This window comes from Hemitrygon akajei, chromosome 10, assembly GCF_048418815.1.
Source record: "Hemitrygon akajei chromosome 10, sHemAka1.3, whole genome shotgun sequence".
NCBI classification, from domain to species: Eukaryota; Metazoa; Chordata; class Chondrichthyes; order Myliobatiformes; family Dasyatidae; genus Hemitrygon; species Hemitrygon akajei.
This window is the reverse complement of record NC_133133.1, coordinates 144,721,325-145,009,682: the sequence shown is the minus strand read 5'-3', so window position 1 is coordinate 145,009,682 and position 288,358 is coordinate 144,721,325. Positions and strand designations below refer to the sequence as shown.

Sequence of the window (288,358 nt, the reverse complement as noted above, 5' to 3'; positions counted from 1 at the left end):
CAAAAACACACCATCCCTACCACGATGCTTCACTGCAGCAGGCCCTGGAAGGCTTGTGAAAGTAGAGGGTAAAATTAATGCAGCAAAATACAGCGATATCCTGGAGGAAAACCTGGTGCAGTCTGCATGAGAACTGTGACTTGGAAGAAGATTTGTTTTCCAGAAAGACAATGACCCCAAGCATAAAGCCAAAGCTACACAGGAAACAACAAAGTCAATGTCCTGGAGTGGCCAAGTCAGAGTCCAGACCTCAATCCAATTGAAAATTTGTGGCTGGACTTGAAAAGGGCTGTTCACTCACAATCCCCATGCAATGTGACAGAGCTTGAACAGTTTTGTAAAGAAAAATGGGGAAAAATTGCAGTCTTTAGATGTGCAAAGCTGATAAAAGACCTATCCACACAGACTCCAGGCTATAATTGCTGCTAAAGGTGTAGCTCCTAAGTACTGACTTGAAGGGGGTGAATACTCAAGCAATCAATTTTGTGTTTTAAATTTGTAATCAAATTAGATCACTTTGTAGAGATTTGTTTTCACTTTTGACATGAGAGAGTCTTTTTCTGTTGATCAAGGAAATTAAATCCACTGTGATTCAATATTGTAAAACAATAAAACATGAAAATTTCCAGGAGGGGGGGGAGGTGAATACTTTTTATAGGCACTGTAAATTGCTCCTAGTGTATAAATGATTGGTAGAATTTCAGGTACTGTCATTAGAGCAGCTCCATACATACAGGTACTTCAACCCATTCAATCTGTGCCGATCTGTATTTTCTGCCTAGTCCCATCTAGGTGGACTATAGCTCTCTGATGCTATCCAAACTTCTCTTACAAATTACAACTGGACTTGCATTCACCGCCTCTGCTGGCAGTTCATTTCACCCTCCTACCACTCTGGTTCTCCTTAAATGTGGGGAAAATAACTGGCTGAAGGTAAAATGAGTACAAAAATAAGTACCCTATTCTGTCATGGACTTGGAGAGCCAAAGAGTCCTTTACCATGCTATATCTCTCTAAGACTCTAATATACTGAGGGTTAGATTTTCAACCTTAGAGGAAACAGTGGAGTTATTTTATGGCCCATTATAATCCAGCAGTATGTGTCAACAAGACTGCTAGGTGAATGGCAAAGAATCCTAACTTGTACATCAAGAAAATGTTGTCATCTTGGGGAAACGTTATGATCTAATATCATTAATTATTGTTTTGGTAATGTTAGTAAATCCACCATTTATTCCATGTCATTATTTAACTTTGATGGATGGTTTCCTTGAATCACTACAACTCATCTATTGAAGATACTCTAATGCATTTATGAATCATACAGCACAGAAACGGAGTCTCTACAAGCTTCATCCACTTACACTGATATTTTATTCTCATAAACAACTCACTCCCCATCCTCCACCCCAGACTCTACCACTCACCTACACGCAAAGGACAATTTACATTGATCACATCCTACCAACCCATGTATTTTTGGGATGTAGGAGGAAACTGGAGGATTCAAGCAAAACCCATGCAAGAATGGGGAGTAAGTGTAAACTCAAGAGATTGGGGTTGAACACAGGTCATTTCAACCATGAGGCAGCAATTTTACTTAAGAGTGCTACAATGCAGTTGGACAGGGTGTTCTCAGATTTAGACTCTATGACAATGAAGTTTACTTAAATTATCAGTCCATGTTTGGGACTTGCTGCATACAGGTACCAAATGCTTTATTTGTTGAGGAATTGTGAATGATATTGAATATTGCACAAACATGAACTAAATTCTGACCATATGGGAAAGTCTGAAATAGTTGAAGATAGTTAAGCCTATGTCACTGCCCTGAGGAATTCCTATAATACCATAGAATTGTAATGAGTGACTTGCAAAAAGCAGAAGCATGAAAAACATTCCCTTCTTGATGTTCTCTCATGTTGCTGATGATATCAAGACAATTATTCTCATCTCATCTGTCATTCAGCTCCTTGGTTTGTATTTGGATCAAGGATTCTATGACCTTTAAAGCTGAGTAGTCTTGGCAAAAACCAAATTTGGTAATGATCTGCAGATCTTGTCTGGTCCTGTATACCAAGCATAGTGCTCTTAACCATTTCTTGATAATACATGGAAAGGATGAAGACTAGCTTCTGTAATGGTATGAATCTTGGAAAGAATGAATCATCTACTTGGTGCTTTTGGTTGGATTTTGTTTTACATTCTGGGTCCTGCCATAATAAGGAATTTGTAGAGTTCCTTTCCTCACTACTTGATGACTAGATGTGGTAGAACTTAAATTTTTAATATAATTTGATGGAACTTGTGGAAACGTTAAGCATCTGCTTAGCAGTAGCAAGTCTTATATTACAGCTTCATCAGGTTGATACCTCATCCTAACTATATCTGATGCATGCTATTTGCCCTACAGCCTCCTCATAGAATATAGATCCTCTGGATTGGTTGTAATGATTGAGAAGGATAAAACGGGCCAGGAGCTTACAGATTGTTTATGTTCTCTGCTGTTGACAGTCCACAGTTGTTCAAGGAGACCCAGTATGAACCGCTAAGTCTGATCTGAATCTATCCCATATAGCAAATCGATAATCTAAGGTCAATGCTGAAACATAAAACAGTAACTCAAAAACATGTTACTTAAATTTGCAAATTTCCTGATTGGAACTGTACCTCTGGATATACACCAATTAACGCATCAGCTTTTGAATAGAATTCTTCTTTTAGTGAAATCACAATCACTTGAAAGCTCTTCTTGGATTGTTCTCGGATGTAATTTGTAACCTGAGCATAGGAACATAAGATTTTTGAAAATGGCAGCTGAGACACTATAGCTCATAAATGGCTAGCTGATTCTGGAAATGGTACAGTTTTTTCCTATTTTCCACCCAACAATGATAATCATAATTCACTGCAATGAACAATGTTAAGAAAGATGCAGCATGTATGTACCAACTAAGTGTTATAGATTCATTATTAGGCAAAGTTATTCTTCACTAGTATTTCTCTCCATCCATCATATTCACTTTCCTTAAGGATTTATCTAATTCACAAAAACTCTGATCCAAACCTGAAAGCTCACTGAGGAGTATACAGTCAGCCCTCCTTATCCGCAAATTCAACCAACCGTGAATCGTGAAAACCCGGAAGTGCTCTTCCAGCACTTGTAGTTTGAGCATGTACAGACTTTATTTCTTGTCATTATTCCCTAAACAATTCAGTATAACAACTATTTTACGTAGCATTTACATTGTATTAGGTATTATAAGTAATCTAGAGATGATTTAATTTATACAGGAGGATGTGTGTGAGTTATCGTGGATCAGGATAAAAAAAAATCAGAAGTTCTCTTCCTAAGTAAGTCAGAACAGGTACATCTGGTATTATTTAGCTTCAGTTAGTCAAACGTTTGCATTTGTATATAGTATATATTTTACCTTTCTATGCATATAAAACACTTAAGAACGTATGTTTCAGCACCGGGCTCAGGAAGTTCCCGAGTTCGATCTAGTGACAGATCGCTCCCGAGTGGGCTCTCCACCGTGCTGGGTTGATGTGGAGGATCAAAAACCCAAAACCCAATAATTAAACCACTGCGTTGCTTAGTAATGATTGTAGCTTTCATCGGGGCAGGGCCTTTCTCACTTTATCCTTTAAAATCATTCCAATTGTTGACCAAATGCAGCCTAACGCTTTTCCAATGACCGATGGCGTTTCATCTCTTTCTGATCGCTTTATTATTTCCACTTTATTTTCAATCGTTATCATGATTACTTTTGTGAACAGAAACACTGCAGATTCAGATCTCTGCCACTGGGTCCTAATGTTTACCGCACTGAGACTGGTTAAATAAGGTCTTGGGTTCCGCTGGGTATAAGATCCACCGATTGAGACAGGTTGAATAAGAGACTTGAGCATCTGTGAATTTTGGTATCCACGAGGGGTCCTGGAACCAATCCCTCACGGATAAGGAGGGCCGACTGTATCTGCTTCTGACTGTAATCTGTATTGTTACATAATCCTACTTTTACTATCCATTTCAAAGAATTAAATATGGTACATCTAATTCTTTCATGTTAGAATGCTCTAGCAAGTCAATCATTTGATGCTAATTTACTCTATTGCATTAAACTCCAGTTGCCCAGTTATTCCTTATGAGAAACATGCATAAGTACTTGCTCTCAGCAACTGCTAGCTGACATTCAATATTATTAAGTGTAAAACTAATGTATGTTACTCCTTCCTTTTGTAAACTTTAACTTTGGTAAAAGTATCTTTCATGGATTTGAAATGCATTTAAGTTTTTTTTACCTTTGTAAGCTTTAGCACATTAGAAAGAGTTGACACTTCACTCTATCCAATGTGTACAATATTGCTTTGAGCAGCAGCATTCCACATGGCTGTGTTAAACAGCACAAAGAACAATAAAAGCCTTGTATATAATTCCTGAATATTCTGGAATAACATACAATCCTATGTAGTCTTAAATCTTACAGTCTTAACATTTTAACACTGCTACAATAATAGTGAGAATTCTTAATTTTTTTGGTAAATGTTGGGAAATCCACTTCAAGCACATATATACAGAAAGGTGCTAGAAAAATGTCAGCAACATCATGAAGAATCCTACCCACCCTGTTCAGAGACTGTTTGTCCCATTCTTATCAGGGAGGAGGTTTCAGAGCATTCACACCTGGATCACCAGACTTAAAAATAGTTACTTTCCCCAAGAAGTAAGGCCTCACCCACTAACCCAACCCACAACTCCTCCCACCACAACTTTATCATTTATGTCAGAGTCAACTTATGTACAGACACTCCTGTACCTAGCATCATATTATGTAAATACAATTAATGTATATAAGCCAGCTTATGTATTTGTATTTATTGTGTTTTTTTAAAAGTTCTTATTATTATTACTTGTGTTGCATCAGATCCAGTGTAATAATTATTTTGTTCCCCTTTAAACTTGAATACTGGAAATGACATTAAACAATTTTGAATTTTTACAGCACATAACTTACTTTTCCAATGTTTGTGTTGTCCAAAGCAGCATCAACTTCATCAAGCACAAAAAAAGGAGCTGGCCGATAACTGAAATAGACAAAGATCTATTTAAATATACAGTATATACTTGTGCTTTTCTCTTTAGTGAACATAGGAACAGGAGTAGATGATTTAGCGAATCAACAAATTCAGTGAAATCACAGTGGGGCAGATCTCTGAACTTATTATAAATAAACCTTTCCCTCACAGGTCTAAATAATTAATGAGATTTAGATTAAAATTCACCAATCATGGTTCTAATTTTTAAGACACACTACCAAGTCTAGATACTCTAACAGTAGAAATAGGTCTCCATACACCCTATCTGATTCTCTTTGAACAGCTGAATCTTTTAAATTTCAGGAATAAACCTTTCATTTCTGTGAGTTAATCTTAGATAGATAGATAGATAGATAGATACTTTATTCATCCCCATGGGGAAATTCAACTTTTTTTCCAATGTCCCATACACTTGTTGTAGCAAAACTAATTACATACAATACTTAACTCAGTAAAAAATATGATATGCATCTAAATCACTATCTCAAAAAGCATTACTAATAGCTTTTAAAAAGTTTTTAAGTCCTGGCGGTAGAATTGTAAAGCCTAATGGCATTGGGGAGTATTGACCTCTTCATCCTGTCTGAGGAGCATTGCATTGATAGTAACCTGTCGCTGAACCTGCTTCTCTGTCTCTGGATGGTGCTATGTAGAGGATGTTCAGAGTTATCCATAATTGACCGTAGCCTACTCAGCGCCCTTCGCTCAGCTACCGATGTTAAACTCTCGAGTACTTTGCCCACGACAGAGCCCGCCTTCCTTACCAGCTTATTAAGACGTGAGGCATCCCTCTTCTTAATGCTTCCTCCCCAACACGCCACCACAAAGAAGAGGGCGCTCTCCACAACTGACCTATAGAACATCTTCAGCATCTCACTACAGACATTGAATGACGCCAACCTTCTTAGTAAGTACAGTCGACTCTGTGCCTTCCTGCACAAGGCATCTGTGTTGGCAGTCCAGTCTAGCTTCTCGTCTAACTGTACTCCCAGATACTTGTAGGTCTTAACCTGCTCCACACATTCTCCATTAATGATCACTGGCTCCATATGAGGCCTAGATCTCCTAAAGTCCACCACCATCTCCTTGGTCTTGGTGATATTTAGAACCTAAATGTCATTCTAGTTATTCTATGTAATGTTTCCTTTGAAGTAGATTGCCAAAGTTTTTCAACAAAAAGGGGGTAATCAGAAAAAGCACATAGCCTTGTGCTGAGTGGTCATGTTCCATTTTTTAGATATATTTAGTGCTGCTCTCAGCATACCCTCTGTAATATTCATTGATTCAGGATAAAATTTCTAGCTTTATAGCAACCATAATGATACAAATAAGTTGAGCCATGAATGCTTACAGAACACATTGGATACATTTCTACTGATAGTAAGATCTTCAACACCTTCATGGATATGGTTCTCACATGTGGCCTACATTAGGTGGTGAATTCTCCAACATGACCTAATTGGATCTGGATCAAAGGTTTTCTCAATTTGACATGATTCTAGTGCTACAAAATATTATGAAGGGTATTATTTGCTGGAAATTGAGATCTTGAGTCCATCAGGAATGTGTCATGGTCATCTCTACCAACATGAACATAGATGTAGGTAGATAGGTAGTTTAGTGAGAACAAGGTCAGGAGTATTTATCCCTCATATTGGACAATTCACCACCTGCTGAAGGCCCCATGTGGTAAGCCTTTAGAACATGAACAATGGAGGTGTTACCAAAACTACTCTTGGTGATTGACACTGAAATACTCCATCAAAAATATATTCTTTGCACTTGGTATTTTGTACTACTTCCAAATGGTCAAGTAGTGAAGCACTGATTCAACAGTACTCTGAGATGAAGTTGCCTCAGATCAAGCAGCCGATTACATTCAAAGGCAACACACACAAAATGCTGGAGGAACTCCGAGGGAGGAGTTATAAAGTTTGATGGCCACAGGTAGGAATGACTTCCTATGACGCTCAGTGTTACATCTCGGTGGAATGAGTCTCTAGCTGAATGTACTCCTGTGCCTAACCAGTACATTATGGAGTGGATGGGAGTCATTGTCCAAGATGGCATGCAACTTGGACAGCATCCTCTTTTCAGACACCACCATCAGAGAGTCCTGTTCCACCCCCACAACATCACTGGCCTTACAAATGAGTCTGTTTATTCTGTTGGTGTCTGCTACCCTCAGCCTGCTGCCCCAGCACACAACAGCAAACATGATAGCACTGGCCACCACAGCCCCGTAGAACATCCTCAGCATCGTCTGGCAGATGTTAAAGCACCTCAGTCTCCTCAGGAAATAGAGACGGCTCTGACCCTTCTTGTAGACAGCCTCAGTGTTCTTTGACCAGTCCAGTTTATTGTCCATTCATATCCCCAGTTATCTGTAATCCTCCACTATGTCCACACTGACCCCTCGAATGGAAACAGGGGTCACCGGTGCCTTAGCCCTCCTCAGGTCCACCACCAGCTCCTTAGTCTTTTTCACATTAAGCTGCAGATGATTCTGCTCGCACCATGTGACAAAGATTCCCACCGTAGCCCTGTACTCAGCCTCATCTCCCTTGCTGATGCATCCGACTATGGCAGAGTCATCAGAAAACTTCTGAAGATGGCAAGACTCTGTGCAGTAGTTGAAGTCCGAGGTGTAGATGGTGAAGAGAAAGGGAGACAGGACAGTCCCCTGTGGAGCCTCAGTACTGCTGACCACTCTGTCTGACACAGTGTTGCAAGCACACGTATTGTGGTCTGCCAGTCAGGTAATCAATAATCCATGACACCAGGGAAGCATCCACCTGCATCACTGCATCAATAAACATTTACTTCCCTTTATAAGTAAACTTTTCTGCTCAATACCCTTCACAGGGACTGGATAAGTGGGCAGAAACTAGAATAGGAAAGTGGGGGAAGAGGAGTACAAGCTAGCAGGTGATAGATGCCACCAGATGAGGGGGGAGATATAAAGTGAGGTGATAAGTGGAATCTGTAAATGGCTGAAGAAGAAATAATCTAATAGGAGGGGAAAGTAGACCAAGGAAGAAAAGGAAGGAGGAAGGGACCAGAGGGAAGTGATGCTCAACTGAGGAGAAGGGGTAAAAGTATACCAGAAAAGGGAATAGAAGAAGAGATGGAGGGAGGGGGAGTATTATCAGAAGTTGGAGAAATCAATATTCATGCTATCAAATGGGAGGCTACCCAGACAGAATGAGGTGCTGTACCTATATCCTCAGTTTGGCCTCATCATAGCAGTTGAGGCCATGTACAGACATGTCAGAATGGGAACAAGAAGTCAAACAGAAATGGATAGCAGGCGTGAAATCCTGCAGACAGGTGCTTGACACAGCGGTCCCCCAATTTCACTGATATAGAGGAGGCCACACTAGGAGCACCAGATACAATAGATGATCCTGACAGACTTGCTTTATGCTTATGACTGTGCGGCTAAGCATAGTAGAAATGCTATACCTAAGTTTGCTGATGACACCACTGTTATAGGCTGAATCAAGTATTAGACAAATCAATATCTAAGAGGGAGATTGAAAAATTTGGCTGATTGGCACAGTAACAACCGCCTCTTACTCAATGTCAGCAAGACCAAGGAGAGGATTATTGACTTCCGGAGGAGGAGACCAGAGGTTCATGAGCCAGTCCTCATCGGAGGATCAGATTCGGAGAGGGTTAGCAATTTTAAATTCCTCAACTCTGACAGCTAGAGGAGTTCTGCTCTTGCCAACCTACCTGGCTGTCTGACCTGTTAATGTATTTTAACCTTTGGGAACAACTTTAATACATTCAATTATTCACCATGTGCACAATTAAAGATAAATTTAGTTTTAAAAGGCTTTGTTTACCTTCTCCTAATAACTGACTTCTTCCATTTATTTGAATGGTACTTTTGTGGCATATACACCTAGCACTGGCTCAACAACAAAGAAAGCTGCATTGGTCTCCAAGAGAAGCGTATTGGTGCAGCATTAGCAAAGGCCCAACCAGTAAGGAAATCAACACCTCTTGGAGACAAAGAAGATGTTTCTAATGCCACAGCAATCTTGGATTTGTGGTTTTCTCTCCCATCATCAAAGTCACTTATAAATATGGTGAACAGATCCATTTTGGAATCCACTCATCCCATCCTGACAATTTGAGTATTTGCCCAATTATTCCCACACTATTTCCTGCAACTTACGCAATTTTCAAGTTAGATCAATAAACCACCATCAGTTCCACTTATTTCAGCTTCTACTAATTAATGGTTTCCTACAAAAGATTTTATTAAGTAGCTTTTATGGAAGTCTACTTGAATAACAGACCCAACCTACTTTCTACGAGTCAATGCTAGCTCTCAGTTCAATTCAAAATTACTCTATATCCTTAGATGCAAGTCAGTGTAATTTCCCTATAACAAATGTTTGGCACACCAGTTTACAATTCTGTTTTCCCACTTCCCATTCTTAAACAGTGGAGTGGCATACATAATTTAACAATTTAAAGGAAAAGTTTTTGAATCAAAGTATTATAAAAACAAATATGGCAGATACTTATGCCCAATTCAGAATTAGTTTTTTGAGTCATTGTTAGTACACATTTCACTGTAAATGGAAAGAAAATATGTTAAATTATTTTATCTTTATTAACTATTTTAATGATCTAGCTTCTGAATAGAGTATTTTTCTTAGTAATTTTTTTTGTGTATTTGATATCATTTAAGGTATTTTCCATACAGCCATTTTGTCATTTTATTTTGACAAATATTATTTGCATAACTTCATTTACTGTGATATGCTATCATTTTCCCTGTTGGTCAAATTTATATTTATGAATTTTTCCACAACTGCTGTATTCAATTCTCCAGTCATACAGATTCAGTCAGGAAACAGGACCTTTGGTCTACCATGTCACTAGCCATTTACACTAATAATATTTTATTACTAATTCTAATACTGTTTTTATTTTTCCCACATTTTCAGCATCACAGCCCAAGTTCTTCTACTCATTTATAATACATGCCGATGGCAATTTACAGTGGTCAATAAACCTTACTTTTATTTTCTATTTCATAATACTGCCCAAAATCTATGCCTCTTATGGATGATGGGATTCTATTCTCCATCTTCAAAACTACACCTACCCTTTTAACAACTTGCTATTTTCTCCAAACCTAATCTATTTAATTTTGTGTTCTGACTGGTAACGATGACCAGTTTGTGGCTATCACATTATGCCCATTATTGAATTTACAGTTGGAACTCCACAACCTCAGCATTGTTAACTTGGTTAAATGTTGAATTCACCACTGTGTAATAATTTGAGGTAAACTGTGTTCAAGTTAACAAAGAAAAATGGATATTAGGGGACATTGTTCCAGATTACAAATAAATTAAGAAATTTTCAGTTTACCTGTGAATAGCAAAAAGCAGTGCCAATGCTGCTACTGACTTTTCTCCTCCTGACAAGTTATCCATAGGCATGAATCGTTTCCCAGGAGCCACACAGTTGTAACCAATACCATCCAAGTAAGGTTCCTCAGAGTTCTCAGGACTGAGGAATGCCTAAGAAGGAACAGAATGTCTTTGAACTTTCTATAAATTAGGTAATTAAAATGGGGTTTTCCTGATTAGAATGGAGGGATAATGGACATGTAGGAGTGATCATAGACTTGTAGATTAGACAGCAAATATCATGTTATTCATATGATGTGGAACTATAACTAAGCCTACAGATTATGAATCTAACCATTTATTTGAAATTATTCCCATCTGGTAGTTGTTACTTGAAGTGAAACTGTAACCATAAGGACATTATTTCACAAATATGTTAAAAAAAACTAAGGTAGCTCATCAATCTTAATTTTTCTGATTGTATTTAAGTTTTAACATTTTCTATTTTATTTCTAACCCCTACCCCATTCCCTTTTTACATTAAGTATTGGCAAGAATAATTAGCAAATTCAAATAACAGATTCTTGTTTTTGTCCTTGTCTGAGAAACTGCAGATTAAGTGTGAACAGTGTATCATATAGTTAGATGCATCGTATGAATACTTCCTCAATTACCTCAAATGAAAAACTGGATATGTTTTCTGTTGAATAAGAGAGCTGTTCCTTACTTGAATTATATCACTGAAGATGGAACTGTATAGCACATTTTCAATTTCACTCACCATCTGACAAGGGGCATAATTTTAAGGTGACTGGAGGTAAGTATGGAGGGGGATGTCAGAGTTAAGTTATTTACACAGAGAGTAGGGGCTATGTGGAATGTTAGTAGAGGCATATACATTAGGGGCTTTTAAGAAACTCATAGATGGAAGATTATGTAGGAGGGAAGGGTTAGATTGATCTCAGAGTAGTGGTCGGCTCAATACCGTGGTCCAAGGGGCCTACACTGAGCTGTAGTGTTCTATGTACTCATTTTTAACACAATTCATATTACTTAGGAAAAGTATATAAATTGCTTACATACTGGAATACTAATGTCAGTAGATTTAGACATCTATTCTCATGCAATGTTCATTAAAATCAATTCTAAACTGGGCTGATTAAACTTGTCAAGCATTAAGAATGCAGGGCAAACTTTGTATTCAACTGCAGAAATTTAAAGGAGTCCTTTCTGACTGACTGGAGTTAATGATGAACATTTGATTGAATTGTCACTTTAAGATTGTTGGAGATTTAGATGTCATGATGAAGTGCTGATGACTATTTTAGGGTTTTTTTTACTGAATTTACAATAGTTTATAAAGAAGGGGGCCATAGTCAACTACTCAGGCTCTCTGAGATTACCCAGAAAACACAATAACCTGCCAAATAAGAACAAAGATTTAACAATCAGTTTTCTGGAAACATCTCTTTCATTTACATGACCAAACAGCAATGTTTGTGTATCTTAAGAATTGTCAAGAAGATCAGCCAGATGTTACTGCTGGAACTGCAGTCATTCAACTTAGCTGCAGCAGTCAACAGCTACTGGGAGGCATGCACAAGTTTTAATTTAGATAGATAGATAGATAGATAGATACTTTATTCATCCCCATGGGGAAATTCAACATTTTTTCCAATGTCCCATACACTTGTTTTAGCAAAACTAATTACATAAATTACTCAGTAAAAATATGATATGCATCTAAATCACTCTCTCCAAAAGCATTAATAATAGCTTTTAAAAAGTTCTTAAGTAGTTTACTTAGATACATTAAATACAATCAACCCCGGCACTTTAACATATCTTACTCCTGGCGGTTGAATTGTAAAGCCTAATGGCATTGGGGAGTATTGACCTCTTCATCCTGTCTGAGGAGCATTGCACTCCTTAAGCACTGCTTAAGGAGAGAAGAGTTAATTTCCATCTCTTTGGGCTGGTATCAACCCAAGTGCACTTGAAGATTCAGGAATGTGATTTCCACGGTAAAGGGTATGACTTATTGTACCCATGTTATTGAACATTCCACAGCAGAACCCAGAGATGATTCAGGGCCTAAAGGAATATCAAATCCATTATGTCCAAATCACCTGCAACTGTAAGTCAGAAGATAAAGGGCAGAATATAATTACCTCTACCCATCTATTTAGGCAAGACTGTCTCTCACTTTGGAGGATGAAGACAAGCTGGTGATTGGATGCAAAGCATTTGATGCCCTATATTCCTGCTGAGCTCATCATTAAATTCAGCAGCAAAGTACAACACTCAACAAAGTTATAACGGCTTTTGGAAGTGCAGAATTGCCAAAAGCTTGGGATGAGACTCAGGTTTTGCAGTTCATTCTATTTCATTTTGACTCAGAGGACGGCTGTAGTAATAAGATTATGCTATTCCTAAAGCTAAATCCATTGTTAGTAACCTCCATGGTTACTAGTTGTAGGAAAAGCATCATCTAGACTAGGGGTTCCCAACCTGGAGTCCAAGGACCCCTTGCTTAATGGTATTGGTCCAGGGCATAAAAAAAGTTGGGAACCGTTGATGCAGACTATTGCTGGTTTTAGGTCTGGAATTGGGACAAGTCACAATTATTCCCTAAGGCAAATCTGCTGTGCCTTCTCATTATAGTCCCTGTATTAAAGAAGAAAAGTCTACTCAGGGGACAAGGTAGCCTCAGTTCTACTCAGGGTAGTCACTCACCAGTATATTCCTCAGATACAGCTGTCATAAGAACTTGGTATAAGAACAAAATGACAGTAATAATGAAACCCATCTGTCATGTGACTGAACATACAAACAACATAACCAGGTGAGCCATTTAGACTGGACCATGTAGTACAGCCCTGCAGAGGTATCTCTGCTAATCACACACAATGTTCCAGCCAGCAAATGAGAAACGGGAAGAGAAAGCAATACCCTACATTCCTTTCCAGCAATACCAATTACGTGAAACTTTCAATAACCAAAAGCCTAAAGGTAATTTCTTTCCTTCAGGGAATGAGATAGAGTGAGTGCTCATCATCTGCAAGATCAGGGCAACATTTAGAAATGGGTATGACGCATTTTCCCTGTGCAATTGGGAACAATAACCATTTCTAATAAGGAAGTTTAATCACTTCCTCTTGAAAATGAACAGAATGTCTGTCTCTGCATCTCCCAAGAATATTCTGGTGGACACCTTTAAGCAGAAACTTAACTAGTACAGCTACCTACCCTCTTGTTGCAAGGTCAGAGACCGAGAATATTGTCCAAAGTGGTAATTAATTTATAAGCTTTCCCATTTCATAATAAGCATGTCAAAAGAACAATGGAGTAATTCTAAAAATACCCTGAGTAATATGTTTAGTGACTCCCAAACACTTTTTGAATGTAAAGTATGCACAGTAGCATAGTAGTTAGCATAGTGCTTTACAGTATCAGCGACTCAGGTTCAATTCCCACCAATGTCTGCAAAGTTTGTACATTCTCACTGTGACTGTGTGGGTCCCTTCCAGGTGCTCCAGTTTCCTCCCACAGTCAAAGATGTACCTGTGGGTAGGTTAATTGGTCATTGCTAAATTCGAGGTTGGTGGGCAGCATGGATTGAAGGGCTGGAAGAGGTTACTCCGCACTTGTATCTCAATTAATAAAAAGAAATACAGCTTTCACTCCCAAAGGCATGTATTCTATGCTTTCAGTTTGTTTAAAGTTCAAATTTGTTATCAAAGTCACCATATACAACCCTGAGATTCATTTTCTTACAGGCATTCACAGTAGATACAAAGAAATGAAAAAAGAGAAAATAATAATACACAAGCAATAAATATTGAGAACGAGATGAAGAGTCCTTGAATGTGAGTCCATAGGTTGTAAGGAGTTCAGTGTTGGAGTAAGTGAAATTATCCCCTTTGTTCAGCAGCCTCATGGTTGGTGGGTAATAACTGCTCCTGAATGTGGTGGTGTGGATCCTGAGGCTCTTTCCTGATGGCAGCAGTGAGAAAAGAGCATGCACTGGATGGTGGGCTTCTTCAATGATGGATGCTGCTTTCCTGCAACAACGCTCCCTGAATACATGCTCAATTATAGCCTGAGCTGTATGAACTATTTTTTGTAGTGTTTTCTGTTCAAAGGCATTGGTGCTTCCATACCAGACTGTGATGTAACTAGTTGATGTACTTTTCACCACACATCTATAGAAGTTTGTCAAAGTTTTAGATGACATTTCGAATCCTTGCAAACATCTAAGAAAGCAGGGGTGCTGCCATGCTTTCTTTGTAATGACACTTATGTGCTGGGCCCAGGGCACGGTCCTCCTAATGATAACACTAAATGATAAGGTCATTGATTAGCTTGAACGGATGATAGTATTGAATGTTGAGTTGTAGTCAATGAAAAACATCTTGATATTGAGGCAGGTTAACACATTCTTGTAGTGCTATCTACAAAATGAAGTGTGAACATCTTGACAATTATTGAATTATTATTATAGGTGAATATAAGGCACATCATCCATAATCTCATTCACTTCTCCTACTACAACCTTCTCTCACATGCCCACCAACACTTCTTCAGTTCTTTTGCCATTAACCTACACAAAGGATCAATTTACAAGAATCAACTTAGGTACCATCGCATTTTTGGTATTTATGAAGAAGCCAATGCTGCAGGGAGAACATACAAGCTCTCACATAAGTAGCACCCAAGATCATGCCTAAGACCCTAGAGCCAAAGCATCAGTGCATACTGCTGCAACTCAAAATTTTTTGATTGCACTTACCAAACCAGTTACCTCTATGAAAAAGGACAAGGGAATCAAACACACAGATAAAACTGTATCTGGCTCTTGATTACACTTCCTTCTTACTTGGAAATACATGGTATTTTCTCTATTTCAGCAACGGTTCATAATGTGGAAATCTCCCTACCAAATAGTATTATGGGGATGCCGTGACAAGGACTGATATGGCTCTCAAAACCTACCATTTTCAAGTACAATAAGACATGGCCATTAAACAATGGTCAAAACAGCACCACTTATCTTGTGTGTCTAAAAATGTTTTAAAAAATTACTCTGTGCTTTCCATTTCTTTCTTGTTGTTAATTATTTCACTGCACACTTACTGCAATTGGTAAATTCAAGACCAAACTAAATAATCTTATGAAACCCCATTCATATATCTGATTGTGACAAAACTAACATCAATTTATCTTTGAAAATCAAAAAGAACTGCAAATGCTGGAAATCTGAAATAAAAGCAGAAAATGCTGGAAATAGCAAGTCAGGCTGTATCTGTAGGAAGAAAAACAAGTAATATTTCAAGTCAAAGATCCCGTCTGAAATGGGAAAATGACAAACAGAGCTTGTTAAGCTGCAAAGAGGATGGTATTATTTCTCATAAGGTAAAGCAAGGGTGACGATGGAGATGAGCTCTAAACAAGGTTTTCTGGGAGTATTTACAGAGTTGTGGAATGAAAAGGGAAAAATGGTTTAACTAAAACTAACAAGCTGAGTCAATGCCATAGATGAGCAAATGTTACAAACAGAAATCAAATTTAATGGGCTTAGTGTCACCTCTGTGAATTGATAAGAGATGTTCCACAAAGTGATCAACTAATAAACTGAACAGGTAAATTTAGTTTGTACCAATTGCCAGCCCTTCCTATTTCAGCATGATGAATTGATAAACAAGCCCTCCAGTCTGCTACTACTGCTAACTTAAGCCACCTTTCCTAAAAGGAAGTACATAAGCTAAGCTTTTGAAATAGTGTAGTGTGGAAGATACTAGCAGTATGGTGGAAGTTCCAGGTGTCAGGGGTCATGAAGTGTGTGATGTTATCAATACTAGCAGAAATGTCTTGGGAAACTGAAAGGTTTGAAGGTAGACAAGTCACCTGAACCATATGGTGTATACCCCAGGGTTCTGAAAGGTGGCTGAAGAGATTGTGGAGGCATTAGTAATGATCTTTCATGAATCACTAGATTCTGGAATGGTTCTGGTAGACTGGAAAATTGCAAATGTCACTCCACTCTTCAAGGGAGAAAGGCATAAGAAAGGAAATTATAGGCCAATTAGTCTGACCTCAGTGGTTGGGAATATGTCGGAGTCAATTGTCAAGAATATGGTTTCAGGGTACTTGGAGGCACAGCATAAAACAGACCATAGTCAGCATGGTTTGCTCAAGGGAAAATCTTGCTTGACAAATTTATTGGAATTCTTTGAAGAAATAACAAGTATGATAGACAAAAGAGAATTGGTTCACATTGTGTACTTGGACTTTCAGAAGGCCTTTGACAAGGTGCCACACAAGGCTGCTTAACAAGCTACGAGCCCATTGTATTACAGGGAAGATTCTAGCATGGATAAAGCAGTGCCGATTGGCAGGAGGCAAACAGTGGGAATAAAGGGAGCCTTTTCCAGTTGGCTGCCTTTTAACTAGTGGTGTTCCACAGGGGTCTGTGTTGGGACTGATTCTTTTTATGTCATATGTCAATGATTTGGATGATGGAGATGAGGAGGAATTTCTTTAGCCAGGGTGTAGTGAATCTGTGGAATTCGATGACAAAGGCAGCTCCGGAGGCCAAGAATTTATATAAGGCAGAAGTTGATAGATTCTTGACTGGTCAGGGCATGAAGAGATATGGGGGAAAGCAGGAGATTGGGATTGAGACGAAAAATGGATCAGTTATGATGAAATGACAGAGTAGACTCAATGGGCCAAATGGCCAAATTCCATTCCTATATCTTATGGTCTTAAGATGTGGTTTTCACAGCGGAAAAATGGGCAACGTGTGTAGATTTTGATATGCAACTATGGAACTTTTAGTAGTGTGTGAAGAAGTTTATTAAGTTTGTAATCCTGAATGCCAGAGATGTTTTAAGGCAAGTGATGTATAAAGCTGCATGTGATGCTGAAATTTGATTATTTAGAGACAAAAACCTTGAATGTGTGGGGCTGTTAAATTTCACCTGGAATTTCATCTATGTCCTCATGGATTCACTATTAACATATACAGAGTGAACGTTCCCTCATTGTTGCTTAACTATAATTTCATCTAAGCTCAGAAAACATCCTCCACTAGTTTCAGGTGACAGGGCATTCCTCTTGAATAGGTACAGATATTGTTTCGGTCAGTTCTGAACTGATGCAGTAACATCTGAGCTTATCGATATGCACTTGGGTAATGAGTATGAATTCTGTGTGCATCCTGAATCAGGTCACAAATACAGGGATAAAACCCATACTGCAATCCCACCACTCCTTTTTCAGGATTATTCAATCTTAATGTTTAATTACCCCAGACAACAAAGATTTTGCTTCCTGAATACTTGAGTGAATCTTATGGATTTTAGGCTGCTGATTATAAAAATCACTATGAAATATCCCTATCAACATTTTAAAAATTTGTCTATATTTGTTATTTCAATTCATAATTCAAGTCAATTAAAATATTCCCCACAATGTAAGCTGAAATGTTTTCTGTCTCGCCCAGGCATGCCTAGTTAGGCAGAATGGATGCTGCATGGCAGGACAGGTTTTAGAAAGGCTATAAAAGCATCACACACACACACACACACACACACACACACACACAGTTCTATGTATTGCATTTACATGTATAGATGCACACACATATCATATTATGTATACTCATTGTAATAAAGTAATTGTATTTTCAGGAATATTTGTGATAGCAAAATGTATCACCAATGTGGCAACAGCCACAATATTTTGTTATATTTGTGGCAAATACACACTTAAACTCCTCTAATTAAGAGAGCTTAAGAACTCTACTTTGGATATAAAATCAGCAACCTAGACAAAGCCTGGGCTCCTCACATTTGTTGTGCAACATGTGCTATAAATCTTAGAGTTTGGCTTAGAGGAAGTCAACATTCACTGTCCCAATGGTATGGTGAGAGTAGAAGAATCATAGAAACATAGAAAATAGGTGCAGGAGTAGGCCATTCGGCCCTTCGAGCCTGCATCGCCATTCAGTATGATCATGGCTGATCATCCAACTCAGAACCCTACACCTGCTTTCTCTCCATACCCCCCGATCCCTTTAGCCACAAGGGCCATATCTAACTTCCTCTTAAATACAGCCAATGAACCAGCCTCAACTGTTTCCTGTGGCAGAGAATTCCACAGATTCACCACTCTCTGTGTGAAGAAGTTTTTCCTCATCATGGTCCTAAAAGGCTTCCCCTTTATCCTTAAACTGTGACCCCTCGTTCTGGACTTCCACAACATCGGGAACAATTTTCCTGCATCTAGCCTGTCCAATCCCTTTAGAATTTTATATGTTTCAATAAGATCCCCCCTCAATCTTCTAAATTCCAGCGAGTATAAGCCTAGTCGATCCAGTCTTTCTTCATATGAAAGTCCTGCCATCCCAGGAATTAATATGGTGAACCTTCTTTGTACTCCCTCTATGGCAAGAATGTCTTTCCTCACATTAGGTGATCAGGGGACCAAAACTGCACACAATACTCCAGGTGTGGTCTCACCAAGGCCTGTGACATGTGACAGACTGCTACTTCTGTCTGACTAGCATGTCTGGTTTCTCTGCTGAAAACAAGAAAGCAATTAAATACCCCATTCTCCCTTCAGCCATGAGACCTGTGCAGCATAATGATAGCTTTTCAGTACCGAAGCCACTGGAGTAGTGGAGTCTAGAGGAGGCAGGCGAAGATACCATGATGCACGAGCCAGAAATAGACACTAATACTGATACTGATTTTGAACCTTTTATGTAGAGTAAGCCTCATCTGATAACTCAATCTGAGTTAAATGACCTGGTCAGAGACCTGGGTTTGTCAAAGGCAAAAGCAGAATTACTGGGTTCAAGACTAGAAGGACTGATTCTGCTGTCACAAATCAAACAGGTCATCAATAACAGACAATTCAATGAATTTTTCATGGGACCGTAGAAAATCGCATGGAAGGCATTCAAGGATGTTGTTGGAAACAACAGAGCACCAAACTATGTGCAGCTGGCTAACAACATGCTTCAAGCATACAAAGCAATGAAATGCAACATTATCACTAAAGATTAATTTTCCATATCCCAGTTAGACTTCTTCCCTACAAATTTTGGTATGGTGAAAGGTTTCACTAGAACAGTGCGGTCATGGAGAAAAGGTATCATAAGTCCATAAGATAACACTCTTCATATGACAAAACGTTCAATCCTGGAATCATTTTTCTGAACCTCCTTCGAACCCTCTCCAGTTTCAGAATCTCCTTTTTAAAACAAGGGGCCCAAAACTGCTTACAATATTCCATGTGAGGCCTCATCATTGCTTCATAAGGTCTTAACATTACATCCTTACTTAAATATTCTAGTCCTCTTGAAATGAATGCTAACATCACATTCACCTTCCTCACCACAAACTAAACCAAATTAACCTATAGGGAATCCTGCACAAGGACTCCCAAGTCCAACTGTGTCTGTTTTTTGTATTTTCTCTCCATTTAGAAAATGATCTACCTTTTCATTTCTTCTACCAAGGTGCACGACCATACACTTACCAAGACAGTATTCCACCTGCCTATTCGTTGTCCATTCTCCTAATCTGTCTAAGGCAACAGGACAACTAAAATCCATTAACGCTGACTGATTATTGTTGGACACTTAAGTGCCAAACCTCAGAAACTGAGTACAAACAAAAATTACTAACAAAATATTTTAGTCTAGTTGAACTATTGCGAAGTGTCAGCACCGTTATGCAATTAAACATGCTACATCAATAAAAGTTAATTTCTTGTTTCTCCAAATTCCTACATAACTTCAGTCTGAAATTATATTTGTATTCAGCTTCAAGAGGTCCATCTTAACCAGAAAAATTTCTGAGGAAGCAACCTTTTTAAAAAATGTTGCTGTCTGGTGTTTTTAACGTAGCAATAACTTGAATTTCTTTCAATGATATCAAATGGCTGAAACTATGTATGTAGAATGTTGCACATAACAAAGCAACTGATTAAGTTGTTCACCTAGCAAAGCAGTGCAGAGAAATTAATGTGAAAAGTACAGAATTTATTCCTATTTCAAATGAGAATTATCAGTAAATTAAGCAAAAATATACCAACTCCTTAAATGTCACTTCCTTGGGAGTAATGAAAATAGATTTTTTAAAAAATGATCTGGCCAAACAGATCTTATCATTTCACATTAGTTGACCTTTGGTATGTTTACTCTTGACAGCATGATTTCAAGTGGACTAGAATATAAAAGCAAGGATTTATAAAGCACTGGTGAGGCTTCATTTGGAGTACTGTGAGCAGGTTTGTGCCCCTTATCTTAGAAAGGATGTGTTGAAACTGGAGGAGGTGCAAAGGAGATTCATGAAAATGATTCCAGGATTGCATGGCTTGTAATGTGAAGAGTGTTTGATGGCTCTGGGCCTGTATTCACTAGAATCCAGAAGAATGAGGGATGACCTCATTGACACCTACTGAATGGTGAAAGGCCTTGATAGAGTGGATGTGAAGAGGATCTTTCCAATGGTGGGTGAGTCTTGAACCAGAAGACACAGCCTCAGGACAGAGTGGCATCCTTTTAGAATGGAGATGCAAAGGAATTTCTTTAGCTAAAGTGCTGAATCTGTGGAAATCTTTGCCACTACTTTTTCTAGTTTAATGGACATTTTCACTATTCTAGCAAGGGAAGCCATTGCCAGACACAGCAAAAACTCTGATGAAGGACTATATTCCTAGATGGAGATGGGGATTGCCATGTCACATCAACTTGGACCAAGGATCATACTTCACTGGGAATGTTTGTGAGTGGCGTCGGGAGACAAAGGCACACAGTCAGAGCCGCAGCACATCCAGGCAAGACCACAGCCGGCGCTGACCCCTGGGGCTGAGGGTCTGCCTGCCCCAGAAGGGAGATAAAAATAGACGGAGTTCATTCGTGGCACTAGCGAAAAGGACACGTGAGTTAAAAAGAAAACAAGGGGAAAATGGGGCTAAATTAACATAACAAAGATGGCAATGATTGGAACCATTACTGCATTTGATAGTGGCATTGAAGACTGGGGAACTTATATTGAGAGAGTGGAGTTATATTGTGAGGCTAAGGTTATTTGTGATGAAAAGAAAGTCAGCGTCTTACTCAGTGTTGAGAGCAAAAACATACGGGCTGCTATGGAGCTTGTTAACCCCTGAAAAGCCAGCTGACAAAATGTTCAAGCAAATAGCAGACACTCTCCAACAGCATTTAAATCCCAAACCACTTGTCATTGCTGAAAGATTTAAATTTCATGAATGGAATCAGAGCAAAAATGAAAGCATTTCTGAATATTGTGCTGAATTGCGCAAATTATCAGAACATTGTCAATTTGGAGCTGGTCTATCGGATGCATTGAGGGACAGGTTAGTGCGTGGCATGCACTGTGAAAAAGCCTTTACATAAGGCGCTGAATATTGCAACATCAGTAGAAACAGCAGCACGGGATGCTTCAGAGATACAGGTGTCCCCCACTTTATGAAAGTTCGCTTTACACCATTTCGCTTTTACGAAAGACCTACATTAGTACATGTTTTCGCTAACTGAAAGAAATCAGAAGAGGATTTTTGCTTTTACGAAAAAAGGCACCTGCTTTAAACTTTACCCTGAGAAAGACTACCATGACTGTGAAGCCTTGCGCAGGCAGGAGTACGCGCATGCATTTATGTGCTGATTTTTTTTATACAAATCAGTTTTTGGTTAAATCTTCCTGATTCTGGCAAGTGAAACTACACTATACATGCATTATTTCTACTTTATATAGGCTGTGCATTTTATCATATCGTTCCTCCTTGTACTCTATGTTAGTGTTATTTTAGGTTTTATGTGCTGTTTGGTATGATTTGATAGGTTATTTTTTGGGTCTGGGAACGCTCAAGACTTTTCCCCATATAAATTAATGGTAACTGCTTCTTTGCTTTACGCCATTTTGGCTTACGAAAGGTTTCATAGGAACGCTGTACTTTTGGATAGTGGGGGAAACCTGTACAACAGAAACCTTTGGAATATGCTACGAATAAAATGTCACTGAACAGAAATGAAGGAAAGAAATGTTACCGTTGCGGGATCATGTCACATGACCCTGATGACTATTGGTTTAAGGACAAAGTAAGCAGAAATTGTGGCAAACAGGGCCACACTGGCAGAGTATGCAAAGCTAGTAAACCGCAGAAAAAGGACAAAATACAGAGAAACAAGAAACCCCAGAAAGGAAAACACAACAATGTACACAAAACGGAAGAAAGCAGTTCTGATGAAAACAACTCAGACGAAAGTGAATTGTCTTGTCTGCAACTTCACAGCATGAAAGAGACAGATGATCGAAGAGTAATAAGGATCACTCCACAAGTGGCAGGTGTGAGACTGAAAATGGAGTTGGACACAGGCTCAGCTTTAATGGTGATCTCTGTACACAACTACAAACGACTGTTTTCTCACATTCCTCTGAAACGAACTAAACTACTGCTAAAGACTTACACAGGACAGAAAGTGCACCCCATAGGTAAAATTAAAGTGACAGTGACCTACGGAGACAAAACATAGCAGCTGAACCTCTATGTACAATAAATATGGAGGACCACAGTTGCTGGGAGGTGAATAGCTGAGGAAACTCCAGTTGGATTGGCACACCATCAAGGTACTAGATCTGTCAACAAAGGAGGGTAGCTCAGCGGGGAAGATGTCCGCAGCTCTCCTCTCACCCATTGTCGACTATTACAATGACGAGGAGCTAGACAGCGTTGATGATGAGGACGTATCCATGGCCGCGACTCCGATGAAGATACGGAGGATGCAAGGGAGACAGATATTGCCAATAAGCAGGATGATGAAGACTACCTGGAAGTACAAGAGCAGATGTACCAGGAGAAACCGACATCTCTCAAAAGACAGCTACAGCAGTTACAGGAAGGCACTTCGCAGGAGTATCAGAAAAGGATGAAGTAACTAGATCAACAATACAAGGAAAGAATTTGAACTGCACAGCTTCTTCTGCAACTGGAGACAGAATAAGTGGAAAGGAATTATATTAAAGAGAAGAAAGCAGCAGTGAAGGAATTTGAAGATAAAAAGATTGAGTTAGAAGAAAAAGATGATTGAGAATGAGAGGCTAACAATGGAACTCACAGGAGATTCTATGGAGGTAAAGCCAATAATGACTAGGAAATTAAGAAGACCTAATGACCCTGTTCCAATTACAGACAAAAGACAAAAATCTGCAGTTAATTTACTTGTTAACAGATGAACAGATAATGGAAGATCTGCGAACTCTCAATAAGCTTAAATCTCCAAAAAGACCAGCAACTCCGTCTTCTCCTGAGCATCTTCCCAGCACTCCTGCTGAATCACCAGCACAAAGATATGAAGCACAAGTAGATGATGGAAAGTTGTATTACAATAACAGATGGTATCATAAAAGGTCAGGCTATCTATTTGGAAGCTAAGGAGAATACAAAGATTGGCTGTGTAATTAGCTCAGTTGGATCAAATGAGATATGGGTAAAGAAGACAAGTGATAGCACAAAGATGCGTATATATCTAGGACAGCTGCACAGAGGTCTCTGCATTATACGGAGGTGATCTACTGCCTAGAACTCTTAGCAAGTTGTAGGTGCACATCTTCTTAACTCCCTATGCTCAGAAGTCAACTTTTCATGACTTTTATATGGAAATCTGTATTAAAACAAATAAATTATTGACAGACGTTACCTGGAGAGGCAGAGAAGACACCCCCAGAGCTTGAGTTATAAATGGGTCTTAGACCAAAAGTAAAAAAAAGGCTTGTTATAATTTGATATTAAGTTTCTAGGTAAACAAATGGTAGGCGTTTGTATGTTAAGGGTAAACATTATTTGTTTAGTATAGTGCCCCAGTTAAAAAAAACAGCTGATACACTATTAAGATAAAAGGGGAAGAGTGTGCCATATAGTCTACAGTATGATAAAGGACTACTTTATGTTTTAGTAACACGTTGTTGAATGCGCTATTAGGCGCGTATTGAGCATGCGTTATTAGGCGCGTATTGATCTGTATGTGTGTGTTAAATTCGGACTCTGCCAGTAAAAAACCATGAAACTTAGCTCCCATCTCCAGCATTTTTATTTATAGCATTGTTGTGTAGCCAGACCACATACACAACAGTGAGGAATTATGTCAACTGATGAACATTGAAAGATCTTTTCATTGTCTATGTCACCCAGAGTCATCAAGACAGGTCAAACTAGTGAATGGAGCCATCAAACGACTGACAAAATATAATGAGGAAGGTATACCATGGCCTATGGTTCTTCCTATAGTCTTATATAGCATCAGAGCAACCCCAACTAGAAAACTAAACTAAAGTATTAACACAAAGTACACTGCAGATGCTGTGGTCAAATCAATACGTACAAACAAGCTGGAGGAACTCAGCAGGTTGGGAAGCATCCGTTGAAATGAGCAATCTTTCACCCTGCCTCCTCCACCCTGGCAACTTTTTTCACCTGGCACCTTCCACCCTCCCCCCACCTTCTTTATAGGGCTCCCCTCCTTCTTCAGTCCTGACGAAGGGTCTTGGCCCAAAACTAAAGTGTTAACAGGGTGTCCTATGTCACTGATGGGACCTCTTGATCTCAGACAGGCTGATATGGCAGACAAGTTTAAATATTGTGTGGAATTAAGCTATCCAGTCTGCTTCTAGATTAGACTGTTATTTTCTTTGCAGCTTAACAATTATTTTTCTGTTCATATTTTACATAACTACCTATATACATGTAACTGTTTAGCATGTTTCTTAGTGGCCACAGTATGTACTGCATATGCAGTTATTCAGTGTGTCCTTGGTGGTTACAGTTCTTTGTATCATTCTGGAAAGCTCCGGAAACTTCTCTTGATATTACATTATTTGAATAGAAGCTATCCTGATTAGCTAACTCTTATCCACAAATGCGAATGGAATGTTTCATATCTATGGGTATACCAACATTCGACCACATTGGTCCACCATTTTTTGTCTTCTTTTGCGTTCCCCTCTCTTCACTTATTAGACCTCAATTACTGAATATTTTCAACTTTCTTTGTTTTATTTGTTTAATAGAACGATTGTGAAGCAATAAACTTTGTGCCTCTTTCCTGACTTCCGAAAAAAACCTTGGATTAAAACCATCAGAAAGCAAGTGCCTTCCTTCATAAAGAGCCAACATGCTGGTGCAGTGAGTGATTAGATAGTCTCTATTATGAGAGCATTTGTACAGGAGTAAAGAAGTATTATTGCAATTATGTAGGGCCTTCATGAGAAGGAACTTAAGAGCATTAGATACAGTTGTGGTATCCTGCTTGAAAAAGTAAACACTTATCAAAGAGGAAAGATTCACTAGATGTTTTCAAGGGTGGCAACTTTTCCATACAAGGAGTGATTAAGTACACCATAAGAAAAGATATCTTCGAAACTTACAAAGCTTTTAATGGATTTGACAGGCTAGATACAGGGATGGCAGTCCCCCTGGCTGCGGAGCCTAGAATCAGAATGCACAGTTTCAGAATAAGGGTAGGCCATTTAGAACTGAGATAAGGAGAAATTTATTAATTCAGAGAGTAGGAAATATGTGGAAATCAGTACCCAAAAGGATTGTGGACACTCTGTCATGAAGTTCATTTAAAACACAGAACTACATATTTTTGGCTATAAAGGAATCAAAAGCAAAGTTCTAAGAGTAGGGAAAGAGCAAAAAGGTAAAAGATCAGTTATAATCCCGATGAACAGCAGAGCAGGCTTGAGGGGCCAAGTGGCCTTCTCCTAATCCTATGAAACAAAGTTTTTTTTCCCCAGATGTTTGTTTTTTTGTCAGACAAGGATTGTAATAAAAACTGAATTTGAGAAATACTGCTTACCTGAGCACTGCTATTCTGGCACATCAGCTTGTAGATTTGATCAATTTTCACTGAAACATGCTCAAAGCAGTGGTTAAACAAATTGTATCTCCTTCTTTTGACATGTTCAAACTCCTGTCTGCAGATTCTAGCTTTCTTTCTGCTTAAATCAAATGCTAGCAAAAGAAGATAAACCAAGATAGAAAAATAATCATACTGCAATAATTATACATTGATGATTTCTGATATACTTATTAGTATCTATTTCAAATCGGAGGCAAGACATTTTAGAAGCAGTAAATGAAAATCAAACAAAACTGTACAAGCTGGAAATCGGATACAGAAAATGCTGGAAACTTCATTAAAGACATGAGAGTAAATTAGTAATGGCTAACCTTTAGGTTAAAGAATTAATATGTAGTTCATAATATCTTTAAGGCAAAAAAGCCCGAAGTGATCCAGTCATGGCTATCAATTAAGATTAAAGATCAAAGAAAAACTAGCTTTTAAGTACACTCAGGAATACAGAAAATTTTAGTGTTGCGAAGAAATATTAAGACATTGTTAAAAAAGGGAATGGATTACATGAGATACATACAAACTGTAATAGCTTCTAAAATGTATAAAATATAAGTTTTCTTAAAAACACAGAAAATATTGCGGAACACGGTTCCACGGGTCTCAATAGTAAAATATCAGCCATTATCTTATGAAAGGTGCTGCAGTCACGAGGATTACATTGAGCTTCCACTTCTAATTCTTGGATGAATATGAGCACCCTGATTTTCAAAACTAGCCTTGATTGAGAATATGGGAAAATAAAGGAATTCTATGACAATAAAGGCTAGGAAGTCCTCTGCATGGATGAATGAATAACATATGCAAATGTTAGAGGCTGCTGATGAGATCAACACATGGAATGAAGGGATATAGGCAGAATGATCTCAGAAGTTCAATGACCTTATTTTTCTTCTTCACTGTCCTTCAGAATCAATAATTACTTGCTTCCATTCTGATTCTTAAGAATTAACAGGAATGTTGGAATAGTGTTTTGGCAACCTAGTATTAGGTCTACAAGAAGACAACTTTCTTGCTCTTCCAATGCATTTGGAGGATTTTGCAGTTTTGGTGATTGTTTTTACAGTGCTTTGAAGTGTAGGTAATGCAGATTACAGGTGTATCTGGAAAGCAGGGATCATTGTGGTCCCAGTAGACCATGACTTTATGCCAAAACCAAGGACTTGATCCTGAAATCCCATTGTACTTACAGTTACCCTGGCAGACAGACTGTTGTGGTAAATTTCGACATGTCTACCTTCACCAAGGTGTGAGAAATGGCCCATTATTTTCAAGGTTTTACTGTGGACCTTTATTGTTGGAGGGAGGTGTTGTGGGAACAGATCAGCAAAGGATCTAGGTCTTGTAGTGCTGAGTTTAAGGCCCATAGAATCATATGCTTCAGTGAACAAATTGATAATGACTTGGCCCTCTGTGTGTATGAAGACATGAATAAAATTTGCATACTATAACTTGACAACAGAGGATTGAATGATCTTGATTCTGTTGCAGCCACTGCAGGGTGCAGCTCTGAAGACTAGCACTACTACTGTGAGGAACTTGTTGAAGGTCAGGTGTAGCAAAGCAGTAAGAACAATTAAACAATGAGTCAGAGCACTAATGCAGTCTTATCTTTAAGATAATAGTGCTCATCTTAAAATACATGCAAGATAGAAATAAGATTATGTAGATACCCCATTTTTTTGAGGAACAAAAAGCTTTAGTGAAATCTAAAAAGACCAGGAACAGCTGCTGAAGCAGCGGCTCCTACTGAGACAAACAAAAGGTGTTATTGCAAGACCCTGCTGGATATCAACAACTTAGAAGTACTGCAGGTCTACCCCATCAGTGCACTGCTCGACAGTGGAGAAACTAAAGGATCTGGACTTGGTGCAGATCATGTTGCTGCCTGCACCAGCAAAGCATTGGTACTTGAAGATGGTGTGCAGTCTAACAGCGAGTGATTGTCTTAGTCATTTTTCTTGTGATTGCAAGAGTCTGTTGAACATAGTTAATGTAGAATACTGCAAGTCTGATTCACTGATTTATTTGCTTCATTTGAAGCAGCGTGGTACAGTGTCCCAACTGGAACTGGTGCTGTCCCCTAGCGTTTGCTCAGCAGAAGACAAGCTGTATTGTGTTCGGCTGCAGATCCGTAATATTCATGGACTCGGGGTCTTGGACTTTTTTTGTGTGACTGTATTTTATTAATATCTTATATGTGCTTGCTATCTTATACAGTATGTGCTTTATGCTGTGTTTAACTGTTGGTACTGTGTTTTACACATTGGCCCTGGAGTAATGCTAGTTTTGTTTGGCTGTGTTTATGTACGGTTGAATGACAATTAAACTTACATTTCTGAGACTTATTAAATAGCGAAGAACACATCATTATGTTTCTTGATGAACAAGTTCTCACAATGTGATTCAAGGAACAGCTCTTCAGCCATTAGTAGGCAACTGAGGAGGAGAGTTGCTGTGGCTTCTGTGCTATTCCACACATCATAAATGATTTGGACCCCTTCCTATAGGTGTCTCTTTATCTTTGATAAATGGCAGTTGGCTGGGTGTCAGCAAGTGATTTATGAGACATTGTCTGAGAAGTTCTGCTTTGTGGCCCTTGGGTGCTTCAACATTTATCTTCTTGGGGCAATATTTATGTTGATTCTGATGTTTTAGGGCTAGGCTGAAAGTGATAATAGAGTGGATCGATCAGGTAGTGATCTGACCAGTAGCAGTTATATAGCCACTCATTTAGACAGTGATATAATCTATCAAATGCCAATGTCTGGATCTAGAATATATTTACGTAATTTGTTCTTTGCACCAGGAAAGTTTAAGAAATTGGTTAAAAAAAGTATGAGATGTTGATCTGTAGAACAGAAGCCCAGTGTACAAGGTCAAGGGAAGCCTTCATGAGCCTTTGTGAAATACTAGTTTGGTCACAATTTAAGTTGCCATTGTTTAGGAAAGATGTAAAAGCTTTAGAGAGTGGAAAATGACTAAATGATTCCAGATGGAGGTTGTTCTCTTTTGGATATTGAAGGATGCAAAGAAATCTAATGGAATTATTTAAAGCCCTTTACAGACTCAGCCTGTGAGAAATCCAGTTTCATTTATTCAATCACTACACATCAAAAACTATGTCATAATGTGTCCAGCAAGTTACCAATGTTTTCCTGTGTAAAAGGTCAATAGAGTTACTCTTGCAAATCAAAATATTGGTCCTTTGCTTTGAACCTACCATTGACTGATTGTTCAAACTTATCACACACATTTTGTAGCTTTTCTACTGCTCTCAGATTTGGTGCAGTTGTTTTGTGTAAAATCTTCTCCTTTTCTTCTAATAACCTATTCAGTCTATCCTCCTCTATCCCAATTTCTTTAAGGGATGTAAGACCCTGTAAAAATGTCATGACAAGTTATTTAATGACACTTAACATAAAAGTTGCAGTTCAGTTAACACTCAATTACAAAGTTTAAGTGGAAATTAGAAATATAAGAAAACATCTGCAAATTGTTCATTATCAGTATTGCTTTTAATATTGTCACTTTACCAATAATTGTAAAACTGACTTGTGTGGCCTAAGCTTCTTTAGAGTTCAAAAGATCAGAAATTAGTAACGGCATGTAAATATGAATGAATCTCATGGTTGTAATTTGTATGATATATGTGCTTTAATAATAAATTTACTTTGAACTTACTAATGAAACACATACATTTAATCTAAATACCTAAATCTGCAAAGCCAACAGATTATCCCACTGTTACATAACATACTTGTGTCATTGCAAGCACATAATGTGACCTATATTTATGTCATACATATACAATGGTTGAAAATAAGTTGTGCAAAAGGTGTGTAATGAGAAGTCTTTTTATACAGTGCATTTTATTTCATAGATTTATTTGATTGAGTGGTGCAAATACGAGTTGGATGTTGGCTTTTTTCTTGCTTTTATCAAACAGTACCAATTATAATTGAACTTTTCGTAAAATCTTGATTTAAATTCAAATTTATTTATCACATATACAGTGAACTGTTTCATTTGCATTAACAACCAATATACCCAAGAATGCCTACAAATGTTGCCACACATTCCAGCACCAGCACAGCATGCCCATTAGAGGTAAATCTTTCTCTCAGAGAGTGCAGTTATACTAAACTGCAAGGCTTGCAATTAACCTTGTCATTCAGTATATTGTACCAAATCACTGAATGTGTTGGAAACCACAATACTTGTCAAAGATTCATTTTCCAACAACTATGTTAGCCCATTGATTTTGCTGGAAGGTCAGACATTCAGATGGCTATGAATCAATTCCAGGTGATTTTCTACCATGTAATTTTCATATGGATTTGCACTGAATTTCTTCAGGGAGTATTTACATTTACACCCCTGACCCTCATTCAGACTTGTTTACCAGTTCTTCCACAAATGGTAGCTCCACTAACTCCATGCATCATCCTTTACTTTCACCTAGATAGAGGGAGTTAATCTAAATAATTTTTCCTTGAAGTTCACTCACCACTCAGTTAAAAGATGACATTACTGAAGTCACACAGCAATGTCAATCTTCTTGTGCCTCATTTTGAGCATCTCTTGGTACAATTCTAAGTGTATTTTTTTCAATAACATTGAAGGGCGTGGTTTTGCTGCTTTCATTGATATCTATTATAAACCAATAATTCTCTTTGTATTTTCCCAGCCAATTTTTAATGGACTCTTATTTCTTTCACCCAGATTCTCCACCCCAATGCATCTACTCTGCTGATATAATCTTTTATTATAGTTTCATAAAGTATTGCTTTTCCTTGGCAAAGATTCCTCTTGGTGACAGTAAACAAAAGCCTCAAATGCCTTTACCCCACTTTCAACGCTTTGACCTCCTGCAATATTTGATCTTTTTGTTTTCCCAATATCCAAAATACTTTAATATGATAACAAAGAATTTCTCAAAGAATTATATTCATTAGTTTCAAACACTCAGTTTGTGATAGTCAGGGGAAGGAAAGGAAATAGGTATGAGAGAATAGCAATGCCATTATCAAGTACTCCTCAATTAGATACAGAAACACTAGATTTGGGATGATGTTCCTTCCAAGTGTGTTTCAGCCAAAAATATATATTTCAGGAGAATACCCTGTGAAACAAGAAATTTTTGCTATTGCTAAGTAGCAGACTAACTATCTGCCACTAAAAGACATCAGTAGAGGAAGACTAGGCTAGTTTGGGTTCAAGATCCATTTACTGGAACAGTGGGAGAATAAAAAAAAGTATAAATTGGAATGAGCTAATCATAGTACCTTAATAACATAAAGATAATCCATACATTCCTCAGAAAAACAGAAGTATGATAAGTATTTGACAGAAGGAGTGTGCCTCATTTATTACTGAAAAAGCACATTTTTTTTGGAATGGAACCAATCAGTAACCAATAGATTTTGTATTTAAAGTAGATCATTGTCCAAATCAGCCATGACATATCCACCAAGGCTTGTGTGTCATATCCTCATATCCCTTATCTACTGTAATAAGCTACAATGGAAAAATATTTCCCTCTCATTTTCAAATGAATATTGTGTACAACTATAGAATTTTTAAGTGTAAGATGTTAAATAGTTGAATATGCAAATTCCTTACTTTCAGATCTGTTGGTAACTCGCTATAGTCTATTACAAAACCAGCTTCCAATTCAAAGATATCTACTGTTGCTTGTGTGCTTTCTTCTTCTGTTCCAACCTGTGATGTAAAAAAACATTTCTAGAACAATTACACAATATATGTACTTTCAAGCAGTTCTCTGGGGTTGAAGATGACTTTGGTCATAAATGAATCAATTCTGTCCTTTTCTCTCATAATCATAGATTAGGACATGATAAAAAAAAGGCCATTATGTGGAATTGATTGATGCAAATAACTTGTTTTTCTGTTTCTAGACTGTTGAGTTATCAATACCAGGTGCTTTTAACATGACAGTTAAAGATCACAGTGGTCTCATATTTACAGTAATAGATTGGTGACCTTTTCCACTGGCCTGTAACACAACACTAAAATACACAACAAGGAAAGAACATTCAAACATAATGTGAAGGCTTCAAATCTTGTGATAAGATATTTTAAGCAGTTGCTAATAATGGACTGAATCAGAATTGTCCATTTCTAAAAGTAAAATACAAAATGCTGCAAGCACTCAGATGGCTGGGAAGCATCAATGAAGAGATAATGTCAGATCAATAATCTTCCCATATTAACCTTAAATAGTTCATATTTACTTCTTCCAAGGAGGACTAGTAGTCATTAGACAATTAACTTGTACAGAATAAGGTAACTCAGTGGCTTAAGTTGGTATATCTGAGTTCAAATACTGCCAAGGCAATATTGGAAACTGCACCTGCTAGTTCACTACAACCTAGAACAGAGATCAGCAACCCGCTGTTCTAGAGAGACATGTTGTACTTTAACGACTTTAATGCAGATCACGATCCTGATAAAATTGTAATCCTTTTAGTCACTAACGCGAGATGATTCAAGATCTTTGAACAGTACTACTATCCAGAACTGTAGCAGGCAATATATGGTTTGAAGACCACATCGGCCCCATGCTCATAAGTCCTGCTTTTGTCCTGTCTAGCTGTTCACCACATTAGATGCCCTTGATATCAGGTATCCCAGCCTTGATACTACAGTTCCCAGGAATCCCCAGGATGGCCCCAGCTTCTTAAAAGGCCCATCTCATCATAGAAGCAGATTGGATGGCATCAAACGAGTGTTGTGGAAGTTGCAGCTGCAGTCCCACAGCTGTCTAAACCACCAATCTCTGACTGGGACAAGAGATGAGATGCCGAGAGACCAGAGGCATAGCAGCAGATAAACTTAGTTGAATCTTCTGGGCCTGAGTCAAGGTCCATATCCAGTTCAAACTACTATCAATCTACACTAGTGAGCTCATGGCCGACACTGCATGACAGAAATCCAGTAAATGTGAGTAGAGATATGCCAACATTCAACTCTATTTGTAAGACAAATCTCACTGATTCTAACTGCAGTTTTAAAGAGATTCAGATTTAGATTTATGTAGTTCAGATTCAATACATTGAAACATATAATGAAATGTGTCAGTTGCATTAACAATCAACACACCCAAGGATGTGCTGGGGGCAGCCTGCAAATAAATACTGGCATCAACACAGCATGCCACAATGTTCATCTGAACAACACGAGCAGCAACAACAACAAAAACAAATCCCCTTCCCACCACCCCTACCCCCAGTCACGCACGTTACAGATGCGACAAATCTTTAATAAGGTAGAAATGCTAGAGCTAGAAATTTATTAGCCCATTAAATCATGGGCTAAAATATCATTTGCAGGAGCCCTGTGTTAAAGGTGCTGTTGGAGGATGACTTTCTACCTAATCTCTGCAAGCTTATGTATACACACTGTTTTCCTGTCACTCCTCAGTTAATGCTCAAGACATAAGCAAGATCATATACAATACCTAAGCTCTAAAAAAAAAGAATGCAGACAGCTTAGACATGCCAATGTGGAAGTCTTTGCACAAACAGTTGTATATCCTTGGTTTCAAGTTCAAATGTATTGTCATGGGTATAAATACCCAGGGTATAACTGCGACAAAATGAGCATTTTACATTAATAAATGTAAATGAACATAAATTACATGACAAAATACTCTTTATGCTGATAATGGTTACATATAAAACTATGTCATCTAATCAACCTGAATTCCCATCTGACAGCAGGTGTGATTTACATAATGTATTTGGTTATTTCAAACACTGTTGCCATGTCACATTAATTTGCTACAGGAAATTCAAAACCATATATTAACCATGTAACCAGCTGCACAGGTAAGGAAGCTTTGAGCTATGATGCATACACTGTCAGTGCTTTTCTCCAATGCTGCTAAGAAGTTCTTTACATTTTCTCTGCTGCTGGAAGAAGATGGTACCAGTGAACAACACAACCAAGGGCGACATCATCCAGATGGTTCACGAAACTATTTCTTTCACTTTTTTACATCATCTTTTTCTTTCAAACATGGTTTTGCTATTGTTGGAGCCTGTGATCAACATTTTGGTAGCATGTATTTTGAGCCAATTGAGCAATCTGGCACTTTGCTGTCTCCAAGGATGTTTCAAGTGAAGAGTGCGGCCTAGAGGCCAGGAAGCCTGGAGACAGGCCATGCGCCCATGATAGACTCTATTTCTTGCTGGTCTCGCCAATTAAAGCACTGAGGAAGATCAAAATCATTGAGGCGAGTGAGTGTTCAGCGCCATCTACCAGCTTCTTACTCGCTGCTGCCAGAGGAAGGTATCTAGATGTGAGTTTCTCTCTCCCTCTCACTCACTGCTCCCAAAGGAAGGACCCTGTATTCAAATAGTGTCTCTTTCTTCCTTGATGCTGTTGAAGGATGGTGCCAGAGTTCTGGGTCCTGGGCTAGGTTTAATTGATGCGGTTTGTGGATTGGATGCCGTAGTTCAGGTTATGATGTGTTTCTGGTTGTTCCTTTTTTTTTGCTGTTTTGGGTGATTTTGAATCAGGATGGCCTGCAGATATGAACACTGAGCTGAACTGTATATGCTTGGACTCTTTCAATTTTGTACTTCGTATTCTGTGTTTTCCCTGTTTTTTGTTGTTGCTGTTAACACTTTTTTTTTGCACGTGGGTTGATGCTTATTCTTTAAATGGGTTCCATGGTTTTCTGTCTTGTGTCTGTCTGTGGGAAAGATGTATCTCAATATTGTACACTGCATACATACTTTGATAATAAATGTACTTTGAACTTTGGTTTGATGTAGACGGTTTGCAGTTTTCCAGCATGATGTCACTGTGATTCTGAAGGAATTCCATGTTCATATGGGAAGACCATCTAGAACCCCCTGAACTTCCAACAAGTCAGCAATCCTGGAAAATCTGAGTGCTTGAGACTGCCAGCTGCACTCAAGAAGCATCTCTTCCAAAGTAGAGACCAATTGTGAGCTCCATCCTGCAAATGTATGCTACGAACTGCAGGCCATGTCACAAAACAACCATTGCCAGCTGTAAGCTAAGAGGTACAGGCTCCCAAAGACCTTCACCTTTGCAGGAAAAATAGTACAGGAATTGCAGTGTGATCAGGGCTATGTCTGAACATCATAGGTCTCTGTGATAATTGACTTAGAAAATGTTAGCCCTTGGATCCATTATGCTGGAGAGGCCTGAAGTAGTCCTCTGATTTCAGAATGGTGGATGGACCTAGACTGTACAACTTCAAACAGACTTGCACAGCATACCTGCTAACAGTGTAATCAAGGATTTAAAAAATGGTTCTGTATTTTATTTCCACTAAAAAGTACTCCATGATAATTAGGTGGAAGTCACAGTTCTTTTCTCTAATGATTTGCCCCTTTACCTGAAACAACATATTTCCAACTATTCAGACATTCTAGAAAAGTAACAAGAAAATAAATTCCAATACTGTATATACCTCACCAATTTCTTCTAGTCTACCCTGGAGTAATTCAATCTGTATATCCTGGACTTTGCAGGCAATCAGAAGATTGTGTCGCTCCAACCTTTTTTGTTCTATAGATGCTTCAACAGAAACATACTCTTTCTGAATCTTTGTCAACTCCCTAGACAGAAAAGACATGAAGTTATTGTTTATATTTTTAAGTTTCCAGTGCTGATTATTGTGCTTGAATATAAATCCACATCTATTTTCTCTCTCAAGCTCTTTAAGAATTGTGTATATTTCAATCAGTTAACTTCTTATTTTCCTAATTTCACTCTGCTCTTTAGTATCTCTTCATACCACAAAGTATCACACACACACACTCCCCCCCCTTAAGTATGTGTCTCACCTATAAAATTCCTGTACTTAGTCCTTAGAAGTCATTTTTAAAAATTTTGCCATCACTAATAATTGCCCATCCCTCACTGCCCTTGTAAAAAGTAGGTTATTAGGTAATTTCAGAAACCACTTTAAGAGTTTATCACACTGCTCTAAATTTGAAATCACACATAGGCCAGGTTATAAAATAATAACATAATTCCACTCTAAAAGCAGATACCAATTTGATGGATTAGATGCTTTAGTTTTAGTTCCAGTTTTTCAACTGAATTTAAATGCCATAGCTACCTTGATTTCTGGATGGTTAACCTATGTCTTTGGGTTACTAGTCTGCAACAACTGTATCATCATTATACTACCATTTCTCTCACATACTGTTTTCCTGTTTAATGCACTTACATTTTAACTTTAATCAGAATTAAAAATCAGATATAATATCTGATATAAGGGAGGGAGTGAGAGAGAGGGGGAGTGAGAAAGAGAGAGAGGGGAGGGAGAGGGGGAGAGAGAGGGGTGGAGGGAAGGGAGGGGGAGAGGGAAGGGGGAGGGACTCTATGACTGTTTGTCTTCAGGCTCCTAACTTTAAGTGACTTGTGTAAAATAAACACTAGCTTTCAACTTTACACCAGGTTTCAAAATGTATAACCTCATTTTTCTTTACTACAATTCATCTGTCACAGAACGGAAGTTCTCTGGATGAGAACGAGATTCATGGATGCTATGTTACCTCCTGGGTGCCAGTGTCTGAGACATCTCAAATCTAATCCTCAGTATCCTTAACTGAGAGGGTGAAAAGTCATGGTCCATGTAGGTACCAATGACATAGGTAGAAAGAGTGACAGGATTCTGCAAGGTAAGTTCAGGGTGCTGGGTGCTAAGTTAAAGGGCAGGACCTCCAGAGTTGTGATCTCAGCATTGTTACCTGTGCTACGTGCTAGTGAGGCCAGAAATAGGAAGATTTAACATGTGGCTAAAGAGTTGCTGTAGGAAGTAGAGCAATGAATTTTGGATCATTGGGCTCTCTTTTTGGAAAGGTGGGATCAGCACAGAAGGGACAGCTTACACCTGAACTGGAAGGGGACTAACATTCTACAGGAAGGTTTAGTAGTGCTGCATGGGAGGATTTAAACTAGACTTGCAGGGAGATGAAAACCAGAGTGCCAGAACAGATAGTGGAGAGGTTGTGGAGACAGATGTTGTTAAGACCTCAGACTAAGTCAGCAATCAAAAGGTTGCACGTGGTGCGACTTATGTCCTGAGCTGTGTATATTTCAATGCAAGAAGTATTGTAGGAAAGGCAGATGAGGTCAGGGCATAGAATAGAGGTCACCAACCTTTTTAAGCCCAAGATCCCCTAACTAATTAAGTAGGTCGATCTTGCCTTAGTGTAAGGCAAGATCGACCTACTTAATTAGTTAGTCACATGCATGCGCACCGAGTAGAAAAGACCGGAAGTAACCCCCCCCCCACCCCCCCGCAACCCAGAAGTAGAAATAATGTGTGTACACCAGGGGTCACCACCCTTTTTTGCACCGCGGACTGGTTTAATATTGACAATATTCTTGCAGACTGGCTGACCGGGGGGGGGGGGGGGGGGGGTGTTAAACACGACCAGAATACAGTGATACTCGAAGCAGGTTCCTTATGTCCAGTCTATTCCGCAATTTAGTTTATGTGGCTCTCAGCACTTAGCTTTTGTCCCACTTGCTCACTTTTTTTCTGCTGAAAAAAATTTAACGGGTTTGTCTTTAAGTGCAGGGTGCTTGGACTCAGGGTACCGAAGCAGTTTTGAGGGCTTCATTGCCTCATTAGACAGCCTCTGGGCCCGAACTCCAGCCTCTTTCCCACCCGCCACCAGACGCCTTGGCCAGGTGCGGCTGGTCGTGGGTGGGATGAGAGGACAAGGTCAGGGCCGGAAATCCCCATGCTGGGGCCACGGCGGTCGCAGTCCGGAGAGAGCGACTGACCGAGCGAGGAGTGTGGCAGGGCACGTCTAGGATCTATCGGCCGACAAAAGTTTGGCTCAAGGGATGATTTCAGTAGATCACAGCAAGGTAGCTGCTCTGCTACTTACGAAATCCTGAGCTCGAATTAGGTCATCTGCAAATATTTTAGCACCCGGTTCCCTACGAACATTCTGTGTACTAAACAGGTTTAGAGGGAGCGCTCCAGGCCAGCAACAACGGCACTTCTTGGCAGCCGGTTACCCGAGGCCAACCAGTGATCCTTGGCGCGAAGGCATCACTGCGCTTAGGCAACTGATGACCTCGCTTTAGTAATGACCTCACATGCGTTCATGTTCAACAGTGGGCGTGACAAGGAATGAGGAAAGGTGCAGCTGACTCATATTGACAAATCATAGCGTTTCCTCGCTGGTTGGGGACCACTGAAGTACACTGTGTAGTGTGTGGCAGGGGAGCTACACACATGCGCACTGGGCGGAAAGAACGGAACTAAAACCCCGCAACCCAGAAACAATCTCTCAACAGTATTTGTGTATTTCTTTTTCTTTTTTTTTGGGATCTACTGGGAAGGCCTCAAAGATTGACCAGTCGATTGTGATCGACGGGTTGGCGACCACTAGCATAGACCAACGGATTGAATTATGATTTGCAGCCATTAGTGTAAGACTTGGTTGCTGGAGGGGCAGGACTGGCAGCTCAATATTCAAGGGTTCCATTGTCTTAGGTGTGACACAGCGGGAGGGATTAAAGGAAGACAGCTGGCATTACTAGTCAGGGAAAATGTCATGGCATTGCTCAATCACGACAGACTGGAGAACTCCTCTACTGAGCCGTTATGGGTGCAATTGAGGAATAAGAAAGGTATGGCCATGTTAATGGGGCTATATTACAGACCACCCAACAGTCTGTGGGATTTAGAGGAACAAATTTCTAGAGGTTGCAGACTGCTGCAAGAACCATAAGGTTGATAATTTGGTGTTGATTTTAACTTTCCACATATTGACTATGCCTCCAATACTATAAAAGCACTAGATGGGACAGAGTTTTTCCAAATATGTTCAGGAAAGTTTCCTTAATCGGTATGTAGAAGTCCCAACAAGAGAGTGTGCGATAGTTAATCTGCTCTTAGGGAGTGAGATCGGGCAGGTGACAGAAGTGTGAGTCGGAGAACACTTCAAATCTAGTGATCATAATGCCATTAGTTTCAAAGTAAATATGGAAAAAGATAGGTCTAGTCTATGGGTTGAGATTCTAAAATGGAGAAAGGGCAATTTTTATGGTTATCAGTAAGGTTTCTGGCAAGTGTGGATTGGAACAGACTGTTTTCTGGCAAGGGTGTACCTGGTACATGGGAGGTCTTCAGAAATGAAATTTTGAGAGTACAAAGCTTGTAGGTGCCTATCAGAATAAAAGGTAAGGATAACAGGTAAAGAAAGTATCTCTTTGGCTTTCAAGAGATACTTAGGCCCTGGTTAAGAAAAATAAAGGAGGTGCATAGCATATGTAGATATGTAGGAAGAAATTAGGTACTTATGGAGTAGAAGAAGTGCAAGAGAACATTTAAGAAAGACATCAGGTGGGCTAAAAGAAGGCATGAGGTTGCCCTAGCAAATAATGTGAAGGAGAATCCTAAATGATTCGACAGAAGAGCAAAAGGATTGCAAATGACAAAATTGGTGCTCTGGAAGATCAGAATGACTCCATGTGTGGAGTCAAAAGAGATGGGGGAGATCATAAACAGAATTTTTGCAACTGTATTTACCCAGGAGATGAGAATCTATAGAAGTGAGGCAAAGCAACATCGATTTCATAGACTCTATAGATATTATAGAGGGGGAAGTGTTTGCTGTTTTAAGGCAAATTAGGGTGGATAAATTCCCAGGGCCTGACAAAGAGTTCCTCGGACCGTGGGAAGCAATTGCAGAAATTGCAGGGGGCCCAGCAGTGATATTTAATTCATCTTTAGTGACACACGAGATACCAGAGGATTGGAGGAGAGCTAATATTGTTCCACTGTTTAATAAAGGCTCTAAAAATAAACCAGGAAATTATAGGCTGGTGAGCCTGACATCAGTAGCAGGAAAGTTATTAAAAGGTATTTTAAGGGAATAGATATATGAATACTTGGATAGACACGGACTGTCATTAAGGTTAGTCAGCATGGCTTTGTGCGTGGTGTTTAATAAATCTTAGAGTTTTTTGAGGAAGTTACTAGGAAAGTTGATGAAGGCAAGTCAGTGGATGCTGTCTATACGGACTTTAGCAAGGCAGTTGACAAGGTCCTGTATGGGAGGTTGGTCAAGAAGATGCAGTTACTTGACATTCAAGATAAGGTAGCAAATTGGATTAGATACAAACAAGAGAAAATCTGCAGATGCTGAAACCCATGCAACATACACAAAATGCTGAAGGAACTCAGCAGGCCAGGCAGCATCTATGGGGAAAAAAAATACAGCTACCTGGACTATTCCTCTTCCCACCCTGATACTTGTACAAATGCCATCCCCTTCTCTCAATTCCTCCATTTCCGTTGCATCTGCTCTAAGGATGAGGCTTTTTATTCCAGAACGAAGGAGATATCCTCCTTTTTTAAAGAAAGGGGCTTCACTTCCTCCATTATCAACGCTGCCCTCAACCGCATCCCTTCCATTTCACACACGTCTGCTCTTACACCATCCTCCGCCACCCTACCAGGGACAGGGTTCCTCTTGTCCTCACTTACTACCCCACAAGCCTCCGCGTCCAGCACATAATTCTCCGCAACTTCCACTGCTTCCGAGATCCCACCACTGAGCACATCTTCCCCTCCCCCTCCCACTTTCTGCTTTCCGCAGGGATTGCTCTTTATGCGACTCCCTTGTCCATGTGTCCCTCCCCACTGATCTCCCTCCTGGCACTTATCCAGTACTACACCTGCCCTTACGCCTCCTCCCTCACTACTATTCAGGGCCCCAAACAGTTCTTCCAGGTTAGTTGACACTTCACCCTTGAGTCTGTTGGGGTCATATATTGTGTCCAGTGCTCCCTGAAGCCACACTCAGGTTGGAGGAACAACACCTTATATTTCATTTGCATAGTCTCCAACCTGATGGCATGAACATTGATTTCTTGAACTTCCGGTAATGCCCCCCCACCCCCACCTCTTCACCATTCCCCATTTTGCTCTCTCACCTTATCTCCTTGCCTGCCCATTGCCTCCCTCTGGTGCTCCTGCCCCCTTTTCTTCTTCCATGGCTCTTAGATTCCCCCTTCTCCAGCCCTGTATCTCTTTCACCACTCAACTTCCCAGCTCTTTGCTTCATCCCTACCCCTCCTGGTTTCACCTATCACCTTGTGTTTTTCTCTCCCCTCCCCTCATCTTTTAAATCTACTCCTCTTTTTTTCTCCCATCCCCAAAGGGTCTTGGCCTGAAACATTGACTGTACTTTTTCCATAGATGTTGCCTGGCCCGCTGAGTTCCTCTAACATTTTGCGTTTGTAAAATGGATTAGACATTGGCTTTGTGGGAAAAGGCAGAGAGTGATAGCAGATAGTTGCCTCTGACAGGAGGCCTATAAGTAGTGGAGTGTTGCAGGAATCGGTGCTGGGTGTCATTGTTTGTCACCTACATCAAATGATCTGGATCCCTTTATTCCTACTCTCTTTTCTGTCCATTAACAAATCCCAAATCCATGCCAGTGTATTACATCAACACCATGATTTCTAATTTTGTTTAATAATTTGTGTGGCATCTTTTTGAATGTCCAATGAAAGAACATTAATAAACAATATTCTGCTTTTATGTTCTTCCTACTAAAATGTACATTCTTCATTCTCCATGTGATAATTTTTTTTCACACACACTTATCTACATTCCCTTTGTCGACTGATTCTGTCCTCATTACAAGAAACTTTCCTCCATTGCTTTGGATCATCAACAAATAAAGATACAATATACTTAGCTGTATCTTCCAAGACATTAATATCTGTTGCCAAAAATTGAGGCCCCAATAATGACCATTGTGACATCTTGGTAGCTACAACCTTCCAAACTAAAAACGATCAATTTACCCAGACTATTTTCAGTAGGTAACCTTAAGTTCATAACACAAAATTAATTTCTATTTGGCACCCTACAAAATGTTTTTATATATACCTAGAACACTCTACTTACCAGTTTTCTTCATTCTGCTCTTTAAATATTACATTCTAATAAATTTCTCAAAGATTATTTCCCCTTTACAAAAGACTCAGGTGAATTGTATTGATTTGTAAAGTCCCTGGTAACTTTTTCCTTAATCACAGATTTTAGTATTTTTCCAACAAAAACATGTTATTTAGGCTAACTGGCCCACACTCACCTGTTTCTACCTTCTTACTTTCTTTAAGATTGTTAAATTTGCAGTCTTCCAATTCCTGGGAAATTTCCAGAATTAGGGAACTTTGGAAGATTACAACTAATGCATCACATAACACTGAGTGCCATGTCTTTTAAGACATGAGATTGCAGTTAGTCAGGTCCAGGAAAAAGACACTGATCCAAGGGCACAAAGATCATTAATTAAACAACACATATTTAAGATAACTGACAAAGGAAAGGTAAGATATGGATTAAAAAATACATGTTCTTGTTATCTAATATGCTATCTGCAAGAGTGATAGTAAGAGTTTCAATGCCACGTTTCAATAGGAAATTGCATAAACACCTGAAATGGTAAACTGGTAAGGCAATGGGGGAAGGGCAGAATTAGATAGTTCTTTCAAAATGCTGCCCATGCTTGATGTGATAGATAAGCTCTTTTTGTAGGTCTCCTTCCATTATTTTATGTTAATAGTTGTCACTTGATTTTTTGTATTGAATGATCAAAAATGATTTAACCAAGCTATTAATGACTAATTTGATAAGTAGGCGTATTGCTGGATTTATTAAATTATAATTATTAGCAAACAAAAAAGTAGTAATTGTGTTCTAAACATCAATCATATGTTGTACAATGATACAGCAGCATTCAATACAAGGTCATTTTTGCTATGATAACTTGGATAAATGTACCTGTCAGTATTTGATAATTTCTTTCTGGCTTCATCAAGTTTCTTTTGCACATCCTGGATTTGTGTCTTTATAATTAAAAGCTGCTTAGTAGAATCCTGCTGCATTGTCATGATTTCATCTACAACTCTCATTAACTGTAACTCTTCCTGCAAATTATAATATAAGACAGCTGTGAATTTTCCACTGACATTGCACATTAATGAATGGATGAATAAGGAGTGTGAGTACCATCTGGACAGTGAAGCGCATAATAAAGTCACTAAACCTGGAATAGATAAATGTTGGGTTTAACTCTTACACCTATAAATTGTTGTTTCACCTAAGGTAATCTAAGTAAAGATGTAAAGCTGAGAACCTCCAGAACTATTGTGGTGAACTAGATATACCTGTCTGGACTGCTCCTGTGGCTCCTCCCACAGACCCCTGTATAAAGGCGACTGTGGCCTGTTGCCCTGCCTTATTCCCCAGGATGTAGTGTTGTTCATTCTTCCAGTCAATAAAAGCCGATACCTCGCTTCCTACGTCTCAGCGTGAGTTATTGATGGTGCATCAACTATAAAGAGACTGCTTTCTTGATGATGGACGACTACAGAAAGAGTGATTTTTTAAAATTCAGGATGGCACTAAACACAGAGGCTAGGTGCTTCACAATATTTAAATACAATAGGTTGCCCTTACCAAGATAATGCATCTGTTCATAAGTTCTTGCATATTTGATGATTCTGAGGGGCCCTTCTATCCTCTCTCTCATAATTTCAACCCTCACCTGTATGGTACATTACTTAATTTCCAACCTCTTCCCTGCCCCTTTTAGCCATTTGCCCTTTCTTCCAAACCTTCCAACCCATGTTAATATCATTCCCTTTCTTTAAATCTGACTGATCTATATGCACTATTTGAGCTTCTCAGTTTGTGTGTATTTAAAAAGTAATTTTATATTTTAACTAATCTAATAAGCAAAACTATCCTAAACTATATTATAAAGGATTAAATACTCCAATCATTTCTTGCATTTTCTGCTTTTCTTTTTTAATCTAACTAGGAAGTTTAAATGCTGATGAAAACAATTAAGGTTACACAAATGACTGAAATATGCAGTACTGAATGAGGGATGGGAGTCAAAATCAGTGACACCCACACTGATAATCAAAGGCCCTCAATACGCAATTCTATACAGCTACCAAGACAATATTGAATTACCAGGGCCTTATTCGGCAATTTCCCGGGGGTGGGGTACATCTCACACAGAGAGGGAATAGGCATGAAAATATCTAAAGGGGTGGTGAACGTCTGGTGCAGGAAATTAGGAACAGTACTGTACAAAAGTCCGAGGCACCCTAGTTTTTTTTTTAACATAAGTTTTGTTTTAGATGTATATTCTTTCTCTTCTGCATTACTGTGTCAATAGAAAAGAACAGATTTTAGATTTCCATTCATTTTTTCATAAAATTTGCAGATTTTTATATTTCCTTAAAGACAATAACATATTAAGTAATAGGACACTTTTCAAATAATAAGTTGATGACTTTGCAGGGATATAGCCCAGTGCATGATTAAACAAAGATAACAAACAGGTCCTCATGATCAATGACATAATGAGTTGAATGAACTAAACTGATTAACTGAAACATAAATGGGTGTAGAAGGAATCAAACTGAGTGCAGGACAACCAACCTAAAAGGTGAGGGTTTGGGAGATGTCACAACCTTCACATCCTCATTTTTTTACATCATGGCAAGAATGAGCATAGCAACAAGTCACAAGGTAGTCATTCTGCATCAGTAAGGTCTCTCCCAAGCAGAAATTTCATGGCAGACAGGAGTTTCAATATGTGCTGTCCAAGCTCTTCTGAAGAAGCACAAAGAAATGGACAAGGTTGATGACCAGAAACACAATGGTCAACCATGGAAACTGAATGCAGCAGTTGAGAGATACAATGAACTGATGTCACTTCTAACTCAAAAGAAGTCCATCACTGCTGTCACATCTGAACTTACAGAAATCACTGGAACCCAAGTATACCTCTCGAAAATACAGAGAAGTCTTCATGGAAGAGTTGCTGCCAAAAAGCCAGTCCTCCAAAGTGGAAACAAAGCCAAGACTTACATAGGCACAAAAACACAAGGAATAGGGTCCTGAATAATGGGAGCAAGTACTCTGGACTGATGAGTCAAAATTTGAATTTTTTGGCTCAAACATTAGGCAGTTTGTCTATAGAAGAGCTGGAGAGTGCTATATGGATGACAGCCAACAATGAAACATGGTGGAGGTTCCCTGCAGGTTTGGGCTGCATTTCTGCAAACGGAGTTGGTGATCTGGTCAGAATTAATGGGGTCCTCAGTGCTGAGAAGTACAAGCAGATTCTCATTCATTATGGTGTTTTTTGGGGTTAGCACATATAGCAAATAACTTCAGCCAATAGTCTTCAGATTTGAATATGAACTGCGGATTAAATCTAAAATGCAGCTCTGAGCAATGAATTCCTGAGACTGTGAACCACAGCTAATTGGAAGATACGACAGTTAATTGGAAGACCAGACAATGCTGATTAAATTCATTATTTGGGTGTTTGTCGTGTGGATGCAAAGAGGGTGGGTGTGTGGTTCAAAGGAAGCATTGTAAATATGGAATTGTCATTTGATCTTCAGCACATAAAAGGCCATGCAGTGTTGGGTCAGGCAGACCCTCTTGTTCAGAAAGGGGTCTCTCTCTCCCCCCCCCCTTTTCTGGTGACTCCAAAAGGCTGTCAGTTTATTTGTGAGTGTGTCTCAGATAAAAGACTACTTTTCATTTCTACCAGCTGTGGTTCTCTGGTGACTTTGTTCACACGGCAACAACACAGTATCATCAGGGAGATGTCTGATTGGTCTCAACTTCATTCTGCAGCAGGACAATGACCCCAGATACACAACCAAGGTCATAAAGAACTTTCTTCAGTGAAGAAAAACAAGGAGTTCTACAACAGATGTTATGGCAACAGAGCCCTGATCTCAGCACCATCCAGGCCATCTGGGATTACCTGGAGAGACAGAAGCAATCAAGACAGCTAAAGTCTGCAGAAGAACTGTGGCAAGTTCTCCAAGATGCTTGGAACAATCTACCAGCCGTTTCTTTTCTCATATGAAACCCCTTTTTACCGAGTGTCTCTATAGATGTGGCTCATTAGCCACTTGCTAACAGCCAACGGACTCAGCGATGAGAAAACCACCTTTCTCAGGCTTGTATATCTAGGGTAGATATGACATGGATCTCACCAAACCCAGGAGATTGGGATGTTTTGCCCACCTGAACCCCAGTCTGTGTCAGTACTGTCTCCATGCAATTAACTGTTGGCAAGAAATAACAGCTTATACACTGCATATAATCAAAGTATATTTACAAATATCTGCTTTATTGAACAGTTAGTAGGAAAAATAAAAAATAAAAAGAATCCATTAGTAACCCAGTCCAAATACGCACTTAAGTTGGAGCTCATCTTGAAGTTGTCTTTAATTCACACAGCAGACCCACAGTTTGCACAAAAGCACACACCACCTTCCAAATGTTGTTCAAAATCCACCTCTAACGAATGGGCTACCCACAGGAGACAGGACCTTCCTCCTTGAAGTATTCATCTGCACAAAGCACCTTGTGTAACATGGACAGTATCCTCAGCCATCTTCCCTCCTGTCTTCTCCCCGCTCCTGCCAAAAAGACCTCGACCCACACCAGTGTCCATCACAAAAACCTCTCCACCCAGCATTCTCTAGAACCTTCTCCCAATTCCACCATCCTGATTGGCAGACACAACATTCCTAAGTTGAACCACAAAACCCCCTATCTTAGCTCAAACACAAACAGGCTGAAAGCAGAACAGACTTCTCCTACAGAACTGCTAAAATGAAATACCTACAGTATACCTGTAAAAATCTTAATCAGGGCATTACACCTATCAAACTGAACAACAGTATACCTAAGCCAACTGCTGCAGTTTTAAAAGGGTGGTCACAGCGAATATTGATTTGATTTAGTTTATTACCATTTACTGTATTGTTTTGACATTTAGAAACTTTTTCATTTCATTCTTTTTGAAAGCATCTTCACTTTACAGAATTTTTTTTTTTTTACTTGTGCCTAAGACTTTTGCACAGTACTCCAATTGCTTGAGGGACTGAAGAATATGACAGGTGAGTGGATTAGAGCATGGCTGAGCAGAGCATGTAGAGAACAGTTAAAATAATGTCAAAGGGGCAAGGAAGATAAGGGCTGGGTGGGTGCTGATAGCATGCAGGTGAGTTAAGGGAGTGGCACAGTTAATAGTAATGGATGGTTGAAAGGGACCTTCTTTATGGTAGATGCACATCTTGGACCCCAAGTTCTGGTTCAGATGGGGTGGAATCCTTTTACTTCCATGAAAAGCTTCAATCAAACCTTTTGCAACAATAGCCTCATATGCATTAAAAGCACTGTTGAGTTCTTCAGAAGTGGCATCAAATGAACACATGACAGCCACACATTGCTATATTCCACACGATGAAGTGCCAGCAACGACTTCTACTTCAACCTGAAGATGGCCTCAGATATTCCTACTCCAAATGGATTAATAACATTTTTAATGTTTTCCTTCAACACATCTTATTGAATTATCTACCACAGTTCATGAACTTTTTCCTTAAACTTAGATATTTGATAATTTTATCAACTAGACAACGGGGTGACCTGAATGCTATTGGTATTGCTTAGCTTTGGAAATTGAAGAAGAAAAACCAGTTTATTAAAGAAGAAAGACGGGTAGCAAGGCAAATATAGCTCCTCCTCGTTTAACGAAGGACATTTCTGGTGGCAACATTTCTAGTTGATCTGCCACCCTTGTGCCTCTCGTTGTCAATCTGGAGACGTGCAGTCCTTCATGCACCATCTCTTCTGCTGTTTGTTCTTTGTCTCTGATCTTGGAGACGCGCATTTCTCAGCTCCTTTGTATTTTCCTCTCTCCTCCTTCTGTGCCTGTTGTTGTCATTCTGGAGATGTGCATGCCTCTCCTTCGCTGTCTCCTCTTCTTTCAACTTTTTTGTCCTGACTCTTTGATCCTGGAGTCATGCGGCCCTGGCCTCATCTGATTCTTGTTCTCTCCCTCTCCTTGCCGCTTCCTGACAGCATTTTGCGTTATCTCTTGACCATAATGTCCCCCTTCTCTTTCCACGCGGCATAATTAGGCTGACCATTTTTTTTTTTACCCTAATGCTGGATAGAAGATACGAAGCAGTAATACCAGAGGAAGCTGATTATTTTTGATGATGTGGTTGGCACTCTTGTAGGGACCATTTCTAAGTTATTTTCAAAACCTTTGATTGTTGTAAGAGTACAGATGGTGGTTAATAATATACTTTATCACATGATAAGGGTTTCTCCCCCTTTTTTCTTGCTTTTCCTAACAGCTCTGATTTGGAGTGGGTTTAATTTTTTTTCTGTATACCAATTTTTTTAATATTTCAATATTACGATTTAATTTAATTTTTATGAATACAGGGTCTTGTGATTGTAATTGTATTTTAATACAATGTATTTGGTACTTTTTAAAAAACTTAATATACACCTTCTTGTACTCTGTATTCCTTTATACCGAAACTAATAAAAATATTGAAAGAGAAGTACGTCATTACAGTAACATTTAATGATCTCTTATTGATCGGTGGCAGATAGATCTGTCCCAATCCTGCACATGCTGATGGTGATATGCGACTGCTCGAAACAGAGCTGTCCTGTCCTTTTGCTCCGGTTGGTGTCACTGCTGAGGCTGGCCGTGTGCATGCATCGTGGTGTTGCATCCCGATTTCCATGATGGCGGATTGCCTCGCGGGTGAAAGGCAGCCTGTTGATTTTCGTGAATGAGCAATTTTATACAAATATATAACCCTGAACTTTGCCTGCATTCTGTAAGTTAATGCATTTTAAGTCGACTGAGCCAAAAAAAAAGTGCCCGCTGTAATGCACCGTTTGTGCTAACTGGAGGTTACAGACAGATAGACAGACAGAGCGTGAGAGTTTTAGTAGTATATAGATGTAGAAAACACATTTCAACAAAATAAATGGAATAACATTTTTGGCCTTTTGTCTCAGATCACATGTAGTGTAGTTTCAATATCAATAGATCTCTCTGTACTGTAATGGCTTTGGTTACTTCTAATGTCTTCTTTAAAAAGTACATCTATACTTGAGGTATGATTATCAGCAGACTGGAATGTGTTACTCAACCAGCAGTTCCAGGAAACCGTTGGCTAGCAAAAGTCTACAAGATAAGCAGCATTGCAACAAGTTGGAGATGCCATCACATTTGATTGCTTGTTCCACTGCTGGACTCAGTAATGATTCCAGGTCTTCAATGCAAATATCCTGAGCTAAGAGATCGGGTGCCCATTGCAGATAATGCCACATGTAGCATGACCCCATTCATAAGAATAGGGTTATAATTGTAAAGCAAAATGCAGATAAATGGTTTATTTTTCTTCTTTTCCATAATCTCATGTTTCCAATTAATTTGTTGTGCCAGATACTTCTAAGCATTTTAACATTTAATTGCATTATCCTTTTGAACGGCAAATGGCCATGAGCAGAGCACACTAGATCCAGAACATCAGAATACCTAAAGCCATGTTGATAGTCCATTTCATTTTATGGGAGTCTCTGAGCTTAAAACTGTACATGCTGGCCTCAAAGTGTGCAGAGCTAAAGATGGCACCAGAGGGCAACTTAGTGCAGTTCAGCAGCAAAACAGTCAAGTTCCTATTCTAATGTGCCTATTTTTCTTTTCAGGGTAGCTGGGATCTTTGAACAAACTGCAGTTTCTGCATGGCAGCATGTTCCCATTCTTGGAGCTTGCTGCTCTGCAGTGTTTCAATATGTCCACATTTGGCCTGAAGTCAGAAGCCATTGAGCATTTGCCTGGCCCTGAATTGTCACAGGTGCTGCGAACTGAAGCGCAGTGGGAGCCGGACATTGAAGACAGCAAAAGTGGCTGTCGGAGGGTTCTGAATTCGGGATCAATTGCTTTCTTTCTTCCTCTCTCTCTTGATAGTGAGTGAGTTTGCTGCCGATTCTCAAGTCCAGGAACTAGAAATAAAAAGCAACACTCCAGACAGACTGACAATAACATCTAAACAGCGACTCATCTCCCCTCTTGCTATGGAGTAGTGATATCTGTCTCTCCCTTGCTAGTGAGAGAGAGAAAGAGCCTATGGAATGTCGAAATATTGGAGTGAACAGTTAGATTTTGATGTATAGTCTCTCTTTGGGGGCTTTGCTGTTGCTTGCATGGTGGGTGGTTGGAATGCAGATGCTTTATGCTAGAATAAGTAGGGGGAGGGGAAGGGTTGATGTTGCTTGTGCGTGGGAGGGAGGCAGGGGGCCTTGGCACTCTACATTTTTCCTGACATTCATTCTTTGGGGTTTTTTCTTCTGTTTTCAAGGACGTCTGCGGAAAACAAGAATTTCAAGTTGTATATTGTATATATTCTCTGTTATTAAATGGAACCACTGAACCATTGAAAATAACTGTGCTTCCAGCCAAATTGAACATCTGGCTTAACAATTAAATAGTTATTACTGAATTTCCCTTTGCTGCTTCTAATATATTTTCCTTCAAGTAATTTCAAAACGAGATGAAAAACTCCAGAAGTTATTTTAAAATGTCATCTTAATTTTTAAAACAACAGGTATTTTCCATCCAGCTAATTATTTTATTCCCTTTTTTGTCAACAATTAAAATGTGCTCAATCTATGACTGAAAAAGTATTTTAATTTCTAATTTAAAGTTACATCTTAAAAAAGGAGGCACTTGCTGAGGATGAAGAGGGGACTCTGGCCTTACTACATCCTTGGAAAGACAGAATGATCACAGGTATGGTTAGTGATAAAAAAGAGTAAATGTTTGAGTGGGTAATTTGGGGGGGAAGAAGTAAGATAAAAAGAGAATGGAGAATGGTGAAAGGAGCTGGGATGCAGTGATGTGGCTTGGAAGTGATTAACATGATTATGAGAGTTATATTTATCCATTAACTTGTTCTCCAAATACACTCATCCATATACATAAAGTCAGAGCCTCGTCGAGCTAGATAATATGTTATACATCCTCTCCCACCTGGAAGTAAAGAAAAATGACATGCAAATGTAAGAGGAAAATAAAGAACTACCCAATAAATCAAATTGGGGATCTGATTTTACAAAGCTGGAATTATAAACACAACCTATATATAAATGTAAAACAGTATTGCACAAGACCAGGCCCTTTAGCCCCTGCCTGCACCAGCCATGAGGCCAAATTAAGCTAATCCTATCAATGACACTTGGTGTGGTTTCCTCTATCCCAATTATTCATGTGTCTATCTAAGCGCTTCTTAAATGTTGCTATTTTATCTGTTTCTATCACCTAGCAGACATCTACCACTCTCCATGTATAATACTTACCTCACACAACTCCCTTAACCTTTAACAAGTCTTAAAATACTCCCATAAGTCAGATACAGATTTATCCTCAAATAGCTGATCCCAATCTTCAGTGGTGTAAAATTGGCTTTATTTACAAGATTCTTCACACTTGAAGAACTTTTGTTTATAATAGAAACATTGATCAGGTATAAAATTCACCCAAGTCACATCAATGAATATGCAGTGTTCAATTTTTAAACTTGTGATGTTCAACTTCAACTCATCTACAAAATCAAACACGAGGAAATCTGCAGATGCTGGAAATTCAAACAACACACACAAAATGCTGCCTAGCCTGCTGTGTTCTACCAGCATTTTGTGTGTGTCATCTACAAAATGATAGTTTCTGTTTATTCATGGATTAGATAGCTTTAGAAGATGTATTCTCCATTCTTTATCTGGTTATTCCATAATCTCATTCCAAACACTGCTTGTACTCAACACTATTCTTTCCCCAAACTTCTAACAAACTTTCTTTAATCAAAATCTATTTCCACCTGTTTTGCTAGATGGCATGGAAATAGGCAACAGCAGAAGAATTAAAGGCAACCACAGAGACCGAGTGGGCAAAAGGGCCCATCTTCTCTGAATTTGTCCACTCAATTTACAAGAAACTCCTCTTTTCCAAAGAGTAAACCTGCTGCAGATTATGGTTTGACATAATGTATCTCTGACCTCTTATTACTCTAAATGTAGTTGAAGTGAAGGTCATAACCATAGTCACTTTTATTCTTGGCTTTTAAGATTCATGATAATTTCAGGTCTTACGTCAGTCTATGCCTCATCTAACAGCTTGTTGTATTAGTGTGGTCAACCAAACTCAATTCTCATTTGTTCTTCATCAACTTCTCCTTCAGTCCACAGGAGTTGGCAAAACAGGCATGAGGATCTTTTACTTTAGCAGACTTCCCCAGGTGCATAAGTTCATAAACTGAACTTGTGCAGAATTAATCCTTGCAGAAGTCTCCCTGCCAAATCTCTAGTTACAGCCTTGGAGAGCTTTCATGGCCCCTATCACTGAAAATATCACCCTTAAATTAAAAGTAGAAAAGTGTCCTAGTGCTTTGTATGAACAACTGAGGATGAAGTGAAATAGTATGTCAGTTTATAGGGAAAGAAAATTAAATTTCAATTGTTTTACATAAAATATTGTGGGATTACAATGAATTTTAATTCTGACAGAAAATGCAACGCTTCTTTAAAACAGTATTTTTAAAACTTGGGAAATTGTTTATCATCAAATAGCCATTGAAAGTTAATGCATGATTGTACTAGTTTCCAAATCAATTTAACTGCTTAGTACCTTCTTCAACTTCATAATTTCTTCTTCATCTTTTGCAATAGCTTCTTTCCACTTATTAATTTTTTTGACATCCTCTGTAATCCTATCACGTAAGTATTCAAGTTGGATTGCCAACCGTGTTTTTTGGTTCTCAAACTCTGACCTGCAACATAGGTATATTCTCAATATAGTTTAAAAACTAAAACATTAATCTGCTTTAGGTAACATAATCTTCTAAAAGAGAATACTGTTACTGTATCAGGAGTATCATAAAATGTAGAGAAATATGGACAACTATAAGATAAACCAAATAATTGCTCCTGGATGGTAATCTAGTGGAGTAAGTTATTAAACCAGTCCAGAAGATGCCAAATTTTAACTATTAACTTTAGAGGACTGGAATCTTACAGGATTTCTAATTGGCAGACAATTAGTTATACATTACCTCTTACAGATTTGCTCCATTTGTTAAGCCATGATAGAAACTATACCTGATTTTGTTTTGGTGCAAATGCTCAGATAGAATATTTAAATTAATTTATAGTTAATGTACACTTAAAATTTTCTCATAAACATTGGTGAGTAGACTTCGTAGATCCAAAGTTCATCTTTATAAAGATTTTGTAGTTGCAAATTACTCTGACCTTTTCTTAGTTATTTCTTCTAAATGCTTCACATGTTCATCCTCATATTCACGGATATTTGCTACACCTATCTTGATGCAGAAATCTTCAAACACTTTATCTTCAACCTGTGTAGTATAGAATGCTATTAATCTGTCTGGAAAAAGTTTGATATTACTCTAAGGAAATGCAACAAAAAGGGATTTTTATTTCACTTCTGGTGCAAAAGACAATCTAGTTGTTACAGAACAGTTGCTCATTCTATACTTTTCCAAAGCCTCAAATAATTATCTTTAATGGAACTGAAAATCTGCTGGGATTTATAACAGAGTCTGATTCACGTACACTGGGTTATCACCATGTCTCTCTAACGCTTGTGATTCTTGTCAAGTATGGTTCCAATATTACCAGATAGTATTTCTCCCATATGCCAGATCCTTATATAGGAGCCTACACTAAGAATCATAGCAGAATATTTAGTTATACAAGATACCACAAATAAGTTTATAATGTTCTTGCAGACATTTACCCCATAGAGCCCAGAAGGCATAAATTAGTAATGAGAAACACTGCTTGATCATCCAAAGCAAAAATAAATTAGCTGAATATTTAAAGAAAACAGAAATAACTTAGTTTGTCAAACAGTTTCTATAGAGGTCAAGAGATGATATTGCTGGTTTATTGAAAACATCTAATGGAATAAAATATTACTTTGTTTCTTTTATCTTTAAAGTCTGTATGTATCATATTTCTTTTACCAACACTGACAAATTATACTGAATGACAATTTAACTGTAAACATCTTTACTCTTATTTGTTTCCTTACAGCATTGCTCAGTATTCCAACAAACTCTCATATTTAATATATGTTAATACTTTGTTTTACATTTTGGAGCTTTATCCCCTACTTTGTACAGGTGGCCCCCGCTTTTCGAACGTTTGATTTACAACAACTCGCTGTTACAAAAAACTTACATTAGTATCTGCTTTTGCTAACCAAAGAGGATTTTCACTTTTATGAAAAAAAGACACCCGCTTTATACGTGTGTTTACCCCAAGAAAGACTACAATGACTGTGAAGCCTTGTGCGGGCAGTTTTTTTGCGCATCCATGTACGTGCCGATTTTTTTTCTCCGAATCGATTTTGGCTCGCTGTCTTCCCGAGTTTGATAAGTGAAACTACACTGTACCTACAATATTTCTACTTTATATAGGGTGTAAATTTATCATATCATTCCTGCTTTTACTATATGTTAGTGTTATTTTAGGTTTTATGTGTTATTTGCTTTGATTTGGTAGGTTATTTTGTTGGGTCTGGGAACGCTCAAAAATTTTTCCCATATAAATTAATGGTAATTGCTTCTTCGCTTTACAACATTTCAGATTACAAACAGTTTCATAGGAATGCTCTAACTTCGGATTGTGGGGGAAACCTGTATTCTGTTGGCCCCTAGTATATGAAATGCCTTATAAAATAACTAATCTATATGCACATGTATACTTACATCATTTATTTGAGACTGAATCTCTTGCATTTTCAAATCTCGATCCTCAATATTTGATCTTACCATAGCCAACAGGGACTTCAAATTGGCCAATGTACTTTCTAGTTTTGACCTTTCCTAAAAGAAATTGAATGTAATTGAATATTTAGGCATATTTCCATCATACTACGATAAATAGTTGATACTTGATATGAAAATTTAGTAACATGGTGCTTGAAAAATATTTAAGTTTAAGTAGCTTAAATAGGATAGCTGAGAATGACTTTAGTCAATCCTCACAAATAAAGGCCTAACAGCATATTTATCAATGGTATCCAAACTTTACTGGGTTACTGCTTGCTTGACTGTAAATAACCCAAGTTCTTGTGCGCTTTATCAGAGTGTACTCTCTTCAAATCTTCAAGGAGCCTGAGTGATTTCATTGCCTCATTTGAAAAAAACTCTTTCCACACAATACACACATTGGCTGCTGCTGGTTGCTTGGTTCTGGTATAAATCTGTATTTCAGATACTTCACACTATACCTCTTTTTCATTTGGTCTGCTTCTGCTATTTACATTACAAATTAATGACCACAGTCAATCACCTTAAGTTCAACCTCAAGCACTTTGATCAATAAAGGGGAACATTATGGCGTAATCCTAGCTCAGGCAAAACCTGACTATCTGCCTGAAGGTACATAAAGTGGAGACGTGGGCTAGAGAAATGTGATCAAGACTATTTAAAAGGGCAGATACTGATTTTTACCCCATTGAACTCCATATCTCAATTAACAAGAATTGCATCACTGTGTGATTAGAGTATGGGAATCATACTAGCTAATATTGTACTACAGCAGTGACTAACCAATAATGCACAATCCAGACCAGGAAATAACAAAATTCCTTTTGTCCAGATTTCACATGATATGCAAAGTGTCACATTGCTTTTTAACAATAAAACACTTCGAGCAAAGTCTAAGAGAACAGTGGGTCAGCAAGAGATGAGGTGATGATGTGATCACTGTCATCAATAGTGAGGGACTGAGGATTTTATAATAAGGAATTAGTTTCTTAAATTAAGCCTGTAATCCCTCAGCTGCTCCACTTCCAACCCAGTGTCCCCCAATACCCCTTTTATCTTTATTACTCCTTTAGAAACTCCCATCACCCCCAAGGGGCAATATTGCCCACTTTGAGAACCTCTAGTGTATATGGCCCACACGACAAAGTTATTTTGCACAGAAGCATTTTGATTCTATTTCTTTTAGTGCAATGACTCCCCTTAGCACTATGATAACTTACCTAAGTTATCAAGACTGATAACTTACCTATGAGCACTGATCTGTTGTCTACACATGTGCATTGCTCTCTCTCTCTCTGCAATGTGAATACACCACTTAAAGCCATCTCCTGTGTGCGTGCTCATATTAATTTAATATGTAGTTGTCTAGACACAACAAATTGGCGATGAATACAAACCTGAATGTCAGGGAATATCACCAATGGCACTAACAGCTACGGGACAGCAAGAGGGAAGAGTTAAACAGTACAGAGAAAATGGTCATGGATCCTAACAAAGGGATACGGGGGTAACTGCATAGTACACAGTGAAAGACGCACAACTAGCAAAGTTGAAGTGTAAATAACGTGATGATGGCCTTAACTGGGAAAACTGATGAATTTGACAGTGCTAATGAGGACTGGGAATCGTATATCGAGAGGGCTGAACTGTACTGTAATACGAACGATGTGGATGGTGAAAAGGAAGTATCCACGCTTCTTTCTTAATGGGTGCTAAAATGTACAGGCTTTTACGCAACCTAGTAACTCCTGAAAATCCAGCAACCAAGAAGTTTGATGAAATTGTTACAATTTTACAAAATCACTTGAACCCCAAACCACTAGTAATAGCTAAGAGATTTAGATTTAACAAAAGGAACCAAAGGATGGAAGCATTGTTGAATACATTGCAGAACTGCGCAAACTTTCCCAATACTGTGACTTTAGAGATGGACTCTCTGATGCATTAAGGGTCAGGCTTGTATGTGAAATGCAGCCAAAGTACTCAACAGAGGTTACTGTCCAAAAGTGACCTAATCTTAGAATGGGCCTTGACCATTGCAATATTATTAGAGATTCCAGCAAAGGATGTGACACAACTACAGAAAGAGAGTTTAGAATGTGAAACACACAAAATGTCCTTGAATGGTGCGAAATCCAAAAATGTTATTGGTATGGCAAATCCTTCCATAAAGCAAATAACTGTTGGTTCAAAGAAAAAGTTTGCAGCAAGTATAATAGACAAAGTCATATAGAGAGTGTGCAAGTCAGACAAAAAGCACAACCAAAGAGAAGAACCACACAGAATGAAAAGTTTCAAACACAGAACTAAACCAATACATAAAGTGACTGAATATGAAACAAAATCAGACAACACAAGAGTCTGACAAAGGTGAGATGTCATGCATGGAACTGCATACTATTACTGAAGCAGATCATAGATTCTTATGGATCACAATAAATGTGTCTGGTGTAACACTGAAAATGGCTGTATGCAGGGTCAGTTTGTCTATAATTTCAAAGGCTGACTACAACAGACTGCTATCTAAGCTACCATCAAAAAAGACCTCAGTGATACTAAAGACCTACACTGATGAAAAAGTATCTCCCAAAGACCAACTGAAAGTGAATGTAACAGCAGTTAGAGCTTTATGTATTGAAAAGTGTAAAGCCAGCATTTTTCAGAGCTCTCAATGTGTCATCAACAAGCAACTGCAGCCCAAATGGTAGCTCTAACCAGAGGCTTTCACAGCTGCTTAATGCTAATAATGAAATGTTTGAGAAAGGTGTTGGTAAACTTAAAGGCATCAAGGCCAGAATTGAATGATGCAGCAACACCAAAATTCTGTAAAGCGTGTCCAGTGCCTTACGCACTACGTCCTAACATAGATGCTGAACTGCAGAGCTTGGAGGCATCTGGCATTCTCTTCAAGGTTGAATGGCGTGATTGGGCCATGGCCATTGTTCCGGTGATCAGGAAAGGGAAGGCTGGAGCTGTTTGGATACACAGGGGCTTCAAAGTGAGTATTAACTCCATGCTGTATATTGTGGAGTACCCCTTCCCACAAGTATAAGACATAATTGCACCTTTGGCAGGCAAGGAGAGATTTTCAAAGATTGACATAAGCCTATCTACAAATGGAGGTTAAGGAGTCAAGCAGGAAGGTACTCACAATCAATACTCACAAGGGACTATTCCAGTATAATCGTCACATCAACTCCAGCAATTTGGCAAACAGCAATGGACCAAGTGTTTCATGATATCCCAAGAACCCAATGTTACCTTGGTGACATCACTGTGACTGGAAGAATGATGAAGAGCACCTCCAGAACCTTGGTAAAGTGCGTACTAGGGTGAGTGAATATGGTCTGCACACTATGAGAGAAAGGAGTAAGAGCTTTCCAGGAATGAAATCTCATATTGTGAACATGTCACTGACAAGCAGGGCTTACATAGGTAATAAGACTGAAGCAGTGCTGTAGGTATCCAAAATGTGTTACAACTCACGTCATTCTTGGGCCTGGTACACTACCACCACAGGTTTCTCCCAAACACTGCCACAGTGCTGCACCAATTTATTTATTTATCTATGCATTAGCCAGCATTTATTGCTCATCACTTGTTACTCTTGAGGTGATGATGAGCTGCCTTCTTGAACCACTGCAGTTCCTGAGGTGTAGGTACACCCACAGTGCGGTCTGGAAGAGAATTCCAAGATTTTGATCCAGCAACAATGAAGGAACAGCGATATGTTTCAAGTCAGGATGGTGAGTGACTTGGAGGGGGATTTCCAAGTGGTGGTGTTCCCAGGTATCTGCTGTCCTTGTCCTTCTAAATGGTAGCAGTTGTGGGTCTGGAAAGTGCTGCCTTAGGAACTTTGGTGTGTTGTTGCAGTGCATCTTGTAGATAGTATTTACTGTTTGTCCATGGTGGAGGGAATGGATGTTTGTGGAAGGGGTACCAATTAAGTGGGCTGCCTTGTACTGGATGATGTCAACCTTGAGTGCTGATGGAGCTGCACTCATCAAGGCGAGTGGCGAATATTCCATTACACTCCTGACCTGAGCCTTGTAGATGGTGGAGAGGCATTGGGGAGTTAGGAGGTGACTTACACACTGCAGGATTCCTAGCCTTTGACCTGCTCTAGTAGCCACTGTGTTTATATGGCCAGACCAGTTCAGTTTCCTGTCAATGGTAACCCCTAGGATGTTAGTAATAGGGGATTCAGTGATGGTGATGCCTCTGAATGTCAAAGAACATGGTAAGAGCCTCTCTTGTTGCAAATGGTCACTGCCTGACACCTGTGTGGCTCGAATGTCACTTGCCACCCAAGTCTGGATATTGCCCAGGTCCTGCTGCATTTGGGCATGAACTACTTCATTATCTGAGGAGTCACGAATGGTGCAGAACATTGTGCAGTCATCTGCAAACATACACACTTCTGACCTTATGACGGAAGGAAGGTCATTGATGAAGCAGCTGAAGATGGTTGGTCCCAGGACACTTTCCTGAGGAACTCCTGCAATGATGTCCTGAGGATGAGATGATTGACCTCCAACCGTCACAACTATCTTACGTTGTGTCATGTATGATTCAAACCAGTGGAGGGTTTTCCCCCTAATTCTCATTGACTCCATTTTCTGATTGCTGGTGGATGCTCATTTGAAATGGCTGGAGATAATACCAATGAAGTCAACCACATCAGAAAAGACTGTTTCCACTCTGAGGACTATCTTCACCAGAAATGGCTTGTCTGAACAAACTGATTGACAATGGATCACAATACACATGAAAAGAGCACAGACTAGTCATGAAGAAAAATGGCATCAAACATTTCAAGTCAGCTCCTCACCACCCAGCAATGAATGGGTTAGCTGAAATGTTTATCCAGACTGTCAAGAAGTCCATTAAAGCTATGAACAAGGAGGACATTTCGCTTCAGCACAAGGTGAACAACTTTCTTTTTGTGTATCAGAACTCTGTTCATGCGATGAAAAACTTGATCACCTGTAATGCTGTTCACAAGCAGGAAAATGATATCTTGTATAGACCTCCTGAAACCAGATCTACGGAGGGAATTGCAGAATAAACAGTTCAGCTAGTTGCCAAGTGAATCAGCAAGGAGCTTCGAGGTTGGACAGGAAGTCCTAGCATGTGATTACCGAAAAGACAAGTTGGGTTGGATAGCTACAAGAACCAGACCATTTATGTACACAGGGGATGTTGGAGATCATACACGGAGACGTCATGTACACCAGATACTGTATGCTCAGCCGAAGGATACACCTGAATCGACTACATTCAACAAGATGGACACATTACAGCCACCTGATTTACCTCTTCAGTGATGATCATGTCACTAACAGCAATGTGACACCTGCAAAAGAAAAAGTTACCTTTGACAAGACCTGATGCCAAAGATCCTATCCTGAAAGAAACAGAGTGCCACCCAAATGACTGAATCTTTAGTATAGTAAAGTTAGTTATGGACTGTTATTGTGAAAGCATGTTTATTTGAATATGATTTGTTAAAGGGAAATTGAATGTTTTGTTACATATACAGTTTTATGTTACATTAATCTAAAGGGGGGGAGTGTAATGTATGGATCTATTTCTTTTAGAGCAATAGCTCCCTTCAGCACAGCGTATGGACTGATAACTTATCTACACACACTGATCTGTTGTCTAGGCATGTGCATTGCCCTTTCTCTCTCTGTAAAGTGAACACACCAGTCAAAACCACCTGCTGCGTGCGTGTTTTTATTTATTTGATATGCAGCTATACAGACACAATAATTCCAGTTCTGACTACAGTCATTGAAAAGAAACCTTGCGAATGCTTGACAAATTTCAAACAAGTTAGAAAGACAGTTTATAATTAAATTGCAGGAGTACTAGAATACACATGTTCCAATCAGTAAAAGGTAACTGGAGTCCATGAAGAAATTTTAGATTGTATAAAGGGATCAATATGTGGTCTTTATCCAGATGTCACAGAGAAAAACTTCAAAGTCATTTCAGAAATAATTGAAAGGCATGAAAGGATGAGATGAGAACTTTAGGATCTTCCCGCTTAGGAAAGCTTTTCCCAAATATAATTCTGTAATTTTAACCTATTCTTACCATTTGACGATTAGCCAATTGCTTTTTCTTAGTTTGCTCCAGATCACTCAAGGAATATCTCATCCTGGTCTCTACACCCTTGATTTGAGCCTGCAACTGCCTTAATTCAGCTTCTTTCCTGTTTACTTTTATTAAGTCCTGCAAATTAAGAACCAATTTTTTCATTAACCTCTTACTCTATGAAAATAAAAATGGATCTCATGTACAAAAATTTAAGACTTAACTCACCCGGAGCTCATTTTTCAACTTATCCTTGGTTTCTTTCAGCTGACTGATGCCCTTCTCATCCCAGCACCTAGCTTTAAACCTTAGATCACAGGATCCCCCAGAGATAACACCAGACTTTAGGAAGAGTGTTCCATCCAATGCTACTGTCTATGTTATAGAAGAGTGAAAGTACACTTATTTTGAAAAAAAAGTCAGACTAATTAATATACTGTGTTTATGTTGCAGTTCTTCTTTGTATCTGGGTAGAATTTCCTCACAGTTAATAACTACATCACTTTACAATACAAATCTAAACAACGTGTTTTTAAGATGATCTTTAACATAAGCATATAAACATCAAACATATGTTAAAGGTCAATCCACCATCAAGTATATAAACAACTGATGGGGAAAAAAGAGAACAATATACTTTACAATGTAAAGATATGATCCTTAAGGTCGTTATAGCTGGGAGTGGTAATGGGGAACAAGCTCCCACTACCTATTAAATGCGCTCAATGGCATTTGACTCAAATACCTTCTGACAACCAAGTCCAACTCCTGGCCTTAACATGTGGCTTAGTTACCAAGCCTAGCAGAACAATTTCTATTGACAGGAGAATGTGCAAAGGCAGGCTACTGGCACCTTAAAATCAGTTGCTTTAGGCAGATGGGGCTTATCTATGTGGTTATCAACTCATCTAGGAGAAGAAAAACTCTGATCTTAAACCTCTGCTGCTTTGCGGCTATGTCTACTCACAGGGAAGGCTTTGGGAGTAAACACCAAGGAGAAAAATCCAGAGCTGGAGTCCCTACAGTAGTCCTACATTGAGTTCAATGATGACTGGCAACTTCTGTGGCGCTGCTGGTGCCAAACTATATCAGTCTTTGCTGTTCCTTTGGGTGCATCAGATGCATGGAAAGGAGGAGTTTGCTACATGGGCAACAGCTTGCTCTCCATATTGTACTACCCTGGCTCGCCTATCTAGACAGCTAGGTCGTAACACCCATGGTCGACCCTGACCAACAGAGGCCTCATAATCAAAAATATGATACTCATGATTTGAGAATAACTAATCCACAACACACATAATTTGATAAACATCATTTTCCTACCTTAAGTCTTTCTGGTCCTTCGAATGCAATCTGTCTGGCTTCTTTCAGACATTCACATACTAGTCCATTGCCACAAACAAACTGTACCACTTTCTTCAACTGTGGTGATACACACTGAACTACATCAATCATCATTTTAGCTCCTTTAATTTCACGCAACTGTTCATTGATTGGTTTTATCTGCAATAAAATTGTTTTAAGGACTTAAATTGACTTCTTCTATCAATCTACTTTTCCTCTACAAGGAAATTTATTCCAACACAACAACCGAAATCAACGTTGTAACACTAGTATGAGGTGTAATACATTGGGGATGATTTCCATCTTTAGTGTCTGTTGGAAAGCCACTGGGCAAAGTGAATGCAAGGCCTGCCTGATATCACTTGTGAGAGAGCAGATTCATTTTTTAAGTCAAATCTTAGCACCTAAGAAGCAACAGACAGTCTGTTGCTTGAAAATGAAGGCAAATCATCTAATTCACTGTCCATCAACTACACATTGCAGGAAGAGCTGATGAGGTGGGAATATGGAAGGAAAATGGCAGCAAAGCTCAGGAAGATCACATTATGCTTATTGTGCTTCCAAAAGATCATAAATACTCTGTTAGCTCCAGCTGTATCTGGAAATTCTCATAAAGAACACTGGTTGTTTATTATTATGTAATGAGTGTATTTAGTGCCTGACTGCACCAAAATAGTAATTAGGGCCATAATGATATTACGGTATTTTAATCTGCACTGAATAATCATTTTCTCACTTATTTCGAGCTAATGTGATGGCTTTCTTGAATCAAAGCAGCCATTAATGAAAATCCAAAAGGAGATAGATTCTGTAGATCAGTAGAAACAGATAATCATGTAAATACAAGCAGGTCAGGTGACATCTGGTGAGAATAGGAATAGAGTTAAGAGTTTCTGGCAGAAGAAGCTTCATCAGAACTGGGATGGAGAGAATGGAAGCTCAATAGCTGCAGGAAAGAGGAAGAATGATGTCTCTGACAGGGTAAAACCAGGGTGACTACAGGGAAAAACTATAGTTTTAGTTTAATATGTGAATAGGAGATTTAGATAACATCAAATATGCAAGCTGCAATATGTTAGGCATATGTTCCTCCTCTACATTTTGCTTTTCCTCCTTTTATTAAGGTACTTACAAAGACTTGAACAAGAAAATGGCAGCAAGCTTGTTTTTATTTGATTTTAATCTCAATACTGCTATAGTGCTTACTAGAAAAATAAAAAGTGCAATAGCAACATCAGAAATCATTATATTATTGCAACATGTGATGTTTTTAAACTTACTTCCAGGTAATCTAATGCCAAAAAAGTCTCTGGCTCAGCTCGTTCCTCTTTCAAATATTTAATACAATCTCTGGCTGTGTTCTCAGTAGCAACCACAATAGCATTAATGTATCTTCCAAAAACTTTGGTGACAGCTATCTGGTACTTCTTGTGGATAGGATGACATAGATCCACAAGTTTTCCATACTATGGAACAAAGAATCAAAAGAAATTCTTACTTTCTGACAGCTAAAAGACATGAAAGAGCAGGCACAATATTTATTTGGAGGTTGTGAAGGAATGATATTAATATAGATAAACAATTTAGTCAGAGATGCTTTGTTGGTTTAATGGCTAAAGTGTATTGGTTTGTTAACATCTTTCTGGAACCAATGTCCTAGAGGGAGCGTTTGCTACTGCTGTTCAGGAGGCTTTAAACTAATGTGGCAGGGGGATGGGAACAAGTACAGAGAGACAGAGGGGTGTAAAATGAGGGTAGAAGCAAAAAGTAGTAAGGTGCAAAGTAAAAGTGGCAGGCAGGCAAATCCAGGGCAAAAAGCAAAAAGAGCCACTTTTCAACATTATTGTATAAGGGCTAAGAGTGTTGTAAAAACAAGCCTGAAGGCTTTGTGTGTCAATGCGAGGAACATTCGTAACAAGGTGGATGAACTGAATGTGCAGATAGTTATTAATGAATATGATATAGTTGGGATCACAGAGACATGGCTCCAGGGTGACCAAGGATGGGAGCTCAACATCCAGGGATATTCAATATTCAGGAGGGATAGATAGGAAAGAAAAGGAAGTGGGGTAGCATTGCTGGTTAGAGACGAGATTAACGCAATAGAAAGGAAGGACATTAGCCTGGAGGATGTGGAATCGATATGGGTAGAGCTGCATAACACTAAGGGGAAGAAAACGCTGGTGGGAGTTGTGTACAGGCCACCTAACAGTAGTAGTGAGGTTAGGGATGGCATTAAACAGGAAGTTAGAAATGCGTGCAATAAAGGAACAGTAGTTATAATGGGTGACTTCAATCTACATATAGATTGGGTGAACCAAATTGGTAAGGGTGCTGAGGAAGAGGATTTCTTGGAATGTATGCGGGATGGTTTTCTGAACCAACATGTCGAGGAACCAACTAGAGAGCAGGCCATTCTAGATTGGGTATTGAGCAATGAGGAAGGGTTAGTTAGCAATCTTGTCGTGCGCGGCCCCTTGGGTAAGAGTGACCATAATATGGTGGAATTCTTCATTAAGATGGAGAGTGACATAGTTAATTCAGAAACAAAGGTTCTGAACTTAAAGAAGGGTAACTTTGAAGGTATGAGATGTGAATTAGCTAATATAGACTAGCAAATGATACTTAAAGGGTTGACGGTGGATATGCAATGGCAAACATTTAAAGATCGCATGGATGAACTACAACAATTGTTCATCCCAGTTTGGCAAAAGAATAAACCAGGGAAGGTAGTGCACCCGTGGCTGACAAGGGAAATTAGGGACAGTATCAAGTCCAAAGAAGAAACATATAAATTAGCAAAAAAAAGCGGCACACCTGAGGACTGGGAGAAATTCAGAGACCAGCAGAGGAGGACAAAGGGCTTAATTAGGAAAGGGAAAAAAGATTATGAGAGAAAGCTGGCAGGGAACATAAAAACTGACTGTAAAAGCTTTTATAGATACGTGAAAAGAAAAAGATTGGTCAAGACAAATGTAAGTCCTTTACAGTCAAAAACAGGTGAATTGATTATAGGGAACAAAGACATGGCAGACCAATTGAATAACTACTTTGGTTCTGTCTTCACTAAGGAGGACATAAATAATCTTCTGGAAATAGTAAGGGACCGAGGGTCTAGTGAGATGGAGGAACTGAGGGAAATACATGTTAGTAGGGAAGTGGTGTTAGGTAAATTGAAGGGATTAAAGGCAAATAAATCCCCAGGGCCAGATGGTCTGCATCCCAGAGTGCTTAAGGAAGTAGCCCAAGAAATAGTGGATGCATTAGTGATAATTTTTCAAAACTCCTTAGATTCTGGATTAGTTCCTAAGGATTGGAGGGTGGCTAATGTAACCCCACTTTTTAAAAAAGGAGGGAGAGAGAAACCGGGGAATTATAGACCGGTTAGTCTGACATCGGTGGTGGGGAAAATGCTAGAGTCGGTTATCAAAGATGTGATAACACATTTGGAAAGAGATGAAATCATCGGACAAAGTCAGCATGGATTTGTGAAAGGAAAATCATGTCTGACGAACCTTATAGAACTTTTTGAAGATGTAACTAGCACAGTGGATAGGGGAGAGCCAGTGGATGTGGTATATTTAGATTTTCAAAAGGCTTTTGACAAGGTCCCACACAGGTGATTAGTGTGCAAACTTAAAGCACACGGTATTGGGGGTATGGTATTGATGTGGATAGAGAATTGGTTGGCAGACAGGAAGCAAAGAGTGGGAGTAAACGGGACCTTTTCAGAATGGCAGGCAGTGACTAGTGGGGTACTGCAAGGCTCAGTGCTGGGACCCCAGTTGTTTACAATATATACTAATGAATTAGAGGAGGGAATTAAATGCAGCATCTCCAAGTTTGCGGATGACACGAAGCTGGGCGGCGGTGTTAGCTGTGAGGAGGATGCTAAGAGGATGCAGGGTGACTTGGATAGGTTAGGTGAGTGGGCAAATTCAAGGCAGATGCAATTTAATGTGGATAAATGTGAGGTTATCCACTTTGGTTGCAAGAACAGGAAAACAGATTATTATCTGAATGGTGGCCGATTAGGAAAAGGGGAGATGCAACGAGATCTGGGTGTCATTGTACACCAGTCATTGAAGGTGGGCATGCAGGTACAGCAGGCAGTGAAAAAGGCAAATGGTATGTTGGCATTCATAGCAAAAGGATTTGAGTACAGGAGCAGGGAGGTTCTACTGCAGTTGTACAAGGCCTTGGTGAGACCACACCTAGAATATTGTGTGCAGTTTTGGTCCCCTAATCTGAGGAAAGACATTCTTGCCATAGAGGGAGTACAGAGAAGGTTCACCAGATTGATTCCTGGGATGGCAGGACTTTCATATGAAGAAAGACTGGATCGACTAGGCTTATACTCACTGGAATTTAGAAGATTGAGATGTATAAAATTATACGTATCTTATTGAAACGTATAAAATTCTAAAGGGATTGGACAGGCTAGATGTAGGAAGATTGTTTCCAATGTTGGGGAAGTCCAGAACGAGGGGTCACAGTTTAAGGATAAAGGGGAAGCCTTTTAGGACCAAGATGAGGAAAAACTTCTTCACACAGAGAGTGGTGAATCTGTGGAATTCTCTGCCACAGGAAACAGTTGAGGCCGGTTCATTGGCTATATTTAAGAGGAAGTTAGATACGGCCCTTGTGGCTAAAGGGATCAGGGGGTATGGAGAGAAAGCAGGTACAGGGTTCTGAGTTGGATGATCAGCCATGATCATACTGAATGGCGGTGCGGGCTCGAAGGGCTGAATGGCCTACACCTGCACCTATTTTCTATGTTTCAAGAATTTTGGAAGACACCCCAATTGGTGTAGATTTTTCAGTCTACCTATATCTCAAAACCTTTGATCTGGCCCACAGAAATTAAGATTCCACTTATCATGCTTAATTAATTAGACTGCTTCAAATTTTCTCTCAAATGAGAAAAGCAACTATCTGGTCGTTATGTAGTTCAATTTCAATAAAAAATAATTCAGAAAGATAATCATTGATTTTTTTTCTTCTCAGTCCTTCATAAGTTGGTTACCAATGATATTGAATACATAATTATACTCCATGCAATTTTCAACAATGTATGCATGGAGCACAGATGGCTCATGTGAACTAAGACATCACAACACCAGTGAGGTTAACTTTAGTATTATTTAAAAAACATCTACTCAGAAAGATCTTAACCTGAGGACACTAGAATCTTTGTATACTTAGCTGTGTTTTGTACCCACCAACACTACAACCCACATTGAAACTCTTCTTCCAGATGTTGCCTGGATTGGAGAGCATGCCATATGAGAACAGGTTGAGTGAGCTTGGCCTTTTCTCCTTGGAGCAATGGAGGATGAGAAGTGACCTGATAAAGGTGTATAAGATGATAACGAGGCATTGATCATGGGGATAGCCAGAGGCTTTTTCCCAGGGTTGAAATGGCTAACATGAGGGAGCATAGTTTTAAAGTGCTTGGAAGTAGGTACAAGGGGGGGGGGATGTCAGAGGTAATTTTTTCCACAGAGTGGTGGGTGTGTCGAATGCACTGCCAGTGACAGTGGTAGAGGCAGATACAACAGGGTCTTTTAAGATAGGTACATGGAGCTTAGAAAAAATAAACGGCTATGTGGTAGGGAAATTCTAGGCAGTTTCTAGTGTAGGTTACATGGTCGGAATAACATTGTGGGCTGAAAGGCCTGTAAGGTGCTGTAGATTTTTATGTTCTCTCCCCTCCCACACACCAAATCATCACTTGCACATCAAGTACCACCTCCAGCACAAATCTGCCAAGCAATCTCCCATTTCAGGTACTCCTCTGCCACCCATTCACCATACAGGACACTTGAATCACACTTCAGGTAATTTATCTTGTTTGTTAGAATAATCAAAAAATCACCAGGTCTCTGCATTTTTAAAATCAAGATTTTAAAATTTGTTAGAAAATATTTAATTTGTCCTGCATTTTCAGTCTTTTGAGATCTATTAAAATCAAATAGATGTCAGGATTGAGGTTATAAACCTGTGTGCCTAATGAAGATATTCTATACCCTATACCTTACTCTATACCATCAGAACCTCAGTTATAGACATCAAGTTAGATCTGTTGGGGTTTTCACAGACTAAATTACTGGCATTAATTATTATCACACAAAAACCAGTGCCATTTTTCAGTTTTGTAAAATTTACTCACCCAGACTGGTTATTTGCAGAAAGCTTTCCAAATCTGTTGAAAATACTGGACTGAAACAAAAAACCCTCTTCCCAAAAGCAAATATAGTGAATGTGGCATAAAACTTCCATTTTCTTTACATTTTAGTGTGACACATGTGATAAAATCTATTCTAAAATGTAATTTACTCACTGAGCTTGAAATACCAAGACCTAACTGATCACAGCACGGTAGAAGTATTTCGACCCACACTGCTGTATCGATCTTTTAACCTCCTCCAAGATCATTCTAATGCTCTCTTCTACACAGCCGTCCATTTTTCTTTCACCCATGTGCTTATCCAAAACTCCCTTATATCTCCCCAATGTATCTAACTATATAACCACCTCCTCCCACCACAAAGCATTCTATGTACTTACCACTCTCTGTGTAAACAGATCTACCCAACATACTCCCATACTTTCCTCCAGTTACCTTAGACCATATATGTCAAACTCAAGGCCCGCGGGCCAAATCCGGCCTGCGGTGGAATTATCTTTGGCCCGCGAGATAATATCTAATTACTATTAAAGCTGGCCCCAGTAATCGAAGCGCCTATGGCGTATCATATGGCTAATGCTGAGTTTATTCAGGTACCAGGTTTTCAGTGTTTTTAGCGTTTATTCAGCAGTCTTCTTCATAAGAAACGGAATTTGTAAAGTGAAACACTTTGTAGTTACAGCAGAGACTGAGACACATGAGAGCAGGCTGAAAAAACGGAGGCAACGAAAGCTGCGTTCGCACGCCTCCGACTGATCCGGCCCGCATGAAGCTGCATTTTGCTCAATCCGGCCCGTGACCTAAAATGAGTTTGACACCCCTGCCTTAGACGTATGCCCTCATACTAGCCACTGCCGCCTTCGAAAAAATGCACTGGCTGTTCACCCTATTTATTTCTCTTATCATCTTATGCATCTCTATCAAGTCACCTCCCATTCTCCTTCACTCCAGAGAAAAGCATTAGCTCACTCAACATTTCCTTATAAGACATGCTCTCTAATCCAGGTAGCATTCGAGTACAGTAAATTCCGGTGTATAAACCGAGAATTTGGCCCTAAATTTTGGTCCTAAAATTAAGGGGTCGGCTTATACAGAGGATGTCAACTTTGGAAAAACGAATACATGGAAGACAGATCGTATTTATTGGCTGCTTTTGAGTCAAATTCGTTCCACTGTCAACACATGAATTCTTTGAATGGTTTGTTTAAACTCACATCTAGTGGTTGCAGCATGGACATCAAACCATCTGGGATGACTGCAATGTCCATATTTTCAGCTTTCATTGCTGCTTTTGTCTCACCTGACAAGTGTGCTCTGAACATGTCCTAGACAAGTAGTGACCTTCCTTCCTGAAACCGTTTGGATGTCGACGCCACACCTCTTTAACCTACTTCAAGCAACCCACTTCGTCCATTCAGCAGCGTTCTTGAACGTAAAAAACAACACCCCACGGGAATTTTCTGAGCAATCTGTTTTTTGTCTTAACACAAGATCACGTCTATTCATAAATCGGGTGCAGCAACTTCGTGTAGCTTTGAAATTTTCGCTGACCTCACGGTGTTTTCCGTCCCATTTCAACGCTTGAACTCGAATCATTTCTCTGGTAACAATGTATCCAGATGATCGCTCGCTGGTGATTCACTTTTTCTTCCAGTTCTGGCCACTGGCATGTTTTCCCGTGAGCTGCACATTTCGTCTTTGGCATTTCCCTCAGCTTGTCCTCTGCCTTTCTCCACTCTCTCGTTTCTCGTTTACACTAAACTTGTTAACAGCTGCAGAATTATTCGTTCCTTTAGCAAAATCAACAACCTTCAGCTTGAAGCCAGCATCATATCGCATTCATTTTAATCTTTTATACACGGTGGTTGCAAACTCAATACTGAGTACACGTACTGATCCCGCCACCCTGTGTTATGTTTTAACGAGATTATGATGGGCACTAAATGGTTTCATGAGGGTTACATTTCAGAGGATTCTTTTCCATTGGAAACCTAATCCAAAATTTCCCACCCTGATATATTTATTAAGAATTTGCTTATAATGCTCTAAAATGTGTAGGCCTGTTTTCTTAGCAGGTACTGATTCACAAAATTTCCAGGTTCGGGATCCGGCAAAGCTGAGTACCAGCATGTGAGATCTTGTGATCTTTTCTGGTTAAATCAAAAACCTCTATAAAAAGGGTCAGCTTATACAAAGGTAACATGAAAAAGTCACTTTCTTAACCTTGAAAATGGGGGGGGGGGGAGGGGGTCGGCTTATACACCAGAATTTACTGTAAATCTCCTCTACACCTTCTCTAAAGCTTCCATCCTTCTATAATGAAGGAATCAGAACTGAACATAATATTCCAAGGGTGGTCCAACCAGAGTTTTATAGAGCTGCAACTTTACTTGAGGGTCTTGAAATAACACCATCTCTACTGTAAGGTATGGCGGATGCTATGGGGATACTTTTCAGCATCGGGCTGGAAAACTGGTCGGAATTGATGGCAAGATGAATGCTGCTAAATTCAGAGAGATCTTGGATAAAAACTTGATATCCTCTTCCAGATATTTGTCTTTCAGGACAACGACCCAAAGGACACTAACAGAGCAACCATGGAGTGGCTTCAACTGAAGAAAACTGATGTCCTTGAGTGGCCCAGTCAGAGTCCTGACCTTAACCTGATTAAACATCACTGGCAAGACCTGAAGAATACTGTCCTCCACCACTCCACAACTAACCTGGCACAGCTTGAGCAATTTTGTCTCAAGAGCCCAGTCTGCTCTTAGCTTCCTAAACCTTCCTTTTTCTTCATGACTAAATATTCCACATCAGCTTACCATTCTTCCCTTATCGCATTGGACAAATCTATACAAACTCCATGCAGGTGCTCCCTAATTGAACTCCATATTTCTGATGTGCATTTCTCTGTGAACTTATATTCCCAATGTATGCTCCCAAGTTCTTGCCTAATAGCATCATAATTCCCCCTCCTCCAATTAAAAACTCTTTCATACTATCAGCTCCTGTCCTTGTGCAAAGCGAGGTTATATTCACAGTCTCCAAAAGCATACCCACCGAGACATGTCACCTGACTGGGTTCAATGTCTATCTAGTACTATATCCAGAATGTCTGTCTTCTGGTTGGCTTGTCCACATATTGTGTCAGGAATCCTTCCTGAACACACCTAACAAATTCTAGCCCATCTAACCTCTTACACTAATGACGTGCTAATCAATATTAGGGAAGTTGAAGTCAAATTTTCAACCTAATTGTTGAATTTCAGACTCAACATGATCTATCATTTATTTTATACAATTTTGCATTATTTTTGAAGAAATCATTTGTCTGCAATAATATATTGATGCATGTTTTATGGCAAAATAGCCTGATCTTGAAACTTGGAGTGGCCAATACAAAGTTAAGAACACTTTTTTTTTTACAAATTGATCCAAATATAGAACCAATTTAACTAATCCTCTTTTATTGGAGAGGTAGAACAGGATCACTTATAGTTAGCTGTAGAAATATAATTATTTATTATGTTGATATAAATTGCCACTTACCACAGAATCTGGGTACAAACGCTTTAAGCTCTCAAGTATTTCAGCTTTCCTCTGTTGGCGATGGCCTTCACGGTGATCAATCCCTGCGTTCTGCAGCTCACCAGCCACCTCATTTAGTTTTAAACTGACATCATTGATACGTTGCTTAGCATTCTTTATTTCATTAATCAAGTCTTCTTCCTGGTGTTTCTGCTCAGTCAGAGAAACCCTAGTTTTGAAAGCATTTATATTTGGATGCTAGCATAAAAATCTATGCTGGTGGAGTGCACAAAGTGCAAACATGTACATTATGATTCTCTTCTATTACAGATATTGCAAATAGAGAAGACACATCTACTTGAAAATACACACAAGTACCCTAAAGGAGGAATGTAACTGCAAATTTGACAACTTAGTTTGCCCCTTAGCTGTCACATTTTTAAAAAAATCTCACTTTTCACCCTCCTTGCAATTTTAAATATGTTTCCTTTCTTACCAGTTCTTCACCTGAAGCTTCAATCCTGTTTCTCCCTCAACTGATGCTGCTTGACTTGCTGAATACCTAAGTCCTTCCCATTTCCTGCCTTGCTTTCACATTGCGTTGATTCTTGTAAAATTATCAGATAATTCTACATTGCTATTTATTCTATTTATTTCAGTAACTGGATACCTTTCATTGTAAACCAAAAAGTTTTTGGAAGAGGATACAATAGTTTAACATCAAGAAAATGTAATCATTTATGTAATTTAAATCAATGCTAGAATTTTCTGATTATGTAAGTAAGTCTTTGAGGTAATCTGAGGGCAAAGTCTTGTAAAAGATCTATAACTCTCTCTCCATAGATGTATTTCTTTAAAGTTGAACACATACTTGCAGGTATTAACATATTCCTCAAGCTTTTCTATTCTTTTCATATAATCTTCTATTTCCAATTCCGTGTGTCTAATTCGAATCTGAAAATGAAATATGCCCATACATTAATATTTTTAATGATTTTTGAAATTGTATTATCAAAAATAGCTCATTGAAATGAAATCAACCCTGCAGAGTAAAATAAAATTCTGAGGCCAATTCTGAATTTTATCACCTTTCTCTTCTCTACCATTCAGTTCCTTAATTAACACCTTATTTTAAACCAATGCAAATAATATACTAAAATGGTATTTACATACTTTTTAATTCATTCTTAGAAACTATTTTTAACATTTCTACTTTCTGTATTCAATGATATTTCATGCATAGGATTCCACGGGATATCTAACACAGAAACAGGCCATTTGACTGGAATAGTATATGCCAACATCAAATCTCCTCTTTTTTTGTCATCTAAATTTATCAGTATAACCTTCTAATTCCTTTTCCCTCAGCCTTTCTTTAAATGTACCTATACTTGTTCAATCCCACCATTTACTGGTAGTCAATTCTATATCCTTATTGCTCTTTCTAAATTCCCTGTTGGATTCCTTCAAACTAGAAATGAATTAAAGCATTTTCAAAGCCTGAAGTATTTTTGAAGTGTCTCCCGTTAAACTGAAAGTCAAATTGCAGACAGCAAGCCTTACAAGCAATACTGAAACAAATGACCAAGTAAAAATATTTCATACCTAAAATATATCATCTATTTTGAGTGTCAGTTGAGGATTAATGTTCGCCAGAACATTTGAAATTATTTGAGTAATGCCAAGAGAGTGAAAGGAAATATACAAACACAAGAAATTCTGTAGATGTTGGAAATCCAAAGTAACACACACAAAATGCTGGAGGAACTCAGCAGGTCAGGCAGCATTTATAGAAATGAATAAACAATTGATGGTTTGGGTTGAAAATAAACATGCCATTTGGATTTCCCTTCCTCAGTACTACACTGAGATTTCTGCCTGAACTATTTATTTCAGCCTGTAGGATAAAGTTGAACCTTGGCAGAGAGGCACTGTACGTAAAGCCAGTGCTGAAAAATCATTGCAGAAATATATAGCTTTGTATGCAGACCATTACACCCATAATGGATGTGCCAGCTATTTAAGCAAAACTGTTTCTTTGTTAAAACTATTTATCTCTTTTTCCCTTAAATATACCATAAGAACTTCAATCCAACATACTCCATGACCTAATAACTACTGTGAAGAATCTGCATAATCTTTTACCCAATTCTGTTTCTGCATACAAAAACTAGGTTAAAATCTGAAGAAATCTTTGTCTACTCTTACTGGAAGCAATCCTGAAGAACTTTCTCACAATACTTTAACTTATAACATGAGATCACATGCCGGTTGTAAATTTCCTACATTGAAGGGCTGAGCCTGTTTTTGCAACAACTGCTTTGAAAGAATATTTTATAATCATGAACAAACAAGGAACTCATCCAGTGAATTATAGTGGTGGGGAGTAGTTGTTGGTTTGGGATACACTGTTTGCAGGGCATATAAGGGAAGGGATGGAGAGAGTAGAGAGATAAATTTTGATTGCACATGAAGTACCAATACACAAAAATTACACAAGTAATCAATGGTAGCACTCGGATTTCCTACATTATCAACAACACACTAATTTTGTATCAGAAGCCATTTTTGATAAAACAACCACTGGTACCAAATCAAATGTGGGGCTTTTTGTTTATTCAAATGGGAACAGGAATTCATGGTTGGGAGAACTTTTCTTCAGAACTTACATAGAAGTTATATTTTAATTAGTCATCAATAGACATTTCATACACATGGCACCTTTTCCCCCTCATTACAATATGTATGAAATTCAATTTCTTTTTCTGGAATAGAACACAATCGCAAAGATTTTCAGGCATATGACTGGAAATTCAACTGGGCAATTCTGATCACACAATGCACTTGCAGATAGTTAGTTACCACATCAGATAAGCACCTCATGACATAATATGTCATAAAATACTTTACAGCACTGGCTGAGCAAAGTAGACCCTACTGTTCTGAGGCATGTGCCATTTGATCACCAGATTTTTCTGATAGGTCAACCGTTACCTTTGCAGCAGCACTTTTTGCAGGAGGTCTCCCTGAGGAAAATCTGCTTTGGGCACATTTCAACTAACTTACCTATTTAATTGCAGCCTTTGGACTTCTTCCATGAACTCATCTCAATGCTCATTCCATCAAGCTTAATAACAGAGTCAAAAACCTTCCACATTCAACTCTCCACCTACAACTCATGACCACGGGTGCCAATGATCCTCTGGCCTTCATCTATAACTTTGATGGCTTAACTCAAGCCTTAATTCAGTGACTTGATCCTTAATTACTCAATATCTTACACCTGTGATTCAGACAAGGTCCCACTCCTAGATATCTCATCCATTTTCCCCTGCAAGTTCCATACTGGTAGTGTACCATTGCCTGAAGTAGAAATGCAAGATACCTTGAGCCTTAATTGTTAAAAATCATTGAAGCATTCAGTAACAATAGATTAATGCACTTATTAGTCTATGTTTATTTTGGAGGAAATTATGAAGATGTGAATTTAAAAAAGAAATTTATAGATTTGGTACAGTTATTGACAAAATTATACTAATCCTAAAGTCAAACTATCATTTGTTTGTAATTAGTTTGCATTCATTATTTTCTGCATCTCAGCACTGAAATAATTAAGCCATAAGATGTATCTACTATGGTCATATTTCATCTACTTACTTCCAGATGTTTATAGTTCCTTTGTTCCAGTTCCAATTTGTCTTGATCAGCTTTCTGTTCCCATCGCAGTTTCTCTAGATCATGAGCCACTGTAAACACCTTTTTTCTCACCAGTTCTTTCAGTTCTTTATACTCCTCCATCTGTAATACCAAATAAAATACTGTTAAAAGATAAATGACATAATTACAGCAACAAACTTGCACTCTGTCACTAAGACCGAAGAGCTGATTGTGGACTTCAGAAATGGTATGATGAGGGAACACACGCCAATCCTTATAGAAGGATCAGAAGTGGTGTGAGCAATTTCAAGTTCCTGGTTGTTAATATCTCTGAGGATCTAACCTGATTCCAACATATTGATGTAGCTACAAAGAAAGCAATACAGCGGCTATATTTCATTAGGAGTTTGAGGAGATTTGGTATGTCATCTAAAAGTCACAAATTTCTACAGATGTAATGTGGAGAGCATTCTAACTGGCTGCATCACCATCTGGTACGGGGAGGCTACTGCACAGGATCTATGTAAGCTGTAGAGAGTTGTAAAACTGATCAGCTCCATCATGAGCAGTACCCTCTGTAGTATCCAAGACATCTCTGAGGATCAGTGCCTCAAAAAGGTGGCATCCATCATAAAGGGCCTCTACCCCCCCAGGACATGTCCTCTTCTCATTGTTACCATCAGGAAGGGTGTACAGAAGCCTGAAGGCACACATTAAGCTCTTCAAGAACAGCTTTCTTTGCCTCTGCCTTCTGATTTCATTGAACCCATTAACACTATCTCACTACTTTTTAATTTTGATTTTAATTGACTATTATTACTGTAATCCATAGATTTTTTCTCTATATTATGCTGTATTGTACTGCTGCTGCAAAATCAACAAATTTCATGACATATGCTGGTGGTATTAAATCTGATTCTTGTATGATCTGTTTTTAAATGACAAAGTGCAGTTCACTAGAAGGTGATAAATACTGTTTTCAAAGGGCTGGATCCTCCACTGATTTGCAAGTTTGCCTTCTTTGACTCCCTTAACAAGAAGATTCTTAGCACATGGGAAATATCCCATCAAAGCTAAAACTCATAAACATTCATAGACATTTAAAACTTTTAAGTTACTTGATGCTTCCTTTAAGTCACTGGAAAATTTAAAAAAATACTTAAAACATTGGGACACAATTAGAACTAGAATGTTACTGTACTGCAGTAACACTATTACAATGCCAGTGACCTGGATTCAATTTTGCTGTCATCTTTAAAGGAATTTGTATGCTCTCCCTGTGAATGTGTGGGTTTCCTCCCACACTATAAAAATGTACAGTAGTGGTCACCAACCCTTTTTAAGCCCAAGATCCCCTACCTCAGCCTTGGTGAAAGGCAAGATTGACCCCAAATCAATTAGTTACACACATGCGCAGAAGTAAAACCCCGCAACCCAGAAGTAGAAATAATGCAGGAACACCAGGGTCACCACCCTTTCCTGCACCGCGGGCCGGTTTAATTTTGACAATATTCTTGCAGACCAGCCGACTAGGGGTGGGGGGGGGGGGGGGGAGACAGAGGGGTGTTAAACCAACCGGAATACAGCGATACTCGAAGCAGGTTCCTTATGTCCAGTCTATTCCGCAATTTCGTTTTCGTGGCTATTAGCACTTAGCTTCTGTCCCGCTTGCTCACGTTCTTTTCCGCTGGAAAAAAACTCAACGGGTTTGTCTTTAAGTGCAGGGTGTTTGGACTCAAGGTACCGGGGCAGTTTGAGAGCTTCATTGCCTCATTAGACAACCTCTGCACGTTCGCCGCCAGACACTTTGGCCAAACAATTGTTTGCCTCATATTCTACCAAAATCATTTTCAAACCACAATAAATTCCAGTGTAAATTTATACATTGAATTAGAAATTTTAAATGATACTCGATATACCATATTAAACAACTCGTGAGAGAAAAAAAAATGGTGAGAGATATCCATTGATGATTAAGGATAAGATCATTATGAAAGATGACATAATGAAAGATAAACACAACGGCCTTCCAAGAAGAATTAACTGAAAGGATTCAGGAGTGGGATGAATAGTCTATATGATTAAGGATGAGATTACATTATTAATGACAGAACAAAGGGTAACCAAGCAGTGAACAAATACTGTTATGTAATGATCCGTTTAACACCAATATCTAACTAAAAAACCAAGCCCAGTATTTCAAAGACTAAATTTCATTCAAAATAATGGTTGCTTTGTCTTTGTTTTCAAGTAGAGCAACAGTAACCTCAGAAATTGGATTATTAAAAATGTCAAACATTTAAATTACATTCCCCTTTAAGGTTAATAAATCTACACCCACTCCACCTGTTTAAGGTCTAGAATACATTGGATATATGGTGAAGAAGATGGTATCAAATACTGTTGCCTGTTCCAATACCAGAATGCCAACGATTTCCATTTTGCTCAACTATCAATATACTCTTCATCATCGATCCCATCTGCCTTTATGATCTGAGGTCTCATCTCCAATCAATTTCAAGACCACTCTCTTCATCCTCCAAAATTTGTCCTCCTTCTTAAAGAAGTGTTAGAAATTCCCTTCACTTTTAGCTTCCTGGATGTCATGTCTCCAAACCTGGTAACTCAGAGACCCCTGCCAAACTTCAGAGTATAAAAATATAATTAAGTATAATTATTATTCATTGTGATTAATCTGCATTGATTTAGTTAAATACATGAAACATGCATGTGCACACACACACACACACAAACATGCGCAGAGCTTGCAATAAAGTTTAAATCACAAATTAAAGGGAGGTTTGATTGTATCCCTCAGAAAAATTACAAAGGAAAATTCACAAACAAGAGGAAGTCAGCAGATGCTGGAAATCCAAAGCAAGACACACAAAACGCTGGAGGAACTCAGCAGGTCAGGCAGCATCTATGGAAAAGAATAAATGATCAACTTTTCAGGCCGATACCACTCTTTAGGACTGGTAATTCATAAAATGGAATGGATAATTCATTCCATTTACATGCAAGCAGAAAAAAGATGTAAATAAAGATTTCTAGAGTCTTGCTTGATCCAAAAATGTAAATTAATTCTCATCTATTCTATACATACTGATCAGTATATCAACAAAGGGCTAGAAGACAGGAATTGGAAAATTTCACCCATCTATTGCAAATTAAGGGCCGTCAAACCAAAGACCACAATTATGAATTTCTCATGCTCCAGAGATCTTAATTAGCAAAATTATAATTCTCAGAACCCTTCTTTTTCCTCACAAACCACAAGATAAAGGAGCAGAGCTGACCATGATATCTGCTCTGCCATTCAACCACGGTTCTTTTATTATTCCCTTTCAACCCCATTCCCCAGCCTTCTCTCTGTAACATTTGGTACTTTTATAATCAAGAACCTATCAACTGCTGATTTAAATATACCCAATGATTTGGCCTCCGTGGTGAATTCCGCAGATTCACCACCCTCTGGCTAAGGAAATTCCTCCTCAGCTCTATTCTAAAGGGACATCCTTTTATTCTGTGGCTCTGTTCTCTGCTCCTAGACGTTCCCACTACTGGAAACATCCTCTCCATATTCATTCTATTTGGGCTTTTCAATATTCCGCATGTTTCAATGAGATCACCCCATCCTTCTAAACTCCAGTGAGTGCAGGCTGAGAGCTTTCAGTTGCTCCTTCATAAGTTAGCTCTCTCATCCCCAGGTTTATCCACCTCTGTATCCTTTCCAATACCAAAACATCCTTCCTCAGATATGGGCCCAGAGCTGCTCACAATTCTCCAAATGTGGCCTGACTAATATCTTATAAAGCCTCAGCATTATATCTTTGCCTTTGTGTTTGAGTTCTTTCCATATTAATTTTACCATTGTATTTGCCTTTAATTACCCACAAATGCCCTTTGGACACCTGTATTATACCCTAGATGACAAGTAAAAGCCTGCAAATGCTAGAAAACTGATGAAGGGTGACTGGCCCAGGGCTGTGTGCTCAGTCCACTGCTGTTCACTCTGTTGACCCACGATTGTGCTGCAACACACAGCTCGAACCACATCATAAAGTTTGCCGATGACACGACCGTGGTGGGTCTCATCAGCAAGAATGACGAGTCAGCATACAGAGAGGAGATGCAGTGGCTAACGAACTGGTGCAGAGCCAACAATCTGTCTCTGAATGTGGACAAAACAAAAGAGATGGTTGTTGACTTCAGGAGGGCATGGAGCGATAACTCTCTGCTGAACATCGACGGCTCCTCAGTAGAGATCGTTAAGAGCACCAAATTTCTTGGTGTTCACCTGGCGGAGAATCTCACCTGGTCCCTCAACACCAGCTCCATAGCAAAGAAAGCCCAGCAGTGTCTCTACTTTCTGCGAAGGCTGAAGAGAGTCCATCTCCCACCCCCTTCCTCATCACATTCTACAGAGATTGTATTGAGAGCATCCCGAGCAGCTGCATCACTGCCTGGTTCGGAAATTGCACCATCTCTGATCGCAAGACCCAGCAGCGTATAGTGAGGTCAGCTGAGAAGGTCTCTCTTCCCGCCATTACAGACATTTACACTACATGCTGCATCTGCAAAGCAAACAGCATTATGAAGGACCCAATGCACCCCTTATACAAACTCTTCTCCCTCCCACCATCTGGGAAAAGGCACCGAAGCATTCAGGCTCTCACGACCAGACTATGCAACAGTTTCTTCCCCCAAGCCAGCAGACTGCTCAATACCCAGAGCCTAGACTGACACCAACTTACTGCCCTCTACTGTGCCTATTGTCTTATTATTTATTGTAATGCCTGCACTATTTTGTGCACTTTATGCAGTCCTGGGTAAGTCTATAGTCTAGTGTAGTTTTTTTTTGTCTGCGTTGTTTTTACGTAGTTCAGTATAATTTTTGTACTGTTTCATGTAGCACCATGGTCCTGAAAAACATTGTCTCGTTTTTACTGCGTACTGTGCCAGCAGTTATGGTCGAAATGACAATAAAAAGTGACTTGACTTGGCCTGAAATGCCAGCAGTTTCTCTCTGGAGATGCTGCCTGAATAACTGATATCCAGTATTTTCTACCTTAATTATGGTCAGGCTTCCAAAGGAACAGATAAGGCTACTTTTCTCTGCATTTATTTGCAGCCAAACCCCAGGCCCTCTCCACTATCTCCATCTTAGTTCACAGTAGCAACCACTGGATTTTTCAGTATACTGGATCAGTACAACCTCACCCTTACCCTAAAAAAAAATTAGACAGTTGAAGAGGCTATTAACAAACACAATTTCAGCATAATTCCTGGCCCACAGAATGTATGAGCTAATTTGCTTGAAGGAAGAAATTTAGGAGTCAGTGGTGTAGAGAACATTAAATGTAAATGAGAACAGGCAAGAAAACTTACTTGGCTCTCTTCCAGTTCCATGCTCTGACCTCTGCTGCTGAGTTCTGCTTGTACCTTTTCCTCATATTCTACCAACAGTTTATTCAGGTCTTCAAGTTCTGATTCCAGATCCTTCACCTCTTGCTGGTGTTTGTTGTATTGCTTTTCACTGTTTTTCATAGAATTTTTAGCCATCTCAACCTTTTTAATAAGGTGCCTTGTGTTCTCCTTGGCTTTTATATAGCTGGGCCGCCTCTCGTTCAGGTTAGATTCATGAGCTCTAGTGATGGGATATAAAATTGATACAGCCCTTCATTTAGTGATACATATCATAATCCCTAAACAATGAGAAGCCTTGCAAATGTACCAATCCTAGCCTGACTCTGCTCTAAGGCACTCAGTAATACAAAACTAATCCTTAACCAGACATAAACAATTTCAACAATTGCCAATTTTCACTAACTCCGTGCTGTAAAACAAAATGTTTCAACCTACCCACTCCCCATACATGAAGGGACTAGTCCATGTAGTTTACTTTCACTGACCAATACCCCTTCATCACCATTCCTGGTGCATCCTGTTCTACTGGAAGTGGTTACAGTATTCTGCAGCGAGAGGAAGCACCTTTGAAAGTCCAGCATATTTACTTCACATCCATTAATTCTCAAACACAAGCACAGAAAACCTCCTGTTAGTTGCAACAGTCCATGTACTCTCTGTATTGAAAATCATGTGAAATCTTTGCACTAAAATCTCTCTTTACCTCTTATTATGATTAAGATGATTCTGGCAGTAATCTCTGAAAGCATCTTTAACCAGAACAAACTGCATGATTCAACTTCATCTAATCCCAAGGTTTACATCAACACAGATATCAGTTTTCACCCAAATCAACTTGACACAAAATCAAGGAGAGATGTTTTAGGACAAATCAACAACCTGGCTGTCAGAAAGATTTGTGCTCAGGAACCTACCAATCCTTAGTCAGGTGTTACAGCACACTTACACTGTAAGGTAACATCTCCCCAGTAAGTGAAAAAATGCCCAGGATTGTGCTTGTACAGAAAGCAAGACATTTTTCATCTAGTTAACTCTCATTAATGAAGATGGGGAAAATTTAATCAAAAGACAATCCATCAATTCATGGTTCATACAGACCATCCCATCTTTTTGCAGCTACCATCAGGCAAGAGGTACAGAATCCTTAAGTCCCACACCATTCGGTTCAACTACAGCTACTTACAATACAAACTCCTATGTCAGGATGCTGTTTATCGACTATAGCTCTGTATTTAATACCATCATTCCCACAACCCTGATTGAGAAGTTACAGAACCTGGGCCACTGTATCTCCCTCTGCAATTGGATCCTTGACTTCCTAACCAGAAGACCACAATCTGTGTGGATTGGTGATAACATCTCTTCTTTGCTGACGATCAACACTGGTGCACCTCAGGGGTATGTACTTAGCCCACTGCTCTACTCTCTCTATACCCATGACTGTGTGGCTAGGTATAGCACAAATAGTGTGTGTTGTTAATAATGGATGCCATTTTCTTGAGGCACTGGCTTTTGAAGATGTCCTTGATGGAGGGGAGTGTTGCGTTTATGATGAAGCTGGCTGAATCTACATCCCTCTGTTGCCATCTTTCATTCCTGAGCACTGGAGCCTCTACTAGGCAGAGTAGAGAAGTGGGCTAAACATGCATTTCTAAAGTACACCTGTGTTGATTGTCAGCAAGAAGAATCCCCTCTGTGGCTCAGAAGGGGATGAGGGACAAGTGGAGTGTAGTAGTGATAACAATCCCCAGTGACCATGGTCTCCCAATGAGGAAGCAAGGATCCAGTTGTTGAGGGAGGTACAGAGGCCCAGATGCTGAAGCTTGTTAAATCAGAACTGAGGGGATAATGATGTTCAACACCAAGCTTTAATCAATAAACAGCAACCCTGATGTAGGTATTGCTGTTGTCCAAGTGCTCCAAATCCAAGTGCATAGCCAGTGAGTCCTCCTGCGTCGCCAAAGCCATTAATGCTATTTATAAGGTATGTGATGAAGCAGTATCATGAAATAATCAGCACATATGGGTTCCTACAGTTCCAACAAGCAGCTTCACAATCAGGAATATTTGAATTGTACTGCACCCACCATCATAAATAATATTTGCCCCGTCTTAAATACGTCCAATGACTTGGCCTCCACAGCCGCTTGTGGCAGCAAGTTCCACCTTCTGACTAAAGTATTTTCTACACATCTCAGTTCTAAATGGACACCCTTCAATCCTGAAGTCATGTCCTCTTATCCTAAAATCCCCTACCATGGGAAATAACTTTGCCATATCTAATCTGTTTAGGCCTTTTAACATTTGGAATGTTTCAATGAGATTCCCCCCTTATTCTCCTGAACTCCAGGGAATACAGCTCAAGACCTGCCAGAATTGCTCATACAGCAACCCTTCTCTGAACCCTCTCCAATGTCAGTATAGCCTTTCTAAAATAAGGAGTCCAAAACTGCACACAATACTCCAAGTGTGGTCTCACGAGTGCCTTATAGAGCCTCAACATCACATCTTATATTCTAAACCTCTAGAAATGACTGCCAACATTGTATTTGCATTTTTCACAACCAACTCAACCTAGAGGTTAACCTTTAGGATATCTTGCACAAGGACTCCCAAGTCCCTTTGCATCTCCGCATTTTGAATTCTCTCCCCATCTAAATAATAGTCTGCCCATTTATTTTTTCCACCAAAGTGCATGACCATACACTTTCCAACATTGTATTTCAATTGCACTATTTTTCCATGACTACGCATTACTATAAGAGGGAAAATTTATGAATTACCTTCCCAAAATGGAAGTTACTTTTTTTTATTCTAGAACTTAAATATAGTAAGTAGATATACTATATAAGAATTATCATCGAATGCGATTTCTAAGCAGGTACGATTGACAGTCTGATGTCCAAATGTCTACTTTAACCAATTAAGTAGCAACTCACTTTATCTCCTTCTCCACTTTTTGCAGCTCTCGGTTCAGTTTACCCAACTCTTTCTTCACAGTTCTCACTTCTTCCTCTGTTGTGGCCTTCTCTAATTTCTGACTATTTATAACTTCACTTTTTGCTTGCAAATCATTGCATAAATTTTCCATAAGCTTCTCATTATAATACAAAAGGAAGAGTTGCAATTGAATTTTGCTTTCTTTCAGTTCTTCAACCAACACTTGGTAACGATCTGCCTAAGCATTTAATCACCAGAAAAATAAAATAGCATAATTATTTGTCATCAACATGTCAAAAATAAATTGTAATTACAAACAAGCATATTAAATCAAAACACTGTTATGCAATAGGCTATGAATTAACCTAGATAGTAATCAACAATACCAAGGAGTAGACTGACCAATCAGGAAGTGTCAGTCAACAACCCAATAACACCAGGAGGCCAAATTTACTTTGACAGGTAGAATTCACTAACGTGCAAAGTAGACTATAATGGTCATTTGCTGGTACTGAACCAACCTAACAGTGAAAGCTTCTGAAATTGATTTGAGTGGGGAAATGGTCCAGGTTTGGGGAGAGCTTTTGAAATTTCTGAGCAAGTGGTGAACAACATTTGCAAGGAGCTCAAATTACTCAGCGAAGAGCATCTGTATCAAGTCAAGTCACTTTTTTTCGTCATTTCGACCATAACTGATGGTACAATGCACAGTAAAAACGAGACTTTTTCAGGACCATGGTGCTACATGAAACAATACAAAACTACACTATAACTACATAAAACAACACAAAAACTAGACTAGACTACAGACCTACACAGGACTGCATAAAGTGCACAAACAGTACAGGCAGTACAATAAAGACAAAAGGCACAGTAGAGGACAGTAGGTTGGTGTCAGTCTAGGCTCTGGGTATTGAGAAGTCTGATAGCTTGGGGGAAGAAACTGTATGGCGTTTATTCACGTTATTTAGAATTAAGTTGAATTTTCTTTTATAAACTAGTATATACCCTCAGTGGCCACCTTATTAAGGACATCTGTACACCTGCTCATTCATGCAGATATCTAATCAACCAATTATGTGGCAACAACTGAAAGCTTAAAAGTACACAAAAATGGTCACGAGGTTCATTTGCTGGTTCAGACCAGGGAAGAAATGTGATTTAAGTAATTTAATCTGTGGAATGATTGTTGGTGACAGACTGAGTGGTTTGACAATCTCAGAAACTGATTTCCTGGGATTTTCACACACCAACAGTCTATCTAGTGAGTAGCCATACTATGGGTGAAAACGCCTTGTTAATGAGAGAGGTCAGTGGAGAATGGCCAAACAGGAAGGCAAGAATAACTGAAATAGCCTCGTGTTACAAGAGTAGCGTGTTCAAGAGCATCTCTAAAAACAAAACACGCTGAACCTTGAAGTGGAAGGGCTATAGAAGCAGGCTACTGAGTGTATATATAGCATCTTCATATTGCTCAAAAATGCCCGATAAGTGTCTGATCCAAGAACATTCCTGGTGAACACGTACAGTATACATTAGCTTCTCTGAATATGTGTCTGAGAACCTTGATGCCTATTTTCCTGAGTTCTTTACAAAAAGTATTCCATTACCAGAAGAAGACGTGTCCCTGTCTTTTATAAGAGAGAGAGGAAAGCGCGCGCGAGGTGGAGAAGAGTGTGCAAGGTAGAGAGAGAGAGAGTGAGCGTGCGTGAGGTAGAGAAAGAGAGAGAGCGCATGTGGTAGAGAGAGTGAGCGAGTGCGAGGTAGAGAGAGAGAGAGAGAGAGAGAGAGAGCACGAGGTAGAGAGCGAGCGAGGGAGGTAGAGGGAGAGTGCACGCACGAGGTAGAGAGAGAAAGAGGGAGAGCACCCGAGGTAGAGAGACAGAGCGAGCGCGCACGTGAGATAGAGAGAGATAGAGTGCAGGCCAGGTAGAGAGAGAGATCGAGCGCGAGCGAGGCAGAGAGGGAGAGACAGAGCGCGAGCGAGGCAGAGACGGAGAGCGAGGTAGAGTAAGCGCACGCGAAATAGAGAGCGTGCGAGGCAGAGAGAGGGCGCACGAGGCAGAGAGCGAGAGAGCGTGCGAGGTAAACAGAGAGCGCGCGCCCGAGGCAGAGAGGGGGAGAGAGAGCAAGGTAGAGAGGGAGAGAGCGAGCAAGGTAGAGAGAGTGAGCGAGAGAAAATTAAGACCCCCAACAGTCTGCCCAACTACACAGCATTTGAGGTAGCCGTATCAGCTGCAGCTTTATCCTTCTACTCTTGGCTTCTTTTCCCTTGACAGCCAGTGAGGTAGCTTGGAAGTAGTTGCTGCCAAAGTATATATACCATCAGATTACTTAGGTGAGCCATCCTACCAACCTTTCACCTGTTATTGAGAGCCAACAAGTCTACATACAGTTCATGTTCCACAAAAGCCGCCTGACACCTTACTTCAACATATCTTGATATCTACTTTTATCTTCATGTTTTATACTTATTTAGGTTCCCTATAAATACTTTTATTTTTGCAATTCACCTTCATTCCTTCAGTGATTACAATGTTCATCAAAGGAGGCATTCTATTTCAGACATTAACTAGGATCTGGATCTTTAATAGAGGAGTGAGTGACAGGGAAATACAGGTGAACTCCTGCATGCTACAAAGCCCAAGCTGCCAAAAGGGTAGAACTGATCCACAAGTAGAAGGGATTGAATGTTATCAAAACCCTCATTCTATCAGATCTATTGGAAAGGACAATAAATCCCATAAGTCAAAGCATGAATTACTATATTCAAACGCAACATTAAACCAACACAAACAAACATCTAACACCTTGCAAATGAATACAGCTAATTATCCTCTACATACATGGAACACATGCTCTTTCTTCCTCTCAGAAGTAGAATGCAAGCACAGATGCCTGGAAGGGATTTGTATTGTGCCTGCAGATTCAGTGGGACAAGCAACGAAACATTACTGCATCATACACTTGCTTCCACTAAGCCCAGCTACAGCAGAGGATCATGTAATGATTACCAAGTACAAATGGATAGCGGACATGTCAATTCCCAGGAGCAAAGACACCAGGAGGTTTCTCACAGAGGATCCAAGATGAGGATTGCCAAGAGGTGAACTTTGTTAAGCTTGCTTGTAAGAACTGAAAATTCACATGTGCTAGTTCTCATTGGTGGGTCAGAGGTCAAGAGTCAGCAGCTTCAAATTCCTGGGCATTAACATCATGAATGACCTGTCCTGCGCACATCACCTAGGTGCTATTACAAAGGTGACACACCTGCATTTTTATTTTCTTGGAAGCTGAAGGAGAATTAGCATGTCACTTAATATTCTAAGAGACTTCTACAGATGCACTGGCTACATTTTGGCCTGTATGGCAATTCCTCACCACTGAAAGCATGTACAGGAGTTACTGCCTCTAAAAGGTGGCATCTATCGTCAAGGATTCCCAGTATCTATATTAAGTCATCTTTGTGCGGCTACTGTCTGGGAGCCTGAAATCCCTCACCAAGTTCAGAAACAGCTTCTTTTCTATAACCATTAGGTTCTTGCATCTTCCTGCAAAAACCCTAATCCCACCTCACCAGGAACACTATAGACCACTTTTTGTGATATTATAGAGATGTCTTCCTTTTTGCAATATTATCTTGTTTTGTAGTTTTTGTTGTGTATAAATTTGTGTTGTCTGAATCTACATTCCTATAACACTGCTGCATGCAAGTTTTTCATTGAACCTATAGCTTGCCGTACTTCTGCACACGACAACAAACTTGACTAGACTAGTCCTGGTTCTTATTAGAGGAGCCAAACATTTCCTCACATATGCCAAATGTAGCAGACATCAGGTTAATTGACAAGCTGAGGACACTTTGCAGCTCCAGTGAGTGAGATGCTGTCAGAGAAGAGCTACCTTCATGAGGTCTTTGAGTTTCAATGGTGACCCTATTATGACAGCTTTTCTACTGATGCTTATGATTTGAGGGAACATTGATAGAGATAAGAGTGGATTAAGCAGTAGGAGTCCAGTATCATATCAAACTGCTCATTCCCTCTCTCAGGTAAAAAAAATTCAAAAAAACAGCAGGGCAATTCACCTGGTGTATGATATGTTTACCTCAACAGCAATAAAAGTAGAATACATTGTTTCCAATTAATTGGCGGAGTTTTACTGATGCACATTGGCTGCCAGATTTGCTTACAAGTGACTTAAAAATATTGACTAGAATCCTTATAGTACCTTGTGAATGAAAGTTTGGCATATACAGTAATGCAATAATCTATTATCCAACTACGCAGATGTCCCAATGATTTGGTATATGTTCACTAAGTAAAGTTTGCCACACATTCTTTCCACTCCCAGGGCACCAATTCTCGAGAACCCTCACTCACCCGAGTCTTGATTCCCATACTCCTTTCCCCACATCTAATTTAAAGGAAAAATTTATTATTAGACTCTATATCCTAAAAAAGGTTTATTAAAAAAGTGTTGATGTGTTATAAGATCCAATATTCTGTATTTTTATAAGTTAATGTTCAAATCTTACTGTCAAATTATGCACAGCTGCCATTTATCACCCCCCTGGTTTATTCTAACTGGTCAACAGTGTACTTAGTTGAAGTAGCTTTAATCAACTTAAGTACTTATGGAGGAATTTAAGGTGGGTGGTTATATGGGAAGCAGGGTTTGAGGGTCGGCACAACATTGTGGGCCAAAGGGCCTGTAATGTGCTGTACTATTCTATGTTCTAATTATAAAATAACAGTATATTTTTAACAGATTAGGAACTGAACCAGGATTTTCCTGATTTGCATTCAACATAATCTCAACCAAATGAAGTTACTATTCTCACATGTAACCTTATCTGCAAATGTTTAAGAACAAAAAAAATTCTTTCAATTTACCTCTTCTTTCTCATATTTTGCATGCTTGCGCTCAACAGCTGCGTTTTTCTTTTTATTGTAGTTAAATCGAGCATCTTCTTCTGCATTTATCATTTCCTTCTTCTTCATATCATATTCATTAGACAATTCCCCTGAGTTGCTGACTTGTTCAAACAATTGTGTTCTTTCTTTGGGTTTCTTCATTGCAATATTCTCCACAGTTCCCTGCAACATAAAGCTGGTATTTAAAGACCTGATTTGTTGATAATTAAAGAATATACAAAATTATTAATGACTTGTGTTGTTAAATATTTTGCTGTATTCCTTATTGCTAAATTATATTCCATCTTACACATGTGGTTTGCCTTTAACAATTTCATCAGACTAAATAAACACTGAAATGGAAGCCATGGTAGGTCATACCAAAGGCCTGTTACACCGTTCATGATCACAAGTGATGTGTTACCTCATGACCACTTCCCATGTGGACTATGCATCTCCTGATTCTCTTAATATAAAAAAAAGCTACAGTTTATATAAATCCATCTTCAAGTCCAGGTATCACTGGAAGGTGAGCATTAAGTGCCCATCTCTAATTGCCTTTGAGACGTCAGTGATGATTCTTCATTCCTGAACCACCACAGAACTCCTGGTGAAGGAACTTTTACAGTGCTGTAGCAGATGAAACTCCAAGTTTTTTGACCTTATATAATTAATCCTTCATTGTTACATTTCCAAATCAACATGGTTCAACTGTGATGCTCTTTGCCTTTCTTACAGATAGTCACAAGTTTGAGTTTGGAATTGCCTGGGCAGGAACATAACTTTAGTGCATTTTATTTATGATACACACTACAGCTTCTGTAAACCAGAGCAAAATAAAAGTGGTTGATGGGATGTCCATCAAGTGAGCCACTTTGACTTGGATGTTGAGTTTGCTGAGAATTATTGATACTATATTCGAGGAAAATAAATAGCACTCCATTGTGTTCATAAATTGAGCCTTATAGATGATAGAAAGGCCTCATGATATAAGGAAATAAGTCATTTGTCATAGGATACCCTGCTTTTCACCTGCTCTTGTAGCCACATTGTTAAACGAGGGTCCCATTGGTCTGACCAATGGTCTCCACCCCACCCATGCCTTTGCATCCCTGCCCTCTCCCACACCAATTTAATGATGGAAGGTGACTCAGCAATTGTAATGTTATTGAAAATCAAGGAAAGGTAGTTAGCCTCTCTTGCCGGAGATAGTCAGTTTCCAGTAATAATCTTGTATGTTACTTGCTACATACCCAATCATTTTTGGCATTTTGAAGGACGATCATTAATGAAGCAGCTGAATATGGTCTGGCTAAAACGTTGACCTGACAAAATTCAGAACTAATGTTCTGGGACCTTTAACAAACACAATCATCTTTCTATGTGCAAGGCACGATTCCAACCACTGAAAAGTTTTCCCTTTCTTCCATTGTATCAGGTCATCTGGATATTACACTGTCAAATACTTTTTGATATTAAGGATAGTCACCCTTATGCCGATGGAATTCAATTTCTTTAATCTCTTCTTGTACCCAGGCATGGGAGGGGAGATTGTACAAATTAGGACTGTGTTCTCTAGAATTAAGAAGGTGAAAGGGTGATTTGATCATTTACAGATAGAAAAAAACTATGCAGCAAAAGCTACAATTAAAAACTAAACTTGGACATTTAATTACACTAAATTTAAAGCCATTCTTTCCATAAACAGAGACTAGGGAAACCTCTTCTGCAAATATCAATTGATGGTAAACCAATTCATCATTCTGTATCAAAAAATTATATTTTTCATGAAAGGTATTTAGAAATATGAAGGGTATATGGAGTTAGTTCACCAATCCACCATAATTTCATTACATTACAGAAAGGGTGAAAAAGTTAAATAGCCCAGTCCTATTCTTGCATTCCAAACACACAACTAAAATAAACAATCATAATTTCCTTAATACCTGAAACACCAGGCAGTTTCTACCTTTCAGTAGAATGCCAATTTTTTCAAGTTCATGTGAGTACTCTGTTCGACTGATAGCTTTATCATTTAATCGAAATTCTGAAGAATTACCTGACAAAACAATGATAGAAAATGAATTAACCATTTAGCTACCAGAACTACACTTTGCTCATAATATTAATCTGTTGAGTAAAGTAAATTAAATATAGGATAAAAAAGCTTTCCTGAAAGTGTCAACACTCACATTACCCAGACATTCTCTTTTCTCCTCTTTGCCACATACAGCAGGGTCAAGGACAGCTTCTATCTCACTGTTATCAGACTCTTGAATGGACCTCATATGATAAAAAAAAACTCTAAGCCTCTCAAAATACTTCGTTATGAGCTTGCACTTTATTGCTACCTGTAATGCACTTTTTTTGGTAGCTTTTACACTTTATTATTGTTTTTGCTTATTCTAGCTCAATGCACTGTGTAATGATTTAATCTGTATAAACAGTAGGCAAGACGGGTTTTCACTGTATCTTGGTGTATATGAAACAATCCATAAATTAACAATGCTTAGCTGAATTGTAGAAAAAAATGTAACTCAAGGGGATGGATTCTCAAAAATCATTTGAATTATAAATATTTTGTTATTTCCTCTCAAGTCTGATAGTTTAAGATTAAATATACTATAAAAGATGCCTGAACAGATATAATAACAATAATGTGATAATCTTTTAATCAGAAACAGCAACCCCTTCCTTTACCAACAATGGCTCTGGTAAATGTTAGCTCCTCTCCATTTTCCATCTCATACAGCATAGTGACTCTGGCCATAGGTGACACAGGATGTCCAATATGAGCACCATGAATCAGGTCCTTCATGTGCTTCACTCTCAGATTAGCAGTTCTCTCGCCCATCACAAAACTGATAGCATCCATTATATTGGACTTCCCTGTCAATGAAAGTAAAGGTGAGATCAATTCGTAAATATTCATTTTGCAGGAAATTAATACAGCATAAAAAATTAGGTTTACCATTATACATGTTGTTCTTAAGAGTTATATGTACACCACTTTAAAATCAAATTTAGAGAAGCAAATCGATTTCACCAATTGTTCAATGGAATTATAGTATTTGAAATATTTAGTAAAAACAATCTCGAAATATTCCATATGAGTTAGACAGCTAGTAATACTTTAATCTGTTTTATATTCAGGATTCTATTATCTTTTCTCAAAAACCAGCAAGTGCTCAAATCTTTGAGGGATAGTTGGATAGTTTGGAAAGCACTGATTTGTTTTTTCCAACTATATATGTTTACAAGCACTGAATACTTAAGGAGATCTTGATTTCTGATCCATTCTCTGGAATGGAATTTACATAACCAACATTAAAGGACACAATGTAAGGTATGATGCAATAGCCTTTTAAATGAGCATAAAAAAGCAAGACTGGGATTTTTTTTAAACTGAGAACCTGGGAGTGAAGAACTCAAACCAGTAGTCATCGTGGAGGTCTCGCATGTCTTTACATTATTTTATTTGCTGTATAATTTCTTTCAAGAATCTGAAAGTAAAGTCAGATGTAAAGAGAAGCATTCTCTATTGTTTTGAGGAATACTCTCAAGGATTGGTAATCATTGACATTAGGTTCACTGTCAAACATATGTAAACTGTCAAAATGATTGTTGTAATGCAACTAGGGTGGTAGTGAATAGTGCTTGTCGCTCTCAATTTCAGCTTCCACTGCTGGCTAGCAGTCTTGTGAAAAGGAGAGCAGAATGTCTAAGTCTCTCCCTGCCAGTACACAACCTCTTCAACAGCCACCCTCATTTAGTGCCTCATCGCTGGCAACACACAGAAACTCAACTCCTTCTGGACTCAGGCTGAACAACAGAGAACGGGGAAGAGGTCTAGCACCTGCACATGTACACACAGGCCACCGGTGCGTAGACACGTCCTGGTACTTGTGAACCAGATCCCCAGCTATGGGTAAATAGCCCCACTGCCTTGTGGGCAGACTCGGGAGACGAAGACTACAAGAGTAAACCCAGGCACCAAATCCAGAGCGGAGCTCCTGAGGCATTTGGATGTCATTGTACATCCTCCCAGCAGCTCCTGCAGCCATGCTGGTGCCAAACAAATTGCTTCATTAGCTTTCCTTTGGAATATACCGGTGAGGCCGAGAGGGGGTATCTTTATGACTAGGCACCTCAGAATCTCCAAACCTTCTGCCCAGTTTGTGATGATGATGATTACCCATTGTCCTTCAAGACAAACAGATGCCAACCAACATGAGAAATGGAGAAACCCAAAAGACACCATGGCACATCAATGGTAATGGTGCAAAAGAAATGTACTCTAGGATGGATTGGCAGCAATGGAAGCTGGTTAATCTGAAGATAATCATTAGATACACAAGAAAACAGAAACAAATATAGACCACCAGGTACCTCAGACCCACTGTGCTTTCAAACATGATAATGGCTCATCTACTCTGGCTTCAACTTCTCTTCTATGCCAGTTCCCATTACCCCTCACTCTCTCAAATATGTCCACCTGAAATATATGCAACAATTTAGCCTCAAATACAAGGGAGGGGCAGAGAATTTAGTATTCACTGCCTGATTAGAGAAGAAATTTCTGTACACCATGTTTCAGTGACTGGAGTGAACCTCCCACCAGTGAAAAATTCTCATTAAGTATTTATCAAGTCCCCTGAGGACCTTAAATGAGAAAATCTGCAGATGCTGGAAATCCAAGCAACACAAACAAAATGCTGATGTAACTCTGCAGGGCAGGCAGCATCTATGTAAAAAAGTACAATGTTTCATTGCCGGACTGGAGAAAAAAAGATGAGGAGTAGATTTAAAAGGTGGGGGAGGGGAAAGAGAAACACCAGGAGGGGGAGGGAACAGCAAAAGGTGTAGCCACGGGCACTCTCACGAGTCCCGGCTACGCCTGCCTTTCTGTCAGCTAGGTGAGACAGTCTATGCTCCAAGCCTACACTGGTGTCCATCTCCTATTTTTCCTATGCTACATCAACGACTGCATTGGTGCTGCTTCCAGCACCCATGCAGAGCTCATCGACTTCATCAACTTCCAACTTCCACCCTGCTCTCAAATTTGCCTGGTCCATTTCTGACACTTCCCACCCTTTTCTTGATCTCATTGTCTCTAACTCTGGAGACAGTTTATCTTGTGATGTCTATTATAAACTAACGGACTCGCAAAGCAACCCGGACTATACTTCTTCCCAGCCTGTTACTCGTAAAAATGCCATTCACTCTCAATTCCTCCGCCTCTGCCACATCTGCTCTCAGGATGAGGCTTTTCGTCCCATAATGAAGGAAATGTCCTTTTTCAAAGAAAGGGGCTTCCCTTCCTTCACCATCAACGCTGCCCTCAACCGCATCTCTTCCATTTCACATACGTCTGCTCTTACACCATCCTCCTGCCACCCTACCAGGGACAGTGTTCCTCACCTATCACCCCACCACCCTCCGCATCCAGCACATAATTATCCAGAACTTAAGTTATCTGCAATGGGATCCCACCACCAAACACATCTCTCCCTCCCTCCCACTTTCTGCAGGGATCGCTCCCTACGTGACTCCCTTGTCCATCCCCACTGACCTCCCTCATGGCACTTAACTTTGCAGAGCAGAACAAGTGCTACACTTGCCCTTACAACTCCTCCCTCACTACCATTCAGGGCCCTAAACAGTCCTTCCAGGTGAGGTGACTTTTCACCTGTGAGTCTGTTGGGGTCATATAATGTGTCTGGTGCTCCCAGTGTGGCCTCCTCTATACTGGTGAGACCCGACATAGATTGGGAAACTGTTTCACCAAGCACCTACACTTTGTCCACCAGAAGAAGTGGGATCTCCCAGTGGCCACCCATTTTAATTCCACTTCCCATTACCATTACAACATATCAATCAATGGCCATACTCAGGTTAGAGAACAACACCTTATACTCTGTCTGGGTAGCTTCTGACCTGATGGAATGAAAATTGATTTCTCAAATTTTGGGTCATGCCCCCCTTCATGATTCCCCATCCCCTTTTCCCTCTCTCACTTTATCTCTTTGCCTGCCCATCATCTCCCTCTGGTGCTCCTCTCACCTTTTCTTTCTTCCATTGCCTTATGTCTTCCCAGCTCTTTACTTCATCCCTCCACCTCCTGGTTTCACTATCACCTTGTGTTTCTCTCTCCCCTCTATTCATCATTTCTTCCTCCAGTCTTGCCAAAGGGTCTCAGCCAGAAACATCGAATACTCTTTTCCATAGATGCTGCCTGACCTGCTGAGTTTCTCCAGCATTTTGCGTGTTCCCTGAAGATCTTATATTTTTGAGTAAGATTACCACTCGAGCTTCTGAATTCTAAGGAATGTAGATCCCAACCATACAGCTTTCTTGATTGAAAAACCTTTTCACCCCAGCAATCAGCCGGCTAATCTCCTTTGGATGGCCTCCAATGCACCAACATTCTCTTTTATTTAAAGGGAGGGGTGCAAACTCTAAACGGTATTCCAAGTATATCACCGATATCCTGTAGAACTGCAACAAAACCCTCTGATTCTTACATTTAAATGATCAATGATGCAACACAAAATGATCAAAGGATTATGAGTGGAATAAAGAGATAGGGAAAGCAAAATAGTGAAAAATCAGATATACAACACTGGCATCTTCACAATCTACTGTAAAAACATTTCTATTCCAAAGCATAAAAACATTGTCATATCTGTCTGCTCACTCCTCAAAATACTACAGTTCCTCTAATTCTGTACTCCGGTCCGGGACTCCCACTCAGATCTATTCCTTCCCCGCCTACCCCAACCCCTCCTTAGGAGGAGGTCGGGAATCAAGGGATGAGGAGGTGTCGGCGGCAATGTCGAGGGAGGGGTAGTGGGATAGTGATCACGCATGTTGTCGGCCTCGGGGCACCGCTCATTACCTGATCCATTGGGGCCGATAATGCAGTTGAAGCGCATGAAGGGCCCAATCAACTGTCGCCCTTTCCACGATTTGAAGTTTTCGACTTCAATTAACTTCAAGGTTCCCATTCTGGCGAAGCTTTCAATCGTGACTGCTATTATTTAATGTACAACGTCATCAGAGGGTGGAACACCTCTCCTCATCGACTGAACCACGCTCCTTTAAATGGCGTCACACCTCTAACTACACCGACAATAAACGCGGGAGGGAGCAGGCAGCGCGAGAACTAGCGAGGCTGTGAAAGAATATCGCGAGAATATCCAAGAGCTCTCGCCCTACCTCTGATTGCCTAGCAACAGTTTCAGTCGTGTACACGCGATGTAAACTTGGGCATGCCAAGAAAGAAAAGAGGTAATTGTGCATTGATCTGTCGTGGGTGCAGCTAATAAATCGTAAGTCACTGGTAAGTTTGTTTTTAAAAGATTGCTTCCTTTTGAATTACATACATTTAAACTGCTTTTTTGTTCACTAGACTTAGGCGAATAAAGGAAACTTCCTTGAACTCCGAAAAAAGATGCACAAGCTGGATGGTCCAGTGGATCTGAAAGAGGCGGCTATAATTGCACGAAGAAGAGATGTGGAAGTTCAGAGGAAAAACAGAGTTTTTAATACCAGAGTCAGGACAATTGGGGTATGTGTAGAAAATTACACATTTTTTTCAATTATTATTGTAGGGGATTATAAAGAGCAGTTAATATGAAATGCATTTTGTTACAAAAATTCTGAAAGCAAGACAAATAAGTAAGTTGCAGAGGATTATATAGCTGTCATAAAGGCATTTTAATCTTTTCAACATCAGTTAATGCTTGAACTTTAAAAAAATTGCTATCATTTCAAAATAATTGATGTATTGTCTGAAATTGGCACATCGTGAATACAAAAATGTTTTCAACAACATGTGCTGTAAATACTATTTAACCAATGTGTAAATTTAAGAATGGTTTACAATTGCATATAATAATAATAATAATAAATACTTTATTGAATTCGTGGGAAATTCTTTTGTTACAGCAGAAACATTTAAAACACACTCAAAGTGTGCAGACTTGACTACTAATAAAGTACAGAATAATATCAAGTGATTTGAAAGAAAGAACCAAGAAAAAGTGTATAAAGTATATCATCATATAATGTTAAGTAGTTCTACCTTTTTAGTATTTATTAATAAGACAAAATGATTTTGACACTGCTCAGTTTTTGACATCACCAAATCATGATTGCATTACAAATAACATTATTTCAGATATACAGAATGGGGATATACCATAGCAGTTTGAAAGAGAGTTGTACAATTATTTGTAAGTGTATGTTTTTTCCAAGATTGATCAGCGGGCATTGGATGCTCAAGTCCAAGATAGGAAACTGCAGGAAGAGACAGAGGCTAGTAAACATGCTGCCTATGGTAAGTTTAAAAATAAATTCTTGATTACAGCATAATAGTTCAAGATTCAATCCAAATGATTAGGTGCCTAATATACTAGTTTTGCCTTTTCCCACCATTTTTCCATTTAAATGTTTGTAATGGTCCGGCCATAATAAATCATTGATCTTTCTTTGGTTACACCGTAAAACAGAAAACAACTTAGAAACTCAATTATTATAGGATATATGGTGTCAGATATATACACATTTGCAAAGCAGTACTTACATTTTCTTTAAAACTTTTATTAGAATCTGGCAGAATATTACACACCTTTTTCCATCTTCAGTGTTTAGCAAACACACTTTGCACTCAGTTCCATGTGGGTGCTGATGAAAAGTGGGTAAGGAAATCACTTTTCATTCCTGTCCAATTCAGAATTTATGTCTGGTGGAAAAGGAAGTACAGTCTGCTGGGAGTGAGTCCTTATTCAATTTGTGCACTGTAGGCATGTTTAATCCTCTCTTTCTTTTCTCACCATCAATACACACTTTCTCAATCCAACTGACATTTTATTCCAATAATACTAGAATTTCTGAAGAAAATTGAAGGCTAAAAGTTTGAAAAGATTTAGTATGTCTACAAAAGCACTTGAAAATTTCTACAGATGGACCATTCTAACTGGCTGTATCACAGTCTGGTATTGGTGGGGGCGGGGGGCTACTTGCACAGGATACAGGATTGAAATAAGCTGCAGAGAGTTGTAAAATTAGTCAGCTCCATCTTAAATACTACAGTCCATAGTATCCAGGACATCTTCAAGTTGTGAGGTCTTAAAAAGGCAGCATCTATCATTAAGGACTGCCATCACCCAGGTCATACCTTGTTCTCATTGCTACCATCAGGAAGGAGGTGCAGAAGATGAAAGCACACATTCAATGATTCAGGAACAGCTTCTTCTCCTCTGCCATCTGACTTCTGAATAGACATTGTACCCATGAACACTAACTCCCTACCATTTTTATTGCTATTTTTGCACTACATATTTAACTTAACTATTTACTATATATATTCACTGTAATTCACAGCTTTTTCTTTATTATTGCAATGCATTGTACTGCTGCTGCAAAGTCAATGAATTTCTCAACATATACCAATGATATTAAATCTGATTCTAGTTCTGAAAACTGTATATAAATCTAGAGTAGGGTTTCTCAACTGGATTTCCATGGATCCATGGTCATCAGGGGTTCCATGAGAGATCATGATTCAAAAAATAAACCTCGCTTTTGAATGTCACAGGATATGCAATGTTAGCACTGACAGTGGTGGGCAGTGACCAAGCAGCCCCATTAGCAATCCTGTTAGAGGTCTCTCAGCCCAGTATGGCAGTGCGCAGTAGGACCATGTTTATTTGGTTGAGTCCAGAGGGGAGGATGGTAGGCTGATGTGGAGCATGAAGTGCGTTTTCCAAGCACTGAATGGGTTCACTCAACTTGTGCTGTGACGTCAGCCTCTCCCTGTGTAAAATATACTTTTCTTATATTTTGCTGCAGCGAAAGATTTGATCCGACATGACCAAACAATGTGCCTTCTTGATGATCGATACAAACATGACATGATTAACTTAAACAAGGCTATTTCTGAATTTCGTCTGGCCTATCAGAAGCCTGAAACACGCCGTGAGTTTGATCTGAATGACCCACAGGCTTTAAAAAAAGATGTCCCAGCCCGAATTTCAGTCAATGATCCTCGTTGTACAGTGTCTAGCATTCAGATGTTTACTGGTGAAGACTTAAATCGGCAAGAAAGGATTAGGCGTCAACAAGAACAAATTCGGGAATGGTCGTTTGAACAGCAGCAAGAACTAAAGAATGCTTTGGAAGAGCAGAAGCTTGCAGGTTAGTAGAATTACAAATAAAACTTAGCTCAGTGATATTAATAATTTTTACATGTAACAATTATCAAGAGGTATTCACACATTTTCTATCACGTCTCTTTCATCTGTTCAGTTCTGCTTTGAAAGAGAACATAGAGACCAGCTGTATTCCAGTATGCTGTAGTATTAACATATAGTTTTTATTTAATAATTTAGTTCTCTTTTTTATTTAGACATTGTTGCTTCATTCCATATAATTGTGGACCCCTGTCGCATACTGTTTCTGTTGAAAAGTATGCCGGAGGTAATTCTCAAATGATTGCAGGCACTGATGAACTCCCCTCTGTTCAAATCTACTTCCTGGTTTAGAAAGGATATTTGGATAGGACTAAGTCTTGCTATAAAGTCATCCAAATAGAGCGAATTAATTTCCTTGGCCTACCAAGAGATTTTTTTTTAAGATGTGCAGATTTTTCATGGGTATATTGTATAGTATACCTAACTCAATGTACGGTAAGTACTTCCATAGATTCAACAGATTTAAAATGAATTTGATTGAAAGAATATATTGTTTGATGACCAGGTGGATTAGAGCCTCTGTTTTTCCACCAGGTCCTGGATTTAATTCTGGTCCAGACCAGTAGAGGCCTTTATAAAGCCTCTTTCATCAATCCTTGATTTGGGCACATAATGTTTTTCAATGATTTACATTTCATGGTGCAAGACACACTTTCAACTTTTCATACAAAGGCAAGGAAATAATGGTTTTCTGCAGAGACATCTGAAGGAGAGAAGCTTTGAAAGAACAGGGAAAAAGAGAGCATGTATTGATATAGTTCTCTCCAGATTACCTCAAGAAATATCAAGGGAGTTCATATATGATGAACTACTTTTCTTTTTTAACAACTGTGATTCTAATTAAATGTAGCAAAAAAAAACCACAGAAAACTGAGATGAGCAATAAGTATGCTTTTGTTTTAAATTACTGGAGAATTGTTGGTTAGGATTCTTGATTGTTTTCTGCACAGTTTAAAGAATCATCAATGAACTTTGCAGCATTTTCTGTTCATTTCATCTATTTGATTAGATATTATCACAAAGCTACAATGATTTCTCAGTGTGTATGGCCTTCCTACTTGTGTAACACAAAGCAAAAATCATGCTGCATAAATAGAACAAGGAGAAATGTATTTGATTTTATGTCTCATCAAAGAATGAAAATTAATATGATAAACTGAACATAACTTGAATATTCCCTGTGTAGGAATTTATGCAAGGTACATTTTCTAATTCAGACTGCGACCTTAGTAATGTCACCTTCTATCACATTAGAAAAGTGTAATTTCCATTCAATGCTATGCCGTCCTTAAAAACATTTAGCAAAATTTATTGAAAGTTAAGTGGTTTAATAGAGAGAAAAAAATTTGAATACTTACTGTAATTCACAGTTTTCTTCCTCTCTTTGTCATCATGTATTGCATTGTACCGCTACCACAAAGTTAATAAATTTTATGACATGTGCTGGTGATATTAAACCTGATTCTGATTCTGATCTTGATTTTTATTTAATTTATCTTGCTCCTTTTCCAGATAAATTCTATGATAAGAATAGGACAGCTTTGGACCGAAGAGTTTGTGAATTGCAACAAATGGAAGAAGACACTAGGAGAGCTGTTACTGTAGCAACAAAAGATTTCAATAGGGCACAGGTTTCAAATTTAGTCTTTTTAATCGTAGATCAAGGGTCAACGTGCATTTGTTTTGCTTCATTCCCATGACCCCATGTAATCATGCTGGTAATTATGATTTAAGGCAGAATGATTATGTCACAAGACAATATGATTGTTAAGATAGATAGATAGATACTTTATTCATCCCCATGGGGAAATTCAACATTTTTTCCAATGTCCCATACACTTATTGTAGCAAAACTAATTACATACAATATTTAACTCAGTAAAAATATGATATGCATCTAAAATCACCCTCTCAAAAAGCATTAATAATAGCTTTTAAAAAGTTCTTAAGTAGTTTACTTAAATATATTGAGTCCTAACCCCGGCACTTTAACATATCTTACTCCTGGCGGTTGAATTGTAAAGCCGAATGGCATTGGGGAGTATTGATCTCTTCATCCTGTCTGAGGAGCATTGCATCGATAGCAACCTGTCACTGAAGCTGCTTCTCTGTCTCTGGATGGTGCTATGTAGAGGATGTTCAGGTTTCATAACTTTAATAGCTATTGATGTAAAAAATAGAGTAGAAGTTTGGAGATAAGAGGAATCACCATTTTCAGTAAATGGTGAATGTGAACAGAATTCTAAAGTGGTGGAAAGAAAGACTAACAAAATGAATTAAAGATGCAGTGCAGGACAGTATTGTATTTTGTAGCCAAATATTTTGAGGACAATAAGTTGAATATCAACAGAATCAAAGTCATCAGCAGAAGATAGAATAAAAAAAGCATTAAACTATACTTAATTTGCTTGGTGTCAATAAAGACATATTAATTAGATGATGTTTATAGGGCATGTCTTTGATAAATTCAGCATCTGAGACCCAAAGTGAAATGGTCAAGGAAAATCCATTAATTCGGTATTAAGGGACAGAAAGACGTGGGGATTGTGGTTTGAGAGGAACTGATAAATTGGTGAAGAGGACCTTCTCTGTTTATCATGGAGAGGGATGGCTATGGAAGTAGTAGGGGTTGGGTGGTGGTAAGATGACTACTTGGGGAGATGGGGTAGCTTTGAGAGAGAGGGGAATAAAAATATTTTCTTGTACTTGCTTAGCACTTGTATCTGTACCAGTGGAAGGATTCATCACTGAAAAGAAGAAGGTTTGAAACATTGAATGAGTGTATCAGCAACTAAAAACTGTAGAAAACAGTCTTAGTTTTAGCATGTGTGTGTAGACCTTATAAAGCTGCCAATGATATCCACTGTTATCAGCTAACTGTACCTTTAACTGTTAATAGTTGCAACTGATCGGTTCAGTATGCTTCCAGTAATATTGAGTGATCCACAAATATCATAGGTTCTATTTTGGAGTTCCAATTTATATCAGTAAGAAAGAAAGTGGACATTGTATGAACTGGACCTGATGCTGAGTAAGTGTCAGACAGGCTAACATGAGCAGCACAGTGATCATTTGTGCAAGCAGCTCTGGATTTACATCAATTTAGGGATGATTTACACATAAATAATTCAAAAAAATTATTTTAGTGTTTGTATTAATTCAGTTTTGTGGCTAAATTATGAGCTTTTGAATTTCTACCTTGGCTTCTGCTCCACTTCAATGAATAATCACTTTCTAATTTTAAGAGTGACTCTGAAAGAAAAGGTAAAACAGCAGAAAAAAGAAACTGGGAGCAGGAACAGGCCACCTGGTCCCCGAAGCCTGCCCTATCACACAACACAATTTTGGTTGACCTGTGTGTGTTTGTTTGTTTGTTTGTTTGTTCCAAGTAGCCATCAATTCCCACATCTATCAAAGATTTATCTGCTTCCTTTTTAAAAACCTCCAGTAATCTGTACTTGTTTTGTACAGAATTTCAGAAATTCACCACCCTACTCAAGAAGAAATTCCTACACACATCCATTTTAAATTATCTCCTTGTTTTGTAACTAAGTCCCCCCTCGTTCAAGATTCTCCCACTAATGGAAGCATCTCAGCATCTACCCTATCATGCCACCTTAGCATCTTATAGGTGTTAAAATAAGTTCAAAGTACATTTATTATCTAAGTATGTATATCTAAAAGAACCTTGAGATGCATCTTCTTACAGGCTACCACAAAACAATGAAACACAATAGAATTCATGAAAAAGCCCATGCCACAAAGATAGGCATAGAGGCAATGTATGAAAAAAGAGGATAAATTGAGAAAATCATAAAAAAATAAACAAACAATCCACAGAACATGAACTGAGGAGTCCCCAAAAGTAAGTGAACAGTCACAGCGCCAGGTTCAGTGCTGAGGTGAATGCCGATAACCTTCACCCTCATCCTCAACACTTTAATCCTCTTAATCTAGCTCGGCACTTAAGTCAGTCAAACAGCAGTTTATTATCCGCTCTCAAGCCACACTGCGTCAATCTGACCTGAAGTTTTGGACCAGCCCCAAGTCCACTCCAGCAAGAAAGCTTTTGGTATGCTGGCCTTTATAAATCAGAGCATTGAAATTAGGAGGTGGGATGTAATGTTACAATTGCACAGGGCATTGGTGGGGCCAAATTTGGAGTATTGTGTACAGTTCTGGTGTACAATTATAGGAAAGATGTCAACAAAATAGAGAGAGTGCAGAGAAGATTTACTAGAATGTTACCTGGGTTTCAGCACCTACGTTACAGAGAAAGGTTGTACAAGTTTGGTCTTTATTCTTTGGAGCGTAGAAGGTTAAGGGGGTACTTGATAGATGTATTTAAAATTATGAGGGGGATAGATAGAGTTGACGTGGATAGGCTTTTTCTGTTGAGAGTAGGGGACATTCAAACAAGAAGATATGAGTTGAGAGTTAGGGGGCAAAAGTTTAAGGGTAACATGAGGGGGAATTTCTTTACTCAGAGAGTGGTAGCTGTGTGGAACGAGCTTCCAGTAGAAGTGGTAGAGGCAGGTTCGGTATTGTCATTTAAAAAGTAAAATTGGATAGGTATATGGACAGGAAAGGAATGGAGGGTTATGGGTTGAGTGCGGGCCAGTGGGACTAGGTGAGAGAAAGCGTTCGGCATGGACTAGAAGGGCCGAGATGGCCTGTTTCCATGCTGTAATTGTTATATGGTCATATGGTTATATTATATCATTTAAAGTTAAAATTACTTCCCATAGTTTCTAAAATTTTAATGCCAGATGTTAATCTTATAAGGGGCTACACTGTTGCTTCTTAAGCAAATTGGCAGCTAGTGGGATAACTGGGAATTCAACCAGTTGCTAAAATAAACACAAAATGCACTGCTTATCTTTTCACTGCACCAGAAGGTGGAGTTAAAACTATCTTTGAAGGGAAGTCTAAAGCCCTGCAGAGAACTATAGACGTTCAGATGCACTTTGTTGGCCAGAGGTATCTCAAAATCTGTTCCCATGGTTCCACACTAAATTTTTAAAAATCTAATTCTTCTTCAAAAACTTATAATACTACTTTTAAGAAACCTGCTAGAAAGCTAGTAGGGAAAAATTCAAATAGCTGTGTACCTGCATCCTAAATTATGCAAGTTTCTGATGAAATCGAACAGTAATAGTACATTGAGATAACTTAAGACTACTTTTTCCTTCAGGCATTGCAAGAAACCAAAGCCTTATTTGGTAGCAGAAGTGCTTCTAGGGGTAAACTGAACACACAGGATTTGGTGCCATCATAGTGACTTTTTTAAAATTAATTTTTGATGAGTTTCTATAATACAGCAACAAAGAAACCATCAACAAAAATGGAGATTTATACAGTGCAAAACAAATGTGTCTAATATATAATTCATAACAACAAGGAAAAAGCACCGAAAATAAAATCATATAAAGTTAGTGTCCTCCCCACCCTCCGACTACAAAACTCCAGGCCAACCATTTCAATGTGTAAAAGAAAAATTAATCGGAGCGTTCAACCCCACAGAGCTGTAAATATAAATAAAAATATATATAATGCCTACTACCAAAACTATAATGTAATTCACATAAAAAAACAGTAAAACTTACAGAAAAAAGCTGAAAGTAAGGGATTATAAGTACAAAGAAAGGATAAACTTAATCTAAAGAGGAGTTATGAAAGTATTCAAGAAAAGGTCCCCACACCTTATGAAACTTTATGTCTGAATTGAGAAGTGAATAATGAATCTTTTCAAGGTCTAAGCAGGACATAATATCACTAAGCCATTGAGCATGAGTGGGTGGGGCTACATCTCTCCACCTAAGAAGAACTAACCGTCTAGCCAAAAGAGAGACAAAAGATAATGTTCGACATTTAGTCAGTCTCAAATGCATGTCTACTTCACCCAAGGTACCAAAAAGAGCAATCAGAGGGTTAGGTTCTAAGGGGCAATTAAGAATATGGGATTAAAAAATTTCTCTCTAGAATTTCTCTAGACTAGGACAAGCCTAGTACATATGAATAAGAGAAGCCCCACCCCCTTTACACTTGTCACAAATGGGACTAATGTCAGGATAAAACCGCGATACTTTAATTTTAGACATATGAGCCCTATGTACAACCTTAAACTGCAAAAGGCAGTGGCGAGTACATAAAGAGGTTGAGTTAACTGACTTAAGAATTGAATCCCAAACCACATCAGATAAAGAAATATTTAAATCATGCTCCCAGGCAGCTCTAATTTTATCAAAGAGGACACGCCTCAAGATCACTAACTTATCACGAATAGTAGATATTAAACCTTTACCCAATGGATTAATATAAAGAAACAGGTCCACAATGTTTTTCTCAGGCATCTCAGGAAAGTTTGATATTAAAGAGTTAATGAAATGTCTAATTTGAAGATATCTAAAGAAATGAGTATTAGGTAGGTTAAACTTTTCAGGCAGTTGTTGAAAGGTTGCAAAAGGATTATCTATGAAAAGCTCTTCAAAGTGCCTAATGCCCTTTCTGTACCAATCACGAAATGTTGCATCTTGCATAGAAGGTAGGAAAAGATGATTTTGTAAAATAGGACTAGAGAGAGAGAAACAATGAAGGCCATTATATTTTCTGAACTGAGCCCATATTCTCAGTGTATGTCTAATAAGAGGATTAACAATTAGTCTAGGCAAGTGACAAGGAAGTGCAGATCCAAGAAGTGCAGAAATGGAGAGGTCCTTACTAGAGTGACTTTTCTTTTTGAGTCAAAAAGTTGTTTGATGAAGACAACTTTTCCCCCAATCTAATTTGAGGTTGTATCATAGAGTCATAGAATTTTACAGCATAGGAACAGGTCCTTTGACCCAAGTTGTCCATGCCAACTGAGCAAGTCCCATTCACCTGTGTTTGACCCACATCTCTCTAACTCTTTCCTATCCATGTATCTGTCTAAATCACTTTCAAATGTTTGGTATTGGTCATATGGATAACCAGTACCTGGCATCTTGTTCCATTATACCCACTACCCTATCTGTGAGAAAAGTTGCTTGCTGGATCGTTTTTAAGTCTGGGAAAAAGACTGGCCATTTACCTCATCAATCCCTTCATGTATTTTATATTTCTCTATAAGATTCCACTTCAAGTGACATCCAATCCTGCCTCTCCTTGTAACTCAAGCTGTTCATACCCAGTAATATCCTTGTGAATCTTTTCTGCACCCTTTCCAGCTTAGTGACATCCTTCCTACACGCAATATTCCAAGTACAATCTCACAAGTAACCAAATGTGCCTTAAGAATCATCAAGAGAAGAAGATTTTTAGTGGTAGAGAGCAATTGAAAGGAGTAACATTAATGCTGGGGGTGTATAAAATGGGGTAAGTTTAATTGGCTGCATAGCATATGCCATGTTTATCTTCCTGTTGACATCAGTGGAAAGGAAGTTAGGCTAATTCAGGGCTATATCTGATGCTGTCCATTTCATAATATCAACCAAATTTAATGCTAGATCGACTAAGTGAAGTGGGGAGGCCAGTCATTCTTTATGATTCTCCCATGTTTCATGTAGAGGAAATTAATAAGTTCTAGAAATGTAAAATTTTACTTTATTGTGGTTTAGGCAACTGAAAAGGCTACAAGGCAAAAGCTGGAAGAACAAAATGTGCAAGAAGATAATTTAATTGAAATTGAAAACCACCTACACAGTGATTTGCTAACGGAAAATCCAAAACAGGCATTAAGTGCATTTGGACCAAATCGTGTAATTGTAGATCGTTGGAAAGGAATGACACAAGATCAAGTGGATGATATCATTCAAAAACAGAAACAGCAAATCCAAGAGAGAAAGGTATTAGTGATTGCCAATTAAGATATGTTAGTGATTGTCAATTCTGGGCTTTAACTGTAAACTGTCTTAATTTTGTTCACCTTGTCTGTGAATGAAGATTTCCAGTGGTTTGATCATTCCTTGTGTATAATGCTAGATAACGAATGGCAGCTGGATACCTTATTATGAAGCCAAATTTGCCTTTCATGCCTGACAGATACACATCTTTACAGCATTAAGTCACTTGTGGGATTAACAAACTCTGATTATTTTTACTATCCTTTGTAACTCAAAGTCACAGGCCAAATCAGATAGTCTTGGGTGTCATCATCTATCTTCGAGAATAGAGAAGAATCAACATTTAAAATATATTGTCCATATTCCCACCAGTAGTAAACACCAAATGATGTCACTATACATTCACTAAGCACAGTAAGTAATATTGTTAAATCATTCTGAGCTTTACAAAAATTGCAGAAAGTGTACAACTGTTATATCAAGCTATTTATGAATATTTGGTATAAGCAGTTTATTGGTATTGAAACTTTCCATAGAGGGAAATCAGATATTTTCCAAAAGGTTGATACCTCAACTAGTTTTCAGTAGATATCCTTTCAACTTAGAGTAGGTGACTATGATGAGAAGTTATATATGAGAATAATTTTTCATGGAATGCTCTGATGGCTTACAGTTATGCAGTAGAATGAGAAGAGTAGTAAATGAACACAGAAAAAGAAAAACAAGTTCCACCATGCTGTGTTATTAGCTATGTTTCCTTTTGTGTGTGATTGATGGTAAGGAAGATCAAAGTCTTTTAATCAATTGTAGAATTTCATCAGTAGAGTTCAAAAATATCACAATTCAACCTGTACATGTTTAGAGCATAGCTAAGTTCTTGATTAGTTAATGAGGGACATTTTCAAGTGCTACATTCCAATTATATTCCTACTTCCAAGTTGGCACTGGTGAATTATGGTGACATGTTGCGGGCTGCGTACAAAACTTCTAAGTATACCTTTTCTAAATTACTCTACCTGCAATCTGCAGCCTGCAATTTCCCTTTAAGCAACGTACTTTTGAACCGTCTTAATGAACTAGCGATTTCATGATCTTCTGAAGGACTTTGTGGACTTAACTCACAAGTGTGCAGATACAGCACCTTTAAGTGGCAAGAAGAGGGAGGAGGAGAGGACTGCAAGCCATACTGAAATGCCAAGCAATGAAAATTCCTCTACCCAGCATCTTGTTAGGAAATATGCAGTCACTGAAGAACAAGACTGAGGACCTAAAGGCAAGAGAGCTATATCAGAGGATTTGCTGCGTTCTATGTTGCTCAGAGACATGGCTCACTTCACACGCTGGATATGTCAGTAAGATCCGAAGGCTTCTTAATATACGGGATTGAATGCACTGCTGATTCAGAGAAGGCAAAAGATGGAAGTCTGTGTTTCATTATAAACTTATTGTGGTACTTGGATGTGGCGGTCTTGTTGTAATCTTCCTGGAACATCTAATGATTAGGTACTGATTTTTCTACTTACCGAGAAAGTTCTCCTCTGTGATCCTGAGCACAGTTTATATAACAACAAAAACTGATGCTAATCAAGCACTCGTGATACCTCTGCCCTTCTATCATCAGCATGTAACCTGCAGCACCAGGGGTTCCAACACACTCGACCACTGCTATACTATGAGAAGGAATGCCTATTGTTTCAGGCCAAGACCGCATTTCGGGAAATCTGATCATTTGGCTGTCCTTCTCCTACCTGCATATGGGCAGAGGCTAAATAGCAAGGTTCCAGAGGTAAGGGCAACAAAGAGGTGGTCAAGGGAGGCAGAGGAGTGGCAACGGGATTACTTCAGGTCGGTGGCCTGGGCCACGTTCAAGGACTCATTAGACGATCTGAATGAATACACCATGTTTTTCATGGACTTTATAGAAGCAGTATGTAGACGGGTGTGTCCCCACAAAATCATTCAGTATCTTTCTCCAACCAGAAGCCCTACATGAACCCACGAGATCCACAATCTGCTGAGGGCCAGATCAGTGGCATTCAGGTCTGGTGACGAAGTAAAATACAAGAGTCCACTTACAATCTCCGGAAAGCCATTTTGCTTGTGAAGTGGCAAGTCCAGACCAAATTTTAATTACTGAAGGATGCTTGACAGCTGAAGCAAGGCTTGAATGTTATTACCTCTTACAAAGTGAAACCAAGTGACATAGGTATCAACAAGGTTTCGCTCCCAGATGAGCTCAATGCCTTGTATGCTTGCTTTGACTGTCAAAACATGGAAGAACCTTCATGAACTCCCGTAACCCCTGATGACCCTGTGAATTCAGCCTCTGAGGCTGACATGAGAGCATCCTTCAGGAGGGTGAACTCACAGAAAGCAACTAGTCCAGATTGGGTAACTCGCTAGTACTAAAGACCTGTGCTGATCAGCTGCTTTAATCTCCCACTTTGGCAGTCTGAAGTGCCCACTTGCTTCAAGCTGGCTTCAGTTATACTGGTGCCTAAGAATAATGTGGCAACCTGCCTCAATGACTATTGTCCAGTAGCACTTACATCCACAGTGATTAAGTGTTTTAAGAGGTTGGTGATGAAACATATCAACTCTTGCCTGAGAAGCAACTTGATCCGCTCCTATTTGCCTACTGGAGCATCAGGTCCATAGCAGGTGCCATCTCACTGATTCTTCACTGAACTCTGGAACATCAGGACAACAAAGCTGCATACATCAGGATTCTCTTTATTGAATACAGCTCGGTATTGAAAACTAATCAATACGCTTCAAGACCTTGACTTCAATACCTCCTTGTGCAATTGGATCCTCAAATTCCTCACATGCAGACTGTAATCAGTTCAGATTGGCAACAACATCTCCTCCACAATCTTCATCAGCACAGGTCCACCACAAAGTTGCATACTTAGCCCTCTGCTCAATTCGCTTTATACTTATGTCTATGTGGCTAAGAATAGCACCAATTCCATATTTAAGTTTGCTGTTGATGCTGCTGCTGCTGTTGGCTGAATCAAAGGTGGTAACAATTCAGCATATAGGAGGGAGATTAAAAATCTAGCTGAGTAGTGTCACAACAACAACCTCTCACTCAATGTCAGCAAGACCAGGGAGCTGATATTGACTTTAGCGGTAGGAAACTGAAGTTCATGAGTCAGTCCTCATTGTGAGATCAGAGGTGGAGCAGATCAGTAACTTTAAATTCCTTAGTGTTATCATTTCAGAGGATCTGTCCTGGGCCTAGCACGTAAGTGCAATTACAAAGAAAGCATGGCAGCGCTTCTACTTCTTTACAAGTTTACGAAGATTTGGCGTGACATTTAAAACTTTGACAAACTTTTATAGATGTGTGGTGGACAGTATATTGACTAATTGCATCAAGGCCTGGTATGGAAACACCAATCTCCTTGAATGGGAAATCCTGTAAAAAGTAGTGGTTACGGCCCTGTCCATCGCAGATAAAGTCCTCCCCACCAAAACAGCATTCATAATCAGAATTAGGTTTAATATCACTGGCATATGATTTGAAATGTGAAATCAAGGACTCCCACCACCCAGACCATACTGTCTTCTCACTGCTGCCATCAGGAATAAGGTACAGGAGCTTCAGGGCCCACTACACTAGGTTCAGGAGCAGTTATTACCCTTCAACCATCAGGCTCTTGGACCAGACAGGATAACTTCACTCACCTGTTCCACAACTCCTGGAAGAAGATGAATCTCAGGGTTGTATGTATATGGTGATATATATGTTTTTGATAATAAATTTACTTTGAAATTTACAGTATAGATTGATATATTAAAGATAACTTTTTCTGATCAAAATAAACAATTCTATTACTCTAAAGATACATGGTTTAATAGAATTTAAAACAATATTTCAGACCCAGCCACAAAGTAATTAAAATGATTTAATCAATATAATTTGAGGATTCAAATTTAAAGAAAATGTTCTTTGATTTATTGATATAAATATAATATTCAATTTAGAATACTGTTATCAACAATATGTCCACAATTATTTATGATTTTGTTCTGCACCCTCTTTCCTTTACCTCAATATCATGTAATCGATCCACGTATGAAATCTGTCCTTAAAAAAAGACTCTTTGAGTGGAAAGAAAGTTCAGTTCTGATAAGATCCTTGTGTACACAGTAATTTATTGGTATGCTTGCAGTTACAAAAATAATCTTGAGTTTATGGAGAGTTTATCCAAACCTAGTACTTTTCTGTATCTATTAGTCCATGTTAATGCCTACCTTATAATGTGCTACATTTGAGTTAACTGCACCAATTGCTACTTTGTTGTGTAATGGGATGTACCTTGTGTACAGACTCACTGAAGTTTGCAAAATGCTGTACCTTTTCACGTACAAAGCTGAGATTTTACTGCTTCTCATAAAATTTGTTGATATCTGCATTCCTATATGATTCATATTGATGTTAATTGGAAATTAAAAGATAAGGTAAATATGACAAACACGAGGAAATCTGCAAATACTGGAAATTCAAGCAACACACACAAAATGCTGGTGGAACGCAGCAGGCCAGGCAGCATCTATAGGGAGAAGCACTGTCGAAGTTTCAGGCCGAGACCCTTCATCAGAACTAACTGAAAGGAAAGATAGTAAGAGATTTGAAGGTAGGAGGGGGAGGGGAAAATGCGAAATGATAGGAGAAGACCGGAGGGGGTGGGGTGAAGCTGAGAGCCAGACAGGTGATTGGAAAAAGGGATACTGAGCTAAAGAAGAGAAAGGATCATGGGATGGGAGGCCCAGGGAGAAAGAAAGGGGGAGGGGAGCACCAGAGGGAGATGGAGAACAGGCAGAGTGATGGGCAGAGAGAGAAAAAAAACCAAATATATCAGGGATAGGGTAAGAAGGGGAGGGGCATTAATGGAAGTTAGAGAAGTCGATGTTCATGCCATCAGGTTGGAGGCTACCCAACCTATTCATGTCCATTCCCATTCTGATATGTCTATCCATGTATTTCCCGCACATCTGCCCTCACCCCATCCGCCCACCACCCCACTTGGGATAGGGTTCCCCTTGTCCTCACCTACCACCCCACCAGCCTCCAGGTCCAACGTATAATTCTCCGTAACTTCCGCCACCTCCAACGGGATCCCACTACCAAGCACATCTTTCCCTCCCCCCCCCCCCATTTCTGCTTTCCGCAGGGATCGCTCCCTACGCAACTCTCTTGTCCATTCATCCCCCCCATCCCTTCCCACCGACCTCCCTCCTGGCACTTATCCTTGCAAGTGGAACAAGTGCTACACCTGCCCTTACACTTCCTCCCTCACCACCATTCAGGGCCCCAGACAGTCCTTCCAGATGAGGCGACACTTCACCTGTGAGTCGGCTGGTGTGGTATACTGCGTCCGGTGCTCCTGGTGTGGCCTTTTATATATTGGTGAGACCCGATGCAGACTGGGAGACCATTTCGCTGAACACCTAACCTCTGTCCACCAGAGAAAGCAGGATCTCCCAGTGGCCACACATTTTAATTCCATGTCCCATTCCCATTCTGATATGTCTATCCATGGCCTCCTCTACTGTCAAGATGAAGCCACACTCAGGTTGGAGGAACAACACCTCATATACTGGCTGGGTAGCCTCCAACCTGATGGCATGAACATTGACTTTTCTAACTTCCATTAATGCCCCTCCCCTTCTTACCCCATCCCTGATATAATTGTTTTTTTTCTCTCTCTGCCCATCACTCTGCCTGTTCTCCATCTCCCTCTGATGCTCCCCTCCCCCTTTCTTTCTCCCTAGGCCTCCCGTCATATGATCCTTTCCCTTCTCTAGCTCAGTATCCCTTTTGCCAATCACCTGTCTGTCTCTCATCTTCACCCCACCCCCTCCGGTCTTCTCCTATCTTTTCGCATTTTCCTCTCCCCATCCTACTTTCAAATCTCTTACTATCTTTCCTTTCAGTTAGTCCTGATGAAGGGTCTCAGCCTGAAACGTCGACAGCGCTTCCCCCTATAGATGCTGCTTGGCCTGCCGCGTTCCACCAGCATTTTGTGTGTGTTGCTTGATAAGGTACATATGTTTGGTTACAGCATTCAACACATAAGTATTGGACCCTAGCTGCAATTTTCTCCACATATTCCTTTATATATATTTTAGTGAGTTAAATATGCAAACATAAGCAAGTGTAGGCAAGTGGAACCCTTGAATCTGTTCTAACATTCAATAAGAATCTGGACATGAGAATGCAGATGAAATTTGGAGTGACACTCGAGATAGTGGACGAACTCAGTGGGTCAGACAGCATCAAATGAATATTCAGCATTTCAAGTTGACACCAGAGGTTCCCAACTTATTTTATACAATGGACCCTTACCATTAATTGAGGGGTCTGTGGACCCCAGATTGGGAACCCCTGATCTAGGCAGACGAAATCCAGATCTGATCCAGTCCAGGTGAATAGTTTCATCAATTGTCCATTTTCCTCCATTAATGCTCTTGACTGTCTGAGTTCTTCCAACATCGTACATGTCACTCAATAAAAATCTGGCTGAAGGAAATATGGCTTATATCTCTGTTTTGAATACTGTCCATCATTTATCCTCCACAGCTCATAAAAGGCAGAGAATTACAAAGGATCAGTTCTCTCTGAGAAACGAAATTTCTCCTTATCTCTGCTACCCCTTATAGCACCTACTCTTGGATACCTGCATTTGGGGAAAATCTTCTCAGTATCTACCCTGTCACTCCCTTCTGAATCTTATATATTTCAATAAGATCACTTCATTTATGTATACTATATATGCCCCAATCTTCTTGATACACTTAATCCTTTCATCTCAGTAATAAACCTCATGCCCCTTCTCTGCATTGTCTACGGTATAAGCAGAATCTTCCACAAAAATGGAGATGGAAACTATAAACAGTACTCTAGATCTAATCACATCAGCATTCTTGTGGTGTTGCATCAAAATTTGTTACTTTTATATGCTATGTCTCTTTCAATAAAGGCCAGAATTCCATTTATCTCCCTAATTCTTGCTGTACCAGCAAGCTAACTTTTACTGTTTTACATACCGTGATCACCAGGTCTCACTGGATATTTTGTAGTGTCTATGCCAGTATATTACTCCTAACCTACGCACCCTTATCTGGTGTCTTATTAAGTGCCAAGTGAATTTCATCTGTTATCCACCTTAATAATTGCATCCCCAAAGAACTCGAGTAAATTTGTCAACCATATTCCCTTTCATAAAACCATATTAACTCAATGATTTTCTAGATATTCTGTTACTACCTCAGCAATGTCAGCATTTGCTATTCCTACAGATATTTAGCTCCAGAAATTAAAAGAAAAATTTTACCACACATCATTCTCCAGTAAACTGTCAGGACAAGTAAAAGCACAAATAATTACCCTGGTTTTATCAAGCCAGTTTTAGACTTGATTAAGCAAGTTTGATGTGATTCCAGCCTTCCAATCTTGGAGTCTTTTTAATAAAAATATTACACAGAAACACTACAGCACAAACAAATTTGCTTTCCTTGCATTTGGAGTCTCCAGTTTTAGAGTGACAATATTTCTTTAGTGCATGTCTACCTGTGAAACAAAGTGAAGAAAGACTTGGGCCCTGAGTTCATCTGGATCCTAATACCTCATTAAATGTTGTGGGTTACCAAAGACAGTGGGTTGAATCCAAAGAGTTTCCAAGTATGCCATCTACAATCCAGAACTTAGTTCTAGCTTTCACACATAGTGCAAGACATCCACATTGGAAGGATTGATCAGCTGGGTTGAAGATGTGTTCATATACCACCCACTGGATTAGTGAATTAGTATTTGAATTGTCTTTTACAGAAAATGAGAAGATTATTGTACAAGATACATAAGTAAAGAGCTGAGTGTTTATTGAAATTTTTTTATCTGCACCAAGAGAGTCATTGGCCTGTGGAATATTTGACTGTTCATGTAATATATATTACTTATATATTGCTGTGAATGTACAACAACAAAAAAACTTCCCATAAGAACTTGCATGATATTGCTGCGCACAAATTTCAAGATTCCACCGTATTTTGAATCTCAAGTTCATTATAATACATTAGAGCATGTTTTTATTGCCTTTAAGCATCCTTGAATTGATTAGCTATTACTTTTTCCTTTTTCAATAGAACCATTTAAGTGGATGAGTTGAATTGGAGGTCATACCATATAGTTGTAATCTGAATAAAGCAAGATGAATTAATTAGCTTTGCTTTTATCTTCGAAATCAAAAGTCAAAATAGAGTTTAGGGTCATATGCACAAGTCCATGTGTGTGCAGGTGGCAAGTTAACTTGTTACAGTGTCACAGGCACATAGCATCATATAAGCAGCATTCAAAATAAAAACATAAATTAAACACAAAGTTTACAAGAAAGAATACAATTGGAACAAAAAAGCACATTTTCATACAAAATATGGTCTTAGCATTGCTAACTTCTATGATTAGGGACATTCTGATGTAAATTCTGTATCTTAGCTCATTAAGCTTGTAACTTTGCAAAGGCAGATTATTAAAAATTTGTTTCCAGAGTACAGTCTTTCTAATATTTTTTATGCTAATGCATTAGGTGACTACTGTATAATTATGAAATTCAACAAATTGCAGGTATCTGAAAGCAGGCATCAATTTTTTTGTGCTGAAGAATAAAGGCTGAATTAATAATTTGGAATAATAAATTAATGATGAATTAATTAGTGTCAATGTTGGTTGTAAACACAAAGCATTTCATTGTATATTTTGATGTAGCTGGGATAAATAATCGAGACTTGAATCTAATACTCTTTCTGATGGACGCCTGAAATAAAATGCAGGTGAATACAAAAAATCCAATCACTTTTTTTTTCTATTTAGTAACTATTAATATCAAAAATTATAATCACATTAACACAACTGCACTGAGAAATAAAACTGGAAGTTACTGAAAAGAAAATAACTTGTCTATACATAGAGACTGGAGGAAGAGGAACGTCAGCGTAATGCAGAATGGGACAGGCTACGGATCAATGATGCCCGAGCCTCTATGCTTCTTGAACGGCACCAACAGCGAGTACAGCGGCAACTTCGGAAAGAAATGGATTGTCAGAACATGCTACTATGTAAGAACCACAAACAACGGTGAGTGATTTAAGTCTACATCTAAAGTTCTGAAAATTCAAAGACTGGCTGGTTTCTTCTTGCATTCGTAGAGAAACAAACAGGAACAATATTATTTTTAAAATTAGTGTAATAGATCCAAAAGTACGGAAACAGTTTTGCCCCATCAACCCCACATTGAATACCAAGTTAATCCTACACTAATCCCATTTTATTTTTCCCACATCCCTATCAACTTCTTCTGATTCTACCACTTACCTACAGTCTTGGTCATTTACAGTGACCCATTAATCTACCAATCTGCATGGCTTTGGGAGGAAACTCAAGTACTCAGGATGCCCACACAGCCACAGGGAGAACATGCCCTCTCCATACAGATGACATTAGAGTGAGGATTGAACTCAAGCTTTGCAGTGGCAGCTCCAATAGTTAGTTGTGCTACTGTGATACCCCTTAAAACATAGCAAGAGGCTGTTTAGTTCATCTACTCTATAGGCTTATCTGAATAAATCCATTCCCCCACTTATTCTTTTACAAATGTTTGTTAGTACACTCTTAATTCTTCTACTAGCTATCTGAACTAAGATAAATCTACAGTAGCCAAACTAACCCAACAACCAGCATGTCTTTCAGATGTGGGAGGAAACTGGAGCATTTGGGAAGAAAGTGCAAACTCCACTTTGGGGTTTAGGTGTTAGCCTGGTTTCTGGAGCTCTGAGACATCTATACCATATGCAGCACCATTGTGTCATCCTAATATGTTTGGTGTAGAATGGTTAATAAGGTTAATTTCTCCAATTTGATCCAATTCCTTTAGCTATCATGCCAAAAACATTGAGAGAGTTCTAAATTGGAAAATTGGTTTATTATTGTTACATGTACTGAGGTACTGTGAAAAACGTGTCTTACATATCGTCCGTAAAGTTCAATTCATTACAACAATGCATTGAGGTTGTTTAAGATAAAATGAAAGAGTGCAGAATGAAGTGTTACACTACAGGGAAAGTGCAATGCAGGTAGATTAATACAGTACAAGGTCAGAACATGGTAGATTGTGAGGTCTAGAATCCATCTTATCATACTAGAGAACCATTCAATAGTCTTAGTTATAGCAGATAGAAGCTGTCCTTGAGTCTGGTGGTGCATGCTTTCATTCCTTTGTATCTTCCTCCTAATGGGAGGAGGGAAAAGAGAGAATATCTGTGGTGAGTGGGATCTTTGATTATGCTGGCTGCTTTACCGAGGCAGCAGGAAGTGTAGACAGAGCCTACAGAGGTGAGGCTGGTTTCTGTGATGTGTTGAGCTGTGTCCACAACTTCCTGAAGTTTCTTGCAATTACAGGCAGAGCAGTTGCCATATTAAACCACAGCGCATCCAGATAGGATGCTTTCAGTGGTAGATTGAAAAAAATTGGTGAGGGTCAAAGCAGGCATGCAAATTTTTTTAGTCTTCTGAGGAAGTAGAGACACTTGTGAGCTTTCTTGGCTGTGGCAACCACATGGTTGGACAAGGACAAGCTATTGGTGATGTTTACTCTTAGGAACTTGAAACTCTCAACCCTCTTGGCCTCAGCACCATTGATGTAAACAGAGGCATATGCAGTGACCTCCTTCCTGAAGACAATGACCAGCTCATTTGTTTTGCTATCACTGAGGGAATGATTGTTATTATGACTCCATGTCACTAGGCCATTTCCTTCCTGTACTCAGATTGATCATTATTTGAGATGGGGCCCACTATAGTGGTATCATTTGCAAACCTGTAGATGGTGATAGATTCAGGCCACACAGTCGTGAGTATATAGGGAGCAGAGTAGTGGGTTAAAGGCACAGCCATGTGAAGTGCCGATGTTCGGAATAATCATGGTGGAAGTATTGCTGCTAATCCTTACTGATTGCAGTCTGTTGTCGGCGGGAGGGGGTGGAGGGGGTCAATCCAGTTGCAAATGGTGGTGTAGAATTTCAGGTTAAGGAGTCTAGAGATGAGTTTGCTTGGAATATTTGAATGCAGAACTGTAATCAATAAACAGCCACCTAACATATAAGTCATCACTGTTCAGATGCTTTAAAAATGAGTATAGAGCTAGGGAAATAACATCTACCATAGATATAGTTTGCTTAGAGGCAAATTGCAGTGGGTCAAGGTTGTCTGGGAGGCTGAAGTTAATGTGTGTCATGACCATAGAAACATAGAAAACCTATAGCATAATACAGGCCCTTCAGCTCACAATGCTGTGCCGAACATGTACTTACTTTAGAAATTACCTCTGATTACCCACAGCCCTCTATTTTTCTAAGCTCCATGTACCTATCCAGGACCCTCTTAAAAGACCCTATTGTATCTGCCTCCACCATCATTGCCAACAGCTCATTCCACACACTCACCACTCTCTGTGTAAAAAAAACTTACCCCTGACGTATCCTCTATACCTACTTCCAAGCAGTAGCCTTTAAGGCACATTACCTTGTTTTGCTTAGATACCTGGATGATGGTGGTAATATTAAAGCAAGTAGGAACCTCAGATTAAAGCGGGCAGATGTTAAAAATTTCTGCAAATAGCCCTGCCAGCTCTTCTCTGTAGGATCTAAAGGCATGGTCAGAGACACATTCTGAGCCAGCCACTTTCAACAGGCTTATTCTCTGGACAAATGATCTTGTGTCCGTAATGGTGACGGATGAGCCCGCATGCATTGGAGATGGTCAGGATGGATGGTGACACTCTAATCCCCTTCTGTTCAAAACACGTGTAGAATGTGATAAGCTTGTGGAGAAGGGATGCAGTGTTGTTGGTGGAGCTGTTGTTGTAGTTCAAGGCTTTTCCAAAGAGACCAAGGGAAAATTAATTTTACTGGTGAATTGGCGCACTTTTATATATGTCCCTAAATCTGTAAGATATTTCATAATTTACTAATGGACCAGAGGGCACAGCCTCGGAATACAAGAAAGTCCCTTTTAAACAGAAATGAGGAGGAACTTCTTTAGCCAGAGGATATGTATCTGTGGACTTTATTGCCACTGATGGCTTTGGAGTCCATGTCATTGGGTATATTTAAAGTGCAGATTGATAGGTTTTTGATTAGTAAGGGCATCAAAAGTTATAGGGAGAAGGCAGGAGAATGGGGTTAAGAGGAATAATAAATTAGCCATGATCAAATGATGGAGCAGACTGGATAGGCCACTTGGCCTATTTCTACTCCTTTGTCTTATGGGCTTATCATCTAACCCATTTTGGACACTGAAGACTTAATAGTTGTGTACCGATTAATACAGTATGTCAAGACAAGTAAGAGGACTATCTCACAGACATTAATAGGGGCATATTTCTAGTCTATATGGGAGGATTCATAATATAGTTAAGAAAAAGATAGAATGATTTTGTTAATATATCTGAAAGTAAACAAATTAAATTTATGTACTGTTATGAAACCAGTAACTGGTTTCACTTACCAGCAAAGATAGATATGTCAGTTGAAGTCCAATGGTTCTATTTTCAAAAGTTTTATTAATAAAGGGGCACAAAAATTAAGGTTAATACAAACATTCAGATAACATGCGTCAATACTCAATCTAAAACGCAGGTACATTAATAATCACTCAGAAATAAGCTCTTTCGTTGTCTAGGGTATAATACTGAGTCCAATTGGAAATATAAAGCGTCACTCTGAAGTCTGCAGGCTTTTCCCTTTTGGTTTCACGTGTTGGAGAGAGAGAGAGATAAACGGAAAAACTTGCCCAAAACATCCATGGAATCAGGGGAGCGATCTTCCCCGTTGTTAGTTAAAAGCGATCTTCCGTTGGTTCCAGCCACAAACCCCGCATTCGGAATTTAACGCACGTGGCTTACTTCAAAATGGCTTCCCGTTCCCACGGGAAGCGGTATCGTGCTTCTTGGTGTCTCCTTGGTGCGTCTGAGGGTCGTCCTCTTTCAGACCCTTCTTTATACTGCCTCACGGGATCTCAGGTGTCAATCAGGTTGCAGGTGATGCAATCTCTCTCTCAACCAGCCCACTTTGCCCGAGGGCTTTACAATGTCCCTGCGAGTTGGCACGTCTGCAGTTCCCAGGTGTCTCCTGAGAACAATGCCACAGTCCCCAGCTTTTGTCCCAGTGGAATGCGGTATCCAGCACGTTGCTGTCTTTCCATTTCCTGTGTCCATTCAGCCTGTCTCTCTCTCTCTCTTGCTCTCTCTCTCTCTCGGGTCATTGACCCCCCTTTCACTAGGGCTCTTGCAATTCTCACAAAGGAGGGGGCTGGTATCATAACACCTCCCCTCTTAAAAAGGTTTTTACCAGCGGTTAAAACCCAGAGTGGTACAGTCTTACAGAAATTTTGAATCTAACACAATACAGCTGCTTTTCTTTTCACTACAGAGTAATACAGTTATACATTCAAGTCAGCATCTAAACAGTTAACAAGTACAGTGCCCCTTTTCTTTAATACCTTAACCTCATGTGCCCTACTAACGCCTGGTAGCATCAAACTTCAGCTCAATAACCACCTTATTTATTTGCTTTCTTCGGCAACATAACTAAGGAGGTGTGATCTTAGCTTACATACATCTACAAAGGTTCATGCAAAAGACAAATTTTTATGCTACTTTCAAACTTAACAGTCAAGCTTCCATGGGTGTTGTCTTTATTATTCACATACTTTGTCAAAATCCCTTAAAACCGGCTTCTGCTATTTTAAAAATCGCGCCCCCATTAACCCTCGCCTTTTTTCCGGTTAATTCCCTCGTGGCGATCTTGGGCACCCTGGCGAAATAAGCTTTCGCCCGCTCCTTTCATAGGAGTTATTTTATCAGCGTGTTCCAAACTTAGACCACCCAATTCCTTAATTTTAGGCCATTTGTCGTTTTTCTCTTCAGGACCCGTCATGCTATTAGTTTCCAATTTAAGATCCGCAAGCGATCTCGCTTTGTTCAGACAGCATTTCAAATTCTGCCTTTTCACAGCACCCTCTTGAATAACAATAGCGTGTGGGGCACCTTTACATTCCAAATCAACCTGTAATTGATTCGCAGGCACCGTGTTACCAAGCCATTGTCTCTGCAGCCTGGTTGCTGCTTCTGACATCAATCCAGACATTAAATTTTCTTCCTTTGATTTGGGAATTACAGATTTCCCGTCTCCCTCCACAACAACAGTTATCTCCCCATTCGTAAACTCCACATTAACTCTGAAGACCCCCTTCTGTACAACCCTCTGGGAACTCACACTTCCCAAGGTTAACCCCTTTTCCCCCGAACCAGGTCTATCTGACTCACGAGGACGGCCGCCCCGTTCCCCTGAATCAAATACCTCAGACTTCCCCTGAGCTCCGTTACCAGGGTCAGCACCACGTGCATCCCCATCTTGGACACACTCAAACGGGACATTGGCCTCTTCCAGGCTTTCAACACCCGTACCTTTTTCAAATTCTAACGTCCCCCGATCCTTCCAGTTACTCTCTAGGCAGCCCCCCGTTGGGGAAGGCGCAACCCTGCGAGCTGAAACAACCTCCTCGGCCATTTCAGCTGACTTCTCCACAGCAAGGATACCCTTCCTCTCTAAGACTGCCCTCATTTCACTCTCGGGACCATCGAGAACACCTTTAGAACTCTGAACTTCTTCAAACAATTCTGCCAAACCAGACAGATTAACCATGTCCAACTCTGGACATCTTAACAACTTTATCCGTTTCTCAACTTTAGTTCCTACCTCTAGGACCTTTCTCTTCACTAAGGGCAGGGCTATTTCCTCTCCCTTACCCCCTTTTACTTTACTGCTTTCTGTTTTACCACCCTCGGAACCCTCATGGTACAGGGTCGGTAAAAACATCTTGGCCAGATTACTGCTGGCCCGATTTAAACTGCTCACTGCTTTTCTGGACAGGCTGCGTGTGACCGCGCATGCGCGATAGCTTTGGGACTCTAGGGGCGGGGCCACCGCACTCGCCCGTCTGCGGGTCGGCATCATAGCTGCCACCGTTTCAAAAAACAAGAAATAACTATCAACATCCGTCTCTTCGAACGGAGGTACTACTCTCAGCTCCCGACTAACATTAAACCGCTCTCTCCTTAGCTCCTCCCTCTCTCTTTCTCTCCCCGCTGCCGCTCTCTCGGCTGCTGCTAACTCTCTGATCCGAATTTCATGCTGTCTTTGCCTCTCAGCTTGATCCTGCTCGTTTTCCATCTCTAACCCCTTCGCCAAATTTAACAAGTCTGATTTGGTGCTCATAAATTCACACACGTCCATCTTTGCTGGTTTTTCTGTCTGGCTACCTGCGTACCAGATCCAAATTAATTTTTTGACTTACAATCCCGACTGACTGACCTCCCCCTTTTTTTTGGTGTCAAATCCCGAGACGAGAACCCCACTTGTTATGAAACCAGTAACTGGTTTCACTTACCAGCAAAGATAGATATGTCAGTTGAAGTCCAATGGTTCTATTTTCAAAAGTTTTATTAATAAAGGGGCACAAAAATTAAGGTTAATACAAACATTCAGATAACATGCGTCAATACTCAATCTAAAACGCAGGTACATTAATAATCACTCAGAAATAAGCTCTTTCGTTGTCTAGGGTATAATACTGAGTCCAATTGGAAATATAAAGCGTCACTCTGAAGTCTGCAGGCTTTTCCCTTTTGGTTTCACGTGTTGGAGAGAGAGAGAGATAAACGGAAAAACTTGCCCAAAACATCCATGGAATCAGGGGAGCGATCTTCCCCGTTGTTAGTTAAAAGCGATCTTCCGTTGGTTCCAGCCACAAACCCCGCATTCGGAATTTAACGCACGTGGCTTACTTCAAAATGGCTTCCCGTTCCCACGGGAAGCGGTATCGTGCTTCTTGGTGTCTCCTTGGTGCGTCTGAGGGTCGTCCTCTTTCAGACCCTTCTTTATACTGCCTCACGGGATCTCAGGTGTCAATCAGGTTGCAGGTGATGCAATCTCTCTCTCAACCAGCCCACTTTGCCCGAGGGCTTTACAATGTCCCTGCGAGTTGGCACGTCTGCAGTTCCCAGGTGTCTCCTGAGAACAATGCCACAGTCCCCAGCTTTTGTCCCAGTGGAATGCGGTATCCAGCACGTTGCTGTCTTTCCATTTCCTGTGTCCATTCAGCCTGTCTCTCTCTCTCTCTTGCTCTCTCTCTCTCTCGGGTCATTGACCCCCCTTTCACTAGGGCTCTTGCAATTCTCACAAAGGAGGGGGCTGGTATCATAACAGTACAAATGTTTGTAATTTTCCCCTTTGAAAAGAAAGTGGCACTACAAAGCTATGGACAGTTTCACAGCTTTTTCCCCTCGATTTGAGCAGAAGCAGAAATTATGTTGCCCATTAGCTTAAATGTAATTAACTTCTGAAGCAGAGTATAATAATCCTGTAAAGACTACATGGTGTGCACAATACTTCCTGGGAGGAATGAACTTCTAAGCATGTGTATTATAGGCAACTGGCTCACAAATAAAATTAAATGATGAATACTTTTTTGTTTTCAGGGAGAGATTTCTCAAAAATGAGGTCTATGTGAATGTTCCAACTGCCAAATACTTTGATCAGTTCAACACAACCAGCCGCTAAGATGGATAAGTTTGACTTCTGCTACACCCTTACATTTTAAAAGTATTTATGTAGATTTTTTCACATAAATCATACTTTCCTATTGAAAAAATCCTCAAGAAAACAATGTTTTGTTAAATATTTAATGACTGTAGAAGAATTAAAAAAGCAGAAGGATAGCAATTTTTATCTTTGAATGATTTGTTATATTAACCAGAGATAACTGAAAAAATAAAGGGCTAATGTAATTTTGTTCTTTTACAAATGATGTTTCGAACCCTTTAATACTTCAAATAAAAACATTTTAATTTAACTTATGGAAATCAAATCTTCCATGGTATAAGAACAATAGTGATCTGGTCTGTAATTTGGCAGTCAGATGATGCTAAACAGCTGCCTCCACCCAACTGTCTCATAATGAAATCTACAGTTAACAGATTACAACTGAAATTAACTAATTAGTCTCTAATTTTACATCTTTTCTCTAAAGTATTTACAAAAGAGATTAAGAATTGAATAGAAACATCATTTTTGTTTATTTCAGCTACTTTGATAGCTAAAAATAATTGTACCTAAAATGTCTGCTCCCTAGTAGAATAACAATAAATGGAGAAATTTTACAATATATGAAGGACTAAAAAAATCCTCTTGTCATGTGGCGAGACAGCATACTTTCCATTCTGGCATACACTGCAATTCTTCTGTCGTGGTGCAATGTGGAAAATTTTAGAAGTGTAAAACCTACGTAACTCAACAGCAAGGCAGATGTAAGCAACATATCTGCATTTTCAAATAAGAGAATGAACATATGTGAAATACTCAATTATTTGTTATTCTGTTAGAGTTTCTAGAATTTCCCTTTAATTCCCTTGCTAAATGCATTGGCAATAATTCATGCATATTCCATTACAAAGGAGTAGTACTGCTTGTATAAACTTGAAAAGCTTTGCTGATTCTTGTCAGAGCTGATAAGTGTCCCTGACACATGAAGTAGTCCTTCATTTATCTCACCAGTAATTTTTTAAATGCTTGTTTCTGTTATAACATAAACATATCCCTTTCTTTGTACTCTCACTAGATATGTTCACAAACCTCTGTTTCTAACTCCATAATCTTTGGTTAATTCTTAAATTTTGTCTGCAACCCATTAGTACAGTATTTTCTTATCTTTTCTAGTTCCAGTATAGGATCTATGGCTCCTATAGTGATTTCCAATCTCAGATCAAACATGAGAAACAATACTGTCCATTGACTATCAGTGTCATCCATTTAATTATTTGTAAACTGTCTGTGGTATTTGTGATTGCATTCAGGTAATTTAATATTTTCTCACACTTTCTCCATTAGACAAGAATGTGGCTGCATGCATCATCTGTGTCTTTTTATGTGGTTAATCGCCTTTTGTTTCTGTATTTCTTGTGAGCTTGTTTTAATCACCAAGATTACATGTAATTTTGTGCATTCTGGTATCTTGCCACAATACCAAAATGCACCTTTACGAATCAGAATTTTTGCATTATGAGCTTCAGCAATTATTCAGAGCAGTAGTTGATGCATTACAGCTTTAGTTTAAGAATGAAAAGTTCTGGACAGACTGTCAAATATGTCTTTGCTTATAAGTGCAAAACCAGTTCAATTATCATCTTTAGGTTATGCTCATATACATATAGCATGGTAGTGTAGTAGTTAGCACAACACTTTACAGTACCACCAACCTAGTATCAATTCTGCTGGGAACCCCTGGATGAAAGCTACGTGGTCATGGGGAGAACGTACAAACTTCTTGCAGACAGCAGTGTCAATAGAGTCACGTGTGGAGGTGAGCATAGCATAAAAATGTTAATGCACTTGTTTTGCACTTATAAACAAAGATGTATTTCATGGTCTGTCCAGAACACCTTTTTGTCTGTAAGATTACAGCTCAAATTCTCCCATTCTCTTTAATTGCTTTCCGGTGTTTGCTAACCTAACAGTCTATTATTTATCCATCAGCCATTCTTGAATCCACTTTAATAAGTTGAATAATTCCTTGTTCAGAATTAATATGCACGTTATGGGCATTTGTAGGGAGTACACTTCAATAAATGATCCAGCTTATATTGTTTGAATGCAGTCCCATGAGGTGCAAATCTAATTGCCAAATTGAGACCTTTGGGGCAGACACAGCTTAGCATGGAAAATTTGTTAGGATAGCATTGCCATCGTAATGTATATTAGTGCGTATTTGACTTTTCTGAAAAGTATTAGATTTTTTGATATTATTTAAGTTTTTGTGGGGGAGAATATAGTGGGTGTATTTCCTGTCTCTTTGCTCCACAGTCCAATTGAGTAGGTGACATTAATGTTGGTCTGCCAACCGCCATTAAATTTTACAAGACGAAGAAGAAGAAGAAGAATCCACTTTCTCTCAGTTCTGCACTTTCGTATTGGGTACTCTCTTCAATTCAGAGCTCCTATGCAATGTAATCTAGAGCTGATAAGATAAACCTGCCAAAGGGTTTTGGCCCCAAGCGTCGACTGTACTCTTCCTAGATGCTGCCTGGCCTGCTGAGTTCTTCCAGCATTTTGTGTGTGTTGCCAAGATAAATCTAATTATTATGAACATTGTGTGACATTCCAAAAAATATAATGCCTTTTTAGGAGCATCATATGTTTACTTTTCAGTTTCTGATGTTCAAGCATGGGTGGAGCATGGAGAAAAGTGGAAGTAAAGACAGACAATGGATTTTTATCTCATGAAGTACATCTAATAGTTTCTGACTACTTTAGTATAAGCACACATAATGATAATTGGAATGAGTAAACTTCATCCCTTGTATTTAAATGGTCACTCAGGTCATAAAATCTGATAGATTTGGATTCGCAAGTATGGCAAAAGAATCTGACAAAACAAGATCATTATAAGGTTAGAAGAGCATTGGGATGTATTGGAGTATGACGACAGTAAGGTCATGAAGCACTTGAAAACAAAAAGGATTTAAAATTAAATCAGTGTTGGTTGGATTAAGAAAACAGGCATGTTAAATGACTGACATTTATAATCAGTTAAGCTATGGATGACAACATCTTTGGATGAAGTTAGAGGTAAAAGGCAAGTGTAAAGAAACAAAAGCAGATGGACCAAAGCAGTAACAGCTGGGTGATGTCATGGCGGTGGAATCAGGTTTAATGATAGAACAAATATGTGAACAGAAACTGAGATCTATGCCAAATATGACACCAAATCTGCTTATGTTCTGAATGTTTTAGGTTATTTTCCATAATGGTCAGAAACTGAGTTTGCAGTAATGATCAAAGACCATTATAATTAAGTAATGAGAAAGGCTGCAAGTGAACAAGAATATGAGCCACTATGTCCATGGATGTAGAAAAGTGAGAAAAATCGTGTACAAGGGGCATGAAAATTTGTCCTCAGAAATCACAATTCACTATCAACATTGAATGCCACCTCTCAATCTGTAACAATACAATGCCTTCATGTAAAGCTTCAGTGTTCCAAGATGTGTCACAGGACTGTTTTCAAAACATGAATAATGCAGAAACAGAGAAGAAGCCAACGTGACTGGTGACCAAAGCTTAGCTGAAATTTAAGTTTTAAGAAAGAGAAAGCAAGGGAATTCCCAAAACTCAAGGCTCATACATCCTAATGCTAATTTGCCAATGTGGGAGCAAGGATAAATGAAACTGAGAATGTTCAAGAGGCCAAGAAGGAACAAAGAATTCACAAATGGCTGTAGGCTTATGGAGGCTATGAAAATATTGATAGGTGTAGTGAGAGAGTTGTGTGTTGTAAGTTTTGCTAGGATTTGAATAAAAGGATACAGATCCTAAAAATCATACTAGGAGATTAGTTAGTTAAACAGGTACAAGTACAGTGTGTCAGATTGTATGCACTTTTTTCCTGAAGTATTCAGAATTCATTCATGTGCTCTATATTTTCCCAGTCAACATTGTTGCATGTTAGTTACTTAATCACAGGGGTTAACCTGATGAACTACAGCTAATGAGGTAGAAAGCTGCTGATCCTTCTTCAGTGTTACCCAGTGACCTCAAGTAATTGTTGACCTTGAATCCCAAAGATGTGCTGATTGGTAGATTAATTGATTATTCTAACCCAGTGTAAGTGGAAGGTAGAAGAATTGGGGAGGTGTTGGGCATAGAGGTAAAAATAAGGTACACAAAAGTAACTGGGGGAACTGGATTGAATGAGAAGTAGCATAGAGTCAGTGGTTGAAATGGCCTTGTATTTAATAAGAAGATATAGAAAGTCCAGTTGTTGACTGCTGCTGCCACCATCTTGGAATCAGTCCAATGAGGATGTTTTATGACAAAGCAAGGACAAAGACAGAGAAAAGACAAGGGGCAGGCATTTGCTCTTCTTGGAGAACAGCAAATATGATTCTCAGTTGTTACGTATGAGCTTACCTTAACTCACTTTTTAAGAACAGAGTGCTGGAAATCCCGTATTGGTATGTCATATTTATTTTTCTCAGAAGTTAGAGTTCAACTTTTATTTAATTGAATCTAAGATTTCTGGCAAATTGACCAAGTGAACCAAATTTCCTGGAGTATGTTTAATGGAAAGCTCAACCCTTAAAACAAGTTGTCCAACAAGTGTGCACAGTAATTTTGCTTTTCAGTGAGCTGGCATATAAAACATACTATTCCCTCTTTTTTGGAGTTTGATAATTCAATCGTGATAGTTTTTTTTTTCCATTTTCAGGTGAGTTATCCAAACTGAATAGATTGACAATTTGCTATAACTCGTTTACTTACTTTTGTTGTAACACAGTGATCCAATAAATTAGTAAACAAGTTAAATTATGGTGAGAAACAACACAAACGTTATGTCTATTTAAGACTTGATTAAGATTTGATCTGCTATTAAATCCACATGATTTTGAACATGCTTGGAATTTTGAACTGATTGGAGTCAACATCTCCTTAAAAAGAGTTACTGGTATACACATTATGGTGACCAGTCAACATCATTGTTATTTTGAGAGATTCTGGGAATGTTTAGGCTAGTTGAAGAGTATTAAGTCTTTGTTATTAATCTTTGTTAATACAATGACTGTCAAGCGTACTTGAGCAACTAAGGGTATGTTGTGAAGCATTCTATGCCAGGTAAAGTTACCATTGAACAGATAGGTTGAAGACCCACCAGAAAGGCTGGTTATTCTATTATTGAATAAAAATTGCTTGGGCATAGGTAAAATCTTACGGTTGAAAAAATCTTATGGTATCATTTAATGGAGTTAAAACAACACCCTGGCTAAAATCCATTCCTCACTAGAATAAATTATCTGGGCAATTATTATATTGCCAAATTTTAACAGCGACAAGTTAATGCTACATCAGGACCAAGTGTGTAGAAGGAAGACTGTCAGTATAAAGTGGTGAGCTAGAACATAAAACAGTACAGGAACAGGCCACAACACCAAGATCCAGTTGTCATCCTTATGTTCCTTCATGGATACAAAATTTGAGTGACAAATGTCAAAAATATGAAATGTGACACAAAGACTACTTCTGGTAGATGCTATGCATCAAGTGAGAAGATTACCAAACTAATGGCAATATCATTGCTGAAGTAAATATTCACTAGCATTGAGGGAGTCATTATCATCATGCACTATCTCACCTGCATATGAATGTCAGAATCTCATCCTCCCTAAAGATGACCAAAATTCCAAATTCATGCATGGTGGACACAATAAACACTGAAAGAAGTTCTCAAGAAAACAGGTGTAGACATCACCGACTAGGAGGACCAAGCCATCAATTGGACTTAATAGCAGCATATACTTCAACAGGTTGTGCACTAATTCAGGAAGAACAATTTGCCCTCAAAATTAAAGTTTTCAAAATGACATCAGGCTGCAGACTCCATCGAGATTATGGCTCAGACTTAATTGCTTTTTTTAAATTTGTAGGGATTATTTTGAAGACAGAGAGGGGAATTAGAAGTCAAATTAGGATTTAGGGACAGGAATGTGGAGGAGTTAGAAGTCAGGACTCTGCTCCATGTTCTGCATTGGAAGTCCAGCGACATAGTCTAATGACGAAGGATATCTGCAGTCCAGGCTCACACACTCTAAGGCCAGAGACTGGGAGACTGTGCAAGTAGGAGGCATGAGGGTCATTCAGTCTTGCACCCAGCGTCTGAGCCTGGAGTTCTGGATCCCAGTATTGGCTAGCCGAGGGACCGATACTGAGGATCAGAGCACAAAGCTTGATCAGAAATCGAAGCCCAAAAGCCTAGAGACTGGACTTGGACAATTGTTCCTGTTTATGGGAGGGAGGGAGGAAGGAAAGGGGCTTGTTTTTCTTTTGTTGATTTGTTCCTTGTTGTGTTCTGTGTTTTTCTGTTGAGCATTGGGCATGCTATTTTGCCACCAGAATGTGTAGTGACAATTGCTGACTCTTCCCAGCAAAGTCCCTAGATTGTGTTGGTTGTTACCATAAATGGTGCATCGATGTACATGTGATAAGTAAATATGAACCTGAAAAAGGAAAGAGAAAGTACCCATTGCCAGCAGGCAACTGATACCAGGGATGTGATGGAGTCTAATACGATAGGGACATTTAAGAGACTGAGATAAGTACATGTATGGAAAAAAAATAGAGGGTTGTAGCTGTGTAGGAGGGAAGGCTTTTATTGATCATGCTGTGTTGTGGGGGTGGAACTGGACTCTCTGATGGTGGTGTCTGAAAAGAGGATGCTGTCCAAGTTGCATGCCATCTTGGACAATAACTCCCATCCACTCCATAATGTACTGGTTGGGCACAGGAGTACATTCAGCCAGAGACTCGTTCCACCGAATTGCAACACTGAGCGGCATAGGAAGTCATTCCTACCTGTGGCCATCAAACTTTACAACTCCTCCCTCGGAGTGTCAGACACCCTGAGCTAATAGGCTGGTCCTGGACTTATTTCCACTTGGCACGATTAACTTATTATTATTTAATTATTTATGGTTTTATATTTCTTCACTATTCTTGGTGCGGCTGTAATGAAACCCAATTTCTCTCGGGATCAATAAAGTATGTCTGTCTGTCTGCAGATTTATACAGGTTGGTATCAGGGCTAATACTGTGTAGCACTGTCCTATGTTCTATGTTTGAAGGCAGTCAATCAGCAGGAGATATTATTCTTGACTCAAGGGATTACTAAAAGCAGTGCCAAATATAAAAGTATGTTAGAGGGTGACTTTGCCCATGATTAACTTTAAAACAGAAACTTTGGCTGTCTTTTGCTCTGCTCCTCAGTTTTGAAACTGTGGCCTAATTACATCAGCATTCTAATTACACAATCAGAGGGCAGACTCATGATTTTTATCAGAGGACAGCATACATGACAATTTTCCCCAAAAGAAGAATTAAAGACTTGTGTCTCATGGTATTTTCCAGTGTGTTTTTGGTATTTCCCAAAATGGTTTGCAATCAATTAAGTACTTTACATTGTAGTCACTCACATAACGTAGGGAACATGGCAGCTACTTTGAACAGAGAAAGTGCCTTCAAATGTCAGTGCATTACAGTAGGATCATATGGGAGAGATAGGAAAATCTTTAGGAATTTAAGGCAGAGTTCAATCACAGAGGAAAAAGAGTTTTGCAGTTATAAATCCATGAATTCAAGTTTTTTCAGAATTTTCAAATAAAAGGAGTAATTAAAGGAAAACTGAATAGAAAACTGAAAGATCAGGTCCTTATCAGAGATGCCATTTGCTGAGATCTGTAAAGTCAGTGGCGCCTTCTACAGCAAAACCAGAGTTCATCTAGTGGCTCAGCCTGCAATAGTCACCCCACTCACTCTTTAACCCTTTAGCTATCGATCTCTCATCTACCAAAGGTACAAAGACCAGAAGGAAAGTCTCAATGAAAAATTATTGGTAAGTACACAGATTAATTTTATTATCCAAAATATTTTAAATCTCTAAATAATTTTTCAGATGCTGATCAGCCTATCTTGAATGTTATCTAATTTTTAAAAATTCTTTTGTTATCCTATTATAGAATCTGCCATGAGACACGAGTTGAAATCTGAAATAAACAAGACAAACATATAATCTGTTGAAACATTCCTGCAAATGTTATCATAATGCTTGGAACCTGTGTTCCATTCTGGCCACCTCATTAGAAGGATATGGAAGCTTTAGAGAGGGTGCAGAGGGATTTACCAGGATGCTGCCTGGACTAGAGGGCGTGTCTTATGAAGATGGGTTGAGTGAACTTGGGATTTTCTCTTTGGAGGGAAGAGGTGGCTTGATAGAGGTGTACAAGTTGATTAGAAGCATAGGTAGAGTGAATCATAAGACCATAAGTTATAGGAGCAGAATTAGGCCATTTGCTCCATTGATTCTGCTCAGCCATTTCATCATGGCTGATCTATTACCCTCTCATCTCAATCTCCTGCCTTCTCCCTGACTAATCAAAAATCTATCAATCTTTGCTTTAAAATATATCCAATGACTTGGGCTCCACAGCCACCTGTGGCAACTAATTCCACAGATTCAACACTCTCTGGCTAAAGAAATGCCTCCTTATCTCAGTTCTAAATGGGTGTACCTCTATTCTAAGGTTGTGTTTTCTGGCCTTACACTCTTCCACCGTAGGAAACACCCTCTCCACATTTACTCTATCAAGGCCTTTCAATGTTTGATAGGTTTCAATGAGATCCCCCTCATTCTTGTGAATTCCAGTGAGTACAGGCCCAGAGCCATCAAATGCTCCTCTTATGATAAGCCTTTCAATCCTGGAATTGTTTTTGTGAACCTCCTTTGAACTGTCCCCAATGTCAGCACATCCCTTCTAAGATAAGGGACCCAGAACTGCTCACAATACTCCAAGAGAGGCCTCAACAGTGTTTTATAAAGCCTCAACATTACATCCTTGCTTTTATATTCTAATCAACTCAAAATGAATGCAAACATTGCATTTGCCTTCCTCAACACTGACTCAACCTGCAAATTGACCCTTAGGGAATCTTGCACGAGGACTCAGTGCATGACCATACACTTCCCGACACTGTATAGTATCTGCCACTTCTTTGCCCATTCTCCTAATCTGTCTAAGTCATTCTGTAGCCTCTCTGCTTCCTCAAAACAACCTGCCCTCCACCTATTTTCATATCTTCCACAAACTTGGCCACAAAGCCAACAATTCAGTCATCCAAATCATTGACATATAACATAAAAAGAAGAAGCAGTCCCAACACAGACCCCTGTAGAACACCACTAATCACCAGCAGCCAACCAAAAAAGGCTCCCTTTATTCCCACTCTTTGCTTCCTGCCAATCAGCCACTGCTCTATCCATGCTTGTATCTCTCCTGTAATACCATGGGTTCATAACTTGTTAAGCAGCCTCATGTGTGGCATCTTGTCAAATGCCTTCTGAAAATCCAAGTACACAACATCCACCAATTCTCCTTTGTCTATCCTGCTTGTTATTTCTTCAAAGAATTCCAACAGATTTGTCAGACAAGATTTTCCCTTAAGGAAACCTTGCTGACTACAGCCTATTTTACCATGTGCCTCCAAGTACCCCAAAATCACATCCATAACAATTGATGTCAACATCTTCCCAACCACTGAGGTCAGACTAATTGCCAGTGACTTTTCTCAGAGTTGAAATGGCTAATACAAGGGGACATAATTTTAAGCTCATTGGAAGAAAGTACTGTATAGGGGGAATGTTAGAGGCAAGTTCTTTACAGAAGAGAGTGGTGGGTGTGTGGTAGATGCAGATACATTAGGGGCCTATAAGAAACTTCTAGATAGATACATGATTGAAAACTGGAGAGTTATATAGGAGGAAAGGGTTACATCGATCTTACAGTAGGTTAAAAAGTTGACACAACATCTTGGGCTGAAGGGCTTGTCATCATCAGGTGCCATGCTCAATTTGAGCTTTGACTGCCATGGCCCACACACTCCTGTTTCGGGTCAAGTGGATCAATTCATTGTTATTCATTTCCAGTTCTCTGGCTGCTGTCCCCATTATCATTTGTCTGTGCCTTCCTCTTGCTTTCTTCCCTTCAATCTTACTGTGCATTCTAATTCCTCTTTCCTAATCACATGTCCAATGAAGTCACGTTGCCTTTTCATGATCTCATACATTATTTCTCTTTTTATGCTTGCTCTGTTCATGACATCCTAGTTAGATATTCGTTTCATCCATGATATTCTTTGCATCCTCCTCGAAAACCACATCTCTGCTGCTTCAATTCATTTCCTCATGTTACTAGATATTGTCCAACATTCTGAGCCATGTAACAGAACTGGGTAAACATAACATTTCAGTACTCTGAGGCGGGTTGTCATGCCTAGTTTAGTGTCAGTATTACTCTTCATCCTCATAAAGGTGTCTTTTGCCATCCCTATTCTTCTTTTGATGTCCATGTCACACCTGCCATCTGATGTCACCCAGCTTCCTAAGTAGCAGAAGTTCTGTACTTGTTTTATGTCTTCCCCATTTATTCTCAGCCTGCAGATAGGATTCTCCTTCTTCTTGAATATCACCATACATTCTGTCTTTTTGCAATTGATAGACCCATTTTGCATTTTCTTCAACAACCATATCAATTAAGTTTTGTAGTTCTTCCTCCGTATTTGCAATGAACATAATAAGTTATTTGAAATATTACAGGAAGGGCTTGTACTGTGTTATAATGTTCTGTGATCTGTGTTCTATATTCTAATGCAAAATGTATTTGAAATAAATGATAAAAACTTACTTTTTTTCTAAGTATTTCAAATATTTTCACTCCAATTTAGAACTTATAAATTCTACATTTTACTGTTGCCAAAAAATGATAAAATCTTAAAAGCCACTAAACCTAAACTGTGTAATAGTTGGAAGGAATCATTGTTTATAATTTTGTAACTCTACAAAAATTTTGTGAGGATTCTAGATCATTCCTCCTAAAACTCTAAAACTTTTGATCTAGGGTTATGGTGTTAAATTTGTAGTAGTGAAGAAGCAGCTCATTTTACAATTCTCAAAATATTTATTTCTGTCACTCAACCATATAAAAATATTATATGATGAGTTGGAACATAGGGAGTGGAAATAAGTTGTATTTGGATTTAAATAGATTAGGGAATTGACTAAATTTGGACAAATATTCTTCAATGTAAAGAAGTATAAAATTACGCATATAGCTATAACTAATAAATTCCTCATTTATAACATGGAACGGTTAAAGGTCAAAGGGAAACAGGAGAAAGATTTAAGAGTCATTACTAACAACAAATTGAATGTTTTTTTTGGGTTCATACTCACTATCATTCAGCATTTACCAAAGCAAACTTGGCCATTTTCTTCTAAAGCATGAAATAAAAACAAAATTATGATCACAGTGATTTTACATTTCTTAACTTATTGAATATAGTCAGTTTTGACCCTCTGTATCTGAAAAACATTGTAACATGGGAGTGGAAGAGAAATATATAGCTTGAGAGTATTGAAATGAAAAGATAAATTTAATACTTTCAATCTGAACTCAATAAGGTGAAGAAAATAGGATATTTGTAAGGTTGTTAAAAGTTTGTATGCAGTGCACTTAGTTGGCGTTTATATGTTATGAAAGTAGACAGAATCAGGATCTATCCTGGTAGGTTTTTCCTAAGAGTATATCAACCTGTTGAACACCATTCCAACACTGGAAGTGATTCCCACTATCACTCTCCCAAGACCTGGGCTTCAATGGGCTTTTTGTCTGGTGTGGCAGGCGTGACAGATTGCATTGGTGTGATCATTTCCTTTGCATCCTTACCAACATAACCAATTATCTCCCGCATGTTAACAGATTGTTCTCTGATGGCAAAAGTGTGCATTGTTGATTGACATCTCCATTCCTTTTAGCTGGTGCTAATTTATTCCAGATGTTTCTTCTCCAAGAGAAAAAGAGCTTTCTGTCCCAAGTGTCGACGAGCAGAGTGCTGACTGGATTAGTTTGAGAGTACTTTGGATGGCTTTTGTGTCTCAGTGGAAGTAAAAATAAAAATTCCATCACCTACTGCATTATGAATGTCACATAAGTGCATAACACTTTCAGGCTAGAAAAGATGTGCTCTTAGCTTCTCAGAAAGTCCTCTCTTAAAAGTTGTCATGCAGGCCAAGTATTGCATCCAACACTTCCATACAACCTGAGGGGCTTTCTCATAAATACTTGTCTTTATCAAGTACCTTTGAAAGAGAACCATCATGTGATTGCTCTCTGGGAGGAGCTGATACACACCCAGTCCCTCCAATAGGAGAACCAAATACTTTTTTGAGTAAAGCACACACATTTGGCTCTCAGCAATGACCCTGAGGTTGTAAGTGCTTGCCAGTTTAATTTTGCATCCCACTCCTACACAGACCCATGCCTCTGATCTCCTGCATTGGTACAATAAGGCTCAACACCAGCTTGTGGGACAACACCTCATATTCCATCTGAAACATTGCAGCCTCCAGACTCAATATCAAATACTCCAACTTTAGGCAACTTGCTCTTTCCTTCTGCCTGTAGCAGAACTGGCAATTTCTTTCAATCATCACTTAGCCTCAGGCTTTGCTGTTCTATGAGTGCAGAAAAGCTGCTGAATATTTCCCTCAGCCTTGTTCTTAACAGCACACACAAAAGCATAACACAGAAAAATGAAGCAGATTCTGATCATAATTGTCACATTATCTCTGTTAGTCTCACTCCATCAGATATTCTCTTAGTTCTACTTATCACTCACCCACCTTATCTATGACTGAAAACGAACTTGCTTTCTTCCTTTTGGAGTTCTGATGAAGGGCCTCAGACTTGAAACATTAACTCTTTCTGGCTTTCCACTTATGCTGCCTGACTTGCTGAGTGTTTCCAGCAATTTTTGTTTCCAATTCAACTTCCCTACCCCTCTGACAAACTGCAACTTGCTAAGTCAGGTGCCCCTCCATGAGCAACTGACAGACCTAAGCTACCAGTAAAGTGTCAGGTTCTTAGGTTTGTGTTTGGAGGTGGTGTTATTGTCATATGGTTTGAGGCAAAGGGAAAAGTTGATATCAAAACATGGTAATGATATAATTATTGTCGTTCTATTGCTGTAATCAAGTGATGTGGACTTTGAACTTTGTGCATGGATATAGCAGTGATGAATGTAACAGGACAGCTGAAGATGGGTGGGATAGGTGTCTGTGAACTATGTGTTACAGTTAAGCTTTTAACTATGTAAATATTCCAAGGATGCAATTGTGAACCACAGTTCTAAAGGTCTGGTCACCAAACGTGATAAATAAATGAAGTGAAGATATGGATTCTTTTCCTGCAATGCTCTCGGTTTCAGAGGAATATTATTTCTAGCATCTCCCAGCTTCTTTTCATCTCTGATCTATGATCCCTCCCCATACCCTCAGCTTAGAGGACATACGTCCTCCTTCAAGGTGACAAAACTCTGTGACTGTGAAGTAGAGCAGTGGAGGTTGAGGAGCTGAGCCAAAGCATGTTCTCTCATTTCACATATTTTTCTGCAATGTTGCAACTCATTACCTCCAACAAGCTCCCCATGGGAATGCAGCTAATCTTCAGAACTAATGGGAAGCTCCAGAACCAGTCACCAAAACTTTGACAGACAGTATGCAGATGACATTTTGTGCATGCTCATAGGCTGACTAATGCCCATCAAGTGAAATAATGAAATCTACTATCAACTGCAAATCAGCAGCAAGTCTGGTTTATTAAGGGTGCTCGAAGATCAGGTAGCAATTATTCCTTTGGACAGCCGACAGCAGGCAGCACCATAAAGTATTGGAAAACTACTGAAAACTAAGATAATTACAGATACTGGAAATCTGAAACAACACCAGAAAATGTTGGAGAACTTGGCAAGCCGGCAACATCTCTGGAAAGAAAAGCAGTCAATGTTTTTCAGTGTGAGACTTTGCTAGAACTGGGACAAAGAGAGACAGACAGAGAGAGAGAGAGAGATGCTAATTAGTATTCTTTTTGAGGAAAGTAGAGGATGGATGTGTAGAACAAAAACAAGATATGTGATAGGATGAGTTGAAGTGATTTAATATCCATAGTTATCAGCACATAAAGCCTCTCTGTCTATGTATTAAGTTACTGGCAGCTGTGGTGGTGGAACCTGGCTGGCAGGCTAGACTTAAAGAATATCATAAGAAAAACGGAATAAAATTGTATTAAAAAACAGAAAATACTAAAACTATCAACTAATAATAACATTTACAATACTTTTGCCAAATCTTTCAAATTCTCTGGAAGAACAAGCAAATGAATATCAAAGTCCTCTCCAGTATCCATAGTGGTTAGAGCCTAATTACTGGCTATGTTGGACAGGCTATGTCCTTCACATGATTGGCACCAGTGTCCTGAACCAAGTGCTCTATTCTGAGCTCTGTCATAGGAACAGATTGCCAGACTGATAAAGAAACAGATTCCAGTTTAAGCCAAGTCTACTTGAAGAATTGCAACATCACCACAGGCTTCTAGAAACATTCGACCCAGGAGTGCTCAACACAGAGAAGAAATATTCAAGATGATATTGAGAACCTTGAGGCTATGAATCGGTGCATTAGAAGCATACAAAGGCTCTGTGTAAGTGGCAGACCGAGTGGATCATATTACAAACAATCTACACACACGGTCAGTTACTGACTGCCCTGCCCCGGCCCCTTTGTCGAAGAGCCTGTGGTTCTTATGTTGGCTTTATCAACTTGCTGAGAACCCACAAAATGGAGTTCACCTCAATCACAAGGAACTGCTTAAGAAAAAGAAAGCAGTTTATTGGAAAGAGGCCTTTTAATGTCTGGTGTCCTGCCAACTGGAATCCTGATAAATTGATTATATAATGGGGGTCTTGCCAATAGCTTGAAAGAGAAAAGTGGTGTGATAACAGCACTGTCATGTGGGATTTAAAAAAAACTATTAATACAATCCATTGATGAGAAGTTGAATATATGTAATTCTTTTCATCCCAGATGTTGTCCAAATATATAATCTGAAAAGTAGTGTTCTACCCTTTGGTTCCTTTGTGATTGTGAAGGGAAGGGGAGATTGGAGGCTGGAGTGAGTGAGGTCAGTGATTATAGAGTGGTATAAAGAGACTCTGTAGTCAGTGGAAGAGAAGCTGGGTGTCTCTTTGATGAACTGGTACTCCAGGCTCACACTGATTGCCTGCTGTGTCCCAGCTGCTCTGGAAGGCTGGGGAGGAGACCCCAGTCACTTGCAGACTATACAGATTGACAACATCTCCTCCACAATCACCATCAGCACAGGTCCACCACAAGGCTATGTGCTTAGCTCCCCTGCTCTACTCAATTTATACTTATGACTGTGAGGCTAAATACAGCTCAGATGTCATTTTAACAATTTCTGATGACACCACTATTATTGGCCGAATGAAAGATGGTGACAGAGGGAGATGGTAAAACTGGTTGACTGGTGCCACAACAACAACCTCTCACTCATCATCAGCGAAAGCAAAGAGCTGATTATTGACTACAAGAGGAAGAAATTGGGGTCCATGAGCCAGTACTCATTGGGGTATTGGAGGTGGAGAGGGTCAGTAACTTTAAATTCCTGGGCATTATCATTTCAGAGGATCTGTCCTGGGACAAGTACATTAATGCCATTTCAAAGAAAGCATGGCAGCACCTCCACATTCTTAGAAGTTTGCATAGATTTGGCATGACACCTAAAACTCTGACAAACTTCTATAGATGCGCAGTGGTGAATATCCTGACTGGATGCATCACTGCCTGGTATGGAAACACCAGTGCCCAGGACTGGAAAACCCACAACAAGTGGTGGATGCAACCCACTTCATCACAGGAAAAGCCCTTCTCACCATTGAGCACTTATACAAAAAGTTTTGCCCCAAGAAAGCATCATCCATTATCAAGGACCCCCACCATCCAGGCCATGCTCTCTTCTCACTGCTATCAGAAAGAAGGTGCAGGAACCTTAGGTCCCATACCACCAGGTTCAAGAACAGTTATTACCCTTAAAGCAACACACACAAAATGCTGGTGGAACACAGCAGGCCAGGCAGCATCTATAGGAAGAAGCACTGTCGACGTTTCGGGCCGAGACCCTTTGTCAGGACTAACTGAAAGGAGAGATACTAAGAGATTTGAAAGTAGTGGGGGGGAGGGGGAAATGCAAAATGATAGGAGAAGACCGGAGGGGGTGGGATGAAGCTAAAAGCTGGAAAGGTGATTGGCGAAAGTGATACAGAGCTGGAGAAGGGAAAGGATCATGGGATGGGAGGCCTCGGGAGAAAGAAAAGGGGAGGGGGGAGCACCAGAGGGAGATGGAGAACAGGCAGGGTGATGGACAGAGAGAGAGAAAAAAAAGACAATCAACTACCGGTAAATATGTCAGGGATGGGGAGGAGGGGCATTAACGGAAGTTAGAGAAGTCAATGTTCATGCCATCAGGTTGGAGGCTACGCAGCCGGTATACCGGCTGGGTAGCCTCCAACCTGATGGCATGAACATTGACTTCTCTAACTTCCGTTAATGCCCCTCCTCCCCTTCTTAACCCATCCCTGACATATTTAGTTGTTTGGTTTTTTTCTCTCTCTCTCTGTCCATCACCCTGCCTGTTCTCCATCTCCCTCTGGTGCTCCCCCCACCTCTTTCTTTCTCCCAAGGCCTCCCGACCCATGATCCTTTCCCTTCTCCAGCTGTATCACTTTCGCCAATCACCTTTCCAGCTCTTAGCTTCATCCCACCCCCTCCGGTCTTTGCCAATCATTTTGCATTTCCCCCTCCCCCCACTACTTTCAAATCTCTTAGTATCTCTCCTTTCAGTTAGTCCTGACAAAGGGTCTCGGCCCGAAATGTCAACAGTGCTTCATCCTATAGATGCTGCCTAGCCTGCTGTGTTCCACCAGCATTTTGTGTGTGTTGTTTGAATTTCCAGCATCTGCAGATTTCCTCGTGATTACCCTTCAACCATCAGGCTCCTGAACCAGCACAGACATCTTCACTCACCACAGCACCGAACTGATCATTGATCACTTTCAAGGACTTTTCAATTCACACTCTCACTTTTACTTATTATTACATTTTTGCATTTGCACAAATTGACAGTCATTGTGTGTAGTTTTTCATTGATTCTATTGTACTTCTTTGTCTTGCTGTAACTGCCTGCAAGAAAATGAATTTCAGGGTGACATACACCTTTAAATTTACTTTAAACTGTTGAATTTAGTCAAGAAGAACAAGGAAGTGTATGTAAGGTTTAGGAGACTAAAATCAAACAGAGCCCTTGAAGATTATAAAGAAGTCAGAAAATAACTCAAGAAGGGAATTAGGAATGCCAGAAGTGACAGTGAACAGTCCTTGGCAAATAGGATGAAAGAAACTCAATGCATTCTATAAATTACATTAAGAGTAAGAGAATAACTAGGGAATGGTTAGAACCATTCAAGCATAAAGGAAAGAACATATGCCTGGAGGCAGAAGATGTGGATGATAATCTAAACGAGTAGTTTGCATCAGAATTTACCAAAGAGAAGGATGTGGAGGACAAGGAAATCAGTTCTAATTTGCCAGGGCAAAGAGATAGTGTTGGTCCCTTAAACAATAGTAAGGTTGATAAATCTCCAGCACCTGATGGGATATATCCCAGATTACTGTGAGAAGCAAGCGATGAGATTGCTGGGGCCTTGACCAATATCTTCATGTTCTTTCTAGCCACAGGTGAGGTCCCATAGAATTGGTGAATAGCTAAAGCTGAATCTTTATTCAAGAAGGGAAATAGGGATAATCCTAGAAACTATAGACAGGTGTGGCTCATGTCTGTGGTAGGGAAGTTGCTGAAGATGATTTTAGGGAAAAGATTTATCCGCAGGAACCCATATTGTTGTTTGTGATATATATAAATAAAAATTTAAATAGGTCAGGAATTAAACTGCAGACGAAACAATGACTAGTGATGTAGACGACAGCCAATGGATACAGTCGGATATAGATCAGATGCAGAAAGGGGTGGGGAATGACAGATGGAGCTTAACCTGGCCAAATGTGAAGTGTTACCCCTTGGCAGATCAAATGTAAAGATACAGTACACTGTTAAGGACAAAACCCTTAACAGTGTTGATGAGCAGAGGGATCTTGCAGTCCAAGTTTATTGCTCTCTGAAAGTGGCTACATAGGTTGATAGGGTGGTTAAGAAGGCAAAAGGCATGTTTGCCTTTATTAGTCAAGACAGTAAGTTCAGAATTGGGAAGTTATGTAGCAGATTTATAAAACTAGTTAGGCCGCATCTGGAGAATTGCATTCAGCTCATTATAGGAAGAATAACAAGGCTTTGCAGAAGATGCAGAACAGATTCACCAGCATGCTGCCTGGACTAGAGGGCACATATGTACTATAAAGAGAGGATGGGCAATCTTGGGTTATTTTCTCTAAAACAATGGAGGCTGAGGGGAGATTTGATAGAGGATTATAAGATTATGCGAAGTATAGATGTAGTAGACAGCCAGTACCTTTTTCCTAAGGTTGAAATGTGTAATTACCTAGGGCATGCTTTTAAGATGAAAGGGGTGAATTTAAAGGAGATGTGCAGTGCAAGTGTTTTACACAGAGAGTGGTGGCTGTCCAGAATGCGCTACCTGGGTGGTGATGGAGGCAACCACAACAGAGACATTCAAGAGGCTTTTAGATACGTACATGGAAAGACATGATACTGTGTAGTCAGAAGGGATTAGTTTAGCTTGCCATTTGAGTACCGATTTTATTAATTCAACACAACATTGTGGATTGAAGGGTCTGTCTGTGCTGAACTGTTTTATGTTCTATGTTGTTCTGTGAAAATTGTGGCAGTGAAGAGGGAGTGTTTATCTATAGAACAATATTGATCAATATTAGATGAAATTTAATCCTGAAAGATATGAGGTGATATCTAAAAATGCTAAGATATATACAACGAAGAACTGAGAAACCTTGGTATGCTTGTCCAAAGATCACTGTAGGGACCAGCATGAGTAGATCAGGCAGTTAACAAGGCATACAAGTGCCATTAACCAGTAGATAAAATATAAGAGCAAGGAGGTTTGGCACAGCCACACAAAACATTAGTTAGGTCACAGCTGAAATATCATGTACAGTTTTAGTCACCACATTATAGAAAGAAGTTGGTTCCTCGGTAGTGAGTGTAGAGGTGTTGCCAAGAATGGAGCATTTTAACTATGGGAGGAAACTGTTCAGGCTAGTGCTTGATTGAAAGATACAAAATTATGAGGGACGTGGGATAGATAGTGAGAAAATCTTCTCCTTAGCAACTGTGTCTATAGTGGGAAGAGATCAGTTTAAGGTAAGATGTTGTAGATTTAAAAGAGATTTGAGAAAGGTTTTTTTTCTCTAAGAGAGGGTTAGAAATCTGGAACATACTGCCAGAAGGGTGGTGGAGGCAGGTAATCTCACAGCATTTAAGCATCTAGATAAGCACATGTAATGTTATGCCACTCAAGGTCAAAAGCTGAAATTGGAAAATGAAGCTAGAATTGATAGGTTCTTGATGGCTGGCACCAACATGATGGGCTGAAAGGTCTGTTTCTGTGTTGTAAGACTTTATAACTCCTTGCCTTTATGTTATATAACTTTTTGACTGATGAAATTTATGACTTTTTAACAGTTTTGGGTTTCGTTTCCATCCAGCCTATTTGGAAACTGGAATATACCGGTAGTTAACTTTAAATCAAGCTCAGAATTGTCCCATGAGAACCTCATTTAAGTTTATTTACAAAGTTTCCCTCCTCTTTGAAATATGCATTTTTTTTAACCTTTTAACCCTATTGACATCCTGCTACTTTTTAATAGTGAGTAGGAGGGGTTAATAACTGGATTTTGCCAATTGACACATAAATGGTGTCTGCAGCAATGGTCAAGGAAAGCTGTTCAAGTCTTGTCTATTGCACTGTTACATGACAGAAGATTTCATATTAGATGCTTACAAACAGAAGACCAAGAATCCAATGCCTTTAATTCAACAAAATTAAAGGAAAATGTCTTTATTGCAGTTATTCCTGAAGGGCTGTCAGAATTTGGTATGTACTTCAATGAAACATTTATTATTCTGATGGTTGAAAGAGGGAAGCCATAAACTTACTGGTAAATTAAGAGCAGCAGGAGCACTGCTGCAGTGAAACCCTGCAACCCCCACCTCCCTGGCTGAGCTCCCCTCTGGGTGTTTGGCCAGAAATCTTACAGGCTAATTGCTAAGGAATCTCTTTTGGAAAGGGCCAGACCTTCAAAGTAAATCCTGTCGTTTTTTTTATAAAAGAGTTGTGGTCAAAAGCTGCTTCAGTCAAGGCTGCTGCAGAAAGAGTAAAGAAACAAGAGAACAGAGAAAACTAAAGAAGACTAGACATTTTGTTTAAAAGGAACAAAATTCAGCATCTTTGTTCTTTTTAAAAACTGTAACAGGAAGTTTTCTTTTCTAGTTTACAGCCTGATGGATCTCCCTGCTAGAACCTCGAAAATATTACTCAGTCTGATACTATTCAGACTACAAGGTAAGAGTAAATTCATTGAAACAAGAACTTTCATGGCTCTGCCGTATGTTACGGCAGTTGTTGGCAGTCAGAAACAGAGCTTCCTTTGTTACCTATTTGAAAAGGACACAGATAATCAAAGTCCATTGTGGAAAATATATCAAGGAGTATTTCAGCCTTTTACCTGCAATAGTTAAAATCATACTGCTTGTTTTTACTAAGGAGTCGATACAGCTGATTTATACTTCAAAATGATTCTAATCGTGATTTATGGCTTTTTCTTAAATTTTGTCTGGATTTCAGAATAAACCTGCGTTTTTGGAGGCCCTGTATAAGGACTTCACCAAACAATTCTACAGATCAGTAAATCTAACTTGTATTTATAGCAGAAGTTAGTCTGATACTTCTCTGGTTGCTATTTTTTATATAATTTTAATTCTCAATTAGAACCTCAGTATGAACACATTTGGCATCTAACTTAACCAAAGGCATGTAAGTTCATGTATATATTTTTCAGGTTTGGAGAATATCTTGATGAATATGTAAAAAAATCATGTTTTGTAGAATTTTAAATCTGTGATTTGCATTTGGTGAATTTATTGATATGCTGCACAGAATGATTTCTTTGCCAGGTTTCAGCCTAATTGCATAATGATTTTGTAACCCATTTAAAAATTGTAATGCTAAACAGTACAGGAATGTCTATTCTAATTGTAAAGCTCCCACCCAAGCCAAATCGTCTATATAGCTCTCTGTATGCAAAGCTGTTTGTCCCCTGAAGCTGCATTCCAATGTAATTTTAATAAGGTACAGAACAGAACCTTAAATGCAGTTGCAATGGAGAGCCATTTAGTAGCCTGACCAGTTATTGAAATTTTGTCCCGTTGTCAAGTTTCTTTCAAGTAGTTGAATGGTTATCACACAGGATAAAGTAATTTATATAAGAACAGACTTAACTTTTCATAATTCTTTTTAAAAAGTATGACAAAAATGTTTGCATAAAATACAGAAGTACCCTCAAAAATATCACACAAACTGCAATGCAGTTAAAAATGGTGGTTCAATCATCTTGATAAATGTTTGGTTGCACTTATTTGTAATCCCCATTGCTGACTTCCTAATGATAGTAAGATTTAGGAAAGTCATGTTAGTGGTATAACATCTGTTGGTGCACTTTTAAATGAGATCCCATCTTTAGGGATCATCTATTTGTTATGATTGGACAGTATTGACTATGTTTTGAGGACTGGTAGGAGAAGTAGACCCAGTGTCTGTAAATTAGACTTTCTAAATAGCAGAGTCGTAAATTTTTACTTCATCTTCACATCCCATTATGAGTTCACACTACAATCTCCAATTAAGCACTGCTATTAAAACTTGGCAGGCTGGTATGTCTTCTCTGATCCACCATTCATGTTCTATTTGGATAGGGGATGGTGGAGTGGGTAAGGCTTGCATGCAGAGAGATGAAATTAGACAAATCACTATTTGTACCATACATGATTTTATGCTAATATTAGAGATGGACTGGGACTGTGAACCGGTAGGCCCGTAGTTGTCTGCAAGATTACCAGAAGCTAATGGACACCCTTTCTACAAGAATCTTACCAGATTTACTATATACCAGAGAATCAGAATCAGAATCAGGTTTTTTATCACCAGTACGTGTTGTGAAATTTGTTAACTTAGCAGCAGCAGTTCAATGCAATACATAATATAGAAGAATAAAATAAATAAATTACAGTATATGACTATTGAATAGATTTAAAATTGTGTAAAAACAGAAATAATATATATTTAAAAAATGAGGTAGTGTTAATGGATTCAATGCCTATTTAGGAATCAGATGTCAGAGGGGAGGAAGCTGTTCCTGAATCACTGCGTGTGTGCCTTCAGGCTTCTGTATCTCCTACCTGATGGTAACAGTGAGAAAAGGGCATGCCCTGGGTTCTGGGGGTCCTTAACATTGGGTGCTGCCTTTCTGAGACACCACTCCTTGAAGATGTCCTGGGTACTTTGTAGGCTACTAACCAAGATGGAGCCGACTAAATCTATGACCCTCTGAAGCTTCTTTCGGTCCTGTGCAGTAGACGGCACCCCCCCCCCCCCCCGCCATACCAAACAGTGATGCAGCCTGTCAGAATGCTCTCCACAATACATCTATGGAAGTTTTTGAGTGTGTTTGTTGACATACCAAATGTCTACAAACTCCTAATGAAGTATCGTGCTGGAATGACCATCAATTTTAATGCATAGCTTTGAGAAAAAAATTGGAAGTTTATCAATGAACCTGTTAAACAAGAAACCTTCAGGAATGGGCAAAACAATTCTCTACTTGAACAATATGATAATGATGAGCTGCAAAATGACCGTCCCGGTGATCATGGTTTCAGCTCTGTAAGTATTAAGATAGAATGTAAAGTACGTTATCAAACAAGTACATTGAAATCTGCTGAAAGATTCTTACAAAAATAATTGACTACATGTCAAACATATGATAGCTGTCACAAAACAGAAATCTGTCTGATGATAATTAAAGCCAGCTTCAGATGACTGCACAATGAAACCTCCAGTTTATACTTCGTACTGTGTGGATTTACTGACTTCTCTGGCGAAAGGAGAGCCTCCTTCTGTTGTTAGTTATGCAGTATAATCTGACAATAACCAAATGAATGAAAACAAGACCTCAAACAAATTGCATATAGCAATATATTTCAGTAGAGCATCTCATTAAGCTTATGGTTCTTTTATAGTTACGTCTGGAAAGACTAGGAAGCTTTCAGTGATTTTTTTTACAGATTGAATTTCAAATTCAAGAGTTAACAGAAGGCAGAAACTTTTGTTCTTCTGATGGCTTGAAAGATAAACCAATCACAATATAGTTAAAATCCTGCTTGATGAAAATACAGGAGTTGTTTAAGTTGGCAGTAGATGTCTCTGTTGTAAATCTCTGGCTGAGAGCCAGTATGATGTATTATGCCAATCTGATTCCCTACACAAGATTTCTGTCTTCAGTCCCTGCAAGCCTGAGCAGCGGGGTGAAATCCAGTAGTATGGTCCAGATGGCAGTTGGGCCACAGGCAACACAGTGAAGAAGACCTCTTCACAAAGCCCCACTGGCAAGAAAAGGCAAGCATGGAACCTTGACTTATGATAAACTATCAGTGAGCTTAAGTTTTCACTCTTTTCAGTTAAATAGATCAAAGCTGGACATAGCAATCCAGGTGTGGCCTTACCAAAACCCTGTACAACCATAACAAATCTCATTATTCTTAAACTGCCTTCCTATTTTCTTGTTGAACCTATCCGCTAACAATTCATCTTATCTTCACTCGTTTCTGTTCTCTCTCCATTTAGCTAATACTATACCTTTTGATTTTTCTCATTAAAATACATAAACTCACTTCATCCTACATTAAACTCCATTTGCCAGGTTTCAGTCCAGCCTCTGTCCATCCATGTTCCCTTGCAGATTCATGATGTCCTCATTACAACATGAGAAGAACACATTTATTCCACTGCTCTGTGTGACAGCCTATTTTCAATCCATTCTAACGTCATGATTCCAATACCTTGAGCTCTTAACTTATGCATCAACCTCTTAAGTGGCACCTTTTCACATGCCTTTTAGAAATTTAAATATACTACATCTACAGTTCTCTCATCAGCGATCCTTGTCACATTCTCAAAGTATTCAAGCAAATTTGTCAAACGATCTATCTTTCACAAAACCGTTATTGACGAGGTTTGATTAAATTCAACCAACCAAATGGTTAGTTACTTCCTCTTTGATTACTGACTCCAGAATTTTGCCAAAAAATGCTTAACTGACCTCAAGTTCCCTGCCTTCCATCTTTCTTTTTAATCAAGGGACTCAATTTTCTGATTTTCCAATCTCCTGGTACCCTTTGGAATTTAGTGGGTTATGAAAAATCTCAACCATGGGTCCACTGTCTATGTGACCAGCTCCTTTAAAACCCATGGCCAGCAGATTGGAGAAGTAGTAACTGTAACTATGGGTGATTAGTCTTAACATCAATTGTTAGAAAAATATTAGAATCTATTAAAAATAAAGTAATAACAACACATTAGGAAAATTGTAATTTATTTTTTATTTATTGAGATACAGCATGGAACAGGCCCTTCTGGCCCTTTGAGCCCTACCACCCAGCAACCCACAATTTTACCCTAGCCTAACCAAGGGACAATTTACAATAACCAATTAACGTGCTAACTGGTATGTCTTTGGACTGTGGGAGGAAATCAGAGCACCCAGAGGAAACCCACACAGTCATGGGAAGAATGTACAAAGTCCTTACAGACAGTGGCGGGAATTGAACCCAGGTCTCTAGTACTGTAAAATGTAGTGCTAAACACAAGCTACTGTAGAGTCAGCATGGCTTTAAGAAATGGAAATCTTGTCTGACATTTGAACTTTTGAGGATTTCTCAACCAGAGTGGATAGAGGAGAATTGGTAGATGTACATAGAAAACCTACAGCACAATGTGTTGTATTTGGACTTCTCGAAGGCACTTGACAATGTGCCTCACAAAGGTAAAATCACATCCAAGAGCCCTCGCTGTTGGAGGTAGCATATTGGCATGGTTAGATTTTTGGCTGACAGGGAAGGATAAAGCAGTTATTTTAAAGTTGTCTTTGTCTCCAGAACTACATCTGTATAACAATAACTTATGAAGAAATTTAATGGATACCCAAAAAAAGAGGCAGAATGACAGGTTGTGAGAGAGCAAGTATATAGAGATGTTGATTGATTAGGTAAGTGGGCAAAATGTAAAGCATTTCATTTTGGAAGGAAGAGCAGAACAGGACATTATTTAAATAGAAAAAAATACAGAAAGTCACAACATAATAATATTTAGGTATATGAAACAGAAAAAGCTAGTACACAAGTGCAGAGGGTAACAGGGAATGCTGATAGAATGTTATCCTTTATTTCAAGGAGTTGGAGCATAAACATAGGGAAGTCTTACTGTAACAGTACAAGGCCCTCTTGAGACTACATCTAGCACCTGTTTTGGTCCTCCTGTTTAAGAAAAGGTATTATTTCATTGGAGGGGTTCCCTGGAGATTAACAAGGGTAATCCCAGAAATGGTCTGTTAAACTAGGGAACATTAAACAGTTTGGAACTTTACACATTATAATTTACAAGAATAAGAGGTGATCTTATTGAAATATATGAGATTCTTAGCATGCAAGTAAGTGTTAAGAGAATATTTGCTCTTATATAGAGTAGTCCAGAATCAGAAGGGACAGCCATTTGCAACTCATATGAGGAAGAACTTCTTCTGTAAAAGGGTTATAAGTCTTTTCCTTCCAAAGAACAGTGGGTTCAAACTTGGATATATTTAAGGCTGAGAACAGATTTCTAATCCACAAGGGAAAGCTCAGAGAAATGATTCGTAAATCTCTCTGTTTAGAGTGGTATGGATTGTTGTTCATATACATGACCTCATATGAAAATGTGTATAGTTTAATGAATATTTGCAGAAGGAATATTGGCCGGTGCTGCTAATGCTTGAAATTGTATGGATTTCAAGATTCCAGGAATAGTGTGCATTATGTCTACTGTATTTGTTTGAGCAGTGTAGGATTACTTGGCCATTGGGAAGTCCTAGTAAAGATTGTCATTGTCATAGTAAAGGTCGGATGTCATTTCACCATCAAAGTGTAAGTTTGGATCATGTGGGCCTGGAGAACAAAGAAATATTTATTTTGTATATAAAATTAACTTGCAACTTTTCTGCCTATTGGTTATTTTCTTTCCCTTGTATCTGAATGTCTAATTCTAATGTTTAACATATACATTTCAGTGTTAGTAAATGAGTATTAAATTAATAAAAATCCACAATGGATATATAGTCAGTTGAAGAAGTGATATTTTTAGGCAATTTCCTTTTTTAAATTTTTGCTGCTTTTACCTAAGACCGAAATCAAGTACCAACATTTATTTTCTTAATTTTCATCAATCTTTCCTCTTGTAGACATTCTGATGATTGTTGATTATTGTATTGCAATAAAATATTTACATTAAATAGTTTTCATATACCAAATTAATATATTAATAGTGATTTCAACCCTTGCTAAACTGGCAGGAACTCTACACCTAAAATCTTACTTGATTTTAGCCACTTTAGTTGAAATATAGATAAATTGATATTTAAATTAATATTTGAGAACAAAATAATCAAGCTATATTATATATTAGCCACAGGGCTGTGATGAATAAATATTTGTCTATTCCAATCCACATTCTAGGAATCCATCATAAACATGAAATTACACAAAACTCAGTTGCCCAAATTTTAATTTGCTAAGTTTAGTTCTGCCATCACCACTAAGCTCACAGAATTCAGTGGTTGTATTTAAGTATAATATCCCTTGTTTACTTACCCCTCCTGTATTTCAAATATTGTTAACCCAGATTTATGAAGGAAAAGAAACCATTCTTCTATTAGGTGGTTGGAAGTGATTACAAAATGTCGCTGTGTATATTTGGACATCTTGAGAGGGTCAGTGGATTAATCCAAAAGTGACTATCTATAATGTCTCCTTTACAACTCACGACAACAACAGAATGAAAACTAAAAACAAAAAAAAAATGCAGATATATAATTTCTGTTAGCTGTTAAGTGCAAAGGTAGTACAGGTGTCCCCAGCTTTACGAATGTTCACTTTATGCCACTTCGCTTTTACAAAAGACCTACATTAGTAACCTGTTCTCGCATTACAAAAAGGATTTTCGCTTTTACGAAAATTTTTCCCATATAAATTAATGATTCTTCGCTTTACGCCATTTTGGCTTAAGAAAGGTTTCATAGGAATGCTCAACCTTTGTAAAGGGGAGGACACCAGTACAGGAAAAAAAAGAGGCACTGTATATTTGAAGATGGAGAAGTGAACCATGATGTCCGAGAGGGAACAATCTCTTCAGTCCCTGCAGTGGTATCAGTACGGCCACTGACTTGCTTTTTTAAACAGAAAGGCATCCAACATATCATTATCTAATCTAAGTACAGTCAATGGAGATTCATGCACCAATGGTCCAGCACTCTGGGGATTACCATGATATTTCCAGCCTTTGGATATCTAACAGCTCTCCCCTATTTTGAACTGGCATCATCATTTGTGTTTAGTTACTTGCGGCAAAGAATACCTAATTCTGATATGACTGATGATGTCTTCTTGCAACTGAGCAGAACTGTGCAATAATATCCATAGTGTTCAAAGTTGAGGACATTGATCAGCACAATTAGATATTTAAATTGAGCATTGGATCTGGTGACTCACTGCAATATTTAGCAGCCAGATGAGTACCTTATATCATTTACTTCACAACGGCTTATCAAATCACAATCCACTGAAATAGTTGGAGGAATTGATGCACGTTAGTTGAGATGCGAGGGAGATTATACAGTCCAATCTTTCATCTGGAGATGGCTTACTTCTTGCACTAAATGTCCTGCTATCTTCACTTCATGTCCAACCTTCTTCTACTAGAATTGAGGCACAGCACTTATGTCCCTTTTAATCACCAAACAGTATTTATCATGAATTCTGCAGAAGACTATGTCTGGCAAAAGCTTTCAGTTGGCTATGAAAGTATAGTCACAAAGTCTGTTCCAGTTTCTGGATTTTCAGCTGTAATCCATGATTTATTAAAATTTTATTTGTTGCAAATGAAACTGCCAGTAATCCCTGAAAAGTGCTTGTCCTTTGCAGTCTGAGGGTTGAATTGTTGAGTAAGTCTAAGTTTGAATGCATTTATCTGTCAGCTATTTAGATTTCTTGTCTGCTGGAGATAATTTATTACAATTTTTTAGATGCAGTTTAAGTAATACTTTGGATTTGGCAATGGATTATTAAAATATCAAAAAGATAGGAATGTCTTGCAATCTAATTTTAATTTCTGGCATTTTCACAGAAGTCTGGAATGCAGAGTGTTTTGCAATGCATTTTGTCATCATGTCTCAGTTTTAGACGATGCATGCTCAACCTGTTCATACTGTTCTTTTAACATTGAACATTTAAAGATCAAGGATTCACTTGCCGAAGCTGTTAGCAATTTAGATGACTGATTTGTTTTCACATCTTTAAGATTAAAGACTATATTATATGGTCCAGTCTTCTCTAATGACTGACTGGTTTTTAGCAGCTCAGTGGGTAAATGAACCAGATTGGTGAGCTTTAAAGATTGGGAGTTTTAGAGTTTTACAGGATCACTTGCTGGAAAATATGCATGAATGTCTGTGAGGTTAAATTGGCACAAACTGAATCACTATAGTTCAGCAACACTATGTCATTTTTATCACCTTGCACTAAAATGGACTTTGTATTTCTTTTGTAATAATTGTGTCCTTTGTTGTAAAAACTGTGCAAATTTTATGTTTAATTTATGCTTTTCTTGTGATTATCTGCTTCTCATGGGTCCCTGCACATGGAGGTGTTGAGGGGAATGAGCGGGTTGATTGTTTGGCCAAAAAAGCTCTTTGAAGTTCAACTGTGGATATAGACCTTACACTTTGCAAATCAGAAGCCAAGAGGCTGGTGGAGCTAAGAATTTGGGGATTATAGTAAGACTTGTGGGATAATAAGTATAAGGGAAAACACTTTTACAGAATACATAAAACTGTTGAATTGATGGGACTAGGGGGTAAATCAAGAAGGGAAGGAATTTTATTGACATGACTTAGAATTGAGCATACTATGCATAATTATTCCTTGGAAAACATCACTCTAGGGTGTGTAGGTGTTGTCATTGTTATGAAATAGTTGAGCACATTCTTTTACAATGTGAACCATACAAGGTTGAAAGAAAGCAAATGCAGGCTGCTTTACTGTCTTTGGGGGTTGATAGTTTTCGTTTTAAAACTTTACTAAATCATGGAATTGACTTTAATTTAATTCACAATATTATCTTTCATTATTTAAAATCTATAGGGCTCTTTGGGGTAATATAGTTTTCACTTGATAAAGAGCTATTTGGGGTTTTATTTCCCAACTCTCTACACCACACTCCAGTCCAGTTGGTGGCAGTAATGCACCTTTAAGTTGGACTGCCAACCGCCATTAAAAGTCTGAAGAGGAAGAATGCCGCTTATGTCATGCTATGTGCCTGTGATGCAGCCATAAATATGTTTGTCATTTTACCTGTGCATGTATGTACTTGTACATATGACAATAAACTCAAGTGTGACTTTGGTTTTAAAAATCAGTTTAGCTCAAATGTGACTTCACTGATCTAAACTGGGTTTGACATTCTCTGAGTGCCACTTGTGTGAAATGTTGTAGTCTGTGCAAATGGAGAAGCATTTTACGGAGAAATGATTATGGGGATAGGGTTAGGTGAGTGGAAGGAATACTCTTTATACTTGTCCTTCAAAAAAACAAGTGTTGCAGGACTCCCTTACAAAATAGTAGCAATCTGTATAGAACTGAGTCATACAAAGCAGATGTTTCCCAGTCTCTGCAGATCAACACATTGAAATAATAAACACATGAGATCCTGCAGATGCTGGAGATCGAAGGCAACTCACACAAAATGCTGAAGGAACTCAGTAGGTTGGGCAGCATCCAAGGAAATGAATAAATGGTCAACCTTTTGAGGCCAGACTCTTCATCAGATAAAATTTCTGTAGCTTTTCATTTTTGGTTGCATGGGATTTGTGCCCATTCTCAAGATGAGCAAGATAGTATCGGACATCATCAATTACATTTTGTGTTCTCCTGATGCAGGTGAACCTCAGTTGTAATGGTCTTATGGTCTAAATATACACTCAGAAAGAAAAATATAGAGCTATTCATCAAAAAACTCTTGCTGACATCTGAACAAGGAAAAGTAATCACTCCTGCACTTTACAGAAGAGGAAGCATTCTGTTCATATATTTTCTTTCCTTCCAGTCACAGTGCAGAGTCCATTCGATAGTTGCTGTTTCGATGGATTGGAGTGGGCTACTCAGCAAAGGGAGTGTGTTTCCCCCCCCGACAAACTGGAAGATTTGTTTTGCAGGTATTTTTCAAACATTCTAAAAACTGTTTTAAGACGAATTATTTACACCTTGAGAGCAGGTCAAGCAACATCTGTGGAGGCAGAAGGCGCATGTCAACACTTTCAGACAAGCTCTGCCAAGAGGATGAACTGTGTTGATGGAGGAGAACTGACTCAAGATAGAAGTGAAAGTTTGAGTTTAAATTTATTATCAAAATTTTTATATGTCACCATACACAACCCGGAGATTCATTTTCTTTTGGCTATACCCAATAAATTATAATAGAATAATAACCATAATACAATCAATGAAAGACCTCACCAATTTGGGTGTTCAGCCAGTGTGCAAAAGATAACAAAATGTGCAAATACAAAAAGAAAGAAATAATAATTAATAAATAAATAAAGGAATACATGTCAAGAACATGAGATGAAGACCACTTGAAAGTGAATCCATAGGTTGTGGGAACATTTCAATGATGGCCCAAGTGAAATTGAGTGAAGTTGTCCTCTTTGGTTCGAGAGCCTGGTTGTTGAGGGGTATTATTTGTCTTAAACCTGGTGGTGTGACTCCTTAGGCTCCTGTGCTTTCTTCCTGATTGCATCAGCCCTAAGAGCTGTAAGACCTGCATAATGGTGGATAGAGATGTGTTCCCAGATGTGATTGGGAAGAGGCTGAACAAAAGGGGAATGATGGTGACCTGGTATGAAGAATGAGTTCAATGGGTCAAGAGCAGACAGAAACAATGGGCTTATCAGTGCAGCCCAGTTTATGGATCTTAAATAAGAGATAGAAATGGGCATTATGAAGTTGAGGCACTGTGAGATGTGCAACAGACTGGGAGATGATGGGATAGTGCTTGTTAATAGAGCCATGGTCAAGAGAAAGAAGTGAGGAGATGTCAGAAAGCTGCCGTCAGGCTTCTGCAAGGTAGAAGTCAGTGCACCAGATTACAGTGATAATACCTTTATTTGTGCATTTGATACTGAGGTCAGGATTGAATTGAGGTGAGGCGAGTGGAATTCTGAACGTTTAGAGGGTGTGAGGAGACTGGAAAAGTCAAAACAGTCAATCTTGCATTGACAATTGGAAATGAAAGATCAAAAGACTTTTTGCCTTCATACTACTTGACAAGGCTGTTCAACATAAATATTAAAACTTATGTAGTGTTGCACAAAGAAGTAGGTCTTTCAACCTAACTGATCTGTGCTCTCGCATACATTCCACACGACCAAAATGTTAGAAGAATGTGGCTTCAAGTCCGGTTCCAGCATGTACACTAAAACTGATCCAAATCTGCCAGTGTAGTGCTCAGTATTAACAGAAATGCTGACTTAAGGACAAGACATGAAATAAGTGCCCCTTTTACTCTCAGACATACTTAAATTATTACAGAAATGTCTAAGTTGTGGCAGGAAGAGCAGTGATTTAGAAGTCCCACTATGTAGCCCAGCATTTTTATATGTTCTATGATAGAATTTGTCCAAAAGACAATTGCAAAATGCAATCAGCAATGTGTGCAAATTGAACAGATAAATTATAGCACAATCCTTTGTGCTTCTGGAGCATGTAAAAGTGATTTCTTTCGGAATTAATTTATTGTTAGAAAACTGCATGGCTCTTGAATGAAGACTGCATGACAACTTAAAGAGTCCTTCCCTATCTGAGCTGATGATGGGTATATCTGTGAATCAAGGCCTAGAATCTTTTAAAATTGTTCTTATGTCTTCCATCTCCAAGCTATCTTCCCTTTCTTGGCCAAGAGACTGACTTCACCAATCACTGTCTTGACTGCTTATCTCAAATCACAGGGTGTCCTGGTCACAAAACCTACCTGAGGGAAAATTTGCTCAAAGAAGCTCCATTCATGAAGTAGAGTTGGGAATTAACACCTCCAAGGTTCCTGTCTTGGTAGGAGTTTATGTTTCTTGTTTGACTTTGTACCAAGAGGTTCCCAACCTGGGGTCTACAAACCCTTTGGTTAATAGTAGGGGTCCATGACATAAAAAAGGTTGGAACCCCTGAACTAATGCATCACTTCCACGGGTAATAATGCAAAGGGCACAGATTTATAATTGTAATGAATGAAATATATGGCAGAGAAAATTTCTTCCCCACATTCATAGCAGTAGTTTTAAATCCAAAGTCAGTGCTATAACAAAACAGAAGAATTTCCAGGCTCTGAACAACATTATTTGTCATGCTCTCTGAATTAAGTATTTAATGTTAACTTTTTTGGGACCAGAAGTTGCAAAAGGCTTTGTATAAATGCAGGGTTTTCTCTTCTTTATCTAGTCTTCTCATGCTTTCATTTTACTTCAGTTATATTTTAATTCACATCTATTCATGTGCTAACATTCTACTTACTAATCTTCTATTAAGATTTTATTTTGAATAAAATATTATCCCCTATTTATTGCCTCCACTTTTGAACTATCCCATAAATGGAACTATTTCTGCATTTACCATGTCAGATCCATCTATTCTATTCACCCTTAATCTTCTGAGGGCAAACAATACATGAAAAGTAAACCCTCTCCGTATGTACATGACATCTAATCCTAATGGGTATTATAACTAATATATTAAACTCATTTTTCAAATGAATCCGAACTTTTAAACTTCATATTTTGTTATCAAAAAATTAGTTCTTGTTTTTGTATATAACCATATAACATATAACCATATAACAATCACAGCACGGAAACAGGCCATTCCGGCCCTCCTAGTCCGTGCCGAACTCTTAATCTCACCTAGTCCCACCTACCCGCACTCAGCCCATAACCCTCCACTCCTTTCCTATCCATATACCTATCCAATTTTACCTTAAATGACACAACTGATCTGGCCTCTACTACTTCTACAGGAAGCTCATTCCACACAGCTATCACTCTCTGAGTAAAGAAATACCCCCTCGTGTTTCCCTTAAACTTTTGCCCCCTAACTCTCAAATCATGTCCTCTCGTTTGAATCTCCCCTACTCTCAATGGAAACAGCCTATTCACGTCAACTCTATCTATCCCTCTCAACATTTTAAATACCTCGATCAAATCCCCCCTCAACCTTCTACGCTCCAATGAATAGAGACCTAACTTGTTCAACCTTTCTCTGTAACTTAAGTGCTGAAACCCTGGTAACATCCTAGTAAATCGTCTCTGCACTCTCTCTAATTTATTGATATCTTTCCTATAATTCGGTGACCAGAACTGTACACAATATTCCAAATTTGGCCTTACCAATGCCTTGTACAATTTTAACATTACATCCCAACTTCTGTACTCAATGCTCTGATTTATAAAGGCCAGCGTTCCAAAAGCCTTCTTCACCACCCTATCTACATGAGACTCCACCTTCAGGGAACTATGCACTGTTATTCCTAGATCTCTCTGTTCCACTGCATTCCTCAATGCCCTACCATTTACCCTGTATGTTCTATTTGGATTATTCCTGCCAAAATGTAGAACCTCACACTTCTCAGCATTAAACTCCATCTGCCAACGTTCAGCCCATTCTTCTAACCGGCATAAATCTCCCTGCAAGCTTTGAAAACCCACCTCATTATCCACAACACCTCCTACCTTAGTATCATCAGCATACTTACTAATCCAATTTACCACCCCATCATCCAGATCATTTATGTATATTACAAACAACATTGGGCCCAAAACAGATCCCTGAGGCACCCCGCTAGTCACCGGCCTCCATCCCGATAAACAATTATCCACCACTACTCTCTGGCATCTCCCATCTAGCCACTGTTGAATCCATTTTATTACTCCAGCACTAATACCTAACGACTGAACCTTCTTAACTAACCTTCCATGTGGAACTTTGTCAAAGGCCTTGCTGAAGTCCATATAGACTACATCCACTGCCTTACCCTCGTCAACATTCCTCGTAACTACTTCAAAAAATTCAATAAGGTTTGTCAAACATGACCTTCCACGCACAAATCCATGCTGGCTACTCCTAATCAGATCCTGTCTATCCAGATAATTATAAATACTATCTCTAAGAATACTTTCCATTAATTTACCCACCACTGATGTCAAACTGACAGGTCTATAATTGCCAGGCTTACTTCTAGAACCCTTTTTAAACAATGGAACCACATGAGCAATACGCCAATCCTCCGGCACAATCCCTGTTTCTAATGACATCTGAAAGATCTCCGTCAGAGCTCCTGCTATCTCTACACAAACTTCCCTCAAGGTCCTGGGGAATATCCGGTCAGGACCCGGAGATTTATCCACTTTTAAATTTCTTAAAAGCGCCAGTACTTCCACCTCTTTAATTGTCATAGGTTCCATAACTTCCTTACTTGTTTCCCACACCTTACACCATTCGATATCCTTCTCCTTAGTGAATACCGAAGAGAAGAAATCGTTCAAAATCTCTCCCATCTCCCTCGGCTCCACACATAGCTGACCACCCTGATTCTCTAAGGGACCAATTTTATCCCTCACTATCCTCTTGCTTTTAATATAACTGTAGAAGCCTTTCGGATTTACTTCCACCTTATTTGCCAAACCAAACTCGTAACTTCTTTTAGCTTTTCTAATCTCTTTCTTAAGTTTCCTTTTACATTCTTTATATTCCTCGAGCAATTCCTTTACTCCATGCTGCCTATATCTATTGTAGACATCCCTCTTTTTTCGAACCAAGTTTCTAATATCCCTTGAAAACCATGGCGCTTTCAAACCTTTAATCTTTCCTTTCAACCGAACAGGAACATAAAGATTCTGTACCCTCATAATTTCACCCTTAAATGACCTCCATTTCTCTATTACATCCTTCCCATAAAACAACTTGACCCATTCCACTCTCTCTAAATCCCTGCGCATCTCCTCAAAGTTAGCCTTTCTCCAATCAAAAATCTCAACTCTAGGTCCAGTCCTGTCCTTCTCCATAATTATATTGAAGCTAATGCTATTGTGATCACTGGACCCGAAGTGCTCCCCAACACATACATCTGTCAGCTGACCTATCGCATTCCCTAACAGGAGATCCAACACTGCCCCATCTCTAGTCGGTACTTCTATGTATTGTTGCAAAAAGCTATCCTGCACACATTTCACAAACTCTAAACCATCCAGCCCTTTTACAGAATGAGCTTCCCAATCTATGTGTGGAAAATTAAAATCTCCCACAATCACCACCTTGTGTTTACTACAAATATCTGCTATCTCCTTACACATTTGCTCTTCCAACTCACGCTCCCCATTAGGTGGCCTATAATACACTCCTATCAGTGTTACTACACCTTTCCCATTCCTCAATTCCACCCAAATAGCCTCCCTAGAGGAGCTCTGTAATCTATCCTTCCAAAGCACCGCCATAAGATTTTCTCGGACAAGCAATGCAACACCTCCTCCTCTGGCCCCTCCTACTCTATCACACCTGAAGCAACTAAATCCAGGAATATTTAGTTGCCAATCACACCCTTCCTGCAACCATGTTTCACTAATAGCTACAACATCATAATTCCATGTATCAATCCACACTTTAAGCTCATCCACCTTTCTTACAATGCTCCTAGCATTAAAATAGATACATTTAAAATACTCTCCACCTCCTCCTCTCTTTTCATCCCTAGCAATGCATTCAAATTTATTATCCTTTTCTTTCTTCTCCCCTACAACTTCGGGCTGAGCGCATCCCTCCTCCATCACCTGCCTGTCCTCCCTCACACACGGTCTACTTACTTGCTCTACTGGTGAACTAACCTCCTCTCCCATAGTTTCCTCAAATTGATTTCCGCCCCCCCATCTTACTAGTTTAAAGTCTGCCCCGTAGCCCTAGCAAACCTCCCCGCTAGGATATTGGTCCCCCCAGGATTCAAGTGTAACCCGTCCTTCTTGAACAGGTCACGCCTGCCCCAGAAGAGGTCCCAATGATCCAGAAACTTGAATCCCTGCCCCCTGCTCCAATCCCTCAACCACGCATTCATCCTCCACCTAATTCCATTCCTACTCTCACTGTCGCGTGGTACAGGCAGTAATCCCGAGATTACTACCTTTGCGGTCCTTCTTCTTAACTGCCTTCCTAACTCCCTATACTCTCGTTTCAGGACCTCTTCCCCTTTCCTACCTATGTCATTGGTACCTACATGTACCACGACCTCTGGCTCCTCACCCTCCCACTTCAGGATATCTTGGACGCGATCAGAAACGTCCCGGACCCTGGCACCAGGGAGGCAAACTACCATCCGGGACTCCCGATCACCTCCACAGAACCGCCTGTCTGAACCCCTGACTATCGAGTCCCCTATTACTATGGTCCTCTTTCTTCTATCCCTACCCTTCTGAGCTACAGGGCCGTCCTCTGTGCCGGAGGCCCGGCCACTGTCACTTCCTCCAGGTAGGCTGTCCCCCCCAACAGTACTCAAACATGAGTACTTATTGTCAAGGGGTACAGCCACTGGGGTACTCTCTAGTACCTGCCCCTTCCCCTTCCTGATCGTGACCCACCTATCTGCCTCCCGTGGCCCCGGAGTGACCACCTGCCTGTAACTCCTCTCTATCACCTCCTCACTCTCCCTGACCAGGCGAAGGTCATCGAGCTGCAGCTCCAGTTCCCCAATTCGGTCCCTCAGGAGCTGCAGTTCGGCGCACCTGGCGCAGATGTGGACGTCCGGGAGGCTCGGAGACTCCAGGATCTCCCACATCCGACACCGAGAACAACAAGCTGCCCTCACACTCATACCTCCCGAATAACTGAAAATAACAAGAACTAAAAGATAAGCCTACTGTGCCCTCTTCCGCCTAAGCCCTCTGAGCCCAAGCCCTACACTCTGCTCCCGACTCACTCCGCTGCCCGCAAACGAAGCTGCCCGCTGCTTAAGGCTGCGTTCTTTTTATATCTTCCCTCCTTCCCAGGCCTCCTTCACGCGCCTGCGCAGTCCCGCCTCTCAGAACTCCGATCTGAGAAGCAATTTGAAAATGGCCGCCGCCGCACTTCTTCTCAGCCTCGCTGTCCTCTTCCAAAAGAGAACTGCCTCACTCCTTCTCTCCTTTTTATATCTTCCCTCCTTCCCAGGCCTCCTTCACGCGCCTGCGCAGTCCCGCCTCTCAGAACTCCGATCTGAGAAGCAATTTGAAAATGGCCGCCGCCGCACTTCTTCTCAGCCTCGCTGTCCTCTTCCAAAAGAGAACTGCCTCACTCCTTCTCTCCTTTTTATATCTTCCCTCCTTCCCAGGCCTCCTTCACGCGCCTGCGCAGTCCCGCCTCTCAGAACTCCGATCTGAGAAGCAATTTGAAAATGGCCGCCGCCGCACTTCTTCTCAGCCTCGCTGTCCTCTTCCAAAAGAGAACTGCCTCACTCCTTCTCTCCTTTTTATATCTTCCCTCCTTCCCAGGCCTCCTTCACGCGCCTGCGCAGTCCCGCCTCTCAGAACTCCGATCTGAGAAGCAATTTGAAAATGGCCGCCGCCGCACTTCTTCTCAGCCTCGCTGTCCTCTTCCAAAAGAGAACTGCCTCACTCCTTCTCTCCTTTTTATATCTTCCCTCCTTCCCAGGCCTCCTTCACGCGCCTGCGCAGTCCCGCCTCTCAGAACTCCGATCTGAGAAGCAATTTGAAAATGGCCGCCGCCGCACTTCTTCTCAGCCTCGCTGTCCTCTTCCAAAAGAGAACTGCCTCACTCCTTCTCTCCTTTTTATATCTTCCCTCCTTCCCAGGCCTCCTTCACGCGCCTGCGCAGTCCCGCCTCTCAGAACTCCGATCTGAGAAGCAATTTGAAAATGGCCGCCGCCGCACTTCTTCTCAGCCTCGCTGTCCTCTTCCAAAAGAGGACCAATACAACCAATTACAACCAATATGTACCAGATTCAGACATATACTCTCAAAGGTCTTGCTAAGATTATGCAAAGATAGAAAGCCAACTGTCTACCATTGCATTCATACACAATATTAATAGTTTTCTAGTATGTTCTGAACTCTCCCTTCACTGATTTAAAACTGGATGCTTTGGTTGAAATCAAATGTAGGTTCATTAAACCCAGCCCGGTGTGGCAGCTATTTAATTTTAACAGAGCTCAATATTTTTGGCATTGGTGATGCGTCTTCCTGTGAGGGTGAATGATGGTGATGGAAGTGGGGGGGTTGGAGAATGAAAGATAACATTGAGAAACACAGGAAATGCCTCAAGGCTTGCACACGGGTGCAGAAAGAAAGACCAGCAAAAACAGGAAATGTGTCTTGTATGTGCTGTAGCACTGAAGCAATTTGAGTTTGAAAACATGTGTTAAACTGATTTCAGGAAATGGTTATCCTTAACCCTTGAGCTTTAGTGGCATCCTGAAGTGATGTATTTGGGGAGTGACCTTCTGATTGGCTTCTTTGTAAAATCCCATTTTGTAAAATGTTATTTAAATGCCTTTGAGGGTTTGGCCATGCAAGGAGTGGGAGGGTGGTAAATTTCAGATGACTTTCTCATGGTGCTGCAGGTTGAGACAGGTTATAGAATGTGGTGACAATGTGAAGCTTCTCTGAGCAAGTTATATCTGTTAATGCAGTTGAAATGTTTGTTGTTTTGCACCCTATTTTTCCTGCAACTGAAACACAGTTCATTTTTATCTACATAAATAGTTTGGATGAGGGTGATTTTTTTTTCTTGACTCATGGCCCCTATCTGACCCTAGGTGTGAGAGGCAAGTTATATATTTGATGCATTGCGAAGTTCTGTAATGCCGTGATTTGTTGCTTCACTGCATCTGCTATTTCAGTGCATTAAGCACCGTATTTTCTGCTGTTCCACACTCAAGTCTTTTATCCATTTAGCTAACAAGGAAAAAAGGAATAAAGAAAAAGGGAGACACAGTGGTACAACATGTAGTACAAATTAGACAGCATGGTAACATAGCAGTTAATACATTGCTATTACAGTGCCAGCTGTAAGACTGGGATTCAATTTACACCATTATCTGTAAGGAGTTTGGACATACTCCCGATGTCCTTGTGGATTTTGCCCGGCTGATCCGGTTTCCTTCCACATTCCAAAGGTGTGCACATATGGTTTGGTGAGTTGTGGGTATGCTACTTTGGTACCAGACATATAGCGACACTTGCGGGCTGATCAGTGCAATCTTCACTGATTTGATTTGATGCAAACAATGCATTTCACTGCATGTTTCCATATAAGTGATAAAGAAAGCTAATCTTTGATCTTTATCTTTATTGCTGCTTCACAATCCCCAGCAACCTGGGTTTAGTCCTCAAGTGCTGTTTGTGTGGAGTATCTGTTAGGATAAGACAATGCCTTTGAAGGTGCTGAATTGACTCATGTCCCTTATCTGGCCCCATGAGTGAGTGACAAGTTATATATCTGTTGCATTTCAAATGCTATCTCGTTCAGATGTATCTGGCTTTGGTTTGAATGATAATTACATTTAATTTGATTTGAGTCTTCATGGCCATAGGAGGCACAGGATAGTGGTGGAGGGGTGTTTCTCTGACTGGAGGTCTGTGACCAGTGGTGTTCCACAAGGATTAGCGATGTGGCCTCAGTTTATGAAACGTATTAAATGTTTTGAACAAAAATGTAGGTGTGCTGACTAATAAGTTTGCAGACAGAGTGGAGTTGCAGATAGTGAGGAAAGCTGCCAAAGGATTCAGTAGCTGGAACTAAGGGCAAAGAAATGGAGATGGAAATAGATGGAGTTTAATCTCGACCTATGTGAGATGATGCCCTTTGGGAGGTCAAATATAAGTAAACGGTCAAATATACAGTAAAAGGTAGGACATTTAAGAGCTTTGAAGTATATAAGAATCTCAGGGAGCAAGTCCATAACTTCCTTAAGTAGATAGGTTGGTAAATAGAGCTATATGACATACACCACAGGCATTTTTTGATTCAGGTGCTGAGTCTAAATGCCACGAAATCATGGTGCCCATGTATAAAATTAGAGGTTCACCAGGATGTTGCCCAGATAATGGAGCATTACGTATAATGATTACTTGGATTGTTCTCTCCAGAGTGTTGGGGGCTGAGGGGTGACCTGATAGAAGTATTTAAAATTATAGGCGCCATTAATTCTTTCTCCTGGGGTAGAAATGTCAAATGCTAGTAGACATAGCTTTAAGGTGAAAGGGGTAATGTTTAAAGGAGACTTATGAGATAAGTATTTTTTAAGCACAGTGAATTCACTGCCATGAAGCAGATATGATTGTAGTGTTCAAGAGGTATTTAGACAGGGATATGAAAAGGCAAGAACTGGAGAGATATAACGTAAGGGCAGATGGGACTAGTTTCAACTAGAATCATTGCCAAGATACCATGGACCAAATGATCTGCTCCTGTGCTATACTGTTTTTTTCTTCTATGAATGAGTACGGCTCCAAAGGTAATTAAGAATCTCAACACCATTCAGGATAAAACTACCTGTGGGATTGGTGTCCCATCCAAGCTAAATATTTACTCCTTCCATCACTGCCACAACTGTATGCCATCTGTAAAAGGCACTTCTGTCATTCACTAGACTACCTTGTTCCCAGCTCCCACCTCAAAATTTCTAGCTACAAGCAAGACAAGGATGACAAGACATAGAGTAATAGAAAACTACAGCACAGAAACTGGCCCCTCGAGTCTGTGCTGAAACCATTTAAACTGCCAATTCCCATTGACTTGCATCCAGACCATAGCCTTCCATACTCCTGCCATCCATGTAGCTATCTAAACTTCTCTTAAACATTGCAATCAAAATTGCATCCACAACTTGTGTTGGCAGTTCACTCCACACTCTCACAACCCTCTGAGTGAAGAAGTATCCCCTCATGTTTCCCTTAAAAATTTCACCTTTCACCCTTATCCCATGACCTCACCCAACCTTAGTAGAAAAAGCCTTCAAATCTCCCCTCAATTTTCTACATTCTTAGGGAATATTGTTCTAACCTATTCAATCTTTCTTTATAACTTAGATCCTCCAGTTCTGGCAACATCCTTATAAATTTTCTCTGTACTCTTTCAATCTTACTTACATCTTTCTTATAGGTATATGACCAAAACTGCACATTAGGCCTCACCAGTCTTATACAACTTCAACATAACATCCCACCTCCTGTACTAAATACTTCGATTTATGAAGGCCACTGTGCTAAAATCTTTCTTTATGATCCTATCTAACTGTGACGCTATTTCTAAAGAATCATGGACCTGTATTCTCAGATCCCTTTGTTCAACCACACTCTTCAGTGCCCAACTGCTCACTATGTAAGACCTACCCTGGTTGGTCCTCCCAAAGTGCAACACCTCACACTTGCCTATACTGAATTCCATCTGTCATTTTTCTAGCTGGTCCAGATCCCACTGCAAGCTTTTATAGTCTTACCCACTGTCTGCTACACTGCTAATCTTGGTGTCATGCACAAATTTGCTGATCCAGTTAACCACATTAACATCCAGATCATTGATATAGATGACAAACAGCAATGGACCCAACACTGATCCCTGCAGCACTCCACTAGTTACAGGCCTCCTGTCAGAGAGGCAACCATTTACTACCACTCTCTGGCTTCTCCTGCAAAGCCAATGTCTAATCTAATTTACTACCTCATCCTGAATGCCGAGAGTCTGAACTTTTTTAACTGCCTCAAAAAATTCCTTGTCAATGCCTTGCTAAAGTCCATATAGCCAACATCCACTGGCTTGCCTTCATCAACTTTCCTAGTAACATCCTCGAAAAACTCTATAAGGTGGGTTAGACATGACCTACCACACACAAAGCCATGCAAACTATCCCTGATCAGTCCCTGTTTATCCAAAAACTCATATATTCAATGTCCAATCCCTTAGAATATCTTCCAATAACTTTCCCACAACTGATGTCAGGCTCACAGACCTATAATTTCCTGGTTTATTCTTAGAACCTTCCTTAAAGAGCGGAACAACATTGTCTATTCTCCAATCCTCCAGTACCTCACCTGTCACTAAGGATGATTTAGAAATGTCTGCTAGGGCCCCTGGAATCTCTGCACTTGCCTCCCATAGGGTCCAAAGAAATAACTTGACAGGCCCTGGGGATTTGTTCACCCTAATTTGCCTCAAGACAGAAAACACCTCCTCCTCTGTAACCTTTATAGGGTCCATGACCTCGCTGCTGCTTTGCCTCACTTCTGTAGACTCTGTGTCCATCTCCCAAGTAAATACAGAGCAAAAAATCCATTTAAGATCTCCCCTTTCTCTTTTGGGTCCATGCATACATTACCATTCTGACCTTCTATAGGACCAGTTTTGTTCCTTGCAAACCTTTTGCTCTTAACATATCTGTAGGAGCCCTGAGGATTCTCCTTCACTTTGTCTGCTAGAGCAACCTCATACCTTCCTTTAGCTCTTCGACCCCACCCCCCCGATTTGTGTTCCCTTGCATTTCCTATACTCCTCAAATACCTCATTTGTTCCTACCTGCCTATACCTGCTATGCACCTCCTTTATTTTTTCTTAACCAGGACCTCAATATCTCTCAAAACCCAAAGTTCCCTAAAGCAGTTATGTTTGCCTTTTATTCTGTCAGGCGCAAGCTTTGTACTCTCTAAAATGCCATGTTTGAAGGCCTCTCACTTACCAAGTATACCTTTGCCAGAAAACAGCCTGTCCTGATCTACACTTGTCAGATATTTTCTGATGTCATTAATGTTGGCCTTTCTTCAATTTAGAATCTCAACCCCAGGACCAGACTCATCCTTTTTTCCATAATTATCTTGAAATTTATGATCACTAGATACAACGTGTTCCCCTACACAAACTTTTGTCACTAGCCCTCTCTCATTCACACTCTCTTGTATTAATTAAGGAAACTTTCCTGAACACATTTGACAAATTCTATCCCATCTAGTCCTTTTACAGTATAGGATTGCCAGTCAATATGTCACAACAGTCTGCAATCTCTCTACAAATTTGTTCCTTTAAATCCCACGGACTGTTGTGTGGTCTATAGTATAGCCCCATTAACATGGTCATACCATTCTTATTCCTCAGTTCCACCCATAAAGTCTCACCAGACAAGTTCTCCAATCTGCCCTAATTGAGCACTGCTGTGAAATTTTCCCTGACACGTAACACCACCCTTCCCCTTTTAATCCCTCCCGCTCTATCACAACAATGGAAACCCAGAATATTGAGCTGCCGTCCAGCCCCTCCTACAACCAAGCCTCACTGATGGCTACAAGTGTATCGGAAGATTACCACTGAAGGTACCCCTCCAAGTTACACAACATCCTATATCTGCAGTCCTTTACCATCACTGGATTGCATCTTTGAAGAACTGCAGTGCTTCAGGAAGTTGATTCACCATCAATGTTCCAAAGGAAGTTAAAGGTGGCAATAAATGATGGTATTGTCAGCAATCCCATATCCTGAAAAATGAATAAAGAAAATATTTTGCGTGAGGCATTGGGATCTTGTCTTATGGGGTAATATTAAATGGGACAGTTTATTAAATCCCTTTTGGAAATCCAAATTTACTATATCCATTGATGTCCCATAGAATTAAAGAATCATATAGCACAAGATTGAGGACATTCAGCCCAACTCATTCATGCCTATCTCAGCTAATCCCATTGTCTGCTTTAGGCTCATGTCCCTCTATGCCCTTCCTATCCAAGTACTTGTTCAAGTGCCATTAAATGTTGTAATTGTATCTACATCCACCATCTCCTTTTCATTCCAGTCAATCGCCAGCCTCTTCATGAAAGGCATAACCATTTTATCTCCTTTAAACTTCTCCACGCTCAGCTTAAATCTGTGCTCTCTAGTGTTTGATTCCTCTGCCTTAGGAAAAAAGTTTGACTATTTCTCCTTTTTTAATTTTATAAACCTCTATAATGAATCCCCTCAGCCTCCTTGTTACATGTTCTGTCTAACAAATTTGTGAAACACAATTTCCCCTTCATGAAATGAAGTTGACTCTATTTTCTGTTACTACCTGCTGAATAACAGTTTCTTGTATTTAGTCAATAATAAATGTTAGGCCAGCCAGTCATAGTTTCCTTTTTTATCCTTTCTTGATTTGTGATGCCACATCTGCAGCTTCCACAAAATGCAAAATATTAACAAACAGATTCATCAAGTAATTAGGACGGCTGGAATAAGAGTTTTGCTGCTATTGAGAAAGGTTCCTAGTTGAATCACAACTGTAGTTCTTCTAGGTCTTTGAATAATTGTCTGGAGATGATGAAATATGGATTGCTATGTAGATTCTGGTGTCTTACCCCTTCCTTTTCAGTCCTGATGAATGCTCTTGGCTGGAACTGTTGACTGTCTATTCATTTCCATGGGTGCTGCCTGGCCTACTGTTCCCCTAGCATTTTGTGTGTGTTGCTTAATATGTTGATTTCTGGAATGAGGAGACTGAGCTACAAAAAGAGATTAAGTAATATTGTCCAAACTTTTGCTGGAGTTCAGAAGAATGGAAAGGTGATTTCAGAGTTTTTACAAGTGCTAAACAAATTACCCAACCTGTAATTTGCATAATTGGAAATGATGCTGGCAGGGTGTTAAGTGTGAATGGTTGATAATGCCATGTACTTTGATGCTCGCAGATGGAGTGGACATGAGGGTAGATTTTTACAATAGCAACTAATGCTTTACATTGATTCAAACTGATCTAGAAAGATAGAGCACCACATTATTTACAACTTACTTAGAGATACAGCACAGACAGGCTCTTCTGGCCCACTGAACTGATTTAACCCCAGCCTAATCACACAACAATTTACAATGACCAATTAACCTACTAACCCGTATGTCTTTGGGAGGAAACTGGAGCACCCAAAGGAAAACCTCACACACACATAGGCAGGAACGTACTGACTTGCTTATAGAGGACACCAGAATTGAACTCCAAATCTGATTCCCAAGCTGTAAACACGCCATGCTAACCCCCACACTACTGTTCATTTTATACAATCTTTAAAAGCCCAGATGTAGTGAACAGACAGCTTGTGTTGGGCTGGATCTTTTTGAAACGGGTCTGCTGCTTATGAACCTGATGCACCCTACACTTAGATAAGATTTGAAAGGCCTATCCAAACAATTCACTGCACCTTGAACTCCAGCTACATGGAACTATGACCAGGGTACAGATGACATAATAAAAGAGAACTTTCTCCAGAGGGTCTCTTCAGATTTTCATGGCAGGCAAAACTGATAAAGGAGTTTTGTCAGTTGTAAAATTATTTTGATAGCTTTTAAATGTCTCTACTTAAGTTAATAATGCAAAAAAAATTTAAAATGTTAGTTAAAAAGCCATTGAAAACAATAATCTGAAGTTAATTATTAAAAAATCATTACCTTTCCTTTGATTTATGTAGAATCCCCATTGAAATCGATGGGATCTCACATCCCAAGAGGGCAGGGTAGGAGTAGCAATGGTTGTCAGAGTTTGAACAGAAGTAATGACAATTCTTAGTCATACTGATTGTCTCTTACTGTTTGGAGGGATGGTCCATGGATTCTATTGTCAGAAAACTATCAGCTAGATTATTGTGTCTGTTTATTGGGAGTAAGCAAGCCAGGGTTCTATTGGGAGAGATTAGTACTCCCATTATGCATACTAAGTGTGGGTAAAGAATACCAAAAGGTTGTCATCTTAGATTTTCTTCATTGATTTCACAGAGCTATCTGCACGATTTCAGTGGCACAAGGTTGGACATAGGACAACTAATACCCTGTAGACTGGAAGCAGAACGTGACTGTTTGAAAACAGATGAAGGATTAGAACACAATCATTTACTTGCATGGGTTTTCCCACAATTTGTTCGTTTTCTGTTTTTCTTTCTTTAATCTGATAGTTCTATTTCTTATCTTCTCATTATTTTTGTTCTGAAAGTTCTCATTTAGTACAATGCAATTATGGTTAAATTCCATTTTGGTTTTAGCAGTCTTTCCCTTATATAGTGTAACATGTGGCATTGATCAATCCTTAACGTGCCTTGTTAATGAAGCCACAAAATACTTCCGAAACTTGGCTGACTTCTACCTCTGTATCCTGTTTTGTAAGAATATTGAAACTTCTCAAATTACATTTTGCAGAATAGCATGGGAGCAATGTTGTCAAATAAAGCTGAAGGAGATCCACTGTGAAAACGGTATAAAGGTGGCCAGAGAAAATCAAGTGTGCACTGCATTTAATACTGTCATAGGACAATGCAACACTGGTAAGGTAATGCAGATTTTTTCCTCGCTGTATAAAATCACTGACAAAGAAAATAGTTCATTCTTATCTGCTTAGACTAATGATCCATGCACAATTCTGGGCCTTGGGTTTCAAGACTAGTGAGCTTCTAATACTTGCTGGTCTGCTTCCCAAAATGGATATCAGCATTGGGCTGTTTTATCATGGATAACATGAGGAAGCAATTAGGAAATGTGGTCCATATGTTAAAAGATTTTGTGGGTTAAATCAGGTAATGAATGAATAGAATATAGTAACATCTGCCTATTTAACACACACTTTTAATTGAATTCATTAATTACCACCATTAATTTTTCTTGTGGAAAATCTTGTCCCTAGCTCAAATTGGCTGTAAATGGGTTGGATTTTAATTTTATGCCCAGTCACACTCTATCCTTCCTTCATGAACTAATAGTTAAAGTAAGATAATGTATATATTGTTATTTGTACTTTTACAGGAATGCTGTCAATGCTGTCTTCTTGGCAAAGAAGCTAAAATCAAAAGACACAGTTGTGAAGCAAATGAAGCTCTGGGATACCAGTGTGGACAAGCTTTCAGAGCATGCTGTGTAGGAAATCAAGAAACCACTGGCACTTCAGCCATCAACAACCAGACAACAGTAAATTTAATCTCAGGTACACACAACCAGAGTCCAGGTAAAATTCAGGACTGCGCCACCATCAACCTCATCCCCTCTGGAGATCTCCCATTCACAGCCTCTAACCTTTTTTTAAAAAAAAAGTCCAGTCCTGTTGAGGGGTCTTGACCAAAACTTCAACTGTTCATTTCCCTCCATAGATGCTGCCTGACCTGATGAGTTCCTTCAGCATTTTGTGCGTGTTACTGAAAATCTCCAGCATCTTCAGAATCTCTCCTGTCTCTTATTTAAAACTAATAAGTGTAGAAATATCTTCTCTCAGAGGGTAGTGAATCTCAGGAATTCTCTGCTCATCCCCCCCCCCCCCAGGAGAGCTGGCCATTAGTTATATTTAAGGCGGAGAAATATAAATATTTGAAAGATTGAAGGTTGAGGGAAACTAGTATTGAAGAGAGATTGATGCCATCATAGATACTGAATGGTGGTCTACTCTTGTACTCATTTTCTTGTGTGTTCTTGCGTGAAAGCAAAATATTAACTTTTAAGCTTTAATGCAGGGTCTGCAAGAAGTTGCTGAGTAATTTTGAGCTGCTTCTTTGCTTGTAACATTATTGCATATGGTATGATGTTCAATATTCTGAACCACACTTTAGGAAATGAATGTATTCTGGACTGCCTTTTTGAGCTTTGAGGTGTTAAACGAGGCTCTAGTTTGACTATTACCATTATTAAATGGCCGCAGAGATCCAAGGGCATTTTTTGTAGAAGAGCTGGGAGTTCTCTTGATAACAATGAAAACATTCTTCCATTAAGTTAGGCCCAAATTAATTCATTTCATTAGCCCAATACACTGCTGCATTTCCCTGTAACAGCAATTACTGATCAGATGCAGGCATCTCCCATGAATCATTTGATGTTAAGCACCTCTTGCAAGTCCAAATACATTTTTTTGGTTTATTGATTAGTTTGTAAATGTATTAATCAAGCAATGAACTAAAAGCAAGCTATACCCCCTCAAAATAATTATGAACACCTTTTAAAAAATCAATTCACTCATTCTACTTTACTTAAAATTCTCAACTAGTAGTCTTGTGATTGAAAAAAAACAGTGAAATGCTAATTATGGGCTCCACTGTATCTGTCTGCATACCATGGAATGATATCTGGTTAACAAGAGATACAATCGCTAAGTCTATTGTACTGATAATAAATGACTGTTCTCAGAGTCAGACTCAGTGGTACCATTTTCTGTGCTACAGAATCATCTGCTTATCTTTTGGTGGGGGTAAGCTATTTTTTTTACAAATTGTTCATTCTCTTCTGTTGGATCTCCTCTAAGCCCCAGCCAGAAGGGCAGGTGAGGATCACACTCCACCTTTGCCATCTGGTAACACAATTATGTGACAATTGCCAAGGGCTGACCTTTACAGTCTCCAGACAGAAATTCCCAGACAGGGCATCTATTGAAAAAGGAGTCTTGTTGTCTGTTTGTTTTCTCTAAGTAATGATCAGTGAATTAAACATGTGCAAATTAAAGTTCTAAAATTGTCATCAGTGGCTTTTTCTTTTTGTTATAAGGAGCTCTGATGTATAATGACATAGAGCACTCTTTGGCTTTCTATCACACACCTTGCAGTCTGAAAACGGAAAAGCAGATGACCCACATAAAGAACAAATTCAGAAGTACATAGAACATATAAATAATTAGAATCCTGTTCCAGTTTAAGAACATTTAAAGACCAATATTTACTTGGATTTTGCAGTCAACAGAAAATAAAATGCACCCAAAAAACTTTTGAACAGAGATTTTCTGTCATTGGGTATCAAACACCACAGCTAATTTTACACAGGATCTGTGGTAACCTTGAACCAAAAAATTCAGCAAGGCTTTTCAGTTAACTACATCAAATAATCCTCACTGTGGCATGTAGAACCTAATTGAGAATTTAAAACTTGGACTGCTAGCCTCGCGATTTTGTTAAGATCAAGCTCAAAACTGAAAGCATATTTTGCAAACTACCAATTGTTTTGAACAATGAATTGCAGATTAATTTTGAACAAAGGACTGCAGATTCTGGGGGAACTCAGCAGGTCAAGTGGCATCTATGAATGGAAGTGGACAGCCAATGTTACAGGTCTAGACCCTTCATCTAAACTGAAAGACAGAGGGCAGAAAGCCAGTACAGAAGGAAGAGGTAGAACAAGAGCTTGCAAGCAAACAGTGGATTCAGGTGATGGGCAGAAGGAGGAGTGGGGAATGGAAAAAAACACCAAAAGCTGGGAGGTGATAAGTGGAAGCAACAAAATCTGATAGGAAATGAAAGTATGGAGCATGGACTCAAGTGAGGGAAGTTGGGAAGGCAGATAGAACAATGGGGGAAGGGAACCGGTGTGAGGAGCTATGTGGGTTATAATCATAATCAAAGCATACATATTATTATCACGGTATCTCACCATATGCAACCCTGAGATTCATACTGTGGGTATACTCAATTAAACCATAAAAGAATCATTAAAAAACTTCGGCATTCAACCAGACTGCAAAAGACAACAAACTCTACAAATACAAAAGAGAAAAAAAAACAATACATATAATGAACAGGACCCCTTGAAGTGAGTCATAGATTGTGGGAACAGTTCAATGATGGGAGAAGTAAAGTTGAGTGAAGTTACCCCCTTTGGTTCAAGAGCCTGATGGTTGAGGGATAATAAGTGTTTCTGAACCTGTTGGTGTGAATCCTGAGGGTCCTGTACCTTCTTCCTGATGGCAGCAGCGTAAAGGGAGCATGACCTTGGTGGTGGGGTCCATGATGGTGGATACTGCTTTCCTGCAACAACGCTCAGTGTAACTGTAATGGAATTTTACAGGTAATGGACTGGGCCATATCCACTACTATTTGTAGGATTTTCCATTCAAGGGTATTGGTGTTTCCACACCAGGCTGTGATGCAGCCAGTCAATATACTCTCCATCACACATCTATAGAAGTTTGTCAAAGTTTTAGATGTCATACCAAACCTTTGCAAACTCCTAAAGGAGTAGAGACACTGCTGTGCTTTCTTCATAATTGCACTTAATTGCTGGGCCCAAGGTAGGTCCTCTAAAATGATTATACAGAACTTAAAGTTACGGACCCACTCAACCTCTGATCCTCCGATGAAGACTGGCTTATGGATGTCTGATCTCCTTACCCTGAAGTCAGTAATTGGCTCCTTTGTCTTTCTGACATTGAGTAAGAGGTTGTTATTGTGGTGTTGAGCAGATGGAGTGCATGGAGGAGGGGTAAAAACAGGGTGACGGGGAGCTGGGGTGAGTGTAGGAAGAACTGGACAGATCAGGGGAAGCTGAGAGGTCTGTGAAAGTTTGTGTTATTCATTTAATTCCATTAGCACAATGGCAGCTGGCAGCTGTGGCAGGAGGGTAAAAGATAGCTCTGCCATTGTCTGTGACAGCTCTGAACAAGGGACCTAGTCAGAGGAACATGGTTAAGTCCCAGTATAAGCTCAGTGTCACAGTACAATATCTGCCCTAATATTTTTTATAGCTGCAAGTGGATTGATAATTTTTTTTTCAGAATCTTATGCCAGGCTATATTACAAGCTGGAGAAATAGCAATCTGATTGCAAGCCTCTCTATAACCAGATCATCTTTGAGATGTGGAATGCTCTCTAGCAAAAGATGTTCATTTATATCTTTCTTTTCCAGATCATGAAATCAGAAAGTTACCAGCAGAACTGGAGGATCCATTCCTGAATGACCGATGTAGAGGTATGGAAATTGCCTTTTAATCAAATCACATTCACTTAACAACAGATGAAGTGCACATTTCTCTTTTCTTTTGCAAACCCGTGACACTATGTAGGGAAACAATACAGTTTTCAATAAATAATATTTTGGACATATAAAACCAGGAGTCAGCATTTAATTATATTCCATGAAATGGGTGACTTAAAGAGGAACAGAAGAGAACCGTTTCATTATCTGTTAAAAGGAAATCTATACATTTGCTCTTGCTTCTTAATACCCTTAATTTTATGACTTACAAAGTTACTGGAAGAGATGAAACTGAGGAGAAACAAAATCTGAAACTTTGGGAGATCCGAAAGTATATTTAAAGTGGAAGTTAATAGGTTCTTAATAAGTAAGGCTACATCCACACTACGCCGGATAAATCCGTAACCAAAGCTTTTTCTCTTCGTTTTTACCCTCTGTCCACACTAAAACGATGTTTTTGTCCACCGAAACCGGAGGTTTTCAGAAACACTTTGTGTGGGCGGGGTAACCGGAGACTTCTGAAAATGCTGTTAGACAGCAGCGCGCTAGTTCATTGTTTTCTTGAATGCAACCTAACAATTTCAGAACAGACGGCAATGAGACTGAAGCCAGAAGAGTTAGAAATGTACTCACCAAATACTTTGACCCATAACTTACTGAATAAATAAGTATACTGTACTCACTTTGCCCTGTTTTCTGTCCTTGATTGTATGAAGGTGGTTTACCTGTTTATGCAAGTACTTATCTGACAATAGATGTGTAACAGCCTAATGTAACATTGTACGGAAATACAAGATCACACTGATGCAGACATGTTTTATACATTTAACAAGGTGCTTTATTAATGCAACAGAGTTAGTCAGTTTTTCAATGTTCGTCATCAGCTGGGTCAATCTGTCAATGAACTCTCTGTCGATTGCCTCCATATGCTCCAGTATTTGTTTGTTTTTTAGTTTTAAGTTCTCCTGCGTGAGAGCCTACAGCTGTCCATTGTTTTAAGTTTTTCTAGTCTGTAACTACACAAATGCGCACTTTTACGGTGAGATTCAACACCAAACATGTCGCTTGTTTTCGGTAGATGTGTCCTGCGCATGCACAGGAGGAGGAGATTCGCCGAAATCTCCGTTTCAGTGTGGATAGAGATATTTTCAAAAATGCATAGTGTGGACGCCTATCGTTTTTACGCGAAACCAGCATTTTCAAAATTATCCGGTCTAGTGTGGATGTAGCCTAAGTGTGTCAAAGGTTACGAGGAGAAGGAAGGAGAATGAGGTTGAAAGGGAAAGTAGGTCAGCCATGATTGAATTGCAGAGCAGGCATGATGGGCTAAAGGGCTAATTCAGCTCCTAGGTCTTATGGAAGTAGAAGGTCAATTAGCCAGCAGCTTAGAAAAGAGATGGGCTCACTGATATTTATCTTCAAGAGATTCATTTTCCACCTCCCTACATATAAAACCTGGCATATTTAATTATTATGTCTACTCCATCACCAGGAATGAATATAGGCCATGGGAAACACAAGAAAGAACATGTTGACATCAAAGTCAGCATTGTACTTAAACAGAGAAAGTTAGAATGAGGAAGTGATTATTTATTCAAAAAGGACAACATTCACTTCTGGTTAGGATCTTGGCAGATGGGAACTCATTGCACATTGTACCCTATCTTCCTTTTCATTGGAATTTTCATAAAATTATCATTAAGACCAAAGAGAAGTAATGATAGGTTTCTTTATATAAAAGATACTTGAAGGATGGAATGTATTGCCAAAGGGGATGATTTCAAAATAGATTAATGTATCTTCTAAAAGAAAATTGAATAAATATTTGAAATGAATAGTGCACAGCTATGAAAACAAAGCAGGGCAAGAAATTAGTTTTTAATTGTTCTCGCAAAGAGGATGTAAACAACAGTTTTGCATTATTAATATCTATGAAAATAATAAATGTAATTATGGTACTTATTGAACAACAACTTCTAACATCCATTGTTCTCAACCATGCTGTGCTTTAGTTTAAGTTGTGTTGTTGTAGTCCTTGCAGATAGAGTCAGTATGGAAACATTGTAAACTGTGATATTTACTCACTAGATTTCCATTAAAGATGCCATAAAAATAAAAAGTTAGGGCTGATGCATTAAATAATAATAATTTTTATTGACTTGATCATTATTGATAACCATTCTTGATCAACTAAAATTAATTTTAAATGTTAATCAACAGGAGTGGAGTTTCAATTCTACTGAAGTTAACTAGTATTGGAGAATTTAAAAGATGATTTTTCTTTACCACCCTCTCTCCAAATCTGAACTACCTTTTAGTGTCTTTATTACTTTGTGCACCTCATTTGTGAGTTGTGCTTCTTATTATTTGATTATTACTGCTTTACTCAGAGAGAATCTTGCATGCTTATTAGTTTTGCATGCTTACAGTTTCAGACTATAAGATGTGCTCTAGAAGGCGGCATACTAAATCAGATGCCCGATTACTGCAAGCCTGCATTCAAGAACCAGTGAAGATTAAATGCCTCTTAATAGGGCAACAAAATAAGAAGGGAGTAAAAAGCTAGCATATGAAACAGACGTACACACGGGTCTCCTAGTGAACTGCATTTAGATCTCTTGGAATAAAGCCCAATTAATGGAGTTTCAACCTTCTCAAGTACTCCCCTTTCTGTCCTATGTATGAACGAAGGAGCTTCTGTGGATATATCTAAATAAAGCTCCTTGCTATAATCATGAGAAATCTCAAACACCTTTAGAGTCTATGTATTATCTGCTGCAATCTCTGTGAATATGCCTTAATTTCTGAATTTCTCATCCTTAAAACTTTGCAGTGGTATTTACTGACATCTAATGGCAAGTTTTGGGCAATTGCAGTACTCTTACATAATTTTCTTCATGTGTAATGTACTTTCTTTAGATCTTACAAATGTGATCAGTAGCCAGCTACATATCTTTCATTCCATCTTTTGTCCTTTATCAACAAATAACATTCTTGATATCAATTCCATTTTTAAAATTCTATATACTACATTGTTGAAACCACTTCAGAAAACTTCGTTGTGTTTTTATGAGTATTTTTTGCTGGTTTCATTCCAACCTGTTATCGTGTAAAACCTTCTAAGACCTGAATTCCGTATCTTCAAGCACAACATTGTAGACAATATACAAGAAAGAGCTTTTTTTTTATGGGTAGGCCAGTTTATTTTTAGCTTTCAATTTCCCCCATTTCCTTACAGCCTCTTCTTGTTTTTCTTTGAATTTTCAACTTTGTACATCCCCCTGAATCCCTGCCAATGTATTGTTAGTGAACAAAATCTGCTAAGGCAAATTAACCACTGCCCTGTGCTTTGGGGAGCTTTAAAGAGATCGGGCTTCCAATGTGACCGTCTGAGCCATACTTTTAGACAAAGATTGTTATGCATGGAGCATAGTTATGAGACTTTCTTTGTTCCTTTACGAATCATTCCTACAAGTCTAGAAACTGACATTAGTATTATTTAGGGAATTTAATATAATTAGCAACTATTACAGCAATATAATTATAGTGTTGGTAAATACAGGTTTTGCAAGCCAATTTATATATGAGGCAGACTTCAGAGATGATTGCTTGGTATTCATTTGATGCAGAAGTTAAGTTCAGGAAGGTAATGGTGAAAAATATATTTGGTGATTTGTATCATGGATCAAGAAAGTCATTTAAGATATTCAATAAAGGTTAATGAGGCCAAAGTAAAAATAATGCTATATACTGTCATTTTAAATTATGCAGCTCAAGACTATTTCTGAGCCAGTATTTATAGATTAAATCTAAAATCATCTGTCAAGTTACTGATTTACACAAAGCTTTGGGGAAGCTGGAGTCAGATTACACTGCCATATGCGTAGAATCAAAGGAAAGTGTGATATGAAGAAAGTCTGCTGCATTATTAGCAATTTTTCTGATTTCATTACCTTTCTCATAGGAGGAGGACCCTGTCAGCAGCGTTGCACCGATACAGGGACAAGTGTTAACTGTTCCTGCTACGTTGGCTACAAGCTGAATGATGACCAGCGAACATGTGAAGGTATTGTCTTTAGGCTTTTGCCAATTACAGTCTTTCCCAAAAAGATCAACAAATTGTACTCATCAGAAAGATTGCAAGTAGTACTCAGAAACTAAAGGGCAAAATATAATAAATATCTGGATGTATAAAAATTCAAATTTATTACACTTGTCACTGGTTTTCAGACAATAACAATGAAAATCTGCCAGTTATTGTGTGTCAGTTTCTAATTGGTTTCATAGTTCTATCTGTTTTGATGGTATAATCTCTGTAGTTAATAAATGAACTCAAGACACTTAAAAAAGTGACTATCTTTCCCTCTCTACACAGTCCATATTCAATTTTACAGTAGTTCAGTAACACAGTTTTACAATAGTTCAATAAAACAATTTTTTGTATAAGGAACTAATCTCTGTGACATTATCACTGCAGAAGGTAGGTGAAGACTTAATTTACACACCTCAAACTGATCTCATTATTGCCACTTGAGTGGCATCAGCTAAGTGCAAAAGAAGATGTAATTAATGCATTGACCTCCAATATGTACATGAACATGTTATGGAGAGCATTATATCATCTTGCTTATTCACTCAATGGCACATTCTTCATATTGAAAACTTTGGAGCACTGCTACATGGGCAAGAACTTCCCTGTGGATCAGCAATAATGATTACAGAAGCTGGGCATGTGGCTGGTTTACAACCTGCCTTGCTACTTTTTTGGGACAGACAAAGAACAACAGATGATTGTGATCATTGCTGGTGGGATTGGCAGGGATGGGAGACAGACCAAAGTCCTGTCCCAGAGCCTTTCCCAGAAGGTTTGCTGAAGGACCCTGAAGATCTGCCTTCCTTTGGTTTTATGCATGTGTAAGTTCCTTGGAAAGCATAATTTTATTTTGCTACTCCTGAGCAAAGATGAGGATAATTTCTCCATCATGATTCCATGAATCAGACATCAACTTTGGCAATTTTACGCAGGCAATTTAATTTAGAAATCCCAGTTTCCTGCCAGGGATTCAGTGTTTATCCACCTAATATTTTTGTACTTGTATTTTAATTCCTTTAAATATTTCAAAATAGAAGAAATATTAAAACAGAGTTTTCTAAAAATCCTTATGATATTTCTGTACCTACCTTAATTTAACAAGAATCTTCCAATCACTATTTAGCACAATGTCAAATTAAAATATGTTCCCATAAAGGAAGTCTGCTGTATTTCTTTATGGGAATTACTGTTCATGCAAATCCATTAAGAAAGTAGAGGAAAATCGAAAGGTTTTTAAATTTTGTTGATATCTGTATGTACGCAATGTGCGCAATTTTTGTAAGTATGCAATGAACAATATTTATTTTATAGTTGACCACAAATTGTGAGCAAATGTTCCTTTCAGTGAGGATTATTACCATTTAATATGTGATACAAATTCTTAAATATTTCTCTACATGTTAACTTTCTGGAGATTTGCAGCACACTAAATATACTATGCAGATCAAAAAACAAGGTGAGATTATTACAAATCTCTTAACATTTTGTATAATTCAAAATCAGCAGCAATGAAACAGTAATTTGCACAAATATGCTTCAAAATATTCTGTCGAAATGCTGAATATTCAAGACTCAGAAAGATATTGAGATTAGCATTTCATTTTAGGATGCCAGCTTTGGTAAAGTTGCCAAAGATACTCCTGTACCCTAGCTAATGTTCTTGCTAAGTTCATCAAATGAAATGTATCCCAAAATTCCTGGTGCTGTGGTTATTGCCAACAATATTTGTGCTTGGATGGAGTCAGGCACAAATTACAGGTCTGCTGAAATGCTGCCCCCTTTAGACAGAATCTTTAAATGCCAGTTAAGATAGGTACCAATGTGTCTATTGAGACCACTGCAGTGATTTCCAGCTATCATTGTGGGATTTTACTATCCAACTTTTACTCACATATAAGTAATGTCTGCACTTCAAAAAAAAAAATTCGGTAGCATCTCAGAGTATGCAAAACATTTAGTCCATGTTCAAGTTCTTTTACTTAAATTATTTAGTTAAATGTTTATTTGTATATATGCATCTAAGTGGAGTGAGAATTTAATTCCTTTTGAGAAACCTTACCTCTCCAATGGTTTAACAGATTATAGAAAGGTATATAAAAGGAAGATTTGCTTTCTGCATTTGCTGTTGGTTGGAGTACAAGGGAGCTCTACAATTTAGCATACATAATAGTATGCCGTCTTTTGTTATCCAGTTAGAAAGTTTGTACTTGCATGAAATATAGGTTAGAACAGGGTTGTGTGTGATCCTCTCCAGAAAGCATCCAATGCCATAACTCAGTTATAAAAATTAGCAATGTGGGCAAGGTAAAGTGACAACTTCTTGCATCTATCAACACAACCTCAGAATGAGTACAGCAAAGACTAAAATCCTGATGAGTTACTTGTTATTAATTACAGATATCAATGAATGTTTGTTGCTGATTCATCAATGCCAAACAGGAGAGCGCTGCATCAATAGTATTGGGTCATATCAGTGCCTGCGTGAGATAAGCTGCGGCACAGGATATGAACTGACTGAAAACAACGAATGCAAAGGTATGTAATAAATAGAAGTGAATGTGCTCCAACCAGTGATCCTTCTTCCCCTGAATATTTCTATCTCCCCATCATGCACTCTGTAGCTCAACTGACTTCTTACATGAGTTGGGCAATAGAGGCAAACTCGTACAGGAAAGGCCTGCACCCAGGACTTTGGGCCTTGGGTGTGCACAACACCGTGTCACTGCTGATGCACAAGATTGCACAGGCCCTGAGGAAGCATCTTGCCTTCCTCAAGTTAACCTTTCAACTAAATACTGGGTTATTATTTGAGTGGGTGTAAAATTAAATGATGTATTTTTATCTTAATTTTCTCTTTCTGCTCTTTTACCAACGCCTGGCTTGGTTGCAGGAGAAAGGTAAAGTGATGTGGCGTTGGTGATGGGAGGAGGAAAAAATAAGAGGTGCACAATTATGCCACCTAACTCTTGTACATTAAGTTAAGAAAGGAGGAAGTGGAGAGTGAAAAGGCAGACTTGAATGATGGTATTTCTATTTAAAGTGACATATCTGCATGATGGCAGCTTGTGGTTGAAAGATTACCTTTTCCTGGGTGATATAATGTCAATGAAAATGTTTGGGTGAAATGCATTTTGTTTGATTAGCTGATTATGTGTTCAAGTTGAGATATTTGAGTGTGACTTGCAACAGAGTTAATTGTGTGAATTTCTAGTAAAGCATATATATCATATGAGTCCTGATGAAGGGTCTCGGCGAAATGTCAACTGTTCACTCTTTTCCATAAATGCTGCCTGGCCTGCTGAGTTCCTCAAGTAGTATTATGTGTGTGTTATGTCGGATTTCTAGCAAATACAGAGTTCCTCATGTTTGGGAAAGCACAAGTCCTGACTAACAGAGGTTGTTGGTAGCTGGGGTTGTGTTTTAGTGTCCAGAGTTCAGGGGTAATGGTGCGTTGGTTATGGATTTCAAAATGACTTCACTGACATTGCCTATACCTGGGAACTCAGTAAACATGCAATACTCCATCCTGACACTCAGGTCTTGAATTTTCCCTTTGACCCTTACACTGTTTACTTCCACTGCTTTTGTTTTTTATGTTTGCATCCTCCTGACCCTCTGCTGAAACAGGCTTTACTGCACTCCAGCCAAATGTAGTGTCAGACAACCATGGAGCCCATTTTTTACCTTATGTCGTGGCATATTGAAATTCTCCTAGGCTAGAGTGAGTTTCACAATGTCTACCAGACCTACTGCCGCCTTCTGTAAGTCTCCTTCACCAGATGCAGTGTGGGTTTTATTGTTTCGAGCTGGTCTTCCTGTAAATGAACAGTGAAGTTCACACCAGCTGAATACCATAATCACAAGAGTGATTAGGCAGTTGAAAATAGAGTGTTATTTGCATCAGAGGTAAAGCACATGGATTATCACAAACTTTATATTTGTATCTGGGGCCATCCAATTTACTCCCACATACATCTGCAAATGCGTGGCTGGCTAGTTGTGACAATAAATTGAGCTACTCCTCATCAGAGCAGCATAACTGATGGCAACTTCGGCTGGACCCAACACTTGCTCAAAATGGCACTGCTGTGAGATTATTGGAATCATTACATTAAATATCACCTCTGTCCTTGGCTGTCCATCATTTAGCAAGTTGCACAATTTATTCTGGACTTCCTGTTTAATTAAATCTGACTTTTTTTACCCTAGCTGCTGAATAATTTGATCTTTATTTGGAATCTGATAGATATCGATGAGTGTGAGATTGGACTTCACAATTGCGGGCTCAATTTCATCTGCCAGAATACAAAAGGATCCTTCCGCTGCCGGCCGAATATCCAGTGTGGACCTGGATTCCTGCAGGATGCTCTGGGAAACTGTATAGGTATGAAGCAGTAACATATTTCTTGCTGCCTGGTATTTTCTGGAGTACGTTATCCAGCAAATGCTTTTCTCTTCACTTAAATGTGAGCAATATGAAATTATTTAAATAACATGCAGCCTCCTAATTAATTTTCTTTCATGAAATTCATAACTGCTGAGGAATCTAGGAATTATCTAAAAATTTGTGCTCGGGCCTTCAACAATGAAGTTTTGAAAATCTTATACCTACAAGAATTGGCAAAAGTTTAGAACTCTTCTGCAAATTCGTATGATGCTACTAGTCTATTGCTAACTTTAAATATAAGTTTGATTGTGTATTGTTAATAAAAGTTTTAAGAAGTTATGGGGAAATAGCATTTCATTTACAGATCAGCTGTTATTTCATTGAATTTGACTCAGAGATAGCCAACTGTGGAAGGCATTAACTAAACTTGTGCATTGGCAGTACAGTTAGATGTCAGTGTCAGATATCTATATTCATATATAACTCAGATACAATTAATAACTGCAGATGTTGGAAATCTAGAACATAGAGAATGCTGAAAGCACTCAACAAGAGAATCAGTATAGTGATGAGAAAACAGGATAAACATTTTAGTTAAGAACCCCTAATCAAAACGGAAAAGTAAGAAGACAAGAGTGTTTTAAATTGCTGACAGGTTGAGTAAAGAGAACAGAGGGAACATCTGCAAAAGAGTACCGACAAGGTTGTCTATGAATGTCACTTTAATGAGATGGCAGACAATCTGCTCTTGGTCATTCAGCACCCACCAGCTCGAAGGAACACGCACAAGAGGACAGTGTGAAAGGTCATGCAAGGAAAAATGGTGACCTGGACACAGAAGTGAGATTTGATCAAAGCATTTCCACTTCTTACCTGCTCAGTCAGGACTTCACATGTTGTCTAGTGTCTTGGTGGCAGGACACACTTAAAAGATGAAAAAACATGGACAATGCCATCTAAGGCTTCTCAACCCCCAGTGTTGGGATCAGAGCTGCCTGCCTGTCCGTGTGGTGTCTGGTGAGTCCATTCCATGTAGCACTTCAGGAGGATGAAAAGAACGTAGCAACAAGACCTCATAGTTTGCCTTTCAGACTGTTTATGTTTGTTAACACTGCTTTGTTAATTTGAGTATTTATGCTCAATGTCTGCCAAATGACTAACTAACATTGGAAAGATAATATGACATACAGGTAGTCCCCGAGTTACGAACGTCCGACTTACGGACAACTCATACTTACGAACCGAGGAACGTGAACATCGTCTGTCATTTTAAGTCAGATCGCAACACCGTCCGCCATTTTAAGTCATTGCCGTTGACACTATGTTGAGTGTTTAACTTTGTATTTGGCTTAAATTTTTCTTAGCAAAATTCACCCTGACCCCGCACCCCCCCCCCCCCCCCCCATTCCGGTCGGCTATGGCGCAGTGAGATCTGCGCCGGGCTAGAGAACGGAGGTTCCCAAGTTCAATTTAGTGACAAACCACTCCCGTGCCGGGTTGATGTCAAACCAGTGACTCACGTACCAACCATGCCGGGTTGATGTCGAGCTCGCAACGCGACCACGTAAAAAAAACACCTTCAGTTTAAATTCTCACGCGGAATATTGTGGAGGATCAAATACCCAAACCCAGCACTTGTCCCATTTAACTTGTCTTAGTGTGGTGGAGTTTAGGACCCGGGGAATTCAGTGAGGTGGTCCTTAGGACCCAGTGGACCTCAAGAGCTGGCACAGCTCAGGACCCGCCGCCTGCAGTGTTTCTGTTCCGTTGACGGGAAGCGATCGCGATTGAAAATAAAATGGAAATAATAAAGCGTTTGGAAAGAGGTTAAATGTCATTGGAAAAAGTCGGTCAACGATCGGAACAATTTTAAAGGATAACAGATAAAGTGAGAATAATGGAGCATGTGAAAGGCCCTGCCCCGATGAAAGCTACAATTATTACTAAGCAACGCAGTGTTTTAATTATTGGAATACATATGTGTGGTGAACTACATATACCTGTCTGGACACGCCCCCCCTGCTGACTGCTCCTGTGGCTTCTCCCACTGACCGTGGCTTCTCCCACAGACCCCGGTATAAAGGCAATTGAGGCCTGAGCCCAATTCCAGGATGTAGCATGGTGGTCAATTGCTGCTTATTCTTTCTTCCAGTCAATAAAAGCCGATATCTCACCTCATGTCTCAGAGAGTTATTGATGGTGCATCAATTTTATTGACTGGAAGTTTTAAAACATGGAAAGTATTTTACGTCCGGAAAAATTTGATTTGGACCCCCAAGCCTCTGAAGCAGCTCTTGCCTTTGAACTCTGGCTTTCATGCTTCCAATCATACTTGGAGGAGGTTAGTGCGACTGAGCCCGCTGTTATGCACAGAATTCTCCTCTCGAGGGTCACCCCGAAAGTCTACTCACTTATCAGAGACCTGCCGACCTACCAAGGGGCACTGGATGCCCTCAAAAGACAGTACCTGCGGCCGGTGAACACCGTCTACGCAAGACATCGCTTAGTGATGCGACGACAGCAACCCATGAGATGAGCACCGTGTTTCTCCGAGCCCTACAGACACTCGTGCGGAATTGCAACTGCAAAGCTCTCATGGCAGGGCAGCATTCGGAGCTCCTGGTAAGAGACGCCTTTGTTACGGGGATCAGGTCATTGTACGTGCGCCAGCAGCTGCTGGAAAATGCCGATCTTACCTTACGCTCGGCGATCGAGACGGCCGACACGGTGGAAGCCGCTCTGCATTACGCTGACGCTGTCCAGCCGCGCGATCCCCCACCAGTCCTGTGGATGCCTCAGACCCCGCCGCTGCCGGCCAGTGCCGCTGCCAGTCGCGAGTCCGTGCAGTGTTACTTCTGCGGACTCGAAAAGCACCCCCGAAAACGCTGCCTGGCCCGAGAAGCGACCTGCTCCAGCTGCGGGAAGAAGGGCCATTTCGCCAGGGTCTGTAAGTCTGAACCACGAGCGGGGGCAGGCAGCGCTGCGTGTGAGGCATGGGGGCCGCCATCTTGCCTGCCCGGATGGGGGTGGCCATCTTTGTTGGCGCCACCTCGCCCCGCCCCCGACCCACCGGTGCTTACTGGGCACCAAGACAGCATTTCAACTCTGGCCTCCGTAACCCTCAACCAAAGTGCCCCACACCAGCTTGCAAGGTCAATGATGGACATCCTGGTGGAGGGGCACAGGACTAGCTGCCTGTTTGACACGGGCAGCACTGAGAGTTTTATTCACCCGGACACGGTGCAACGCTGCGGACTCGTGACACGGCCGGTGTCATGGCTTCTGGGTCGCATTCCACAGACATCCGGGTGGGTTGTTGGTGGTGCAGGGCACAGAATATCGGGACTTTGCGCTACTGGTCATGCCTCAACTGTGCGTGCCTGTGCTATTGGGGCTGGACTTCCAGAGCCACCTCAAAAGTGTGACTATGGCATATGATGGGCCCCTCCCACCACTAACTGTCAGGAATCCTCAGATTTGTGGGACTTTGTCATATACCCCGCTACTGACCACACACACACACACCGAACCACACATCCCACCCAGCACCATGCCGACAGCTGCGCTACTGACACCACTTGCAGCCTCTCCACCCTCAAGATCCCTCCCCCACCGCTCTTCGCCAACCTAACCCCCCGATTGTAAACCTGTGGCAACTAAAAGCAGGAGGTACAGCGTGGGAGACAGGGCCTTCATTCAGTCAGAGGTGCAGCGGCTGCTCAGGGAGGGGATCATTGAGCCAAGCACAAGTCCTTGGAGGGCCCAGGTGGTTGTTGTTCAGACCGGGCAGAAAAATAGGATGGTTGTGGACTATAGTCAAACCATCAATAGGTTCACGCAGCTTGACGCATACCCCCTACCCCACATCGCGGATATGGTCAATCAGATAGCTCAGTACAAGGTGTACTCGACAATAGATCTGAAATCCGCTTATCACCAGCTCCCCATCCGCCCAGAGGACCGCCCCTACACTGTCTTCGAGGCGGGTGGCAGGCTCTATCACTTCCTGCGCGTCCCATTCGGTGTCACAAATGGTGTCTCTGTCTTCCAGAGGGAAATGGACCGGATGGTGGACCAGTGCCAACTGAAGGCCACATTTCCCTATCTGGATAACATCACCATCTGTGGTCACGACTGGCCGGATCACAACGCCAACCTCCAACGATTTTTCCAAGTGGCCAAAGCCCTGAACCTTACTTATAATAGGGACAAGTGTGTGTTCGGAACCACCCGACTCGCTATCCTTGTGTATGTTGTGGAAAACGGGGCCATTGGCCCTGATCCGGACCGTATGCGCCCCCTGTTAGAACTCCCTCTTCCCACCACCCTCAAAGCCCTCAGACGGTGCCTGGGCTTCTTTTCCTGTTACACCCAATGGGTCCCCCATTATGCAGACAAGGCCCACCCCCTGATCAAGTCTACCACTTTTCCCCTCTCTGCCAAGGTCTGCGCGGCCTTCAGCTGCATTAAAGGGGACATTGCCAAAGCAACGATGCATGCGGTGGACGAGACCATTCCCTTCCAAGTAGAGAGTGACGTCTCCGATTTCGCGCTGACTGCTACCCTCAATCAGGCAGGCAGGCCAGTAGCATTCTTTTCTCGTACCCTTCAAGGCCCTGAAATTTGGCACTCTGCGGTGGAGAAAGAAGCCCAGGCCATAGTGGAAGCTATTAGGCACTGGAGGCACTATCTTGCCGGCAAAAGGTTCACCTTGCTGACCGACCAGCGCTCGGTTGCGTTCATGTTCTCAACCAACAGCGGGGCAAAATCAAAAATGATAAAATTTTGCGGTGGAGAATAGAACTCTCCACCTACAACTATGACATCCCATACCGGCGTGGAAGGCTCAATGAGCACCCTGATGCCCTATCCTGGGGAGCGTGTGCCAGCGCACAGCTCGACCAGCTATACGCCCTCCCGGGGGTCACCCGATTTTACCATTTCGTGAAAGCCCCGGAACCTGCCGTACTCCCTTGAGGACATGATGATGACCAGGGACTGCCAAGTCTGCGCTGTGCAAACCGCACTTCTACCGTCCTGAAAAGGCGCAACTTATCAAGGCCACCCGCCCCTTTGAGCGACTGGGTGTTGACTTTAAGGGTCCCCTTCCCTCCACCGACCGCAATGTCTACTTTCTCAACATTATCGACAAGTACTCGCGGTTCCCCTTTGCCATCCCCTGCCCCAACACCACTGCCACATCTGTCATAAAAGCCCTGCGCCAGCTCTTCACTCTGTTCGGATATCCCTGCTATATCCACAGTGATAGAGGGTCCTCCTTTATGAGTGACGAGCTGCGCCAGTACCTGCTGGCTAGGGGCATTGCTACTAGTCGGACCACGAGCTATAATCCCCGGGGAAATGGACAGTTGGAGAGGGAGAATGCCACAGTGTGGAAGGCCACACTTTTAGCCCTTAAGTCAAAAGTGTTGCCGGTCTCTTGATGGCAGGAGGTCCTCCCCGAGGCACTCCACTCTATCCGCTCCCTGTCATGTACATCCACCAATGCCACACCTCACGAGCGCCTATTCTCTTTTCCCAGGAAGTCTGCCACTGGGACCACCCTACCAGCTTGGCTGACGTCCCCAGGGCCAGTGCTGCTCCGGAAACATGTGAGGAGCAATAAATACTCCCCGCTGGTCGAGAGGGTTCACCTTCTACATGCGAACCCCCAGTATGCTTACGTGGTCTTACCTGATGGGCGGGAGGACACAGTCTCCGTCCGCGACCTGGCGCCCGCAGGTGCAGCAGACCACTACCCCGAACACTCCACGGTAACTATGAACCCTGTACCCGAGGTGACACTGCGCACACTGAGCCCTACACAGACTCCTCACGACACTCCTATACCGGGCGTCTCACACGCGCATATACCAGCGCCTCGCATACGCATGAGGGATCACTGACGCCTAGTGGCTGACACCTCCAGTTAGGCCGGAACCAGCACAACCACCGTCTCCGGTGCAATCACCACCGGCACCTGTGCAATCACAGTCAGTGCTATGTAGATCACAGCGACAGATTCGACCACCTGATAGACTTAACCTGTAAATATACTTGTAAGAAACTTCGCCCCATGGGGACTCTCTTTTAAAACAAAGGGGGGGGTGAATGTGGTGAACTACATATACCTGTCTGGACACGCCCCCCCCGCTGACTGCTCCTGTGGCTCCTCCCACTGACCGTGGCTCCTCCCACAGACCCTGGTATAAAGGCGATTGGGGCCTGAGACCTGCCCTCAGTCTCCAGGATGTAGCATGGTGGTCAATTGCTGCTTGTTCTTTCTTCCAGTCAATAAAAGCCGATATCTCACCTCACGTCTCAGAGAGTTATTGATGGTGCATCAATATGTTTCTTAAGTGTTTTATATGCATAGAAAGGTAAAATATATACTATATACTAAGATAAACGTTTGACTAACTGACGCTAAATAATACTGGATGTACTTGTTCTGACTTACGTACAAGTCCAACTTAAAGACGGACTCAGGAACAGAACTTGTACGTAACCCGGGGACTGTCTGTACTGACATAAAACACTAAGGCAGCGGATGTTGATGTACCTAGCCAAACTCGTTTGCGTGAGTGGAGATGGGGTGTAAGGTTGTTAGGTATAATGAGTGAACCATTGGGTGCAATTAAATTACACAGTAATGAGGGGTTATGAGCATCCTCTGACAGTGGCTGCATCATCACTAATTTCCCCTTCCTCCTCTTGTTATGTCTCCACTTCTAAAGAGGCTGCTTTATCCCTGCCTTGTGTCTCCAGTCTTTGGTGCTGCACGGTACAGTGGGGAGCACCACATCACAATCTTGAGAACTATATGGACGCATATTGAAAAGTGCTTTGAAAATATGTCAACCCACTAAAATGCTTTAGGAATGCCAAAGGCACCGCAAAAGACATTAATTTGGAATATGTGCATCAGTAAAGAACAAATTCCTAAACCTGCATGAAAATCTGAATAAACTGAAGGAGCCTGCTGCAGACAAATCTAGGGTGTGTGGAGATATAAAATTAAATGTTAACATTTTAGAAGGGGATTACTCATTCATCCTTCATGTTATGGACTTTATATCTACACATTAATTGCGTATTTTTAGACGGTGATTTCCCCCATCTGAGCACTTTCCTCTAATTGTGACAATTACACAGAATTTTATGCCCTCTTGCACAAAGTTGTTGTTATGGTTTCAGACACATGGGCATTAATGAATGGGGAAATCTTTACAAATAATTAGCATACTGTGTAATCCAGGAATGAGGAGAAGCAGAAAATTTGTTAAACCCTCCACCCATGCGAGCCCAGAGCAATTTCATGCTCATTCGGTTTAGTGCAATGGTGGAGGATTTGATGCAATTGCCTAGCTTTGTCACCTGTCTGATACACTTAAGTGCAGCTACCTGTGAGATCCTGCACATGTATCTGGTAGGGTCCTGAGCTGTATAATTTAAGGACAGTCATTGAAAGATCATCATTACCCTTAGTGACATGCCAAGGCTCCTTGGAAAATGAAGTTCAGATGTTCAGGAAGTTCTGCCACTACCGGTTCAGTTGTAGCCAGTTGCAGTGCAGCTTTCTGCTGTTATCTAGTACTTATTGTTATCTACTGTTGTCCTCAGCATTCTTTGTTATCCTTCTTGAGCAGCACCCATTGTGATAAATGGAACAGTCCAAGATGTTGAAAATGCAATGTATTTTGGGATAAGTTAATAGCAATACGGCAAAAAAATTCTGCTTTTTTTCCTAAAGCAAGTATCATCACGACTCTTTTAAGCTTTCCATCTAATCATCTAGGAAAGCATCGGAGGGGCTATCAAACCCCATTCACTGCAGCTGTCATGTCACCTTAGTTCCACTGGGAAGTTTCTTGAAATTTGGGAAAACTACACCTAGAGTTAAAATCCCCAAGGCAATGCTATTGTTCTTTGAGCAATTAAACAAGTTGGCAGCAAATCCAAAGCTCTCAAGGGTCACCGCAAGCACAGCTTTAGGTGCTCCGTTTAAAGCCTTAAATTTTGGGTTTGATTCAGATTTGGTGCACTGTCACTTTTTGCAGATAAAACTCCATTCACATGGCTTAAAGTTCCCTCAGAGAGAAGAACATCAGATTGATCCCAGCCTAAGGTAACAGACACTGAGGAACCCAGTGAACATATCTTATTTCACATTATATCCTTCAGGATCATGACCAAAACATTCAGTCCACTTGATTTAAGAACAGTGTGAGCAGAACCCATCCCAACATTCCACCACCTCTCCTCTTCCCCACTTTCCCTTTACACTCCAAGGGACCAGCTTAGATAAAAGGACGCTAGAGGCAGGAAGTGACATATTACAACTATTTAGGCCATTATCCACATAAAAAAACGTATTTCTTTTTTTTCTATTGCAATGTGTGCTGCCAACAAATCCAATGGCTGTGAAGCCCTTTCGAAACAGAAGGTGACGCTATAGGACAGCGTTCCGACTTTCTCTGGGCCAAGCAGCAAGGCAGCACTGATTAACCAACTGCACACATTGACATTCATACAACACAGATGATTAATGTATCCATGCTACACATTATACACTGCTTTACGTCAGCTGTTGGCTAAAGCTTTCATGTTGCCTGCTCCCTGTGATGGGAATGAATGATTTTGGCAGAGGGCAACTGCTTATTAAGTAAAAGACATAAACAAAATGCAACAGAAAGCTTAAGGTCCCTCTGTACAGACGGGTTAGCAAACAATTCAGTACCACTGCTGAGTCAACAACAGAAGGGAAGTGTACAGGATGCTGAAAAGGACTCGCTGCTAATCCATCAGACGGCATCTGAACCAGTGATGAACTAAGTCATTAATTCACTGCCAGTAGGCAAACAGATGACACACATATCAGTAAAAGAGAAATTTGTTAAAAATCAGTTGGATACCTTCCTGACAATAATCAACAAGCATTGCAGATGTCAGAATTGCCTGAAGAGTTGTGGGAATGGATGGGGTTAGATTTTTGCAGAGCTTTTTCCCTGCAACAAGCTATGCTGGGATTAATGAATCTTCTCACTATCCTGCAGCTAAGATTAATAAACCTGCATTAATCAGTTCAGGTGGTGCACCACTGGTGAGAAGGCACTACGTTTTCATTTGATCACAAGAAACAAAAATGGTTGCTTCCCTGCTCCTCAGCAATAAATATCAGTGCTTAGCAGCTTTCATTTCAGACAGAGCATATTATACCATATTGATTTCAAAACCTGGTGTGCTTTTTCTTGTGGAACCATCAATGGATACAGGTTTTCTTTTACAAATTTAAATTAAACTGTGACTTAGAATTAGTTGGCAAAAGGTAGCCTATCACTGGTTTTTCCCATCACATCCTGGTTTTGTGCTGGAAGTGTATTAGCATATAAAAAATCATCTAGAACTTAGGTGAATGACAAGAGCAACCATCAGTTTCCTTAACCAAGAGCTTGAAAGGTAGAGAAAGAAAAAAGAAACGGGGTAAACCATCAAATTGGTTATGGCAAGGATAAAGAAAGAATAGAACTATTTTAATAGGGAGGAAAAGAATGAATAGGAAGGTGAACTAGTCCTATTATTTACAATATTGAATCAAAGCATGTTCCAAAATTCTTTTCCAGGTTCCATTAGGCTGAGCCCCATAAACAGCCACAGAATAGAAATATATCCCTTTAGAACAGAGATGAGGAGAAATTTCTTTAGCCAAAAGGTAGTAAGTCTGTGGAATTTATTGAGGAGGCCAAGTCATTGCATATTGTTAAAGCATAGGTTCTTGATTAGTAAGGGCGTCAAAGGCTACTTGGGGTGGGCGGGGAATGTGGGTGAGAAGGAAAATAAATCAACAATGGTGGAGCAGGCTTGATGGGCTGAGTGGCCTGGTTCTGCTCCTCTGCCTTGTGCCTTATAGTCTAACATAAATTTCAACATGAAGGGGTTTTGGCATTGTTAAGAACTAGCAATGAATTAACAGCACAAATGTTTCTGTGCGGCAAATTCTTGAAAGTGGTGAGTAGGTTGACAGAGAGTCTAATAGCATCCAGTGATTTGTGGTGATTTCAATCATGTTGTAAAACTTCCTGACCACAAATTGCTGGTGATTTACACGCTATTGTCAACACTCTCATTAACTCAGTTCCCAGCAAACCTTGGACTTATAAACTAAAGCCTCATCTCTGGTAGCTGCAACAAGACTGCTGGTAGACCAGAAGTGTTTATGTAATGAGCAGAGATATTATTTTTTAAGACACACCAGTTGAAGCCAGAAAATCACCAGATTTAATTATCATCATGGCGTTAGGGTCGAGAAACAATTCTTGAGATGAAAATCTATGCTGGGCAGCCTGACTGAAGTGAGCTTGGGCAAACTCCATACCATTTCCAGTCAGCAACAATTTTCAAAATATAAACTATTTTCAAAATATAAACTAGCCCTTAATTTAACGCCAAGGTGCAATTCGCTCAGGCCACAGTGTATCAGGTGTAAAAATCAAAATGAATCAAAGAAGCCAGTTTCACTTGAGAATCAAATATTGATAATGGGCACCTACGATAGAACTATCTGCATACTAGTATAATCTTATAACATAATTTACACACATTTCACAAGAAACACACAAGGAAATATTAGATATTGCACAGACATGATTCATTTGGAATAGAAACCTTTTGTTTTAAATACAATACCAGCATACCAAAGGAAAAATAATAATTATCCAAAGTATTCCATCTAATATTGTTTGGAATGATCAACATCAAAAAAGCCGTTGGTCACTGTGTAACATGGAAGAAGTCAATGAAATGTAGACGAATTTTCAAGCTGTCGAAAAAATTAGCTTTGATTGAGAGTGATGCCCAATACTAATTACAGGCAGAAAATGTGAATTCTGGTGTTAGAGAATTTTGGCCACTGCCTCAAAGCCTCTGGAACTTGCTGCTGTCAGAGCTTTTTGAAGATAATTGGCTTGGATTTTTTTTGGTTTTTCACCAGTTCTGCACCTGCTGGCATTTGTCAGTATATGTTTCAATAGGTTTAGGGAATCACACACTTAAACCTGCATTTCTCACTTACTGGCTGATGAACTCCATTGATATTTTGCTGACTGCATTCTATCATTGAGTTCAACGTGGAGATCTGTAAGTCGAGCAGCAGCTTCCTCAGATTCCTCACCCTGGAAGCTGCATCTACACTGTCCTTTCGTGAGCCCATTCATCTCAACGACATCTGTGGGACTCTAAGAATGAATAGGTAAATTTCATTCCATTAGTATATTGTGCAATAATTCTAATCATGTGTTTTAGCTAATACAGTCTTTGTAATAGTTATCTTATTTCATGTTTTATGGTTTTTAGATGTTTCCAGGTAACACTGAGGCTCAAAAATTAGAAAACACTGCCAGATACCAAAGGTGGAGTTGAGGAAGATCATGAGTGGGTCTTGTTCTGGCTATCTCGTATATCTCAGCCATGACCTAGAGGGTCTCCCACTGATAATGACCTTGTATCTCAGCTCTGGGGCTATTCTGGGTCTGTTGAAGGCATGTTTGAAAAAATGAGAAACGTAGATGGTAAATAATGGTAGTGCGCCCCTCTCAGGGAAATTCAGATCAATGTGTCTTTCTCATTTCAGAGAGCACCGATGTAAAGGACTTGAGTGATATTCATGTTTACATAATTATTTTTAAAAATGTGGACTAAATCTATGTGTGTATATATATATGTTATTTATTTGGCAGAATATTTTTGCTCAGAATTTGCATCACTTTAGCTTGAAGGGTATATTTTTAACATAAACTTTGTTTAAAGAACGGGCTGGAAGTATCAGCAAGCTGTCAAAGATAATCTAATGGGTAGTACATTGTCAAAAGTGTATTCTGCCCTCTTCCTCGTATTGTAATGAGTCACAGTAAATGTGCAATCATGCTGGCTCTGCTATTATTAAATAGTACCATTTTCCTTTCCAGATGTCAATGAATGTAATAATTTTCCCTTTCCCTGCAAACCTGGTTACATCTGCATCAATAACATCGGTTCATATAGCTGTCAGCACAATGCTGTAAACTGTGGCCGAGGCTATCATCTCTCCGTGGATGGTTCAAATTGTGTAGGTGAGATGCACATTATTTAACTTTACTGTTCCCTGTTAAAGCTGATAGAGCAAATGTTTTTTTTTTCAGTTACTTTTATGTTTGAGGCAGATTCCTACTGACAAAAGAATCCACAGTGAGGGGAGCTTAGAGAATCGTCAGTTTCACCCTCATAAGAAAACATTTATGAGGTGAAATTTTTTAGGTAGGTAAGTTCGTAAACAAAGGTTAGGTTTGGAAAATACAAGCTACACTAAGAAAGAGGGAAGAGGAAACCTGCTGAAGCTAATAGAAGGGAAGTGTAAAACTCATGTTGTCAAGATCGTTTGCACAAGCAGTGGGTACCTGGTCATCTGACTTCAGCCTGTTACAACTACCCTGTAACTTCATCCCACAAATGTTAAAAGAAAAAACTTTGGTAACTTTGGACCCATTTCCTAAAATTCTAGACTTAACTTTGTCTAACTCTTGACTGGTTCATCAGCTGTAGCCCTCCTGATAAGCCATCTTTGTTACAATAAATTCCATCAAACCTTCACTTAATCTTTCTCTGTATGATTAAACAGTTTAAATTTATGTGTATTACCATGTGTAAAATGCCATGGAACCTTTTATATTGTGGAGAATCTTCCGGTTGAAAGCCAGCAGATCTGCTCAGGACTCACGAGTGCAGGATGGTGTACAGCCTCTCATTCTAATTAGGTTATTTGCTCATTGTAAATTGTCCCGAGATTAGGTTAGGGTTAATCAGGGTTGTGGGCATGAAGGGCTGGAAGGGTCTATTCCATTCTGTATCACAAAAATAAAATTAACTTCCAGGTCTGGTTAATGTTGCACAGACTTACTAAAATTTCCCAGCTCTAGGTTGGGCAATCAGCCTATTAAAGTTGTTACAGCGTACTATCATGGAAGTTCTGCAGCTCTATTGCAATGAATAGAAAGATATGACTGTCAGAAGGGCAGCAAGTAGACCTTTTTACTTGGTCATAAAGTTGTACAGCGCAATTCAGGTATTTTGGCCCACTACGTATGCTGTCCGATGTGGCTATCTACACTAATCCTATTTACTCACAATAGGTCCCTTGCCTTCCATGCCTTCATGATTCAAGTACTAAATGCTTTAGACACTTCTTAAATGTTCTGTGAATAGCTCTCTACATGTTTAAGTTACTTCAAACATATTTAATGATTTTTTAATGTATCTGAGTGTTTTTCACATTTTAATTCTTTAAAAGTAGATATTTGCAAACATACTTGCTCATAGATCAGTGAAAGCAGTTTCAAGTATTTTAAGTGCAAAGTGTGCAGAGTTGGGCTGCAATCAAATTAAATAATGTAGCAGGTTTGAGGGGCCTAATACCTACTCTTATTTCATTTTGGATATGTGTGTGAACATTTCAAGTCAAGTCAAGTCACTTTTTATTCTCATTTCAACCATAACTGCTGGTACAGTACACAGTAAAAACAAGACATTTTTCAGGACCATGGTGCTACATGAAACAGTACAAAAACTACACTGAACTATGTAAAAACAACACAGAAAAAAACTACACTAGATTACAGACCTACCCAGGACTGCATAAAGTGCACAAAACAGTGCAGACATTACAATAAATAATAAACAAGACAATAGGCACAGTAGAGGGCAGTAAGTTGGTGTCAGTCCAGGCTCTGGTATTGAGGAGTCTGATGGCTTGGGGGAAGAAACTGTTATATAGTCTGGTTGTGAGAGCCCAACTGCCTCGGTGCCTTTTCCCAGATGGCAGGAGGGAGAAGAGTTTGTATGAAGGGTGCGTGGGGTCCTTCAGAATGCTGTTTGCTTTGCGGATGCAGCGTGTAGTGTAAAGGTCTGTAATGGCGGGAAGAGAGACCCTGATGATCTTCTCAGCTGACCTCACTATCCGCTGCAGGTCTTGCAATCTGAAATGGTGCAATTTCTGAACAAGGCAGTGATGCAGCTGCTCAGGATACTCTCAATACAACCCCTGTAGAATGTGATGAGGATGGGGGGGTGGTGGGAGATGGACTTCCTTCGGCCTTTGCAGAAAGTAGAGACACTGCTGGGCTTTCTTTGCTATGGAGCTGGTGTTGAGGGACTAGGTGAGATTCTCCGCCAGGTGAACCCCAAGAAATTTGGTGCTCTTAACAATCTTTACCGAGGAGCCGTCGATGTTCAGTGTAGAGTGGTCGCTCAGTGCCCTCCTGAAGTCAACAACCATCTCTCTTGCTTTGTTCACATTCAGAGACAGGTTGTTGGTTCTGCACCAGTCCATTAGCCACTGCACCTCCTCTCTGTAAGCTGACTCATCGTTGCTGAAAGCTTTCATGGTTGGTAAGGCTTAACACCAAGATGAAGAAGCATTACTTGTCACACACTCAGAGAAGCCCTGTGCTGTCCTTCACCAATCACAGAACACTCCTCCTGGAGGAAGATTAGGCCTCCAGTCACACTAGAAGAAACAGTGTGACTGAAATGCATGTGACTAGTGAATCTGAATGCTTTGTCAGTCAGCAGATGACATGACCCAGTTTCAATACTTGTTGTTGACTGCAGTAAAAGTCTCTATAGATCTAAGTTCATGCAGTCTCCGACCCTTTGGACAGAATTATGTGATGTGCCAGCAACGTAACTGACTGGAACCTCAGTTTACATCAGGAGGTTGAACACAATATGACTAAAGATTAAGTGTTCTCTCTTGCAAATAAATATCTATGTGTCTTGATGTGCACATATGCCTTGTGAAAATATTGCATTGTCATTTTTGTTTTCTTCATCATCATCATCATCACAATTCAAGATTCATTTTTATCCTTGCCTTCTTTCAGTGTAGCTGAGATTATCGCCTCATTCCAGCTGGGTGGCATTTGCGCCTTTTTTAGAGCCCAGTTCAGTGTGAGGAGTAAAACAGGAATTAATTCATTTTTAAATTCTTTATACCACTCTGCCATATATCCATCTGATCCTGGTGACTTGCTTAATTTAAGCCTACTAATTGCAGTTTTTAGTTCAGCTTCAGTTATGTCAGCAGTCATCGTTTTATTTTGTTCTTCGCTTAGAGTGGGTAACTCTAGAGAATTCAGGAATTTCAGATATCTCAAAGTTCCAGGGGGAAGCATAACCCAAATTGATAATTCAAGATTCAAGTACATTTATTATCAAAGAATGTATGAATTACACATCCTTAAGATCTGCTTGCTTGCTGGTAGCCACAAAGCAAGAAAAAAAAGTAAATAAAAGACCAACACTCCATGTGCAAGAGAGAAAAAACAGAAATCTTGCAAACAATTGAAGTGAAACAACATTCCGAACCAAAATCGAATCCTCAGATCCAAACCCTGATCACTCCTGAGTAGGCCCAAAGTCTTGCTTATCAGTTCATCATATTAGCGGGCATAGAGCACAGCAGCCAGGGCAGTCTTCATAGCCTCAGCACCATGGAGAGAGGAGTGAACATCGTTGAGAACAAGCAAAATTGACACTCTCCTCCAATTTGGGCTGGCACTTAAATTGTCTGAAGAGCGGACTGTGCCTTGCACTAAGACCCGGCTACTGCGAAGGACTTGGGCCTAGACCACGTTGCCCAGTGACTCACTCCGGGCACAGATTTTGCTGCCCAGCCCAAAGCCACTTTCAAGCTCTTCAAATCAGCTGGGCACTCAGAATGATCCAACCTCGCACCCAGGCCAGTCGTATGGGCATCAGAACTCCATCTGCAGCGATTCTGCAACACACCATCTCTGCTCATTCCCTAAGCTTGCCTCGCCATTGCTCACCCCTTCACTGTTAGTGATGATAATTTCATGCAAGTGACCTCAGTAGAGGTATTTTTAGTGATAGCTTTATTGGATTTCTTATCTTTTTATCTACCAGAGAGCTATTGCACACTTTTGGTAGCGCCATGTTGACCGGTGGTCAGAGAGCAAGAACCTTGCAATTAATGAAGAAAAGTCTAAGTGGAATGATGCTGGTGTAATTTCAGAGGTCATAGGAGGTATTGTACGTGCATGCCTCTCCAAAAGTTGGCAAACTTGAATCCATGTGGAAACCCCTATATAGGTCACTTTTTGCTGCTGTTTGCCAGACCTACAAACATGGACTGCATTCACTGCTTTTATGCAATCTGTCTACTCTCTCCTATTGTAGCTGGAAAATTGCATGTCTTTTAAAACAAAACCGATTGAGTGTTTGGAATAGAACATAGAACATAGACATCTACAGCACATTACAGGCCCTTCGGCCCACAACGTTGTGTGACCATGTAACCTAGGCTAGAAACTGCTTAGAATTACACAACCACATAGCCCTCAATTTTTCTAAGCTTCATGTACCTATCTAAGAGTCTCTTAAAAGACCCGATTGTATCTGCCTCCATCACTGTTGCTGCCAGTGCATTCCACGGACCCACCACTCTCTGTGTGGAAGAACCTACCCCTGTAAGACTAATAATAATTTGGATTAATAAGAATTTACTAATAAGAATTTCATTAAGTTTTTTTTGGGTATCGTAATGGTAATGTGAGGGCAAATATTCAGTTTTATTGCTCCCAATGTGAGGGGTGGTGTCTCATATTCATCTTTTGATTTATTATTCATAAAGAGATTCAGTGGTTGGAAATTAGTGGGCCTAGTGATTGAATTTTTCATGCATTGTCCCAGTAAGTAAAAGCCTTGGTGTGACAAATATTGTTATTTGTGAAACTTGTCAAAAAGCACAGTATTAGAATTGGTTTATTATTTTCACATGTACCAAGATACAGTGAAAAGCTTCTGTTTATGTGCCATTTCTGATCAGATCAAGCCATACCATGTTTTAAAATAAAAATGATTTTGCCATATTTTTCTTTCTGCTTACTTTGCAGACATTGATGAATGTGCAGGCCCTCAGAACCCTTGTGGTCAAGGACATTTGTGCATAAATTCACCTGGTAGTTTTTACTGCAATTGCAACAAAGGGTACAATTTCAACAGCATTTCCAGAACATGCATTGGTAAGTGGGTTACTGCATGGCCAGAGAAAGCTATAATTCAAAGGCACAAAAATTAAGTACTATCTGCCTAGTGCTTGGACTTCTGTTCAGAACTAGTGATGAAATCATAAATTAAGACAGAGTCTTTGGATAGGTTTCACTGCTTTTCGGTCAGGTTACCTAACTGAAGGGCAAGTTGGGGCAGAAGTGTGAACAATGACATCCGAAAGGGTAACATTTTGTCCTTAATGATGGACGCGCCTTCTTGAGGCGCCGCTCCTTGAAGATGTCTTGGATACTGCGGAGATGGAGCTGACTAATTTTACAGATTTCTACAACTGGAAAATAAAATACTTGCCTGAAGACTGTGAAAGCTATCTTTATATAGTGCTATGGGATCTGAGCAAGTAGACACAACCTTAGTTTAATCACTCCCGAATGATTGCACTATTAATCATGCAGCATTTCTTTGAAGCTGTGCTAGAAGCCCACTTGGAATTTTTTTGTGCATCCTTAGAGTAGGGATTGAACTCACAATCTTTTAACTTTAAGCTAACAGTGCTTACAGACACAGAAAACTGAAGGTTTACTGTCTTTTCCCCAAACTGAAAACTTTCCACAGATTTATTTTGTAAAAATAGTATTATATTTTAAAAGTATTTTTTCCACACAATTTTATTTTTAATTCAAACCGGTGAAGTATGAGGAAGTATCAGTAGATTGCTGTAAGAATGATGGACGACATTCTCTTGGCTATGACATTGGTGCGTAAACTGTATTCCAGTAAATTATGTGGAATTTATGAATGATAGCTGAGCCGGAGATTTCTTGTAAAGAATTTGGGTAAAAGAGGAGTGAGATAGAAAGAACAAGTCAGGAATTGTTTGCAGGGATCACTGCTTGTCTTGTACTTAATGTGTATAATACATTCAAAAGCATGTTCTGTTTCTGCTCAGCCAGCTTTTTTGGAGGTAAGAGGACAGTCAGAGAATGTGACTGAAGTCTCTGTGTCATATATGTATTCATAAACAAATGATTGGGAATACTTGCCAAAATTGTTACTCATTTTGAAGCTCATGCACCTCACATTTATCAGTTCAGTTCCAATCAAGGCTTTGTTTTGATATCCCATGTTATCCAGGGTGAATGCTGTTTTAAATTAACAAAAGGAGGTTTTAAAAAAAAAACTTTTTCTGCACTCTCCTCCAAAAGACTTTTCTCAGAAAATGGTTTCCTCTTGGAAGTGCCTGTCCTCTCACTGTACACTGTATCTTTGCTACAATGCATGAGTGGATTGTGAGATGGCAGCTCGCCACACAGAAGCTTCAATGTCACCCGACACTAGGGTCCTCCACTGCGCTTGCTTGTCTATTATTGCTTCAACTATAGCTGTCTTCTGTTTTGCCTGTAAGCACTTTAAAAATTTGCAATTTCACAAATGTATTTTACGGTTTCTGCATAAGTTTCTGTTTCTGCTTTGGTCTTAGATGAAAATGAATGCCGTCGTTACCCAGGACGTCTCTGTGCACATAATTGTCAGAACACTCCAGGTTCCTACTATTGCAGCTGCAGCATTGGCTTTAAACTCTCATCTGATGGGAGAAACTGTGAAGGTGGTTTAATAAATTATTGTAATTGACTTAGATAAATATATACGGCATTCTGATTTTATTTCAGATTTCCACCATCTGCAGTGTTTTGATTTGCATTTATTTACTAAATAGCTAGCTGCTTGCAAGCAATGATTACATAACTTTCACTTATGAACAGTGTGTGATACCAAATACTACTTTCTAATGCACCAGCATAACCACAATATCAAATATCAGGTCCCTTATCAAATAAAACATGGTTAATCTAAGTATCTTATTTTTCAGCTTAGTGATAACTTGCAGTCTGAAGTACCACTCATCAACCCCAGGAACAACCAGAACAGTAAATAACGATCTTTAACCAGACCAACATGTTATTTCCCTTTGCACAAGTAGAAATTATTGAATTCCTACACTTGCGATAAATTTAACGCAAAAAGGACATTGAAACAATACATAGGGCAACAAACCAACAAATTAATTGTGTTAAAGTAGCAAAGTATGTTTAGTCCATGAATTCCCACAATCAAATTCTATTATGCATGAGACTTATGTTGTTTTATATATATAAATTTGGGGCTTAGGCCCATTGTGAAGAACTGAAAGAGTGATTTGGTGGATTGGATGCAATGACAAAATAAGAAACTTAAAGGAGACCTCACTAAGAACCCCCACCACCTGGGACATGCCCTCTTCTCACAAACAAGAGAAAATCTATAGATGCTGGAAATCCGAGCAACACACACAAAATGCTGGAGGAACTCAGCAGGCCAGGCAGCATCAATGGAGAAGAGTACAGTCAACATTTTGGGCGGAAACCCTTCCTGCTGAAGGTCCTGGCGAAGGGTTTCAGCCCGGAATGTAGTTTGTACATTTTCTATAGATGCTGTCTAGCCTCCAGCATTTTGTGTGTGACATGCTCTCATCTCATTGCTACCTTCAGGAAGGAGGTACAGAAGCCTAAAGGCTCACATTCAGTAACTCAGGGACAGCTTCTTCCCCTCTGCCACCTGATTTCTGAATGGACATTGAACCCATGAACACCACCTCATGACTTTTTTTATTTCCTATTTTTTGCACTACTTATTTAACTAATATATATACATACACACACATATATATACACATATCTTAAATAGTTATACATACTTACAAGAAATTCACAGTTTTCATTTTCCTCTCTATTATCATTTATTGCATTGTACTGCCACAAAAATAACAAATTTCATGACATATGCCAGTGTGATTAAACCTGATTTGATTCTGATTTAGGAGAATCCATACTCAGAACTATTATATTGGTTCCGTCTGTTCATGGGTTGTGCTCCCGGAAATAAACTTTGTGCAAGTGATGACAAGATATGCATTGCATGGAGCTTAAAGCACTGTGCATGTTATATATTTGTCAATTTTGAAATCAGGTTTTTAATGAATTTCTTTTGTTTCTGTACCACAGTGGTGTTGAAACATTTTGTTTTATATTTAACTAAGCTTCCATTTCTCTCAAGATACCAAACTAAAGTTAGTGGCTTTCTTTAACTTTTTCCAATGTGTTTGACCTGCAGACGTGAATGAGTGTGAGACCAATCCTTGCAGTCAAGAATGTGCTAATGTCTTCGGCTCGTACCAGTGTTACTGCCGCCGTGGTTACCAGCTCAGTGATGCAGACGGAATAACCTGTGAAGGTAAGGCTGGTGGTTACATCACACAATGAAGCTTACTTACAACTTGGTGTACCTCTCACACATACGCACAGAAAGACGTGCAGACACACATGCGCACACAAACACCGCTCTGTGTTTACACCTTACTTGGTGAGTTACTTAATCACAGCAGCGCTTACTGAGAGGTAATGATAAACATTCTGATAGGAAGGATAATTAACTATTGAGCTCAGCCACTATGGAGCTTATGGTGTACCACTGCTGGATCTGATTCTTAACCAATTTCAACCAAGGCCTTTTAAAGTAAGTACAAATAGTAGATTTTTATCCAATGAGTCTGTTCTAGACTATGTACCAATTTAAGAACAATGCCCCAAACTAGAGCACCATTCAATTCATCATCATTGTATTTGTTCTTGCACTTTTCATCTAAGATGATAAAAGCTTGAGTGCTTTCAGTACAAGAGATTGTTCGTTGGTGACACAGTATGATGTTTAAAAAGGAGCTCGGGTTCCTTCAGCCCTTTTCGGCAGTCAGCAAGGAGCCAATTTTTAAAAAGGGAGGTGTAAGCGGAGCAGCCATTGTGTGAATGGGACAGTATTAGAGTGGGTTGGATTGGACAGGCTCTAAGTAATTTTCTAGTAAGCTTTTTTTCCTGTTGGTACATAGCTAATGTGCTGAGCATGGGTCCAGACCTCCAGTCTCCCTGATAACTATATTTGTATGAAGTGTATTGCGCTGCAGCTCCTTAGAGAACATGTTAAGAACTGGAGCTGCAACTGGATGATCTTTGCCTCATTCAGGAAAATGAGGAGGTGATAGGTAGGAGCTACAGGGAGCAGCAGGAGGAAGGCATCTGAGTGAATATCATGAGAGGGAAAGGGAATAGGCAGCCAGAGCAGAGTGCCCCTGTGGCCGTTACCCACAATAATAGGTAGACTACTTTGGATTACTGTTAGGGGGTAGGGGATGACCTACCAGGTCTTGGCACTGAGTCTGGCTTTGGCCCATAAGGGAAAGGGAAAGAAGACGAATGCAGTACTGATAGGGGATTCCATAATCAGAGGAGCAGAAGCAGAGTTGTGGACATGAAAGACACCTGGAAGGTATGTTGCCTCCCAGGTCCAGGGTCAGGGATATCTCAGATTGGGTCCATGGCATTCTAAAAGGTTAGGGTGACCAACAGAAGTCATGGTACATATTGGTATCAATGACATAGGTAGGTAAAGGGAGGAGGGCCTGAAAGTAGAAGACAGTGAGTTAGGCATAAAACTGAAAAGCAGGACCTTCAAGGTAATAATCTCTGGATCTCTGCCTGTGTCACATGCCAGTGAGGGTAGAAATAGGATGAATTAGCAGATAAATGCATGGTTGAACAATTGGTGTAGGGGACAGGGTTTCAGATTTCTGAATCATTGGGATCTTTTCTGGGCAAGGTATGACCTGTACAAAATCAACAGGTTATACCTGAATCCGAGGGGGACCAATATCCTTGCGGGCAGGTTCACTAGAGCTGTTGAGGAGGGTTTAAACTAATTTGGCAGGGGGTTGAAAACTGGACTAATTGGGCTGAGAATGGAGCAATTGATAGATGACTAGACGCAGTGTGTAATGAGACTATGAGGAAGGACAGGCAGACAGTAGGACAGAATTGCAGTCAGTGGGATGAGTTAAAGTGTAATAGGGGGTCAAGATCAAAAGTTTGATGAATATGGGTCTGAAATGTAATATTATATGCAGTACACAGTAGATGATCTAGCTGCGCAGTTAGAGATTGGCAGGTATGATGTGGACATATCTGAGTTGTTGCTGAAAGAAGATCATAGTTGGGAGCTTAACATCCAAGGATACACATTGTATTGAAAGGAGAGGCAGGTAGACAAACTGAGTAGGGTGGCTTTTTAGGGGGAAAAATACAATTGGAGATAGAAAAGGCTCGCAAAAAGGGCAATGTTGCAATAATCATGTTGCAATAAATTGGGTTTCGTTACAGTCGCACCAACCAAGAATAGTGTAGAAATATAGCAATATAAAACCATAAATAATTAAATAATAATAAGTAAATTATGCCAAGTGGAAATTAGTCCAGGACCAGCCTATTGGCTCAGGGTGTCTGACACTCCGAGGGAGGAGTTGTAAAGTTTGATGGCCACAGGCAGGAATGACTTCCTATGACGCTCAGTGTTGCATCTCGGTGGAATGAGTCTCTGGCTGAATGTACTCCTGTGCCTAACCAGTACATTATGGAGTGGATGGGAGACATTGTCCAAGATGGCATGCAACTATGTCAGCATCCTCTTTTCAGACACCACCGTCAGAGAGTCCAGTTCCACCCCCACAACATCACTGGCCTTATGAATGAGTTTGTTGATTCTGTTGGTGTCTGCTGCCCCAGCACACAACAGCAAACATGATAGCACTGGCCACCACAGACTTGTAGAACATCTTCAGCATCGTCCGGAAGGTGTTAAAGGACCTCAGTCTCCTCAGGAAATAGAGATGGCTCTGACCCTTCTTGTAGACAGCCTCAGTAAGCAGGTAGTTTGGAAATCTACCAGGAATCTATTAGGTTGGTGCTGGATCCTAAGAGAGGGAATTTGTAGAATGCCCACAAGATGGCCTTTTAGAACAGCTTGTGGCTGAGCCCACTAGGAGAGCAGCAATTCTGGATTGAGGGTTAGGTAATGACCCAGATTTGATTAGGGAGCTTAAAGTAAAGGAACCCTTAGTAGGCAGTAATCACAATATGACAGAATTCACTCTGTGATGTATCAGTATTACAGTAGTGTTAAGGGATTTAGAGGCATGAGAGAGTAGCTGGTCAAAATTGACTGGAAGGGGACATTAGCAGAGGTGATGGTAGAAAAGCAGTGGGTGGTGTTTCTGGAGGAAATTTGGAAATTTGGCACAGGAAAGACACATCCCAAAGATGAAGAAGTATTCTGAAGGGAGATTGAGGCAACCGTGTCTGACAAGGAAAATCAAAGGCAGCATAAAAGCAAAAGAGATGACATAAAATATAGCAAAAATTAGTGGGAAGGTAGAGGATTGGGAACCTTTAAAAACCACAGGAGGCAACTAAAAAATCCATAGAGATAGAAAAGATGAAATATGAAGGTAAGCTAGCCAATAATGTAAAAGAAGATACAAAAAGATTTTCAGCTATATAAAGAGTAAAAGAGAGATTAGAGTTGATATCAGACTGCTGGAAAATCTTGCTGGAGAGGTCATAATGGGGGACAAAGAAATGGCGGATGAACTTAATAAGTATTTCCATCAGCTTTCTCTGTGGGAGACTCTAGCAGATTGCCAGAAATGCAAGACTGTCAGGGGGAAGAAGTAAGTGTCATTGCTATTACTAAGGAGAAGGTGCTTGGGAAGCTGAAAATTCTGAAGGTAGATAAGTCACTTAACCAGATGGACAACACTCCAGGCTTCTGAAAGAGGTGGCTGAAGAGATTGTGGAGCCATTAGTAATGATCTTTCAAAACTCATTAGATTCTGGAATGGTTCCTGTGGACTGGAAAATTGCAAATGTCACTCCATTCTTTAAGAAGAGAGGGAAGCAGAAGAAAGAAAATTATAGGCCAGTTAGCCTGAATTCAGTGGTTGGAAAGATGTTGGAGTCTATTATTAAGTATGATGTTTCAGAGTCATATGATAAAATAGATCAATGTTGACATGGTTTTCTAAAGGGGAAATCTTACCTGATAAATCTGTTGGAATTCTTTGAAGAAAAAACAGGTAGGATAGGCAAAGAAGAGTCAGTGGATGTTGATTATTTGGATTTTCAGAAGATCTTCAATAAGGTGCTGCACATGAGGCTGCTTCGCAAGATAAGAGCCCATGGTATTACCAGAATGACACTAGCATGTTTAGAGGATTGTCTGATTTTCAGGAGGGATAGAGTGGGAATAAAGGGGGCCTTTCATAGTTGGCTGCCAGTTACTAGTAGTGTGCCATAGGGGTTGATGTTGGGATTGCTTCCTTTCGGGTTATGTCAATAATTTGGATGAAGGGATTGATAGTTTTGTGGACAAGTTTGTGGATGATCCAAAAGATAGGTTGCGGGGCAGGTAGTGGTGTGGAAGCAAGGTGTCTGCAGAAGAACTTAGATAGTTTGGGGGAAAGGGCAATGAAGTGGCAGATAGTTCAGGGAAGTGCATAGTCATGCACTTTAGCAAAAGGAATAAAGGTGCTGATTATTTTCTAAATGGGGAGAACATTCAAAAATCCTAAGTACAAATGGACTTGGGAGCTGTCACGCAGGTTTCCCCGAAGGTTAACTTGCAGACTGAGTTGATGGTAAGGAAAACAATTGCAATGTTAGCATTCATTTTGAGAGGACTAGTAATCAAAAGTAAAGATATAATGCTAAGGTTTTATAAGAATTGGTCAGACCGCTTTTGGAGAACTGTATTATGAGCTGTTTTGGGCCCCTTATCTAAGAAAAGATGAGCTGGCATTAGATCCCAGTAAAGAAAGGGCTAACATATGAGGAGTGTTTGATGGCTTAAGACCTGTAGTTGTTGGAGTTTAGAAGAATGAGGAGGATCTCATTGCAACCTATCGAATATTGAAAGGTCTATACAGTATGGATGTGGAGAGGATGTTTTCTATAGTGGGAGAGTCTAGGACCAGAGGACACAGCTGCAGAATTGAGTGATGTGAGTTTAGAACAGAAATAAGGAAATTTTTCTTTAACCAGAGGGTGGTGAATCCATGGAATTCATTGCCACTGACAAGTCATTGGGTATATTTAAGGTGGAGGTTGACAGGTTCTTGGTGAATCAGGATATCAAAGGTTATGAGGAGAAGGCAGGAGAATGGCATTGAGAGAGATAATAAATCAGCCATGATGGAATGGCAGAGCAGGCTCGACTGGCCAAATGGCCTAACTCTGCTCCTGTGTCTTATGATCTTATGATTAAGCACCAATATTCACATGGAACTTTATATATTGCATCTTCACTCCATGGGTGACCCTGTCTACTGAAATGTTATCAAGCCTTTTAATTAGTTTACCAGAAGCTGAACAGTAGCTGAATAAATTTTATCAGTGTCATTATTTCCTTAATCAACTTCTGCATGAAGTGGGAGCAACTCACTTTACCTCCACACTCAGGTGAGAATGGAAAGCAACTATCTAGAATAGGGAAAACACACCAACCTATTTCGAACTTTGCTTTTAATTTAGTATCTGCCCCAGCCACAAACCATTCCCAGCTCACTAGCTCAGTTAAACATTCTTTTCTTTTGGGTCTTTTCATAAGCCAAAGGAAAACTTCACAAAAGTCTATTAGTGAAGATAATGCTCCTTAAGTAGCATGAACTGTGTTCATCTTCTCAATATTCACTGTGTTCATGGAACCCTCTGAAACACTGTGGCTCTCATAATGAAAGTACAAAGCCCCAGTGATTACAAGTCATGACTTTATGCAAACAAAGGGAAAATACTGCAGATGTTAAAACTTTAAAATCTAACAACGTGTTGGAAATAACATACAAGTCAGGCTAGGTCTGTGAAGGGTTAATGTTTAGATGAATGACTTTCATCAGAATAGGAAAACTTTAGTGTCAAAAATGCAGAATCTGGTGGAGAAGAATGACTAAGTAATGTTTGTGACATGTTGGAAGGAAGGAGAGATGCCAGGAAGAGAGACAGTGAGAATAAAAGAGGGTGGTAAAGAAATTACAGAATAGCAAAAAACAGGTTTGGAGTCTTTTGGAGCCAAATTGTAAATAGTAACATTAAAACAATGTAAATGTGACCAAATTATCTTTGTGATGTTGATTGAGGGATAGCTCTTCATGTTACATCACATGCAACCTCTTCATGATAGTTGTCTTATTCACACCACATATTTCTTTGTGTTTGGTTATAGACATTGACGAATGCGCATTACCTGCCGGAGGCAACATTTGCTCCTATCGATGTGTCAATATTCCTGGAAGCTTCCAGTGTGCTTGTCCAGTTGCTGGCTATGCTCTCGCATCTAATGGGCGTAACTGTCAAGGTAGGAAAATATCTTTGCAGGGGAACTGACTTGTTATCTTTTTAAACTATAATAAATCAAATAGGGCTTATTTCAGATACTTTACTGCAATTAAAGAGGTACTGCACATTTTTAATTGTTTGTTCTGGTTTCCTCTTGAAATCCTACCAATGAAGAAACTGGACTGGGAACTAATTATCATGATACTCTTGAACACTGATATCACATCCCCATTATATGCCTCATATACTATATGATAATGTCATCAAAATGCATAGTGGCATTTTTTTAACTTATTGACAGCAATTGGATGCAAAGGTTGCAACTTGCTGTATAACCTCATATTAACTCACATTTTAACTAATAATATATTGTGCTTGAAGGAGAGAATCCTGTTAAGTTACAAGTGCTGTCCACTCAATGACATAGTTTTAGGATTTATAATTGCGCCACCAACTGGCCACCCCAAAATCCACTCCACGACATTTTAATATATTATAAAATTGATAGCTTCAAGCACAATGCCACTACTCATGGTGGCCTAGGACTTGTGTCAGGGAGTTTCTATCTAAAGATCCATGTGGCAATACCTTTTCCAACCCCTCAACTGGCTTTGCCTCATCTACAGATAGGTAGCACTGAGGCCCTGAAGACTCCCTCAATAGAGGTGAACAATCTCCTAAAAGAGAGAGTGGAAATAAACATTGATATCTGTAAACAATTGATGTACCTTAATTATCCCTGATGAGAGGAAATCATGGTTTCCCAAAGTCAGGACATGCCAAATTTGTGAGATTCTTTCAGAATATGTACAATTTGGCATCAGGAAAAAGCCTAGAATGCATTTAGTGCACCATAATCAGGTAAAATTCAATTTCCAAACAGTTATGGAGTAAACTTCCTTCTTAAATTGAAACCAAGAACTTTGGAAATACTTACAATATCAGGTCAGGTAGCATCTATTCATGGGGAGAGAATTAAAGTTAACTTTTTGGGACCTTAATCTTCAGCCAAAATAAGTAGAATTAAGTTTATGTCTGTACCTTTATGAGTGGGAATCCAGCACAGTGAAGAATAACAATAGCTGGTGGAACGCAGCAGGCCAGGCAGCATCTATAGGAAGAAGCACTGTCGATGTTTCGGGCCAAGACCCTTTGACCCTGACGTTGCTTCAATTTCCAGCATCTGCAGATTTCCTCGTGTTTGCAAACAAATCCTAAAATTGGCAAGTCAGAATTAGGTCATTAATCATGAAATTTGTTGTTTTGTGGCAGCAGTACAGTGCAGGTTGGTGAGGGTCCTTCATGATGGATGCTGCCTTCTTGATGACCTCGATGCAAGAAAGGCTTGTACCCATGATAGAGCTAGCTGAGTCTATAAACCTCTGAAGCCACTTTGTCATAAAACTATGTAACAAATATGTGTTGTGGTTTCCTGGTAGGTATGGTCAGTCAGGTTTTGCTGCCTAGTAATCACTCTTGTCAATTAAACCATGGAATACTATGAATAGTACTGTTAGTGCAAAGGGGAATAATATTGCTGAAGAGCCAAGAAGCCTTACAGGTAATTCTCTGACAGATATTTATGCCCGATATTACAGTTATCTTGGGGGCTGAAATCCAACCATACACAAGCTGTCTCGCTGAGCAAGGTTGGATCATCTCTGTCTGCATGCCCAGGTGCCTGCAGGCAGGCACAGAACCCTTCTCAAGCATCTTGAATTGCCAGGCATCTCTTGGTGCACCCAGCAGCTATGATAATAATGAATTTTCAGAAGATCTACTGATAGCAATAAAGGAAACTGAATATTTAATAAAATTGAAGTACTTGACCCAAGGATTCACTAGGTGCCAATAAAGAAGCAAGCCCATGAACATAAATAAACGAAAGAGGACTGTAAATCTGACAGAGTAAGATTATTTATGACTATTTGCTCGTGTTACTCAGTACCATGCACTGCGATCATCCAATTGCAATGGCAGTTATTTTCACATTCTCACACTGGTATTAAGGAAGCAAAAGGAGCAGCAGAAGGACTTCTTGTGTTAATTACATGGGAGCTGCCTTTGTCCACCCTGCAGCTTGCCAGCAATCTTACAAAAACAGGTGGAAGCCTTTTAACAGTTTCCTTAGTGCTCAGGAATTAATGCATAGGGGGCAATGAGTTAATAAAAAATTAGCTCAATGTTTCTGTGGTATGCTGCTGAGATAGTTTAAAGTTCTCAAAATATTGCTTGATATTGCATGTTGGACGTATTTTATTCACTAATCATTATCCTTATTGTTCATTCATATGAATCAGGGACTAAAGGAGAAATTACCAGTAATGGTTTCATTATAAGTTCTTTTGTTATTCCTTTTGTTATATCATTTCTTTTAATTTATATGACACTTTTTTAAAAAAAGGTACAAATTCCAAAAAGAAATTCTTGAAACAGTTTGAGAAAAACAAAACAGCACGATTACTTGAAGTGGTTGGAAATCTTCTTTCAGCAAAATCACTCTCTTTCTTTTCTGTCTGAGATCTGAGCATTCTGTCACCTCTAAAAGGTGCTTTTGTCTCTACCAGTTTATCACCAAAGAGCAGGATGCCAAAGTCTAAGGCTTCTCACCTGTCAGGGTGGAAAGAAACTCAAGCTTTTCTTTAAAGCTAAAGGATGATGTTTCTTGAAAGATGTGAGGATTTCTCTCATTGGTCTTTAAAATAAATACAATTATAGGTAATGAAGTGCTTTTGAACTTAGTCACTGTTGTAATGTAGGAAATGGAGACAGTCGCTTTGTGCAGCTAAGACCAAATGCAAATGACTTACTAATCAAGTTCAGAGATGTTTAAGGAATAAATACAGTCCATAACACCAGAATGAAATATTTTTTTCAAAATTAAATACAAAGAGCAGAACAAAATCACCAAATCGATCATACTGGAGTTTATGCTCCATTCTGCTTCCTGTCCCTCTTTATCTAATCCTTTTAACATAATTTTCTATTGCTTTCTCTTTTGTGTTTATCTTCTCCTTAAATGTATATTTGTAAATAGATTCAACTATTCTCCATGTAGCAAGTTTCATGTTATTGCCATTCTTTTGATAAAGAATTTTTTTCTGAATTTCCCATTCAATTTATTAATGACAAAATTTCTGTGAAAGCACCTGTTTTTTGTTGCAACCACAATTTTTTAGATAGACTGAATTTCTCAGATGTATGGCAATCATGAGAGGGTAAGGGGACAGGGATAATGCCTCATCTGAAACATGGCACCTTCACTGATGTGACACACACTCAGAATGCGCTCGACATAACTCTGTGGTGGACATTACAGAGTCCATGACTATCCGTGACCTGAAACCATATGGAGATGGTACCATGAGGAGGTGCCATTATGTGGTGTCTGTTTGAGTGTACTTCTGATGGGAATCGTCAAGTGTTCCAATTTAGGACTACTGCATCTGAAGTCCACAGTCATAGCCATGGGTGCTTCAGTAAGCAGCATCATTTCAAGATGTTTAAAAAATATATCAATACTCAAAAATTGATGAACCTTGGATGGCAGACTCAGGTCGCAAATGCGGTTCTCCTTTCAGAAAACTGAAGCAAGAATGTCACGCCAGTCTACAAGTATAATTGAGGCCTTAGACTTCCATTCCTGACTATCCTGCTGGAGAATGTACAGTCTCTGGAAAATAAACTGAAGACCTCAGAAAGAAGAGAAAATCTTTCCAGAGATGCTGGAAATCCAAGCAACACACACAAAATGCTGGAGGAACTCTGGCAACATCTATTGAAAAGAGTATAGTTTTGGCCTGAAATGTCAACTATACTCTTTTCTACAGATGCTGCCTAGCCTGCTGAGTTCCTCCAGCATTTTGTGTGTGAAGACCTCAAAGCAAGATTGCTATACCAGAAGGACATCAGGAACTGTTGTGTACTTTGCTTCATGGAAACATGCCGTTTCAGATGCAGTGATACAGTTTGATGGCTTCACCATACTCCACAAAGACAAGACAGCTCAGTCTTTTAAAAGCAGAGAGGGTGAAGTATGCTTTATGATTAACTCACCGTGGTGCACAAATGTGGCGGTTCTAATTCAGTCCTGTTCATCCAACCTGGAACATCTAGTGGTCAAATGACATCCATTTTAACTATCGAGGGAGTTTTCCATTGTCATCCTGGTAGTGTTGTATATTCCACTTCAGACCAATGTCAGGCAGACACTGGAGCAGCTGAGAAACACAAGGAGACATGGACCTGTGCACTCTGATGCCTTCCTAATCATTGTGAGAGATTTCAACCAGGCCAGCTTGAAGAAATCTCTGCCCAACTACCACCAATATATTACCTTTGGAGCCAGAGGAACCAACACACTTGACCACTGTTATGCCACCATCTAGAACACTTACTGTGCCATCCCACACCTACACTTTGGAAAGTCTGATCACCTAGTTATACTTCTACTCCCAGTGCATAGGCAGAGTCTAAAGACTTCAGTACCAGTGGTGAGGATCAAAAAGGTATGGTCAAGAGTGGTGGAGGAGAGCTTACAGGACTGCTTTGAGTCAGAGGACTGGACAATATTTAGGAATTCATCTTCAAGTCTGAATAAATACTCTACATTTGTCATCAACTTCATCAAGACCTGTGTGGATGAGTGCATTCCTTAAGAACATACTAGACATAACCAAACCAAAAGTCTTGGATGAACCATGAGATTCATAGTCTGCTGAGGGCTAGATCTATGGCATTTAAGACAGCTAATCCAGAACTCTACAAGAAGGCCAGGTATGACCTGCGGAAGGCTATCTAAAGGGCAAGAATACATTTCCGATTGAGGTTAGAGATGAAATAGGACGCACGTCAGCTCTGGCAGGGTTTGCAGGCCATTACTTCCCTCAAAGTGAAACTGATCATCATGACTGACTATTTTGCTTTCATGTACACTTTGAAAGGGAGAATAAAACTACACCTGTGTGAATCCCTGCAGCATCTGTGACCCTGAGATCTATTCTCAGTGGACAATGTCAGGACATCTTTCAAGATGGTGAACCCTCGCAAGACGTCAGGCCCTAATAGTGTACCTGGTTAGCTCTGCAAACCTGTGCCAACCAGCTGGCGGGAGTTTTCAAGCAGATCTTCAATCTCTTACTATTACTGTCAGAGGTTCCCACCTGCTTCAAAAAGGAGACAATCATACCAGTGCCCAAGGAAAGCACTCACATCTACAGTGATGAAGTGCTTTGAGAGGTTGGTCATGATCGGAATCAACTATTGCCCAAGCAAGGATCTGGACTCACCGCAATTTGCCTATCACCACAATAGATCTACAGTGGATGCAGGCTCACTGGCTGTCCACTCACTCTTGCGTCACCTGGGGAATAGTAGTACCTATGTCAGTCTGCTATTTATTGACCGTAGCTCAGTGTTCAACCCAATCATACCCTCACTTCTAATCAACAAGCTCCAAAATCTCCGTACACATACCAGTCGTCATCGAGGGGTCAGAAGTGGAAAGGGTGAGCAATTTCAAGTTCCTAGGTGCCTACATCTCTGAGGATTTATCCTGTGCCAAACACATTGATGCAACTACGGTGAAGGCACGACAGTGGCTATGTTTCATTAGGAGTTTGAGGAGAGGTGGTATGTCACCAAAGATGCTCACAAGTTTCTACAGATGTACTGTGGAGAGCATTCTAACTGGTTACATCTCTGTCTGGTATGGTGGGGCCACTTCACAGGATCAGAAAAAGCTGTAGAAAGTTGTAAACTCAGCCGGTTCCATCATGGGCTCTAGCCTCTCGAGCATCCAGGACACCTACAGAAAAGGCAGCATCCATCATTAAGGACTCTCATCACCCAGGACATTGTCCCTTCTCATTGCTACTATCAAGGAGGAGGTACAGGTGCCTGAAGAAATACATTTAACATTTCAGAAACAATGTCTTCCCCTCCATCATCAGATTTCTAAATGGGCAATGAACCCATGAACTTTCCCCTCTCTCTTTGCACTATATATATTGTAATTTATAGATTTTTATGATTACGTATTGCCATATACTGCTGCTGCAAACAGCAAGTATGCCACTGATATTAAACCTGATTCTGAATCTATCCCATGTCCCCCTCATCTCCTATTCTGTGATAATTAATAAGCTGCAGATCCTGTTACCTCACTATCCTTCAATTTAGCTCTGCGCTACTTTCAGATAGCTGAGAATTGGAACCTGGCCAAGCGAGAAAATTGAAAAAGGGTGTATTGTTAGATCTTGCACATTTGAAACCATGCTCAGCCAGAAGTGCTGAGTATCTGATCCTTTTCAGATTCTTCCTGAGATGCCTGCCATCTCAAGGCAACATAGTGACAAGGCACTCAACTCACTGTTGTCTGTGTGGGGTTTGCCCCGTGACCGGGTAGATTTCCCTCCTATGCTCCAGTTTCCTCCCTCATCTCAACATGTGCTGTGTTTAATTGAAAATTATCCCTAAATGTAGGTATGTTTCAAAAAAGCATAGAAGTATAGGCATGTGAGAGAAAGAATAAGGTAAATAAGAGGGAGAATAGAATTAATGGTGTTTCCCTGCTGGGATCTGGCATGGATCTGATAGACTAAATGGATTTTTTTCTTTGTCATTAAAATCAAGTATACGAGATAGTCTTCAGCAGGTCCATTTCCTACGTAGATCAATAAATGGTCGAGAGAACTAAATACAGCAAGGGCAATGGAATCTGTAGAAATGAAGACTTGAATTCCAGAACTAGCTGTTGCTCTGGGCCAATTATAATTCTGGCAAATACCTGACATTCTGGAAAATTGTCTAGACATGTGCTGTTCACAAAAGCAGCCCGTATCATATCCAATAAATTATAGTGGAGTTGTTATAAACTCATACAATGTGAAGGACTACTGATATTAGAAACAGGTGACTCTCACTTTCTGATAACCTGCTCCCTAATAGCTAGTTCTGGTTTCATCATGTCATATCAGCTCCGGATCTCACCTCTGCCTTTGTATAAAAGAAGTCTTAAAGAATTGAATCTCTGAGGCAAGGCGAGAGTCAGTCCTTGATATCAAGGCAGCGTTTGACCAAGTAAAGCAACAAGGGGTCTACCAGGACACTCCAATGACGAGAGTTACATTTTACTCAAAAAATGATCATGGTCGTTGGATATCAATTACCTCAGCCACAGAATATCATTGCTGGGATTCCTCAAAGCAGTGCCCTAAGCCCAGTTTATGTCAGCTTCATTATTAATGATGTTTTTTCCACCATAAGTTAAGTTAGAAGTGGGGAATGTTTGATGATTGGACAATATTCAAGTGTGTTCACACCTCCTCAAAAATGAAGTAGTTATACATGCATGCAAACAAGATTCAGCCTAATAATTCATAGGCACATCCTTTCATTGCCATTGATAGTATTTACATGAGGCACTGCCTCACGGACGTAACAGCCATCATCAAAGATCCTCACTATCCAGACTATGCCATTATCTCACAGCTACCATTGGCAGGAGGTATAGAAGCCTGAAGTCCCATAACAACAGGTTCAAGAACACCCATTCTTTAACCAGTCTATTTCTGAATCAATCAGAAAACCCTAATCGCTATAGTTTAGAAGCTCCAGGACCACTTTGATCACTTTGCATTAAATGGACTTGATTTTCTTGTTCTAATTGGATTCTTTCTTGTAAAAATTGTGCATAGTTTAATTAATTCTTTTCTTATGAATGGTGCTTATAATGCTTTGTGCCTATGATTCTCCTGCAAGTAAGTTTTTTAAAAAATTTCACCTGTTCATACAGAGGCTATAAAAAGTATTCACCCACCTTGGAAATTTTCATGTTTTATTGTTTTACAACATTGAATCACAGTGAATTTAATTTGGCTTTTTTGACAGTGATCAATAGAAAAGACGCTTTCGTGTTAAAGTGAAAACTAATTTCTACAAATTGGTCTAAATTTATTACAATTTCTAAACTCAAAATAATTGATTGCATAATTACTCACCCATTCAAGACAGTATTTAGTAGATGCACCTGAGGCAATAAATTGAGTCTGTGTGGATAGGTCTCTATCAGCTTTGCACATCTGGAGACTGCAATTTTCCCCCCATTTTTCTTTACAAAACTGCTCAAGCTCTGTCACATTGCATGGGGATTGTGAGTGAACAGCCTTTTTCAAGTTGAGCCACAATTTCTCAATTGGGTTGAGATCTGGACTCTGATTTGGCCACTCCAGGACATTAACTTTGTTGTTTTTAAGTCATTCCTGTGTAACTTTGGCTTCATGCTTGGGGTCATTGTCTTGCTGGAAAACAAATCTTCTCCTAAGTCGCAGTTCTCTTGCAGACTGCATCAGCTTTTCCTCTAGGATTTCCCTGTGTTTTGCTGCATTAATTTTACTCTCTACCTTTACAAGCCTTCCAGGGCCTGCTGCAGTGAAGCATTCCCAAAGCATGATGCAGCCACCACCATGTTTCACACTAGGAATGATGTGTTTTTGATGATGTGTTTGGCTTATGCCAAACATAGCATTTGGTCCGATGGCCAAACAGTTCAATTTTGGTTTCATCAGACCATAGAACCTTCTTCCAGCTGATTTCAGAGTCTCCCCCCAATACCTTCTTGCAAACTCTACAATCAACTGAAACACCTTGACTGCACACGGTGATGTCCATTTAACTAATTATGTGACTTCTAAAACCAATTGGCTGTACTAGTATTGATTTGGTGCATCATATTAAAGATTGATGGATACTTTATTGATCCCAAAGGAAATGACAGAGTCACAGTAGCATTACAAATGCACAGATATACAAATATTAGAAGAGAAGTAAGAAAGAATTTTTTAAAAAATATCTCAAATAGTCTCCAGTGTGTCCAGTTTGACTCCTATAACAACGCCAGCCTTTCTAATCAGTTTATTGAGCTTGTTTGCATCACCCGTGTTGATGCCATTGGTGACACACCACCACATAAAAGATTGTACTGATGACAACAGAATGGTAGAACACATGGAGAGGCCTGCATACTCCAAAGGACCTCAATCTCCTCAGGAAGTAGAGGTGACTCTGGCCCTTCTTGCACTCAGCCTCTGTGTTGGTGCTCCACTCCAGTCTGTCATCCAGGTTCACCCCCAGGTACTTGTAGGTCCTCACTACATCCATGTCTTCACTATCAATAATAAGAGTGAGCAGTACTGGCTCAGTCTTCCTGAAGTCCATTGCTGTCTCCTTTGTCTTATTGATGTTGAGCTGTAAATGATTCAGCTTGCACCATTTGACAAAGTCCTCCACAGGGCCCTGTATTCATCCTCCCATCCTCCCTTTATACACCCAACAATTGCTGAGTCATCAGAGAATTTCTGCAGATGGCATGACTCAGTGTTGTTTCTAAAGTGAGGTATACAGGGTAAACAGGAAGGCGGCCAATACAGTCCCTTGTGGGGCCCTAGTGCTGCTTTTTGCCATATCTGACACACAGCTCTGAAGCCGCACAAATTGTGTTCTGCCAGTCAGGTGCTCCATTATCCAGGGTACAATGAAAGTGTCAACCTGAATTGAACGGAGCTTCTCCCCTAGCAATGAGGGCTATATGGTATTGAAGGCACTTGAGAAATCAAAAAATATGATCCTTACAGTGCAGCCCTGCTTATCCACATGGGAGTAGGCTCTGTTCAGCAGGTAGATGACAGCATTAAAAGCATGTCTACAAGGTTGGTTCTGAGGCTGGGTGGCCTGCAGTGAGTGACTTCCCATAGTCTATCCATCATCAGCAAGCACCAGCCAGGACTGTGAAGAAACAGCCTTCCCTGACTAGATGAGTGTAACTGCAGCTCAAGAAGATAAAAACCGTCTAGGACAAAGCAGTTTGCTTTATTAATACCCTATCCACAAGACTAATCTTAATTTCTTTTACCATCAGAGCATGGTAGGCACAGTTCAAGAAGACCACCTTCTTATTGGAAATTAGGGGTAGCAATAAATCCTGGCTCTCATGGCAACATCCAGATCCCATAAAATTAATTGAAGGAACCCTTAATTGAACATGCAATCCTGGCGATGAAAGATTGCAATGGTTGATATAGGTGTGTGCAATGACCAAATGGCTATGTAATAAATGTATGAACATAAGAAATAGGAGCAGGAGTAGGCCATCCAGCCCATCGAGTCTGCACCACCATTCAATAAGATCATGGCTGATCTGTCCGTAAACTCAGCTCCATCTACCTGCCTTTTCCCCATAACCCTTAATTCCCCTACTATGTAAAAACCTATCTAACTGTATCTTAAATATATTGAGTGAGGAAGCTTCAACTGCTTCTCTGGGCAGAGAATTTCACAGATTCACCATTGTCTGGGAAAAACAGTTTCTCCTCATCTCCATCCTAAATCTTCTCCCCTGAATCTTGAGGCAATGTCCCCTAGCTCTAGTCTCACCTACCAATGGAAACAACTTTCCTACTTCTATCTTATCTATCACTTACAAAATTTTGTATATTTCTATAAGATCCCCTCTCATTCTTCTGAACTCCAGAGAGTATACTCCCAGGCGACTCAATCTCTCCTCATAGGTTAACCCCTTCATCCCTGGAATCAACCTGGTGAACCTCCTCTGCACTGCCTCCAAAGCCAGTATATCCTTCCTCAAGTATGGAGACCAGAACTGCACACGGTACTCCAGGTGTGGCCTCACCAGTACCCTGTATAGTTGCAGCATGACCTCCCTGCTCTTGAATTCAATCCATTTGCCTTCTTAATAACCAGTTATAGCTGCAAGCCAACTGTTCGCGATTCATGAAAAAGCACTCCCAAGTCCCTCTGCACAACAGCATGCTGCAATCTTTCACCATGTAAATAATAATCTGCTCTTCTATTATTCCTTCCAAAGTGGATGATCTCACATTTACCAGCATTGTATTCCGTCTGCCAGACCTTGGCCCACTCACTTAACCTGTCTATATCTCTCTGCAGACTCTCCACATCCTCTGTACAATTTGCTTTTCCACTCAGTTTAGTGTCATCAGCAAATTTTGCTATGCTACACTCAGTCCCCTCTTCCAAATCATCAATGTAAATGGTAAACAGCTGCGGGCCCAGCACCGACCCCTGAGGCACCCCACTCACAACCGACTGCCAACCAGAGAAACCCCCATTTATATCAACTCTCTACCTTCTATTGGTCAACCAATCCAGTATCCATGCCAATACACTTCATCCAACTCCATGCATCTGTATCTTATTTATAAGTCTCTTATGCGGCACCTTATCGAACGCCTTCTGGCATTCCAAGTATACTACATCCGCCTGTCCCCCTCTATCCACTGCACTCATTATGTCTTCAAAGAACTCCAGTAAGTTTGTCAAACAGGACCTGCCCTTTCTGAATCCATGCTGCATCTGTCTAATGGAACCACTCCTTTCTAAATGTTTCGCTATTTCTTCCTTAATGACAACTTCAAGCATTTTCTCGACTATAGATGTTAAGCTAGCTGGCCTATAGTTGCCTGTCTTTTGCCTACGTCCTTTTAAAAAAATTGGCGTAACATTTGCTGTCTTCTGATCTGCCGGGACCTGCCCAGATTCTAAGACTTTTGATAAATGATTACCAACACGTCTACTATAACCTCCGCCAATTCCTTCAGCACCCTTCAGCATCCATCAGGATCAGGAGACATATCTACCTTCAGGCCCTCTAGTTTAGTCATCATTATCTCTTTAGTGACAGTGATTTTATCAAGGTCCTCACCTCCCACTTCGTCCATAACATCCTTCTTTGACATATTAGACGTGTCCTCCACCGTGAAGACCGACACAAAATAGCTGTTCAATGCCTCAGCCATTACCTTATCATCCAATGTCAATTTCTTTTTCTTGTCTTCCAAGGGACCTATGTTGACTTTAGCCACCCTTTTCTGCTTCTGTATCTTATTTATAAGTCTCTATTTATAAAAACTTTTGCTATCTGTTTTTATATTTTGTGCTAATTTACTTTCATAGTCTACCTTCCCTTTCCTTATTTCTTGTTTAGTTGTTCTCTGGTGCTTTTTAAAGTTTTCCCAATCCTCCAGTCTCCCGCTACTCTTTGCAACTTTGTACACATGAACTTTTAATTTGATACTATCTTTTATTTCCTTAGTTATCCAAGGCTGGCTCTCCCCACACTTTTCCTCATCCTTCTTAGTTTTCCAGCAGCTTTTTCTATTTGCATGCTGTCTCTTATTCTCCCTGGTCAGTCCAGAATTCTCCAGCATTCCAACACAGATTCCTGCAAATACAACTTCATTTGTGAGGAAGCTTAAAGAAAAATAATCCTTTAGCACCAGGCCTACTAACCTCTACTGACTTTAGCTATTTTAAGGAACTTGAGAAATCACCAGTCCATTGACTTATCACAGCAATGCCCAGGAGAAATCAATCAACATCTGATCAAAATGCAGTTGATCCCTTTACACAATGTTGGTGGGCGGGTCCTTCTTGCTTATGAATATATGTGAGAGTAAGTGTGAATGACAACTGGAGAATGTAGCTCCCATCTGGCAGCACAACAGGGTTGCAGCTTTGGAGATATGAGGGAGAACAGATGCTGGAAACTGGAGCAACCAACAGTGTGATAGAAGAACTCAACAGGTTTTCCTGCTGGCGGGTTTGTCTCAAAACATCGACAGTTCCCTTCCTCTCTCAGCCCCTCCAGATACTGCTTGACCTGTTGAGTCCTTCCAGCAGGTTATTGCTCCAGGGTTGCACCTTTTAGTGGATGGATCAAGATGTTGACACAGGCTAATAGACTCACTAAAAATGGTTGCCACCATATTTTACACCAGTATCATGCCCTTGCCCATCAGCTGGCACATTGGAACTAATTTTTATCCACAGTGCCCAAAATCAGGGGCTGTTGAATTGAGTTTTATAGCCAGGATTTTTATATAAAATTAATAAACTGGACTATCACTGACCTGTAGCAAAGTGGAACTAGGCCGGCCAGACAAATCCCAGGAAATAACATTAAAAAAATTCCAATTTATCAACGTATTACAAACCTTTGAATCTCCAGGTGTTCTATGTGCTGAATGGTTTGCATTTCATTTACTGTAGCAACACAAACCCATTCTACAAATGAGTTATAAATATTGAGTATCCTTATGAGCAACCCAGTGAATGCCTTTACTTAAATTGTTTAGAGAGTGAAAGAAATGGCATCACAGAACAGGTTTCATCACTTCAGCACCATAAGATGCTCCAGATGACTGCCTGAGTTCACCTGATAAGCTGTGAGCTTGCTGTCATTGTTGGTGTCCTACAATCAGTGACCCATGTTTTTTGGATCAGTGCCTTTAGCCTTTTGAAGCCTTTAAGTCTGGGACCACAACAAAATATTTTGGTGAAAGGGTAGAAAACAGCATGTCTGATATAGTAATACCTATCATACTTCGTAAAAACTTAGAAGTCTGTTGACAAACAAGGACATGCTCTATATCTGATGGGTCAACATTAATTGCTAAAGCTGCTTCATTTTATTATGAGAACTGTGGAAATATTGATTTTTATCTCATTTGTATTTTAAAGGCAGAGATTGATAGATGTTTGAATATTAATAGAATTAAAAGGCATGGGGTTAGCACAGGAAAGTGGTGCAGAGGTAAAAGTTCAGCTCTGATCTTTCTGAATGGCAGAGCACATTCAAAGGGCTAGATGTTCTAAGCTCAAGGCAATTTCTTATGTTCACAGAGCCAAAGGCATTTTCACACGTGATCACATCAGCACGAGGCCAGCCTCCCTAATGCCAGCTATATTTCTGGACTGAGCATCCTATCAACCTTCTTGCCCAAGGTTGAGACTGAATGAGTTAAAAGGTGATAAAGTAGAGATACCAGAATAATTGGATGGACTCCAAAATAAATAAATCATCCTGTACAAATGTAATAGTACATCCTAAATTGCTGAGGGAAATAAGGATGGAAAATGCAGGAAGATCAGCTTTAATCCTTGAAATACAGGTCACCCTTGGAGACTTATTGGGAGTTTTCTGAAAAATCATTTGCCCAATCTGTGTTTGGATTTTTCATTGTTGACTAGACCATATCATGATGTTAAATTCAGTATTCCAAAATGTTGGAAGTGCAAATAAACCTTCTCTCAATTGGAAGAAGTGTTTGGGTCCCTGGATAAGGTAAATAAAAGGCAGTGTTGCATCTCCTGTGGTTTCGTTCAAAGGTGATGTCCAAACTGACACAAAACAACAGAGAAATGTTTTTAAGTTCATCTTACTCCAGGGGGAAATATTATTTTCAATTTATAATACCAAGATGAAGTGCACTGTAAATATAAACACGAGAGATCCTACAGATGTTGGAAATCCAAGCAACACACACAAAATGCTGAGGAACTCAGCTGGTCAGGCAGCATCTGTGGAAATAAGTAAACAGTTAACATTTCTGGCTGTCTGAAGGGTGTCTTTCCTCGAAGAAGGCTCTCGACCCAACGTATCAATTGTTTATTCAGTCCCACAGATGCTGCCTGACCTGTTGATTTCCTCCAGCATTTTGTGTATGTTACTGTGAATACAATTCTAGATTTGGGCATTTTAAGCAGAAATTTAAACTTAAATAGTAGACCAGACAAAGGGAAAGATAGGTTAATGTTTGGGAATCTAATCTAATTAAATAAGGAATAGTTGAATCAAAAACTCAGTATAATGAGTAGCTGGGCTGATATAAGGCATGTTGGTAAGTTGCACTGAATTTATCTTGAAAATTTACAAAAATAACATGGAAATAAATTGTAATATTTTTATATATTAATTGCAAAATAGTGTCCTATTTATTTGAAGTTACTTTCACAAAGATCTCCAAGGACAGGGGTTCCCAACCTGGCATCAATGATATTGCTTAATGGTATTGGACCATGGCATAAAGAAGGTTGGGAACACCTGTTCTAGGATCTTTTTGTGAATCATAGCAATTCAGTAGTTATCATAGGTGAAACTCCCAAGGTATTTAAGTTTGAAGTGAAGTGGCTAACCTTCAACTAGAAGCTAGAAATTCAAATAAAATAATTCATTTCATCACTACAACCTTGACTTTTCGGACTGAGACCCTTTATCAAGACTTGGCCTGAAACGTTGACTGTTTACTCTTTTCCAAAGATGTTGCCTGATCAGCTGAGTTCCTCCAGCATTTTGTGTGTGTTGCTTGGATTTCCAGCATCTGCAGATTTTCTTTTGACTGTGTATAAAAGGCTATTTTTGTACCAGGATGTATTTACTGGAATTAGAAAAATGTGTATGCATTTGTTTATCATCAACAAGTCATCTTTTGACTTAAAATTGTTGTTCATTGCATATCTTTCATGTAGAAGAATTTTTGAGAAAACAGGGAGCTTCTGAGCAAATTGGGGCTCAAAACTGTACATGTTCCCAAGAAGCTCAGCCTAACAGTTAGGTATTGATACTGCAAAAATCACAAAATTTGTAACATTACCTAAAATCTGTTTCCTTTCCCAGATATTGATGAATGCGTTACAGGGACGCATAACTGCTCTGGTACTGAGACATGCTTCAATGTCCAAGGGAGTTTCCGTTGCCTGACTTTTGACTGCCCAGAAAACTATCGACAGTCTGGAGATGCGTGAGTATTTTTGTGTTTGATATTTTCAAGCCATTTACAACAGGACCTTCAAATTCTATTCCAGATAGAGGTGTTGGCTAGTTCTCCCATGTTCATAGATGGCTTCTGCTATTTAAGCAAGATTTCTGGGAGGCCAACATTCATCTTAGCTCTGACTATGGGCAAAGTAATAATGGTTGAAACTAGTAAAAGTATAGAAGAAACTATAATCTTCTTCCTTGCTCAATGACGTAAGAGTATAATGCACTGCAAATCATTTATCAATGATAACCAAGTTAAATTTTTTCCAGTATGAAGCAACAATCTATTGGAGAAACTCAATGGGTCGAGAACATCTGTTGGGGGAGAGGAACTGTTGACATTTTAAAAAATAATCCTGATGCACCTGAAACATTGACAATTCCTCTCCCTCACAGGTGCTTCTTGAGATGCTAATTTCCTCCAGCAAATAGTTTGTTGTTCCAGATTCCAGCATCTGCAATCTTCTGTTTCTCCTCTTTCTTCAAATCTCTATACTTTGTGCAAAGATCAGGGTTTCAATCACAGTTAACCCTGTTACAGTTGCTCCTGAATATTGTTATGCAACCAGTTGAAAGAACACCATACAAATTTGATGTCTTATTTTAACTCTGTGCCTCAGCTGTAGCTCAAATAGTTAATTTCACTGTCCATCAATTAGTGTTTTTCATATACACTGGTGTTTGTCTGTCTTTGTTTATGTATAGTATTTTGTAAAAATCTGTTGTATTTTTCCTGTAAATGTTGGCAAGAAAATGAATCTCAAAGTAGTATGATGACATATATGTACTTTGATAATAAATTTGCTTTGAGCTTTGAACTTTTAACCAGTACTAATGAAGGGTCTTGACCCAAAACATCAATTCTAGAATTTTGTATGTTGCTCCTGATTTCTAGCATCTGCAGTCCCTTGTGTTTCCTTTCACTATTTACAGCTTTTTTGTACATGTTTAGAGCAGCAAAATAGAGAAAATTCAATTTCTATGTATCTGTCCTAATTCCAAACTTGTATCCCTTCAGCCTTCCTTCTGCCTACCAGCAGAAATGAATGGTTTATTCTGAAGTTCCAGATAAGGCACAGGACGTGTATCAGTTAGGAAAAGTAGAGATGCTACACAATGATTAAAGTCACATTGAATGTTCTCATGGTTGTGCTTAGATCAAATTTCATACAATGATGAAGGAAAATAATCTGACTGGTGACCTTTATATCTGGTGCAATGGGTAAGATAAGTTCAGATTCGGGAGTGATGAACTTCTGATTTACTTCATTGTTCTTTCCCTCTCAACACTCCAATATGTACAACTGAACTTTGAGTAACTATGTTGACTCCAGAAATTTATCACGTCTTAACAGATCACTGGCATTAAAATTACTTTTGCTACAACAGCTTTAAAAAACCACTGTCAAAGTTGTTGTATGCTGTATTTCCTTTTTTTCACTATAGGGAGATCTCAGCCAAAATTAAAAACTTATACTTGAAGTTAATATTCTGGCCAAGAGCCATTATTGTGCAGTCTCTAAATGATGACAGAGTCTGACTATTTAGAAAATTTCCAACATACACTGGGAGGATTTTATCAGTGTGTTTGCTATGCATGCACCTACATAAATGTATTTTCTCCCTCAGTTTCTAATGGCATTGTTCCAGATTGTTTAAAAACAATAACTACACAATGAGTTTCTCAGGTAAAATGTTGGGTTGTCATTTTTAACTCAGAAATCATATGAGGTAGATCTTTGTCTAAGCAGTGATCTGTTAGAGGAATTTGCCACCCTTTGTAAGAACCCATGAAGTTCATATTTTGTAGGTTAAGGGTTATCTTACATGGAGCTGAACTGCAGATCTGTCAGGATCTCATTGCATGTGAAGATGGGTGTCCACTTCGGTTCATGTCCTCGTCACACTTAAAGTAATCACACTTCGGTAAAATAGTCTATTTTTAAAAAGGGAGGATACAAAGCCCACAATGCTGTACATCAGGTGTTCCATATTACAAGTGCCAGAGCACAACAACTTGGGGAAACTGTTAATTAACAGGAAGTGAATGTGTGACACTGAAGTTTTGAGTGAACATTCAGTCTCTGTTATGTGGTAACTGTGAAGGCACCTCATTATTGTCAATATGAATGGTTGTATGGGCTTAAAAACTTACAAAAAGCTTCCCCTCAGTGTTGGACCAAGTCTAAGTTAATATTTGAAGAAGGGAAGTAACATCTTTTTCAGTGTTTTTTGGTTACTGGCAAAATCTTGGTGACTATTTCTTCTTTGCTACATATTAGCACTTTGATTACATACTTTTCAACAATTTTATTGTCTGCTTCATTCATCATAAATTTTGCTCAGCTGGGCAAATTTAGACATTTTTCTTGACACAATATTTTGGTTTCATTGTCCTTTTATACTGCTGGTACCTGGTTCCCATCTTCTATTTACTTGAGTATTGGTCTTTCTTTTTGCTGGCTCCATTCGTATTATTATGATTAGAGTTATTCTTGTCATTATCAAGTTGCAGAAGAGCATTATAAAACAAGACTGATCATAAAATAATTTTAATACATTTATTTTCTTCCAGTTATGTATATGAGCACTTATCTTCCATTCTTTAATTCAAAGCTTACAAGGTAATAGTGGAAATAAGATAATATTCCTTGGAATGAATATTGAATAGAAACATCCTTTGCACCCTTCTACAGAAACAGACAGCTGATAGTGCTGAGAATAACCAATGCACTGCCATCACTGACTAGTTCAGAGAACGGCAGCAGAGCAGATATCTGTTCCTTTATTTCTTCTACAGTAAAGTATGTTCTTTAATGGCTGTGCTCATGATCTATGAAGCTGTAAAATATGAAGGCAAGATAATACTAGGATTTTAATGTAGAGCACCTTGCTTTGAGGGAGGCAATCTTGACTGATCTGTGCCTTTGAAAACAGTGGTATTTTTGACCCGTGCAATTTTTGACCCGTGCAACTGAGTTTAAAAATAATATTCTGCTCATCAGTAACAGAAGAGAGAAATTAGCTTTGGATAAAAGCCATTCGGCCAATTTCATCTTATCCTTCCTGTAAACTAAAATTGCCATTTTCCTACTGTATTTCAGTTAATATTTCCCTAAGTGAATATTATCCTGCCCAAAACAATTCATCCCTTTTCTCAAGTTCGCTATTCTTGTGTAAACCGATGCTTGTCCTCATTTTCCTTCATAATTCTAAAACACTGAGACCCACATTCTCTGTTTCTCAGCATTTTGAACTTCTGTAAACTTCCTTCTGAGTCATCTTCCTAGGAAGCTGAAGAATCTCATCAAGTACAATCCTACAAGTGTCACTGGGGATTAACCTTTTGCTTTCCACTGCCTTGTTCTGTCCCTATACTATGATTGCTGAGCTTACCCTTGTACTATAATAATTGGCAAGCTTCTAAGTGTATCTGTTTGGTTATGCACCTTACTAAGTTGTCACTGATAACTCTCCTGAGATTTTTGTGGCTTGTTATGCCAAAGTTCTGGTGGACCAGCAATGAATTCACCAGTATTATCTTTGCAAAATGTCTGAAATGAATGTTCGCCCTCAACAAGTGATCATGCTGTTAACAAGCCAGGATTAAAATGAAAATAAATGATGATCTTAAACGGCATCTGAATGGGAATGGGGGCTGGAGATGATTCTCTGCAAATGTTTTCCTCTTCACTTGCATCAATCGTGGTGGAAGGTCTGCAGCATGGATGATGGAGATTTCACACCATTGTTCAGGGTTTTGTGGTGGGGAAAGTGAGGCTGCTCTATTGTTAAGGTGGGGATGTGAGAGAACTCCTGAGAAGGTTCACCACTGCCACCACTTGCTAAAGATCAAGATCTAAGTAATTTAACTCTAAGAATCTGAATGATTTTTTTGTGGACATTCTCTTGCTTGTCTATCATATTTTGGGGCTTTCTTTGGCTCTTTGCAAGTTACATGGATCAGTGGGAGAACTTCGGTTGAGTTTACAATGGATAGTGGGAGAAATCCATTCCCACTGTGAAGGTAATTCTTTTATTTTCTGCTGCACTGATTTGCTGGCTTTGCTTATGTTCATTAACACCCCTCTTTCCTCTCTCACTTTCTTCCAGTCGCTGTGAGCGCTTGCCTTGCAATGAGAATAAGGAGTGCCAAAGCCTGCCTTTAAGAATAACCTACTATTACCTCACTTTCCCCACCAACATCCAAGTGCCCACCAATGTCTTCCGATTTGGGCCCTCTCATGCTGTTCCTGGAGATAACATTCTCCTTTCCATCACCCATGGCAACGAGGACAACTATTTTAATGCGCAGGAACTGAATAACCACAATGGAATTGTGTTTGTACAACGGCAAATCACAGAACCCAGGGATTTTCTTCTCACCGTTGAGATGAAGCTCTCGCGTCATGGAGTCACCAATATTTTTGTAGCAAAAATCTACATTGTTGTTACTGCTGAGGTTTGATGACTAGTGACTAGTCAGAGTATTGATTAATATTGTTTCTTCAATTAACCCAATATATTGTTGACTGACAAAATAAAAATACAGGCCCTCTGCAGTTGACTAGGCACAATCAAGTGGCCCAGTTCACAGGGTCTGCAGTTTTGCTTTACTTCTACTGCACAACTACCAAGTATACTTGTATTTTATATTATCCTTTAGCCAAACTAACCATACTCTGACATTTACTGTGCATACTTAGTGGCTTAATAATAAATCCCACTGCTTGACTTCTATCTGTTTGCAAAAAATGAAGCATGTCAAATTTAAAAGAAGCAGGATATGCACATTATTCAATTTAGTGACCCAACTGTTCTATCATCAGTGTGAATTATGAACTTCCGAATCTTAATGGAGTGAACTGTTGTCTTCAAGACTTTTTCATACATCAAATCAAACTGTAAATATAAAAGTCAATTTTTATTCTTCTGTTTAAAAGTTTCTTTTACATTTGAAGGAAAACATATACTGGATCTTTGATAATAGATAATTTCTTCACACTAGTTATTATGATATCAAAATAAGTTTAGTTCCTTCTTATTTTTCTAATGCATTTACCTGTGCATTAATATAGCAAAATGAAAATTCTATTCAATATGTTAGTATATCCTTATATTACTTAAAGATATCTAGAGGACCTTGATGGAGGGATTCTCCTGCTCATCTATTGTAACACCAGTTGAAGGAAAAGCCTTAGAAGTACAGGAAAAATCACAAATTTAATTCCTGCCACAAATATTTATGTAGCTCTTCCATTTTTAGAGATGGACAAATGAATGAACTGCAGATTCATCCCCTCTGGGCTTTGTTTGCAAGGATTGATTATTGTCAAGTGTTCTATGGCATTCTAAACTTGGTTACCATATATCAAATTTTAAAAGTACTTTTTTGCAAGTATTTGTTCTTGCATTTCTTTATATCTCTTTTCTAGTTACAATGACGCTACTTATATGACCAGTTACAAACTAACCGATGGTTAGCTGGCAAGAGAAGATCCTGGACAATGACGTAAAGCTGTGACTTGTCAAAAAGTTCTCTATTCTAACTAGTAGTTTCAAATTAGTCAATTGATATTTTATAAGTATTCTAATTGACTCACCAATCATGTACTTGAATTTCTGAAATAATAAGGAGTTGATAGTGCTTATAGGATATCTGAGAGCAATCTGAGCCTTCTTTAATTGTGCAAAGTAAGCTTTACTAGGTAGGTTTCAATGGTTAGATTGATACCATTTTGAACAATATTTCTACAAAATTGTGAAATGTTTGAGCCATATTAGCTTTACAAATGCCTGTTTTTCTTATTATACTCAGTTTTCAATTGTATCAAACACTGGAAACTACTTTCCAATATTAACAGTTGTACAATTACTTTATTTTTAACTAATAAGATGTCAATATGGAACAAGACTGGACAAAGTTCATCAAAGTAGCTGGCTAAGTAGTCTACTGATAATGACTGTCTAGCACCCTCATTTACAACTTACAGGTGTCAACATTTTTGCAATGTAGTTGGCAAAAATCCACACGGCTTCAGGTCCATTCATGCTGATGGCTCCACTTGAATCTAAAACTGAAGCACAGAGTCTTTTTCACAGGTTCATTCCAATTCAAATTTTGTTTAGTACATTGCCTTTATGTTACTGTATCATTCATTTACTTTTTATATCACAGATTATTAAATAAAATGCTTTTCTTTATTCCTGGACCTAGGCTTTTTTTGAACTTGCATTTTTGCATCACAATACATTGGGAATCTCGTAGTTCCCTTATGCAATGTTGTTCCACAGGTACATTACTCTGTATTCTGACTTTCCACATGCAGCAGCAAAATTTTGTATTTACAGACTATCTTTAATATTTATTGAAATATCCCAAGGCATCTCATAGGAATGCTATTAAACAGAATGAAATCACATAGATTGTGACCTAAAGAGGTAAGCTTTAAGAAAGTAAATAAAAATGGTAGTGAGGACAAGAGGCTTAGGGATTAAGTTCCAAATCATAGACTTTGGCAGTTGTAGGCATGACTGTTAATGATGAAGTAACAGAAATTAAGGATGTGCAAGATGTTTATTTTGGATGGAATATTATTTCAGAGATCTTGGAGGTATGCAGGCTTGTAGCATTGAAAAGATAGTCAAAATCTTAAAATGGAAAGAAAGCTTACCAGCATCTTTATTTCTTTGGAGGTGGGGAGGAAGAAATTTGGCATGTCCCTTTTGACCCCCACCAATTTTTATTGTCAAGATAGAGCGTAGAATGAATTTGTAAATCTGGCAGGAGCAAAGCATGTTAGGAATGGTGAGGGTGGACTGCTGCAGGTGGGGTTTGGGACAGGTGACAGAGGAGAGAGAGGAGGGGTGGGTGGCATGGATGCAGACACACCCAGCCCTGAGACACCAGGCAAGGTCACTTGATTCCAAACAATTGGTTTATTAATCATTACATAATATCTCTCTGGTGCTTCCTGCTCCCTTGCCTCTCCCTTCTTCTTTTCCCAACCATGATTCCTCTCTCCCCGCCCCCTTCCCACTCTCTGTCCACAATAAAGACCTATAACAGAATCTGGATTATCATTACTCACACGTCATGAAATTTGTTTTTTTCTTGCCACATCAGTACAGTGCAATACATAAAATCACTACAGTACTGTGCAAAAGTCTTAGGCACCCTAGCTATTTATATGTGCCTAAGACTTTTGCACAGTACTGTACATACATATACACACACATACAGGTGTGTATGTATCTCAGCACATATGACAATAATAAACCACTTCACCTCACAATTAAGTTTGCAGACCTCCGATACCAAAGGTCAGTATGGAATATAAGGGATGTAAGAGGAATACCAATAAGCTGTATTAGAATTTGGGGTTGCAACCATCACCATGTCCCATTTGTGAATGGCTATGTTTCAGAAAGGACTAAGTTCTAGTTTATTGTGATAGGCATACACAGGACATGAATGCCATAAAAATTAGCTTTTTTCATAGCATTACAAACATGTGTTAACATAAGCTTAATTAAATTAAAATTGATGTAAACTGGTGAAATAGGATAGTACATAAACTAGGATAGGCAATAAATTACAGAATGGGACAGACAGGTTATACAAGTTGGCAGAACATGGCAGAGGATTATAAAGCATTACACAAGGGATATGAAACACGAATGAAGCCGAAAAAAGACTAGGGTGTCAATTGACTGACTATCTCAGTTACTGTTCTTCACTGGCAAATCTACAAAGCCTACAGAATGTTGGCCAATCTAGTCAAAGCCAGAGTATAAATCAGAAAAAATCATTGTCTCATTACTCAAACCTATGGTTGGACTCTACATTTTGTACGACATCTGGTTTCAGTTACTAAGGGATAAAGAAAATTTCCAAGAATGGTATATGTTGCACGGAAGAAATAATGCATTGATGCCAAAATCAAAGGTTTGAGTCATCTCTTTTTTCTCTGTTTGTAAAGTAGGAAATCAGGAGTTGGGCTAGAAATTACTCCAGGCTAATTTTGACATTGAAAGAACAATGTGGGTCACCTTTATGTTGTTTGTGAATTTTCCATAAAGTGCAAGTGTTGCCCTACACAAAGTCATGCTGAATTATTTTGGACTTCATATGGAGAGGTAGTCCCAATCTGGAAAAGTTTGGAACCAGCTAAATACTTATGAAGTTATTAGGCCAAATATTGCTGGATATGGTGGCTAGTTCCAAAAGGAACTACTGGAGCAGGTTGTTCAAAAGGGAGTGAGTCCCAGATTTGCACACAGGCTCCACAAGTCCTATTTGAGCCCACAGACCTGGGTATCACCACTTAGATCCTGTGCCAAGTCAAATCTTGCAAGTACATTGGAGAACCCATTGATTTCAGATTGGCTGCTTGTATTGCAGATTGAGACAGAAGGCTGATTTTATTTTTCTTTTAATGTTTCAAATTATTTTAATATTTTTAGTCTTTTAATTTCATTGGAAAGATTAATTCTTAGTTTTTAAATATTTCACTTTTAATTGTGAATTATGGTGAATATTGGACCTTTATTAGCAGGTGATATCACTGACAGTTTTGACAGTAGAGTGCAGCAGATTACAGTCTGATTTTGGGTAGCATACCTGGTTCATATTTTCTGGCCTAGCACAATCTAACCCTCAGACTTGGAAGCACATAGGTTATAAATTACACTATCAATGGATGTATATTCCTTTAGAAAAACTGGCTCCAACATCTGAACACATCACAATGGAGTAATAGGCAATCCATTTTGGATGTTCTCTTGGCACCTATGACTGATTTGCAATCCTTTGTTGACAAGTAATAAATAATACTGTAAATGTGATTTTCCAGTACTTGTATTTTGTTGGTGATTCTGTATACTTTTGAATACTCCTGTTAACCTACTCTCCTTTTTTAAACAAAATTCTCACTCTGTCTAGTTTTCTGTGAATGTCTGCAATAAATTATGTGAAATGCATTGTCAAAATTACCATTGAGTATTCACCCTGCAATTCCAAAAATTAAAACAAAATCCATTGGTTTACCTTTATGTTATATATGTTTATATTCTCTGTGCAAGTTTGACATTAAGGACATTAATGTGGTTTTGTATGTTGAATCAATAATATCACCACAAACTAAATAGAAAGAACACAAGTTCAGCAAAATGAGTCAATCAAGCTCATACAACTGGGACATAGGAACCACACACGAGTTTGTGAAACCAAGAAGGGTTTGAAATTTGGGACAAAATCTGTTGATCTAAAAGCATTTATGCAAATCAAGTGGCCTCTGCTAGAAATGAACCAAATCTGGATGTTGAACTACTTATTCATGAAGAAGTGCCTGTTAGATCTAGTACAGGCTTCAAGTCTGCAGAAGCAATTCGAGTGAACTGCTTCCATCTGTATGAATGTTTCTGGATAAGTGGAGACTGGATTACAGTATGACTGCTGTACTGAAGATTTTTCCAAGGAGCCTCTGAAGGAGTTTGTAACTTGCTCAGTAAGGATTAATTTTATCTCATCCAGTCCTACAAAATGATAAATACTGAATCCTCTTTACATGCTGTTATTTGTTAGATTCTAATGGAAGAAAAACTTCCTGTATTGGAAAAAGTAACTGATAATTCGTGTCTATTTTTCAATATCATTCAAGTCAAATTAAAATTTCTTGATATGGCTACCTTTATGTTCCACATGAGAAAGTAAAGCCGTCTCTGATTTCCAATGGTCTGCTTTTATCATCCTTAATTTTGTCTCCTCCTCTCCCATTTTCCACAGCCTTTTCTTCTGTTGAACTGTAACCCATCCTCTATTTATGTTTATTGTTATCAGTCATGCGTAGCCTTTTTCTTTGAATGGATGCATGGTGAAGGAAATATTGGAGAGAAAGCTCAATCCCAATTACTTTTCATCTAGTTATCTAACTGTACCACCTTACTTTGTTTTCTTTTAAACACTTTTCTTTCAACAGCAGCACAGCCCATTGGACAACAAGAATGAGTTTAGAGGAATATATGAAATTATCACAGTGCAAGGAGTCACAAGAGACTGCAGATGCTGGAATCTGGAGCAACAAGCAATCTGCAGAAGGATATCAGTGGGTTGAGCAACATCTGAGGGCTGGGAGTGGGGCACCAGGGGGACCAGTTGGTGCAGGGTTTTGAACCAAAGCATTGACAGTTCCCTCTCTAGATGCTGTTTGACCAATAGATTTCCTCCAGCAGATTGTTTGCTGCTTAACAAAATGCATTATTAATTTCAGAGATTTGTGTAAATAGCACAAGTATTTTTTTTATCCTGCTAATAAGATAGATTGGGCATTTTAGGTAACAGGAGAGCTTCATTTCTCTACCCTTCCTACTGAATCCACATTGGAAATAGAACTTACACTTAGCCAACTGTTTACGATTATTGAAACTCTCCCCGTAGTTTGTGCAAGTTAATAGGACATATAATTTGTTTTGACTGTCTCTGCCCACATCTTCCACCCAAATTTATTTCCTTTCTGTTTTGTACGGAACAGTTCTGATAGTGAACCTGATCAGGATAGGTGAAGTGCAATTCAGCCTAACAATATTTTTCATAATCCAGAATTTTGACCAGAAATAATGTGTTGCACCAATGAGTTTTCTGTTTATAACCCCACACTCTGTCTCTATCAAGGTGATCAAAATTTTAGTGTTCATGCTGTGCCTTCTTAATCACTGAGGATATTCAATCTTTGCCCAATCAACATAGTTGAATTAAAGCACTTTTTTTTGGTAGGGGGTAGGGGACATTGGTGCTAGGAATGGAATATTTTTCCATATTTGGGAATACAGCACCAGGTTAAGTTTTCCTAGTGAGACATAACTGGACCAGTCCAAATTTGAAAGTACTTTAGTCATTCTTCAATTCCTTTAATCCAAAAAAGCAGCTTTATACTATGTATGATTTTTTCATGATTTTCTATCAGAACTTTTTTTCTGATATATATGTGCACATAATTAATTTTAATCATTAACAGGTATATGTTGCTGTGGTTTATATAACATTAATTACAATGAAATATGTTCTGTAAAAATAATTTTACAAAAACCATGTAGTGTGAATTGTGGTTAAGTTTCTTTCATCACTAATTTCTTTTTTTATTTTACAGGTTAAGCTTGGATAGGACAGAGACAATTCGATGTATAAAGTCTTGCCACCCAGGTGATACATCCTGCATACTAGACCCAGTTAACACAGTCTCCTATACTGTCGTTTCTCTGCCAACCTACAGGGAGTTCACTGGACCAGTAGGTGAGAATCTCAATTAAATTACTTTTGGCTAGTTTAAACTCTGCCAATGAGGCAGCTAATGCATAAAGAGTTAATTAACCTGTTTACTAGAAATAAACTAGAGAATGTTTCTTCATTATATAAGAGGGGGAAGAAAAACCTCAAGAATATAATAGTAATTCAAGCCATTAAAAATCTGCTAAAGAAATTCAGCAGGTCAAGCAGGTCTGTGGAAAGACCCTGCGTCAGCCCCGATGCTGCTCAACTTGCTAAGCTCCGAATTCCAGCAACTACAGTCTCTCGTGTCTCCAAATTAATTCAAGAAATAGACAGATATTTCTCAAATGGAATGAAAAACCTCGGGGAAATTATTCTTGAATTTTCCCTTACACCTATCAACTGTGACAAATATATCATGATACACAGATAGAACATTGAAGGAAAAATTGCAGTCTGGTAACATTGTTGCATAGATTTTTACTGCTGCACAGGAAGTTTAATTCTTTGCTCTCTACAAAGAAGGAGTTGTTATATAGAACAGAAAGAAAATAAAATGATAAGTTTTCCTGAGCATTTTCTCTAGTGTACCTGTTAGGATAAAACACATCAAATTAGTGAAAGATAGTGGAATGTAAAAAGGAAATTCAGGATTTTGCAGTACTGCTTCAACACTCTATTTTTACATATTATTACTCAACCTGAGGTCTCACCTGTACCAATTTTTGTCACACCTCTATGCTAACCCTCAGCAGTAGACAGAAGAGACAAAAATATCTACTAGATAATCAGCAGCTGGGAATTCTGAGTCTTAAACAGTTTCAGATAACTGCTAGAGAACCTGTAAATTACTTATGAACTTGTTTTCAGCTAAAACTGAAGTTTGCAATGTCTGTATTTCATAGTTTATCTCTCTTCTCTTCTTGCTCTTTGGTCCTCCCCCAAACAGGGAGTTTAAGATAAAGGAACCACGAAGGAGGTACTGTTTGCAATATTATAGAATTCACCCTGCAGTTTGAGAGAGAGAAGCTAATGCCAGATGTATCAGTATTACAGTGAAGTAAAGGGAATTACAGAGGATTGAGAGAAGAGCTAGCCAAAAGAGGACACAAACACAAAAGAGGATTGAAAGAGGACACAAACAGGGATGTTGGCAGAACAGCAATGGCTGGAGTTTCTGGGATCAATTCAGAAAGCACTGGATAGACAATCCCAAAGATGAAGAAGATTTCTAAAGGGAGGATGAGGCAACTGTGGCTGACAAAGGAAGTCAAAAACAGCATAAAATCCAAAGAAAGCACATACAATATAGCAAAAATTAGTGGGAAGTTAGCAGAATAGGAAGGTTTTAAAAACCAACAGAAGGCAACTAAAAAGGCCATAAGGAGAAAAAAGATGAAATATGAAGTTAAGCTAGCCAATAATATAAAAGGGAAGATAAAAAGTTTTTTCAGACAGAGAAAGAATAAAAGAAAGGCAAGAGTGCATGTTGGACCACTGGTAAGTGACACTGGAGAGATAGTAATGGGGGACAAAGAAATGGCGAATGAATTTAATAAGTTTTTTGCATTAGTCTTCACTGTGGAAGACATTAGCAATATGCCAGAAATTCAAGAGTGTCAGGGGTAGAAGTGAGTATAGTTGCTATTATCAAGGTGAAGACCCATGGGAAGCTGAAAGATCTGAAGGTATATAAGTCCCCTGGACAAGATTGACTACACCCCAGGATTCTGAAAGAGGTAACTCTACCAATGTAGTAGAAAATTGGAGGGAAATTTTCATTCTAAAGAAGGAATTTTTATGCACTGTGATTTAACTGCAGGCTGAAAAGACACTTAACTACAAATTAAAGTTATATAACATGTAAAAGTGCTGATTATTTTAAACAGCTATTGAAATCTCAAAAGAAACAGAATAAAGCTTTTGTTAATAAAGTCACAATCAGTAAAAGGAGTTCAATAAGGAAGTTATTTAGTAGCAGAACTTATTACACAAAAAGTCACACAGTTGGTGAGAGCCTAATTATGCCAACGTGTAAAATTATAGCAGGTAAAATGCTAGGATAAGATGCAATACAAGAAATTGAAATGGTTTCACTCTCAAACAGTATAATAGTTGACATATTGATGGGATGTCACTTGATGCTGAAGGTCTTGTGTGATAAACTAAAAAAACAACATCTTCTCTGGCCAAGTTGATGAGTCAACAGATTTCACCAATTAGTGTCATGTTGCACCATTTGTAAGATTTGTGAATGATGGTGAAATTCAAGAAAACTTTTTCTGTTGCAAACAGCTGCCCAAAACTAACAAAAACCAAGATGTACTTAATATTTAGTCTTCATGTTTGGAAACTAAAGGTCTAACTTGGAGGAACTGTGTTGGCATTTGTACTGATGATGCACCATCAATGATCGGCTCCATGAGAAGTTTTGTTTCTCTTGTAATCCTGACGTCACAACACATTACTTCAACATTGCAAATAAATTTTCATGTTGTAAATAGCATTAAATTAATTTATAACCTTTTCCAACCTTGTAAAATCAATTTACAATCTTTATTTAAATTAAATCTACCAAGCTCATGTTTAGAAAAATTAAATCCATTTTGGGTTAATCCAGTTATTTAACAGAAATTTGTTATGTTTGCCTTACGAGTTTTAAAAATTTATGAAAGAGAAAGAAAGATATTAATTTCAAGAAACGTAAGTGAAGCTTAACTACCTGTTTTTTTTTTCAGAAAGGTTGGCCAAAAATTCATTCTCGAGCATTGACAATTATTTTTAATTATTATATCTACAACTTACTAATCACGCTAATGTACTATGAGCTGTAGATAAAATAATTTGTACACAGGGGTTCCCTGAGACCTGAAAATTATTTTTAACGTTCCTCCAGGGCAAAAAGGTTGAGAAAGGCTGGCTTAGATTGAGCGGATGTGGAGAAGATTTTTTCTATAATGGTGGAGTCTAGAACCAGAGGGCACAGCTTCAGAATAGAGGAGTGTCCATTTAGAACAGAGATGAGGAGGATTATCTTTAACCAGAAGGTAGTGAATCTGTGGAGTTCATTGCCACAAACAACTGTGGAGGCCAAGTCATTTGGTATATTTGAAGTGGAGTTTGATAGGTTTTTGATCAGTCGAGGCATCAAAAGTTATAGATAGAAGGCAGAAGAGTGGGGCTGAGAAGGATAATAAATCAGCCATGATGGAATGGCAGAGTAGAATCGACTGGCCAAATGGCCTAATTCTGCTCCTATGTCTTATGTCTTATGCTGTTAAACTCCCACCTTCCTTTCATGCCACCAGGATTCTTTCAAAATTACATTTTTGGGAAAAGAATGAGGAGGCATGGAAGAATGCCAAACAGACTGAGATGTTGAGAGCACTCCTAATTTCACTGGTGTTCTGGCATCTGCAGAATGAAGTAACAAACCTCACAGGATTGGTGGAAGCATGGCTCACAATGGTGGCTGAATCATACAATGACATGTGTACATTAATTCAATTGTTAATTTGTCCAGCAATCTACCAGTTATGTAAGGTCATGCTTTTAACAGTACTGCATGGAAGGAGAACTTCAAGAGTGATGATATTTCACAGGCAAGCCCAACGTGATCTGACTAACTAATTCTGTGTAACTTGGTAAATCCACAGTAATTTTTACTGTGGTTTCCCAACATTTTTGGGTCTGGATCAGGGCAAGTAAAGTTACTAGCTTCTGCCATTTGCTGCAAGGACACAACCAACTACAGTGTAGCAAAGAGCTTGCGTATTTACAGTGGCTGTAACCTTGAGCTTGACAAAACCTTCTTGCAGACATGCCAACTCTAAACTGTACTCCATTATATAGTGTAAGTCTTGAAAGCATTTATCCAGAATAGAACAATAAAGTTTCCATAAGACTATAAGACATAGGAGCAGAATTAGCCATTTGGCCCATCGAATCTGCTCTGCCATTCGATCATGGCTGATCCTCAGCCCCACTGCCTGGCCTTCTCCTTGAAACCTTTGATGCCATGGCCAATCTAGAACTTATCAATATCCACCTTAAATACACCCAATGACCTGGTCTCCATAGCTGCCTGTGGTAATAAATTTCACAAATTTACCACCCTCTGGCTAAAGGAATTCTTCACATATGTGTTTAAATGGATGCCCCTATATCCTGAGGCCATGCCCTCTTGTCTTAGACTCCTCTGCATGGGATGCATCCTTACCACATCTACTCTGTCTATGCCTTTCAACATCCAAAAGGTGTCAAAGAGATTCCCCACTCCTCCTTCTAAATTCCAGTGAGTACAGGCCCAGAGCCCTCATAAGCTCCTCATGTAATAATCCTTTCATTCCCAAAATCAGTCTTGTGAACCTCCTGTGAACCCTGTCCATTACCAGCACATCTTTTCTTAAGTAAAGAGCCCGAAACTGTTCATAATAATCAAGGTGATGCCTTACCAGTGCCTTATAAAGCCTCAGCATCCCTGCTCTTTTATTCTTGACATCTTGAAATGAACTTTAACATTGCATTTGCCTTCCTCACCTCCAACTCAACTGTCAAGTTAACCTTTAGGGTGTTCTGCACAAGGACTCCCAAGTTCCTTTACATCTCAGATTTTTGGATTTTCTCCCTGTTTAGAAAATTGTCAGCACATTTATTTCTTCTACCAAAGTGCATGACCATGTATTTTCCAACATTGTATTTCATTTGCCACTTTCTTGCCCATTTTCCTAATCTGTCCAAGTTCTTCTGCAGCCTACTCGTTTCCTCAATACCACCTGTCCCTCCACCAATCTTTGTGTTATCTACAAACTTGGCAACAAAGCCATCTATTCCATCATCTAACACAAGGAAATCTGCAGATGCTGGAAATTCAAGCAACACACACACAAAATGCTGGTGGAACGCAGCAGGCCAGGCAGCATCTATAGGAAGAAGCACAGTCGACGTTTCAGGCTGAGATCCTTTGTCAAGACTAGCTGAAAGAAAAGATAGTAAGAGATTTGAAAGTAGGAGGAGAGGGAGAAATCCGAAATCATTGATATACAGAATAAAAAGAAGCAGTCCCTAACAAAGGAAATGTCAATATATAAAAATATGTTAAAACTTATTTTATCAAAGCATTGGGCATTACTTGAGTTTTCAGACCCATAAATTTAGATCACAATAATTTTAGGTTGAGTTTTCTCCCAGTGGTTGATGATGCAATGCAAATGCCCCAAATACTGCCATTTGGGGTATTTATTATTCCCACAGGATTTGTGCATTTTTATTTTAATAGTCATACAAGTAGAGAAGTTGTGACAATGTCTAATTAGTGCTAATATTTGCAGGATCATTGACATTGGTGCTTCCTCTTCACAGAGATCATATTTCTCCGAGCATCGGCTCCAGTTTACTCCAACGTCCAGTTAGAGATTATGTTCCGCATCACTGAAGGAAACATACGTAACTCCTTTGACATTATTAAACGATATGAAACTGGTATTACTATTGGTAAGTTGAGTTCTAATTTTTTTTGTTTAAGTTTTATGTTTGTATTGTCAGCAACCTGTGCACTGTCACATATTGTAGTGTCTAGATTCTCAGTATAACTCGGAGGAACAGAACAGACTAAGAAGGCAGGGATTCATCTCAGCATTGTTTTTTTTATTCCAAGGGTTTCTCCAGATTCATTCTGCAAACCTCCATGGATAATTGCTGTAATTCAAAAATCTGTAATCACCTGGTGTTTATGGTTAATGAGGGTAACAGCTGTAAAGTCACAGTCATCAGTAAACAAATATCAGTAAACAATATCAAATACATTACACAAACAGAGAGAATTTTAATCCATCCTGGTCAGTAAGATCCCCTGTTTCTTCTCTAATCTTGCTCACAGCCTTCTTAATTGGCCTTCTTCTATAAGTGTCTGTGGAGCTTGAGACTCAGACAGGAACCTTCAACAGAAGTTAGAGATAAATAGGGTGTAGGGGTCTAGACATAGAATGAGAGGTGAAAGAGAGTGGTGTTGGGATCAAAATATGAAGTACTTTGTGCAGCATTAAAGTGCCAGACATGTGGTTACTTCATTCTGATTCATGGTGGGATGTTTAGAAGTTGTGGTTTAAGGTAATCAGCTGAAACATTTATTTTATTCAACATTTTTATCAAATATTAGACTATGGAAACTCCACATTTTGATTGCACATCAGAGATTAATTATGCTGGAAATAATTATTTATTCAAATTTCAAAACACTGAGTATATTAGTGCATTGTATGCTGATAGGATGTTTTTGAATGTTTTCTAAGTCAAAGGCTGTTAGAGCTGCAAATAGGACATTATTGTCTAGAATTTCCATTTAGGTTCATATGATTTTTCATGGTAAATCTGTGGTGGACATTGTAAATCGAGTGACAGAAATGACTGAAAATGAAATAATCCGGTAAAGGATTTTATACTATTAAATTTTTTTTCAGATAACAAATTAGCCAAAAATACTTCAAAATCCTTCTAACAATTAAAGAAAAACATTAAAAAACATGATCTAAAAAATCCTCTCACATCTTTTCTGGTAACCATATGGTCATCATTCTGGTGATGGTCTGACCTGGGAGTAGATTACCATGCTTTCAAGCTTGGGAATACCAGAAAGCTCTTGCTTCAATGGCAATGTTTATGGAGAGTCCAGTAACAGCACACAGCTGTGGTGGCCAGTGCTATCATGTTTGCTGTTGTGTTCTGGGGCAGCAGGCTGAGGGTAGCAGACACCAACAGATTCAACAAACTCATTCGTAAGGCCAGTGATGTTGTTGGGGTGGAACTGGACTCTCTGATGGTAGTGTCTGAAAAGAGGATGCTGTCCAAGTTGCATGCCATTTTGGACAATGACTCCCATCCACTCCATAATGTACTGGTTAGGCACAGGAGTACATTCAGCCAGAGACTCATTCCACCGAGATGCAACACTGAGCATCATAGGAAGTCATTCCTGCCTGTGGCCATCAAACTTCACAACTCCTCCCTCGGAGTGTCAGACACCTTGAGCCAATAGGCTGGTCCTGGACTTATTTCCATTTGGCTTGATTAACTTATTATTATTTAATTATTTATGGTTTTATATTGCTATATTTCTACACTATTCTTGGTTGATGCGACTGTAATGAAACCCAATTTCCCTCGGGATCAATAAAGTATGTCTGTCTGTCTGTCAGCTGGGAACACGTCAGCAGAGCCCAGCCAACAAGATCAGGATTTGTGCATTTGTAAAGGATTCAAAACTTAACAACACTAAGACCAGTAAATGCCAGAGGTTCAGTCCTGAAATTCTGGCATATACCAGAAGAATCCTGGCTATTAAATATTTTTAAAAACCCCATTCTGTTGCTGCAAAGATATTTACAGTTCAGTGCACTGTGCAAATGAGGAATTATAATGAGACTGTGATGGATATTACAAATTATATAAAAAATCAAGTTAGATAATGTAGCTTTCATTGCAACTTTACTTGAGAAACAAAGGCAATAGTTTTACCAAAGGTGAAGTAGGATTTCTTGTAAAATCCTTCTAATGAGTTCAGCTGAGTATGGTGGGATTGATCTTTTTTTGAGAGAATACAGTTTTTCTCACATAGAAGAGTTATTCTAATGCCTTAAGTGGTTCTCCTAAAATTTTTGCAGAATAAGCTGATGCTTGTCTGCAGTGACATAATACCATATTTGGATGTTTTTTGGTTCTAACATAGACAAAATCTTATCAGCCCCCCAGGCCTTGTTTCTTATCACTGCAACAGTCAGCCTTGTTACTAGTTCCTCAGGGCTTGTTTGCAAGTCCTAGCTTTGCTACTTACCAAGGTTCCATTCAGTCTGACTACTGGATGCCTATTCTCTGTCGAAACAACCTGGCAATAAGCAAAGTCCAATGATACATTCTACCTTTGATCATGCTGGAAATTTTCTGCTTCTTAGTAAGTAATCTTATTCTTTAGTCTTTATTAAAATAGGCATAAAACATTCATGTGCGTATTTAGTAGCAATTCTGCAGCATGGAGAGAGTGCAGTGGAGATTGGGAGAGATTGGACAGGCTGGGCTTGTTTTTCCTGGAGCAAATGAGGCTGAGTGGTGACCTGACAGATGAATATAAAGTTATAGCAGGCATAGAGAGGGTAGTCGGAATCTTTTTCACAAGGTAAAGGTACTTAAAACTAAGAGGACATATGTTTGAGGTGCCAAGGAGTTTAAAAGAGAATCTGAGGGGGAAGTTATATTTTAACAGAGAGTGCGGTTGATATCTAAAATGTACTGCCAAAGGAGGTGGTAGATTTTAAGAGACATTTAAGAGACGCTTAAGAAACATTTAGCCAAGCACTTGAATAGGCAAAGCATGGAGCAATATGGATCCAATGTATGCAAAAGAGATTAATATAGATGAGTGAAAAGGTTGGTATGGACTTGGTAGGCCTGTTTCTGCGCTGCATGTCTTATGACTCTAATGAACCAATGGCTGAAGAATTGCAGATTCAATTTTATGTGCTCTTCAAATTAGCTACCACTTAGTTATTTGACACAGTACAAAATGGGCATAGTTTCAGCAGGATGGAACTCTGAAATTTCCACAGCTCAATATTGAATACTGGAAAGAAAATGCACTTTGCATGTATATCAAAATTGGATTATAATGTCTGAATTGTACTTCCTGTATCACATGCTTCAGCTAAGGGAAGAAGCTGAAAATATGACTTTATATTCAATAGCACAGCATAACTGGCACTTGTTATTTGGATATCCTGCAGATTGCCACACTTAATGAGACTTTAAATAGCAATCAGTAAATGTGTTTTGACTAGTTAACAACATACATATAGTTGGAATAGGACCTTTTGAGAAATGTTCCCAGCTCTTGTGCTGGGTTATTTATCACATTACAACAGCAGGTGGCGCTGCCATTTCATTAGTGATCTAAATTCAACTTCCTTACTACGCCATGCAATACCAGTGAATCTGCAGATGCTGGAAATAAATAAAAACACAAAATGCTGGCAGAACTCAGAATGCTGTCAGTCTCCTGATGAAGGGTTTCGGCCCGAAATGTTGTCACTACCTCCTCCCATAGATGCTGTCTGGCCTGCTGAGTTCTGCCAGCATTTTGTGTTTTTATTCCTTAATACACCATGTCATCTTATGCTTTTGATCCGGTCATGTTCAAACGTTACATAATTCCATATAAAATTATTTTTTTTAATGTTCTGACAGATTTTTACTCTTTCCTTTAAAAAGTATTTCTTTGTTGACTAGATTTCACGTCTAGACGAATATTTATTCAAAGGCAAATAAAATTTCCTCTGTCTACATCATTTTGCTGATAATCTTGCACTTATATCCTCTGATTACAAGCTGATTGATCAGTGGAAGTAGCTTTTTTTGAGTGGCTTTATCAGAGCATCTCAGAATCTTGAATGCTTCTATTAGATTTTATTGCAAACCTTATTATTGGTGAACAGAATTCCATTGCATCTATCAGAATTAGAATCAGGTTTACCATCACTGGAATGTGTCATGAAATTTGTTAACTTAGCAGCAGCAGTTTAATGCAATACATAATGTAGAAGGAAAAATAAGTATAAATAAATAAATAAATAAATAATAGTATATGTATACTGAATAGATTAAAAATCATGCAAAAACAGAAATAATACATCTTAAAAAAGTGAGGTAGTGTCCAAGTGTTCAATGTCCATTTAGGAATCAGATGGCAGAGGGAAAGAAGCTGTTCCTGAATCGCTGAGTGTGTGCCTTCAGGCTTCTATACCTCCTACCTGATGGTAACAGTGAGAAAAGGGCATGCCCTGGGTGCTGGGGGTCCTTAATAATGGACACTGCCTTTCTGAGACACTGCTCCTTGAAGATGTCCTGGGTACTTTGTAGGCTAGTACCCAAGATGGAACTGACTCTGCAGCTTCTTTTGGTCCTGTGCAATAGACCCCTCCCCCTCCAATACCAAACAGTGATGCAGCCTATCAGAATGCTCTCCACGGTACATCTATAGAAGTCTTTGAGTGTATTTGTTGACAAACCAAATCTCTTCAAACTCCTAATGAAGTATGGTCACAGTTTTGCCTTCTTTATAGATGCATCAATATGTTGGGAGCAGGTTAGGTCCTCAGAGATCTTGACATCAAGAAACTTGAAACTGCTCACTTTTTCCACTTCTGATCTACTTTCATAACAATAATGATCTTTCATTTGGATATCAGCTTGGTAAATATTTTCCACATCCTATGTCATGACATCAAAGTCAAAGTTATGTTTATTGCTATGTGGAAAAAGTACACGTATGCACAGATGCAATGAAAAATCCACTTGCTGCAGCATCACAGGCATAACTTAAACACACATAAAAGAATTTTATAAGAAAGAATACAATTAGAACAAAACAAAACTAAATATTTTACAAATTAATCCTGGTGTAGTGATTGAGGTTTTGCTGGTTGGTTAAAGAACTGAATGGTTGAAGAGAAATAGTTGTCCTTGAACTTGGCATGGTGGCACTTCGGGCTTCTGTACCTCCTGCCCAATAGCTACTGCATAAAGATGGCATGACCTGGATGGTGGGGTTTTTGTTGATAGACATTGCCCTCTACTAGTGGTGGGGAGGGATGTGCCCACAATGTCCATCTTTGTAATTTGAAGAATAAACATTAACTTCTCTGTGCTTACTGAATAGATGTTTGGTTTATGATTTATATAGCCTAGTGTTACACAAGTTATTGGTGAAGATCACCCACCACATTCCCTCTCCTGCTGGTTCCAGGCATTGATAAGACTTTCACTATTCACTCTCTGGTTCTGATCACCAATGAAGAATCCAACACACCTCTACAGGACCTCAGCATTCCTGATGAACTCTTTTCATTGGCCTCTTAATGTCTTTGCTGATCTAAGTCCCACCAGGCTCCTCTCACCTTGTTCCTTTGTGGAACATAATCTGTTCCTTTTTAATAGGGCCCTAGGCCTTGGATTTAAACCAGTCCTAAAATTTCCATGTGGAACCCATGATCAAAAGAATGTACTATACCCACTTGCACCCATTAAAGCTTTTTAACCAAGTTATTGATACCCCTCCAGCTTCAACAATATTGATTAACAGCTATTCAGTGTATTACATCCTTTAGCAAGCTCCTGATTCATAGTCCCAACTGCCATTCTGACAATGTGTTTGCTCAAAAGTGTAAAATTGCTTATAATAGTCAGTGGAAATGAAAATGAGACCAAGGGGCAAGTTCCATATAACCCATTCTACAATACCCCTGATATTCAAAATTACCACAAACACCCATGTGAAATCTCACCAAGTGTCCTTAGAAAATTCATGTACACGAAATCACGTTATTTCCTTTATCAGTATCATTTCTCAAAGAACTGTATTGAATCCGTTAGAGACACTTGGAGAAGCATCATGAAAATTCAACCCCAAAGACGCTAACAATGAAACATCTGTAATGTCTTCCTTGGGGCCATCATCATTTTGTAGCCATCCTAAATGAACACTGCAGAAAAGTACTTAAGTTGCTTTTCTGAAAGAAAAAAGTTGAATTTTGTAATAGTTTAGAATTACAGCACAGGTGAATGGACAATAGTGGATACTGTCTCAGGCTGGAGGGCACACCCTTTGAAGTACCCACTCTCTCAGTATTGTTATTGACTTTAATCTACAACCTATCACATGCTGAGGAATGCATGAATACTGCAGCTATTTCCACAATATGTTTTCCCATAGATTTCCCCATTTCTAGTTGTTACATAAAGTTGGAGCTGCCTTTTAACTGAAATTAAAGCACTTACTGTAAATAGGGATAAAAAGGAATTCATTATCATCATATCTGAATTAATCTTTAGTTTTCTTTATAATTTCACTTAACTTATCATTTAGAAAATAAAGATAAATATCACAGGAAGCCCTGATAAAATATGGAATTATAATTTACCTGCAGCACGTCTGATAATATGCAAGGATAATTAAACTCCTTAATTACAACACCTGTTTACATATTAACAGAATTATAATCTGAAAATTTAATCCTCACTTTATTAATATATGCTCCTATTTCACAAATCTTGCATAATACATTACCTCACACATAATCATAACAAATTACACCTTCATTAGCTACTCGTTCTGCCAGTTTCTGTTTCTTCATAAAGTAATTTACAGTTTTTATGTCATTAATTATCTTGACATTACTCTCTTACTTTATTTCCATTTATATAGCCGGTTAGCTTATGTAATATTTCCCTTCTCACACTGGTTCTGTGGCTGTGCAGCTGTCTCACAGCTTTAGCAATCACTGTTTGATCCTGATCTCAGGTGCCCCCTGTGTGGAGTTTGCACATTCTCGCCATGACCATCTGGCTTCTCCTACGTCCCAAACACATGCTGGTTGTTATATTAATTGGCTACTGTAAATTGCTCCTAATGTAGAAAGTTGGTGGGAGAATCAGGGGAAGTGTTAATGAGTATGTGAGAGATAATAGATTAGAGAAAAATGGATGGAGGAATGGGATTGAGTGGAATTGCTCCAAAAACCAGTATTAACTTGATGGACCAAATGGCCTCCTGCTCTGTCATAAAGAAATATGAAATAACTCTGGTAATTAGATTTAGCATTTGTATAATACTTTATAGTATCTTGTCCAAGTTGCTATTCTGTTAAATGTATGGAATTTATCTATTCTAGCAATATCTTTTTTTTGTTCAGAACTGCCTACAGTGAGTGGCCAATCAATCTCTAGGAATTCTGTCAAGGTTGTATGAGGGTGAATTTCCACAGAGGTTCTGCTACTCGATTTAGAATTCCCAGCATTTCATGTTATACATGATTCTATTTGTAACATTTGACCCCATGATTTCTCTGCTCATTGAGGGTTTTGCCTTTAACAGTGTTCTGTCTCTTTACATTTGACCTACCAAGGGCCAGCACTTTATATGTGGCTGGGTTAAGCTCCATCTGCTATTTCTCCACACCTATATCTGCAACTGATCTATAACTCACTGTATTCTATGCCAGTCATCAATGCTATCCACAGCACCACTAATCTACGTATCATCTCCAAACTTACTAGCCCACCAATCTATGTACATTTTCATCTAGTTCATTTATATACATCACAAACAACAGTGATCCCAGTACAGATCCCTGCAGAACAGCACTGACACAGCGCTCCAACTAGAATAAGTCCTGTCAACCACCACCCTGTCTTCTATGGGCAAACCAGTTCTGAATCCTAACAGCCAATTCATCATTGATCTAGTGCGTCTTAATCTTACGAATAAGCCTCCCATGAGGGACCTTGTCAAATGCCTTATTAACATCCATGTAGATCACATCACAGCTCCACCTTCATCAATCACCTTCTTCATCTTGTCAAAATTTCAATCAAGTCAGTAAAACAAGACTTGCTCTGCACAGGGCCATGCTGGCTCTGCCTATTTAGGTCATGGTTTTCCAAATGCCCATAAATCCTATCCCAAAGAATTCTCTCTTACCATAGAATCAAACCATAGAACCATAGAACACTACAGCACAGTACAGACCCTTCGGCCCTCCATGTTGTGCCAACCCATATAATCCTTAAAAAAAAGTACTAAACCCACACTACCTCATAACCCTCTATTTTTCTTGTGCATGTCCAAGAGGCTCTTAAATACCCCTAATGTTTTAGCCTCCACCACCATCCCTGGCAAGTCAGTCCAGGCACTCACAACCCTCTGTGTAAAAAAACTTACCCCTGATGTCTCCCCTAAACTTCCCTCCCTTAATTTTGTACATATGTCCTCTGGTGTTTCCTATTGGTGCCCTGGGAAACAGGTACTGACTATCCACCCTATCTATGCCTCTCATAATCTTGTAGACATCTATCAAGTCCCCTCTCATTCTTCTATGCTCCAAAGAGAATTAAGTCCCAGCTCTGCTAACCAAGCTTCATATGATTTGTTCTCCAAACCAGGCAACATCCTGGTAAATCTCCTCTGCACCCTCTTCATAGCTTCCACATCCTTCCTATAATGAGGTGACCGGAATTGAACACAATACTCTTTAAGTGCGGTCTCACCAGAGATTTGTAGAGTTGCAACATGACCTCTCTACTCTTGAACTCAGTCCCCCTGTTAATGAAGCCTAGCATCCCATAGGCCTTCTTAACTATCCTATCAACCTGCGCAGCAACCTTGAGGGATGTATGGATTTGAACCCCAAGGTCCCTTTATTCATCCACACTCTTAAGTAACTGACCATTAATCCTGTACTCAGTCTTCTGGCGTGTCCTTCTAAAATGCATAATTTCACATTTATCCGGATTGAACTCCATCTGCCATTTTTCTGCCCAACTCTGCAGCCTGTCTATATCTCCTTGTAACCTTCAACAACCTGCAGCTCCATCCACAACTCCTCCAATCTTCATGTCATCCGCAAACTTACTCACCCATCCTCCCGCCTCTACATCCAGGTCATTTATAAAAATCACAAATAGCAGGGGTCCCAGGACAGATCCCTGTGGCACTCCACTAGTCACCAACCTCCAGGCAGAATACTTTCCTTCCACAACTACCCTCTGCTTTCTTCCTTTAAGCCAATTTTTTATCCAAACAGCCAAGGTTCCACCTATCCCATGCCTCATGACATTCTGGATGAGTCTCTTGTGAGGGACCTTGCCAAATGTCTTGCTAAAGTCAATGTAGACCACATCCACTGCCCTACCCTCATCAATTTCTTTTGCTACCTCTTTAAAAAACTCAATCAGGCTCATGAGGCACGACCTTCCCTTCACAAAGCCATGTTGACTATCCATGAGTAGACTGTACTTCTCCAAATGCTCGTAGATCCTATCCGTAAGAATCCTTTCCAGTAGTTTGCAGACCACCAACGTAAGACTCACCGGTCTATAGTTCACAGGTTTCTCTCTATTACCTTTTTTAAACAAGGGAACTACATTTGCCATTCTCCAGTCCTCCAGCACTTCCCCTGTAGCCAATGAGGATTCAAAGATCATAGCTAATGCTCCAGTGATCTCTTCTCTCAGTTCCCACAACAACCTGGGGTCTATCACATCAGGCCCTGGGGATTTATCAATCTTGATGTTTTTAAGAAGATCCAGCACTTCTTCTTCTGTAATCTCCACATTGTCCAGCACACAGGCCCGCTCTACTTCGACCTCATCCTGATCAAGATTCTTTTCACTTGTGAATAGTGAAGCAAAGTATTCATTTAGGACCTCCCCAACCTCCTCCACCTCCAGGCACATGTTGCCCTCTTTATCCTTTAGCAGTCCCACCTTCGTTCTCATCATCCTCCTGTTCTTCACATACGCATAGAACGCCTTGGGGTTCTCCTTAATCCTACATGCCAAGGCCTTCTCATGCCCCCTTTGAGCTCTCCTAAGTCCTTTCTTTAGCTCCTTTCTGGCTACTCTATATTTCTCATGAGCCCCTCCTACTTCCTGCTTCTTATATCTAACATATGCTTCCTTTCTCCTTTTGACGAGTTGCCTCACGCGTTTCGTCAGCCACGGTTCCCTTTTCCTACCATTTTTACCTTGCCTCAATGGGACAAACCTATCCTGAACCCAGCTCAAGTGGTCCCTAAACTTCTCCCACATTACTTCTGTGCTTTCCCCTTTGAACATCTGTTTCCAATTTACTCTCGCTAGTTCCTGCCTCATCCCTTTAAAGTTAGTCCTTCCCCAGTTAAGCACTTTACCATTTTGTCTGATTTTATCTCTTTCTATAGCTATGCTGAAGCTAAGGGAGTTGTGGTCACTCTCACCAAAATGCTCCCCCACCAAGAGGTCTGTCACCTGACCAGGTTCATTACCCAGAACAAGATCCAGTATAGCCTCTCCTCTCGTCGGCTGGTCCACATACTCCGTCAGGAATCCTTCTTGAACACACATGACAAATTCAGCCCCATCTATTCCCCTTGCACTCAGGAGGTGCCAGTCAATATGAGGGAAGTTGAAATCACCCATAACTACTACCCTGTATTTTGTGCACCATTCTAAAATCTGCCTACTTATCTGCTCCTCGGTGTCCCGAGGGCTATTTGGGGGCCTATAGACTACTCCTAGCACAGTGATTGATCTCTTCCTATTTCTGACTTCCACCCAGACTGACTCCGTGAACACTCCTTCTGCAGCGTCCTCCTTTTCTATAGCCATGATACTATCCCTGACCAGCAATGCCACTCCCCCCGCCTTTTCTACTCCCATCCTATTCCTTTTAAAACACCTGAACCCCGGGACCTGCATCATCCAATCCTGCCCTTCCTCCAACCAAGTTTCAGTAACGGCCACAACATTGTAGTTGCACGTACTAATCCATTCTCTAAGTTCATCCTCCTTGTTCCTAATACTCCTAGCATTGAAGTAGACACATTTCAACCCCTTTAACTGGCTACAATTATGTTCTGTCCCCTGCCTGTCCTTCCTCATCAACTCAGAACTCTTAACATCATGCCCTTATCCTTCTACCTTAATCCCTGCACCTACATTCTGATTCCCACCCCACCCACCAAACTAGTTTAAACCCTCCCCAACAGCTCTATCAAACCTGCCCGCCAGGATATTGGTCCCCTTAGGATTCAAGTGCATCCCGTCCTTTTTGTACAGGTCACACCCGCCCCAAAAGAGGTCCCAATGATCCAGAAATCTGAATCCCTGCCCCCTGCACCAATCCCTCAACCACACATTTATCCTCCACCTCATTCTATTCCTATTCTCACTGTCACGTGGCACAGGCAGTAATCCCGAGATTACTACCTTTGAGGTCCTGCTTTTCAACTTCCTTCCTGACTCCCTGTAGTCTTCTTTCAGGACCTCTTCCAATATGTACCACGACCTCTGGCTGTTTTCCCTCCCACCGCAGGATATCTTGGATGTGATCAGAAACATCCCATACCCTGGCACCTGGGAGGCAAACTACTATCCGAGTTTCTTTCCTGCGTCCACAGAATCACCTGTCTGACCCCCTGACTATAGAGTCCCCTATCACTACTGCCTTCCTCTTCCTTTCCCTACCCTTCTGAGCCACAGGGCCAGACTCTGTGCCAGAGGAAGGGCCACTGTCACTTCCCCCAGGTAGGCTGTCCCCCCCAACAGTACTCAAACAGGAGTACTTATTGTCAAGGGGGTACATCCACAGGGGTACTCTCTAGTACCTGACTCTTCCCCTTCCCTCTCCTGACTGTGACCCATTTCTCTGTCCCCCGTGGCCCTGGAGTGACCATCTGCCTGTAACTCCTCTCTGTCACCTCCTCACTCTCCCTGACCAGACGAAGGTCATCGAGCTGAAGCTTCAGTTCCCTAACACAGCCCCTTAGGAGTTGCATCTCGATGCACCGGGTGCAGATGTGGCCATCTGGGATGCCGGGAGACTCCAGGACCTCCCACATCTGACACTGACCACAGAAAACTGGCCTCACACACATACTACCTCCTTTTGTAATCAACAACTGCCTCACCTCGTCCCGTTACCGCCGAAGCCCGTGGAGCCGAAGCCGTTTCACTCTGCTGTCCGCTGGATATGGCTGCCTTCTTTTTAAACTGTTCGCGCTCAACTGGCTGACGTCACAGTCTGGCCTCTCTCTTCCCCCAAGAACTCCCGAGAACCCGAGTTGTCTTCCCGCTGGAAATCCTTAGGTGCTCTCCCGCTGCTTTCTTGTTCCGAATCAAAATTCGGAATCTTACATGAGATTTACTGCTCTGTAGTTTCAAGGATTATCCCTGGTTCCCTTTTTGAATAATGGAACAACAATTCATTGTATTTCTGGTCATTTTCAACTCCATAATTTTTCTGTGATCTTTGAGGTGATATCTTGTCTCCTCACTCGATATGTTCTGTGATGCCCTTCAATGGGACTGCATCTTATTTGCACCAATGTTTCCAGCACATGTTCTGAAATGGTTTTGCTTCCAAGTTTCTTTACGACCTTAAGGAATACTTTGTTGTCAGTTAACCTTTCCTGATAATATCATCATTAAACATGGATTGAGTGTCAACAGTATATAAGTAGTACCCTGCTTAACCTTAGCTTTCCAGCCTTGATTCCATCAGCCAAGTTGAAATGTACCTTGTTCTGGAGTCCAAATCTTCAACAGTACACCTAGATGTTATTGGGATCCATAGCTTTTGCTGTGTTTAGAGCATTTGTGATATTACATAAGTTGAATCTAGATGGCTAAATGAGATTTCTGTCATAATTGGAATCCAAGCAGGAAGCAAAGTGAAAAATTCACGAAATACATGTGCCTGAATATGCCTGCATGAACTTCAACTATTCCTTTTGAGATTATATGCTGGACTCTGCCGACACTGAGGATGGGAATGTTCATGGAGTTACCGCAATATGGGGGCCAGTCCTCAACAATTCATAAGGTGGACTTTGCAATGTCATCTGTAACCATTTATTTAACAGCTGAATTTACTTAATAGCAGTTAAATTAAACCTGGCATCTCCACATTGAAAAAGAAACAAATAAAATGTATTGAATTTAGTCAGTTGTTTTATGATATGATTGCTAGAACCTAACAGGAGGGTCCATGATCCTGCATTATCCAAACAACAGAGTTCAGACAGCTTGAAAAATCCTTATTTTTGTAAAGAAATCTGGATTGCCACTGCTTGTGAGAGCAGGAACACCTCTGGAAACTGCATTTGAGTTTTGAATTGTTAACTGTTTCAAATCTTTATTTAAGTTTTTTAACAAAGGTGGTTTGGTAATGTAAAATGTTAGCTTACAAATTTGATGTGCTATTTGATTTCATAACGCAACTTCTAGCTGCACTTTACCATCTGAGCAGACTACATTCTCAGGAAGTATTTATAGAGAATGAGGACGCTGCCAGGAATTTAGAGGGCACAGCCTCAGAACATAGGGAAATCCCTCTCAAACAGAGATGAGGAGAAATTTCTTAGTTAAAGGATGATGAGTCTGGAATTCATTGCCACAAAAAGCTGAGGAGGCCAAAGTCATTTGGTATATTTAAAGCAGTGGTTGATAGGTTCTTGATTAGTAAGGGCATCAAAAGTTATGGGGAGAAGACAAGAGAATGACGTTGAAAGGGAAATAAATCAGCTATGATTGAATGACAGAGCAGATTCGATTGCCAAATGGCCTTGTCTTATGGTCTTACTGATGATCTTTATAGTTGGTGTTGTTATCATTAAATTAATTGTAAGCCTGCAAGTAGTTGTGGAGAGAGAAATAGTTAACATTTCATATTAGAGGCCTTCAACAATTGAGAAAACTTTGAACTCAACTAATTATTAAATTGCAAAGAAAGGGAAAGGGTGGATGAAACAAAAGAAATGCCTGTAAAAGGGTAGAAAGAATAAACAGAATCACAGAAATAACAGTGACGCCAGCTGAGAGAGGCCAGTAATAACTTATTGCAATCGATCTGCCTGTAGGTGATATAAAAAAGGACACAAATGTAAACAGAGGGGAAAGAAAAAGAGAAGGTTAAAATAGATGATATAAAATAGAGAATCAGAACACTACAATTGGAAATCTAAAATAATAACAAGGTGCAATGGGAACATGCCACAGGTTAGGCATTTTCTCTGTCACCAGTGCATCACAATCCTAGATTTGTTCTACCCACCTTCATCATCAGAAAGCAACAACTGCAAAAGTCCATGCTGAAAATGAACAATTGCTTTCTCGAAGTAACTAAGGATAAGCAATAAATATAACCTAGCATTCATCATCAAAAATTCTCCTTTTATTGAAAGCTTTTCCTGATAAGCCACTTTCAATTAGATTCTTTTATGTACATTATCTTGAGAACCCAATTTACACTTTACCAATGAGAAAATTTTTCAACTTGTTAACTTCAGGAAAATAATACTCTTGTTGATATTATCCCCATTTAGTGACACAGGAATTGTCATAGTTTGTTGTGCTGTTTTATGGATATGTTGGTCTATTACAACAGTAGTATGCAGAGAAATAACAATGAAACTGAATTTATATTGTCAATTCTCTTTTTTCAAAGGATGAGCTTCTTCTTCGACCACTGTCAATGCTGCCCTCATCAGCATCTCCTCCATTTCCCGTTCACCTGCCCTCATCAGCATCTCCTCCATTTCCCGTTCACCTGCCCTCATCAGCATCTCCTCCATTTCCCGTTCGCCTGCCCTCATCAGCATCTCCTCCATTTCCCGTTCACCTGCCCTCACCCCATCCTCCTACCATCAAAACATGGACAGTGTTTGCCCATTTTCCTGCCTAGCACCCTATGAGCCTCAGACTCCAGCACATCATTCTCTATAACTTCCAGCACAATCCCACTATTAAACACATCTTTCCCGCTCTCCCACCCCTCACATTTTTTATATAAGACTCTCGACAGTCTGGAGGATCAGCAAGATTTTGGGTTTGTGTCCATAAGACACTCAAAGCTGCTGCACAGTTGACATTGTTGTGAAGAAGGCATATGGGTGTGATGGCCTTCATCAACCATGGGATTGAGTTCAAGAGCCATGAGATAATGTTAAAGCTATAGGCCTCACTTGGAGTACTGTGTTCAAATCTGGTCACCTCACTACAAGAAGGTTGTTGATACTAAAGAGAGACTGCAGAGGAGATTTGCAAGGATGTTGCCTGGATTGGAGAGCATGCCTTATGAGAATAGGTTGAGTGAACTTGGCCTTTTCTCCTTGGAGCTACCGATGACGAGAGGTGACCTGATAGATGATGAGATGTATTGATCGTGTGGAAAGGCAGAGGCTTTTTCCCAGGGCTAAAATGGCTAACACGAGGAGGCATAGTTTTAAGGTGCTTGGAAGTAGGTACAAGGGGGATGTCAGAGCTAAGTTTTTTACACAGAGAGTGATGGGTGCATGGAATGCACTGCCAGCGACAGTGGTAGAGGCAGATACAACAGGGTCTTTTAAGAGACTCTTAGATAGGTACATGGAGCTTAGAAAAATAGAGGGCTATGCCCTAAGTAATTTTAGACAGTTTCTAGAGTAGGTTTCAAGGTCGGTAGAAATTGTGGGCCGAAGGCTTGTAATGTGCTGTAGATTTCCATGATTCTATCACTCTCTATGTGATGCACCATCAATAACTCTCGGAGACGTGGGTTAAGGTAGGCTTTTATTGGCTGGAAGAAAGCACAAGCAGCGAGTGACCACCACACAACATCCTGGAGACTGAGGAAGGAGCAGTGCCTCCAATCGCCTTTATACCGGGGTCTGTGGGAGGAGCCACAGGAGCAGTCAGCGGGGGGGGGGCGTGTCCAGACAGGTAAATGTAGTTCACCACACTATGTGACTCCTTTAACCACTCTTCCCTCCCCACTGATATCCCTTCAGGCATTTCTCTCTGCAAGTGAACAAGTGAAAGACCTGTCACTACACTTCCCCCTCACCACAATTCAGGGCCCCGAAACAGTTATTCCAGGAGCAACAGCACATCTGTTGTATCTGGTGCTCCCGGTGTAGCCTTCCTTACATTGGTGAGACCCGACACAGATCAAGAGACCACTCTGCCGATCACCTTCACTCTTTCCATCACAAAAAACAGGATATCCCATTGGCCACTAATTTCATTTCAACTTACCATTCCCATTCTGACATGCCTGTCCACGGCCTACTCTACTGCCATGATGAGCCCAAGCTCAGACTGGAGGAGCAACACCTCATATTCCATCTGGGTAACCTCCAACCTGATGGCATGAACATCGATACCTCTAATTTACAATAATTACTCTGCTCACCCCCTCTTTTCTTCTCTCTTTTTTGATCCCCTATTCTGGCTTTTATCTCTTCTTTTCTCCTTACCTGTCCATCACCTCCCTCTGGTGCCCTTCTTCCTTCCCTTTATCCCATGGTCCACTGTCCTTTCCTATTAGATTCCTTCTTCTTCAGCTCTTGATGTCTTCCACAGATTTCCTCCTAGCTTTTTACTTCATCCTCCTCCCCTAGCCACCCATCTTCCTCCTGAACTGGTCCCATCTTTCATCTGCCAGCTTGTACTTCTTCGCCTCCCCCACTTTCCTATTCTAGCTTCTGCCCCCATCTTTTCCAGTCATGATGAAGGGTCTCAGCCCAAATCACTGCCTGTTTTATTCCCACCATAGAAGCTGCCTGACTTACTGTGTTCCTCCAGTATTTTGTGCGTGTTATTTATATTGTTAAAGTGTGTCTAGGATAGTGGTAATCTTCTCACATGTTGTTCCATTGTAGTTATCCAGGTGAATCACAAGTAGTTTATTAAGCAAGACTGCAATCTGTCCTGTGTGTAGTGGATAAGTATTGTGGGGAACTTATGACTTGTTGCCAGTAAAAATGACAAGCCATTAATCTGTGATAATCTGTCCCTCATTCCTCCTCCAGGTGTGGTTCGAATGGTGAAACCAATTGTTGGACCCTTCACTTCCATCTTAAAGCTGGAAATGGACTACTATATGTCAGGGCAACTGTCTCACCGCAACATTGTTTATGTTTACATGTATATTTCAGAAAATTGGTTCTAGAAGCTTTGTTCACACAAAGATAATCTGCAGCACCACACTGGTTAACCATTGAATATTACAGGAAAAATATTATACTTCACCTCTGCTCCCCAGATACTAGCACCTGTGTAAGAAAGATGCTTAAAGCAAAGCTGCATGCTATTGAAAGATCCACATTTCCTCTCAGACTTACATTCAGAATAAAAGTTTTTTTAAAAAATCACTTATTGCATTTTATATATTTCAAGTAACAAACTTAGAGTAACTAGGTTTCATTATGGAGTATGCCAAGGAGAGACTAATAAAAATGCAAAGCCTTGATACTTGGAACAGGTGATCAGCTGAGCAATGGTATATTATTTTCCTGCACCCAAGCAACAATAGGTGATAGCCAAACATGAATTACCTTTGTTAGTCTGCAACCAACATTTTTGTTTGTCTGTGTTCTTTTTGCACTGCACTAAAACAGTTTTAAGTTCTAATAAAATTCAGCAAATGTATTTTTAGGTTAAATAGACTAGTGAGCAATATTCATTGGCCCTTTGCGCTCTGAATATTTTGAAAATGACAGCAGTATTTGTAATGTGATAATAGTTTGAAGGCAAATGAAGGTGGAAATGACAGAAAGAACATTATAAAGAAGTTACAGATGTGTATCAATTTTACACCCAAATTTCCTAGTTTTGTTAGCATACAGTAGAACATTAAAAGTTAGCAAAATCAGGAGAAATCTATAAAAACAAACAGATTTTGCAGAATATAACTGCACCACATCATTTTATTTCCAAGTATGAAATATGAAGTATGAAATATAAAAATTTCTGAAACATCATCTTTCCTTAGTATGGAAGATCTGCAGTTTTTTTTAGCTTTGGTTGATTACAGTCCCATAAAATGCATTTAAAAATATAAAAATACATACAGGTTGTCCCACATAGTGATTGGATTCCATCTTTACAGACATCCTTAAATCAATTTTGTCCCTAAGTTGGGAAATAAACAAAAATGACTTGATTTGATAATCATACCTTCACAGTATTGTAATGGAAGTCCTAAAGACTGATAAAAAAGAACAATTATTAAAAGTGGAGTGAAAGAGGAAACTAGTTCCACTGTTCATAGAGAAAAACATATTTAAGGATATGTAGGGCTGTTCATAAGTTGGGCATCTGCATGTAAACAAAGAAATGTTTAAAACAGCTTAAAATTCAAATGAAACAAAACAAAAATGAACTTACATCCTGCTGCTCCTAAAATTCTGGCTTAATTTTACACTCCTTCTGAAGTAAAAAAGAGAAAAGAAACATGTGCAATGAACAATCTGCTGGAGGAACTCAGCGAGTTAAGGAGCATCTGTGAGAGAGAAAGAAATTGTCTATATGTCCATAACTTCCACAGATACTGCTCAACTTGGTGTGAACTTCTAGCAGATTATTTGTTGCCCCATATACAACATATGCAGTCTCCTGTGACTCCAAAGGAACTTGTATGTATGCCTCTTTATTCAGATGTTGTAGCCATTTTAATGAGGTTAAATGTATCTGAATACAGGTGGAAAAAGTAGTACACCAAATATGTAGAGACTTGTTAGAAAACACCAAAACAAAAATGAGCAGTAGCAAGAAGGAACTAATGGAAATAAGTAGATAATATCACACATCACTCATTTGCTCCTAATCTTTTGTGATAACTTTGTGCTTTACTTTCTCCAGGACCAGTACAAATGAATTTCAACTCCATGCTGTTCTCAATGATATTAAAAACTGAAATTACATCTGCATTTATACCAATGTGCATACCATTTTGTGCAAATTCTGAACAGGAGCAAAAGATATGCTTTTTAGTTTTGTATGATTGTAACACGGTTGCACAACATTCATCTTTTCAGTGCTTGTTCAATCCTGTCAGTGGGATGAGTCAGTTTAAGTGTGAATTCTCCATAAGTCTTTTAATCTAGTATTATATATCAATAGAATGCACTTTCTCAATTATTATATTATAAGCACTGCAATATGTTTTAACTCAATTTTATGTTGGAAAAATAAAGGTTTCTGAGGTTTAGATGTTACTCTACATAACACACAGTTATAGACCAACCAAAGTTCCTATGTAAAAAAAACATTTGACTATTGTTAGGCATGATGCAACCCTAATGGATAATGAATGTTCACATTTGCAAAATAAAATTGTCCATGTAATACAGGAAAAGCGAGACTTTGTATAAATTTTGCAGTGAAACAGTGGCAATTAATGTGACTGAATCCTTGTTTTATAATACTGTAGGTTGCCTAGAAACATCAAAGAATGACAGTGTAGATTGACTTGTCTGTTCTTTTGAAAGAAAAATCCTAATGCTTATGTACAAAAATAAACTGTTAATCCAACTTTTGTCTTTTATATTTGATTTGATTTACACATACTTCAATATTTTAATGTATCTATTTTGCTGATGCTAATTTCCTTTCACTACTGAAACGGATTATACTGTGACTTTAAGCAAACTTATTGTGAATTTGCCCCAGAGGAGTCTCCACAGCTGCTTTGAAGGAATCTGCAGGCTAACCTGGCCTCTACTACAAAACCCTTGCTGAAGGAAGCATTCTGCAATGGATGGAACAGGTGGGGGGAAGGGAGGGGTGCTTGGTGAAGGTGAAGCGAGTGGAAGAATGGCGAGAGGGAATTGGGGAGTCGTATTCAATGGGGCAAAGAGTAGAAAGTGGAAACAGAAATGGCAGGAAATCCTGCACAACAGTTCTCACTTCATCAATTCTAATTAAGGCCCATTGACTTGGAATATTAATTCCGTTTTCCCCTCTTTTGATTGCAGCCTGATCTGCTGTCTATTTCCACACTTTTATTTATTTCTACATTGCTGTAAGTTGTGATACAGTAGAAAATTGCCCAGTCAGCCAGGTGTATTACATATTTCATTCTGCAGTAAATCAGTGAGAGATGATTTTCTAAGTTGATCCTTGGAGAAGGGTTCATCAAGAAATAACGTCATTGCTCTCTTCACAATTCACCGAATCATGAGGCACTTCTATTATGCTCACTAATCCTGATTCCATTTCCTCTGTTTTATCCCAAAACTTTGAATTAACTAGAGTTCTCTATTTAAGTAAACTCTACCCTCACTCCTGATCAAGCAGAAAGCCCCTTTACACTGGCCCAGTGCTCTGCAACAATCGTTTTGTTGTTCAGCTGGATTGATTTAACAGATTCTAATCGAGCAAGCCAGTTGCCATGGCTTGACTTTCACCTCTTTGAAACATTATCTTCCACTCTGAACATGGATTTTGATTGATAGAGCACATTATCCACACACCTTGACTGGCGGCTAAATGTTTGAATACCTATCCCCGTTCAGATACACTGCACAAACAACAGGATATCAAACAGGCGTCAGGTTAAGGCCTCATGCTCAGAGCAGTGCAGCCATCAGGATGAGTCGGGAGAGTGTGGGGGTGTGATGCTGAGGATGAGGATGCCTTGGTTCCATTGTCCATAAAACTGATTGTTGTTGCTGCCTGCTTGCCGCACTATCTGACCTTTCTTTTTACCTGGAATGGTAATCAAAGCTCAGTAGAAATCACGGTCCAATATAGATATTAAAAAAAGATGCAATACATGAAACAGAAGAGCATGTTGGACACCCCGCAATAGGAACTTTTCATCACTAACATGAAGGGGGCATTAAGATTATTGACATCATTTTGGAATACATTTCCATTCTGTCAACACAGTACACAAAGGGTTTAAATTGACTGTTCTATATCCCTGAATGGTAAATTGATTTCCATTATTTTATGGTTTTTTATGCCTTGAATTCCCAGCCACCCCTGCTACACAATTTCCTCTTCTTCAGTAATTGCATTTCTATTATGATTTGTCCTTGTCTTTGGGCATCTTATGATAAATATTACTTTTTGCATAACTCTCTGTGTAATTTCCTTTCCCCCCAGGATTCCTGTGTCAATGTTTGCCTTTTGTCTTCTTTGGATCCATATAGTCTAGAATCAACCGTCGTGTGGCTTTTCCCACACTTCACCTGATCTTGTGTTGCAAAGTATAAATGTGTGCAATGTTTTACTTGCCTTAGTGAAATCCCTGGAGGAGAGTTTCATGCAGCATGTTAAGTTTGAGGCAATCTCAAGAATGACAATGAAACAATGTGAATTTGAAAATGCTTGAGGAGCTTAGCTGAATTCTTGGGTCTTTTAATCTTCCCTTGGGTTCACTTGAAAGTGTGAAAAGTGTAGCTTCAATTCTTGTTCTCAGAACAGTTGATGTGTAATGACAGGAACAGAGCCTTCTTCATACCTGGAAGCATGCATGTGCAGAGCTCTCTGCTGGGTGTGGCAATTCAATCTGGAGCCAGACAGTACAAACTAGTTACTGCCTGAAAGGAACTGCTATTGGAGCTACTGATCCTGGTTACCAAAAGCTACAGACTAATTGCACTCGGAAACATTAAATTAGAGCTCACCAACAATGCAAAAAATACTAAAATTATCAGTCAACAAATTACTACAAATTAAAATCAAGATGAGTCCCTCCGCTGGTCAGGGTCGACTATGGATGCTATGTCCTAGCTGTCTACATGATATGCAAGCTAGGACAATATGATATGGAGAGCAAGCTGTTGCCCATGTAGCAGGCTCCCCCTCTCCATGCAGCTGATAAATCAAAGGGATGGCATAGACTGACACAGTTTGACAGTTGGATTGAGATCAAGATGATGGCATTGATTACAGCTGACACCCATTCAGTTTTGTGAGCAAAAGTAGGGGACTGTTTTTCAGGTTTTCTCACAGTGACTTGGTGAATATTTTGTCAAGTGTTGACAAGCCATGTGGCTCACTTGTGTTGTGCCATTATAGTAAACCCATCATAGTCAGAGTGTGGCAACATTTGGCTTTCTGAAATAATGTTACATGAGGACTCTCCTGAAAATAATATGAGTCATAATCATTTTGCCACTTGTTTCCAACTGATTACCTGCAGCCTATTTAAACCTAGATCTCATCCACAGTCCTTGTTTACCCATCAAACCAGTCAGCCTCAACCAATTGCTCCTAGCCTTCAGTTACCTTGTTGCCTCATTGTGGTAGTATCTGTTCTCTTTTTTTTCTGGCCCCGTGTCACTTGTTTTTGCAGTTTATTATTAAAGTTATTCTTCTTTGCTGAATCATCTCTGCTTCTCTGCTTTTGGGTCAAGTCTCGTCTATATTTCCTGACAGGCTGTTAAACCAGAGATTGACCCAGCAGAGTTTGTTCACCTTAACAAAATTGTCTGTTGACGTGAGTACACAATCCAGAAACAGCAGGAAACCATTGAACATTTGTTTGCCCCTTTCAACTAACTCTCCATCTCAGTACAGCAAACCCACACCAGTCAACTTCCGCAGAACCCTGGATTCAGTGGCTGAACTCTTTGATGGATCCTGAACCCGATGCCATAACTTCCTGTCCCAATCTGTCTTACACTTAAAGCTCCAGCCATGTCTGTATTCTATGGACTGAGCCAAGATAGCCTTTATCATGTCTCTCTTGACTGGGCATGCTCTGATCTGGGGCAATAAAACCACCATTTGCAATATACATATGAGGAATTCACCACTGAGATGTGTTGGATTTTTGACCATCTGAGAAATGGAAAGGAGGCAGTGGATTGGATACTTTACCTGCATCAAAGCTCTCACTTGGTGCTGGATTACACCATGGAAAATTACCATTGTGGTCTCTCGGAGCACGTGAGTGATGAGCTGTCTACCCAGGAGATGCACACCAACCTTGAAAGCCTCATCACTCTGGCTGTCTGTATTGACAAGTATCTTATAGAATGACCCTCCAGATCACCAGCCAGAACCCCAGTTCCATTCCAAGAACCATTTCAGGCTGCAACAACCTCATCAGCAATGCCTCCAGAACCCACGCAGTTAGGGAGAGCTCCCTTAACACCCCAGGAATGTAAGCTGCGATGGAGAACTAACTAGTGCACTTACTATGGATAACTCATGCATCAAATACCGACTGCATCTGGGAAATGGCACCACTAGGTAGAGACAAGGGGTCTTCTATCTGCTAATCTCTCCCCAGCCCCATAGCCTGACCCACTCTCTCTCTGGCCTCCGCCAATCCCGATGGCTCTACGCACACTGAAGCATCTGCCGGATTGCAGTGCAGCAGGTATTTTTATGGACTGGACTCTGGGTATGCAGCTTGTACACCCTGCCAAACGTTTCTCTCACCCCTTCTGCATTACGACCATTGGTGGTCTTCCCTTGGGATCTGGGATGGTCAGAGCATGCATACGGCCTGTGCACATGAGCATCAGAGAGCTCCTTTTGTCCATCCAATTCCTCTATTTGACTCATCCAAAACTCCTCTCGTCTTGGGTTACCCCGGCTCATGACACTATGCCTGGTTTTCTGGATCACTGCAGGGCTGGGGACCCACCTGCTGGCAACCTCAGTTGACCTCACCCTGTAAATCCGTGGAGATGGAGGAAACCCTCAACCTCACCAAACTCTGACAGGGATACCACAACTTAGCCATCGCCTCCTGTAAAAGGGAAGCCAGCACCCGGCCACCTCACAGATCACACAGCTGCCCAGGCACCACTGCATCCCAAGGTCATCTGTTCTTCCTCTCCCCTACTGAGATCCAAGGCATGAGTTACTACATCAGTGAAGCTCTACAGCACAGCTTCATTTGAACATTCCAGTCCCCATCCAGTGTAGGATTCTTCATTGTCAAAAAGAAAGATGGGGTCTCCATCCCTGCATTGAACAGCATGGACTCAAAAAAAAAAAAACCACCATTAAGAACCATTACTCTCTCCCCTTGATGGATAGCACATTTAAAACTCTTTCATGGGAACCAGATCTTCACCACACTAGATATACAGAGCACGTACAACCTGATCTGCATCTGCCAGGGGGTTGTGTGGAAGACAGCATTTATAACACCCACTGACCACTATAAATACTTCATGATGCCTTTTGGACTTTCCAACAGTCCAGGCATTTCCAAGTCTTCATTGAAGTGTTCCTCTGAGACATGCCATCCAGGTACAGTACGTGTTCGTCAACTTCGACGACATCCATATCTTCTCCAAGGACCCCCCCCCCCCCCCCCCCCCACCAACCTCCCCAAGTCCACGTCTGTCATGTCCATTCAGTCTTTCAGCATCTCCTCAAAAACCAACCATACTGCAAGTTAGATAAATGCCAATACCATACTCCAGTCATTTACTTCGTGGTTTATGTCCTTTCATCTCAAGGCATAACCATGGACCCAAGAAAATGCACGTCATTGTTGCATGGCCTCAACTGCATCCCCCTAAATAACTACAGCACTACTCGGGCTTCTCCACTTTCTACTGCTACTTCATTGGGAACTACAGATAAATCTCCACTCCTCTCATCAAATCACCTACCTCACGGATAACTTGGTCAGCCGCCGCAGACCACACTTGCAAGGATCTCATGAGATGCTTAACCATCACTCTCATTCTCCACCATCCAAACCCATCTGGATGTTTTGTAGTAGAGGAAGACACATCTGACATGGGTGCTACAGTCATCCTCTCCTAGTGAAGACCAGACAGGAAGATACACCCTTGTGCCTTCTTCTCGTGCAGGTTTAACTCTATATAGCACCTTTAAGGAGTAGGAGACAGGGAGCTACCCACCATTAAATGGGCCCTAGAGGAATGGAGGCATTGGCTGATGAGAAACATCAAGCCCTTCCTGATCTGGTCTGACCACCAGAACCCTATGCAACAAACCTGCCAACTCAACCCACGTTAGGCTTGCTGTGCGCTCTTCTTCAAGCAATTCAATTTCACCATCTCTCCCAATCCAGCTCCAACGACAGTAAAGTGGACACCCTGTCACAACAGATTGACCCAGCTGAAATGGAGATCGACCCTCGGTCCACCATTCCCTCCTCGAAGACCCTTGTCCTGGTCGCCTGGAATCTTGAGAACCAGATCTACCAGGCCCTACAGCTCTGTCCAACGCACTAGACAAGCGCTTGCATGTGCTGACAGACATTTGGTCTGAGGCACTCCAGTGGGCCAACTCCTCACTCCTTTCTGGCCATCCAGGTGCATGGTGGACTGTGGATTTTCTGCAATGCTCATTTTGGTGGCCTACCGGGATCACAGATGTACATCAGTTTAACGCTGCCTGCCCTCAATGTGCCCAGTACAATGCCTTCAACCAGCATTCCTCTGGGCTCTTGGGGTCCCTTGACAACTCTGGTTCCGCATTGCTGTGGATTTCATCACAGGTTTGCCACCTTCTGATGGAGCCAGTGGTGATCATGACAGTCATGGACCTATTCTCCAAGGTGACCTGCTTTATTGCCCTTCCATCAGCCGCTGAGATGGCAGACCTGGTTCTCTGATATGTAGTTTGCCTCCACGATTTCCCTCAGGTCATTGTGCTTGACTGGGGCCCACAATTCATTTCCCACTGCTGGCGAGTCTCCTGCTCTCTCCTCTGCACCTCAATGAGTTTGTCCTCTGGTCATCATCTGCAGACAACAGGCAGTCAGAAAGAGCCAACCAGCGAAGTGGAGAAGTTTGCTGGCCCTAACCCTTCCATATGGAAGACGTATTTGCTCTGGGACGAATTGTCCCACAACTACAAACCTCCTCTGCCATGGGTATGTTACACTTGGAAGTAAGTGCTTCATGGCTACCAAACCCTGTTATTCCCCATGGAGCAGCCAACAGTGGAGGTGCCATCTGCCAGTACTGGAATGCTTGGAAAGGCCATTCTAGCTGTCAACTATGCCTACTGCTGCCAGGCCAACCACTGGTAGCACCCAGCCAGACTACTCCAGCCTGAGGAACGTGTCTGGTTGTCCACCCAAGATCAGTCCCTGCTCAAGCTCTTACCCCTGTTCATTGGTTCCATTGCATCAATCCAGTCAGTTACCATATCCAGCTGCCACTATTCCTCAGAATCACACCTACCTTTCCATGTGTCCTGCCTCAAGCCCATTGTCCATGGAACACTCAACCTGCCTGTGCCTGCTCCTCCGGAACCTAGGATGATGGAAGGTGGTCCGGTGTTCACCATTCACCGGTTGATAGATTCACATTGTCATGGATGGGGTGTTCAGCACTTGGTTGACTGGGAAGAATATGGCACAGAGGAGTGGTTTTTGGTGGTGTCCAGTTTCTTCTAGGATCTATAGCTCATCAAGGATCATCTGGATTGTCCTGTGCCTTTGGGTGCCAGCCATAGGAATGGTGGGTCCTGTCAGACTTGCACAGGCAGGCACCCCCCAGCTAAAAGGAGTCAACTGCCACTTGTTTCCAACTCATCTCCTGCAGCCTATTTAAACCCAGCTCTCACCCACAGTCCTTGCTCACCCGTCAAACCAGCTAGCCTCAGCCAGTTGCTCCTAATGTTCACTTACTTTGTTGTCTTGTTGTGGTTAGTATCTGTTCTCTCTTGTTTGGTGCCCCCTTGTCACTTGTTATTTTCACAGACTATTATTAAAATTATCAGTCATTGCTGAATCATCTCCACTGCTCTGATTTTGGGTCAGGCATCCTCTACATTTCCTGACAACCCCTTTATTCCCACTCTTTACCTCCTGCCGGTTAGCTAATTCTCTGTCCATGCTAGTATCTGTCCTGTAATACCATGGGCTCTTATCTTGTTTAGAAACCTTACGTGTGGCACCTTGTCAAAGGCCTTCTGAAAATCCAAGTAAACAACATCCATAGACACTCCTTTGTCTATCCTGCCTGTTACATTCTTCAATGTCCATTTAGGAATCAGATGGCAGAGGGGAAGAAGCTGTTCCTGAATCACTGAGTGTGTGCCTTCAGGCTTCTGTACCTCCTACCTGATGGTAACAGTGAGAAAAGGGCGTGCCCTGGGTGCTGGAGGTCCTTAATAATGTACACTGCTTTTCTGAGACACCGTTTTTTGAAGATATCCTGGGAACTTTGTAGGCTAGCACCCAAAATGGAGCTGACTAAATTTACAACCCTCTGCCTGCAGCTTCTTTCAGTCCTGTACAGTAGTCCTTCCATACCAGACAGTGATGCAGCTTCTCAGAATGCTCTCCACGGTACAACTATAGAAGTTTTTGAGTGTATTTGTTGACATACCAAATCTCTTCAAACTCCTAATGAAGTATAACCGCTGTCTTGCCTTCTTTATAACTGCATCAATATGTTGGGACCAGGTTAGATCTCAGAGATCTTGACACCCAGGAACTTGAAACTGCTCTGTCCACTTCTGGTCTCTTTATGAGGATTGGTATGTGTTCCTTCGTCTTACCCTTCCTGAAGTCCACAATCAGCTCTTTCATCTTACTGACGTTGAGTGCCAGGTTATTGCTGCAGCACCACTCCACAATTTGGCATATCTCACTCCTGTACGCCCTCTTGTCACCACCTGAGATTCTACCAACAATGGTTGGATCATCAGCAAATTTGTAGATGGTATTTGAGCTATGCTTGGCTACCCAGTCATGTGTATATAGAGAGTAGAGCAGTGGGCTAAGCACACACCCCTGAGGTGCACCAGTGTTGATCATCAGCGAGGAGGAGATGTTATCACCAATTCGCACAGACTGTGGTCTTCCGGTTAGGAAATCAAGGATCCAATTGCAGAGGGAGGTACAGAGGCCCAGGTTCTGTAACTTCTCAATAGGATTGTGGGAATGATGGTATTAAATGCTGAGCTATTGTCGACGAACAGCGTTCTGACATAGGTGCTTGTTGTCCAGGTGGTCTAAAGCCGTGTGGAGAGCCATTAAGATTGCGTCTGCTGTTGACCTATTGTGGCGATAGGTAAATTGCAATGGTCGAGGTCCTTGCTGAAGCAGGAATTCAGTCTAGTCATGACCAACCTCTCAAAGCATTTCATCACTGTCGATGTGAGTGCTACCGGGCGATAGTCATTATGGCAGCTCACGTTATTCTTCTTAGGTACTGGTATAATTGTTGCCTTTTTGAAGCAAGTGAGAACTTCCGCCCATAGCCATGAGAGGTTGAAAATGTCCTTGAATACTCCTTCTAGTTGGTTGGCACAGGTTTTCAGAGCCTTACCAGGTGCTCCACCTGGACCTTCCGCCTCACTCTCTTTAAAGACAGCCTAACATCAGCCTTTGAGATGGAGATCTCAGGGTCAATAATCAGGTGGGGCAGGGATCTTCACAGCTGTAGTTGTATACTCGCTTTCAGAGCGGTCATTTTTGTTATACTATGTACCCTCTCTTTTGCTTTTATGCTGCCTTTGACTTCCCTTGTCAGCCACAGTTGCCTCATCCTCTTTTTAGAATAATTTTTCTTCTTTAGGACGAACCAATCCTGCGTCTTCTGAATTAGTTCCAGAAATTTCAGCCATTGCTGCTCTACTGTCATCCTGCTATTGTCCCTTTCCAATCAACTTTGGCCAGCTTCCTTACTGTGCTTCTGTACATTTTATATACACTGATACATCTGCTTTCAGCCTCTGCCATGCAAACTGCAGGGTGAATTCAATCATATTATGATCGTTGCCTCCTAATGGTTCCTTTACATTAAGATCCCTAATCAAATTTGGTTCATTACACAACACCCAATCCAGAAATGTGTTTTCCCTAGTGGGCTCGACCACAAGCTGCTCTAAAAAGCCATCTATCTCATAAGCAATCTACAAATACTTCTCCTAGGATCCAGCACCAATATGATTTCCTCAATCTACTTGCATATTGACATCCCCCATAACCATCATAACATAACTCTTTTTACATGCCCTTTCTATCTCCTTTTGTAATTTCTACCCACATTCTAGCTACTGTACTCCCATCAGGGTCCTTTTAATCTTACAGTTCCTTAACTCTAGCCACAAGGATTCTACATCTTCTAATCCTATATTATATCTAAGGCTTTGATTTAACTTCTTATCAACAAAGCCATCCCACACTCTCTGTCAGCCTGCCTATCCTTTTGATATAATGTATATCCTTGGATGTGAAACTCCCAGTTGTGATCTTCTTTCAACCATGACTCTGTGATGCCCACATCATACCTGCCAATTTCTAACTGTGCTACAAGATCATCTACTTTATTTCATATACTGCGTGTATTCAAGTATTACATCAACAGTCCTGTATTTACCACCCTTTGTTTCAATTTTGTCTCCATGTTGCATAAAGTTACATTCTTATCCCTTTCTAATCATCTTATTTTTTTTAACTCTGGAGACTTCCGTAACCTCTCCGGCACTTTCCATTACTTTTACTTTATCCATACTTTTCTAAACTATTGAACACACCCCTACTATTTAGTTTAAACCCTGTTCCCAATATTGATGCCAGTCCCACAGATTCAGAACCTCTTCTCCAAAACCAAGCTTTGAGCCATGCATTTAGCTTTCTGATCTTAGTAACTGTGCCAGTTTGCACATAGCTCAGGTAACAATCCAGAGATTATTATGTTTTTGGTTTTGCTTTTTAATTTAGTCCCGAGCTGCTAATTCCCCTCAGCAGAACCTCTTTTCTTGTTCTTTCTATGTCGTTGGTACTCACGTAGATCATGACAACCAGATCTTTCCCTTCCTACTCCAAGTTCCTTTGCAGGCCAGATGAGATGTCCCAAACCCAGGCACCAGGCAGACAGCACAGCCTTTGGGACTCTCGATCCTTGTGACAGAGAATTGCGTCTATTCCCGACTGTACTGTCCCCCATTACAACCACATTTCTCTTCTCCCCTGCCATGAGTGTCTCCCTAAACCACAGAGCCACGATTCAATTGTTCATCCTTCCTATAGCCCCCACTCTCATTCTCACAGGGAGCAACAATCTCAGACCTGTTGGGCAAATTCAATGGCTGAGGCTCCTCTTGCACTACCCTTAGAATTCCCTATCTGCCACAATGCAACCACACCCTCTTGTCCCTGCCCACATCCCAAAATTCATTCTCAACTTTTGTAACTGCTACCATTCTTATGAAACCTGAATTGAACTTTAATTAATTTCCCTTGTGGTAAGCAATTTCATTAACAAAACAGCAGGCCAAATCACACAACTGAGCAAGTACAGATAGGATTGGTCATGCCTGCTTCATCCTTCAATCTACTTTGATAAGCCACTGCATGCCAAACTCCACTCCAATCATCATCTGAAGCTCCAAAATAAATAAAGCAGTAATTGGAAATATATAGTCACTTTCATTCCAACAACACAGTTACATCCATAGCACAGCTGCCAGTCTGCATGGTTTTTGGGAACACATATTCCAGAAGGCTAGAACAGTAGAATTTGCACTACATAAAAACTAACAGAAATTCATCATAGCATTTACTTCCATGCAAGTAAACATATAATGTGAATTAGCTGTTAGGATAAATTAAGTTAAGCACTGAGGTTAATCACAGGACTTCAAAAACCGAGCTACTGGGAAGAATGGGAATGGTAAAGAGAATGAGGAATAAACTTTGGAAAGAACCTGGTGAAATGAGAGGAGACAAACTAAGGCAGAACTGAAAATGCAAAGGTGATAAAGTCTTGAACAAAATACTTTTCTCAAACTTAAAAAAGTCTAGTATAAACATTATTTCAAATTTAGTCATTTTCAGTGGATTTCAGTTGGCTCTACCACTTTTTTTCACAAATGATTTACATTAAAATACCATAGACAATGCAGGAAAATTAACTTAATATACTTCCTGTATTCCCCATGGTTCTTTCACTTCATGAGTTCTGATTTGAATCACATCTACTTTTAAATGTTACTAGTTTTCATTTCAATCTAGAGTCATCTGTTTTTTTTAAATAATGCCTATATTTTATGCTTCAAACTCATAACTCCTGATATCTTGACTTATTTTCTCTTTTTTTCTGTTCAGCTAATTTGAAACAGCTTCATTTTTCACTTCACCAACCCTGTCTTTATCTGGTCCATTTTCTTCAACATTAACTCTTTATGACCTTCTTCAGTTTTTTACTGATCGTAATTAGAAAGCCTTATAGGTTCAACATTTTTCATTACCTCCCAGAATTAAACCTGTCAATTCTTCTTTGTTGAACTGAGAACACTTTAACCTGCATTAGAGACCAGGAATAGTTCCTAGATTATGAATGATACTTTTTTTGAAACAGGATTAACACTGTTACCTAAGCCTTTCAAATATCTTACCTACTACCTTATTTCCAACCTTCCATTCTTTTCCAAAATCTTTGAATATGCTACGTCCTCCTAAATTTGTGACTTTTTAAAACTCTATGGTATTTATAGAACTCAAATGTGTATATCTGGTGTACTTGAGATTTTTCTCAGATTTTGCACATTCACGTAACAATACACATACAACAAAATATGTCATATGGTGATGTTTATACTAGTCTGTTTTCCCCTCTGAAAGAAAAAGTGAAAGGCATTTAACAATATTTACAAGTTTAACCACTTAACTGCGTTTCACATTCTTTATGATCTTCATGACCATATGATGCAATTGGTGTGCCATTCAATTCAATTCAAGTTTAATTCTCATTCAACCATACATGAGTACTCATGAATACAGCCAAATCAGACAGAGTTACTCCAGGGCCAACATACAAAACACAGTACTAACAGTCACACAAAGCACACATAGCACGTTTAAGATAGAAAGATACAGCCACGCAATTAGAGTCCAAACTCGAGCCATCGAATGCTGCTGAAACCTGCAGCCGACCACAATAGGGCTTGTCCTCCGCTGAGCAAACACTGGGAAGGCAGCACCGACTCCGGCCTGGACACTGTACCATACCGCCCCTGGTGGAGCACACCGGCTCCAACGCCTCTCTCCCAGCGGCTGCAAACAGGCGACACCGCAGCTTAAGGCCTAATCGTCGCACATATAGGATATCAATAAAATACAACCACACAACACTGGGGGGGGAAGCACCGACTTTAGCCTGGACGCTGCGCCACACCACATTTACGTCTCACTTCTGGCAGCTGTAAGCAGGTGACACTATGGTTTGAGGTCTAGTTCTCACTATGACTAAGGCCACGCAGCTCCTCCACCATCTACCCTGCATCACCGCGAATAAATCAGTGAATCAAACTTGCGGCATACCACATTAACAATATGGTATCTTAGAACTCACTGAATCATCACATTATCTCCCTCTTCCATCATGTTCTTTGTGAACTCTTCAACAATTGTAGGAGCTGTATCAGGCTCATAACCTTCTTCACCATTCTCTTGACTATTTTGGGCTGAACACATGCCCACATAGACCTTCAGAATCTCTCACCAATTCTTTCAAGATGATTATTGGAACATAAATCTATATAACTTCTATGATATCCACTTTTTTATTCTCCAACCTTTCTGGTCCCACTACATGAACTATAATCTGAATTTCTTCCCCCTCATAGTATGTTTCATAGTGTTTGTTTTATTTCTACTGCTCTACTTCCCTTCCAGATCCGGCTGAAGCAAACTCAGACCGTTTAGATCAGGGGTGGGCAAACTTTTTGACTTGTGGGCCACAAAGGGTTCTAAAATTTGACAGGGGGGCCGGACCAGGAGCAGATGGATGGAGTGTTTTGGTAATACACCTCATAAGAGAAACTAAAATATCATGGGATATGTAGAAAACATGTGCTTTAATTTCAATTGAAAATGAACAAATGCATTACAACAAAATATCTGTCTTTGAAGTCCCATGGTATTTAGCTATTTATTGAAATGACTTTTAAAACACTGAAAATTAAATGAATAAAATACAGCTTTTTTTAATAGTAACAGTTATTATTTTAAAGCACTGAAAATTCTGTTATCCTTCAAGATATTATCATCATCACTCTCCTCCTGACTGTCTTTATTTCAAAAACGGTAGGAGATGCAGGTCTACTTGTTCTGCTCCTTCTTATTCAATTGTCCCCTGTGCCAAAACTCAACAACGACCAGCACAAGGACAGAATAGTGACAGCGCGCCAATATGCGGAGCGCGTTATTTGATCTGGAGCGCATTTTTTATTTTGAGAACGTACGTGCACCTGCGCACTACCCATGTCCATCACTTAACAGAAATGACATGTAACATGTAAGGCTTATTGAAAAAAATATTTTCAAATGCATTTTTTACATAACACAACGAAGAAACTTATTTTTAATTTCAGTGGGAACAGTGTTGTTGGTCTCCCTTTTTAGCCAGCGCATCAAAGTCTGGATTTAGTTTTGTTGTGGCGATTCTCAGGATGGATCTGAGGTGTTGGTCAGTTAACTTGGATCTGTGGCTGGCTTTGTTGATGTTCATGACGCTGAACGCCTGTTCACACAAATAGGTCGAGCCGAACAACGCCAGCATCTTCTGTGCCGTCCTCCGGAGGTTTGGAAACACCTCTTTACCAAGTGAAGCATAAAAGTCATTCAGTTTAAGAGAGTTGAACTTCCCTTTTAAGACGGGGTCAGACTGAAGGTCGATCAGTTCCAGCTGTAGCTCCTCTGGTGCTGTTTCAGGACCTTGTGACAGGGGACAGGCCACCAACTGAAGTGACTTGTCAATTTTTTCAAAATCAGAAAAGCGACGGCAGAATTCTCTGTGCAGCGCATCCAGTGACTCGCTGTATTTTTTCACATTTGCGCCGGCCTCTTCCAGCGTGGCTAGTGTGGGAAAATGAGTGAATAACTTATTCAAAATTTGCCTGGAGAAAAAAGCCAGCTTGGATTTAAAGGCTTTCACGTTTGTGTACATGTCATGCACAAACTGATCCTTCCCCTGTAGCTTCACGTTCAGTTCATTCATGTGTGAAAATATATCCACAGCAAACGCAAAGTCACAAAGCCAGTTCTTGTTGCTCAGCTCAGGAAATTCGCCGGCCTTCCTCAGTAACTCCAAAAATGCACCGATCTCCTCTTTGAGCTCCCATACTCGTTGAAACACTTTGCCCAAACTTAACCAGCGGACACGGGAGTGATAAAGTAGGTCCTGGTGATCCGCATCAGTTTCCTCCAGGAACGTGATGAACTGACGGTGCTGAAGTCCCCTTGCATGTATAAAGTTGACAAGTTTTATGACAGGATTCACAACATGATTCAGCTGTAATACCGATTTACATAGAGATTCCTGGTGGATGATGCAGTGAAGGAAAATAACATCCTGGTCAGGATTTTCATCTTTCACTTTATTCTGTATTCTCCTCAGCAGGCCGACATTTTTCCCTGTCAAATTAGGAGATCCATCTGTGGTGACGTTGATAAGTTTACTCCAAGGGAGCTTCATATTTTCGATGACAGCAGACACCCGGTCATACAAGTCCTCTCCCCGTGTTTTTCCTTTCAGAGACTCCATTGTCAAAAACTCCTCCGTTATTTCAAAAGTATTGTTAATTCCTCGGATAAAAATGAGGAGCTGAGCAGTGTCTTTTACATCGTTGCTTTCATCCAGTGCTAATGAATATAACGTGAACGACTCTGCCTTTTTATTTAAGTCGCTGGTTATATCTTCATCTATCAGTTCCACACGGCGAGTCACTGTCCTGCGTGATAAACTGATTTTTTCAAATTTGTCTTTGCTCTCCGGACACAATACACCTGCTGTCTCCACCATACATTCTTTTAAAAACTCGCCTTCAGACAGAGGCTTGCTGGCCTTTGCTAATTTGAATGACAGCATAAAACTCGCCTTGGTACTTGACTCATGAATGGCAGTTTGACGGTGAAAAAAATTTTGTTGAACCTGTAAATTAGCTGCCAACCTCTGAGCATTAGCTTCCCGTTCTTTCGTTGACTGGTTGCTAGCATAGTTGGCATGTTTTACGGCAAAGTGACGGCTGATATTATATTCTTTAAAAACCGCCACAGTCTCTTGGCATATCAGGCATACAGCAGTTGATCGGTGTTCGGTAAAAAGATATTTAGTTGTCCACTCCTTATTAAACACCCGATATTCTCTATCCACTTTTCTTTTCTTAGCTCCACTCATCTTTACAGAAGGGGTGAGAGGTCAAAGAGTAAAGCGCAAATGTGGAATAATACGCTGCACCTCAACAAAGGTCAATGTATATAGAGTGCGTCATCTATTGGGAAAACGCCAGAATTGCGGGGAAAAAACGTTAACAAGGTTTACGTTAATCCTGTGAGGATTACATTCCTTGACTTCTCTAGTGCCTTTAACACCATCCAGCCCAAGATCTTAAGGCACAAACTAACGGAGATGGGAGTAGACTCTCACATGGTGGATTGGATAGTGGACTACTTGACAGATAGACCTCAGTATGTGCGGTTGGGAGACTGTAGGTCTGACACGGTGGTCAGCAGCACAGGAGCGCCACAGGGAACCGTACTCTCTCCGGTCCTGTTCACCCTGTACACATCAGACTTCCAATATAACTCGGAGTCCTGCCATGTGCAGAAGTTCGCTGATGACACGGCCATAGTGGGGTGTGTCAGGAATGGACAGGAGGAGGAGTATAGGAAACTGATACAGGACTTTGTGATATGGTGCAACTCAAACTACCTGCGTCTCAATATCACCAAGACCAAGGAGATGGTGGTGGACTTTAGGAGATCTAGGCCTCATATGGAGCCAGTGATCATTAATGGAGAATGTGTGGAGCAGGTTAAGACCTACAAGTATCTGGGAGTACAGTTAGACGAGAAGCTAGACTGGACTGCCAACACAGATGCTTTGTGCAGGAAGGCACAGAGTCGACTGTACTTCCTTAGAAGGTTGGCGTCATTCAATGTCTGTAGTGAGATGCTGAAGATGTTCTATAGGTCAGTTGTGGAGAGCGCCCTCTTCTTTGTGGTGGCGTGTTGGGGAGGAAGCATTAAGAAGAGGGACGCCTCACGTCTTAATAAGCTGGTAAGGAAGGCGGGCTCTGTCGTGGGCAAAGTACTGGAGAGTTTAACATCGGTAGCTGAGCGAAGGGCGCTGAGTAGGCTACGGTCAATTATGGAAAACTCTGAGCATCCTCTACATAGCACCATCCAGAGACAGAGAAGCAGTTTCAGCGACAGGTTACTATCGATGCAATGCTCCTCCGACAGGATGAAGAGGTCAATACTCCCCAATGCCATTAGGCTTTACAATTCAACCGCCAGGACTTAAGAACTTTTTAAAAGCTATTATTAATGCTTTTTGAGATAGTGATTTAGATGCATATCATATTTTTTACTGAGTTAAGTATTGTATGTAATTAGTTTTGCTACAACAAGTGTATGGGACATTGGAAAAAAAAAGTTGAATTTCCCCATGGGGATGAATAAAGTATCTATCTATCTATCTATTAATATAATTTCATCAAGTTCTGCGGGCCGGATTAAAAAGCTTAACGGGCCGCATATGGCCCCCGGGCCATAGTTTGCCCATGCCTGGTCTAGATCTTACTGTGTATCAACATTTCTACAGGGCCTCACCCTGTCTTAAAGTGTGGAGTTAAATCTGTCACTCAAAATAAAATCTGTGGGTCATGGGAACAGCAAATTTGCCTGACTTGGTTGTTGGTTTGAAAATGGCTGATGAATAGACATAGAGCAAAGTTTCATTATGATTCATTTTACAAACTGCTCAGTATAAAGGAATTAGATTAGATCTATATTTAGAAGGATGAAGGGGATCTCATGGAAACATGCAAGATTCTTAAGGGTCATGATTGAGATGTTTTCATCATCAAGGATACTTGTTAATAGGTAGGTGTGTGTGTGTGTGTGTGTGTGTGTGTGTGTGTGTGTGTGTGTGTGTGTGTGTGTGTGTGTGTGTGTGTGTGTGTGTGTGTGTGTGTGTGTGTGTGTGTGTGTGTGTGTGTGTGTGTGTGTGTGTGTGTTTGTAGGGTGGAGTGCTGGGTGGTGTGGTCATACACATGCATTGAACTTCTTTCTTTCCAGAGCAGTGGTGAATCTCTTGAATTCTCTATCTGAATGGGTTCAGGAGGGTTGATCATTGGGGATACTTAAGGGGAAAATGGACACATTTTGAAAGATCAGGGAATTGAGGGTGATGGGGAAATGGCACAGTAGAGGACTTAAGGTCCATGATCATATCAAATCGTCTGACAGGCTTGAAGGACCAAATGATCTAGTCCGGCTACTAGTGTCTTACCTGAAATACCCTGAATTATACACTATTATCTGATATAACATCTTGGAAGATAATGTATCCCAAAAATGGAACAGAGCTGTTCTTTCCTGGGATACATGACCCCATGGGTTTTACCTCAATCTATTTTGAAGATTACCTACCAATATCTGAAGTTACCCAAGCATTTCTGAGGCATGAAAATGTGGACATGACAGAACAACTCCATGGACTGTTTCCATGTTTTAAGCTGTACAGATTCTTCTTTAAGTTTGAATGGGGTACAACTGCACAAGCGCGTGGAGGTCGGCCAGTGAGAACAGTGGGAAGAGTTTAAAAGTGAGCAAAGTTGAAAAGGTGACGGTTACTTCTTCGGCAGTTTGAACGGGGCACGACTGCGCAAGTGTGTGGAGGTCAGCCAGTGAGAACAACAGGAAGAGTTTAAAAGGAAGATAGATTTACAGAGCGGGCGTTAGAGGAGCGGGTGACGGAGTAGAGGGGGACAGAGTAAGAAGGCTTTGGCTCAACAGGGCTTAGGCGATAAGGGGTCAAGGCCAGGTAGGTTATCTGTTTAAAATGAAGAAAGAGACCGGTTTTCTGTGCTTGGTGTCAGATGTAGGAGGTCCTAGAGACTCTTGGCCTCCCGGATGACCACATCTGCACCAGGTGCGTCGAGCTGCAGCTCCTTAGAGACCGCGTTAGGGAACTGGAACTACAGCTCGATGACCTTCTTCTGGTCAGGGAGAGTGAGGAGGTGATAGAGAGGAGCTATAGACAGGTGGTCACCCTGGGACCACAGGAGTCAGAGAAGTGGGTAATAGTCAGGAGCGGGAAGGACAAGAAGCAGGAACTAGAGAGTACCCCACTGGCTGTCCCCCTTAACAATAAGTATTCCTGCTTGAGTATTGTTGGGGGGAACAGCCTACCTGGGGGAAGCAACAGTGGTCACGCCTCTGGCACAGGGTCTGGCCCTGTGGCTCAAAGGAGTAGGGAAAGGAAGAGGATGGCAGCATTGATAGGGGACTCTATAGTTAGGAGGTCAGATAGGTGATTCTGTGGATACAGGAAAGAAACGTGGATGGTAATTTGCCTCCAAGGTGCCAGGGTCTGGGATCTCTCTGATCGTGTCCACGATATCTTGAAGTGGGAAGGAAAACAGCCAGAGGTCGTGGTACATATTGGTACCAATGACAGAGGTAGGAAAAGGGAGGAGGTCCTGAAAAAAGACTACAGGGAGTTAGGAAAGAAGTTGAGAAGCAGGACCCCAAAGGTCGTATTCTCGGAATTACTGCCTGTGCTACGTGACAGTGAGTATAGGAATAGAATGAGGTGGAGGAATAATGTGTGGCTGAGGGATTGGAGCAGGGGGCAGGAATTCAGATTTCTGGATCATTGGGACCTCTTCTGGGGCAGGTGTGATCTGTACAAAAAGGACGGGTTGCACTTGAATCCCATGGGGACCAATATCCTGGTGGGCAGGTTTGCTAAGGCTATTGGGGAGAGTTTAAAACTAGAATTGCTGGGGGATAGGAGTGGAACTGAAGTGATGGAGGAAAGGGAGGTTGGCTCACAAATAGAGAAAGTTTAGAGACAGTGCGAAAGGGAGGATAGGCAGGTGATAGAGAAGGGGTACGCTCAGTCCGATGGTTTGAGATGTGTCTATTTTAATGCAAGGAGTATCATGAATAAAGCGGATGAGCTTAAAGCGTGGATCAGCACTTGGGACTATGATGTTTTGGCCATTACAAACACTTGGATGGTGCAGGGGCAGGAATGGCTACTTCAAGTGCCAGGCTTTAGATGTTTCAGAAAGGATAGGGAGGGAGGCAAAAGAGGTGGGGACATGGCACTGTTGATCAGAGATAGTGTCATGGCTGCAGAAAAGGAGGAAGTCATGGAGGGGTTGTCTACGGAGTCTTGTGGGTGGACGTTAGGAATAGGAAGGGGTCAATAACTCAACTGGATGTTTTTTATAGACCACCCAGTAGTAACAGGGACATCGAGGAGCAGATAGGGAGACAGATTCCGGAAAGGAGTAATATAACAGGGTTGTTGTGGTGGGAGATTTTAATTTCCCAAATATTGATTGGCATCTTCCTAGAGTGAAGGGTTTAGATGGGGTGGAGTTTGTTAGGTGTGTTCAGGAAGGTTCCTTAACACAATATGTAGATAAGCCTACAAGAGGAGAGGCTGTACTTGATCTGGTATTGGGAAATGAACCTGGTCAGGTGTCAGGTCTCTCAGTAGGAGAGCATTTTGGAGAGAGTGATCACAATTCTATCTCCTTTACTATAGCATTGGAGAGGGATAGGAACAGACAAGTTAGGGAAAAGTTTAATTGGAGTGAGGGGAACTATGAAGCTATCAGGCAGAAACTTGGAAGCATAAATTGGAAACAGATGTTCTCAGGGAAACGTACTGAAGAAATGTGGCAAATGTTCAGGGGATATTTCCGTGGGGTTCTGAGTAGGTACAATGAGACATGGAAAGGATGGTAGGGTACAAGATCCATGGTGCACCGAGGCTGTTGTAAATCTAGTCAAGAAGAAAAGAAGAGCTTACAAAAGGTTCAAAAAACTAGATAATGATAGGAATCTATAAGATTATAAGGCTGGCAGGAAGGAGCTTAAGAATGAAATTAGGAGAGCCAGAAAGGGCCATGAGAAGGCCTTTACAGACAGGATTAAGGAAAACCCCAAGTCATTCTACAAGTACGTGAAGAGCAAGAGGATAAAACATGAGAGAATAGGACCGATCAAGTGAGACAATGGAAAACTGTGTATGGTTCTGGAGGGAATAGTGGCTGTACTTAGTGAATACTTTGCTTTAGTATTCACTACAGAAAAGGATCTTGGCAATTGTAGGGATGACTTGCAGTGGACTGAAAAGCTTGAGAATGTAGATATTAAGAAAGAGGATGTGCTGGAGCTTTTGGAAAGCAACAAGTTGGATAAGTCACCAGGACCAGATGGGATGTACCCCAGGCTACTGTGGGAAGTGAGGGAAGAGATTGCTGAGCCTTTGGCAATGATCTTTGCATCATCAATGAGGATGGAAGAGATTTCGGAGGATTGGAGGGTTGCAAATGTTGTTCCCTTATTCAAGAAAGGGAGTAGGGATAGCCCAGGAAATTATACACCAATGAGTCTTCAGTGGTTGGTAAGCTGATGGAAAAGATCCTGAGAGGCAGGATTTATAAACACTTGGAGAGGCATAATATGATTAAGGATAGTCAGCATGGCTTTGTCAAAGGCAGGTCGTGCCTTATGAGCCTGATTGAATTTTTTTGAGGATGTGACTAAGCACATTGATGAAGGTGGAGCAGTAGATGTAGTCTATATGGATTTTAGCAAGGCATTTGATAAGGTACCCCATGCAAAGCTTATTGAGAAAGTAAGGAGGCATGGGATCCAAGGGGACATTGCTTTGTAGATCCAGAACTGGCTTGCCCACAGAAGGCAAAGGGTGGTTGTAGACTGGTCATATTCTGCTTGGAGGTCGGTGACCAGTGGAATGCCTCAGGGTTCTGTTCAGGGACACCTAGTCTTCGTGATTTTTATAAATGACCTGGATGAGAAAGTGGAGGGGTGGGTTATTAAATCTGCTGATGACACAAAGGTTGTGTGTGTTGTGGATAGTGTGGAGGACTGTCAGAGGTTAGAACGGGACATTGATAGGATGCAAAACTGGGCTGGGAAGTGGCAGATAGAGTTCAACCCAGATAAGTGTGAGGTGGTTCATTTTGGTAGGTCAAATATGATGGAAAAATATGGTATTAATGATAAGACTCTTGGCAGTGTTGAGGATCAGAGGGATCTTCAGGTCCGAGTCCATAGGACACTCAAAGCAGCTACACAGGTTGATTCTGTGGTTAAGAAGGCATACGGTGCATTGGCCTTCATCAATCGTGGGATTGAGTTTAAGAGTTGAGAGGTAATGTTGCAGCTATATAGGACCCTGGTCAGAGCCCACTTGGAGTACTGTGCTCAATTCTGGTCACCTCACTGTTGGAAAGATGTGGAAACCATAGAAAGAGTGCAGAGGAGATTTACAAGGATGTTGCCTGGATTGGGGAGCATGCCTTATGAGAACAGGTTGAGTGAACCTGGCCTTTTCTCTTTGGAGCGACAGAGGATGAGAGGTGACCTGATAGAGGTGCATAAGATAATGAGAGGCATTGATCGTGTGGATAGTCAGAGGCTTTTCCCCAGGGCTGAAATGGCTAGCACAAGAGGGCATAGTTTTAAGGTGCTCGGAAGTAGGTACAGAGGAGAAGTCAGAGCTAAGTTTTTTATGCAGAGAGCGGTGAGTGCGTGAAATGGGCTGCCGGCGGTGGTGGAAGCGGAAATGATAGGGTCTTTTAAGAGACTCCTGGATGGGTACATGGCACTTAGAAAAATAGAGGGCTATGGGTAAAGCCTAGGTAGTTCTGAGGTAAGGACATGTTCGACACAGCATTGTGGGCTGAAGAGCCTGTATTGTGCTGTACGTCTTCTATGTTTCTGTGTTTCTATGTTTAATTATAAGCATGATCAAATGTTAAAAAAAATAGAAATATATCTTTTTGCTAAATAAAATATGTTCAAATATTGACCAAACCTTTCACAGACTGATTTGATGCTTTCACAGAGGCATACCCAAACGACATTTGGAATAATGTAAATAAACAAACATACTCACCTGACCTCTCTGAGCACTGCAACAGAATTTACTTAGTAATGTTATCCATCCTTTTACATACTTCACCTCAGAAAACAAAATCCCACTGTTTAACTGAGAGATACATACTTAACGATTCAAATATACTGACAGCTGACCTTTCCTTCCACATCTCCAGCGGAATCTCTCAACAGTTGTTTATTGTGTCTATGGAAATAGTAGGTAGTTCCTAAAATTGCTAAAACACTGCAATACAGAACAGTCTGTACTCGTAGCTAATTCTTTCATGCTGATCAATGTATGAGTATTTTTCTCAGTACATTTTATCAAAGTTTTATTGCATTCCTGCAGTAGGAAATAGCATCTTGCATCTATAACCCAACAGATTCAGAATCAGGTTTGTTATCACTGAGAAACATCATGAAATTTGTTGTTTTGTGGCAGCAGTGTCGTGCAGTACATTAAAATTTATATACGTTGCAATAAGAATATATTTTTAAAAAATAGTGTAAAATAGATCAACATAGTAAGATAGTGTTCAGGGGTTCATGTACCATTCAGAAATTTGATGACAGAGAGGAAGAAGTCAACCCTAAAATGTTGAATATGCATCTTCATGCTTCTGTATTTAATACCTGATGGTAGTAATGAGAAAAGCGTATATCCTTGATGGTAAGGGACCCTTTATGATGGATGCTGCCTCATGAGGCACTACATTTTGAAGATGTCCTCCTCTATTGTCCATGATGGAGGTAGCTGAGTTCACAATGCTCAGCAGCTTTTTTTGATAGAGTGCTCTTGCATATCCATACCAGATGGTGAAGCAACTGGGGTCAGAATACTCTCCTTCATACATCTGTAGAAATTTGCTGTAGTCATTGGTGACGTGACAAATTTCATTAAACTCCTAATGATGTACGGTTGGAGTGCCTTCTTCATAATTGTATCAATGTGTTGGGTCCAGGATTGATCCTCTAAGATGTTGATGCCCAAGATCTTGAAACTGCACACTCTTTCCACTGCTGATCCCTCACTGAGGTCTGGTGTGGGTTCTCCCAGTTTTCCCCAAGGCTTTCAAACAGTTCCTTGGTCTTACTGACATTGTTGTTGTAAATCCAATCACCCAGCTGATCCGTCTCACTCCTGTATGCCTCCTCATCACCATCTGAGATTTTACCAAAACAATTCTGCCATCAGCAAATTCATAGATTGCACGAGCTGTGCCTAACCACATAGTCATGAATGTAGAGAGAGTAGAGCAGTCAACTAGGCATGTATCATTGAGGTTCACCTGTGTTGCTTGTCAACGAGGAGGAAATATTATTTCCAATCCACATTGACTGTGATCTTCTGATGAGGAAGTCAAGGATCTAGTTACTTTTAGCCTGAAAAAGGTAGTTGCTTGGATGGTTTAAGACCGAGTGGAGAGCAGTAAGTTTGCATTTGCTGTAGACCTGCTGAGGCAGTAGACAAATTGCAATAGGTGTAGGTCCTTGTTCAGGCAGGAGTTAACTCTAATCATGACCAACATCCCAAAGCACTTCATCACAGTAGATATCAATGCTAAGGGGCAGGACTAATTCATAATCCTGTATTTTGTGCATTTGGTCAACCTAACAAAACTATAAATTTGGATGATCTGTATTTTATAAATTATTTGGACAGCCTTCTCAGTGTTACCACTTGATCATGGCTGTAAAGGTGATGAAGCAATTTGGTGAAAGCTCCAAGTCCTAGAGAGAATACAAATGCTATTCAAATTGTGATCACTTCTCAGAAACTAGGATGTCTGTTTTTTTTTAAATCTAGCAAAACTTACTTAAAGTAGTTTCAATCTACTGCTGTTAATAGCTGAAGTAAGACTAAGAAAATGACTCTCTTAATCATATGCAACAAATGCAGAATGGCCATGTAGTGTACAAATCTCATAAATTAATTAAGTGCTTAGAAACAAATATTACCAAAAGTCAATGCTTCAATATTGATCCACTGATACACTATTCTAGCACGAAGCAAGCAAACACAATTATGAAGGGCACTTTCTTGATCTGTGTATGTCTCAGTGCTTCCTTTGTTAATGCCTTTCATCCATAGGAAACTGATTGTCTATCCTGTATTATTGTTACTCCAAAGCCAGTTTGAGATGCATAACATTGTAAAGTTATCCCTGTTCTGAAATTATAACATCTAACAATGGTCACTTCCTGGGAATTTTCCCATGTTAAAATCTGTGTCTAACAGTTATTGAATAAACATACTCAGATACTGAGCAAGTTACAACAAATACTGTATCGAAGACATATCTATTGGTGTTAGCAACTCCAAAACTGCTTTAACTTTTGCCAATTCCTTGAGCATAGGATCATGCCCAAAAATAACTAAGTTCATTTTATCTTCACTTAGTGGAACACCGTACTCACTACAACTCATCTAAATGTTTATTATAATCCTAAATTGGTTCTTCTAACCTTTCTCTAACACTCACAGACACAAAATCATCAGTAATACCTCCTACTTCCTTAAGTCCTTACATCAACTCATGAATTTTCCTTTGGAAAAATTCTGACAGAGAATTGGTCCCTATTGATATATGATTCAAATAGTATTTTTCAAAAGGTGCGTGGAAAGTTACTATTAGGATGAATACTCATATACAAAAACTTATTCTGAACATCTACAAATGTGTAGAATCATAGAAGTTTTAGCACCATGCAGAGTTGTAGTCATATTGTTTATTATTTTTAACAAATAATGCTTTCTTTTAAAAGCTTTATTCAAGCCTTTAGAATCTAAACACATATACAGTGAGCCAGCTTTTTAGATATTGCTATTAAACAGTGAGTGTTGTTACCAGAAGTGGAACGATTTCATTCAAGCCAGAATTGATAGCCAGCTTTTTTTAAGTTGCTCAATTCCATGTCTAAACACCTGAGGATATTTCTGTACTGAGAACACCTTGATTAGTGGCTTTTGATATTTAACATTCTTATCATACTCCAGCAGATCATATTCTAATAATTACATTCTTATAATTACACTTGATGACATTCATGCTCACACATGCTTTTCTGCTCAGCAGAGGTTTATAGTTATGCTTTCCACAGGGATATAGATTAACTTCCATTTATAGTCATCTACTGATCTATTAGTTGCAATCAATCATCCTCTAAAAGGAAGGCAGACTCTATCTTAACTTACAATTGCAGATTTTAGTCATTACACCTTTGCATGATTAAAATATTTACTTGATTTCTGGTCTAAATCAAGCTGAATTACTTGATATTGTGCTCCCAGTCCATTGAAATCTCAGGCAGTTGCCCAACTAAGCCTCAAACACCCTCATCATCCAACCCATAAACTAGTGGTCGCCAACCCGTCGATCGCGATCGACTAGTCAATCTTTGAGACTTTCCCAGTAGATCACGAAAAAAAAGGAAAAATAAATACACAAATACTGCTGAGAGATTGTTTCCGGGTTGCAGGGTTTTAGTTCCGTTCTTTCTGTCCAGTGCACATGCGTGTAGCTCCCCCGCACTACACAGTGTAATTCAGTGGTCCCCAAGTACGAGGAAACAAAGGGAGACAGCTGCACCTTTCCTCATTCTCTGTCACGCTCACTGTTGAACTTGAACTCACGCGAGGTCATCAGTCGCCTAACCGCAGTGACACCCTCGCGCCAGGGATCACTGGTTGGCCTCGGGCGGCCTGTGGGGAATATCGTCGTTACTGGCCTGGAGCGCTGCCTCTAAACCTGCTTAACACACTGAATGTTCGTGGGGAATCCGGTGTTAAAATATTCACAGACCACCTAATTCGGGCTTAGGGTTTCGTAAGTATCAGAGCAGCTACCTCGCTGCGATCTACTGAAACAAACTTTTGTCGGCCGATAGATCCTACAAGGGGGGCGGGCGTGCGCCCTGTTGCACTCCTCGCTTGGTCGGTCACTCTTTCCGGACTGCGACCGCCATGGCCCCGGCACAGGGACCTCCGGCCCTGACCTTGTCCTCTCACCTGACCAGTCGCACCTGGCCAAGGCGTCTGGCGGTGAGCGGGCGGGAGGCTGGAGCTCAGACCTGGAGACTGTCTAATGAGGCAATGAAGCCCTCAAAACTGCTTTGAATCCTGAGTCCAAGTACCCAGCACTTAAAGGCAAACCCGTTGAGTTTTTTCAGCTGAAAAACGTGAGCAGCGCGGGACAGAAGCTAAGTGCCGAGAGCTGCGAAAACTAAATTGCAGAATAGACTGGACATAAGGAACCTGCTTCGAGTATCGCTGTATTCCCGTCGTGTTTAACACACGCACCCCCCCCCCCCCCCCCCGTCGGCTGGTCTGCAAGAATATTGTCAATATTAAACCAGTCCGCGGTGCAAAAAATGGGTGGGTAC

General features: G+C 39.8%; 3 protein-coding genes across 6 annotated transcripts in view; 2 read left to right on the top strand and 1 right to left on the bottom strand.

The window, feature by feature from the left end:
• LOC140734031 (structural maintenance of chromosomes protein 1A-like) overlaps window positions 1–96,379 on the bottom strand; it is a 99,704-nt gene extending 3,325 nt beyond the window's left edge. The window contains exons 1-24 of the mRNA XM_073057610.1: window positions 96,206–96,379; window positions 92,008–92,196; window positions 91,254–91,366; window positions 89,287–89,490; window positions 84,391–84,629; window positions 81,413–81,671; window positions 76,022–76,162; window positions 73,236–73,318; window positions 72,386–72,593; window positions 63,927–64,112; window positions 62,626–62,805; window positions 61,531–61,677; window positions 61,303–61,440; window positions 55,138–55,254; window positions 53,654–53,760; window positions 53,031–53,172; window positions 43,268–43,413; window positions 35,906–36,053; window positions 32,059–32,157; window positions 29,657–29,813; window positions 26,377–26,531; window positions 10,501–10,652; window positions 5,022–5,091; window positions 2,671–2,781 (exon numbers count right to left, since the gene is read on the bottom strand). Of these exons, the coding sequence (XP_072913711.1) occupies window positions 2,671–2,781; window positions 5,022–5,091; window positions 10,501–10,652; window positions 26,377–26,531; window positions 29,657–29,813; window positions 32,059–32,157; window positions 35,906–36,053; window positions 43,268–43,413; window positions 53,031–53,172; window positions 53,654–53,760; window positions 55,138–55,254; window positions 61,303–61,440; window positions 61,531–61,677; window positions 62,626–62,805; window positions 63,927–64,112; window positions 72,386–72,593; window positions 73,236–73,318; window positions 76,022–76,162; window positions 81,413–81,671; window positions 84,391–84,629; window positions 89,287–89,490; window positions 91,254–91,366; window positions 92,008–92,196; window positions 96,206–96,314 (3,600 nt within the window). The 5' untranslated portion in view covers window positions 96,315–96,379. The remainder of the gene's footprint in view (window positions 1–2,670; window positions 2,782–5,021; window positions 5,092–10,500; window positions 10,653–26,376; window positions 26,532–29,656; window positions 29,814–32,058; window positions 32,158–35,905; window positions 36,054–43,267; window positions 43,414–53,030; window positions 53,173–53,653; window positions 53,761–55,137; window positions 55,255–61,302; window positions 61,441–61,530; window positions 61,678–62,625; window positions 62,806–63,926; window positions 64,113–72,385; window positions 72,594–73,235; window positions 73,319–76,021; window positions 76,163–81,412; window positions 81,672–84,390; window positions 84,630–89,286; window positions 89,491–91,253; window positions 91,367–92,007; window positions 92,197–96,205) is intronic.
• Window positions 96,380–96,528: 149 nt separating this feature from the next.
• LOC140734769 (RIB43A-like with coiled-coils protein 2) lies at window positions 96,529–124,651 on the top strand. Of its 3 annotated transcripts, none has more exons than XM_073059235.1 (8): window positions 96,529–96,638; window positions 96,719–96,877; window positions 97,567–97,648; window positions 99,163–99,507; window positions 101,076–101,194; window positions 107,159–107,386; window positions 116,359–116,525; window positions 123,985–124,651. In XM_073059235.1, the coding sequence occupies exons 2-8, from the start codon at window positions 96,761–96,763 to the stop codon at window positions 124,064–124,066; spliced, it is 1,140 nt and encodes a 379-aa protein (XP_072915336.1). In that variant the 5' UTR covers window positions 96,529–96,638; window positions 96,719–96,760; the 3' UTR covers window positions 124,067–124,651. The 3 variants fall into 3 exon arrangements, with proteins under 3 accessions (XP_072915336.1, XP_072915338.1, XP_072915337.1); XM_073059237.1 differs by having other exon boundaries at window positions 96,571–96,597; XM_073059236.1 differs by having other exon boundaries at window positions 96,577–96,649.
• A 19,287-nt stretch (window positions 124,652–143,938) lies between these two features.
• On the top strand, window positions 143,939–261,663 carry fbln1 (fibulin 1). Of its 2 annotated transcripts, XM_073059233.1 has the most exons (18): window positions 143,939–144,100; window positions 144,497–144,568; window positions 154,469–154,577; window positions 170,584–170,713; window positions 171,184–171,361; window positions 175,030–175,092; window positions 179,063–179,164; window positions 181,589–181,726; window positions 183,438–183,575; window positions 195,542–195,685; window positions 200,525–200,653; window positions 202,120–202,245; window positions 203,790–203,909; window positions 209,775–209,906; window positions 225,381–225,504; window positions 236,672–236,814; window positions 242,152–242,283; window positions 259,161–261,663. In XM_073059233.1, the coding sequence occupies exons 2-18, from the start codon at window positions 144,508–144,510 to the stop codon at window positions 259,298–259,300; spliced, it is 2,109 nt and encodes a 702-aa protein (XP_072915334.1). In that variant the 5' UTR covers window positions 143,939–144,100; window positions 144,497–144,507; the 3' UTR covers window positions 259,301–261,663. The 2 variants fall into 2 exon arrangements, with proteins under 2 accessions (XP_072915334.1, XP_072915335.1); XM_073059234.1 differs by lacking the exons at window positions 143,939–144,100; window positions 236,672–236,814; window positions 242,152–242,283; window positions 259,161–261,663 and adding an exon at window positions 229,638–231,736 and having other exon boundaries at window positions 144,178–144,568.
• Window positions 261,664–288,358: the final 26,695 nt, after the last annotated feature.

What these genes read in the sequence shown, in the direction of transcription:
- LOC140734769 (XM_073059235.1), top strand. Translation starts at nt 96,761, where the DNA reads ATGCACAAGCTGGATGGTCCAGTGGATCTGAAAGAGGCGGCTATAATT. An exon ending in GGAAGAGCAGAAGCTTGCAG is followed by an intron (nt 99,508 to 101,075) that starts GTTAGTAGAATT and finishes CTCCTTTTCCAG; the next exon opens with ATAAATTCTATGATAAGAAT. An exon ending in TGTAAGAACCACAAACAACG is followed by an intron (nt 116,526 to 123,984) that starts GTGAGTGATTTA and finishes TTTTGTTTTCAG; the next exon opens with GGAGAGATTTCTCAAAAATG.
- fbln1 (XM_073059233.1), top strand. Translation starts at nt 144,508, where the DNA reads ATGGATCTCCCTGCTAGAACCTCGAAAATATTACTCAGTCTGATACTA. An exon ending in AGACGGAATAACCTGTGAAG is followed by an intron (nt 203,910 to 209,774) that starts GTAAGGCTGGTG and finishes GTTTGGTTATAG; the next exon opens with ACATTGACGAATGCGCATTA. An exon ending in GGAGTTCACTGGACCAGTAG is followed by an intron (nt 236,815 to 242,151) that starts GTGAGAATCTCA and finishes TCCTCTTCACAG; the next exon opens with AGATCATATTTCTCCGAGCA.